The sequence below is a fragment of the Melopsittacus undulatus genome, chromosome 3 (assembly GCF_012275295.1).
Source record: "Melopsittacus undulatus isolate bMelUnd1 chromosome 3, bMelUnd1.mat.Z, whole genome shotgun sequence".
Taxonomy (NCBI): Eukaryota; Metazoa; Chordata; class Aves; order Psittaciformes; family Psittaculidae; genus Melopsittacus; species Melopsittacus undulatus.
In genome coordinates this window covers 86,309,300-86,575,983 of record NC_047529.1, presented here as the reverse complement: position 1 = coordinate 86,575,983, position 266,684 = coordinate 86,309,300, and the positions used below count along the sequence as shown (strand labels likewise).

Genomic DNA, 266,684 nt, shown 5'->3' with positions numbered 1-266,684 from the left:
GGGATGTGATGATGGAGAAATGGGAATTAATGGGAAGGACTTCTTCCCCCACGGATTATTTAACTTCTTGCATCCAAATGACATTTTATAAAGTAAACCCACCTCAGAATAATTCCCACCCCTCCTTTGCTGGCATTTTGCATCCCTGCACCTTGTTTCAGGGGGGCACACTCCAGTCCATGGCCGTTCTGCATTTTCACACTGCTGGTCAGCCAGGTACCAGCTGCGTCTGTCATTTTTTAAGAGGAGATTGTAGCTGTTAGTGTAAGATCCAGATAGCATTGGAAGTCTGTTGTTCTACCACAGAGATGTAATGAACAAAGATCATATTCGTCCGTTCTGGTAGACTGGAGGAGGAGCTGAATATGGGCTATTGACAAGCATAGCTGTGGTATTTTAAAATTCTGCTTTATATTTTTCCTGGAAGTATCAGACTCACATTTTAATCTAAAATCTCATAAATGTATTTATACCAGTCTTTATTTTTCTTTCTCAAATCACTGCTGTTCTCAATATTCAGTTAGAGAATTAGGTATGGCATTTGCTAGAAGCCTTAATTCTCAAGCTACTAAGTGGAAAATACCTCTGAATGCTTTAGCAGCAGTGTAGAAAAAATTAGTTTGCATTAGCCACATAACGTCCTCAGCCTCTTTGCTATGACCAGCTGACAAATAGCCCAAGCTATTTGAGGACTGTGGCAACAGTGACTGATTCCCATGGCCACATTCCCCACCCTTGCAGGAAATGAAGCTTTGAATGTGGCTCGGTCTCTTAACCAGGGGTTTCAGACTGGAAGGACACCTCCCTGCTCTTCTGCTGGGTGCAGCCTTTGGGCTTACCCTCCCCTCATACCATCTCAGACCCAAGTGTGTTCAAAAGAGCTCTGGCTATCGGGGTGGAGACCCCTGAGCAAAAACACATGCTATAGGAAGCCAGGTACTTTTCTCTCCTTGGTGCCTAACTTTGGGGGATGACAGCGAGGAGGCTTTCTGGCCTCTTCTGAGGTATCTGTGCTTGCCCACCACTAGAAATAAGGTCTGTGGTGCAGTTTATTGTCGTTCCTGGTGGTGGTATTGAAATCTTTCTTGTCTGGCTTGTGGGCTGTGCTCCTATATTTAGGGTGTGTGTAAGGAGGGAGCATGGGAAGCTGGACTGGCTTTTGTCTGTAGCATCCCCTGAAGTGGATTCTGAGCTCTGTGTTTGCAGGAACAGCAATGCCTCCTCCTCTCCTCTGGTATGCATAAACAGCTGGGATCAAGGAGGGTTTTCTGCTCTATGGTCTTTCTGTAGCTAAAGCAAAATTTTTACTATGGTCTTTTTAGTTAGACATGAAGAGAGGGCTCCATAATCCCTCTGTTAAAGTGCTAATGGGCTATGAGATACATTTTGGTGAGCTCCCATTCTTGGGATGGCTGAGAAGAACATGCCAGTCATCAGAGTGGGTGCATTAATGCAGGTGAGATACTTGGGCCAAGGGGACACTATGAGTACTGCCAGCTTTGACCACATTTCTTGCAGGTATTGCAGTGCTCAGTGTTTTCTTTTCAAAGCCTCAGCTCCCTGAGTCACGCTTTTGCTCAAGGCTCACAGCTTTTAACGAGAAAAACAAGGAACCCTTCCCAGCACACCTGGCTGAAGGGAAAGTTTGGCAATAGGACTGCTCCAAGGACCCATGCCAGAAGGTCAATAAAGGGAGCCCCCAAATACAGGTGTGTATTTGAACATCTAGATCCAAACTCACACTCAAGAAATGCTTTAAGACTGGGAGTGCAGATGTGAGGCCTTCCTCTGAAGTGGCAGTGCCCCTGCCAGCACTGGCATTCCACTTGCCACATCCTGCAGCAGGGATGAGAAGCAGGGCTTGCTGTGGGAGCAGCTGGGCATGATTTAGCTTAACACGTGCCCTGCAAATAATAGAGAGAGTACAAACCAGTGCTTCCCAATCTGCTTCAACACAAACCACTTTGAGATCCAAAGAAGGATTACTGCTGAAAAATATAGGGTAGTATGCTGAGGGAGAGCTCTACAGCCACAGTGCTGGTTTTATCCTATTTTCAGAATAAACAGAGGAGAGTAAGAGCTCGTGAAGGCTGCCTTTCCCAAGGACATTGCCAGAGCATCAGCTGATCTTTCAGACAGCCCTGAACCTTTAAGGTTAACAAGCTTTAGTGATTTTCCAAAGCTGCTCCCTGTGTCTGCTGCTACCACCACTCCAACCCTGCTTTGTTGATGCTATCCTGCAGGCTCAGAGCTGCCTCTCTAGTGTCAGGCAGGTGTCCACATTGCTTTAAATACAATTCCTTCCCATGTAAAGGATGTATGAATAAAACACAGAGCCCCTTGAGGCACAGGGACAGCTGCTTCAGTGGTGACATCCCATGTGTGGAGGAGCACAAGGTGGTTTCTGATGTCCCTCAGCTCCCACAGCAGTGGGCTGGAAAGAAAGGGTTCCTTTGGCTCAAGTGTTTACCTTGCTGCAGCTGGTAGCAGGTCCAGGTGAAGATGCCTCCACATAAGGGCAATCAAGGCACAGGAAATCAGCTCTCTTCTGAGGAGAGGAACCAGGGAAAAGAGGAGGTCTTTGTAGATCTTCTGGGAGAAGTTATCAGCAGGCTGTGGTGTCATGGTGCTGTGGAGGAGCTGCCCAGGGAAGAAGTAAGGAGAGCTCTGCTGGGGTGGTGGGGTAGGGCTTGCTTCTCACTCTTGCCTTGTTCACTATAGAAGTCCTAAGCAGTTGCTGGAATGCAGTCTGGAAACTGCCCCTTCCTTCCCTCTGTCAGTTGTGTCCTAGTGGTGAGGCTGCTGATGGCATGCATTGGTGTAAGGATATAACCTGCAAGGACTGCAGTCAGTGATGGCATGGGCGATGGCAGCAGTAACTTGGCAGGGCCTTGGTAAGAGACTCTTGTGATTATTGCATCAGTAGGCCAGGGCTTATTGTGTGTCTGACTGTCCTTATTTTATCTCTTGTTTGTGGCTCTCATCTGGAGTTTGAGGCTCTCCTAAAAGAAGGGCTCCGCAGTTCTAGTGTCTTGGGTTGCAGAGGACCTTGGCCTCACATGTGTTTATTATCCAGCAGTGTCCTCTCCCATGTGGCTGCTGAGTCTGACCTCCTGGGAACAGCCTTTTGTGTCTGCAGACCCCAGATACCTGCAGTACGAACAGCTGAGTGAAGGTGTCAGCTTGGGACATGGTGGTGGGACACTGCAGGGACTTGCCTGGTGGCGGTGCTGCTTGGAGAGAATGGGTGGGAGGCACTATCAGCCTTCTCCAGGGGACTCTTAGACCTGCTCTGTTAAAAGCAGGTGCCTAAACTGAGGCTTTGGCCAGGGTCTGGCAAAACCTTGGCCCTGTTTGAGGTTTCTCAGGGACTTCATCTGCCTGCAAAGTGCCGAGGAAATCTGAACTCCCAGGGTTGTTTGTGGGGCCTGAGTTAATGCTGTATGAGTTAGTGTCACAGCCTCTCTGGTATCTTATGCTTGCTAGAACTTCAGCAGGGCTCGCTCAGGACTCTGATGTTTTATTCTCTGCTTCCCTTTCCAATCCTCATGGGAGGTAGGTGGTGTCCTTCTTGGATGCTGGGTACTTTTGTGTTGTTGTGCCTGTGATGAGGTGTCTCCTTGCCTTCAGGCCACCCTGTGATGGCAGCACTGTGTGTGACCCAGAGCTCAGCTGGCTGCAGGCATCTTGTGTGTGCCTTCTGTGCCTGGCCATGTCCCTGGCAGCCCTGGTGGGGCCTGATGGTGGTGTGGAACCCACTCTGGGTCTCACAGTGCATTTGGAGTCACTATATACTGTGTTGTATCTAAGTGTTTGGCTGGGCTCTCCAGAAAGGTGTCCTGGCTGAAGGCAGTTTGGAGCTGCCTTGTGCCGCACCAGGCTTGCTAGCAAACATGCAGAGGTGTCCCCAGTGGCACCTCCCCTTCCTTGGCCTTGGTCTGCTCTGCAGAGGGACCACCTCACTGTCTTGTGGTGGTGCATGGCTCACTTCAGGATGGATGCAGTAGGAGCAAACCCGTGAGTGAGCGTGGGTGCTTTCTAAGTCACACATGGATGAGTGTGTGCATCTGCCCACGCTGAGCCACCTACCTTGAGAAATGTGTATGGGGAAAAGCAGTGCGGACAGGCAGACCCCAAATGCAGATGAGACTCATCAGAGCATGTGTAATGCACATTGTGTTGGGAGCATTGGGGCTGCCTGGCCAAAGCACATAGGGCTGGAAGTGTTAGAGGCCTGTGGCTAAAGTGTGAAGAAGGACTGCTTGTCAATGCATGGGCTGCCCTGCTAAGTGCTCACACTTCTTAATCTAGCCATGTATTTAACCTGGAGCTTGTGTAACTCAAAACCAGCTCAGAGCATGTAGAGGGCAGAGTCTGTGTTTACTCAAAAAGAGGCAGAGTAGGCTCACACTGCAGAAATCCAAACATCTGAAGTGAGGGAGGAAGTATCATCTTCTGCTTCTTGGATCTTCAAAGCTTATGGTGTGGCTTCCAAAATCTTTTATGGTGGTGGGGTGGGTTTTGTTGTTGCTGTTTTCTGCTCTTTTTGTTTAGAAGAGGGAAGGAACTGATTAGTAAAGTCCAGAGAAAAATGAGAGGGAAAATGACTCCTTCTGGTGCTTGTCTTTAAGTGATCTGTTGGGCACTGACTCATCTCAGCCAAGACAGTAATTTCATGTAAGAGAGGCTAAGAGGGGACTGTATTGGAGGAGGTACTTGCAAGCATGGAGCCAGAGGAGCTGGAAGAACAAGGGGGTGATAGCTTAGCTGTGGATCCCCAGGGAAAGGAGCAGAGGTGCAACTTTAGGCCTGCCAGTCTGTGGATAAGATGTGCAAACCTCATGTCCCTGGAGTTTGACATCTATGTTGTTTGTTTTGTTTTTTCCTCACATTGTTTCCATTAAAGCAGATGTTAAATACTTGGTCCTGAGAGCTGAAGCACTGCAATTCCCTTCTGTTGTTGCTGAATTTAGGCCCTGGTGTTTGAAGAGGTAGGACTGACACCTGAATGTGTTTGGTATCTTGACCAGCATTTCAGCAGGTTTTCTGGAGCAGATCTCCAAGTCGTTAGACACATGTCATATACTGAATAAACGAGGTGAATTTGGAGCATCACATCATGTTATTCAAGTATTGGGTTTGGACCCCCCTTCCAAATACTTTGCCTGATCAATCCCAAATCCTTGGGTAAGTAGAGGAGGGATAATCCCTGTTTAAAAAATCTGAGATTTTGGATAAAAACATAGGCAGAGGAGAGTGTTGTTGTGAAGGAAGGGGTAGTTAAGATCATCTCTTGGAAACACTTTCACAGACCAAGAGTCCAGAGGGGAATTCCCACAAAGGTGCATTACCCAGTGGCTTCAGCATGCTCTCTGCCATCAGAGAGGCCATAGGTTATACCCCAAAGCAATAGCACCTATGTGCTTTTGTAGCCACAGGCCTTACTCCCAGGCACCAGCCTATTGGCCTGACTCCCAGGTTGAGGCCTTTTGGGCACTGCAGTGCCCATGTTTGCTCTCCTGACCCCAGGGCATTCTGGGAAATGCTTGCTTCTAAATATCCCCAGGGAATAGTTCAACACCACTTTAGGATGGTTATTGTTTGGACATGTTGCCAACCAAGACCATAGGCACCTTTCCACTTACTGAAGATGAGCTCAAGTAAATGAGACTGAATGCAGCTGACCACTGCTCTGGCCTCTCAGGAGATACTTGCAGGAATTCAGGAGGGCTCAGATTTTTATCTCAGATATTTTTTTCTCTCTCTTATATAAACAAAATAGGGGCAAATGTATTGTGAGATAAAACCTGATCTGATAAAATGGATGTCAGAAAAGTCAGAAGGAATTATAGGCAATGTTTCCCCTCACTTGTGCCCTTCAATTAGATCACCCTGTGCCCTCCTTTGAATGGTATGTGGTTTGTATTTATATCTGGCTGGGCTGTGATTGTTGTCGCTCAAATACCAAGTTGGTTTTGTGAAAGACAGTGGTATGTTTGGTGTTCTGCACTCTTGAGTCCGTCTGTTCCTCCAGGAGCAGATTCTATTGCTTCTCCCTCTGGTTGGAAGGGGCTTGCAAGTCCATCAGCTTGCAACTGCTTGTCCACAGCAGCAGCCAAAAGGTTTGTCCAACAACCACTTCATTCTGCCTGGTCCTCACATTTTGCAAAGGTTTGGAAAAGTGCTTCATAAAGTGGAATCGGCAATTTAATAACAAATTAAACATTTTTGTGAACCTTCCAATGCTGATTATGGTTTTCCTAGCCTGGCTAAACCCAAGAGCAGCCCCTCTTTGTGGTGTGGCTGCTGCCAAGGCATGAGGCCACATGTGGAAATTAAATATATAATTTTCAAACATCAGCATAGGTCAAGGTTTGGTTTAAGAATGGGCCAACGGCACTGCCTGATTTAATTACTGCTTTTTTTAACCCTGTGATGAGATACAGTACTGTTAAGCAATTGTGGATCATATTGCTTCCTTGGGCTCTGGATAAAAGTATACTCCTCGGTGGTGGGGAAGATTAACACTTATCTGCAGGGAGTGCACGGTGCTGTGAACTGCACTGTGCATTTACAGCATGTCACAGGCACTCAGAGTGAGCTGCTCTGCACAAAGGTTTTCCCTGCAGGCACAAAGGAAGACTTAGATCCATGGATATGTCACACCTGCTTTTCTAACATAGCTGTTATTTCAAAGCATGAAAGATCTGAAAACTAAAAGAAATACAGCAGAGAGGTATAGGGCCTTGCACATGCTATTTATTTTCCTTGTACCTCAGGGCATCAGTTCAAAGGGTCTGAAGACCCTTGCCTCTCCTTTACCAGGCCTGAGTGAATCTTCAGGCAGAAGACAACTCAGACACCAGAGTAAAGCCATTTTACCCTTGCAACTTTCTCCTCAGTCCTTTGGTGCATCATATCTGACACTGCGATTGAGTAATCATGTCTCTATAACCCAGGAAATTCCAAGACTGAAAGTTCTTAGACCAAGATGTTAACTTTGCTGCCTTGCATATCTCATACACTTCATTGTGCAGGTCAAACAGTGAGTGATATGCTATGCTGACAAAGAAAACAGGAATAGGGAATGCTGCACATGCACAATTTGGCAGAGATAATGTAGAAACTTTTGATATTTGCTGATACTTGAGGGGTTCATTTTTCAGCTTTAACAGTCAGTATTGCTGCTTTTCCACTACCACACAGATTGTAAATAAATGCCAAGTTTTGAAGAGCAGCTCCAGAGACGAAAGCACAGTTCCTGACAAGTTGCATTTCTGTGTAACACTTAGGAAATGCCAAATCCTTAAAAATATTTGAGGAATTTACTTAGAAATGCTGGAGGAATCAGCTAGCCCTCCCTTGTCAATTAACATCCCCAGGAGCTGTAATTCAGGCTGCTTTAGTAGCATAGCTGTCAGGAGACTGAGGTGAACGTGGAATGCTCCTGCCTTTTGTTTTCAGACTAACATTCCTTGCTCTAACACTTTCTGACCAAGATGGCTTTAACGACCATTCAGCTTCTGAAGGTCTTGCATCCAGATTCTTTTCTACCCATATGTTACTGCTGGAATCAGGTAAAATTAAGTAATTTTTACTCTCACAGCATTATTTGAGAAGTATTATTACAACTCTGGTTGCAATGCTGATGTTCTGAGCAGCAGAGCACTGCATGCAAAATAGCAGCTGTTATATATTCAAGGGTGAAATTCCAATAACAGTACGCTATATAATCTCTGGATAAATATTTATGCTTGTGAAGGTTAAGAGACTTGGAGTACTATAAACTCCAGCCTTTTGGACAGGCCATGGCAATTTAACCTTCTTGCAGTGACTTACCAATGACCTCTCTCTCAGTCTACTGGCAGTGAGTGCTGGAGGTAAAAATTCAGCAGATCCTGAGGTCTCTGCTGAGCAGTAACATAGTGCATGAAGCACATTAGGTGTTACTTGAACCCAGCTACTCATCTTGGAACTGCTTCTCATCTCTAACTCGAAATGAGAATTCAGGCTTGAATTTCCTTCAAACTTCTCCCAGTGCAACTTCATTCACAAATCCTGCATGATGCTGTCTCAACATTGGTGTAAGAGAGTGAAAGCCTCTTGAAGGTGACAAAGATCATATTACAAGCTGGGTTTTCGGTGTTTTGCTCATGTGGTGGATGGGAAGCATGTAGCTATCCTTTCCTAACATGCAGGCACATCTTCAAGGTTCTGCTGTGGTTAACTTGCATCAGAAGTACAAGGGGAAACAACAAGCCAGACTACTACTAAAGTAGTTGTGCAAGTTAGGTCCTATTAAGATCTATAGTTCAGGGCCTTTTATCACTCACCCCAAAATAGGCAAAGCTGAACTCGGCAATGTTGGCATTCACTCCAACCATTTAAACTGTTTTCAAAAAGCTGTATAATCTCTTCTTTGCTTCCTAAGCTATGTTCCAGAGGGATGGATAGAGCCTTACTCCTTTTTTTCTCCTTCTTATTAGTGCCATTACTTCCTACCTAAAACCAGAGAAGAGGACTGCACTCATTACAGATGATGGATTCATTTACACTCCTACCTGTTGATAGTGCATCATAAATGACCCCATCTATGCTAGACAGAAGAGCAAGCTACAGGCATGTGTCTTGTTTTAATCTAAGCTGGAAGGAAGTATTTCACTTGCTGCTTTGAAGCACTGGAATGATATATAGACTTCTATCTTCTACTGAGAAAACAGATTGCACCCTTGGCCTTTCAGAAGCCATCCTAAATCAGGGCTCTGTTGATTTAGTTCTACTTGCCCAAAGAAAACACATTTCCAAAACCACATCTTGAAGTAGCTTTCCTAAAACAGCCTGATTTATTCTGTCGTTCCACCATGGTTGGTAGCTGTTGTCAATACTTGCTATTATCTTTGGAGCAAGAACATTATCAGCAGGTTTATGACTTACTAATGCCATGTTGAGGATTGTTTATTTTCTCTGGCAGTTGATACCTAAAAGAATGGGTTTAGGACAGCGATATACATTTCAGTCTGAGGAACTCATTAATAATACTTTAATCCACAGGAGTCTTAGGTTTTATTTTACTTTACTCAGCACTGGGAAATTCTTTTTCTTGACTTGTCCTCTTTGAACTTGCCGAGCACGAGTTCCAAAGCCCAGAGACTGCATTGATTCTGTTAAGTACTTCTGGTCGGGAGAGATGCACAGCATCACCAACAGCTTAGCATCACCCCCTAAAAGAAGAAAACGGACAAAACACAATTACCTCATTATTTTCAGTAAGTTATACATTGGTAATGTACTGATCTACAGAATAGCAAGCATAGGCTTATAGGCTTCCTGCTGTTGCTTTCATGAAGCAGAAGACTGCCCATGAGGAGGGCTGTTGACAAGACAGCTCCTTCAAGTGACCCAGACATAGTGTTAAGGAATGTGTAAATATGTGACTACACTCTGTAGTAACAAAGATTGAAGCTGAACTTGCAAACTATACCTGACATGAAACATTAGTGAAATGCAATTGTTACCCTTTACATGATCCTGTTAGAGATGTTGTGGTTTTTTACAGTGCATTCCTAAACTGAACCTCAGGAACAGGAAGGCTTAGCCAAATTCAGGAGCAGTTCAGAACTCTCACTGTACTCACACTGCTCCAAAGCCAGTCTTTGAACAGAGGCCCACATACAAGGGATGAGTACAGGATCATCCTCTAGTTTTATATAACAAAGGAAGAGGAATATTGGCAAATTTATATTGTTAAACAAAAGACAGGAAAAATTCATCCCTCACCTACAGAGTCCTGCAGGAGATGTGTGAGTTTGCTGTTTCGATATGGTACATGAGATCGCTGCTCTGCTATTGCTCCAAGAACATCTGCTAGGGCAGACAAGCTGCGGTTAATAAATGAGGTCTCTCTCAGTGCTGCACCCGTCACTCCAGACATACCTACAACAGTGTAAATAAAGGCAAGGGTAAAATAAAGCTGCTTCAACTGTAATATGTGAAAAATTCTGTTGCTGTATCATCTCCTTCTGATGCAACATTTTAAATACAAGTTCTGAACCATGGTTTCCAGTCCACCCATACCAACAGCAAGACAAAGTGGTTTTTCACTCTGGATTGCTAGTACATTGTTCAATGTGACTGCTCTTTTGAAGGAAGGTTAAAGAAGGTTCAGTGCTGGCAGATTGTCTGCATGAAGTGTCTCATGTTAAAGTTGCTCTCTTCAGCTGTACAATTCATCTTGTCTCCACATGTATTTGGAACAGGGAACTGAGAAAGTAGGAACACCATAAGATCAGACAAGACAATGCTGCTTTTGAAAACATGAATCCACAGGGTCCCCCAGAGAGGAGGCTGTTGTGGTCTACCACTTTTTATAGCAGTTAACTAACTGTCCCATTTGTATTCCTTAGGAAAAATAGGAGTGACAGTGAAGGCATAAGTTCCAGAGACAGAACTGTACAGCAGCCATAAGTGTGAGGGGTTTATGTTCACCAGAGTCTGCAAGGTGCTGTTTTGTGGTATGATTTGCTGTAAGGAAACTGATAAAGGAAAATGATGCCCTTCTACCATCCACCCAGCATGATGGTATGTAGCTGTGCTACCCTTGAACAACTGGAAAGGCTTGGTCTACACATCACATTGCACCAATTTAAAGAGATGCTGCAAGCTCAACTCTTCGATTGGTCTCAATGAGTGTGCAGTTCTCAGAGTTCCTCCTGTCTTTACCTCTTCCATTTCAGGAATACAGCACTTTCCAAACTGTGAGAACAAGAGAGGTGTTCAAGAAATAAATGTGAAAAGGTTCAGTAATAGGAAAACCCCCAGCAGCCTGGATGGTGAGGGCTGGAGAAATGTGACTGTGGAAGGGGATGAAGCTGGAGTGGTAAAATCTCTTGGCAGAGAGGCACAGGGCAAAACAGTTTGGAAGACCCTGTCATGGTCTGTATCTCAGACCAGCTTTACTGGGGTCATTGTGTATGTAGCCATCCCCAGACTGCAAGTAAAGATGGACTCCGAGACAGTGGGTATCACTCTAAAGCAGAAAACTACAAATAGGTGATGGGGTACATGTTTAAACTGTTGATTATCTACATTTGGTTAGATAAGCTTCCACAAAACATTTGGCTGAGTTTTCAAACTGGAACCTGGTTTGCTAAAAAAGGACTGCTTATCTTGTAAATGCTGTACATGATCCAGGATGGCTGTAGAGCTAGGAAGGCAAGGTGCTGAAGTGTGTGAGAAGCCTCCTGTACCGTTGCTCGCTTAGACCTGTTCACATTCTAGCACAATTATGAGTTACCAGCTGCCCTTACTTATCAGAATAAGTGGCAGAGGTTAGTCTGCTGCATGTGCTGGACCACGTCTAACACTGATGTGAGCACAGCTCTTCAGGCTTCACTGGAGGACCTGACCCGCTGAGCCCCAGACCAGGCAAATGTTTGTCCCGGTTGAGAGAACAGACACACACCCTATTGCTCAATTACATGTTTACCAAACAGTTTCCAGCACTCAGAGCAAATGAGAAAAAGGATGAATTATATTAGGTTTCTCTAGAACAAAAGTTTAGCAGCAAGTAACAGCAAGAATTCTTGGCAGTAACGTAAAAGATTCTTTCATAATACTGGTTCAGTTTTCAAAACATTATTTCTGGAATGGTATGTTTGGCTGCATGGCTTTTCTTGGTAAAAAAGCTTGTCCTTTAGGAAATAATCAAGTTTTTGAAATTATTGTGTGCATACAGGAGGCAGGAGGAGGAAAATGCTTTGAAGAAACAATGAAAACAATATTATCTTGTCAACATCAACTTCCTCCAAGACTTTTTCTATAATAAGGCAGAAAACCCCACACATGGTGATACCAATTATTACAGATATGTGTAATAGTTAAGTAATTTATGCACTTTAAATATTTCTGTGCAAAGATATGCTAATTCTCAGAGTAGAAAAACAGGCTTAATAAAACCAGTCTGAACAAATAATATACCTATGATATGGGTAACCGCCCCAGACTTATTTTAAGCTTGTGCAGTCAGATTTTCAGTTAAACTGTACCAGCGTAAAGCTAGAACAATCCGCCCCCAAAACTCTGTTTATGCCAGGATGTGTGGGTTTAAACAGCCCCATGTGTGAAAGCAGGGTAGCATGTATGCGTACATAAAGAGGTAAAGGCTACTATTGTAATCTGGCTCTGGGAGGATCCATGCCCATACAGACATGTTTGCTTACCGACACACTCACTACCAGCCAGGTCCACCAGTTGCAATCTAGTTTTGACTTGCTTCATTTTCTCAGTTGCTTCAAGCTGTGCTGGTGAAGAGGCTCTGGAAGAAGAGGTGGATTTACTCTCTCTCAGTTTTTGTGGAAAGGTGCAGGAAACCTCTTTGTGTAGTCTCTGACTCGTTTGTTCATCTTCCCATGAAGTACCTGGTTAGTGGAAAAAACAGTTTCTCACTGACACTGGAAATTGAGATGAGGAAAAATGGGGCATCAACAGAGGAAGTACAATATATGTTGTTTCGAACTATTCTGACAGAAGCTATATACAAGTCACAATCAATGGCATAGGCTGGCTGAATCACTTTTTCTTTTTTATTTAATGCTTTGCTCATCAAACCAATTGTACTACTTGGTAACAAGATACAGGTTGTGTTTTATCCAATTATCCACATTGTTCACACTGTTCATTCAAAGTGAATATTGGGTGTTTGGGAGCAGTAAGCTTTGAAGTCTGGTTTTAGATCTTTGAAATATCATTACCTGCTCGTGCTCTGGGCAAAAAAAAAATATCCTCACCAGGCCTCTGCAGTTTTGCCCTTTGCTGCTTTCCCCTCTAGACTTCCTTCAGCTCTCGTATCCCACTGCTGAATCCCACATGATGAGCTAATATCCTCAGTAACATAGCTCCCACTTGTTTAGGTTGGTTACTGCTGGTAGCTCTGTAGTTGCACTAGACTGCTTCATATCCTTCTTTTTCCTGACCAGCAGCATCTGTCTTTCACTCTCTGCTGGGAAGGAAAAGGAAGACAGATTCTCTGTGAAAGCCACTTTCACATTAGCTTAGCAGGAGTATATGCAAAAGCAGTTTTCCAAAGCAGTTTTTCTTTTTTCTCCCCCTCAAGTGTTTTGGTTTTCATCCATCTCTCTGACAGATGTGAAAGAATAAAGGGCACATACTCTGCTACAGGTAGTAGAAATAATAGACTTGGAGACTTAAAGAGCCCAGTTGCAATAGTACAAAGCTCCCAGCTGCAAAACTTGAGTAAGGAGCAGACTAAATTGTGTTGTAGAGCTCTCAACCTCTCAAGCTAGGCTGTTGCTAAAACCCAAGCTAGCTGCTTGCAGTGTAGACAGAGCAGCTGTGTTAGTATACACAGAATAAATAGCTTTAGGCCATAGAGTGTAAAAATAAGTGTTCTCACTCCTTCAGTTTTAGATGAGGAAATTAAGAAACTGCTCTCCTCAAACTGGTAATGCTGAAACAAAGTTCTAAAAGACTTTAATCAAACCTGAAAAGTGCTGGCTTGTCAGCCCTGGCTTTAGGTGCAGAATTCATCACTGACGTTACAACTCTAACTTAGTCACTTTAAGTCTCCAGTTTTGAGATACTTGACAATTGCAACTAGCTTTTAAATCAGGATTTTCTCCTTTTAAACAAGACAGAATGTGTTGTCACACTGCTATAGTGAGGTCCCATTTGCAGTGCTGCTCTACCCACAATATTGCATATCTTCATCCACATGCTATGAGCTGGAAGCCCTAGTCTGCATTCAGCATAAATCAGACATTTCTGTGAAGCTTTGCTACCAGGAAATATGTCATAGAAGAGTGACTGCAATGAGAAGTGGCAAAGGGAAGTCTGTACTAGACAAGATGACTGGTACTCTATTGGTGCGAACACTGTTTTGAAAAGTACCTCCTGTCTGATTGACACAAATCTGTAACTGGCAAGAGCTAACACCCGGAACACTGGAGCTACAACATGTGAAGGAACTGTGTCTTTTGGCAAGGCCCATGGATAAGAGAGGGCTCTGTTTGTTCTGTTTTGCTAATATTGTTGGTTTAATTTCTGATAGCTATCTAAGGAAAAAAAATGTTAAATATTTTCCATTTTTTAAACCCATACTGTTGTTGTAGAGCATGAAGGAGATGGACCACAGCGCTGAAAGCACGGAGCCTAATTACATGAGCAAAAGAAAACAAAGTTAACACCCCCCCCCCAAAGTTATTCCTAAAGCAATAAACTGGTTAAGTCTTGGTGTGGTAATGAAAAGTAGAAATACAGGTTTTGCTATAGTAAATAAAACAACTGTGCTGTCTGTTCCTACAATGGCCTTTTATTAACAGTTCAAGAAACTCAATTTAATGGATGTTTTTGCAAGGCAGCCAGTAAAACATTTTTTTTTTCAACCTAAAGCATATGATAATCCCTAAAATGCCTGGTTACCTTACAACAAACTTACTATGAACTATACTATAAAACTTTAAGAACTTCTTTACATATGTAAAGATACGTAAAGGAAAATGAAAAGTTTTTATGAAAGTAAAAGTTTCAGTAGCATCAAACTGTTATTTTAGAAGGTAAATAGCAGTTAAAAAATAAAAAAGAACTGAGGGAATTGATTAAACATTGGAAAAAGGAGAGAAAACAATATGAGAATCTCTCAGTCCACAGACTGTTTTTCAAAATCCAACTGGCTCTAGATGTATTTCAGTAACGTCCTACTTACCAAAGCTATCTCCAGAGGCAACTGTGGTTATGGTCAGTGTAACTACCAGATGAGAACGAGAGGAATGAGCATGCACCAGTGTTGGGTGCCTGACTCTCAGCTGCAAGCCTTTGTTGACTAGATGCAAAAATTCAGATGCACTTTCAACAGTCCTAGGAAGTAAAAAAAAGTAGAAGAGTTAACTGACTCGCAGTAAAAATCACACAAGAAAGCTGACAACTTAGACATGAATCTGAGCATTTCCACTTCCCCACTCTGTGCAGCTCAAAACTGAGAATAGTGTAAGGAGCTAGAAAACAACTGTATTACAGACTTTTTCAGATGGGATATAGTCAAGATGAAAATTCAGGACAAAAGCTATGATGTAATACTGAAAGTGAAGAAGTGGCCTTCCAGCCTTGTATAGGTACTGTAGCTCAGCTCTAGAAGTGACTGAAATTCCTGTACCTCTACACTTTGGAAGAGAAGGCATAGATTTAGACACTCCTAGAATCTGGTCTTACAGAAATGGAGATGTCCAGTTAATGCTAAGGTAGCTCCTTTTCTGTGAGAGGTACAGAATTAGGGGGAAAAAGGTATCCTTGGGCCTTTGGAAATCATATTTTTCCTTTAGGTCCAGAATTCTTGGTAAAAAGGTTAGTTACATGGTTCAACAAGCAGGGACTCCAGCACAGCGTCAGAATACAGAGACATAAGTTTCTACAGACCATATTATCTCATACTATCTATCTGCTTTTCCAGAGATATGCAAATATGATCAATTGAAGGGCAAAAACCTAACACAGAAAGTGAAATAAAGTGATCTGGTAAGGAAGAAAACCACAATGATTCCCCACAGGTTTGCAGTGTTTAAAACAAACAAGATTGCCTACCCTTTCCTGTCAGTGCACTGCCTTCTTCAAAGACCACACAAGTTACATCACCTAAACCCTAGTTTCTAGATGGGGGTATAGATTACTATGTCTGCATATCACAGCCTGGTTACTGAATGCCCTGTAACACCAGCACTATTAGTAAGTCTCCTGACAGGCTGCAGGCTTGGTTCCACATCACTGCAGTCAGCAAAAGCAGTCATGTGATATAAGGTGAGGGCTTTGTGACTTAAATTTGGCTGATTTCAATGAAAGTCACATTGGGCACAGACTTATTTTATGCTAAGAGTGGCCATACTTGAAGACAAAAGAGCTGTATCCAAGTAAAACAATTTCTTTTGAAAACAAAGCAAGGGCATCTGAGGAACAGAATACCACTTACCCATACCATCCTTCTAGACAAGTAAGAAGAGGCAGCCACCTAAAAGCAGTTTCTTGTGTAACCAGGGCTGCAGGAGCTAAATGATCACTACAGACTTTGCCTGTCAATCCACATGCTGGCCTCCCCTGTAATATCTCTTACCTCTGTACAGCCACTGGTAATGTCTCCCTGGTTGTTTGACCTGCCACCAGGAGGGAAGCAGTGGCTTTAGTTCCTACTGGCAGAGAAGACAGAGCCTCACACTGGAGTGATCTGACAGTTGCCTCAAGTCCAAGGAGGCAAATCCTACCTTCCTGAGTTTTGTACTGCATTTTCCAGTAGCAGTCAGCCAGGACTGGAAAGTTTGAGGTAAGCAGCCTTTGCTAGGATGTAGCAACAGGCTGTTGGCTTCTGCAGGCTGCTGCTGTGCACTGGCAAGGGGTCAGTGCTACAAGCCATTGTCCTTTAACTAGTGTCTGCAGAAGAATATAGGCCTTGGACTAAGCTGTCAGTGCTGGCCTCCTACAGGGAAACGGCAGTTGACTTTGGAGAGAAACGGCATCCCCAGCCCAGTGCTGCAAGCCTGGCGCAACAACCTCTCAGCAGGACTGACAGTAATGATTTTTAGTATAATCTCTACAACTTTATCATGCTGTACGTACTGCACGTTCCAGGACTAGATCCTACAAAGAGAAGCCCTGTTGTGGTTAGGTTAAAAATTTGATGCTGAATGTTCTCCAAAGTCAACCAAGCCATAAAAGAAGAAAGAGACTGAGGTTTTTGTGATTCAGTAAGATGTACATGTTAGCAGAAGAGACTACTGACATTATTGGATATATGGAGAAGCCAATGAGACCTAGCAAGCCAATATATTCTAGATGAAATATTATCACAAATGAGGATGTGTTTTTATTCAAAGCATCAGCTGTTTACTTTACATTTTGGGCAGCTGGGTGGCCTTATTCAATGATTCCCTTACTTTGTTTGGGTTTGCTTTTTCTTATTAACCTTTCTGTGTAATTATTACTATAACCTGTTTAAAAATTGGACTTTTTTTGCTGCTTGTATTGTAATTGAGATACAAGTCCATATTCTTACTTATATTTGCATTAGAATTCAGTATTTATCAATTGATTAAGTGGGTTTTAAGACATGCTTAGTTCAAGGCTCCAGGTTTCTTTGCCATAAATTAAAAATTACAGAAATAAAGAAAGCAGACATTTTATTAACTAGAAGGACAAATGAAACCTTATTGTAGCTTCTAGTTCTTGTCTCTGTGGCACAAGCTACATCTTGCCCTTCCCCAAAGCCTGGGAAAAGAGATGGGTCACCCACTAACTACACAAAGATCCCCTGGGAGGGCAAGTAGGCACTTTTCAGGAATGAAACCAGCTGAAATACTATACTTAAAAATTACTTGGAGGTTCTGATGAAGCAGGAAAAGTTTAACTTCCATCGTATCCACACTATATGTACCCATCTTAATTTTCTAAGTCATATAGTTCCTTTTTCTCCAGTCAAAAGAAAAAGATTAGCTCCTTCCAGAAAGATTCAGCACAAAAAGGTTAGGCTCTGCTCCCAACCTCTTCTGAAGTTTTTCATTCCCTTGACAGCAGAGCTTTTACCAGACACTAATAGTTGGAGTAGAGTCACAGTTGGCAAAATCCAGGAACAGAGACTGAGAATCCTACAAGTCAGCGTAATACAGACAGGGCAAAAGGATTCATCACTTCAAACTCCAGTCATTTTTAATTCATTCCATGCTCTTATAGAGCATGCAGAGTGCAATCAAGAATGCAGAATTTCTCTGGAAATCATATTTAATCTCAAGACAGAAGAGCAGGCATACCCTGGATACAAATGTTAATCCACCCTAGAATATTGCAGTGATTATTATTTCATAGAAAGAAAGGACAGTTACATAGCCACTGTGGTGAAGAAAGGCACTTTACGATTTCTCTGGGCTCCCACTTTTCTATGAGCAGTTCAAGGGCTAGAAAATAGAAGTCAATGAATGAGTATAACTAGGGAGAATGAAAGTATGCTTGTGCAATCCTCCAGTACTTTCTTGTATTTTTATCAAGGCTTGCTGGCAATAGCATAAACCCATATGAGCAAACAACTAGGAGTCTGCTTAAGTGACTAAGTCCCACAAGACAAAAATACTGCCTTCCATTATTTCCACTGAGGGTGTATTTTATTTTAACTGGGGGGGGGAGGGGAGGGAGGGGAAGAAGGGATGCTTTTCATATCTGGCTTCTAATTCCTTCTGGAAAAGTACAGATTAGACCATGATAAACAATTATTATAGGAAGTGAAGAAAACCATTGTGTTTTCCTCAGAAACATAAAAAACCTATAACATTGTGCTAAACATTTCAATAGGGCAAGATGTTTCTTTTCACAAACATAATTTAGCTTAGGAGCAGAATACAGTATATTTAAGTTTCTAGACTTCTCTGTAGTACACAAGAGCAATGTCCCCTTCTGGAATCTGTTCACATGCTGGGTGCTCACATGGAGATGTCCAGTAGCTGAACTCCACTGGGTAGCATCACTCCTCTGGTGGCACTAGTACTGCTTGTCATAATTTTTATTTGCTAACATTGATTTAATACTAGCATAAATAATACAGCCATTACTAAAATCTGAAGCATATTCACTCTTGTTATTAGTTGAATTGTTATGAACATGATTTTTTACAGTCTGATCAGCCAAGTGTTTTATGTATAACAAGAAAATAGTATACATTTGCTTTGTATTCTACACATATGTAAAACCAGGAATTATTCCCATGTGAACTAGGACAAGCCTTTATAATGATTAATAAGTACAACAAAGCATTAAAGTAAGTATAGCTGTAGTCTTAAATACCTTAGCACTCCCTATACCATCAAGATGTATGAATAAGAATCCAGCTGACCATGAACCAACCATGAACACTAAGCATTTAAGATGGGTATTTATATTAAAAGATCCCTTCAAATCTTATTCTAAGGTATTTTTTTTAACCCCAATGCATGTAGGGAAAGCTAACACTCTACAGCTCCTTTAAAATCTACAACTACATACATTACTGTTATAAGATGTAAATTTTATAATCTAGTAAGACTGACGAGTAAATGCTCTGTAACAGATTACCCCTTCTTTTTCTACAGCTGATGAGAGGACATAGATCTATCAGCAAAAAAACACACAGCTGTCTTCAGGCTTTCTGAGTGGAAGGTGCTTAATACAAGATTATAACCCAAATTAACTGTACTGTTGTTTCTGAAAGCATTTTGACAGTTGCAGCCCACTGCAGTCTAATAGCCTGAGCTAATGGAAACAGTGAGGGCTTGCCATATGTTATTTTGCATATGGCAAGGACTCATTGTTTAGAAGTGATAACTGGTGCCTGTAATGCAGTTTTGTGACAGCTATACATTGCACTGACACCAGATCATGGTCAGATGATAAGGATCAAATCGTGTACTTACTCATGAGTAAGCAATGGAACATCGCTCTTTCCTTCTCTGGTTGTGACAACATCACGTTTGACGCCAGATACTTTTCCACAACTATCTTTGGCCAGAAGATCAAAAATTTCATTATTATACACTTCTACAACAGAAACCTCAACCCAGTAACTTCCTGGTGGCTTTTCTGAAATAAGCCTGGAGAATAAAAACAGGGGGGAAAAAAAGGAAAAGCTAACCAATGTTGAAGTCAAGCCCCAGTCTGTAAATAAAGAACTATTCATTAACTGTAATCTAACTATAGTCTGATAAAATTGTTTATTAAATATCTGCAGCCATGGCTTTGCCTCATCCATACACTAAGATTAAGATGAAGAATCAGAATATACAGTTAAATTACACATGAAGCAGTAAATAAAACTTCATTTTCCAAACAGCTGTTCCAGCTTAAACTGGGTTTCACTACTAGCCTCCCTTCTTCCTTAAGATTTTTTTTGTACCATTTCTTTGCTAGACATTACATTCAGAGCTCAAGGTATGATAAACAGAGTGCAAGCAATGAACAGGTAGAGATGGTAAACTGCAAAGCTAGATCTTTAAGAGATTGTTAGTCCACAGCTTCAGAAAATTCATTAACTAAGGAGAGTATTTACAGTCAGATATAGTTATTCTAATACAAAACTGGATCTTTGATTTAGCTTATACCCTTTTCCAAAAGAAAAAGCTTAGCTGGAAAAGATCTAATGGCTCTTCTGTTAAAACACAGAAGTGTATCAATTCAAATCATGCATTAGCTTAAACTAAAAAATCTAAGAATTCTCAAAGTAAGAACAGATTGTGGTAAAAACCTTTACTATAATTTTTCCTGGGGACCAGGTTCTAATCTGGATCTTTTCAATCTATTCCCATCACCAGTCTTCACAAAACATGCAGGAACTTAATTATCCTTTGGAGTCCTGCAACTATGGTTGAAGTATTTTCAAAAGTTAATCAGGAGCCTGAAGGACAGACAGGCAGATAACACACAGAAAGACTGCGTAATCTTATTTATTTTCTTAGAAAATCAGACTAAGCAGGAGAGAGACTAGAAATCTGTATCAAAAAATCAAATACTGAATGGCAGTCAGAGAAACTATAAACATTAATCACTATGAAGCTGGAATCTGTTATGATAAATATATTACAAACATAATTTCATCCTTTCTGTAAAGTTTCAGACGACTGCCACTGCCACTTGGTTGTTACCTGAACACTTCTTGGGTAGCTCGAGGAATAATTCCAAGTTCTGATTCATCTTCTATGGCAAGCACAAGGTTCTCCTCTGACTGTGGTCCCAACATTGTGTATGTCTTCCCGCTTCCGGTTTGCCCATAAGCCATGATGCACACATTGTACCTGAAAGTTAAAAGAGCTTTCATTTTCTTTACCATCACCAAATATGTTTGTTAGGTGGCAAGTCAGACCCCAAACAATTTGGGAATATTAAAGAAAATTCTTTGCCCTACGTTTTCCACAGCAGAGTCTCAGACATACCTGATTCTTAGAGAAATAATTTAATAATTGAGTGGAAGGAGCAGCTCAAGCTGGGTGCCTCTGGGGAGGGATCCAGAACAAAGAAAATCCTGGGGTTTTATACCCTTACATTGCATGCACCCAACCATCACACACTGTTCACGCATCTCTTGGTGCAATTGGGAATTTTGGTCTGCTAACTAAACTTAATTCACAACAGGGAACGCAAACTGAAACAAAAAATAAATACAGCACCCCTGCAGATTTCTTTCTGGAGATCTTAAAGTCTGATGGAAATTAAAGTACTACTCACAACATTGCCTAAACAGATTTTATTTTTTAAGCAGAATTGAATGGATGCTTTTAAGCAGAGTTTAAGGGACGCTTAGCTTGGAATGACTGATGAGGTTAGACCTCCTGTCTGCCCAACTTCCAGTTCATGCACTACTGAGCTGCTTGTTAATCAGCTCCTGAACCACTGCAGTTTACAGTACAGCATTTTAAAGTAAACCATTGCTGGGTTTGATTTGTCTTACAGTGCTACACTACAAACCACAGCACTAATATCTTAACAGCTGGGAACAGCTTAATAGCTGGGAACCCTTCAGCTTTCATAGTCCTTTTCAGGCAGGCTCATCAGTCACAGCCACTTGGAAGAGATAAGACTGCCCTAATAGTAAGAGGCATACATTTTAAACCAAATGCATTAGTTCAGTATAAGCATGCACAGAAAGAATACTCTGGAATAAAGGTGTTAGGAACTGTTCTGATACAGACTTGTAGGAGGTGAAAATGTGCATTGTCATTGCATAGGTACAGGCACCTATGAAACACAATTCATCATCTTCTGAAGTAGACATGTAAAGTACATCTCATGAACAGGACTCTGAAAATGCCCATTTCTCTGCACTGAAAATAATAAAGTCCATAGCTATGAGTTCTGTTGTGGATGTCTGTGCTGCAGGGATCTGAATTTAGATGCAAGAGTCCTATCCAGAAAGTGTGATTTATCCAGCTGCAGTACTACTTTGTGTTGAGGACCAATACCAAACTGTATGGTGGAAGGTTGGTCCCTACTCAGCTGCATCTGCCTTGCAGCACCTGCCAGCACTTTGGTATTGACCACAGAATTGACCACAGAACTGTACCAGTAAGAACTCCTGGAAGACACACAGTTATGCTGACAGGACTGCTCCTTCCCTGGACTATCTTGTTTGCTCAGAGGGACACCATGAGCGCAATCTCAAGGAGAGCTTTGCAGTATGCTGAAATTTCTGTTCTACTGGAGGTTGCAAGAATGGGCTTGCTCCTGTTCTGCCAGGGAGTAAAGTTTCACTGCTTAAGCTACCTCCTCTGTGGGCAGACCTGAGCAGCTGCTTTTGGTTATCCGATGCTTTTCCTCATATCAAAAATGTTGTTTCAAGCACATGCCAGCGTATTTCAATGAACACCCCTCATATAATTATTTCAAATTTATGGTTTCAAGTCATGAAATACTTAAATGGCCACTGCAGAGAAAAATATTTGCAGTTATTTTTTGCATATTAAACATGCCTATAAGCAGTTCTTTTTGGAGAAGTATTCAGCAAGCTTTCTTTTGCTAGAAAGAAATGTGGGCTGATAAGCAACACAGCAAATACCTGGGTACCCCTTCTGGAGATGCAAAATCAAAGTTGCAGCCAGTGAACCTACAGTAAGGTCCTCTCACAGGATGCAGAGTATAAAATAGAAGTCTAGTCATAGATTTGGTGAAGTAAAGGAGATTAACTGAAAATAAAGAGCACTGCAGCAAAATTAAATGGGCTAGACAGAGCTGTAAACCTGAAATGAGTGATTTCTCTAAGAATTCACTGCTGACATAACTTTGCTTCCATATATGTTAGTGGAAGAGCTACCACTAAGTTTGGTAGTTTTCAACTAAGCTTACAAGGAGCCATTTTCACAATTCCACCCTAACGCACACTGCGTGGCCAGCCCATAACTTTTTGAGATTTCTAGCCCTCCAAAATTAAAGAGAACTTTGGAACCAAAAAGAAAGCCAGAAGTTTGCAAGTAGTAGTTTTCCTTAGGAAAACCAGAAGGAAGCCTTTTTAGAAGTCCTTCAAACTTTCATATAGTCCAGCTATTCAAGTTTTCCTTAATTGCTAGTTGTTAGAAAGTAAGCATTATGGGCAAAATAGCTCTGACAAGATACAGATGATCAGATTAGAAGCTAAGTAGACAGGTGCTTGTAACACTGAAGATAGAGATGCAAATCAAATATCAGTGATAACTTCTTCACCAAAGCCAAAACAGTAAGCCCAAATGACCTAAAACTATCCAAAGTGGTATCATATCTAAGTAGGCACAGGAGAGAATGAATTGTTGAGAGATTCAACAAGATGACAAACAGCAGACTAGTTTATATTTAACTAGTTTACTTCACTGGTGCTCCGATTCCAACAAAAGGGTTAGAAATAGAGCAATCTGAAAATTTCAGGCTATGATTCATCTATGTGCCCTAATATTTCTCCTTCTACACGCTACTTCTTTAGTTATATTCTTGAGCAGAAAAGGTCTTATTGTAAATCTAGAGTACCAATAGAATCATAGAATGCTTTTAGGTCTTAAGGGACCTTAGGATCATCTAATTCCAACCCCCGTGCCCTGGGCAGGGACACCTTCCATTAGACCAGGTTGCTCAAAGCCCATCCAACCTGGCCTTGAAGACTGCTAGGGATGGAGCATTTGCAACTGCCTTTGGCAACCCATCCCAGTTCCTCACCACTCTTACAGTAAAGAACTTCTTTATGTCTAACCTAAATTTCCCCTGTTTAAGTTTGAATCCATTGCCCCTTGTTCCATCACTACAGTCCCTGATGAAGAGTCCCTCTCTGGCATCCTTGTAAGCCCCCTTCAGATACTGGAAGGCTGCTATGATGTAAAATAGTTTCATAGTATTTCTGTCCTAAAAAGAGTATGGGTGTTCACTATAGCAAAGTTATCACCAGAAGAGAACACTATTAAAGGAAATCAAAGGCAGAGAATTGTATTCTTCTTTACAATAAATAAAAAGTTTGACTCCTCAATGCTGTAAAGAAAAGAAATGTTATCTTCCTCCCTTTTTGGCCTTGTATAGCTAACTGTAAACTTTGAAGCTTGCTGTACTTTGTCTGTTTTGCGTATGGAACAGTCTTTCTTCTTGTATATTTATACTGAAAAGTGAAACAATTCATTAGGAAAGAAAAATAAAGAAAAGGAGTGGAACACACCTTTCTACTTAAGCTAAAAGTTGTTACAGACCACTTTGGAGCCCAGACTAAAACAATCAGGAGCAGCAAAGAGGTTCAAGATTCAGACTAAGTATTATCCCATTGTTGTCCCATTTACAATGGCAAAGCTGCTGAGAAACAGGGCTTGTATGCACAGTCTTGCCTTCTCTGAAAATCTGCTTCTGTTTAAATGACACTTCTGGAAGAATGAGACAGGTCTTTTGTTTTCAGTAGCAGAACATTTCCTAACTGAACATAAAACCCTAGCTTTTAGGGCAGGATTCTCCCAACGTGGGAATTAGAAAGCAGGAAGTACAGCAGATCAAGTACAGATCAGGTATGTCTGAAGATACAGAAATGACATATTAAGCTAAAGAAAACTTACAGTTATTGCAAAAAAAAAAAAAAAAGGCAGAGAGAGAAAACAGTGGTTATAAGGATCTCTTCAGGCTCCTCCAACCTAGATGTCCCCAGGTTGCTCAGCTGTGAAAACTGTGCTTACTCATCCTTGGTAAATGAGAATAATGTCATATAGGATCTTTAGACCAGGTAGCCATTGTGGGCCTCACTGTGGCACACGTAAAGGAATGGCTGGGCTTTCACAACATCCTGATTTTCCTCTTCAAAGCTGCTTTTAAGAAAAGAAGACTTGGACACCTCAGTGTGCAGGCTGTCAGAAACAAGGACTGCTACTGTTCAATTATGCCACTGTGGACAGAAATGGACTGTCTTTCGCTCTACAAGGAGGGAAAGGTCCATGACAACTCTACAACCACCATCTATAGCTGAGTGGAACTGGAGCGGGGATGAGAAAGGAGCGGAAGTTAAGTTTTGCATAAATCTCAGTTGGAGACTCAAAGATTCAATAGATTCAATATGCACATGAATTGCACAGTTTAAATATGCACAATTCAAAGATTCAATATGCACATCAGGACTACTTTGCAAGAGTAGCTTAAGTTGGCTCTAGTATAAATGAAAAATCACACTTATGAACTTCACTGGCTAGAAATAATTACATGTATTTGTTAGTGCTTCTTACTAATCAGTTTTGTATTCAAACCAGAATTCTGTTTTAAATCCAGTGCCTGAAGGAGCATTAGACCTATGACAGGATAGTTCAATCAGTTCAACCAGGAACTGATTCCTGGTTCATCCTCATATGGCCTGTGCTGTACACAACAACAGAACAGATGCTTCACTTCACCAGTTAGGAGACCAGAAAAAAAAACAAAACAAACCAAAACACACTTTTGAATTTCTGAATTTGTCTACTCTGTTAAATTTTGTAAACAGTGATTTCACTCTCTGGATGCAGAAACAATATTTACTTGGTGTTCAGTAGAAAGAAGACAGGAAAATAGAACTGCGAAGCTACAAAACTTAACAGGATGGCCACTATTAACTAAATGTTGGTTTGCTTTTTTTTTTTTAAATTGATTGTCATGGTTTGAGCATGTTTTGAGGGTGTTTTTGTTCAAGGTTTTTTCCAGCCAGGTGGAGGAGGGGAGGCTGGGAGGAAGGAGAGACAGGACACCTGACCCAGGCTAGCCAATGAGGTATTCCATACCATAGCACGTGATGCCCAGGATGCATACTGGGAAAGAGAGAGCTGGAGGAGAGAGCTCTGGAGAGGAAAATGGAGGAGGGAGCACGCGGTGCTCAGCCAGGCAGGGTGGAGTGAGTTATGGGTCGGTGGCTGGTGGGGTGTTGTATTCTTTTCACTTGCTGTTTGCTGTATCATTATTATTTGTAGTAGTAAATGGCAGTAGGGGTTTTGTGTTATGCCTTAGCAATTAAACCATTCTTATCTCAGTCCGTGGGGGCTACATTCCTTGGATTCTCCTTCCTAACTCTCCGGGAATTGGGGGACTTGGTTTAAACCACAACATTGATATATTTAAGTAGATTATTCTGCTTTAACTTTCTGACTTCCACCTTTTAACTTACCCATCCAGGAGAGATGTTAGCAAAGGGGCCACATCCGCAAATACTGCGTCTTGAGACTCCGAAGCACTGTAAACTCTGAAGAGCAAAGTGCAACGATTAACTGAAGAAAAAAATATAACTATGTTGTCACAATACAAGAACATAAACTTGGGGGGAAATGTAGGCAAGTGATATAAAACTTGTGACCTGCTGATGTTTTGACACTGGCACAGGTCAGTGCCAGTGCCAGAGAAGCTGTGGCTGCCCCATCCCTGGCAGTGTTCAAGGCCAGGTTGGACAGGGCTTTGAGCAGCCTGGTCTAATGGAAGGTGCCCCTGCCCGTCACAGGGGATTGGAACTGGATGATCTTTAAGGTCCTTTCCAACCCAAACCACTCTGGGATTCTATGATTCTGTGTCAGGGAACTAAAAATTAGAACTCCAAGGTTCTCACCCATTTTTTGGGAGCTGCTGTTGTGTGTGCTGGAGGGAACAACCCACAGGTTGTTCCACTGTGGCTCTCTGAGCTTATCCTAATCCTTCTGCCTGCCTCTCTGGCAGACAGACTCTACCTTTTTCAGGCTGTACTGGATCCCCATTACTTTCTTTCACCTACCAAAATGAAATATCCCTGCCTCCTGTGTCTCTTTTGCATCCCTAAGAAAGGGAGTGGTCAGGTGCTTCCCTTTAGATGAGGATAAGGCTTCTGGGTACAAAGGCTGCAGGCTTGCCATGAGACTTGTCTAACAAGAGTCAGTGGCACAGTGGAAATCAGAATGCTCCTGAGGGTCTTGCTTAAGAATCCACTGTCTCTATGGACAGCATCAGCCTAAGGTACATCCATTCCCATCCCAACTGAACTATCTCCTCTGAAATAAACCCTTCTCACCGGAGACAAGACTTTCTTTTACATTGTGATGTGGATTCAGACTAATTTTTAAACAGAATGAAAGGCAATGAAATTGAATGTTCTTCTACCTTTTAGAAAACAAGGATAGTACAATCCTTGGGCCAGAGCAACATCTAAAACAACTGTATATTTTTGAAATCCAAGAAAAACCCAAACTAACACAGGAACCTTCAAAGAAATATTTCCTCTGATCCTTTCAAGTTTGTACAACATAAAATGAAGACCTGAAAACAGGAAATCATCAAAGGGAGGATAATTCTGATCATAAAACATGGACTTGTAACTCCTTCATTTCTTCTCTAGCACACCAAAAATATATCCTCCTCAAGATTACAGCCTGCAGTAAGCACCGTTTATGCAAGATGAACAGAATATAAAACACGAATGCCATTAGCCACATTTAAGTATTTGAGGTATGAATGTTTATCAAAAAAAGCTTCATTTTCTGATATCTTTCTGTTGTGATTTTTGTTTTGTTTAGCTCTGTTTCACAATGAGTGATATGTGCTCTTTAAGGCTTATAGCAAAATGACAAACTAGAAACAGGAATTTTGGGTGGCAGCAAACATTACAAAGCATAGTCATTTCCCTGTGTATATAGTATACTAGTACACTTCACTTAGCAGCGTATCCCACAGCTTGTGTATTATACTACAAGTGTAACTGAATGAAGACATATTGTGCTCTTTAGTATTTGCTCAAGCTCTATATTTGACCATGGTTTGGCCACTACAAACTATAACTTGCACAAATGTAGATTTTGCATTCATGCTCTCCATAAAAAAGACTTTACAGATGGATCACCGATAAACAGATACAGAATTGGAGCCAACCCACTCAATTCAGCATTTTGTCCCTGACAATAGCCAGAAGGAAGGAGCAAGAAACACTGTGGTGGCTGGAAACACAGTAACTCTGTGCCTCATCCTAATCCTTAAAATCTGTAAATTGGCCTCAAAACTGTAATATGAGTTGAATCTCTGTTTCAAAGAAAATATTATTAGAATTAGCATTCAATTTCTTTTTACATCTTGCTGAATTCTTGGCCTGGAGTAACATCCTGTGGCAATGTGTTCCACAGACTAATTATAAGTTGCATAAAAATGTACTCTCTTTAATCAGGAAAGAAGCACTTGTCTGGCTTGATGGACAAATACTGGTTGTCTTGCCATTCCACTGATGTGCTGTCACACGACACTGAGAAACCAACAAATATGCAGAGATGTGGCAGTTTGTACTAGGAGGACATAGACACTGAATAGCAATCCCCTATTCTTGTTTTGCATGCATAGACACATATGCTTCAGTAAACTTTGCACATCAAATCTGCAAGGTCCATATGAGAGAGTAAAAGCATTTCCAAACACTTTTCTCTGCTTCATTTATCATCTACAATTCATAAAATACTCATTAGCACTGAGCCCTCCATCTTAACCAATTAGGTCTCTAACTCAGTATGTGTTGAAATGATGTTATTTTTCGTAACATATCAAAACATCTCAGAGCTACTACATTAAAAAAACCCTACAACTTAAGTTATTTTAGGGATGAGAGCTTCATACTGTCTTGCTAACAACCATTACCAAAGGGTAGAATCAACCAGTCTCAGTAGTCTGTTTGCACTGTGAAGAACTACAGCAGTAGCTAACTATGTCAGATTGAGGTTCTAGTAGCTGTACAGAGAAAAGACACAGGGCTCCGTGTTACAGTAACTACTCCAAATATTTACTCAACTTCCTAAAGGGGTTTTACTGCCACTACTTAGGTGCTGTGATTCATATGCTACTGGTACCCAAATGAAGTAGCTTAAAGTTGTCTTCAACTAGTTTATGCTACGCTGTAATCACAGTACTAGCTGAGACATAGACACCCACTTAATTAATCTGAGACCATGGAAGATGCAGCAAATCCAGAGAATCTCTTTCTATAAGCCCATGTATTTTTACCAGAAAGATGACAGATTTGTGCCTGTGTAGTGATTAATGTTAATTTTGCCTTGAAATTTTGAGCATCTTTTTTATTTTGCTAACTGATTTGCCAATAAAACTATAAAAGTATAACATGCTGAAAGCTGGAATTTTCTTCGTGAGCTGAAATCAAATATTTTGACATTTATTAGTTCCATAAATGTTGCTAAAAAAATAAACATTTTTGAGTTCATAAGAACCATATGCTCTTCTGTTTATAGAAAAGAGCTGTGCTGGGACACTAGAAAAACATTTCCCAAGAACTGCATTCTTTGGGGGATTTACATTTTTTTAACCCTTTTCCTGATTATCAGGATCTACACCACATGTCCAGAGTCACAGCATCTCTGGAGTCCTGTGTCAATACTATTAGTGGTGTTGCTCTACAGAGTTGAATTCCAGCACTATTCTGCATTTACTTCAACTGGCATGGCTGTATTAGGTATAGCTTGAGAGTGAAAGAAATTTCTTTTGAGTAGCTTAGCATACATGCAACGAGGCCGTGTACCTTGACAAATCTCATATGCCTGGTATCAAAGGAGTCCTGTAACCTATGGGGTCAGTAAAGCTTTCCCAAGATTTGCATTATCTCGGGAATTTTCAGTTTTTGGTGGCCTATACAACAGCAGTCCCCAGTCTTCATAAGTAGAGAAAGGCAGCATCTTAGAAGGATTCTTCAAGGAAAGAGTGAATGACTGGCAGCATTTAACAAACCTACAGCAGTTCAGGCTGAGCAGGCTCAGAACTTAAGTTTAAACCAGGACAGATAATTCATGCTGGATAAATCTGACTTTAAATCAAGCTTTGTCTCCGAGCAAATAAGCATGAAATTGTCCTCATGTGTTCTGTTTCTAGAGGCTTTTGAGGCATGGTTCAGGGTAGAGAGCCTACTGTATGAGGCATTATGATGTATAGATGCAAAGTTTGCACTAGAAAAAGGCGTAGGGCAAATTTCTCTATTTCTTCATTTACAGAAATCTCATTTGTATTAATTTAATCCTTCATTCCTATTTCCAGAAGTTCAGATCAGCTCCATTCTGAAAGTACATAAGGCATTTTTTGCCTGACTCCCTGCAGTTTTCTGTCTTGCAGACTGACTCTCTGGTGTCCCATAAGGCACAAACACCAACTAAAACCCTTACCACAGGCCAGTGCATTCAAAATCCCTCTTGTTTATTTGGATTCTTGAGCATCTAATAAGGTAAGTGGTCACACCACAGCCTTTCCCTTGGAGAGCACTGATTTACATGCCACTACTCTACCCTGCTGTCCATGTTCAGGCTATTTTAACTCTAACTTAAAAGGAGCACGGCTCATCATCAAGTCTTACAAGTCCTTAGTCCAGTTTCTTGCTCAGTCATGCTGTATGTCTAATGCTAAAGTCATGCAATCCGCCTCAATTCATAGAAACAGAATAGTTTGTGTTGAAAGGGACCTTTAAAGTTCATCTAGTCCACAACCCCTACAATGAGCAGGAACATCTTCAACTAGATCAGGTTGCTCAGAGCCCCATCCAGCCAGAACCCCATCCACGTTTCCAGGGATGGGGCATTACCCATTAACCTGTTCCAGTATTTCACCACCCTCATTGTAAAAACTGTCTTCCTTATATCTAGTCCTAATCTACACTATTTTAGCTTAAATCCATTACCCCTTGTCCTGCTTCAAAAGGCCCTGCCAAAAAGTTTGTCCCCATTTTTCTTACAAGCACCCTTTAAGTACTGAAAGGCAAGCATCACTTCCTTACCTTGAAAATGTGGGTAACATTTTACTATCTATCTCACAACATGTAGCAAGAATTGTAAAAGCAATCAGACAGAGAAGAGGGTCAAATAAGTCTACACAGGTTTCAGACTTAGACATATCAGTACTCTTCACTGAGAGGGAAGATTAAGTGTGTCATATATATCTTGAAGTGCATTTTCTCGAGTGAGGTGTGTTGCCTACCAAGGGCTTAGATCAGGGATGTTGCTGAGAGACTTTCTGGTCTAGTAAGTCCTGCTGACTATTACCCACTTCTTGTGGTCCATGTGGGTGCTAGTGTTATTGACAGCAGTATCCTGGGAATCATTAAGAAGGACTACAGAGACCTGGGAGAGATGGTTAGGGGCTCTGGGGCTCAGATAGCTTTTTCATTAATCTTCCAGGTCAAAGGGAGGACTTTGAAAAGGCCAGGTGGATTTGGCAGGTTAATAAACGTTTAGAACAGTGGTGCCATAGCCAGGGGTTTGGTTATTTAGGAAAAGGAACTCAATTTGGGAGGCCAGGTCTACTGGAGGCTGGTGGAGCTGGTCTGACAAAGGGGAAGACCTGCTTTGGTAGGAGGCTTGCCAGGCTGGTCAAGAAAGCTTTAAACTAGATGTGTTGGGAGAGGCATCATTCCATCCCAACACTCCCAGTCAGTTGCCAGCACCTGTAATAAATGCTTGGAGCCTTGCAGAGCTGTTTCAGCCACTCCAGCCAATGAGCCGGCTTCATTTGGAGCTTGGCTCAGATGCCTCTATACAAATGCTCACAGTATGGGGAATAAACAAGAGGAATTAGAGATATGTGCATGTCTATGGGGATGTAATATCATTGGCATCACACAAAACATGGTGGGATTGCTCCTGTGACTGGAGTGTTGGAATGGATGGTTATAGGCTCTTTGGGAAAGACAGGCCAGGCAGACGGGGAGGGTAAGTTGCTATTTATATCAGATTGGCTGGAGAGTATGGAACTCTGTCTGGGAAGAGGTGGTCAGTTAACAGACAGCTTGTGGGTCAGGGTCAAAGGGAGAATAGTGATGGGGGACATTACTGTGGGGGTCTACTACAGATCTCCCAATCAGGAGGGCTCTGTGGATGAAGCACTCTACAGACAGATAGGAGCAGCCTCACGCTCAAAGGCCCTTGTCCTCATGAGGGACTTCAGCCATCATGATATCTGTGGGAGGGTCAGACAGATGATCTTAAGGTTCTTTCCAACCGTAACTATTCTGTAATCTCTGATTATACAGAACTTCCATCAATCCAGTTTGCTGCACACAACTACTCACCTTTCAAACTGAAAAGTCTTGTTTACTGGTGCATGACCAGGACGGCTACACTTTACAAGGACAGTTTCCTAAAACCAGAATAGTCATAGTTAATATCACAGGCTCACACAGAAACAAAAGAAATATTTATCATTTCTAATATTTGAGCTGCCAGCAGTAATAAAGGATCATGAAGTCCAAGGTCCTTCTCCAGCTGTCACCAACATGTGAGTCTTTACAGTCTGTATATTACAGTGAAACAAGCAAAACTACAAGACATGAGCTCAAAACATGTATTATTAAAGACCAACCAACACAAAATATGCGCACTTAAGTTCATGAGGAAAATTCAAATCCTTACCTGAACTTACGTGCCTAGAAAGCCATAGGCAAGTAAATGCAACCTCCCTAATGCTACCACAGGTAGAAAAAAATGGCAAAAAAGAACTCTTTTTTATTATAGAGCTAGTTTTCACAGTGTCTTTTCAGACTGATTTAATCTACATTTTTGCCTAGAACTGAGCAGAAGTTACACAATTTATAGAGTAACACACTCATCTGCACTAGCACAATAGCTGGAATTACATGAGTTTATAGTGGAATCCACTTTCCAGATGGATTACATAGTAGTTTTCTAAATCAGACAGATATGTAAGCAACTCTTTTAAACCATTACCAGAGTACGATCACAGCAGTCTGACATGCCTTACACAGCAACTCCTGTGCCCGTCTGCTCCTTCTGGCAAATGTTGCTTACGTGCAGAGAAAAGCACAGAATATACTTCATCTAATCCAAGGAGGTTTCCTAGTTTACTAACCTGGGGTAACATTACTGCATTTGATGGGAGTGCTGAAATTCCTACTGTGCTTCAGACAAGTAGCTTGGAGTGCTAAACTAATGGCCTTCAAATTAGTATTGCTACAGACTGAAGTTGTAAACAGCTGAGCAAATAACAATTGTGTAACAGTACGTCCAGCATGCAAATGGCTAATAAAAACCAAGTTTCTTGGTTTGAGTTTACAAGTATTTCTTCCTTTTTGGAGAAGGCCAATGTATCATTATCAAACTAATGATGACAGCATTCTACAGAATGAGCTGTTACCCATCCCAATACTGGCAAATTTAGCCGCAGTACAGATGCAAGTACAGCACTTTGCTACAGAATGGCCTAATGCCAAAATTCTAATAGGATCAGTAATCAACAGGCACTGGGGAAAGGAGAAAAAAAGAAAATAAAAAAAAAGGAAAATAATTATATTGTTATGGAACACATTTCTGATTCAGAGATCGATGTACTTGCAGACCAGCTTTCCATAAGGTGAGAAATGGGACACAAAAAGCTATCTGGATGACAGAGAAACAGAAGAATTTTTAATAGGCTGAAGTTTCATATGAGCATTTGTAATGACCTTCCTTTCTCCGGAGATCAGTATGGGCTAACATATATCCACTACTGCTACTGGCCTACAAAATCTCATCAAGTTTCCCTGTCAGTAATGCTTATGACAGGTGCCTCACAAGAACACTGAAAAATCTTTTTTTCACCCCAGTCATGGAATACTCCTAGTCTGAGTTCTTTCAGGGCAATATGAATCCTTGAAATGACAAAAGTATACTTCATAAATATCCACAATCTGTCCTGACATCCAAGCCTGCTCCCTAATCCATGTGGAGCAGTTTGACCTGATGTGTACTATGTACTTACTCTCCACCATTATGGCACAATAAACTATAGAAGAAAGGCTCAGACAGTTGTTACCATCATGCTGAGGAGCGGGGCATACATAAGAAAGTAAAAAGAAAACTTCACAAATTTTAAGGTAGCTCAAAGCCTGAAATGAAATACTCTTCTCTCCATCCCATAAAATCCTAAGCCTTTTTTAGACTTAGGATGAGAATAATGATTCTCTAGACAAGATAAGCAAGATTACAGTAAAGATCACATATGTCTTTTGAGGAATGATACAAATCTCTAAATAAACAAAAGAAAAAACACTCAAAGACTAAATGGAATTCAAGTAGTCTCAGTCTCAAAAATAGATACTCAACCATTCTGTCCAAGTATCAGTTCTGCCCATCTATAGTCAATTTGAAGGAAGGCATAACACAGCTCACGGCAGAAGAGAAGCAAAGCTACTTTATACTGCTATTTCTGTTGTGGTCTTTTATTATGAGACAGATGTTTTCCCTATTCTAGTTATAACATGACAAAGTTATAGCATAGATGAAACACATCAGCAGATTACTGGAGCTACCATCCAATCCAGGAGCAATGTCAAGCTGAAGCTTGTCCAGAAGATCCAACTATAGTTTCCTGTATGTATGCTAGACTGCGTTGTGACTGGTTCTCAAATGCAGCTCTGCTTTCTAACACACTTTAGTTCTGAAGTGATCATGGCATATAACTGTCTGGTTATATTACATGTACACAGTATTTTCAGGGAAAAATCTGGAAAGACAGCCATGATCTAAAAAGCAAAACTAATAAACTCAGCACCTCTATCACAGTTTTCCTTCACCTTGATCTAAAGTTTCCTTTAAATCATAAATACTTGTCTGAGAAATGGTTTATTTGTTTCCAGAAATATGAGCTTTGACTCTGTTGCAACTGAAAGCTCAATAACAAGACAAGCCCCATAATTTTATCTAAATATTGCATATTTATCCTAGCCAAAAGCATAACACCGTGAGGAATTAAAAACAAAATAAGCAGGCAATAAACACTGTTTTCCTTTACTTTTGTTAGTCTAAATTAACTGCTTTTTGTAAAGTCAGTGCACTTTTATCCTCCCACGTGAACTTTGGTACTTCAAACAATTTTTTTCTTAAAAAAACATCAAAAATTGTATTAAGAAATCAACACAAAGACTTAAGGTGTTTGAGCAAAACTAGAAAGCAATTTAGCCAAATAAATGCCAATGCAAACCAACAAAACATTTGAAGTCAATGTGGTATTTTCCAAATACAGGAAGTTAGTACCTTGCAAATTTTGTTTTACAGACAAGTCTATGCATACATGTATTTTTAAGGATTTTTAAACATGAGAACAAGTTAGCATAATAAAGGCCACCACCAGATCACTATTTCATACAAACTGGAATTCATAAACTGGCATAAGCAAGCACACACTGCTTTGCCTGTAACTATATAGATATTGTAATGTATCAGTCATCTATATTAAACAATCCAAAACCTAAATATTATCTAATTTAATCTTTATGAATAAAATTTAACAAGTCAGAAATGGTCATGGCATTTTATAGTACAATAAAAGGGCCACGATATCCAAAATACATCTATCATTACAGATCCCTGATTTTCTATCTCCTGACATACCTACTCTTTCTTAGCTGAGACTTCATGTGCTCTATTAGTTTCCTAATTGGATATATATATAAGTATCTACTTTATGCAAGAGCGATCTGCCCAATCAAGCTATAATTTGGGAGATTTAAACGCATAGAGCATTGTAGGTCACTTGAGTAATATTTTAATCACGATACTATTGAGGAGAATTTGGCTAATCACCATGTAAGTAACAGTGAGCAGTAACTAAGAACATTGTCAGCTAAGAAAATTAAACCCTAAATTAATATTTTGACCTTAGCTCAATTTACTGTGCCTTTTTAAGCTTTATATCTTGGTAATGGCCTCCATTAATGCTGGAATGTCATCTGGATTTGCAACCTCACTGCTCATTCTCTTTCCTTTGATGGATCTAAGCCAGAACACTTCAATATGCTTGACTGCAGGACCACATAGGCTATTGTGACTCATGAAATACCATGTTTCTCTCCTAATGCATGAGGTGTGTTGCAATAATAAAATGAAAAAAGCCTGACATAATTTTAGAAATTGTTACAGCAAATACAAGTGGCTCCAAGGGACTGACTGCAGGAAGTCTGCAGTGGTTTGACTACTGTAAACACACAACCTCCACTTAATGGGTGACCGCACCAGCAGAAGCACCAAGCTATTACTATTACAAAGAGTCAGGATGAAAACAGCACAAATCACCTACTATTGCACCCATGGGTAATGAAAGCTGGGCAACAACAAAGTTGTCCCTCTTGTTTCTCTGTCCTAGTGTCTGTGAATGTGCTTTTAAATTTTACCATCAAATACTCACATCATCAGCTGCATATGCCACTTCTTCTGAAAAGTTTCTTTGCCTGTAAAAGGAAAAAAAGACAGTAAGGAAAAGACCAGCATCGTTCAAGCCAAGCATTACATTTAGGTAAGGAAAGTCAACGCTCAAAATGTCTGTGAGCTACATACTGTCCCAAAGTACATACTAACACCACAGTTCATTGTGGATAAAAAAACAAAGTACAACCAAGCAAAATAAACTGCTTTTAAAAAAGAAACATAGAACAAACCCAATTAAGACTAAATCACATGCAAGCCATGCTTTTGTTTTGAGATTGTAATGTGAGCTTGTAGCAAGTGGCTTTCACTTTAGAATATTAAAGTGAAAACACCCTCTTTTTAGGTATTTATCCCTATTCTTGCATCTATTACTAGCCCCAAAACTGACTGGGATTGCTGAGGTGTATAAATGCATTCATGTGAGCAAGTGTTTCGAGAATCAGTCCTTAGTTTTACAACTAAGTTTTAGTTAAATTACTTGTTGATATATTAAGAAGAGTTAGTCTTCGTGATTGTTTGTTTGTCCTAGCTCATCCTGTTTGACACTGCATTCAGCATCTGACTGCACTAGTCCATAGAGCAATAAAAACAGTGAGTGGATTCCTTCCCAGCTAGCACAGGTCAATGCAAGTTTCCCCTTCAGGCTCCTTGAAATTTCTGTCTATTCTTTTTGAAGTTGTTTTGATTAAAACAATTCTATATTTTTGTTAAGATTTTCCAAAAATTAATAAACTTTAATACACTGAATGTACTCTTTCAGAATTACCATCCAGCAAAAGTAAAATAAAACCCAAAATCGGTTATTTACTGATAGAGCAAATGATAGTGTTACTGGTTTCTAGCCATCACCTAGATTTGCCCTTTTGTCTTTCTCTGTGCTTCAGTCCCTTCCCTCTTTCACGTTGGTCATCTACGAAGAATTCAGCTTGTTATAGCACATACTTGCATCTAATCCCTCTTCTCCTTTTGGTACTTGGAATGTTTTGTTTTGACACTTCAGTAACAGTAAGTATATTATGAATTAGGGATACAGAGCCAAATTACACTGAAATAGAATTACCAGTGTTTGTACAGACAGAAAATCTGTTCTACAGCATAACAAAACAACTGTAATCTTTACCCATGTCTTCTGACAGTTATTCCATTATCATATCCCAGAATTTGTATAGGATTGTGAATATACTCTAAACTGATTGCAGCTGTGCTACTTCTGCGAAGCCAGGGGTAATCCTGGCTTGGCAGAATGGCTATGGCTTTCTATGCAGATGGACATACTTTTAAACAAGTGGATGAGATTGGCTAAAGCCAATTTAGCAGGAGAAAGAAAAGGAAAATGCAGTTAGTTAGTTTTTATGATACCATCATTGTCTCCCTACATGCATAAAACCAGAAAAAGCAATAAGACAGTTTTCTCACATACATATAATTATTATTTTCTCTGTATATTAATTACAAGTCAGCTAAGATCTAACACAGCCAAAACAAATTACCTATCTTGTGATACCAAATGCCCAGCAGCAGTATCAAAAGGTAGCAAAGGTCGGATCCTGCAGTGGACTCTAATATTTCCTCTCAGTTCCTAGGGTTAGAATATTAAGATGTATTTAATACAAACTACTGGTGAGAGTAAATACACTGGAATTCGTGAAGCAGACAGGAATATGTCAAGGAAAGCAGGTGCTTACAACATCACAGCTTTAGTCTCTGTGGAGAGAAAAATAGCATTTTGCCTTGAGAAGTCAGGAAAAAACACTTGAGGAATTATAGGCTCTTCAGAGCTCTGGAATGGTGTAGCCCTCTCCAGTCTGTGTGGCAAAAAAAAAACAAACCCAAACAACAAACAAACAAGAAAAGGGCTTTCAATGTGAGCCATTTCTTCAGTCTCCTTTTTAGTTGAGCTTCTTCTATTAACTCAGCATACAAGATTACACAGTCCATTTCTCTTTCACCAGCCCTGAGGAAGATGCAGAATATAAAATATTTTGTACTTTTTCCTCTCCACTGTGTGTTCTTACATGACTAAAAAGCTAGTAACTAATTTTTCTCTGCAGGCTATTTCAGACTTCAGTTTATCTGACCTGATGTTTTTTCTTCCTTTTTGTCGGTGATCAGCTCTTCTCATTTTATATCAGTGAAAACAGCTTTCCTTTAATGGCTAGTGATCACTGGCATTAACTTCCCGCTGCCTTAGTGAAACAGCCTTTCTGTAAACTGCAACACAAGGCAGAGTCTGGAAGGTAAGTACTTTTTAACAGATTCATTTTCTCAGAAAGCAGAACTTAAAAGAATTTTGTCTGGGAGTGGCTTGTGTTTCTAAAAATCAGGTTCTGAATCAGGCAACCCAAAACTAGACATTTGTGGGATAGGGAGGAAGAGTAATGTTAAAGGGCAAAAGAAAAATATTAATTCCAAATGAACCATCACTAACGGCAGAGCAGGATACAGCTATGGCAGAGCGGGATATAGCTATGGCAGAGCAGGATACAGAGAGGCATACCTGGAAAAATGACACATGATGATTTTGTCATTTCAAGTTGATCATTTTATGAATTCTGAAACAATTTCAGAAGCTGCAAATTTAGAGCAGAGGATGAAGAAACTCAAGTTTTTTCCACTATTCAAAATGGATGATACTCCTTAAGGCAAAATGTTGCATGAGTGCATTTGGAAGATGCTTGTGTAAAAAGAATGGGGGCGGGATTTACTGTAAGACAAATGGGCCTCAGCAAAGAAATGTATCATCTATAAGAGAGCTGGGGCAGGTGATATATTCATTTAAAGTATATTCATTAGTTTTATCAGTGAGGAAATGGTGAGCACAACAAAATAAAAAAATGATCTGTCATTAAATATACTTACAACTAAGCTGTTATGTAAAGCTCTCCTCTTTTGCTTTTCTTTCTCATATCTCTCTGTCAGCTCTTGTAGAGACTGCTCAAGATCAAAAGCTTTTATCTGAAACACTAGAAGAAAGCAGTTTCAAAGAACTGAACTCCCTTACTTCACAAAATGAACTTTCCAGTAGCACCTCATGAAATACAAGCATGAACCTTTTTAACCTCCACCAAACTTTAATTAGGAGGGTTAGCTCCTGATTTACTAGACACCTGAAAAATCCCATCATACTTCTTGCTGTGTGAAATTATAGATAATTACCACAGGTATACATGTGAAATCTTGAAAAACAATCAAAAATACAAAATATTTAAAGGCAATTCAAATGTGTTGATTTAGTTAATGTTATGTGTCAGTGAAGCCTACAACCTAAGCCTGAAGCTAAATGGGGCTGTCCCTTGCAAGGCTCATGACATATTTTCCGATTATTAGATTCATGCCAGCTAACTTTACGAGAAGTTAACCCATCATGTATCCTCATTTACAGTGCTACTAATCCTGTAAAACAGCTATAAGGATCCCCTTTGAGATAGGTGCACTCAATTCATGGGTAGGATTTCATTAAAAAGATTGATATTTTGAACCGCAGGGAGTCTGCTTCACAAAACTGGGGACAGCAATACAGTCATTACAAAATCCTAACTTCACAAATGGTTATATTTCATTACAATTACATGAACACTAAGCAGGCCTAAAATGAACACTTAGCCCAGAAGGCACACAATTCAACTGTAAACTTGCGTAAAAGCAAGATTTTAGGAACCCCAGCAGGATATCAATTCCTCCAGCAATTAATTAGTGAGCAGTTTGAAGATGTAGAGTATCAGTCAAAACCATAGTCTGAGAGCTGAGTTAGCAGGGTGGCCACCGGTCTCACTATGCACCTTTCAAACAAAGGAACAGACTTAAAATCTCAGCATGTCACAGCTATGATTTATGGTCTCCAGTGTAACTAAAAATCTGATAAATTCAAGGGACATTTGTCTACATTTGAGATTTCACAGATCTTATTTTTGTAATATACATGCTGTCAATAGTTGGAGAATCAAAATCTAGGAGTTCCACTGAGGAAATTCACAATAAAAACATTGAGTAATACTAGTATGTCTTTCTTTGGAGAATCACATGTGAATGTGTTACAATAAACTGTCAAAGTGATTTGTACAGTCACTGACCCCTAATCATACAGTATTTTTCAAAATAGGAGGTTGGAATCCATTGATTAAGTAATCTCCATAGTATGCATCTTCATTTATAAATTTGTGTACACACACTTTGAAGTCTCTTGAATAAGCAGTAAAGCAACAGGTACTAAGGGTACTCTACCATTCCTGAGTCTTGAAAGAAAAAAAACAAAACCTACTCTGTTTCAGTACTTGAACAGTCTCTTAATGAGGACTCTGAGAAGCTCACATCCAGTTTTAGTTAACTTATGGGCTAATTACTCAATATTTTTTTCTAACTAGCCCTGCTATGGTGAAGATGATTATGAAAACAGAAATCAGCCTTGGGGCTTCCTAATTTGACACACCAGGGGTTTTAAGCAGAGAGGTAAAGGAGAGCAATCTGCAGAGAATGAGTCAAGTTGCTGCATTTAGCAGATGGCATATTGTTATTTGTAACAGCAACCATAAGTTTTATTGTCTATCTTCTGTAAAGCTTTACATGAAGCACAGAAAAATTTCTTTAACAGAAGCTCCACAAAACAAGTTTTTTAATGCACCATTTCTGAACTTTTAATTTTTCTGAAAGTGGAGTTATATAAAGACTTAACATTTTCCTAGTTTTCTGCTTGGCATCAGCTGCAAGCTGTTCAGAAGTTGTATTTTGGTCCATAACCTAGAGGCAGCCACTGGGTTCATCTGGTTTTAATACTAATAACCTGCTCTTAATTATTCAAGAGAAGTAGCCGCTACATGCCTGCAGCCATCATAGACATCTCTTTCCCCCACACTTTACCCATCTCATTGACCTATATGGAAACTTTCTGGGAGCTGGGAATGATGATTTTTTTGCTTAAGCATCACTGAGCACAGTTAGACTCTTCATCAATAATTAGACTAACAGCTGTAGAAGAGTGATGGCTTGCAAACATGTTCAGAATTGTTATGTTTCTTTAAGTGATGGTCCTGGTTCAGGAGCTTTTCATCCCCCCCCCTATTCAGTGCTGCACCAAACCTCCTGCTGTGCTCACACAACTGCTTCCAGAGCCAGGTGAACCTCTGTCCTGGATTAACTCCCTGATCTGTGTGTGGTCACATGAACAGTTACATCAGCATAATGGAAAATTTAGTGAGCAGATTTTGATTTGCAAGAAAAGTTTCTCTATGATACACTGAAACATTAAGAATCCAGTCTGTTCTAATTTCAGACAGTATTTTCAGAAATCTCTGAAATCACCAGGGTCCTTTTCTGGTACAATCAAAAGCAGACAAATTTCAACTAAAGCAACACATTCTTTCTTCAGCTATTCTAAAATAGTCAAGATAACAAGCCTGAGAATTTCAGATTTAAAATGTTACAGCTGAGCCAGCTCAGCAGCAGTCTAGTAGCAGCTGCAATCAACACAAAAGCTAAATCCAAATTATCAGTCACAACCTCTGCAGATTTATTTGTACTCTGATGCTTCAGAACTCATTGCTGATCTAATGTCAAACAAAAAAACAAGTGCTACAATTTCAGTGACTCATTTCTCAAAAATCAAACTCGACCTTTTAACATTAGTAACATTTAACAATGACATTGTTGGTGTTACATGTTTGAAATATAAGTGTAATGAGCCTTACTTTGCACTGCTTCATTTTGCAGCTGTATCCCTTGGACTGCTGTCAAAACTTGGTAAAGATAAGTCTTGCTTTGACGCTGAAAGTCTTTTGAAAGTTCAAGAGCGAATGAATGGAGGCTCTTCAGGTCACGCTTAAGCCTCTTCTCAGCAAGAACAAAAAATACATTATTAAGACACAACAGCAGCAAAGAAGAATCAACACCACCACAGATAATTATGGTGAGATCTCAGCGTCAGGAACAATCCTCTAGCTGGTGAAGGAAAGTCTTCAGTATATCTTTAAGCATGTTTAGAGAAGGATCCTGCAAGACATTTAGCAATGGAGTTACTGGAGTTAGTTAGTTACTGGAGACCAGTAACGAGTGGTGTCCCTCAAGGATCGGTGTTGAGACCGGTCTTGTTCAACATCTTTGTCACTGACATGGACAGTGGTATTGAGTGCACCCTCAGCAAGTTTGCCGATGACACCAAGCTGTGTGGTTCGGTTGATACGCTGGAGGGAAGGAATGCCATCCAGAGGGACCTTGACACGCTTGTGAGGTGGGCTGATGCCAACCTCATGAAGTTTAACCATGCCAAGTGCAAGGTCCTACACCTGGGTGGGAGCAATCCCAGGCACAGCTACAGGTTGGGCAGAGAAGAGATTCAGTGCAGCCCTGGGGAGAAGGACTTGGGGGTGTTGGCTGATGAGAAAAAGAACATGAGCCGGCTTCAGTGTGTGCTTGCAGCCCAGAAAGCCAACTGTATTCTGGGCTGCATCAAAAGGAGCGTGACCAGCAGGTCGAAGGAGGTGATCCTGCCCCTCTACTCTGCCCTCGTGAGACCTCACTTGGAGTACTGTGTGCAGTTCTGGTGTCCTCAACATAAAAAGGACATGGAACTGTTGGAACAAGTCCAGAGGAGGGCCATGGGGATGATCAGGGGACTGGAGCACCTCCCATATGAAGACAGGCTGAGAAAGTTGGGGCTGTTCAGCCTGGAGAAGAGAAGGCTGCATGGAGACCTCATAGCAGCCTTCCAGTATCTGAAGGGGGCCTACAGGGATGCTGGGGAGGGACTATTCATTAGGGACTGTAGTGATAGGACAAGGGGTAACAGGTTGAAACTTAAACAGCAGAGGTTTAGATTGGATATAAGGAAGAAATTCTTTACTGTTAGGGTGTTGAGGTACTGGAATGGGTTGCCCAGGGAGGTTGTGAATGCTCCATCCCTGGCAGTGCTCAAGACCAGGTTGGATGAAGCCTTGGGTGATACAGTTTAGCGTGAGGTTTCCGTGCCCATGGCAGGGGGGTTGGAACTAGATGATCTTAAGGTCCTTTCCAACCCTAACTATTCTATGATTCTATGATTCTAATGGCATTTCCTAAAAACTTCAGCAAGGCTTTATGAATCCTTACCATGCTGTGGTACGTGCTTCGACCATAACACAGCTCCAGTTATAACAAAGACTTTCTTATTTCATCAAATAAAAATAAATGTGTGTGAGCATGTGTGTGTTCTGTCCACTTACACAACATATGCAGAATTACCAATGAAAAATTGTGATCCATATATCCATTACGGCATTCAATTTCCACACTTTGGGAGGTATTTGCTAAGCTTCACTCTAAGTAATTTCTTAAATAAGCCTGTTTGAGGCCTTTCTATGAAAATAGTCCTATTCTGTGACATTTTATTTTTCCAGTGGGGGTACAGACTTTGTGTTAATAGACAAGTTTCAATAATAAAACATAATCTAAACTAAAAAGAGAAAAATCACAGCATTTCTCACTCTCGAAAGCCACAAAATAGAACTGGGAAAAAGTTTTAGCTTTCTGTTTTGTTTTTTACTACGGGCATGGGATTACCATCAATCTAGACTTTTATTTGGAGAGCTTTGCTTTCTCACCTAACAATTATTGATATTTGATAGCAAATCATTTCAGTCCACTGTTATTGCATCACAAGCAGTTCTGCTGCTCTAGCTAATCTAAAATATGAAACACCACCACAAAATTTACTGAACAGAATCACTGTAATTAGAACAGAACAGTTCTGTTGGAAGGGAACTACAACAATCATCTAGTCCAACTATGCTACAATTACACAACATCCTTCTGCTGTGAAGAATCAGCTTTCTTTTCCTAGGTACTTTCAGTTGTTTTACACAGGCATTCAGTGCTGCCTTGAGAAAAGCTGTCATTTGTCAGTGTCTCTAAAATGAATTCATTATTCTACAGGGTAACTTAAGGACTAAATACTTCAAAATAAAGAAAATAATATGGCACTAGCAGAACGGTTCCAGTCTCTTTCATGCAATATTGAGACAAGTTGAGTGAGCATAGAGCAAACTACTCCCTCTGGTGAGGTCTGCCAGAGCAATACTCCCAGTGAAATCAATGGAGCTCTCCAATGCTTTTACAAAGTATCTGGTTACAGTATATATCACAATAACTGTTTTTTAGGGGATGTCCATCTGATAGTCAAATCAGGGATTGCAAGGTTTTGATTACACAAATATCTAGCTCAGATATTGATAGCACCTATACAAATATCCTGGAGCTCAGAAGCAGCCACTTCTACCAGCTTCTCAGGTAATCTTGCAACCTATTGCAGCAAAACCACTACAAATTTTAAGCTAACTCTGGCATGACCACACCTTACTGCAAGCACTACTCTGAATGCAGTAAAACCATAGATCACGTTAATATCTGACTGTTTCCTGGGTTTTACTATATTTGATAAGTATGTAAATATTCAGGACATAGATCATGTCTACATTATTATTAAATGTCTTTACCTTTATTGCTCTATACATCCGGATTACAACAGAACTCTTCTGCAATTTCTGCTGCTGGCTATGAGCAGAGTAGAGCTGCAAAACTTCATTTGTGCTTCTTCCAGCCAACCCTTGATACTGTTTAAATAAAAAAAACACCCAAATCAGCTAATAACCACTTTAAAGTGCTCATGTTTTCTGTTGCATTCTGTCGCCTTTGTCCCTGTAAACATTTTTAATTCAACTATCTGATCACATATGATCTTAAAGTCCTTTCCAACCCTAACTATTCTATGATTCTATGATGTTATAAATACATAATTTCTCTTCTTTTACATTTTTCTGAGTCATGTGCAGGATCACTTTGAGGCAACTGACTAACATCACAACATTCTACTTCCTTAGGGTGGCAAACCTCAGCAGCAGATTACTAATATGTGTTTGCAGTACCTAAGACCTCTTACTTATGTGTGAGGTGGATCTGAATGGTTAAAATTCTGCCTTCACTTAGGGGAAAGGTTACGCAGCTGATCTAAATGTCTTCTAGTATCTACATTCAGTGCAGGAAGGTCTCTGAAAGGACATGAAATAGAACAAGGACACACATAAACACATTTTAGCTGCTAAAGTCCTGAAGAAGTCCTTCTTCACAGCCCCCAACTTAGTGTTCATTGCTCTAGCTTTCTGCTAACACCAATTCTGTTACATTCTGTAGAGCTGCAGTGGTGTAAAATGGTCCCAATAAAGCACTAAGCTGTGTCTTCGGTAATCAAAGCAACCAAAGCAACTTTCAAAGGATGTGGAGAAAAATGCTTTCTAATAATCTAAAATTACTTCTTATGCAAAAACAATTCTTACGGACAATTCATTTTTTTAAATGTTGAAATAAAAAAAATAGAAATAGTGCAACTTTAAATACTGAAGGTCATGAACACAAAAAAGATCTCTGTAGAGTACTTGTGAAATTCTGTAATATGACAGAATCTGTATTATATGACAAACTGCTGTAATATGACAAAATCTACATTATATGACAAACTGTATTTTCATCATTTACTGACAGTCCATGTGCTTAAAATGAGCTGCAACTCCTTCACCTACTTTCCCCTGCCACCTGTTGACATCTGTCCTTAACCAGTACTAACAGCCTCTTTATTTTTGGAATGCCCTTGTCTCTTGCAAAAACAACAATACAACATTATGGAGCTGTTAAAATAGAGATAGATTATCTTGTCCGAGAAAAGTACTTCACTTATCTAAACCAACCTTTCCATGTGGCTTTTTTTCACATTCACAAAGCATGCATTTTCTATTTCAAAGTGCAACTGGAGGTTCTGCACAACTACACACCTAACCACTAATATAAAGAACTGTCTTGTGGAAATCAAGTAGCAGAAAAAGATTATTAAAAAACAAAAAACAATACAACAAAAAAAAACCCAAGCCAAAAAAAAACCCCAACTCCTCTATTTTTTGTTTTGTTTTGTTTTCTTACAGGCTTTAAGCTCCTAGACATTGAGAGTGATTCTATAGTGTTCACATGTTCTTTTCCTTTGAGGATTTTCAGGAGTCCAATTACTCAGAAACAGTATTTACAAATATACTTGAAAAAAATGCATACAAGTAGCACACCAGAATTAGTAGGTATAATCACATGTGAAAAGTTAAGCATATATATAAGCAATTGCAGTACTCAAGCCTGTTAAATAAGCTTAAGCTAGTTAAAACCTACTTTTAACATCTAATACGTTTTCCACCATCTGCACAGGGTCCCCCTGACCCCACATTTTGCTCAACATGAACACTAAATGTGGAATGGTCTATCCTACTGTCATTGCAGTTAACCTCTCATCACTTCCACTATAAAGTTTATCTTTACTGCAAATGCTGCCTTGGTTTTGAGGTTTTCTCCATTAAAATAGTTTTAACATTCATCAGACTTGTTTCAAGGCCAGAACTTGCAAATCTGTGCTCGTGCATAAGAGGCAAAAAACCCCACCTACAATAAAACTTTTTATAGTCAGCTTTATTATAAACAGAAGTGAAACAGAACTACTTAATAGCATTCTCCAAAGTAAAATATCAGCTCTGCAATTGGATCTTTCTGGCAGACTTGGCTTTACGTATAGAAGGCTGCAGGATCAGGACCAGAAAGATCAGGAAGGCTGCAGGATCAGGACCTCAAGGACTGCTAACAAAACCAGGGGGCATGCAGGTAGACAAACACATTTGCAGATAGGCAAAAGCAAATATACAGAGAAAGAATCTGACTTCTTATGTTCAGTAACAATCCTTAAAGTATGCTGTCAAGATTAAAATATACTGGGCTGCAAAAACCAGTGGCAGTGCTGATATCTGTGATTGTCTTGAGGATACAAGGAAGGGAAGGTCTACAGCAAGGTGACATTTTTATTAGCCTGATACAACCCATAGGCAAACATTTACACTGCAAATCCTAATTTATAGCTATCATCAGAAGTTTGTCTTCACAGCTCCCTAACTCCCTTCAGCCAAAATGAATCCAATTAGCTTTTACAAGTTAAGAATAAGACCTCTGTTAACCCTGGTCACTGTGACTGAACTTGTTAACAGCTCAATTGTTCAGGCAGCTTCACCAGCAGATCTGAAGGGTCAGTGATTGATAGCTGAGGACAAGAGCTTTTTTTGCCAATGTAACTGATGAAATACCAGGAGATATGGTGCAACATTAAATTCATCTATTTAAAATTAGTGTTCTTTTTAATAGAGACTCTTCAATTGAGATAGAACTATTTCACAGATGTCAGTTTAGCTCATGCTTTCACATTGCTGGGGAAAATTAACCAAGAAGTGAAAATCTATTTAATAACCACCTGATGAGAAATATCAGCACAAAGTTAACTGCAGAGCATTTCCATGGATCATTTGACATTGTTCCTGAGTGATGGTGGTAACACTGCCACGCTCCTTATGTGTCTGTAGGTGCTCATATCTTTCAGCACATTTTTCAGTAAACTGAAACAGTGCTGGAAAATGAAACCCTGGAAAACAAGGTTTCATTATCTAATATTCATATAACTTCTTCCTACATCTAATGCACCTTACTGATGAGAAAGATTTATTTCTTGTGCTTGTGCGAATAATAAAAAACCAATATTTTAATAATTAATAATTTAATATTTAAAAATTTAATATTTAAAAATATTTAAGGTCTTTGGTAAATATAAAGCTGAACAAATATAATAGCAATATTTTCTCAGAATAAATGCCAGTATTCTTCTGTATACCTAGCAAAACTCATTTCAGATGTACCATCTGCTTCCACTCAGGCTTTGAAAAATGTTAAATCCACTTTTATCCACAGGTGTTAACAAACCCACATGGAAGGCAAATGGCTTTCCTGAGGTCACCCAACCATCTAATGTTTCAGCCCAGATTAGAAACTCTTGGCCAACAGGCCATATCACAACTAATACAGCTGGCTCTACTCCAGCGGCACAAATCAATACTCAAAATTCTCTAGATCTCGGAAATCCCACCTTTGAAGACCCCAACCATTATCACAGGCTGTTTGTTCCTTGTTTCAGTAATGGTCTATGAACAACATATGTTCCTGTAGAATGAGATAAGGAAATTAGGGGTATTGCTCTGCGCTCTGTGACCGACTTCTGCAACGGTACCTTGCATTTTTTACACAAGTGTAACACCAGTGCTATGAAGACATGCAAAAGGATATCTCTGGTAAGTCTACTGTTAACAAAATGTCTTTTCTGCACTCTAAGAACAGTCCTTTTTAAAGCATGATCTTAATTATGTCTAAAAAGTATTCTTTCAAAATCTACCTTTGACTTTCATACATTTCCCTGCAAGCAGAAAGCAGTATTCTGTATTTAACACTAGCAGAGATATTCCCTCAGCTCACTTTTGAAGATTTAAACCAACAGCAATTATTTAAACGCATGCCAACTTCTAGTTAATGAGTCTATTGTTACTGCTACCATTTATGATTCATATGCAAACAAAGAAATTCTGAGCCTTGATCCCTTCATAGATTTCCCCAACAGGTGAAGAGTTCAAACCTTGAAAACAGGAGGCAGATTTTGGTGTATTTCTTATTTTCATAGGAATTCTTCCTGGATAAACAAACAGTAATTACCTCTGCAAGTTTTAGATGGAGAGCAGCATTTTCAGTTTCCAGGACAACTATTCTTTCTTCTTTGGCCTAAGGAAGAGAACCCACCCAACACCAGAAAGTGAAAATGAAGTAACTATGAGTTTGATGGATGCTATTATGGTAGTTTTTATTATTCTATTGCACCGTTTCTTAGGTTTCTCAGCCTTCTGAAATGACAGAACTACCTACCCCCAATCTCCTCAGCACAGTATATTTGTCTATAAGCACATAAAAGTCAGGATAAACTCTTTAACTCCTCTTTATTTCCTGTACTCTGTCATTTTGCCTGCTTGCACAGAAAAGCATAAGTACAAGGTTTTAACTGCTTTTGCTTTATAAAACCATCTAGCATTTTTCAGATGTATGGCCTTTAGAGAAATTCTAGTCATAGAAAAGGAGGTTGGAACAGCCCTCGAGGATCCTCTGGCACAACCTTTCTAGGAAAAACATGACTTGGACCCGGTGTCCCAACACCCTGTCCAGCTCAGAGCATCCTACTTGGTTTATAAACAACCACACAGATGTCCATTTCCAAGGCTGCCCTGTTGGAGATCTCTAGCAGTGTTGCAGCAAGACTATTCCTCGGTGCAGGTGCTCTCTCACAGAGGCATGCCCGCTCTGCCGAGGAGGTCTCCTCACAGTTCTGAAGCCCCGTTTCCAGCCCAGCCCGAGATGAAGCAGTCTCTCCCCTGCCACATCCCCACAGACTGCTGTACTGAGGATTCTCGCCTCAATGACACAACCGGCCGGAGGGGCCGCACCACCTCCCCCAGGGGCCCGCCCTGGCGCTCCAGAGCCCGCCCATAGCCTCCCCTCCCTCCGCCGCGGCTCGGGGCTCACTCGCAACCGCTGCTCCAGCTGCCGGAGGCGCTGCGCCCACACGGAGCCCGGGTCGAGCCCGCTCCGTGGCCGCATCGTCGGCCCCGCTCCGGCTCCGCGGCACAGCAGGGCCGAGCCGGGCCCCAACGGGATTTAACCCGGCCAATGTGGGACGCAGCTGGCGTGGCCGCCATGGTGACAGGGCCCGCCTCCTTCCCCGCCCAGCAGCGGGCGCCAACTGTGGCCTTTAGGCGCTCCATAGGGGATGGAAGTGTCCCTTCTTCGGCTGGGTCACTTGGGATAAATGGCCTCGGCCTCTGAGCGGGATTAAGGATTAGGGTAGCGAGAGGTCAAAAGGGAAGCCTGGTGCTCTCAAGGTCTGAGGTACTGAAAGATTTCTCCTCAGAACACTGGTTCTCAGGGGTGCAAACCTCGTGTTGAGGGCCAGTGGCCAACAAAGGGGGATGAGGAGGGAGGAGGGAGCTTAGAGCTCCTATACCGGGTACAGGATTTCTTCCCTGAGCAGTTGGTGATGTGTACTGTGGGCTAAGGCTGAAAAGGCCACAAAGAAGATTAAAGGATAGGAACATCTGTTGTTGGGGCTGGGGGAAAGGCGGCTGAGGAGGAATCTGGTCACTGTCTATAAATACCTAATGGAAAGCTGTAAAAACAAGAGAGCCCAATGACAATACAAGAGGCAGCAGGTACAAACTGAGATATGAAACTTCATCTGAACTTTAAATACTTCTTATTGTGAGAGTAGTCAAAAGGCCAGCACAGGTTGCCCAGAGAGGTTGAGTCTCCATGCTTCCATCCTTGGAGAGAATCAAACCCCAATTAAGCAGAGCTCTGACCTTGGGCTACGTGATACACAGAGGTCCCTTAAACTGCAACTGTTTAGTTACTCTGTGCACAAAGCCAGTGCTAGTCTTACCAGATGGGCAAAGCCTGCAGGTCCAGCTGCTGTAGGAGCCCTAACTGGCTGTCCCAGGTGGAAGCTATTCATTCAGGCTATGGCAGGGGGTCTCACACTAAGGTGAATGCTATACATGTTAGTAATACTACTTACTGCTCTACTGTATTGCATTGAAAGATTAACATCTTAAAAGCAGTCACAATGCTATTTGGCTATTAAATGTGAACATATACGAGATACAAACATGTCAGCTTCTTGGAAGTGGGAAATAATGCTATTTTTGCACTAGAGTTTGGGGTGGGTTTTTTTTTTTTAATTTTTGGTTTGTTGTTTTGGGTTTTTTTTTTTTTGAAACCAAAGCCAGCATCATAATTACAGAGGAATCCAGTTCTGCAAACAGCAGTCTCAAGTTACTGTCTACTGAACATGGTGAATGTGCTCTCACAGGCAGTAGAAAATCCAAAGGCATGCAGCAGTGGACTCCTTCATGTCTAGCACAAAAGGGATAGCAGTCCTTTACAGAGGAACTCAGATGAAGCCCACCTATCACACACCAAACCCAACATTCCTGTGCAGCTCTATCAACTGTCTTGGTGATACTGTAACTTCCTCCCACAAACTGTAGCCTCAGGTCTAAAACTAAAAAACCTCAACAAACTGTCTGGAAGCTCCTCAACAGTTCATCCTTGCAACTAGTTCTGTATCGGTGGAAAAATGAGAACTGACAAATGGATACAGGCTTCAAAAAAGAGAGTTGCAAAGTACTGTGATACTGTGGATGTTAGGAGATGTTGGCACTAAGTAAGGCAGACAGGTTTTTATCAACATCAGCTATTTTGTGAAGAATAGGTTTAGTAGCTTGAGGGGTATGATTCACAATTCTTGACACTGAGCTGTAATTTTTAGATGTAATGCTTATCCTCTAGCAGCAGCAATCAAGTCAGAACAGTTCCAACAGAACTCAGCTTCATCTCTGAAGTGTAATGGTTGATCTCTGCCTCACAATGGATTTTACCCACTATGAATGATATTAAGAATCTGGTTTCTGTAGGCTGTAACAGAGAAGACTTAATTAACTATCATTCTGACTGTGAACTAGTAACCTAAAACTGAGCAGCCCCAGACTACTCTTATGTAGTCATTCCTCTGCATAGCTGAAGGTTAAGATAGTACTGAAAACTCAGTCCCCTCTATAAAAAAAGTGAAACAACCAATAAAACACAACACACACACACACAATCACAATATGACCTGTCACTCACCATAATAGCATTTTTCTTCTATTTCCAAAGCAAAGGGGAAGTTGCTTGATATGCAGAGAACAAAAAAAAAGTCTGTCAGTGAGATCTAGGCAAGAAAGGAATACAAAATCCAGCTATCTGCTGGAAATGCTGCAAGGCTGTGTTCCAAGCATGCCTGTCTACACCAATTCTCTACTTCGAAGAATCTTGGGGTTTTTTTCCTCCCTCAGCTTCTACCACCTTGATCCCATCTTCCCCCTGCAAATGCAGAGCCCTGCCTTAGTACAGATCATTCTGAGGAACCAGAGGGCAAGATATAATGAAAATGCCTCAAACCACTTTTAATTTTAGCATCAGTGGTGGATTATAAAGCTTAAGATACCACTGAGGAAGCATTGTCTTGAACACTTCTGATGCATTTTTGGTCAGAGACTTACCAGACTGGTCAAGGCAGCTTTAAACTAGATCTGTTGTGGGGGTGGCACTGATCCATCCCAACTCTACCAGTTGGATGCTAGCACCTGTAATGACTGCTCAGAGTGATGCAGAACTACTCCAGTGGAGCTCTTCTGAGATGCCTCTGTACAAATGTCCTTAGTATGGGGACTAAACAAGAGGAATTAGAGATGTGTGCATGTCTACAAGCACATGATATCATTGGCATCACATAACATGGTGGGGTGGCTCCTGTGACTGGAATGTTGGAATGGAAGGTTATAGGCTCTTTAGGAAAGACAGGCTGGGCAGATGGGGAGGGGGTATAGCTATTTATGTCAATGATAGGCTGGAGAGTTTGGAACTCTGCCTGAGGACAGGTGATGGGCCAACTGAGAGGCTGTAGGTAAGGGTTAAAGGGAGAATGCGATGCTGTACATGACTGTGGGTATCTGTTACAGACCACCAGATCAGGAGGGCTATTGAGAGCAGCAGACCTGGCTGCACATGCAAATATAATTTCATACAGTTATCACAAAGGTCATCATCAATTAAAGTATCAAGAGCTGTGCTACGAAGGATGACAACTCATGTCCCTCACTGTTCAACTCCCACCATATACTGGGTTGCTCCTTTGGCAAACCTGACCTGAACTTTGCAAAGCATAGCTCAAAACTTGCTTTCTCACTGAAAATGCATTACCACTGTTGTACAGTGCACAGTTCCTTCCCCCGGGCCTAACCCCTGGACTACTTTGGCCTGGAAATAAACGTTTCTATGACAGTTCACAGCTGCAACCACCACAGTCTCATCAAATAAATCACTTTTTGCTTTTGTACTGGTTCTTTGCTCTTGCTTATACTGAGGAACTGACATACAGGAGGAGAATGGATTATTTCCTTTCTCTTCTAGACTACACATTCTGTATTCAAAAGTTCTCACAGTCAAAAACTATCCTCAAAACATGGATGAAAGACTCCCCTCAGCCATGCCTTGAGGTCCTGGCAGTCATTTCATTGAAACATACTAAACAGCACTCCTGGCATTCTGTGGTTCCTTTAGCTCCTTCCCCACCTTTGCACATGCATTTCTTATAGTAAAATCTAGAATATCCTCATCATTAAAGTTCCATTGTGTAGATCCCACAACTCAAGAGATCAAGGTACTCACCTGGAAAGACATGTAGGTCTGGGCCCCTCAGTTCAAGGACAGGGAATTGCTTGAAAGAGTCCAGCACAGAGCCACAAAGATGATTAAAGGAGTGGAACACCTCCCTTATGAGGAGAGGCTGAGGGAGCTGGGTCTCTTCAGCTTGGAGGAGACTGAGGGGTGACCTCATCAGTGTTTACAAATATGTAAAGGGTGGGTGTCAGGATGATGGAGCTAGGCTTTTTTCAGTGATATCCAGTGATAGGACAAGGGGCAATGGGTGTAAACTGGAGCATAGGAGGTTCCATGTTAACATCAGGAAGAACTTCTTTACTGTGAGTGACAGAGCACTGGAACAGGTTGCCCAGGGGGGTTGTGGAGTCTCCTACGTTGGAGATATTCAAGGCCTGTCTGGACAAGTTCCTGTGTGATGTACTCTAGGTTACCCTGCTCTTGCAGGGGGGTTGGACTAGGTGGTCCCTTCCAACCCTTGGGATTCAGTGATTCTGTGTCTTATCCCAGCTCTAGAGGATATTCAGCAACAGCAGTAGGCAGCTACTGGCCTAGTTCCCTCCTGCACCCTCCCCATGCAGAGCTTTAACTGGTGTCTCCCAAGAGCCAAATCATCCAGCCTTATCAATCTAACAGTAAAAGAGGAACACCACCATTTAGCTCAACCTTCATTCAAAACTACACGCTGAATTTGAGCCCACCCCTCCAAACCTCCAAGTCACCCAAACGGTTTCCCCCCTCCAGAGATTTGACAAAAGTTATCCTCCCTTTGTGTTCAAAATAAAGAGACTTTTTCACCACAGCAATCACACTGGAGACTCCAGCTGCCATACAATTTACTTTTCTAAAAGAAGCTGCATTCCAGGTTCCTCTTTGCTGTTAGAAAATACAGCTTTGCACTTGAGGAGGATACAAATACAGTGCAACTCACCCTGCCAATATTGACTATTTCCTAAGTTGCTGCCTAAGTTGTAAAAATTACTTATTCTTTCAAGTCTGCTGCAGATATTGAATATAAGGCCAAGAAATTCTGCTCTCCTATCAGAAAGAATTAACCTTCTCTGCAGGCAGCTTCTCCATGGAGAATTAATTTGAGGTTTTCTTCTATTAATTATGAATACACTGACTTTGTTTGCCAATGTATTTTAAAAGGTCAGGTAAGGCAAAACGTGATAATGAGAGTCCCTCTGGTTTACAATAATGCTGTTATGCAGAATCAAGTAACAAAGAGTACAAAAAAACATTTAATGCAAAGTTAAATACAATACAAACTTTATTAAAAATAGGTTGCAAGTGAAATACAGTAGAAATGGGAAACTACAGCAGTTTTGATGTTTTTCATAATAATGCACAGACAAATATGAAAAGCACTTTTACACATATTCACACTTGACCCGAATGCCCAATAGCGGCCAAATCCACTCGACTGAAGGTTATAGGTATTTTTTTTGCTAAGCCTTTTTCAGATTCTAGCAGCAACAGTAATTCAGCCACAGCATAACCTTAAGAAAAATTTGTCACTGTAAGGCTGCTAGTGTTCTCAAGATAAATTGGGAGAGGCTTGCTTTTCCTGCTTAACAGACAGAGCAAGCATGCAGATCCTTCATTAACACTTTGAACCAGTTTAATCTTCTACTTCATATTTAACAGGTGAAACGGTAAAAGCACACTTTCAAATAAGAAACCTGAAATACGTAAAAAATATTTACACTCCAATTTTCATTAACTTGCATTTATTTATCATACAACTCTTATTAAAAGTGATTTCTTTCCCAAGGCAGTGAAAGTCTACCTCTTTGTATTTGGAAGTGTGCACAATTTCCTAAATATATATTTATAAGAGAACAATATGATACAGGAAAAAAATCATCTAAAGCCAGTAAAGGGCTTTGTCAAATAGAAAATTTGTTTGGAATCACAATATATATTGTCTTAACATCACACAATGAGAAAAAACTCTGATGAGGTCCTTATTCCCAACATCATCAGCCACATAAGCACAGCTGAAGAAATGGCGGGAGGAAAAAAAATTAACAATTTAAAATTAAATAAGGCTATTACAGTGTGGAAAAATAGCTTGAACTGCCAACAAGATTTTCAGGACAACAGTAATGGAATGCCAGTAAAGCCAGCTAGACTAAGGAGCAGCTCGCTAGCTCTGCTTCCTCAGCATAAGCAGAGATGGTCAGTTGCCAGCACACCAGCTCTGTTAACGACCCTATGAACATTCCCACTCCCAACCAGCAGTACTGTATTTGATGCTTCACACTCCAGTCTCTGTCTCTAATATGCCAGTTCGTTTCTCCATAGAAAAAAATAAAGATATTGCTGAACTGATAATAGCAGACTTAGCAATACTGTTCCATGCCTAATCACCCCATAACTTGTAATCTACCTTCCTCAGGAGACACACGTATCTGTTCTGCTCACCTTGGAACAGGAATCATTACTCCTTGTCTTTTACACATTCCTACCATTTTGGTCCTAGCTGATGGAGGACCATTAGTGTAGCCTACTAGCCATTGCCTATGTAATGTTTAATAAATCAACCATCCAAAGGTTGTATCTTCACATTTTTAAAAGTCTGAAGCACTTACAGTGGGGATGCATCAGCATACAGACTTCTGTAACAACAGATAGGCAACCTACAGATAGGCAACCCTTTTGGACCCCAAAAGTACATAGGACTAGAAATATTTTTATTCCAAGGTTCTACCTATAGGATGTGTGTTGTTCCAGTATTAAGTAATGGTAAAATGTGTTGATATGCTGATCATTCTATGAACACCATACAGTTAGTCAGACTTGCATATGAAGTCTTATTCAAGGTGGCCCAGATATTGCCTTCTTATCAACCTAAACTACTAATTTCTAGTGCACAGTTTAGTTTAGGCAGTTCAAGCTATTCTCACTCTCTCTGCTCAGCAGCTAAAACAAAAGTGTGTTTGTAGAACACCAGGAAAGAGAACTTTGACAAGTGCTACTTGGTCTGGTGCACAAGAACTTAACCCCCAAAACAGAAAGAAAAAAAAGTTACCTTCACGTGATTCATATCTTTAAAATTTTACAGTGCTTTCATTGTATAAACCACAAGCTCCTGGCAAAGTAATCAGTTTTCTTGCTATTGCAATATCTCTAAATCTTAATTAACAGTCTTAGATATAGAGGAATCAAAGTCACTCCTTTCAGAAAACATTCATTTTCTGTTCATTAGTAGTGTGCCCCCCCATCCCAATCCCTCAGTTCAGAGATCTTCAGTTACATCTGATAAGGTGCTTTATTTTGTGTTCAACTCATTTTCCAGTTCCATTAATTTCCTAGAAGCTTTAACTTTATTGGATACATCCTGACCCTGTGAAAAAAGTCGTTGGCGTTCCCTGAACGTCAAGTTTTCTGGTGCTCCAGGTAAATCTGTATCTTGACTGGAAATGGAAAGAAAAAAAAAAGTCTTTATAATTCTTATCTACAATACTCCTAAATATAATAATTCTTAGTGACATGTATGGACTCATAGCTTTTGGACTACAGCAGAAGATTCTATTTAGTGTTTCACAAGGTTTTGCTCCCCACATGTACCTTTAATTCTGACATTGTGCTATCATGTTGACAAATTAAGGGCTCATGATCACCTCTTGCACATACATTAACCTGAATGAATCCTAGCTGAGCCCAGTCACAGCTTTAGTATGCTACACAGTAAAGCTGCCATTCACATATAAGATACAGCCTGTATTATTTATGCTTATCAGCAATTTGGTAAGAATTCCACTAGAGGGGTGCTGTTCTGATTTACAAATGCACTTCAACTGGTTAAAGTTGCTCATTTGCACTGATCATACATTTACTCAGCTGTAGCACTGAAATTTGCTACTATCATGTAGTACTTCAGATCACCAAAAGACTTGTGGAAAATTCAGCTGCATACTATAGTAACGCAGGGTACTCCAGAGCCAGATGCAGAACTCCTGAATAGCCTACAGAAATAAAACAACAGCCAAGCCAGGTATATAAAAGTTAATTGACTCTTACACGTCACCTTTTAGATCGTTTGTCTCTTGGATCCCGATAAACTTCATGGGCCCCAACAGCTGCTCCTGTAGATCCAGTGTATGAATTTACTCCTTATGCAAAAGAAAAGATAAGTTGAAAGATTGCAGATACAACATGAAAGTTTTTTATATTTCTTCAAAAAGGTGCAGTGCTTCTTTCAAGAACTAATCTTAAACTAGAATCAGAAATAAATTTAGAGGGCCATCAGTATTTAAACCCAGTACTAGTAAATTCTACTTCCCCCCCACCCCAAAACAGCTATAGTTTTGTTACTCCTAATTTTGAGCCAGAACTCATTTTGTATAGCTTATCCAGCACATACTGATTCACAGTATCTTAAAATGGCTTACTGAGAGACATCAGAGGTTGTTCAAGGAGATTGACAGAAAGAGCAATACATTTACATATCCTGTAACAAGCTCCACAGGAACAGGTTAGCTGCCACTGCTCTCTTTACAAGGCTATAAGGATTAGGATATACCATCTTTGCAATTCAACAGTCATGCTTTTTGTCTCTGTTTAGTCTCATTAAGTAAATTATCACTCAGAAAATGCGCCCCCCTCCCTTGAATTTAAATTTCAAGCGGTTATCTTGCAGCACTGCACCTTTAGTTTAACTTGATCTAACACACAGGTTTTACACATTATATTAATTGTTTCTAAAGGCCACAAGACAAAACATTTTCTTTCCAATCAAAAAATTTATCAATTTAATTGACATTTAGGACCATATTATCTTAGTAACTGTCAGGAAAAGAGTAAAAAGTGTCAGCACAATACTCAGATTTGTCTGCAGACAGTTCTAGTCTCAATATTGTATGTGTTATGTCTTGTGAACCTTCTTTTGTACAAGAGGAAATGTTTGCTTCTTCCACTGGTATATGTAACTTATAAATACTCAGTAAGACATACGGAACACACAAGCAAGTTCAGCTGGTGTGTATTAAGCTAATTTTTTTCCACCGAAACTTTGCAGCAGACCAAATCATACAAGGTATGCCAGGCATATGAAGGGTTTTTTCATATCAGAAATGTATCTTACGTGCATGTCCCTGCTTTGAAAGGGCCCACATGCTGTGGTTCATACTTCTACCTGCTTGGCAGTTTTGATATGGGTGTTGATTTTTCTCTGGGTCAGCTGACAGACCAAGTGGTCTGAAGAGACCCAGTGGAAGAAGGTATGAGAGCAAAATTTGCAGAAGCATGGTTTACTGGAGTTAACATTGAGAACAGAAGAGAGCCATAAAGGAAAGGAATGTAAGAGAGTCAGCGAGATGGGAGATGGTAAACTGCACAGTGAATTCTGCATTTTGTGCAAACGGCTTTGTACGTTACGCAGGCAGTCTTCTTAGAAGCTTGAGCAATCAGGTGAAGTTAACCTGTTCTCATGGCTATTTTGAAAATTATGAAATAAGAGTATTCAGAATTAGTTGTATGGTTTATGAATTAGGTTATTAAAGGCGAAGCATCATACTACAATATTCCTTAATTGTTACCAAATCCCTAACCAGAGCTCTGTAGATTGTCCTGCTGATTGTTTCCCAGGAAAAACAAATGCGCACACACAAAAAGTATCACTTAACATTTCACTTCCCTGAGATTCATTTTTCCATTAAAGTTAACAAAAAATAGGCCTGGGAAATGCAATTACATATGAGATGGCATTCTGGGTTATGGACGATGGGAGGCAAGAAGAGTAGAGGTGATGACCAATGACTGATGGTTCCAGAGTTACTTATTACACGTACAGATTTCAACGTGCCAAAACAGGAAGGGAAGCAAGGGCCTTTGGGAGCCTATGTGTTGTGATGGAAGGCACAATTTGTATTCAAGTATAGTCGGTTTCAAGTAAGCATTTCTAGAAAAAGTCCTCTGAATGAACACAGATTCAGTACAGACATGGAGTCCAAAAGTTTAATGTCAGAATATTCCTAAGAGCAAGCTAACAACATAGTCATAGTGTTTAAAGAGAATCTCTTCTGCTTATTTCCTGTCTTTAATCTTATTCTTTAATTCATTAATTCTTTGTGACTTAAGGTGCTCAAAAGCTAGAGCCCTTCTGATACAAAACCGTAATTTGGGTTCACTGGCTGAGGGCTGACATGCATGGGAGGCAGGCATAATGGCAGTATTTCCATTGTAATGACAGTACATCGCAGGTAGCATGCAGTATGCCTATTTACAGTCTAGTGACAACACACTGAAAAGCTAAAACCTTCCCTCACCTTCCTTTAAGATTTAGAACCTATGACAGAGCCAGACAGGAGTGACAGACAAGCTTGCAAGATCCATAGGGACTACAACATCACAAGATCTCATAGGCAACACCACAGTAAATAAGAAGTTGGGTTTTTTTAATCTTTAAATAAGTATCTTGCACAACTTGGGTGCTGTACTGACCCCAAAGAATGAAACTGCTAAGCATCAACTGTTACCAGTTGGACAGTAATTTTAACAGCTGAACTAACTGTTCTTTCAGCAATATTAGAACTAAATAGTACTGTGTAGAGCTACACATTGGCACTGAACGCAGCCCAACCATAGCAGAAGTTAATTTGCCCTGCAAAGGAAAAGATGCCTTGCTCAGAAATTATGACTGGAGCCTCAACTGAAAAGGATGCAGACAGGAAGCTCATGTACCTGCTTGGCCTCATCCATACCCTAAATTCAGATTCATACACTACTGCATCTGGATTAGAAGTGCTTCTGATAGACTGAACCCATTCTGAGGCTCATATGCTCCCTATGATCAGGGTACACACTACACCTCTGATTAACAAAGTGACTTTTCTAACTTGTTAGGTGGCCAAAACAGTGATCGGGGATATATCAAACTGCAGGCTTCCACATTTGTCACTGAGCCTTGAATCCAGTAAACAAGTTAGCCATTTGGCTAGAAGCCTGCATAAACACTCTATTGCTACCTCAGATGACTTTGCTACCCTTTGTGTTTTAGAAGGATGGCTTGATCAGCTGGAGTTCACTGTCAGGCAGTTGTTGACTTCCAGCATAAGTAAAAGGAACTAACCAGGGAAATGTCGTTGCCACCATTCCCCTCAGAAGGATATAGAAGCAGAAAAAAAATGTCAGGGAAGCACTGGCAGATGCTGCTATTTAAAAACAAAATATTGTACTAATAAAGTGCAAATTTGTAAGAATGAGATCTACACAGACACATACTCCAAAAGTAAAGTATTTAAGATTCCTCCTGCACAGCAGTGGTTTAAAAAAAATTTAGCATGGAACTTTGGACTGAGCTAGCTTTGAATTCATGAGTCTAACTAAAGTAGTTCTCTGCCGATAAAACACATTGCTGAAGTTACTAGCAGCTAGAGCTGTACTTGAAATTAAACTCCATTACGGTTGCCCACCTGGAGTTGTAAAGATGAGGAGACAAAGAAATACAGGACGTAGAAGGGAAGGACTAAGACAAAAAGCACTAAGATGAAGTTTAGGGTTTTGTCTCTTTCTGCAAGAGAACTGCACTGTACAAACCAGAAGTACAGGAATGGTGCCTAATACATGAAACTAACTGCATGCTCCTATATGCCTCTTGATGCTTGTATATTTAAGAACTGCATCTACAAAGGTCATTTTTAAAGCCATTTGCACACACCATTGAAAGATAGAACCCTGGTACCAATAATGAAAGCAGAAGACAAGCTCTGTCCAGGAACCCATTAGAAAAGGTTTCCTGTATTCAAGAAAGGTGCACTTCCAGACGCCCTGAGTAAACAGTGGTCAGTCATATAAAACAAATCACTGGAAGATACAGAGTGAAAGCCAAGACCAACAGTACTTTGAATTGGTTGAGTAACAGTTAAAATCACTTCTGATTCATTGTGTGAAAGATGGAATTTTTTGCTTTTGAAGAGTTTGGGTAAAGAACAAGGAAATTTGAGAGATCAAAATAATTAAAAATTGGAGAACTGATATTAAGATCAGGATTTAAGTTAGATCACCACAGTGAAAATAGTGATTAAGTGGGGAGGAAAATAAATCACAAAGTAAGAGATCAATCCACAGCACCAGAGTTGAAAACATGAGGATAGTTCTGCAGAGACGGTTGATGTCTACCTTTAGAGCTGCTGGCATGGATGACACTCGGTTTGTTTGGTGGGGGTGGGGGCTGGCTTTTTTTGGCAGTAGTACTGTTGGCATTGACTGTAGATGACTGGAATGAGTTTGAAAGAAAGAGGCCATCTGAAACTGGGCGAGGCTGGCGGGAGGGCTGCTGTGGCTTAAGGGTGGCAGGAGGAAAGTCACCATAAGATTTTCTTGTGCTGGAGTACTTATCCTGACCTGCTAGATTGGAATCCTCCTCCTCCTCATCATCATCATTGTATGCAACAAACTTGGCAGTATAAATCGTGTCAGGGGAGAGGACCTGTGTTTTGAGGTAAGAGGTGTTTCGCTGAGGTGGGGGAGGAGGAGCGTTAGATGAAGGGGTTGGGGATGGGAGTTCATATTCCCGTGGAAGCGGAGGTCTGTACAGACCAGGCTCATCAGGCTCCAGTAATCTTCGTTCTGCTTCATCGTGTTGCCTGCGCCTTTCAGCCTCTAAGCGACTGTAATACTCTTCTTCCTGTCGCCTCTGCAAGTCCAGGGGAAACAGAAACACAGTGGTCAGAAAGACAGACATTTCAATCTAAGAGCAATTTAAGCACTCCAGCATCAAGCTACAAACACCTTTTTTTGTCTCCTTTTCTGGCAATCAGCCGGGCATCCATATGGACTCATACAAAGAATATTTACTATGAAAACCATGGCAGTTGTCCTGCAACACAGTGTTGCTTTTATTTCCAGATTTACCACTACCTGCAGTAACTAAGGCAACTAACTGCCTCTGTGAACTAAGGGTGATTCCAGCACTTATTGCTCAAAATGTAACCCCAGTTAGTAAGAAGTAGATTTAATAAAGCTGTAAAGAATCTGTGGGAGAGGAAAAGAACTAAAATTAACTACAGCCTTAAAAAAGGAACTTTTCATTTTGCTGCATGCCTATACGAAGTAAATTAATCAATAGAGCCTTGGAATAGATGACTCCTAACAAAAGCTTCTCATTTAAGTACCAGGGAAACTCCTTTCATGTAGAAATCAAATTACAGAGAACTTTTCTACAGATAAATAACTGTTTTTAAATACAAAATTATATAAAAAATTTAAAAAAGCTATGCTAGTGATACTTATATGAGCCTATTCACCATTTAAAAGGCCATAAAATATCTTCCAGGTATTTTTCCAGTTTGATTTTTATCGGTTTTGAACTAAATAGCATTTAATTCTGTTCAGCTCTTTAGTCTAAACCACATCATAAATTAATACAAAGGTCTACTCAGGGGTTAGGTTGATAATGAAAATGTTTGGAAACTGTAATGTTACCAAAAACCTTCTGCTAAGCATGGTGCAACTTCTGCTGGGAGTATGATGGCATTTCAAACAACCATCCTTTCTGCTTTTAATCCATGTGTCTAAAAAAAGAATTCCACCATATCTGCTTATCTGCTCAGCTCTGAGTCAGTTATCCTAGAAAAATCATAAGTAAATCTGATCTTATTCATCTAGAGCAAAGACATGAAACTCATCTCCTTGTACTACTCTCTAAAACCACAGTAGTGGTGAGACGGTACCGAGTTCTGAACTTGTGGATATATGAGTGTGTCAGTCAAGATCAGACAGTGAGAGGCATTCCAAGTGGACGATCCAAATGTTTTCTGGCTGTATCACTGTCCAAAATTAAGAAAGCATTGGCTGGTTTTAATGTTGCCCAGTTTTGAACAATTCAGCTTCTATATAATGTTCTGAAGGAATCTAGCAGCCTGAATCTTTAGGATCTGCTTCACTGCACAGTGACCTAACTGCTGAAATTATTTACTTTCTTCCTAGACACCAACCAATTCCTTTGCTCCCATAGTTCAAACATGAAAGACAATGTGGAGTACCCATCTTCATTCACTACACTGTGTTTCGCATTTCTCTCTGTACCTGTATCAAACAATTACTGCAGAATTTAAGTGCCATCTCTGAGACACAGCAAACCCCAACACCACTAACTAAGCCAATATAATAAAGAGGGTATGCAAGTCATGGTGGGGGTTGAAGGAAACCAGGAGGGAACTGATTTCTGTCCTAACTTTCAGAGAAGGCTCTGAAGGAAAGCCCTCGACACCAATGAACACCTAGAAATGGTGAATCTATAGTACTATTTCTGCATCCTCCAGCCCCCACAAATGGGCTGTTTGTTTAATTACTTGTTGTCTTATACTGGATAAGCTTTGGGTCATGACCCTTATTACTGGGGCTGGTGCATTTAACCCCTGCTGACCCAAGCGTTACTGGCTGGGCTAAAGAGGAGAGGCCTGTCAGAACCCTTGCAGCACTTGGAAGACCACAACCTTTTCTTCAGCCTCTCTCCTGGTCCGCTCCTCCTCTTGCTGTCGACGCTCTTCTTCCTGCCTGGCCCTGTCTTCTGCTTCTCGTTTGCGCATTTCTTCCAATTGCTGCTGCCGTCTGCGCTCTTCATCCTGTAACTAACGGAGACACATCTTCAATTGCTTGGTCACTCATGGATAAAATGGGTCAAAACAAATTTAACCCAGGTATTTCCAGTTAAAAATAACTCTCTATATAGAAAACACTTTACTACAGATAAACCAGTATCATTTCCAGCTGTTAAGAATACGCTTTGCTACACTGGTTTCTCTAAAATCAGTAAGAAGAGGGTGGGAGGGGAAGAGATGCACAGAACTACTACATAAAACCACAAAACACACAGAGAGACATTTCTGACATTTCTAGCAGTCATACACGAACCCCTAGCAGAACACTGAGGAGACTCAAGTTCCAGACAGCTTCAGCAACCATGGTCTCATAGGTACAGTAAAGTGAAATTAAATACTTGGAACCTACAGCCCACAGCTCAAGTAACCAATTGGTTTTTCATTCTGAATTAGTATTTAAGCACCGGAAAATCCTGACTCATTAGTCAAAGGGTCAATCCATTTAAAGTAACAGGCTCATTCAACAAGTCTGCAAATATAGCCTCGGGAGGTAAATAAAATCTCCCATCTGTATCTGCAAACAGATGTATTTTGGAAAAAGGAGAGCAAAAGGCAACAAAATCTTTGACCATCAAGATCGAACAGCTCACATGAACAACTGATGTCCAACAGGCAGTACTGTTTTATAAATGCTTATGATAAACACTGCACAGATAAAACTGAGCAACAATCCCAACGTTGCATGATTCTCTAAAGCTAACAGTACCTAAGCCCTTGATGGACAGGAATTTTCACTAGCACAATAATAGTCACAAGCAGAAATTAAATGGACAACATGCTGTTATTTCTTACTACAGCATATGCTTTAAAGTGACACCCCTCCCCGCCCCCCATCTTTGACATCAACTGGTACAAATCAATAAATCATTGGAGCTTGTTATAAGCTGCATGCAGGCTAGAAACTGCTCTGCCCCTGGATTTGTTTTTACACTCTGGTTTCATTTACAGAGAAAGGCCCTTAAGACACAAAGCAGTAAGGATATAGGAAAAAAAGCTCAGTTTTAACAGACTTTGTGAGGACAACCTCGATGTAGGTATCTCTTCCCCTCAGCTGATCAACAGGAAATGTGGTGGGCTTTTTTAGAAGCATTAGGTTTTCTAATCAATTTTCCAATCATTTCTAAAAAACGAAGCTTGTTTTGTTCTGGGTTTTTATTTTTACTGATCTGGTAACAATTTGCCCTCACTGTTCAAGCAGTATTTGTATTATGGGCATCTTATGACCTTGTACAACAGGTAGTTTTGAAAACATTTGCCTTCTGTATCTTCAAGCAGCTGTACACACTCATTGCGGTGAAAACACCTCTCATTTCAAGTGTTAAAAGCCGCTATTTTGGAGCATGAAAGCTAAAGAACAAAATTAATTAATTTCATTTAGGCATTAATTTGGCAAACGTATACTAGAGGATATTACCTCTGAGTAAATTCCCCTTATTTAGGGCTAAAACTTTTATCATTCCTAACCAAGCCCAACATAAATACAGTGATGAAGGTCAGCATATATGGCAGAGCAGTTAACCAATTCCCTGTGTGGATTATGACCTCTTCTTGTCTGGGTTATTAAAAAGACATTATTTACCAAAGAGATAATACTGCTGTCAAAAGGAAAGACAGGCAGTAACTCAAAAGGGTTCATAGAAGAGAAGTAATTTCCTCTCAAAAAAAAGAAAGCTCAGAAAGGGCGAAGGGGAGGGAGGGAACTGCACAGTGAAAAAAGACAGGAAAATTCCTTAACTCTGGCCCAATTGCATTAAGAGAAAAACTGAGCATGGCAGTTCCTGATCCCAGATTGCAACACGGATGCCTTTTTGCTTAGTAGCAAATACTCTGTTCAAGTGCACTTGAACAAGAAAAATTTTCAAGCTAAATTAAAGGGGGAGTAGGACTGACTTACTTTATTTTCTTGTGACCTTAACTAACAGATAGAAGGGAAAACCGGGCAGGGTGCTCACCCGGGAACTGCTGTCAACATCTGAACCAGAATAATTGCTAAGACAACTGTATCCAGGTCAGAGGCTATGCTAAACATAACATATACGTATAATTTTTGGCCTTTTTACTAAGTAAGGCAGAAGCAGGAACAGAGCAACTATTAAGAGTGACATTTCACTTCTTTACCATTAGTAACTAGTTCCTCCTTTGGAACATTCCCAGAACAAGAGAGGGAGCGGTAGGATGGTGAGGCATGCCGGAGTGCTTTGCAGCTGTGTTTGTAATTTGTATTTATCACACTACCCAATTCAAACTTTACCCCAAAATTTAAAGACACTAAGGAAAACTAGCTTCATGTCCCATTTCTAGTAAGAGGGCTATTAGATTCCAGGTTGAATATTTTGATTTGATACTTCTCTATACCAATTAACTTTTCTCATACTTCCAGCATTTCTTCAAAGCAGCGCATCTGTATTATACCAGGTAGAAATGACTGATTCGTGATGTAGAGGAGCATTCTTCCAGCTGACTGCATGAAGTAGCTAAGCACAAAGCACTTATTCTTTCTCCCTGCTCTGTCCCAGTTCTACTGCAAGCTACCAACAGTTTGCTCAGCTGTACAGCTCTGTCCCCTATCACCAACATATGCTTCCAGCATTACTTCTACATAGGACGGCAAAAAAGGCCTCTTTTTCTTCTGAGCTGTTGCTCCTCGTACAGGAGCTGATGTGCTGATCCATATCAGCAATGTTAAGATATTAACGGCACTGGCAGGCATACAGGAAGGCTCAGATTCCAGACAAAATTCATTTCTCCGAGCACTGCTCTCAACGTTTTAAAAGGTGATCCAGAGGAACCTTAAATGTATACCTATTTATTTATGACAGTTAAAGCTGGGTCAGATCTGTTAGTGGCACAGGGAAATAAAAAAGATATACCCTAGCCAAGCTCACAATTCATACAGTAACTATTCATCATCTTTCACCAGCCTCCTAATTAGCACAGCAGCTATCACTAGTGCTCACTTAGACATATAAAAGAAGCACTGAGCACTGAATTTTTCCTCTAGAAACAAAGCAGTAACTACTTGGGTACGTGAAGTGGCACAGGATAGATGCCACTATGCCCAGAAAGTCATGTGAACAGCATGAATGATGAAATTAGAAAGAGGTATTTTCTTTTTCAGAGTACAGTGTTCAACATCACCTATTTCAGAATGAATTTCTGTCCTTTTTTTAAGGCTAAATTTATATACATAATAAATCCTCAACTGATTCAGGCCATGGACCCATCTAGTGCAGTATTCGGTCTCTGACCACAGCAAGAAGCTGCACACGGGCCTGAACATTTCTGCTAGTATTTCCCCAGCACGGTACTAGAGATGTCAGCTGGTACAGCCTTATTAATCCTCTGAGCAGCAGTTTACAGGTGTGATGTCTATGACTTTGTCTAATCCATTTTTAAAGCTGATGGTACTGTCTGCCTTCACAAACAAAGATCCAGAAGTTTACAGCCAGCTCACTTTATCTGCACAGTCACAGCAGACGGGACCAGGGCTTAAGCAAAAAAATAAGAGTAGTAATAAGAAAAAATATTAACAGATACCAAGTCTGAGAAATCCGTGACTCCTGGCTTGTCCATTAAAGCAGAAAGCTGACATGCTTCACCTGTTTTGCTGCTGTCATCTGCTTAACATTCATGTACAACGCATAAAAACCAAACACTTCAGACAGACTCACCGAATCATACTAAGTATGCATTTTAAAAGGGGATTATTTTTTTTATTTAAATTAAGCAGCGCTGAATGTTCAAAACTGTATTTTGAACAGTCATGTTCACAGTTCTTTCCAGCAGAACAAGTTAATTATACTAACAGGACTTGCAAGCATTACCTTTCTTTCAAATTGGTACAGTAATTATATAGAAATACTCTTTGAAAGGGACTATTTCTTCTCTAGAAAACTACAGAACTCTTTTCTCATGCACCCATTTCCAACAAGAGCAATAAAATACACAATTAGCGAGAGTCATAGCAATTACTGCTTCAATCTGAAAGCTGGTCATATTTTAGACACAAGACAATGGCATTAACCAATTGAAACTGAATTTATATGGTAACTTAATAATTGCATGTTTATGTGACCTACTTGGAGATACTAGGTCAGAAGCAACGTCGGAGTTTACAATCCATTTTTTCCCTTTAATGAGAAAATTGTGACACCTGTAAACAACAGTGTTTCAGCATGTACTGTAACAGTGTGCTCTATTAGGCTCTCAGGACAATTTCACTTCATATTGGAAAGGAATGGTGTTGCTAGAGCTCTTCTAAAGCCTGCCAGGGTGTGGAAGGCAGGAAATCTTGCCTCACAGCATGTTCATTCGAAGTTGTTAGTAAGATTTTTATAAACACCATTGCACAAAACATCAAATACAAAGTTTTAAATTAGATCACTGCTACAACAAACAAATCAAGCCTGCAAGCAGAACACAACATCTAAAAGGAAGGAAACACAGGGAAAGGAGACACATCTGGAAACATTCAAATGCATGCGTACAGTTAACTTACTGCTGATTGTATCACAATGATTTTTGAACACCCAAAAATGCCAAATCATCATCCAAAGCACATAAGGTGGTTATTATTAACATCAGGAATTGAAACGGGAAAGAGATATTGAAGAGAAAGAAACAAACATACCAAATCTAGAACAGAGATTGCTGGCACAGCAGTCTGCTGCAGGTAGTAAGAAAGGGGAAAAAAAGAAAGATGCACAGTGAAAATAAAGATAGGTTAGACTTGTGCCATTTTCAAAGCATTTTCTTTTATTTGTTAAGTCAGCTGCTTTAGAATGAGGAACTGAATTGACATCATCCTGAAATACAGAAATGAGAACAATCAATAATCCAGTTTTTTATCAGCACTGGTTTGACTCATTCAACACCTTGGTAACTCTCCAGAGATGTGAGTTACTGCACCTCTAGTAGTACAGACAGTGAAACGCTACCAAATGCAAACATTGCTTCAGTTCAAGACAACTGTTATTTCTTAGTGCCAAAATGTTCCAAAACGCTGGAAAATCTTTAAGCACAAATAGCATATTAAATCCAGCACTTGGGGAGAAGACTGATAAAATGTTACGCAACACAACTGGTTTTCTATTAATGACACATGGCTCTTTAAGCCTTGCTACAGTGAAATTTTAAAGACACTGTTTGTTAAAATGGCAGTTTTACATGGATTTTTTTAATGCCCATAGGTAACTGCCTATGTGATACAAATTACACGTTAGTGATGCTGGACTTTAACACAACGTGCTTGACAAAGATATATTTAGCTTTTCCTTTGTTCAGTTTCCAAGTTTGAGGTATCCATTGTTTTACACAGTAATAAAGTTAGCCACAAGAAAAAAGGAAAGCAATGCAGACTGCAGCGAATACAAGAACAAGTTTAGGAAATCAAGCTGCCAAAACAATCCAGAACTCAAACACAACCCAAGCCCATCGCTATTTCTGAATGTCAAAAGAAGCATGTCCATACATTTCTCAAGAATTAAAAACTGCATACCACAGAAGCGAGTCAACTCTTCAAGAGAAACCAACAGAAGACACTCAGCATATTAGAGAGTTAGATTTTAAGCCTGTCAAAGCACAGCTACTGGTATGTAACTTTGGTATCCATGCTGTTATTTAGAAAAGAAAAACAGGTTTTCCTGTATTGTTTGTCAGCAACAACAGATTTGAGACAACAGCCACCAGCAGTGATAGAAACTTCATCACACTATTCAGTTGTGTTATCTTATTATGCATATTATAAGCTTTCACAGTACTGAAGGCAAAGTAAGCAAACCTTGTCAGTACTGATTAAACTGAACACCAAGCAAAATCCAGCTATGTATGAGCTGGAGCCCTATATGGGGTGTATTAGTTGTTAAAACACCCAAACCATATGTCTCAACCTGATGCTTCCCTTCCAACGCTGCTGGGGTCACCACTGAGGTGGTGGTAAAGGCAGAAGCTGCCATATCCCCCAGCCTTTACTTGGAGCAGACCAGCAAGTGGAATCTCAGTTCAGTTCACTGGGAACAGCATGCAATCAGTACCTGTGTTCAGGTCTGAGACTGTAAGTAAGAACTCTTAGGAGTAAATACACAGAAGGGAAGAGGAATGGAGGAGGTGGAATGGGAATCACACTACTGATTCTCCTACAGTTCTATAATCTCAGAAGTTTTTGTTTACCTTCCTGTAAACAAATTTCTGCTATACTTAAACCTTCTAATCCTACTCCAGGTACATGGCAAGATCCCTTTATCCAAAGGGAATTTCTTTACCCACAACCAGAAATCTAAATTGAACTGCTAATCTAACAAGTAGCCATGATACTTTCATAATACATCAGTTAACTGGTGAAGCCACTGTAAGTTAGCAATATTAAAATGCAAGGTATTTAAGAAAGCTTCATCCTCCTTTACCCTGTAAGAACATCAAAATACTCGGACAAAGCCAAAGAACCCACCAAGATACAGATTTACAATACTTCTGTCTAGAAAAGATTATCCCTTTTTACCCTTGCTCTTCTTTCTGCCTCCAGTCGCTGCATGATGAGCATAGTATCCACATCATCATCCTCTTCTTCATCATCATCTTCATCTTTTTGCTTTGATTCCTGAAGTCGCTTTTGGAACTGCCACTCAAGCATGAGCTTGCGGAGACGGTCATTTTCTTCTGCTGTACGGTCAGGCTTGTTCTGAAGTTCCTGAATCTCTTTACTCAGCATGTCCACAATGTGCATTTGTTGCTGCTTCTCCAGCTTCTCCTTAGCATCCCGTTTCCAGGGATCAGGAGAGAGGCTGTCACTAGAGGACAGTTCTTCCTTACTGATAGTGATGTACTGCAGATCTCTCCGCTCTATAGTCCGAGGCTGCTGTTGGGGTTGCAGCTCTCGAATGACTGTTTCTTGAGGCCTCTGCAAAGTTGAAGGTTTTTCTGATTTCACTTGCTGAAAGGAAACAGGAGGAACCACTGGCTGAGAAGGAATTAGTGGCTGAGAACGCATTTGGCCCAGTTTTCTCTCCTGCTCACGACGTTTCCTTTCTCGCTCTTCTTCCAAACGTGCCTTTTCCTTTTCATACCACCTCTGATGCTCTTCTCTTTTTTTACGCTCAGCAGCAGCTACCTGGGAGGATGCTTGTGCTCCTATCTGATTTGGAGGAGGAGGGGGAGGCAGAGGCAAATCCATTTGTAGTTCATCAAATTCAGATGCATAATGCACTGGAGGAGGTGGTGGTGGAGGGGGAAGATCTGTTCTGATGGGCTGGGAAATGGCCACTGGAGTCGGCTGGCTACTGGCTGGAGTTTTCCAACGGCCAGGTCCACTTTTAGTTAAACAAGAACCAGGAGAGACTGGTTTGGCTAAATGGTTCAGGTGTTCTTGGCTAGATGTGCTAGAATCCACAGATGAATTCATCCACTGATCGCTGTCTGACTTCCGATCGATGTATTCTACATCCTTCCGTATAACAACTTCCAAACGATTCTTCTCTGGCTGGAAAACTTGATCTCTGAGTTCTTCCTGGGAACGAGCTACACGCTGGAAAAAATTAAACAAGGCATGTATTTCATATTCCATCTATATTAAAACATATTTGAAAATGGCTCACAAACCACATTCTTATTACTGAAGGTAATGACTTTTAGTGAATTTTAGCATTTCCATGCTCGGTGAGAATCCCAAAACCAACAATAAGATGTTCTTCTCACTCTTTTTAACTCCTTCAAGTGATGGAAGAAGTAGCAACCTAAGGAGTGCCTGGAAACCCAGACTGGGAGGAAGACTGAACACAGGATTCCACAGCTCGCACAATTTCTCAGGACTATAACTGACACCCCTTCCCCCACATATGAGTGTGGGAGTGCTGGCAGCTCAGAACAGTAGCTCCGGCTTTACCAGCTCTGCCATTCAGGCTTCAGCTTGCTTGATTGAACATTTTTGCTATTGAGAAGGCAAACAGAAAGGCTGCTGATGGAGAGCCAAGGGAGCTTCTGCCCACTCTCCTCCATCAACAGGCAAGATGACCTTTGGGAAGCTCTTGTCACTTCAGCACCATTCACAAGTATGGCAACTACACAGTTGGGTCCAATTCTACCTACCCTTGGGGCATGGTCTGCACTTCTTGTCACTATTTGAGTGCAACAAACACCAAGTTGTTGTTTTTCTTTATACAAGCTCAGGGTCTCACTGCACTGTACAACCACCTCTAAAGGAATACTTAACCAAAAATCAGGTTTATCAAATCTGTTAATAGTTTTCTTGAAGCACACACTCATACTTTGAATGTTAGGCATTTACTAAGCACTGAACAACAATGTACCAATTATGAACAACTGAGAGAAGACTAACAAAGCAAACTCCTTTTTCCTCCATCAATGACCTTAACCATGACCTCTAAATAATGCCTCCTTTGAGATGAACAAGTGTATTTTTCATGCTCTATTAGTCCAGCAGAGCTGAACACACAGCTATTTGTGTTAGATTTGCTGTAAAGATGCACCTAGCCAAACAGTTTGCTAATGCCTGCAGAACAGAAAACAGGCATTTCATTTCACATCAGTCAGTTGTTTGTGGAAGCTTTTTTTATAGGCCCAGTTCTTGCTCTAATGATGAAAAGGGTATTTTTATAATCTTTTTTTAAAGTCTATTTTTCTCTAATTTTCAACTTAAAGGAACTATTGTATGGCAGGGGAAAATGTGTACATTTTCAATGCTTATAAGGAGCTAAAGCTTCTAGACATTAGCTTTATGAAAATGCTTTCAAATTCTGCATTCAGCCACAAGACAACAGCTCAAATTCAGTATCTGTCAACAGCTTTAACAGATGGGGCTCATCTCAACAGTTTTAACCACTTCATTTAAGCTACACACTAAAGCTTGTCTTAAGCAGGGGAGAGATGCATGTCCACACAGCTGTTCATCCCATTAAGACAAAATGGGTAGCAACCGCTCTCTGCAGGTAATAGCCTCCCCTTGTCCCATCACTGGCAGAAATGCAGCTAAGGTTAGGTGATATCAAATTACAAAATGTGAAGGATTTAAGCATGGAAATTCAAAGTATTTCCATAGCTTTTTGGCATGGTTATTTAACTTGCAACATTCTCCGACAAAATTAACATCTTACCTTGGGTGTAACATCTATTTTCTTAACAGCTGAAATAATGAGGCCTTTATATCGATTGAGTCTATGACCTATCATACCAGAAAAAAAAAACTAACACTAAACTTCCATTCAACTGACTTTTTACTGCATTCCCTTGTTGAAACATGTGTGAGGAATCAATAATCAGTCCTTACTTTGTGTCTATGAAAATCTCAAGACAATTTACATGTCTTTGCTTTTCCAAAAGTAAAACACACTGAGCCTGCTGCAAGGCTCTGCTTTTCTCCCAAATTAGGAAAAAAGGGAAAGAAAAAAAAAAAAGAAAAAAGAAAAAAGATTTCTCTACATTTTTAAGTCTCTGGCGTGTTAGAGAAAAGGATGATTCAGTGACTGGATTTCATATATCTGGATTTAATTTCCCGTGTGGATTTGAGTAAAGTCCTCATCTACAAAGAGCAGAACAACATTATTTTTTGAAATTATAGAGGTTCAGTGGGGATGAATGCATTTCAGGTCAAGAAGCAGCTGCACTTTTATAACAGATGCAACTTGGATGTATTTTTTAATGGAGAGTGAGGAATGTGCTTCAGTGAAGACCCTGGATAGATCTCAAAGTACCCATTTATTTCATTTTTAATACCTCGCTTTGTCACTTAAACCACACACCCCGTAGGCAAAGAGATTTTTCCACATAAACCCTCTTGGAAGAATGAAAGATTTATTTTGCTTTTCAGAAAACCACAAAGCATTTTATAAGACAAACCATACTACAGCCTACACCCCATTACCTCTAACAGGGGATTAAAACATCCCAGATAAGAAGGTCTGCAGAACATGATAACATAAATTCTATGGGGGGGAGAGAGGGGAAACAGTAGGGTTTCTGAACATAAGCCAATCTTCACAAAAGTACGACTGCTATTCCCCCCCACTCCCCCTGTGCGGTACTTACTGAAAGAAGTTACTTCTCACCTGCATTGTAGTATTGATCGAATGATTACTTTCTGCCTGGACCTGTGGTTTTTCTTCATAACTTGGCCACTGGCTCGGAGCTGGACCCATTCGATCCTGGGACTTTGAAGCTGGGAATGTGAAATATTCCCTAGTATATGTCTGTGTTGGGATGGGATAAGCTTCAGGTCGTGGGGGCAGAGTCTGTTCCTGAAAAAGGTAGAAAGAACATAAGGTACAAGTTTCTCATCACACAGATAAGCATGGAATATTGTTCTAAACATGCATTTTCCAAATGTTTTTTGTTTTGGTTCATAAAAACATTACTCGTCTGGAGCAGGAGATAAAGAGGCTGTCTAGTATCAAATACAGTTGTGGCTATGACTCAAGTTTTTATGATCTGAAAACAAGTCCAGAATGTTGTACAAACCTAAGAAATCACAAGAACAACTTCATGAGCAAGATTTAATGAAATCAAAGCTGCCTCAATCTTTCATAAGCTGTAATAAGCAAAACCCCCCCCCAGTCACTAACACCAGCATTATGTTCAAATAGTTAAGTGAGCCGGTGGTTTGACTCAAGCACACTGACGCTATTGATAGCCAAGGAAAGTTTAATAGCCAACATCTTGCTTGCCACTTCTGACCTCTGTACAAAGATTTCCAGTGGAGACTGAGGTTATTTTGGTGGTAGTTCCAGATGCATAAGCATTCTTTCCCCCAGGGCTTGGAGGCTGATCTGTTGGAAAGTTAAAGGAAGCATTTACATGACTAAATGATGATTTACATAACTTAATAAAATAACATTATTCACAAAATAACTATGATTTTTGCTCTGAATAGTTTTAACAAGAGGCTTGCTGCGAATGTTATTATTACATTGGCATCCTGATCCATTCTTAAAAACAGTAACTCCCTTTTTCAATTCAACAGCCTCTAAAACTACTGGAGGAGGCATCTCCCCTTAAAGAAGCATAACCTTACTTACTTGCTACATTGGGACTGGAACGATGATCGGCTCTGTTCTTCATTAATCTATCATCCCCTGGCAGCTTCTTTGGTTCACTGTACTCCGTCCATGGCAGCTGAGGGCTCTCAGGTGACCCATTTTGAGTGGAGTTGTTGTACAGCTCAAAACCTTCACTCTTTGGTCGAGGTTTACCTGAGCCACGGCGGTCAGAAACTGTAATAGTTGGATATGTATTTTCCCCCTTTCACTTACATTAACTGCTGTCTAGAATATTCTTTTCAAACCAGAGCTATCTTGCATTTATAATTAAAGATGAGTATCCAGCAAAGCAAATGCTAGATTTTAAAATCTTTACTTCTTCAGATATACAATCCCACTCTCATACCAACTATATGGGATTCCTTTGGTTTACATGCTTCAAAAGAGCTTTTGAAAAGGTACCACAATATTTGGAAAAGCCAAATGTGCTTTATTGAGCAGTCTCTTGCTGACTCTCAGAGGCATATGGCAGCTGGGATGGTGTAAACCGTGATAATAAGGATTTATTATTTTAACCCATTCTTCTCTACACTGTAATACTACCCCATATGTAGAGAACATCTTCCTTCACAAAATGTCTTTTACATTATTTTATGTAAGACTTGAGTATGTCTTTTGTTAGTTCACTTAAGTAGGATGATAAAATATAACACTGCAGAAACATCTGAGAACTTATAATCAGACACAGAAACCTAAGAAGATATGTTTCAATATTTCTAGTTAAAAAAAGTAAAAAAAAGCCAATGGCAAAACATGTTCCATGGGCTTCTGTTTCTATTTGTTTCTCTCTTAGTAATTACACTGCGCTTTGTGGTTACAAGGAAGTCATATTCTGAGAGGAGGAGAGAAGCTTTTATGAAAGGAATAAAAAAAAAGAAAAAAAGCCATTGAAGCTTAATGCCCTTTGTAGTCATTATATTCCATTTGTTAAAATAAATAAACCAGAACTGTGTTTAAATGCATACTTTTAAAAAGGTAAATATGCAAAGCCTTTATTCATGATTAGACCAGCACCATTTCAAACAATATTGAAAAACATGAACTTTTCATAAAAAAGGAAATGCTTCTCTTTTCTGTGCAGTGATGTTTCTTTTCTCATTTATATTTTGGTAATATTTGGCAAGCTACTGTGACTTATTGTATTGTCTGTGTTCTGAGACTTATAAACCTGCAACTGACATAAATAATATTAGCATTTTTACCTCTTTGCATCATTGGGGACGGCTGATTAAGCAGGGTTGCAAGACCATGGTAAATTGCTCCTTGTTTTGCTACTTCTAATGTTACTACAGAACCTGTCCTAGTCATAAGTTCTGCTGCCCTGCAATAAAAGCCAAAGCAAATAAAACAAAATAAAGTTAGGCTTACTTAGGCTTAGTATTACTTAGTTTTTCTTACTACCAGTTTGTAAGTCATGATTACTCACATTTATTCTAGTAAACTTTTATTCAACAAAACACACTTTTTCTGATTAATATTGAAAGTCACTTTGAAAAAAGTTAGAAGATGATGACTGGAAGATAAGGTTATTAAGCAGGCAACATCTACAAGCAAGTACTATTCCCAAATTTCTGCTTTTAAGGTCAGAAGCCCCAGTATTTAAATTCAGAGCTAAATAAAGTTTGCTCAAAACTAAAGCCCAAACATGTAATACATCTCTTCTAGATAGATAATGGCATCATATACAGAAAATATTCACAGAGTAGTAGTTATAAAACGCCAAGACAAAGCCTAACATTAAAAAATAAAAAACAAAACAAAACCAAGCACAAAAAAAACCCCAAACCAACAGAAAAAAAAATCCCTTTTGAATAAATTATTTCTCTGGCATTTTCTTCATGTAAAGACACCCAAAGAAAGCATTCCATACCTTTCCTGGGACAGGCCTACCAAACTTCGACCATCCACACTGAGCAACTGATCCCCTGCAGCCAGGCGACCATCCTAAATACATATTCAAGGGAGAAGAAAATTCATACATCAATGCCGACATGGTCTATATTAAAACAATTGTTCACACATACTAGGAAAAAAAAAGGATCTGAATGCATTTCCAAAGGATCTTTCTACCTTTGAACTTCTGATTTTGAGAATATTACTAACCACGTCTGCAGCACCTCCCTTCACAACAGACTTGACATATATTCCAAGTTTGTCTTGACCAGCACCCTACAGAGAAAGAGGCATTAATGCATTACATTTGTATTTGATCTCTTAAGCATTCCACAAGTGTTAATCAGAATTTTACATGGCTAGGTAAATCTCTAAGTTTTCATTGCTTTTATATATGCCCAAACTGGAAAAAACCAATCATACAGAAGAGATATCCATTTAAAGTCAAAAGAAAATTTTAATGTTACACCTACTAAGCCTGCAAGCATTTGTTAGAAGAATATTTGGTCTTAACGCAAGCTTGAGTAAGAAAGAAAATCCATTAACTAAAATTCACACTTCAGAAGTTTGTTCCAATCCCCTTCTAATAAGAAATACTTATTTGCACTTTTACACGCATTATTATTTTTATACCTCTATGTATTATGCTTCAAAAGACTGCAGTTTCCCTTGCTAATGACCAAATGAAACAAGGTAAATTGCAGATTGCAATTAGAATAATTAGAAATGCTTTTTACATTGATTTGTAAAAGGACTGTATAGGAGCTAGTGTAAAGGAACAAACAGTGCTACCAGCTTTACAATAAACAAGTAAATATATTTACTAAGTCTTCTAGAATTGATAGATGTTTAAGTCTATGCAAAACCATGCAATTTTGTTCATAAAACATCTGCTGCAAAGTATTATGCTAAACTTTGAAAGGACTGTTAACAGTGAACTCACTGCGAGGCAACCAACACATTCAAGACAAGAGAACATAAGCATCTATTCAAGCCATGCTGTTGCGTCATTCACATGCTCCAGTTTACAAGACACCATACAAATCAGTCTAAATGTTAGTACAACAGACCTTTAAATTGTCACTTATAATGTAACACAATGACTTGTGATTTCATTATCTGCTATAGCAAACAGTACCATTTTACTCTGCAAGTTGCTTGGGAGTGCCATGTTTTCAACAGAGCAGTTGCTTTCTAAAATAAACCCCCAAGTTGCTTTAATATTGAATGTGCAACTTCCTGTTCCTTTCCCCACCCAGCTTTCCCAACTGCTTTCTCTTGGCAGCAATTGCTCCCACTGTTACAATCAAGTAAACTAAAAACCTAATTATTCAAAAGCTAATGCTGCACATGTTTTCCTAAGCAAGTAAAAGACCTATTTTTATTCATTATATCTTGAGTTAATCCCAAAAGTTTGCTCAAAAGCCACAGAAAAGGAATTCCTTCGAGTCCCATGATTCCAGATTAACATTCTACGTGTCCACATTTTTCATAATAATTGCTTAAGCCATACATATAGGAATAAAGAGGGGAAAATATGCAATAAATAACTGAAATAAGGACACTTTCTTTGTATGGAAGGACTATAAAGGCAATTAAAATTTAGGGGTTTTTTGTTTGTTTTTAAAGGACTCTAAACAACAAGGTAACTATAGAATATTTTTAGCTTTATACCAGAAAAAAATGGTTAAAGCTGTGAGAAAACACAAGTCAGAAGACAGGTAGATAAATACAATGAAAAATGAAATCATGCTTCAAAAATCTCTTCTTTTCCCCAAGGAACCATGAAGCATACGGAGCGATGATCTGGTTGCCAGAATACCTACTCTTCCAAGACAGACATGGCAAAGCTGTAAAGCCAAGAATGATTCATGACTTTAGGGTGACATGGGTAAGAAGGAATTTGTCCTTATGTATGAATAACTGGATCACCATTGGATAGGAAGTTGTTAGTTTTCACAAGGAATGGTAGTTTTCAGAGAAGCCCTAAATGAATGTGCTGTTCACCATGCTCATAAGTCTTCCATCCTTCCATCCAAGGAGGGCAAACAATAATGTAAATAAATCTTCCATATAGAAAATTTATCAAGTGAAAACCAAGAATTGAAGAAGGATCACATGATGCTGACCACTGGAGCAATAATTGAGGGGGGAAATGTATTTCACTGTTTCAAATGTGAAGTAATACTCCAACCTTAAAAGGATCAGGCCCCATCAGGGCACTGTCAGCAGAACCTAATACCACCTCTCTTATTGGGAACTGAAAATTAAGATGACTAGCTTTATATGCTCCTTCCTCTGCCTCCAACCACTAAACATACCTAGAGGCAAGCTCTTCAGTTCCAAAGGGCAAGAGGGTCAACAGCAACTCACCCACCCACCCTTGTAGTTATAAACTTATGCATCATGTAGTTATATGTAACTGGAGTGACCAAAGAGCTGCTTTTCTTAGTGGCCAGACAGATCAACACTAACCAGAAGTCTCTGAAGCCACCCAGGATTGACACTGCTTTTAGCCAGTCCTAACTTCAAAAGATGCTAGCTTGATTATGATTGTTAGTACACACTAATGAAAGTGAAATCTGTTTAAGCCCATGATACGTGCACTGGTTTGCAGACAGTTATGAGAGAAACATCTGCAATTGCACAAATACACATATAATAATTTTTAAACTGGCTTTAACTCCTTGAGAAAGATCTTTTCAAAGCTATCTTTGAGTGCCAGCTCAAATATCTGGAAGCCAACAGAACTAATATGAAAGAACAAACAAAACAGAAACCACCATGGTCACAAAACATTTAAAAGGCTCACATTTAGAAAACTGTTTATAATTCTGATTACTCCATTACAAAATGACACCAGCAGAACCATGAGGCTCAGAGGGTAACAAAGGTGATCAGCAACAAGGAATAGATTTCTTGAGAGAATCAACTAGATATGGACTCCTCAGCTTTGCAGCAATCAAAGAAGTGAAGGTCTACGATATTATGAGTGGCATAAATCAATTATTTATCATCGTTCTAATCAGCCAAAAAAGAAACCTTTCTTACTCATGCCATCATAGCTAGCATATTTTAAAGAGTAAAAACCAAAACCAAAAAAAACACAGCAACAACAAGGAAACCCACCCAAAATATTTTTCAGAGGATTTCATAATTAAATTGGGAAACTGCCAGGAACAAGACTGATGCAGATACCGAAGTGTAAGCATAGACAAAAAAAGATCACAGATTCATGGTGGTATAGAGCCCTTCAAAGGCTTTCAGGAAACAAAAAACCCCACACAGATACAATGCACTCTGGAAGAAATTCTGAAACTACAGAAAGCTAGAAACCAGGAGGAACCATCTTGTAGTTTCTGTTATTTTCTTTGGCTAAATACCCCACAGCTGGAGGATACCAGCTCAGATGGAGTTTTGCTGTAACTGTTCCTGTACTCTAAAGCCGTATAGTAATTCTTCATTACAATTTGAAGGAGCTGACATTTTGTTCCTTGCTCCGTCTTCTTTGATGTTTCTTATGAAGCTTATACAGTTTGTCAATCCATTTCCTGTTTTTTAAGAGACGTTATGAGCAGATGTGTTAGCTCCAAGTCATCTCACTTAATACAAAACTAATGAATTCTGAAAGCATAAAAATTATTTAAAAATAAATCTCTGCAAATTATGTAAAAAGTCTTTATCAGCTACTACATCTACTCATATATTATTAGGACAAATGAGTTCCTCCTCTGCCTAATTCACATGCCATTTAACATGTTTGTATCAACATGCCAGTGCTCTCACGCTTGAGAAGACTTCTCACTTAAGCATCCTCAAAGTTAACTCATCATCTTCTTCCAACTTTTACCCTAAGATTATAGTTGTTTGAATCAAAATTCTTAATATCTATTGAAACAGAAGAGACTGCATTAGAAGGAAATGTACAGTAAATAAGGACACAACAAAGATGTTAATATGTAGTCAGACATGTATACTGATCTCCAAAGGAAGCAAAACTCTCATACAAAGCACATGGATTTTTCTCCCATCATGTACCAATGTTACAATAAAATGGGTTTCTTTGTAAACTGCTTATTAACCTTCTGTTTTTTTCAAAGGAACATAAAGATCAACATAACTAAAACTATTCTGTTACAAACAAGACAGAGCAATGACATGTGTGTATCAGTAGCAAAATGTGGTACACATTCTTTTCACTTTGTTTTCTCCAATTCTGAATACCAAAAGTGTACGTATCTGTAAAGCGATTAGTTCAAACAGAAGAATGCAACTGTAGAGAAGTCAGATGACTGTGGAAAGCAAAAATGTAGGCAGCATGCAATGATGGCTTATTCCCTGCCCCAGTTAACATACTGGAACCTACAGCTCATTTTCTCATATTCACACAGCCAAAAACAAAATACCCAAAACTATTTGCCCCTTTTAAGCTTGGTACAATTCTCTGCTTGACTACAAATTTTGTACAGCGTTAAATAAGCCAAAAGAATAAGCTGGTTATTACAATCTAACCTTAGCTTTTGAGACAGCCTAACAAGAAACTAGTCACTTTCCATCACATCCACTTATCTGGGCCATCTATCAAGCAACACATGAGTGCACAGTAGTCCATACTTGGTTTAAAATTAAGAGTTCTTTTGCAAGCCCCTCCTTGCTCTAACGGGACTGAGCTCAAAATACTGCATTCACTTAAAAAAAATACTACAGAAGAGGTAGCATTAAAAAAAAAAAAAAAATTACAGCTACTTCTATGGAATAATCAGACCAACAAAGATCAGAAGCAGATAAACTACAGTGATCTGAAAAAAAGAAGCAATTACTCCTACACCAGGGGTATATAAAATTGAGGATGTGCAAGACTACAGTAGTGATGAATTATCAAAAATGACAGGAGGAAGTATTTAAGGAGAGCATATTTTATTCCTATGTCACAAGATAAGTTCTATAACTCAAGACTTCCTTGTCAGTAACAGAGGAAACTTTGGCTCACACACATTATATCAGCCATAAAATCAGAACATGCCATATAGCACAACTGTAGATAAAGTAGCAGTCTGAGTAACAGGAACATCAGATACAGTCTTCCTAATGGCAGCATCCCATCTGGCCCACAAGCTGGTGACTCAATCACCATGGAAGCATTAAGAGCAGGCAGAAAAAATCCTGCTTTCTCCTCCCTTCCATTTGGTATTTGCCAGCACAAGCAGCTGTAACTGCATGGTGGAAACAACAGGCAAATTCATCCAATGAGCATCAACATAATGCTGGGTTCCCAGGTAAGCCACCAACACCACGCCATGGCAGACCACACCACTCCACTTGAGGACCTGCCATCAAGTGATGGGCTGGAGGTGCTGAGACACCATGCAGCCCTAACCAGTACCCCAATCTAAAGGTATCAGAGCAGGAATGAAAGTCTATCCGTTCATGAGGTTATAACCTCTGAACAATTAAGCTATTCCCATTCTCAAACATCATACCACCCAAACATCATGCTCCACAACCAGCTTAGGTGGATCACAAACTAGATGCACTTTCTGTGAGGTTAGTCATATTCTTGTAAGTTTTAGATCTGTAGGATTACATAGTTATTTCAATACCTGTAATTAGAATCAAAACTATGAAAACTATTACAAAAACATCTTTCCAGTTGTTAGGAACAGCAAGATCATAGTATTAAGTAATTAAGGAAAAACTGTACCTCTGCAAAACATATCTGTAGGTACATCACCTACCCAAACTGGTAATGCTCCTGCCAGTTAACAGGTAAGTCTTGTCATTACTTGTTCTAAACCATCACTTGCCCATACCTGCTTAGCTTCCCATACTTTGTTTATCACTGCAATAAAACTAGAGCAAGGAACAGCTTCCAGTAAAGACTGGTGGAATCACATATAATTAAAGAAAGGAATACACTTCAATAACATTTTTAAAAATACATTACACATAAAGTACTTTTCTTTACATAAAATGCAAAAAAGTTCCCAATGAGCTTTCAGTACCAAAGATTTCTGTCTTAAAATACATGAATATTCAAACACTTTTAAGCTTCACATAAATAGCAACAAGAAAGAGTAGTCTGAAAGTGAAGGTATCTTCACTGTCTAGTTAATAGTTTGAATTCACAATAAAGTGTCATAGTTACCAACCTGTTCAGAGTAACATTTCAATTTAAGTAGCTTCAGAGGCCAAGACTACATGGCAAAACACTCCAAATGGTTCACATATTCTTTTGAAATATTTTCAAGACTTCTTGGATTTTGCCCAATTATGTAACCATTTAAAAATATTTCATTTTAATAATGTAGATATCACATATGCATCTATGTATATGCATACACAATACAACTTGTTGAATTATTAGGATCTGGTATTTCTCATTACATTTCAAGGATTACACTGTTAACTAAGTCTGTCATACAATCATAGAATGGTTTGGGCTGGAAGGGACCTTAAAGCTCACGTAGTTCCAATCCTCTACCATGGGCAGAGACACCTTTCCCCTAGACGAGGTTGCTCCAAGCCCCATCCAACCTGGCTTTGAACACTGTCAAGGATGGGGTAGCTACAAGTTCCTTGTGCAGTCTGTTCCAGTGTCTCAGCACTCTTTTTTGTTACGCTTCTGTTGTACTGTCTAAATATGAAACAGTTCAAAACCAGAAGGAATCCACCCTGCAACTAAAATGCCTGCAAAAACATTAAGACACAAATGTAGCTACTAAGCTTGATACCAGCCATGAGGCCTGAAATCTTTTATCTGCCTACGCCCAGAGTAGAATTCACTGATTTTTATCTAATTCTCTGATTCCAAACTTTTAAGTTGACATAGAAGATCTCTAAGTTTTTATAAACATCCTTAAAGGCAAGTTTATGCAACAGAATCAAGTCTCAGTCTGACCTCCCTGGCAAGTAATTAGTCTAGAAGTATTTAAATAACCCAAGCTTGTAAGCATTTTAAATATCAGTTTACTAAACTATGCAGTCGGTTTACAAATGTACTCTCCAGGAGGCAAACCCAAAAGGTTTCTGGTCACCCCAATACACACATTCCCTGAAGCTGCATCCATTTTTTCTAGGTTGTATCTGGATGAATACATATTTACATATGGCATGTACTGAACACATTACATCTACAACTCATTAAGCTACTTGCTGTCAGCCCTGAGGAATAAAAAAGGGCAACTTTGTAGCTACTGTCCCACCTCCAATGGCGGCAAACTTCTCTGGACTTGCAGGTAAGAAAACCCCCACATTTTGTCAGAGAAAGCAGAAGACTCTGATGTTTTGAGACCAATACAGAGACTGTGGAAATCTGCCATTGTTAGACAAAATACTTCCTAGCATGCCCCATATAATTTCCGTATATAAATGAGGTGAACCACTTACTGTATGTAAAACTGGTCTGTTAGTTGTGGCTACAGCTGCTCTGAGTCATGTTGTACCCTGACTTAAAAGGAATTTAGAAGTGACCCATGCTCCACGTATGTAAACTTCAGCTTTCCCCTCACAAATCCTCCTCCACGGTGGCCGGGGAAAACACAGAACTTGTTTGGAGATGGAGGAAGTACAGTCAGTAGTGGGCAAAATAAGTCCAAGTAAAACAGGTGGAGATTCAAACTTTGCTGACAATAAACATTATTCACTGCTAAAAAAACATTTAACATCTATGACCAATTCAACTGCAGCTTTAAGTTGCACTGGGTGGAAAAACAGATGAAAAACAAGTGCCTTACTACTCAGAGGATAACAAACCTAAACTGCACACAGTACAGAATCACAGGACTGAAGCATCCGACAACTTAGAAACTTTACATCTGATGTATCCAGAAGTTCTATTTACAAACAGTCCCAAATGAAGTAAAGAGAAAGGACTGAAAAGCTTTGTTCTTCTCTTTAAAGGAGCAAGATTCACCTGTTTATTTTTTATAGAAAGATGTTTTCAATCAAAACTGACCTACACACAAAGTAAGCAAGTTAATACATTCTCAATCTTACTAAAGCATGCTTCTCCCAGGAGATAAAAGACCAAAGAACCCAGGATGTTCTGTAATGGGCTCCCTGAAATAGTACTGATTTTTTGTTTCATTTGTTGGGTTATTTTATCAAATCATGATATTCAGAAACCTCAAATAAGGTAATTAGATTAACATGGAAAGCAGACATGCTGACAGAAAATAGCTGTTCCTACGTGCTGAACTGAAGTATATATAGTTGTAACCATGTGATTTCTCTTGCACTCTGGAAATTGTGTGCTTCTAAAAGATGTCTCCTTTTACAAAAAACAAAGCAACTAAACAAACTAGCTAAAGCAACGGGCCTAAAGTCTCATTCTGAGACTGGAATCAAGTATGCAACAGTTCCTACCTAACTGTACTTTACTCCTGCTCTCATGAAATTGGAAAAGTAGTAAGTAAAGGGGAAATGTTTCATATGCAACATTCATAAAAGACTAAGCAAGTTTTATTCATTAGTCTTTCTTAATCTTCCTGAAAAGGAAGCCTCAATATAAATGCTGCAATTTCAGATTCATGCAATATTCTACAAATGCATAAAAGCACTCTTCATTTTTAACAAAAGAAACTAAATACACAAGCCTGTTTTCTCATTTGTTTCTCTTGTTTTAAAGGAAAAACCTGTTTGAGATCAAGGAAAATACACTGCTTGAGCTCTATTTCCCCAAACAAGAGTTAACTTTTTAACATACATTTGCTATAAATACTGTATGGGCAGTGACACACTACGGGCTATTCAGAGTTATATACGAATCTACAAGTAGTACCGCAGGTTCTGTGATGCTCTTCCGTGCTAAGGAAACTCTGAACTAATGCCTCAGTTTAATTAGGTCTGTGCATAGACCTTTGCAGTCAAGACATACCAGGTAACCTATTTTGGAAAATAAACCACCCTGTATCTCAGCACTCCTTTGAAAAAATGTCTCTTGGCTCTAAAGCCAAGCATGACTTACAACCAAACACCCCCTCCCTCCCCAGCACAGTCTTCCTCATAATGCTGCTCTACAGTTTCACATGGATACAACTTAATCCAGTAGCAGTACGTACACTGCCATGTACTATTAAACACCCAAATTTCTACTCCAGCTGACAGTACTATTCAACAGATATAAGTCTACACAGAAATTGTTCACTTCTGAAAGTCTTCTACATCAACAGGAGTAAAAACTTTAAAATTAAAATGCTGTATTAACATATATCTAAGCAGAATTTTGGAAGTTATTTGAATGTCAGAATTGAAATGAAGTCTGGTAGAAGAATTCTAGCTAAAGCATATGCACACTGTAACTTTTTCAGGCTTGCTAGCTAGTGCTGGCATGCAGAAGGTATCAGCACAAGGAGAAACTGGCACTTGAATTTCAAAACCCACTCTATTCTGGCAGGCATTAAGTACAAGAGCCTGGGTCACCCATTTGCAGAATCAATCTAAACATAAGCAAACGAAAAAGACAAAAATACTCTATTTGAGCAGAGCTGCAGTCTCACAGTTAGTGAGAAGAAAAATCATGCTGTGCTGGCATAAGCTTTAGTTTCTACGCAATATATGAAAGCATTAGCGAAGCTTTATAGTACGTCTACAGGGTACCAAAACTTAACCAAAAACCCCACCGGAAGTTATGAATCAATAAGGAACAGGCAAGTTGCTAACAGACAGCTACTCATTTGCTCACAGTGAAGACTAAACTGGCACCATCTTGCTCCTGCGAGACTGAGAAATCTGTGTTCAAAACGACAATTACAGTATTTTTACTGTAAGTTCTGCCTAAGAAGCCTGTTAACATCAGTAGTTCAGACTGCTGATGTGAATTAGTATCAAAGATTAAAACCAAAACTCCTAAATCTCACTCCAACAGTTCAATTAATTCATGCTGGGAGGAAAGGGCAAAAATTTTCCTTAAATACTTGGAAAGCACAGGTACTATAAGACTTCGGACACCAAGGTATCTGAATCTTAAGAAATCTTAAAACCTGGAATACAAGGAAGGTGCTAACAAACAGTTAAAAAATATTCCCATCAACTGTTTATATCTGCAGACACAGAGTAAAGAGAATCATATTTGTATAGTCTGTTACCAGTGTTACCATCAACTTGGGGGATTGGGAGGGAAGAAAAATTTCTAACTGAATGTTTAAGCCTGTTCCTTCTACGCAGAACTCCTATGAGATATTTGTAGAACAAGCTTGCAGAAAAATTTCATATCAAAAGTAATATTCCCAGCAGTCTGAAACCCCCCTTAAATTTAAACACCTTAAACTGACTGTTAAAGTAATGAGCAACAATAAAGTTAACTTTGAATGATTTAATTAAACCCTCGGAAATAAACAAGGTTGCCAAATAATACGAATACATTAAGATACCACACTTGTTTTTATAGAAAAGTCCCATCCCCAGAGTATTTACTGAGGAACTGTCACACTGTTTGAAATGCTTTTATAAAAAAGGAAACACCTCATCACCATCTCACCCTATGTTAGTAAGCACTCTGAAAACATTTAATCTGACCAGCTGTTAAGCCCCCCTAGAAAATACACTGATTTATATGCCAGTAGGGGCATATACATCTGTGTTTTGAAGTGCTTGTATATATTTTAAGATAACTTTTTTCTGTTATACTAATAGAAGATGACTGAGAAAGAAGTTGAAGTTTGTCATACTTTACAGAATTAAATCATAGCATACTAATGAATATAACCAGCATGCAGAGGTTAATCAACAAAGCCTTCTCCATCATTCTCGCAGAACACGGGAATGCTTTATGTAGTGCAGTAGCAATCTAAAACAAATTTATATCTCTGTACTCTGGAAATGTGTTGAACATAAGATATCGTAACTGCAATGTACCTGCATGTTCTGGTCTTTTCAGAAGGGTCTAGAGAGTATTAAAAACCTTATATATATACAGTTTAGGGACTCATTTTCAATTATTCTAAGATTTTATAAGGGAAAACCAGACTTCTAGAGGAACCTGGATTAAAGCCAACTAAATATGACAAGTAAACAGATCACAGGTCATGCTATTCATGCTCTGCCACAGTAAAACAGTAGTTACCACACCTGAAACTTTAAATATTAATAAACACTTCCACAAATGTGAGAAGTGCATATGAAGATCAAGCTAAAAAATTAGTTTTTTCTTTCTAGATTTTAGGAAGTTAGCTACTAACATCTGACTATATTTAACTGCATGCTGTATTACATCGTTGCTACACGAACAAATAACTACTGGCAGGTTTAAACAAGCAAGAGAGCAGGAAAAAGTACAGGGAGAGTATTTAAAACTTCAGAGAAAGTCCCAACAGAAACCTGAACAGACTTACCATGGATTCTGTTCTTCCAACAACAGAAAACCACATTTTGATCTCCGGGACTACAGATCCTTGAAAGAAAAAAAACAATTCTCCACTTCTCTTCCAGCCCTCAACAGCAACCACCGCTCTAGTCTGCTTGATTTTCCAAGATACCCATCAAGATAACTCGGAGCTGGATGCTATGACACAGGGTAGCGTTTATCAACACCAGCTATAACCAATACAATATTCAGGCTCTTACGTAATCAGTTATGCTGTTTCTGAATTCCATTTACTTTAGAGGCTTTATTAAACTTTGAAAACTGCTAGGGAAAAAAAAAAGAAAAAAGAAAAACAAAAAGGGAGCCCTTTTGTACAAAAGACAAAACCTCCTCCAAATTAAACAGGAAGTAATGTGCTGGCCCACAGATGGCTAAGAAGTCACATGCGAAAGCCCCCAAAAAGCGATATATTTTTAAAGTAAACTGCATGCACACACTGCTTCCAAATCATCTGGATTTCATAAAAACTTAACCACAATGTGGTTGGGAGTCTGGCAGCTTTTAACATCAAAATATCTTTCAGGGTTACAGCAACCAAAGTCTGCACACCACCTCAAAAAGCAATACTGTTCCCGACGCCCAACCACTCCTACCAACTACATTTCCATACACCTATTATAAAAGCTACTGCTAATAAAGATACAGGAGTATTACTGTAAGAAAACATGCAACACCTACAAAAGGGTAGCACAAGTTACCTTTTTGGGTCACATCTGAAGCTATACAATTCGACTTTAAATAAAAAACTATGCAAAGTATTCAGTTTAAGAAGTGCTATTAGGTATTTTCCCAATAAAAAAAAAAAAAAAACAACTAACCAACCTCCTAACACACACAACAATGTTTACTTTACAGGGCTCTGGCAACTAACAGTTGTTTCATAACTAAACTTGTTTTCTCTGGTATGTATGCATATAGCGTACATGCTTACTACATGGTTGCTCAAAGGGGCTGTCCTGCCTCAGAAACGCCCTCACAGCAAAATGAAGCGAATGCTGCACATTTCTGCTCTCCAGCATTCCTGGCAGGCCTCTAAAACTTCTATTTCACAGCTATCCATATTTTATTTAATTAGAAGTAATACACCTAAACATTTTACTTGTCATTAGGTGGAAAAAGGTACAAATACAAGATTCCCCAGGAACCTAGCACTTTCATACGCTCCTTGACTCATCTCCTTTGATTTTGTTTTGTTCTCACATTAACGTCAATGCGGTTGCAATCACCTAGTATCACAAACTGAAACCACCTATCGTAAAAAAAAGCAGGTGCACAACATTTCAGTGCAACTTGCGTCACTTCTCTGCTTGTATAACCATTGCTTCAACTCCAATCATCTTTTGCAATTGCAGCAGGGAAGGTGTGACAATCGCTTGGTAATTAAACACATTTGGTGTGTAAGGAGTATGTGAAGTATGATCTACAAACCCCAGCAAACTAACCAAAATTTAATTACTAAATGATGAATCTGTTAGATGTTTCCTCAGAGATGAGCACAGATTACTAGGAAAGCAAAGATTTTTTTTTCCAGTGGGTAGAAGGAAGAAAAGCAAGTCGGTAGGAATTATCTTTCCAAATGATCTCTGAGAATCTGCCCATTTCATCCACCTCTAGAATATCACCAACCTATGTTAATCCAAAGCCAGTGACAAGTATCAGGATTCTATTAAGATTTCACAACAAAGTCTGGTCTGCAATGACATGCGAAGGCACTGCCACAACATGCTACTGAGAGCAACTATTTTGTCACATCACAGGGAAAAAACAACTGTTTTTCTAAGCAAACTGACTAGATTCAGGGTTGTCTTTCACTGCTTGGAGCAAGGCCACCTGTTGACCAGCAGCTGCATTTTCTTTTATTACAACACTTTTGAAGCACTCTGGAAACCAGCAGTTCAGTAACTGTAACTGGGCAAGCAATCAAACTGGGATCTTCTGTGTAGCAGCAGTAACTTTGTATTTCTGAAACTAAGTATAAGCTTTCACCTCTCCAACTAGGAGGTACTTTCATGTGAGCATGTGATAGCCAACATTTTACTATTTAAAAAGTCAGAAAAACCTGAATCTATTCTCACACTTGCACCTCCCTCTCATTTCAGGTATTTTATCCAGTTAACATTTGGAATAATTTAGCAGTCTGCTGAACATCTTCCTCCATTTTCCCCAGTCAAAGGAAAAAATAAGAATTTCCATTTTTATGCTGGTAAAAGATACCTGACTTTAGACATGTTGAAAAAAATCTTAGTAAAAGCCAACAAGATAAAAGAAAGAAAAAATGCTCCTCCTACTGCTAGCTTCTCACTCACAGTTACTTCATTTTCTAATCTGTTCTGCACTGGCCAGATTGAGAAAATGAAAGACTGTTACTCTTTCTTACTCTGTTATTTTTCTGAAGCCTGTTATGAGAACAACATGCTATTAATTACTTATAACAAACAACTTTGAACCCTTTGAAATAACCTCTTGAAAATAATCGTATTTAGCTACTACAGCAACTTGTTTCAACACTTAATGCAAGATGAGTATTTCTATCCAAATTTCTTCAATTAAACAAGTTTCCATTTATGTACACTGAAACTAAAATAAAAATTTGCCTCTTATTTCAGATTGAGATTTATGACAATTATTTTAAAATATCAGAATTACATTACTGTGGCAGGCACACAGCAGCAAGATGAAATGTAATCACTGCCTGAACCAGTGTTTCTGCAACTGAGCTGAGATGAAGACTGCTCATGTCTTGCTGATGTCACTGATCATGTTAAAGAAACCATGAAATACGTTAAACAACTTCTAAAACCCTTTCAAATCAAGCTTATACACTGACCAGTGGCATTGTTACATACTGCTAATGGAGATTAAGTGTCAGTTGTTAAAACAGTGTATAGACACCAGCCAGCTCCAGTGAAAAAAACAAACTTTTCCCTCCTGCTACAGCCTGCTTCTCTCTACATGAGAAATCAGATTTCACAGCTTAAAATGAAAAACAAAAATAAAATTTCCACTGTGCATTTTGCAACATTAAACAGAAATGCAGATGTCAGAAGTCTGATACATATTTAATCTGGCGTATCTGAATATTTAATATTTACTTGTCAAATTATTAACCCACTCTACCAAAATAAGAGTAGAATATTGAGTTACATTTTACAGATCTTGAATAGTTTCCCCAATAACTGCTGTCAGCAACATACACCTGATACCTGATGCCAGATATAAATCTTAAAAACTGATCCCATGCAAGATACAGTTTCAAGTACAAACTGTGAAATGAGCAAAGTTGTAGGAAAAAACAGCACTTTTTAGAAGCAATTAACTGTGTAAGAGAACTTAAAAGCAGTAAAACAATCGTGTTTTCAGCCCATGCACTAAGTGCCAAGGAGGACTACAGGGTTCTGAAGTTTCATGTGCTACACAGTGGAGAGACACTGGACTTGTTCTATCTGTAGTAAACCACATATTCACAAGGGCTTTTGGATATCACCGCTGCATAATTTATAACATGCTTAAAACTCAAAAGATTATGTCTGCTATGTGACTCAGTTAATAGAGCAAAACCAATCAACTAGTGGAGTCCTCCATCTGGTGGCTGGAGTCGTACGTGCATTCTACACATTACTATCAAGTGCTACTAAGAGTAGTATACACCCACAATTTTGGCAAGTCAGAGCAAGAGATATGCCCTCCTTCACCAGGCTACTTAATACACTGTAGCACTCTAAAGAAATGAAACTGAAGTAACACAGGTATCTGTACATTGCACAAAAGATAAGGTGTTGTCTTCATAGCAGAAAGTATACGGACTTTAATGCAAGTATTTGAATTGGTTTATTTACCTATCATATTATAAAAATACACACATTCTTTATATTCACTGGTTTTCTTTCCTAGATAATTCTGTTTTTTTTTCAGCAGAAGTGTTAAACACACCTGTCTATTAACTCCATTTAATAACACTGACAATTTTTGGCTTGGAAAATGAATAAACCTGTAGTAGAGGTTTAAACATAAATATCTTTACTACAACTATATTATGTTTTCTTGTACTGTTCACATCTGTGTAATTTACAGATACATTCTCCAGCCAGAACAGAAGTATGATCAACGTGATGTGCACAACAAACTTCAGGGAAATAGATTTTTTCATTAACATTTTCCATAGGCGGCTGATTTTAAAAAAGTGAAGTTTTTCCAATAACATTTAAATAAACTAACTTCCATACCTTGGCAGCAACAATGCTGAGGCCCATTCCATTCTGTTTTTTTAGCGTTACGGTGATAATTTCAGGTTCTTTCCTCAAAGGCTGAGCCTATCAAACAGGGAAAGGGAAATAAGAAAAGAGTTCATATTCACTGCTAAGCTAGGAAAATTACTGTGCAAAGTATTTAATCTACAATCAAAACTAAGTTGTTATTACAGCAGAAGATCTCTCATTCTAAATAATATGTCTGGTACTCCATTTTCAAGGTAGTATCTCTAACCTTTGATTAATATGGATTCATATTATTAAGTACTACACCTGTGTTATGAACACTGCTAAGCTTTTAAGTCTATCCATTGTTCTTCCTTCACTAATTCATCAGAGATTATTAATGATTCATAATTCGAATCTTAACAGGTCTATAAAACTGCAGGAACTTTGAATGAAAACTGAAGTTCAGACTCAGTAGGCTCCTATTAGAAAGGTGAAGGTGATGGACAGAGCTCAGGATTTTGTGCTGCATCTAGGAAATAATAATTCTGCAAAGATATCAAGAACCTAATTCATTTCAAACAAAGTGTTAAAACCTTGGAAGTTCAAAAAAATTTCACTTCTGAAAACTTAACTCAAATGCAGCCTGAGCCCCTGAACATGCTCATCATTTTTTTAATCTTTCAACATTGTCAGTCCCCTCTACGCAAAAAGTTGCCATCCCAGCCTTCATTTGCTGAAGCATGTAAGTTAAAGCACCCAAGTTTGTATTCATATTCAAACCTAACTGCAAGTTCCACAAGACCCATGACAAAATAAAAACACAAGCAAAGGAAGTTAACTCAAAAAAATGTAAGTTCATGCATTAGGAAAGAAAGCAGTTTTTTAGCACTCCTGTGCCAAGCACAGCAGCAGAAGAAAATCTGTTCCTATTTTATAAAGGAGTTTTTCCATTAATTTAAAATATAAACATTATTAAACTAAATCAACAAAAATCCCATACAGACTGGAAAAGGTAAGCCACTGTGAAGATAACTTTGCTGTTAGTTAGTCTATACTGAATTTCTCTCTCGGTCTAAGAATAAAAGAAATTCTTCAATGAAGATCTGAGGAGGACTGCCTAGTTTGGCCAATTCCACAGACTACCAACAGAAGCACAACTGAGAGAATAAAGTTTAGTCTTGGGGTGGGGGAAAAATAAAACCAACCCAAAGCAGAAAAACCCTGAACACATCATCAAACCAAACAAAAAAAACCCAACCAAAATAACCCAACCTCACAGCTATAAAATGGAACATTTATATAGTATTTAGATTATGTAGGCACGTTGCACCAAGAGGTGATTTACAGCACTGCTCAGGCACCAAGACTAACGACTTTCAGAACTCTGAAGCCTACCACATTCAGTTAAGACACATACAAAATACAGTATTATTAGATCAGGTTATTTGAACAGTCTTACATGGTATTCATTTCCATGGATGAATCAAACAGTAGCATCCACTCATCCTGCATTTCTTTATTAAGCCTTTATAAGGAAGACTGGCCAGTACTCTTTTTCTTAGTATGAAGAACAGAAAGTACCTAGTATAACTTCAGATGATTTCTGTTTCCTCTAGCTCTAAAAAACACATTTCTTCAGACCAATACAGTGATGCATTATGTCTCAAGAATGTCTCTGCAATACTTTCCTCAGTCAAATGCCCATTTATCAAGATAGCAAGTTTGCATAACCTGACTTAGCAGTTCAGGGCTGGGCTCTGCTACAACAGTCACACAGATTTAGGAGATGCTATCTGCTGTAAAGTAAACATGTTCTTTGTGCTCCTGCAGCAAGATTGCATAAAGTCATCTCACAAATGCCAGGTTCCGAACAGAGTAAATGAAGATTTCAAGTCCCTCTGAACAGTGAGGGGCAAGTATTTTTCACAGAAAGCCTTAGGAATGTATTTCTAGTTTCAGGTTGAACTTCCTGGTTCCATTGAAATTTTAATTATAAACATGAAGCTATTTCTGTTTAGTAATTTTATACAGCAAGTCACCATCTTCCAAAACTGAGCTATTCTGTAACTTTGAGATTCTTGGCTATTGGATATAAAAAAAAAAAAAAAAACACAAAAGCAAACCCCCAAAATTAAAAAACAAAACAAACCCCCCCCAACCCAGAAAAAAAAGCACCATCTCACACTGAAGTGAAACCCTTCTTTAACAACTATAATGAAAAAGAAAAATCAAAACTTCTTCCTGAAAATCTAGCAGAAAAAAAGTACCAGATCACAACTTAATACTAAACATTCCGTTGGTAACTGCCAGTTTGTAAATAAAAGCAATAGCTCCATCCACATTACAAGTTATTTATAGATGCATGTCCATATATATTTTTGCCTGTGTTTAAATGCAATTACTCCACTGTTTAGCCCCAGGGTGGGGGAACACAACAGTCAAAGTTTGCTTATATGAGAACTGTTACCATGTAGGCAACAGCCTAGAAAAACACTGACTTAAAAAAATCTGCAGTTTCTTAAATTTACCAAATCACCGATGTTTAGTAAGTTTACTGATGAATCCTGTTCTTGCTAATCAGAATTAAAACTCATCACATGAAACACAATGGCAAATTATTCACTGAATCAGTACTTACTAGCTCAGCATTCTCATGTGATAGGTGACTTTCATAGTCTGCACCTTCAAAGTATATTGTCCATGTGCCTGGTGATCGTGGGTGAGGCGTTAGTCTACAAAAACCTAAAAGAGACAGTAACATCAACACAGTCATGGCATTCTCTCAACAAATTAAAATCAAATGGACTGCCACAAGGAAACTCCAAATAGCAGTATTTATCTTTTTATATTCATTAGTATGCTGAATCTGGCATCTTAAATGCCATTATGTGCTTCACTGCAGTTTCATGTTACTCACAAAGCCCTACTGTTCTGTAGCTATTGCTCCTGAGAAACATGTATTTAGAAACACTATAAACTCACAGAAAACTCTTAGGCTGCAAAATATTGCTTGTGCCAACCAGACTCAGAAAAGTCATTGAACACCAAGTCATCTTTATAATACAAATCACTGGAACTATGAGACAGCACCAAGTAAGTCTTCTGCTCTGCTAAGTAACTGCTTCTAGCCGTCTTGTCTCAGCATAGATTTGGCAGAGATGAAGCTTCACCTGGGCTCATTGCTTTTTTTTAATGCAACTCTGCAATTAAAATTGGGGGATTGTTTGATATTTTTTCCCTCTTAATTGAGCAACTCCTAGAATTTTGAAAAAATGAGCCACAGTAGCTGAGAGGTATCCAACACTGACTCCTAAATCAGGGTCAGTGACTAGCCACATCACATTAAAATCACAAAGCACTCCATCCAAGTAACCAAGATGCTCCTCGTCACAAAGACCATCTTTCAACAATTTAGTTTACACTGCTTTGCTGCAAACTAGGCCCTCAGTATAATCCAAGAGATACATAAAAAGTAAAATGTTGAAAGTATGCATTAGAAAGGCCTTACTTGTAATAACTAAACAGATATTTGTATGGCAAATGAACTATACTTAGCTAAAGAATTAATTCTACTAGTCTCCTTTAGTCTCAAAACTACATCCTCTGCAACTCACTGACCATACATTCTTATTCTGAGGAACATAAAAAGAACTATTTTAAGACTGTGGGGTTTTAACACTATACTGAAGCAGCTAATGAGTAAAAAAAGTGGCTTATTTAATTCACATTCATTTTAAAAGTACATTTACTGTGAAACTATTTCAGTATTACAAAATTTACATTTATGTGAATTTTTGCTGCTCCAGCACCAAAATCCGAAAAGGCTCTGGAGGAAAGGCAAAACAAAGTTTCAGTAGGCACTAGTTAACTCAGCACTGCTTACTTAGAACCTTGAAATTCAATTAAAGGGACTGGGAAAAAGGGTAAGAAATTAAAAATCCTGCATACTTTCTATGGGTTGCAAAAATAAGCAATTGAAGAGCACAGTATAAAAAGATTGAAACATACATACATACATAAAGTGGTTTACATTTAACTAGAATGTATTCTGCAATCTGTGTTCACTACACTAAAAAAAGGAGATCATTATAAAACAACACAAGAACTAACCTCTCTGACAAAGCGGATCTAAAAATTCTTGTAAACCACTTGGAACATTTCTGACAACATCACAGGAATAGCCATCTTCTGGTAAAAGAAAAGGTAGCTGTAAGTCAGGATCCTCTTCCAGTTGGACTTCTCGGCCATCACTGCGAGCAAGTTCATCAGCTGTATTTTCTGCAACAGTTACTACATTCTCTATCAATTCCTGGATAGAAGACAGAAAGACATCATTACCATTAAGGGATAATTTTCAAATCCTAATCTTAAGAAAATAGTAAGACTGCAAGAAAAAGGAATTCTGGCAATAAATTATCAGATATAGAACTTCTTTAGCTCTACTATGTATAGTCAGAATGCCATATTGCTCTATTTGATTAAATCACAAATTTTGTAGTTAGAGAATATAACAGAAGCATTACTTCATTTTCAAAATCTGTGGTGCATTTTTTACTGAATTATGAAAGCTATATTTAAAAATATGTAACACGCATGTGCAGAGGTGGAATCACAGCAGCTTTAAAGTTCTGATGTTCTGTTGAATGCATATAGACTTCTGTTAAGTCTAAATAAAAGAAAAGAAACAGACAACTTGTGTAAACCAGGACTTTCAGTTCCACCATGACACACATATCCACAGAAGGCCAATGGCTCAGGTATGTTAAAACATTACAGTAAGTGATAGAAGAGACTTACTGTTGGGATGAGTGGTTCATCTGGAGCACAGTGGTAATTCTGCAACAAAGCTTGTAGCTGCAGAGAATTCAGCTTAAAGCAAGTGCTGTTAATATTCGGAACATCCGCGTGTGAATATTTGTCCATAGTAAGCAATGTGGTTGCCTGGGGAGAAGGAAAAGCAGTCACAGGAGACAAATCCAAACCAGAATGAAATCCTAAGTCTTGTTTTCGAATATTCTTTAGGTTAGAGATAAGACAAATTAAGAAGCCAGATTTGTAACAGAAGCTACATAAATATCCCCAAAACAATCACTAAATATACCTGCTGTACATGAAAGATGAATTAATAGGAAACCTATCCTAAATGAGGCATATCAGTTTTTCATCTGTTCTTCTTGTCCCTGTCGGCAGAATTATCCCTCAGTCATACAAACAAATTGAACAGCATGTTGGCTAAAATCATTATTAATTTCACTTGTAACTTAAAATATTTATTATGCTGAAAGCACATTTTATGTCTTTGCATGCTATCGTAATGTTACAAATGTTACACATAAACTACACTTGTCCTCATGCTATTCTCTAGAGACACAAAATATACAAATGTTCTCTCTGAATATACAATCATGTGGGAGGTGTTAAATCAGCAATACACATACTCACCTGCACTATTCTGCTCAGGTGGCAATCGGCAGCCAATTCTAAACCCTGTTTTTCTGCCCAGGCTTCAATGTGGCCCAACTGCTGACGAACAATAGCTCCCCAGTAATGTGAACATAACCCTGAATCTGGTGCCGTAACTAATCTGTTAAAAAGCCACATGTTGATGAAGTGAAACAACTGGGAGAAGAGCTGTATGGTCAGAGCAGCATTCACTCTACATCGTCGCAACAGTGACATAGCTCCAGTTAATGTATGCAGCACATCATCTATGGAGATAGAATGAAAAGTAAACCACATTCACAGACTGCAATGTACAACTGGTGCAGGCTCTAAAAAACATAATACAAAGACACCCACATCAGGTTGATGAATGCTAGGTGGAACCTACATGTATTTAAGTCATACAGACTTTCAAAAATAAATTTATTGCTCAATGGCTTTCAAGATTCAGCAACATTAAACTGACAGCTGAAATACATTTTTTAAATCCTGATATTAAAGAAAATTCTTCTGGAGAACTATTTAGTAGGCAAGTGCTTCATTGGTTGTATCTGACACTTATGTCCTCACTTGAGTAAACTCATCTTTCTGCTATTTTTAATAACAAATGAAAAACTTTATATTCTACTGTTTCAAATTTATACCTCAATTATTCCATAGCTCCGGCTGGTGCTGGGGAGCCTAAACTGGATGCCTAAACTGCAGTCTCATAAATGCTGAATCCAGTTGAGAATCAAACCATACTCAAAAATTTCAGCAGAAACTTGCATTGCATGATACCTTCTGTTTACATGTTAAGGTTTTTAAAAACATTATTTCCTTTTGTCCATTAGTTCACTGCAATACTATATCACAAGCAAGAGTGACTTCTTATTAACTTCACCAAGAGCAAACATCTTTATATGCTTCCTGGAGGAAGTGGAGTATTTAAGTCAATACTTCTATCTGAAATCTCTTCAAGAGAACACCAAAGTAATTTCCTTCAAAATGAAACACAGGATTCTACTTGAAAAGCAGTACCTGTATGTTCCAAGACAGAAATATATAAAGCAGTTCATAAATGTCTGAAATGATGATCATCTGCCTCTATTCCAATATCAGTTTGTTACTTTTTCAGGGTCTGTGTCCCAGAAAGTACTCTCTTTCAAAGTACAGGGCATTAAAAAACTTAAGAGTACATCTTTATATTCTTCCTTCAGTGTTCAGTACAGGGAAAACCAAGTGCAGAAAGCTTAACATTCAAAAGACCAAGACGTACATATGAATTTTGTATAAATACTCTTCACAGTTGACTGTACTTAATAGCTCTGCAGATCATCTTTACTTCAATTATTCAGAATGTCACTATTTTATTCACTTTTTCTAATGTTTTATCCCCAGTTAATCCCTCCAAACTTGAGTATTTTTTACATTTTCCATTTTCTTCTTTAGTCATCAGGCTACAAAATGTAGGAGGCTTTCACACTTTCCCCATTAAAAGAACACTATGGGGTCCTGTCTCGGGGGCCTGCACGTGAATGCGTTCAGTGTGGAAAACAGAAAGGGGCATTAGAAGTCTGAGCACCTGCTACTGAGTTGGGATTACAGATATAGTGGGATAGCACACATGACCACAGTGCTGTCATGGACAGGAACAGCCCAGGTAGGCTGACACTGCTGTGAAGCACCATCATAATTAAAGTATCATGGCAAGGATCCTTGGCAGGAACCTACGAGGCCAGTCATCTTAACCTTAGTACTTAGGAGGTACTTTGTCAGATTCTCCCATAGCATCTTTACAGTGAAACTGCTGAAACCAACACAAAAATTGCAACATCGGGAATTCCATTTATAGATAGCTACAGTATTTTCTATGTGAGGGTTAGTCAAACGTTGGAACAGGTTACTAAGAGATGTTGTGGCAGCTTCATCCATCAGTGGAGATTCAAAAGTAAACCAGGTAATACTCCGAACAACCTGATCCAGTTGCACCTGCCTTGAGCAAGATGCTGCATTACACGACCTGCAGATGTTACCCTTCATACTATGTTATTCCATGATTTTAAAACTCGATAGACATCACTTGAATGCTACTTCTGTCCTTTCTTATCATCCACAAAAAACTGATCTGAACAGTTCTCAGGGGGTAGGGAAACTTTTAAAAGTCATATCACTGTTAAGAAAAAAATCAAATTCTTTTTCTTTTTGAATTAGAAGATAAACAAGGAAAGATCAAGCAGTCTAACCTATTTTAGGCCTCTGAGGATTATTCTCTTCTGGATCATCAAGGAATGCTGGCATGTAGTTATTAAGCTCTGACTGCAGACAATGAACCAGGTACCTGGAAGGAAAAGTTAACAAAAGAAAAGGACATTTTAAAATCCTTTATGTACTTGTTATGAATGTTTCTGAAGAAAAGAGATCTATTAAGTTACAAGAAGGCTGAAATTGCAGTGTTTGGTATGTGACTACAGGGAACCAAACAATACTTTTTAAAAAGCCAGGGAGACCATACCCTTCTTAAAAATGCTGGAAAAAGGTAGTCAGGGAGCAAACAAAGTAAATGCAGTATGGCTACCACACTTGTAAGTGAAGGTCATACACTGCATATGAGAGATGTGATCAGGCCATAATTTGGTTCTGCAAGATTGGGATTTTTTTTTAACAGAAATACACATTTCTCTGTTGTAAAATCTACCAAGACTAATACTCACAAAATTGAAAAAAATCCTATTCTGAACCAATGTACAGAACCTGAAACAGCCCTAGTGTTTTCTGTAAACAATTTTGTTTCTTGCATTTCTCTTACCTTAAGAGTGAAACGAAATGCCTGGTTTAGTATTCTAGTAAACATTTTTAACAGCATTTTTGATAATTCATTTATACATTTACTGGTGAGAACTGAAACTAAAAGGAAATCAAACTGTACTAACATTAACATGAAATTTTTCATGGCTTTCTACAACTCCCTTTTCATTGGTAAGAGTTTTAATGAAATATCTTCCATTAGAAAACAAAAGCCATTACATTTTCAACCAATTCTTGTATGCCAGCAGTTACCATTAAACAACATTTTCACAGCAGAATCCTTTCATGTTTCTGTTTTGCTTTTTTATTTGCCTTCTAAATATGTATTCCATAGTTCTCCAAAAGTTTAATACATCCATTTGGACTCTGTCATGTTTAGTGCACTTAGGGGAGAATTCATGCCGCTAACATTCAGAAATACGCTTCCGCATCCAGCCTGCTCATAACGTACAGGGAAAAAACAGTACATTTCTTCTACCCTCAGCAATGCTCTGTCATCAGTGACTATCTAAAAAAAACTGAAGTAGCCAAGAGTTTTTTCAACACGCAAATCTAAAACACTGATCTATGGCAAAAAGGCATGGTTTCATTTACACTAATTTAGAGGTGCTATAGAAGTGGAAAGACCTGTCAAAATAGCTACTTGCTATACCCTATCTGCCCATAATCCACCAAGAGAGGGGGGAAGTCTGTGGGAGTACATACAAACTGGTCTGGTGCATCTTTGAAACCTTTCGGAATTTCAGAAAGCAATTATAAGGTTTCACATACTGCATATTGCTCTTTAGAGCAATACAGTCCCCCTTAAAAAACTAAGCAATTAAACCATGTTTAGGTCTCCCAAGCCTTTCATGGTATAAGATTATATGCTGTTATTACAAACATATGAAAAGACTGTATTTAAAAAAAAGGCATCGTGCAGAGTGAAGAAAGGGTGGGTATAAGTAATCCAAGATATACTGTGACTTCTCTGTACGTTAGTTTCACACAAATTTCCTGAGAAATACTTGTTCAATTGTCACTTGGGAAAATAAATAATCTAAATATGAACGAAAAATAAGCCCTTTTTTGTTGCTTAGTGCTGTGCTCTCTACATGTCATTATCTTTGTTTGAGGACCCTTTTGCTCATTGGACTTCCTTTCCATTGGATGCTTCATTCAATTTTTCTTTTAATAAGTATTGTAACTGCCTGAATTGATGATTTTACAAGCTAAAACCTGTCCTTACATTTTTAAGGAAAAAACTGCAAAAAAATCACTGTGCAAATTGCTATTTATGCAAATTATGAAACTGGATGTATAATTAGTAGCCCTTGAAGTAAGCAAGGTTCATTAGAAGCCCATAATATTTAACCCTATGTATATATATATGAACAGGAAAGATAACCTTTCCTCACATCTCCATAAAAAAACTTATATTAAAAGAAAGCAATCAACATAAACTACACTTAAATGACATTTCCCTAAATTTTCACTGGCAGCCTCAACTAGCACAAGAACAGCTAACAGGTAAAACTCCTTGCGTAGCCCAGTGATCCATATTCATAAAGCAAAGTATGTCTGAAGAAGGAAGTCTGGCCTCTTTCAGAAGTCCTCCTCTCAGCTATTTAATAATATACAAATGACATTATTGCTATACCCAAAATTCAGCAAAGATGTAAAAATATTCTAAAACCCAAAGAAACACAGAATATGTTACGTGAAACAAATGTTTGATAGCCTTACTTGAATGCCATTTGAACCAAGTGTGCTAAAACATCTTGTGCATCGACAGTAATTCGGCTAAGATCTCTGTCTTGCTTTATGAAATTCAATAATTCAGATGCATTTGCCATCCAAAAGGCAAGTGCCCCAGCAATATTCTTCTGTTTCTGTAAGTAGAAAGAAACAAGAAATAATACAGGGAAATGGTTTTCTGATAAAGCACGGCAGCTTATAAAGGCTCCAAAAGATAGACCAGTACCTTTGCCCATTTCACCAAACATATCCCAGATACCAGATATTTGCAAAATGTTTATATGCAATATAGCAATTGTTGTAACTGATTAAGTCCAATTTTAACACATCCATGGATCATACGAAATTCTGTTAAATTGTCAATAGCCACATCAATAAAGTCACTGCATAAGCACCTGGTTACAAAGTGCTAAGAGCTTAGCGGAATGCAGTATCTGGTAATCTGTGCACTGTTAAGCGCATATTCACTACTGCCCACTGCCACTCTGATACTGCGCTCACTGGCTTTGATACCAGGTGATTCAGTATCAAGTACTGATCTATCTCACCATCTCCCGACCACAAATGCCAGGCCAGGCAACCTCAGATGAAATCCAAAGAATAGGAACCACAAACAACAAAAAGAAAATAAAGGGAAGAAAAAGAACTTTGGTCATTTCATATCCACATTGAGTGCGTTAAGCAGAAATTATGGAATGCCGTAAAAGTTGCAAAGTCAAAAAAGGATTTTAGTACTGCATGTTCCAGTTGCTGAATGAGTGTTATGAACTGTTCAAGTCCAGCTGTTTGAGTATTGTATTTTGATATGGAAGCAGCATGAGAAACTGAGCTAAGCCAACATAGCTAGGATCAGTTCCCAGCAATATATCCTACCTGATCAACCTGGTCTACCTCCTGGAGTAAAACGGACGAAGGAAATCAAACAGAATAGAAGAAAGAAACTTGTGAACAATCATGATAGCTTTAGAAATCAAACACTAAATATGAAGGTACAACACTTATGTTCACAGTTACACACAGATGCATTAATCAGTAGCTACGATGCAACTGAGCCCCTTTTAAAAAATTAATTACTTAAACAGGACTAGTAGCACAACAGCTAAGAACTGAAGTGCCCACGTTACATTTAATTCCAGGAATGCCATGTACCAGCTGACATCCCAGAATAGGTGGCTATTAGCTCAGTGTGCCACAGAAACCCCACAAAACTGTTTGTGGACAGCAGAGTAACTAGCCATCCAAGTAGCAGATCCAGATGAAGACAGTGTACAAACACACACAGGTGAACAGAAAATCCCCACCAGAAAAAAAACAAACAAACCCACAAAAAAACCAAAACAAACAAACAAAAACATAACACACCTAGGACAGATTTAATACATGACTTTTGAATTAAAAAAGCAACAAAAGAGTCAAATGAATTACCACACTAAGCTTCTTAAATGCTGGTACAGACCTTATACTGAGCAATCAAAAACATAAAACCACAAACAAAACCAACACCTAATCACCATATATGTCTGGCTGATTACTTGAAACTGAGCTCCTAATTCATTTTGGCTTTCTACTCAGACCACTCCCCCCCACCAGCAACACAGAAGCTCACTGCTGAACCCAGGACACAGGTAACAATTTGAGGTGCTCTGGGCCCCTCAGTTCGAGAAGGACAGGGACTTGCTTGAGAGTCCAGCTTAGAGCCACAAAGATGATTAAAGGAGTGGAACACCTCCCTTATGAGGAGAGGCTGAGGGAGCTGGGTCTCTTTAGCTTGGAGAAGAGGAGACTGAGGGGTGACCTCATCAGTTTACAGATATGTAAAGGGTGGGTGTCAGGATGATGGAGCTAGGCTTTTTTCAGTGATATCCAGTGATAGGACAAGGGGCAATGGGTGTAAACTGGAGCATAGGAGGTTCCACGTTAACATCAGGAAGAACTTCTTTACTGTAAGAGTGACAGAGCACTGGAACAGTTGGCCAGGGGGGTTGTGGAGTCTCCTACGTTGGAGATACTCAAGGCCCGCCTGGAAAAGTCCCTGTGTGATGTACTCTAGGTTACCCTGCTCTTGCAGGGGGTTGGACTAGATGATCTTTCAAGGTCTCTTCCAACCCTTGGGATTCTGGCATTCTGTGCATTTGAGGATTTTAGTTAGAGATCGAAAACCAAACCAAATTGCCACTGCTTTTGTTTCTTTCCCCTTTCCAACTAAAGTGTTTTGAACTGACTGAAGATGTGCCATCAGAGAACAAAAGGAGATGCTCCTTCGAGCAACACATTAAAATTTTCAGAGGATCAGAAATTATTTGCAGGTGGAGAGGGTTGGGGGAAAAATAAAAATCAGGATTAAAAAAAAAAAGGCTTTTTTATATGATGATGTTTACATTCCCAGATTTTCACTGAAAGCACTGAACTTTCTCACAGATCTCTCCAATTTTATCCCTATCTCATATGAAGTCTTTTATGTTATTTGCATACACTAATGCAAAGACTACTGAAAATCACAGATTTAATTTGTCAGCAAGTACATCTTGAGTAACTTCAGAAAGTCTCCTTATAATTTAAGCAGGCAAAATTAGGATCTAAATTTATTTAACTCCCACAGTACAGCACAAATAGTGCACCTTCCCCCTACTTCTGTCTCAGCTTGCCTCCCTGTCTTTGTCTTTCACACCTTTAAGACTCTTTTCAGTGCAGGCATGCTTTACAGTCAAGACACTGTTACACAGTGAGGGTTAAGGTGGCAATTTAACTGTGACAGCCATCAAGATAACCACTCATTCTACAACTCAGATGAAGTAATTTGACTTAATTTACCTAGTACTGTTTATACACTTACTAAGACAAGTCCAAGCTAATTATTTTTTTTCCTGGTCAAGCTTTAGAACCAAAGCATTTCTTCGTCTCCAGCCCATTAACATTCAAATTCACTGAAGTTCCACTCTTTTATCAAGTTTGTTTGTTTCCCCCTCTCCTCCTATTGCTTCAGCATGACATCTGAAAGAACCTCCTGCCAATTTTCTTCAATCTCCAACTCTCCTTAGTTCATTTCTTTCAACTAGGTAACATCTTTCACAAACCACAAATACAGCTACCACTTCCGTAAGTTATAGGTTGGAGACAAGATTCAAACTACAGAGTTGCAATACTGTAAAAATGGCCTTTCACAAAAGACAGTCCAGAAAAACACTTGGTTTTGACAGCCTGGGAATGCTATTAAGAGGATTATATAAAATACACTTGCTTGCAACAACCACAAAGCTGGACTTGATTTGGGAAGCCCTTCTCGGTGCCGTAAATGAATGTTTTCACAAGATAATCTATTTTCTGTCTTTGATTTGTTTCATGCTTATCCATTTTAGTTCAACATAAAGAATGCATTACTTTATCTTTGCTTTCTCATTGTTCCCATCTTTGTCATCCCAAGTCTTTTTGAGGTTATTGTTACTGGTTACATTAGTTATATAAATTGAGTGACTGGTTCATCCTTGTCAATTTCGGATTCTATTTGACGCCTCCCCTTTCATTGTTTAATTTCCATCCACCCAATTACATTGTTTATGTTCAGGCTCTTTGCATTTCATCTTCTCCACTACCGCCACAGTCTAATCTCTGACTTATCAAACTCTCTCTTCCACAGCCAGATTTTTTACTTTTTTTTAATAGCAGAATCTGAATAATTAACTTTTGATACCATTTTGATATTGTCAAGCATCCATCCACCATGGCATCAGGACTCAAAGCAATGTACTAGTCCTTTACTTCAGACTGAAACCACCTTTCAACCTCTCATCAGCTTCAGAATGCACATGAAAGACTAATATCTGTTTCCTTAATGTATCTTCAACACTAACATTTTCTCCCACTCTTTCTTGGGAAAAGTGGGAGCCTGTTATAACTGTTTACAAAGCTAATTGTAATATTCTCCCTGCTGAAAACTCTTTCCAAATCCTAAATAAAAGCTAAACAGTTGTGGTCTGCTGTGACTTTGATGCCACTGTCATTTGTTTACTTTCCTCTTCTTCCTTAATCAACCTGGTGTGTAATACTTGCATCATATATTCTCTAGAGCAGGACTGATGTGTCTGTTATGCTTGCTCAGTGCCTAGCACAACAGGGTCCTTGCTCTGTATGGGCTACTATGGCAGGATTTTTGCAACATACGCATGTGTCTTAAGTAAATATAGAAATATATTTAAATTTTTCCTCTCAGAAAAATCTGTAGAGAAAGAAGTTACAATAATTAATTAACTAGTGAGGATACCTGCACTAGCACCCTTTTTTCAGGAAGTCACCATTACGTTTTATCAAGTTACACACTTGCAAGGTTATTGTCTTAATTTTGCAGACAACCCAGTGGATCTTATCCTTCATTCCTACAGAAAACTGAACTCCCCCTGTGCTTCCGTAGAAGTCTTGCATATATGACAGCAATAGCATCAGACTACATATAAGACACTGGAACATCTGAGAACTTACGTTTCTCTTTACAAGGCAATTGTGTTAGCTTGGTGCAGAAAGTAGTTTTATTACGAGTGTTTATTACCATTTTTGTGGTTAAAGAAGTTGTAAAAGTAATGGGATCAAAACTAAAAAGTCATGTTTCTTTTTAATAAGTTCACTTCAAGCATCAATCAGTAAAAACAACTGCTATCTGTACAATATTCTTTAATAAGCCACCCAACATGTTTTACAAGAGCTCTCTTACCTTTTACAGAACAGAAGAGTAACTTCCTGTCAGAGAATGTATCTTCAGAGCAACAGCTTGTCCCTAACCTCCCACACTACTCAGGAGAGGGTTTCTTACCACTGACATCATTCATTGACACAAAAGCAAACCTTCACATGGGCATTCAATACAGGTATTGGTCTGACTCTCACCAAAAGTTGGTTAAACACTAAAAAAAAGACTAACATGTATTTAATTCCCTTCACATGTTTTTGCAGAGAAACTCACCTGTATAACTCCTTCCATCATGTTCACCATCTTGTTGACTATTGCAATGACTTTATGAGTACGCTCAGCAGGAGTGATGTCAGGTCTGTACTGGCTTGACAATACATACCGACATGTCATATATAAAACATATGTAGGTGACAGCTTAAAATGAACTGTCGAGCTATTTGTGTAATTTATAATGGCAGATAAAAAGGCATCTTCAGCTGCAGAGAAAGAGAAAAAGAAAACCCTGCATGTCATAAAGGCAAAGACAGAAACCAGAAACCATTCTATAACTTGGGGAATAGAGGAATTCTTTGGGGGAGGGGCAACTTACAGGAATTTGAACTCTATAAATTTCCAACTGTATACTACAGTTCCTTAGGCACACTAACAAAACATTTCTATATAAAGTTAGAAAACCTGATCATCAGGAAACATTTCTGTACTATTTCCTATTTCTTTGCTGAAAGTCTGCATCTTCAAGTGGAACAGGAAAATGGAAGATTTCTCTTGTCAATTCTCTTCCTATAAAGCTCCCATATTAAAGGGAATTTTATACTAATAAAACATTATCTTTGCTTGCTCACAAATCTATTTTCAAATATTTGAATATTTCAAATATTTGAATTCTGGACAATCTCTGGCATGGTATTTTCCTACTAGATCTGAGACCTTAAAAACCTGGAGACCAAGATAACTTAAAACAAACAAACAAACACAACAAAACTAAATGAAAATTTAAACCAAATCAGATTTTATATAAAGGGGATTTTTGGCCAAGATGCAATCTATTATCCAAGCCATGGAGAACTATATAGAAGAGAATGAATTCCATGTAGTGTTCAGAAGGTAGGACTAACAATTTTTTCCACAGTTAAATTTGTATCTGAAGATAAGAGTTGAAATGAAATTAGAATTAGATATGCATGAACTTGCCTCAATACCTGAAATGTCTGTTCACTTTCCCCAACAAAATAAATTACATTGCTGGATTAGCTATCATCTATTCAATCATTACTCTTTTCAATATTTGTTATGCTTAATTTTTCAAACTGAATGAAATACTACACTATAGAAAAACGCGTTAATAGGTTAGCTTTGTAACTTCACAGTTTACTCACAGCTTTCCCTGAATTCAATACTGGCAGGTAGTATCAGTTCTGGTCCGTGGGTATCCTGAGATCTAGAGAAAGATGACAAAAACTGAAACAAACAATCCACATGGGTAGTATTAATTCCACTGTAAAATGACAGATTTCTCCAAATACACTGGTTCCAAACACTGACACAACATCCTTCCCCAAAATTATCTTTTTGTTACCTTTCCTCTAGAATCATTCAAGCTAGATTTGCCTGCAACACAACAGATCAAAATACAGACTTCAACTGTGGAGTCTGGTATTAATGAACATCCTCCTCTGCACTGTATGGCAACCTGATAAGATCAGTTTGCCATCTGCCATTGATAGGATTCAAGTAACAAATTAATTGAATTACAAATTACAGCAAATACTTTTTCCCATCTTTAATAGCAAGGCCCTAAAACTAATGAGAACTTGGTCAATTTATTTTACCTTTCTTCTGGCGAGCAGGTAAAATCTAGCCTCTGCCCTCACTTGTTTGTTGCTATGCTGTTAAGAAACAGCAGTCATTCCATGAGCCCCAGAACTGTGCCCTGACTTAAACTGACCATAGTGCTCTTTCTTATCACTACCTATCAGAGAATTCACAAAGGAGAAAAATGAACAGAAAATTGGTTTCTATGGAGTCTACAAAAGGTTAAGCACATATTTCATTACTCCCTTAAGAAAAATCATTAACTTAACTGTTCTCTGTAGTCAGGCACCTATTTTTAGGAAACATGTAAAAGCTCAGTATCTTCTGCAAGCAAGTCATTTTTAACCACATGTAACACAATAGGTAGAGCTTTCTACTTCCCCCAGCAACTTTGATAAAAAAGGGCATGTAATACAGTTATATAAACCTCATTCTCCTGAGAACTGTAAGTTATTCCAGGAAGCAGAGATAGGACACCAAAAGCCTTTACTCTACTACTTCCTATAGTAAAAATCCACAAGATAACTTTGAAGGCTGATGTCAGAAAATCTAAAATTAAACTTTAACATATTTAATCAAAAAACTAAAAGTACCCTTGGGGTTTGATGTTGTGGGTTGTTTTTGGTCTTTTTTATTGGTTTTGTTTGTTTTAGTTATTTTGGTTGGGTTTTGTTCATTGGGGTTTTTTTAACTTGCAAAAAATTAAACCAACAGAGACCTCAGTTAAGCCATCCAGGTAATGCCTTATTATAAACAGTGCTCAGCAAAATGAAGTTCTGGGAGCTGAAAGTGAAGGAGCAGCACAGCATTGCAATACATACGTTAAATTTCTGCCAGTTTGGTTATATTTCAAACATGACAGCACTCTCTATGAAGAGCACTCAGCTGGTGTGTAAACTGTAGCATTTCTTCAGGTTTTATTGCTATACATTTAAGATTAACTAATTTCTCACTACCTGCACACTGTCAAACTTGCATCATCTTCACCAAGAACTTAATTACTTTCAGTAAAGAATAACTAATATTCACACAGCATTATCCAAACAGGACTATAGTGACAACTCCAGAGATTTTTCATCTCTCCCTACAGGAACTGTAACAGACAAAGAAGTAACTGGTTGGTGAACCAGTGCAAAATTCAGCTGATGATTTATTGCCTTCTCTTTTGAACAAAAAGATAGTGATTCCTTTCAGCACACAGGAAGGAACAGAATTCTGTCTTCCCTCCAATGGAAGAGAATGCAGCATGAAGAGATGAAAAGTGGTATGGATTAGTGTAATTGCTTAGAGAATTTTGGAAATTGGCTTTAAGAGAAAAATTAATATGAAGTAGAAAGAGGTACGACTTCTTTTAAAAAAGTTAGTTTTACCAGTAAATTAATTATCTAAGAACAGATGCAGTAAGTCAATTATTTCAGCTACTTTGGTGTTTCCTTCAATTAATATGCCATTTTCTGCCTTTCCTAATCACACACAAAAGAAATACTCTCAGATCAGCTTTGCAAATTGGAAATTTAGATAAAATAATTCTCTCTGTGCTTCTGCTATGACAGCACCCGCTCAACCTGCTTTGTTACTGGGTGCATTTTAAATATTTGCTGTCTTTTGATATTGCTTTTATAGAAAAATCCTCTCTGTAGTGATAAGATTTTCTGAGCTAAACCAGTCTGAAAGTCTAATTAGGATGTGTCTATCAAGGCCATAAAATATTGATTAGGGGTTGCCTCCTGTCTATAGTGTCAGATATATTACACTTCCAAATTGCATTAAAAACAGTAACATTCTCCAGGTATTTCTGGATTCTCTTAGATTGTCTATGATAAAATGCATTAAAAAACAAAATATATTCTCTCCCTGTGTGATTGCATTGATGGGAGCAGGCTGAAATTGAACATGGTATTACAAATACACAGAGACTGAATAGCAAGAAAATGGCATATGACTGGAAGTCAGTGTTTTTAACTATAACTTTGGAAGCCAAGTGAATATGCAAGTCTTGAAGTGTTGTTCTGTACTTCAAAAAAGGGCTTACGCAAAATGGGATACCATTTATCTACTAATCACAGGCACATCATAAGTGCACAAATCAAGAAGGAAGTATTAGATGTACTTATAAATTACATAACTTTACAAGACAAGCATCCAGAGGTAGCTAAAATTCTTGCTCATAAGACTTGCCAACAAGACTACTGTAGAAATAGGAATGACCAATTATTTCCCTCTCCAGATTAAATCACATCATTTAGCCGTCAACAACATTATTAAAGTCATTTCATATGACATTCCTAACCACAAATCATTGTGACAAGACTATCAGCTTGGCTTTACAAAAAGAGAACAACAAATAATAAAATACTGAAGAAAATAATTATTTTTTTTAATATTCTGAAGTTTTTTGCTTTAGTTGTTAATCATGGGTTTTATTTGGAGGGACAGGACATGTTTACAAGGGTATGTAGTGATAGGCAAGGGTAACTGCTTTAAACTGCAAGCGAGAAATTTAGATTAGATATAAGAAATTATTCACTATTAAAGTGGTGAGGCACTGGCACAGGTTGCCAAGAGAAGCTGTGGCTGCCTCATTGCTGGCAGTGCTCAAGACCAGGTTGGACAGGGCCTTGAGCAACCTTCCCTAGTGGAAGCTGTCCCTGATTGTGACAGGGGGGTTGGAACTAGACGATCATTAAGGTCCCTTCCAACCCAAATCATGCTATGATTCTATGACCTGAAAAGAAATCTCATCTTCCATTGGGAAAAATCAGTTTAAACTATTTTCACAGACTGTTTCATCTGTCAGGAAAATGTACCTATTTTTTTCCGTTATGAGAAGTAATGGATTGCACATTTCCTACCTGCTTTCCTGTCTGCGGTAATCTTGCTGCTGTTCTATTCTAACCATCGGCTTCACCATTCCTCGTTCGGCTGTGCTGGATGCTGATGATGTCCTGTCACCATCAAGCCTGCTGGTGCTCTAATTCAAAACAGCAGGACAGGTGCTTAGCATGCAAACATTGGATTAGCCAGTATTTGTGCTTGGCAGTATTAAAATTAAGTGTCAATTTGAGGCTTTAAAGGAGATGAGAAAACAAAAGAGAAGAGTACAGCACAGAATCCAGCAGCTCAGCAGGTGTTTCTACCACAATGAAGAATTGAAGAGTACACTTGAAATTCAAAAGATGACAGTGGCTAGTGAGGAGCAGCTATTTGTTAATGCACTGCAAGAACATATAATGAAAATATAAAACTTATTTAAAAGTTGTGTGGTTATCTATAAAAAGTAAGAATGAATTATTAATGAAAACTTTAGCTAAGTTGTGAAATATATTAACACATTTAAAACTGGCTATGCTCCCCTACTCTGCTTCTGCAATAGTTTCCAAGCACTTACATTTCTGATCCATGCCACCATTTATCCTGCTCTTAAGGAAAGACTGAGCTGCTAGACAGTACATAATTTTCCAGGGCAAGAAGTGGCAATTCAAACAATGTAATTTTTAATGTACAACTCCATGATTTGTTTTCTTTCAGTATCACAAGCTCCTTAGTAAGAAGCTTTAAATTTATGACTTCCAATTACATCACACCATATCAGGAAGGGAAAAAACATGCTGCTTTAAGCAGCAAAATATAGAGCAATTATTTTTCAGTGTAACAGTTGAAAACAAAGCATTAGTAAAATAAAAAGTGTTACCACATTTCCCAAGACATATTTAGGACTAAGTAATTTGCTTTGACACAAGAAAACCTACCAAAAAACGCATTTCAAAGCAGGAGTTTGAACAAATCTATTGTTACTCCTTTACCATATAGAAGCAGAAAACTCTTAAGAGCAACCATCAGAAAACAAGTGATTCAACCAGCAATTTAACAAAATGTAATGTACATTCTCAAATAAAAAACAAATTAAAAGAGCTTCTCAAGCTTTCCTAAATCCACTGGAAGTATTTTTCTCATGAGTTTGAAAAGACTATGAGCTCAGCTATACAACATCACAAACTCCACTTTTCAGCAATTTTGAAGCATTTTAAGTTTGCAGTGTTCCTTGGGGTTTTTTTTCCTGCCATAATGTCACTAAACAAATACCTATCTGAGCTAAAGAGTGCAATGAAGATAAAAGAAAGCACTGTCACAAACAAAGCTACAAGGAAGCAGGAAAAACTGAAGTCTGTGGCAAGAAAAAAAAATAAGACTAACAAATTCAAAAGCTATCAAAGTATTATTAATAGCTACACTGCCATTCCAGTATCACTAAATTTCTTTACAAGTACTTCAGTTTGATAATAGTAGTAATAAAACATAAGAAGAAATAACTTTCCGGGAGGACTACTATATTTCATACTGTTGAAATAAGCCATTCTCTCATTTCATCTGAAACGTGACAACAGCACCAAGAAAGGCATTAACCAGGGTGTCATTTTACTCTGCTTTTAGAATATGCAACTCTGGCACAGAATTTATTAAGAGAAAGACAACGCAGGAGGAAAGCAAGAAAAGATTATCACCTCATAAAGAGTTTAAAATTCTGGCTGCAGAGACTGTTTGTTTAGTCAGCGTGTACACAGGAGCTGCACTGAAGTCAAAAGTCACATTCATTAAATTTTAAAAGCCTAGTTAAACTAAAATTGAACACCCTTTAAAATTTTATATTAAACACTTATTTACCCTACTGCAAATGACAGTCACAGGCTACATACAGGAAATAATTATGTATGACTTCTATCATTTCTAACATGAATGTCTACCTGCATGAAATCTGCCTTCAAAAGGTCAGCTTGGGGAGAAACTATTCCAGGCTGGAGAAATTTCCCTTTCAAAAAAAAAATTTAGTATTATTGGCATGAAACACATGCCAAATGCACAAACAGAACAGTTTTGTGGGGAGGGAAGACGACGCACATGATACCAAAGCCCACCCACAGCAGGAAACAGCTGGGGAGAAGGATGAACCAGCTGCACTTCACAAATACTACTAATGTTTTAATTTTGACCTTACACATGAACTTTCATTATTTATTCTAATTTAGTCATAATACAATACCTTGCTTGCTGGTAATGCTGTTCCACTGTGAACATCTCCCTCCAGATCAAATGTGGTTTCCTGAACAGCTCTACAAGCAAGATAACATTTCAAGTACGCCTTAGAAACTACATCATTAAACATTTAACAAATAAGGAACAGAGTAGCTAAAAATCAGTAAATTAAAATTCAAGAGGTATACCATGAGTCCAGTTAATATTCACTTTTTAAAACACTGTATAGATTCTGTATATAAAAACACCTACAGATATCTATACAGATAATTTCCTTTGGAAAAAACAGATTCTTGATGACTTTTTTCCCAGTTAAATGAGAAAACAGAAATACACATAAACATAAATAATATAAAAATAAACCCACATAAAAATATGTTCAAGGTATTATGTTCCCTTGTACTAAACTTGCTACAAATTTTTGCCCAGTTCTTCAGTACCAAACATACCTTCTTGATAATGTAAATAATTCATAAATCATAGCAATAAATTTTATGATCTGCTTATCCTAAAGAGTTTGAAAAATAATTTGATTTTTCATACTGCAGTAACCCTTTGCCAGTGATTTTGCTGTCCAGGTGTAAAGTTCTGCATTAGTACCATGCTTTGCAATTGACTACATAAACCTGCGAGATCATTTGTTTACTGATCCCCAAGCTTGATGTACAGTGAACTCAAGATTTAAGGAGAAGTATTACAAGACAGCTAAATTGCCAGAGGCCATCCAGCAGACTGGTCCTACAACAAGCATGCAGCATATTTCTACATTAAAATAAAGTTGAGAAAAAATAATGGTTAAAACACACATCTACACTAACTCTTACTGACTACAATTGTTTCTCCTGTGAATTTCTACAGCCACTGAGTAGAATACCCCAGCCTCTGCAAGTCACTAAACCTACAACCAGTGTTTTTATTACGCACCTATCAAAACCATGAATATACAGAAAAACAACTGGATGGACTTTGGGACTGTTAATCTTTGAAAAACAGTAATAACACTGCAAAAAGTAGTTGCTATATTGAGACATCTAATTCCCTACCCTGATTGTCTCAGTTTGTGACTACGCTACTTGATTTCCAAATCCTTCTGGGGGAATTTTAAAAGTTACTATCTGAAAAAAACCCACAAACCAGACTCTCTGAAAACATTCAGTGACTCCTTTACTTTTCCTGGAGGTTGGATGAACTTTGAAATATATTAAAATAAGGTGTCCCACTGTTTTTAACACAGAAGTGAGCATCAGGAAAACTTGTCTGAATACTTCACAATGAGAAAGACACTTGCTAATCCTAAAAAAAATCACAAGGTGGAGCTCAAGTATTAAAATAGTTATATATTTAACACCTCAAGCAGCTACTCAGAACTCATTTGAAGTCATAGTCTGGACACAGGACATTTATAATACTCTCATTATTTTTTCAAGAGCTCACAGTTTACTCACCCAGTTTTGTGTCTGGGACCTTTGACCATAAGACTTGCATCAATAGGTCTTTTAGAAATAATATGGTCTTGAGTGGGATCCACAAACTTAAATACATGAGATGAGCCAAACTGAACCTTCATTCCACTTTGCAGCATAGTGGTTTCTGAAATACGCTGACCTTCAACATAGGTTTCAGCATCAATACTTCTTGGGGTTACAGTGACAACCCCATCCATATTCGTGAGGTCACAGTGATGAGGCTGAATTCCTGGACCAAATAACTGGGAATAGAATTAACATAAATAAGCTAAATTATACAGCAGCAGAAATTAAAACAAAATGAGCAGCTTATCATTCTTACAGACTAGTAACTTAACTTCACTTGCTTATGAATTTAACACAGGTAAGGGGTACTAAAATCAGCTGAGTTTCACTTCAATTTTCCTTGCAACAGAGATACAACTAAAGTCCTTGCAACTAAAACATACAGCAGAAATCCCTTAATGAAAAGGTTTTCCCTTTTTTGGTCATATGCTGTTCAGAACTGTTTTCTTCCACTTGCTGTTTTGATGTGGAATCTCACAATGCAAATATTTGCAAGTCAGCTACCTGGATCGAGGATGCTGTAAGAGACTCTCTGTCATGAATTTCATGCAGCTATGCTCGTTTAATACATTTACAAAATCCAGCCTCACTCAAAGGAGTTGGAAGCCATTAAGTAGTCACAATAACACTGATAAGTACCAGTGAACCCAGTGTCCAGGCAAAGAAAAGAAAACCCCATTTTAAATAATGAAACCTTTACTTTCCTCTAAGATCAAAAGAGAGGAAATAATGTCAGAGCTATGACCATTAACATGAAACTGCAACAATATTTAACCCTTCTAGCTTTGTAGGGTATCTACAGAATATTTTACTTACCCAGTTTCTACATTTACACATAACTGACCAAAGACTGGATAAGTTCTGTCATCTCAGCCTGCTTTTTTCCATACCTGAATGGAATTTTCATCAAATTTTTCAGTTCCAACTTCAGTGACACTTAACTGTAGACGATAGAGCTTTGGCTTATCTCTGGAGTCAGAACCATCTGTACAGCAAGTGAAAAATATTAATTTGCAAGTTAAAATTCAAACGCACAAAATTTCTATGTCATTGCAATTTAGTTCAGAATAGCAGTGCTCACCAAAATTAACTGAGTGACATTCTTTCGAGATTTGTTAGGAACTTTGTACATCATCCATCACAAAAAAAAGCATTCAACACAAGAGCACTCAGTCCTAGGAACATTTTGCAGATATAGGGATAGCCTTTTATTAAATCTCAATATTTGACTCTATAGAGACATACAACTAGTATCACTGCACAGTAAAAAAGCAATGCTAATAGGAGTATCTTCAGCAACTTAGACTGTGTGCAGTTTTTCATACTTAACAATGTTAATCAGAAATTATGCGGCCGCATCTTCAAGGTCACCAAATGCAGACATACATTTGGCTGCTTACTCCCGCATTCTCTCATTATTACATCTCCCCACAATTTACACATGAAAACCTAGAGTAGCTCATTCGTTTATTTACTTATGAATCCCAAAGTCAGACATTTCCTTCTACACACATCACAGTTTGTTAAAACTGGCACCCCAAAAATAACAATATTTAGTTCAGGGGCAGGGACTCTTATTCAACAGACAAAAAAACTGGAATTTCAGAAGTCAGTGACATAAAAGTCAGGGCTAGTTAGCTAGGGCTTTTGTTTTTAACTTCTTACAGAAGCTTCTCCTAATCCCTTTAGACACAGACTAGAGAGCAGTCTTTACAGTCCAGTGATTTCCCTCCACATTAAATGTACTTCCCCCCTCCCCATTTTAAAATGGAAACAAAAAAAAACAGTCCTACATATTTCTCAAGTATTCTGTAGAATACATGGTAAAATACTATGTTTTCCAAATGCTCATTTACGAGAACTTACAGATTTCATTCCTGAGTTCAACATTTACGTCACACCACCACCATATATCCTTAGTATAAATGCATGTCATGCTTTCACACAAGAAACGTATTTTAGTAACACGATGCTTCTGCGGAGGCAAATCAAGACTGCCCTGTTTCTCTGGAGTGTCCAATGTAACAAGTAAACACTTTAAACCACAGCACTAAATACAAACACTTTTTTTTTCTAGGAAAATTAGAAAAATTGAAGCTGAAAGTTATGTGGAGCACACACGTAATCATCCATCAGTAAGCCCATTTCTACAGTAAAAGGTATCTTGAAGAGAATTACTACAGATTCTAAAAAAGATGAAAACCCTTTTTGTTCTAGGGGAGGGAGGGATGCAGGAGGGAAGGAAGGTAGGTTGCATTATGCTGTAGTACAAAGTCTTGTATTTCCTGTTTTTCAACAGCTGTAAGCTCACCTAAATGCTGTTTGGAATGCATTCCTCATAACTCACTACAGAGGGACACAAGTTTTGCCAGACCTATGACAAATTCATAGCTCCCCACACCATGACAGTCCAAGAAGGCTGCTTTAAACTAAGGACACAACACAAATGGAAGCTGTGTCTGGGTTTATGTAGTTATAAGTCAACATTCATGCTTCAAACAGCAGTGTTATTTAAAAACAAACAAACAAACAAAAAAACACCCAACCAACAAAACCACCAACTATGGAGTGAATAGAACTGAACGGTCACTCTAAGCACATCAACCCAGTGACTCCTAATACAAATGTAGATTTTTGATTAATACAAAAAAAGACAGGCCTCTCTTCATGGATATGTATTTTAAATTCACCACTAAAAGGTGAGCACTGCACCACTTTGGTAATTTCAACTGATTTTGTTAGTCTGGTGCTTGAAACAATGCTGGGAAATAGTAAAGACTTAAAATCAGACTAAACCAAATGAAGATCAGACCACAGAAACCAAGTAAGCCTCAAAGTTGAACAAAAACATCCATATAAGGGACTGCACCTACTAACTTAAAAATTAGTTAAATCCACACTTGAGGAGCAGCAGATTTCCTGCACATATTCATGAGTACTAATAGTTTAAACAGTAGGAAGTTTAAGAGACTGGTTGAGCAGATTTGAAATATCATAACAAATTCAGAAGATAATTCTGCTATTAAATTTCAGACATGATGCACACTTCCAGCAGAAAAAGCCAACAGTAAACATGTGACAGATTACAAAGATCCTTCACATGAAAACACGGAAGTGTTACCACATACCACACTGCAGTTCTGCTCTCAGAAAGCTGGCCAGGGAAACAGCCCTGCTCAAGACTTTTAAGCTTCTTCAACCTCCTGCAATTCTTTGCAAGCTATTGTACCTGCATGTTTTCAGCATCTCCCATTGCTGTCAATTCTACAGTTCAGTATTGCCTTTTTTTTGTGTAGAGGAAGGGAGGAAAAAGCCTTAAGGTTTTGCCTCCTTTTTTGAATTTATTTATCTTTATGTAATGCTTTGTAATTTTTACTTCAGGCTTGCACACAAATCTCAGAGCTCACATCCTAAAAAATGTCTTTTTGTCATTTTTCTCGGCCTGAAGTTAGTAGCACCTCTGAACTCATCAGCAGTCATATTCACAGATAACATCACCAGTGCCAGCTGTTCAAGTGCTGTCATATACACTTCAGTCTATCCAGGCTGTTTCTGCTATTATCAGATTCATCTCTGTTTATTGGTTCATTTACAGGACTTGGAAGACAGACAACTGCTGACTACCATATTTGCAGCCACAAGCCACTGAAGTGCATCCACTGTACAGAATTTGATCTTCAGTCCATAAAGCTCATACAACCAGAATGTCAGTCGTGGAAAAGCAGAAGAACAGGACAAACTTCCAGTAGCAAACTTACTGAATTTGTGCAATTGCTCAGGGCATGAAACTGAAATCTGCCAGGTTCTTCGGTGAGAACATAAACAGTCAATGTTTTGACAGAACGACACTTCTACAGAAATTATTTCTAAATACAAATATGCCAAAATGCATTGTTCCAAAGAGACAGACCGGACTATAGTTCTAAGACCTCTTTTACACATTCTGAGACAAAGATTTGAGAAAGTGTAACTTTTTCTTTCCCCCAGTGAGATGCAACCAAATTTCAAGCTTTCTACTCAATGGTCAGGTGTTCTTGCAGAGTTCCTCCATGCTTATCAGTTCAGCACATTCTACAGAACGTTTCTGCTCTCTGGAATAATGATGTTAATAAAATGGAAGTCTGAATTCACCAAAGAGTTAAGCACTGGAGGCGTAAGTTTGAACGAAGTTCTTTAAACCCCAGTACCGTACTCTATAGCCATGAAAGGGTGCAACACCAACAGATGTACTGTTATAGTAGTCTGGGAAAAAAATTAGAAAATAGATGCCAAAAAAACCCAACCCCCCCCCAAAAAAAAAACCAAAAAACAATCCCAAACAAACAAACAAAAACAATAGAAAAGGGAAAAGTATTTTGATAGACATTTCATGATAAAGCGGCTTTGTATTCTTGTCTATTTGGCCACACCAGGACATATCTGCTTATTGATCAAACTCCAAGGAGAATCAAAATCCATAACATTTTGTAGATTAGATTATCAATTTCAAATACTACAAATAAAACTTCATAAAACTCTACCGCCTAGCGTGGCTAAACTCTTTGATATACACCATAAATGTTACACAACACCACAAATCAGGCAGTAAAAATAGCAGAGGATGCTATGAAACACAAAACAGCACAAAGTGAGGTCACTTCACCAGTGGTCCAAACACTATTTCACATAAAAATCATAATTGATTTCATCCTCTGAATCAACATGGTAAATCACTGCAAAGCACAGTTAAGTTCCATACTATTTACCCAATTCACTTTAGAACAATGAATTCAGCAAGTAGATGGATCAAAGAACGTTTTTCTTTCTACCACAACACTGCTTGTAAACTGCCCTATGAAATTTAGCTGTTAACCTTTAGCTGGAAGGTTGAACTTTTTGGATGGTAGCACATTCATCATCTGTTTGATGTTTGTTCACAGACTGAATAATTAAATGGCAGCTGACAAGAGAGATAACTACTTCACAGAAGCAATCCCTTGAAAAATAGTAAGATAAGCAAGACAGTCTTTCATTTGTCAAAAAGAATCAGAAGAGTTACAGTCAGTGATGTTTTTAGTGACCAATGAGAGAACAGTATTAAATATAGCGTTACCTTCATAAGCGTGATAGTTGTAGTAGGCAAAGTGATTCCTTCTCCCTGGGGTTAGAAACACATGCAGAGGACCCAGGTGAAGGCAGCACCAGCAGGACAGATACCATGCAGAACATGCGGAAGAGGGCAGGAAAAGAAAAGACAGGAAAGGGTGAAACTGTAGCCAGACAACACTTATTCAATTTATAAGGATGAAGTGTATTAAACTCTTTCAACTTTAGAAACTGCACAGAATATAAAGACATCAATACTACAAAGCTACTGAATGAAACAATCCCTATTGTTTAGAAAAGCGACAACAAGCTGTTAGAAGAAAAAACATGAACAATAGGTCAGTCCCATGGGCACCATGGCAGAGGCTTAGTACACAGTGTTGCCACCTGTGGCATTTCAGATTGGTTTTCCTCTCCCAGTTAATGGATGTCTTGCTCCACTGCTCAAGCACATTTTAATACTAAAGTGACCAGGCTCCATGAAGAGTTTAGAGCACAAGAAATCAAAAGTACTATTAGAAGAATCCAAAGTACCAGGTATGCAAATCAAATCTCAGTATATGGAAAACAATACAAAATACATTTAATAATACATTGTATGTACTAGTAATTTCATCTGGCAAAAAAAAAAAAAGAAAAAAAAAACAACCCAACCCAAACTAAACACACCACACGACTGTGATTTTTAACCTTTTCCCGTTTTTTTGCAGTTCTGAAGGAAGTTTTCAGCTCTAACTTCCAGCCTGGTTTCCCAAATGGTGAACAACCAGACTTCAAATTGTAAATCACTTCTTTGAGTACCTGAGTGTACCCAAGTTACACTTAATAGGAAAAAGATCTGCAAATAACTGAATTACCACAACCAAAAGTCCATATCCCAAACTTTAATTTCTATTGTCTCATGTTTCAGAGCAGAAGTTGCATGTGTTTTATCATACCTTGTTGGTCTTCCAATGAAAGTTTTATCTTTGAAAATCTAAACGCCTACCTAATAATGTATTTTAGATTATTAGATAACTAGAATTCTTACCTGGGCTTAATTCTACCAGGTATGGGAGTTTCTCAGGAGGAAGGCAAGAGCCGTAGCTAGACCCGTCAACTCTTTCCTTCCCCTTTAATGGCTTTCCGTCAGCTATTTTCTTGGATTTCTTTGGGATATAATCAGGAGGCCGCCTTTTCAACTGAAAGACTAGTATTCCTGAAACACAGTATTATACATCCTTTGAATCTCACTCTCTGAACAAGCACACATCAAACATCTACTAATTTGCAAATGTTCCACGGGATTACTTTCGGCTTACTAAATTCCTGACATTTCTTTATGTAGTTATTTTTAACTTATTAATAGCATCGTCGTCCTCAGTAGATAATTTAAAAACTTTAGGATAAAATGTAAAACACTTCTACTGATTTAAGATGTAGTACCATAAACTGTGTTGAATTAAACAGTAAATAACTCTAAAAAAAACTAGTATTACAAGTGCCTGAAAACAAACCACTTTAAACTCTTACATTCCAATTTCTTATTTTACAGGGGTTCCACACCAAGGCTTACAACACCTAAGGCATAAAAAAAAACTCTTAAAGCTTTTTATACTTACCTTTATCACTAGGCCACTCCCTGAATATCTGCAAGGGACACTCATCATCATCAAGAATAGTTTCTTTAGCACCTTTATCATCACAGTGCTGAGCACCAGGAGGAAGAGTGACCTAGAAGAGAACCATTACCAGTTTTTAGAGCTGTTAGCAGACAATTAAAACAGAGAACTGAAAGATATAACTTCTGATTTTTTCTTGTTTGCTTGCTTGTAACAAAAGAAAAGTAAAAGGATTCAGTTACTTGAAATGCATTTTGCCTTCAAAGAGTTTTTCCAACTCTCTCTCTTGCCACAATTAAATCACACATCCGTTAAAAAGCGAAGGAAAGCAAGTTACATCTAACACAAACAAGCTGTCTAAAGAACCAAAACCAAGTATACTTTCGGAACAGAAATACAGACTGTTCATACCTTTTACAGCTATACCCTGACAAGACAGAGGAAGGGAGATACCTTGATTCATGAGTTCTGGCTCTAAAGGAACCATAACCTGTGATTTCATGCATATTTGCATTACTGCTCCCTACAGTGATCAAACATGAAAAATTATGATAGACAGCATTACACTGTATGAGTATCTTCCAAGTTAAAGATAGATCTTTCAAAGGTGACTAAAATAATAAAATACATCTTAGGTCTTTTATACCGCATTTGCGAACCCAATGATGCTACTTAAATTCATAGACAGCTCTATTTTAAACAAGCTACTCAAAATTATTCCCATCTCTGAACTATGACCCAGGTAACACGTTCTGGAGTGATGCACTGTTGGCTACTGCACCCTTCTATGCTGCAGCACTCAAGAGACTTTCCACTCTTATTTATCACCTCTTTCCACACCCATTTTAGTGTTAACCAAGTTCTCACAGATCCACCTCAAACATCCTTTCATGTTCTTCCAAGCAGGAAACAAGTACATGTAAGATCTGAAGTACGTAATAGAGTCATTTGCCTTTCCCTAAAACATTTTCTATGCAAAACCTGGCTAAACATAGGACTAATTAAATTATCTTTAATTAGATTTTCAAGTAGACAAGATATTACAAAATAAGGAAAACATTAAAATGTATAAGCCAAAGGGAAACAGAAACACATCTACACTCAAATCTTATCTTGCCAAACCACTCTTTTCTATTTTGCGTCTCCAATTTTAAAATCAATTACACCTATGGGATAATTTTTATTAGCTAATTAAGGTAACACTGTTTCAAGCCTTATTCAAAAAGCAATGATTTTTAAATTCCAAAACCCTAGTGACAGAAGGCAACCAGTTGCTACACAAGAACTACACGCTACAGTACGTGTACCAGGGCTGACCAATACTGGACTGGGGAGCAAACCAAAGAAAAGCCAAATGCAGTGAAGTTAAAGGGCAGGTGAAATACATACAGGTGCTACTACTTGACCCTGTTAAACTTCTGCCTTGGAACTTGGATGAGCATCTGTACTTGGGTGCTGGTCTCAACGGCAGCCTCTTGTCCTCTCAGACAATTGCATTCCTCCCTGACTCTCAGGAAGCATAAGCTGATAACTCAGCCATACCTCACTTTAAAAAGTGTGTGACCAAACCTCTGGAAAAACACAAACCACCACATGTGAGTTCCTGCAGGCAGAGAGAGTTCTAGCTGTGAAGAAGCTGTTTTCAAAAACACCTGTTTCAGGTAAATGCTGTCTCAGTTTCACCCACAAAGCTGAATTTCCTACATTTTAGAATAATATTAAAACATGGGAACAAGTTTATATTATGATTGAGTTTTGGCTCATAGGTAGAAAATTGCTTTAATGTTGAGAAATAGAAGACGCAGCTAAATACCCTTTCATGAATTTAAATCCATGCAGACTGCTGAGGCCATGAACACACACTTTTACTGATTTCTGCAACTGGTAAAACCATCTTAAGATCACAAGTCTTGGAAGAGATTTGAAGTCTCTTCAATCTACCAACTGAAACAAATGTGTAACAGATGATTCAGAAGAATATACTCTGCTTCCTCATAATTGCACTAATTAGCATATAAAGTCATTCCAATCTTTATTCAGCTAAAAATGCAGTGAAACATACACGAAATACAACCTAAGAAATTTAAATGAAGTCCATAGGAACTCAAGACTTAACTTTCACAGCATTTGCTGGGATAAACAAAAGATAATACTCAGATACTTAACCTTCCTGTGGTCAGTATTAACTACAGATCAAGTTATCAGATTGACCCTTAGCAAAAGTTACACACACACAGAAAGAACCCATGCTATAAAGGGTCTTCAATAAGGTCTTCCATCATGTTAGTGTTTAGTGGGTTTTTTTAAATGAAAAAAATGTATTTTATGTTTGAATATATTGACTTATTCCAATGAACAAGTCCTCAATATTCCTTACGAATTGGAAATACAGGCTCTGCACATGGAAAAAAACTAAAAGAAAAAAAAATAAATAACAAAACCCCAAACAGCCAAACAACTGAACTTGCTACAAAAACATTTAAAGTCTCATGTCTGTAATCTTTATTTCTTTAGCAAACACACCAAAAACTAATTGCCATGAACTGTATAGTTTTGCTTGACATTACAAAAAGTTCTTTACACCTTATTCTCAAGTGAAGAGTAAGAGTATGTTTAACCAAAAGTCTAATCAAAATTCTACTTTTAAGAGTTAACTAGTTTGCTGTGTGATCAAGTCTTATGCCCTAAGGGAATATGCACAGGTTGCTTGAAAGACTGTCTAATTAATTTGACAACCTGAGATATGTGCAGTGAACCCTTTATTCTTCAGGACAACTCAAGCCAAGCAAACTGAAACAAACAAAACGTATATTGGAACAAACCTGTATTTACTTGATTACATAGAAAAGAACTTTATGAGTGGGCATAAAGGTACAGCCTGGTACATTGCAAACCAGGGTATGAAGACAAGCAACTAACAGGAAACTGACATTTACAATAATGGTTGTCAACAGTGTTAAAAACTCTTACAGTGTTCCTCTTTCAGCTGAAACTTCAGAAGTGACTGAACTTTGTCAAAGGAACTTATGCAGCCTTATAAAGGTCTTGTCATATAACTATCTATTTTAACAGTTAAGTAAATGCCAACTGTTTAAGTCTTATTTGAAGTCACTTCACCTGCCACTCAAAGAGAACACAATATTTAAAAATCCCAAACAGTAGGAAACTGAAGTTATACACTCCAGTATACACTGTTTTAAACACAACAAATATGAAAATAATAGGAACATGTGCAAAACAAACCTCTCTTCCTTGGAACACTGTGAAGTCTCAGAAGAACACAGGTAAAGCCCCACCGGGGTAAAGAACAGCTATGAGACTTCAACATAAAGGAGTAACAATGGCCATGACACCTATTTAGCACTGTATTTGTGAGTTTACAAAAAGGACAAACAGTGTTGAAAGATATAAAGCTAAAGCTAGGATACCATAATGTTTTAAGCAAAGAAAGCAACTCCATAAAATATTTTATTAAAAGTGCATTTTAAAAGTTAGGTTAAAAATATTAAACTTGATTAATAAAGGAAGTATTATCATACTGAAAACCCAAGCTCTCTATCTAGCAGAGGCATGAGAAAGGCCAAGTAGGTTTCAGCCAACTGCAATGACTTACAGTAAGCAAAACAGTAAGGTCTTCTGCACTTAAAGGTATAAAACAGATCTGCTATTAGCCTGTGAAGATCATCCATGTATTTCAAATGTAAACATAAGCATACAACTCATGTCAGTATAGAAGCTTACTACACCAAGATGTGCCACTCAGAAAAGACAAAAGTATTTTCTAGAAGTGCTTTCCAGAAAACTAATTTAAATCAATTTGCTTCACAGAAAAGATTTTGTTAATCTTTCCCAAGATCAAAGCAACATTCCTCAGATTATTTTCTACATTAAACATCCTCACACAAAATTAGAGAACATGGGAGAGAAGATAGAATCACCAGAACCACAGTGACTTGCAATAGCTTCCCTGTTAAGTGTGCAGTTCGCCAAATTCCATAAAATCTAAATATTTCACAATACATCATAACACTCTCTAACTAAGCAAACTGATACAAAACTATCTTCCAAACTCAGTCACAATGTCTTTGCTGTAACCCAGAATTCTCTCAAACCAGCAGAAAATAAACCCATGCCAATTCAGCAGCCTGTTTGATAAGATGAATGCCTGAGAATCATTAATTTCATTTACAGAACCCACAATATGAAGATAACTGTCATAAGTAAAACTACACATAAAAAATACTTTCCAGCCAAGATTAAGAAACAATTTTAATATGCTGTGTCACAAAAAAAAAACCCAACCCTATTAGAAAATTATTCCCCTCTATAATAAAAACCTATGTAACATTTTTCTGAAGTAAAATTAACTTTCACAGTTGGGGCCCCAACTGTGGGTTAATGAAGACAAGGATAAAAAGTCCAGCACTTCATTAAAAGTACATCTACAACTAAGACAAAACTGTTGACACAATAAGAACAGTCCACTGCTATGAAACTACAAAAGCACTACCACTGTACAGTTTCCTTAGTACTAATCAGAGCATCAGAGCAACATCAATTCCCAGCTGATTCTACCACTAGAGGCTGTAAGCACAGAGAAACTAGATACTGAGGTTACTCAAACATACCATAAAACACAAATTTGAAAGCAGCTTTATGACCAAAGATATATCTACATCCTTAGAGCAGCTAGAACGTGTGGGAATGCCACATAATATAACCTTTCTTACTGTTTTACAACAGTGTAATATCAAGCCCTGGAGAAGGGACAGATGAAGAGAGCACAGTATCATGAGAGACAAACATTTTTGCCTTTTCTTTCATCATTCTGAGGAGTAATAAACTCAATTTCATTAAACAAGAAATAACTGGTAATGTAATCAAAGACTGGACTCAAACAAGGATCAAATGTTTCCAAATCTCACTATTATTCTTCAGAAGATGATACGGACAGAAGTTTATAACCTTTAATCAGTACCACCCATGGGACTGTTTGAATAAAGCCATACCTCTAATAAAACAGCAATTTTGTAGAATTCCTTTAGAACTTCTAAAAGAAATTCTGAAAATAGATGCAAGTTTCACTTCAATGTTTAATCTTTTCTGATGTGTAATGAGGGTAAGCTACCACTGAAAGGCATAAGGCAACAGCATGTAACATACCTTTCATAATGGAGTTTGCCTCAGCACTTTAGCCTGTTTGCTTTTAGTTCAGGGGAATAGTTCTGGGCACAAACAGCACTACTTTAGGTATCTGCACGATTAACTATTAGTTTATACATCTGTGAACCATAAGCACACTTGGTGGTATAAAACCACATTGCCAAGTTCAGGAATACGTTGCTTTCATTCCTAATGTTTATCCACGTAGCAAGTAATAATTTCACAATACTGGAAGATTTAGGTTTTAAAAGCAAAACCTCTGACAAATCACTTCAGGATTGCTGAGGCTGTTAGATTTTTTTAATGAAAAAAAAACAATTAAAAAATAACCAAAAAATTATGTATGAAGCATGAGAAGATTGTGACTTATTAACTTCACTTACACGAGCAATGCAATAATCCTTTGGATTTTCCTTCTCCAGACCGTATTTTTCCAGTGCTTCAATAACTGCAAAGTCTGCAGTATCTGTAGTGGACAGCAGGATTGTCTTGTATGGTATATTTGGTTTTAAACTGTCTGCATAAATTCTCAGTGTCCCACCTTGGAAACAAAATTTAATTAATAATGCTACCAAAGAATAAAAAGACAGAAATATAATAAATGGCAGAACATAAGAACAACCCCCTTCAGAAATCATTCAGTCAATCCACTAATACAAGAAAAGTTACATAACATCCCTAAAATAATGTCTCTGCCATTGGCAAAAATCTCCAGCAATGCCTTCCTAATTTCTCTAAGCAAGTCTTTTCCCTAGTCCTTTACCATTCTTTATGCTACCTGAAGTTAAAATGAAACTGTCACGATGACTGGATGAAGAACTGATCTTTCCCCAACATGACAGCAAGTTTGTGCTGACTTTCAAGAACCCCTCCCCTCTTTAAAAAATCCATTTAAGATTTCCCTCAGGTGATGTTTTCTACTCCTGCAACTCCCCCTTCATTACTCTTCCACAGAGAGAATGCACACTGGAAGTTTTACCAGTACTAACATTGTTTCATTTATTTAACACTGATGTTTACACAAGCACTGGTTTTGTATCCTCACCTCCAAAAATGTGAAATACTTGATCATCTATATTCACAAGACCTACCAGAACCCTCTGTGCAGACCTGAACAACCATTCCTTGCCATCCTGCATTTGTGCTACCGGTGCATTTTCACATTCAGGTCATTCAGCTTATTCTTAGTAAAATGAATGACAGTTATTTCACAAAAATTCCTCAGTTTGTCAGTTTAATAAGCCTAATTCTGTCCTTCATTCTTTCCCAGTTTAGCGTGGTTAGCAAGATTTCTAGCATATTCTCTTAAATCAATTTGCTCATCACTGAAAGCTTCGACTTGCATTCAGCACAGAACACACTCCTGTGGAATGCTATGTCTACAAATCCTTCATTCAGTTACATCACAAATTAAATCAGTCATGAAGTATAAAAAACACTGGAGAAAGCAGAAGTCAAATTTACAGATGCTGTTTGCCTTAAAAAAAAAACTCTTCCAGTAAACAGTTTAACTGTTCAGAACTTAATCAGAAGAAACCTGAGTACCTGAGTCTGGTCTGCCATCAGAACTGCGAAATTCCTGCATTCTCTTCTCCAGTTTTTGCTGTCGCCGCCGTTTCATAACCACCTCAGGATTTGATATTGTGCGAGTGAAGCTGGTCTCAGGCATATCTTTGTAAACCTCAGCTGCAAGGCGAGAATTCTCACTGCCAAGTTAGTTTAAACAAACAGAAAAAAAAATCATTATTAACATCTTAAAATACATATATCCTCATCATTTCATAAAAGATAAAAGGCAAGCAGAATTCATACACATAGGAAATCAATTATTGTAAGCTGGTTTCTACATGAACTTCACTTTTGCTAGGATTACCGCTGTTCATGTACCCCATTCACTTGAAATAGAAAACCACCCATTAAGTATTGGTGGTTGCTAGTTTCTCACTCCTAAAGAATGTGGGGAAAGGCCTTAAAGAAAGTTTATACTGCACCCCTAACTTCGTTCTGATTTACAATACTGCAAATCCTGTGGAAGCAGTCAGCATGTGCTTGCAGCTCATGCTTTTTCTTTTCCTAATGCACTTAAATACAATTCTATTTTAATTTAAAAAAAATCAAGATCAAGCTAAGTAACAGCACAGAGTACTGAAAAGGTCATGCTGACATCTGAGACTACACATATCCATGCAGAGCAGTACTACAGGTAAGAAAAACATGTCAACCAGTTAACTAATTTCTTTCATCTCTGAGAATCTGTTCTCAGTTATGATCATCACTGACTCTTTGAGTAATTAAAAATCCAGCATTAATGATTCCCCCTTTCCCCCTGTATATAGCATATGAAACCTACAAAAACTGGTACAGAGATTAAGCTTAATGTAGATCTTTCTCAAGCTTTCTAGTTTTTAATACAGTTATTCAGGCCTGACTCTTGTACTCCAGTTGTCTGTACAAGGATTAATGTATGTCCTGCCCTGTCTCAATAAGACAAAGCAGATTTGGGAGCAAGAGCTGAAGAATTCAGACAACTGGCTACCAAAATACAACTCAGAGAAAAGCAATCCAATAGTCAAGGGATAAGCGAAATGCAAACACCTACACATACTAATTTTTCTTGCAAAAGACATAACAATCAAACATAGCAAGAGAAATAAACCCACTCTAGAGTAAATGCTCAAAATAAACATAGTGCAGAAAGTCCATGTCATCAAGCACATCAATTTGTGTCCAAGGACAAATAGGTGGTAAAAAGCTTATTTCATGCTTTAAAAACAAACCTTGTGGCAAAATGTACATACAAACCACAGAAATCGCCATTACTTATTTTGGTTTATCATGTTACTGCACCCACATCAACTACTTTTGAAAGAAACAACTTACTTGGTAGCCAGGATAAACCCTTTAAAGTAAGATGTAGGTTACATGAACTGATCAAAGTTTAACACACTTACATATCATCCCCATGAAGAAGTCTATCATCTTTATCTGATGCTTGTCGTAATGCCTCTTTTTCACGCCTCTTCTTTTCTTTTTTTTCTTTTTTTGAGAGCGTTCGTTTGAAATTCTGAATTACTCCCTCTTTTTCTTGTTTTTCAGGGCCATTGCTCTGAGCCTTCTGAAATAAAGGAGTTTAAAACAACTTCCATCATTCTTAGTCCAATTAAATGTCAGTATTAGTTTTAACTGTCCAGGTAAGTCTGATTAAGACACAGTATCACTAACACAAAAACAATACTTCAGGCAACAATACTCCATTACACAGGGATAGGACTAATACTCTCCAGAATAAAACAGAAGGCAAAAATATTTTCATGTTCCAAAGCAGGTATGAATTGATTAAGCATCTTGTATGCAAGAAAGCAACGAAAAAACAGAAATGTACTTGAATAATGCTTACTATTTCACCTTAAGGATTAAGTGAGGCTGCAAACAAATTTCTGCCTCCTAGTAAAAATACTTGACAAAACAGCACTGCACTTCATCTGTTTTCAAGACAACCATGCTGGAGCATCAGATAATAAACTACAGATGGAAAAACATTAGAGAGGACATTTCCCCCACGGTTTATTTTTCTGAGTTGTCCTTCCAGTGTTCTCTTCTCCAACTCCTTCTCCTTGTACACACCTGCATCAAAAGAACTATAATCCTAGGCTCATTTGCCTTCTGAAGATAAAATAATAGATGAGAGAAAGATGATGCATATTTTTTTCTTCTATCAGGAAGTAAAGAACACAGAAGAAAGATTGAAGACTGCTTAATTCAATGAATAGGAATAGCAAGTCTGGTAGATGTAGTGGAAGACATCATTAATTTTCTCTCCCCACCTCTAACATGGATGCATCCTGTAGTCAAAAATATAGCGTAAGCATAGTCAGCTCATGTCCCGATACCCAACACGCCTTTACAATTAACAAGCTCTAATTCCAAGAGCAAAAATAATTTAGTGCTCAGCCCAAGAGGAAAAACTTATCTGAAGATAGCCCACACTGAACAGCACATTTTCCAAAGATACGAACTTCTTAGTTAGATATATATAATTATATGACTCCAAAAGCCAAAGTTTCATCTAATTTTGTATTTCAATTATTAACATATAAACCCCAAACCGTAACACTTTCGTACGGCTCATGTTATGCCTCTCATTTTGCACTTAGAAAGAAAAAAAAACCCAAACCAAAACAAAACACACCCCGCCCCCCCAAAAGGAAAGAGACTCCCAGCAGTTTTGTTAAGAAACACCATGTTACCTAGGGAGGTAACAATTTTTAGTTATTTAACTCCCTCTGGCATCCCCTTTTAGAGGCTCTGCAAGAGGTAGGATTGCCCACTAGGTGTTTGGCACCATATACTATTTCAGAAAAGTTTTAAATCATGTTAGCACAAAGCAAGCTCTACATTCTCTGAGCTATACATGCTCCAGTACCAGACAGCTGCATGGATCAAAGCATCACAAGCCATTTGAAAGATGTGTTGCTGACGTGTTCCATCTGAATGCTGTGCTGTGAAGATGCATTTTAAGCATTTCAAATGACTAGCTCCAGATATCAAAGGTCAGCAGTAGCAGTTATGCTCAGGAATTAGGAAAGTAGTAATAATGGTTTGCTATATAAGCAAGTCCTACACACTTCAAAACCACCGTTACCACTAGCATACTCCATATGAATACTCACCTTTGGAGGAAGTGTATCATTTTCGTTCTTGAGAACAAATCTTCCCTCTCGATCATCTTTGTTCCAGTTCAATTGTACAACAAGAGGCTTCTCATCCACATCTAATCTTCTTTCTTCTTCAAAAAAATGAAAAGCAGTAAGTTACTAAGCAAAGATATTGAGAAACAAGTTAAAGGTCTTAAAAAGCAGGCGGCTTGCTAACACTGCACATCAGCTAATATTTCCCTCAAGTACAGGGACAGAAAGTCTGAGGGGGTAGAAACGCATGATCCCTTTCCAGCAATCAGCCTATATTCCCTCTAGCTACATAAGCTGAAGGTCCACATAAAGTAGTCTTGCAAACCTCCTTTGTCAGAACTAAATATGGGAACATCAGATGATCACTCAGAAGGAGAAGATACATCTACAGTTATGTTTCAGGCTCCATAACTTCATGAGACTTCCAAATTCTTATTTTCCTTATCTTAAAGTTAACCAGCCTGATTGTGGCCCAAGAATTGCTATTCAGGAAAGACTACACAAAAATAAACCAGACCGCATAATGGATTTTTTTTATTTCATACATGTACTAGACAACATTTTATTTAGTGCATTATACATATTGTAAGTATATGAAAAAATATGAGAATGGTTTTAAAAAATTAAACAAATGCTGCCATTTATCTCCCTTCTAGAAGTAGGTGACATTACATATACATAGCAAGACATTGTCGTCTTTGCAGTTACATTTTATTCAATGAGAAATATTTCTATTGAACAAGGCACCTCTCTTAGAAGCCACATTTTAAACATCAGGAACTTGATCTGCAAAGGAAACCATTTCATTTTGACTACTGGTATGGTGCCACCAGATTTTTAAGGAAACCTAAAGCAGAATAACCACATACTATTAATTGCTTAAATTAGTGATGACAAATTCACTTTTTCCCAATACCAGGAAATCTGTTTGCATCAATTCATCATTTGCAGATTCTGGAAAGTGACGCATATGCCAATAAATTTCCATTCATTATCTCAAATTAAATAATTTTCAGTCTTTTAAAAGCAAAATTCAATGGAGTTAAACCACTTGTCTAAGCTTCCAAAGTACAAAAAAGAAAGTGCAACGCCATGCTTGTTTCTCCTATTCCTGTCTCCACCACTACCACCTTCCAACTAGAAACTTTCTGCTACTGGGGGAAGACAAATGCTAGAAGCATCAAAAGTTTATTTAGATATCTATGTTCTTCCCAGTTAACATGAAAGGATTTGTTTAAGAAACACAGTGTCTTCAAATAATACTGTGTTGAACTTTCCCCAGTTTAGCAGTACAGGAAAACCAAAGAACTGAGGATGTACTCCAATTGACACTCCTATTATCCCATTATAAATTTAGCCTTTATCTACTAGTCCTAAAAATAGCAATTCTAGCAACAAATTAACAGGATGTCAAGTACAGCATTTAATAGAACATAATCAAAACTTACATAAACTGCAGGCCTGATATGAGTACTTACATTTCTAAACACCTCTCCCCACATAACACTCAGGAGCAATATCTTTAGGAACAAATACAAAAAAAAAAAGACCCAACTTATATGGTTCAGAAACCGATGGTAAACATATTTTGGCCAGGGTGGACAGTGGTGTGGATGCAGGCAAGGCTCCATGACTAAAAACTAACCTCCGCTGACGTGCACCTCATAAAGCGAGTATTTAGGGGATGACAACATTCGCATGTCCGGTCGAAACTTCTCTGCCAGAGTTTCTATCACATCTTGAGTTGTGGCAGTACTAGACACACGGATACATTTTGTTGCAAAATTTCCAGCCGCTTTGTCTTGAAAGTAGAATCTCATTACTCCATGAAACTCTAGATCCTGTAAAGAAATAAAAATACAAATCTGAGTGCTGACTAACAGTAATAATGTTCAGAGTCCTCTGGTAATTTACTAGTTACAAATATTTAATGAAAATATAAGACATTCAAATACCACACTGATTTTCAGGTACTTTATATTAGTGGAACCATTTAAAACTTGGATCTCTAAATATCCAAATTTAGAACTATTGTCAGGTTTACCTGAGGGAAAACACAACTTGTTTTTGTTTTTTTTTTTTTTAACCCAGAAACATGTCTTGACACTAGTCTCCATGTATATTGTTACCCAGAACAGACCCCTATATCCCACATCTGTAAGAGCGCAGGCTATATATGCTCGAGGAACAGCAACATGTCTCAAAGAAAACAGCTTTCTGTCACAGCAGAAAAGCATAATCTTTTCTCTTCTTTCCCCAATGCATAAGCAACTGCCTCATATGCTGGCATGCTGGTCCTAGAAACAGCTTGCCCAGGAACATACAGAACAGCCGGTTAGGTCCTCAGTACAGCTCCGTCAACACTCTGGGAAGGGAAAAAAAGCTCCAGTTCCAATGCAGGGTGAAAGGGAGAGAAGAAAGGGTCTGCAACTATTAACCAGATGGCTACACCACAGCTGCAACATCAGTCCACTCCAACTATTGTGAATTCACATCCTCGGATAGAAGCATAGAATCATAGAATAGTTAGGATTGGAAAAGACCTCAAAATCATCTAGTTCCTACCCCCATGCCATAGGCAGGGACACCTCACACTAAACCATATCACCCAAGGCTTCATCCAACCTGGTCTTGAACACTGCCAGGGATGGAGCATTCACTACCTCCCTGGGCAACCCATTCCAGTGCCTCACCACCATCACAGTAAAGAATTTCTTCCTTATATCCATCTAAACCTCTGCTGTCTAAGTTTCAACCTGTCCTATCACTACAGTCCCTAATGAATAGTCCCTCACCAGCATCCCTGTAGGCCCCCTTCAGATACTGGAAGGCTGCTACAAGGTCTCCATGCAGCCTTCTCTTCTCCAGGCTGAACAGCCCCAACTTTCTCAGCCTGTCTTCATATGGGAGGTGCTCCAGTCCCCTGATCATCCTCGTGGCCCTCCTCTGGACTTGTTCTAACAGTTCTGTGTCCTTTTTATGTTGAGGACACCAGAACTGCACACAGTACTCCAAGTGAGGTCTCACAAGAGCAGAGTAGAGGGGCAGGATCACCTCCTTCGACCTGCTGGTCACGCTCCTTTTGATGCAGCCCAGGATACGGCTGGCTTTCTGGGCTGTGAGTGCACACTGCTGGCTCATGTTCATTTTCTCATCGACCAACACCCCCAAGTCCTCCACAGGACTACCATGAATTCCCTTTTTGCCCAACCCGTAGCTGTGCCTGGGATTGCTCCCACCCAGATGTAGGACCTTGCACTTGTCATGGTTAAACTTCATGAGGTTGGCATCAGCCCATCTCACAAGCGTGTCAAGGTCCCTCTGGATGGCATTCCTTCCCTCTAGCATATCAACAGAACCACACAGCTTGGTGTCATCGGCAAACTTGCTGAGGGCACACTCAATTCCACTGTCCATGTCAGCAACAAAGATATTAAACAAGACCGGTCCCAACACCGATCCCTGAGGGACACCACTCGTTACTCGTCTCCAGCCGGACATTGAACCGTTGACCACAACTCTTTGAGTGCAACCATCCAGCCAGTTCTTTATCCACCGAGTGGTCCACCTATCAAATTGATGACACTCCAATTTAGAGACAAGGATGTCATGTGGGACAGTGTCGAATGCTTTGCACAAGTCCAGGTAGATTATGCCAACTGCTCCACCCCTGTCCATCACTTTTGTAGCCCCATCACAGAAGGCCACCAAATTGGTCAGGCAGGATTTTCCCCTAGTGAAGCCATGCTGGCTGTCACCAAGCACCTTGTTGTTTTTCATGTGCCCTAGCATGCCTTCCAAGAGAATCTGCTCCCAGATTTTGCCAGGCACAGAGGTGAGACTGACTGGTCTATAATTCCCCGGGTCACCCATTTTCCCCTTCTTGAAAATGGAGGTTATATTTCCCTTTTTCCAGTCATCAGGAACTTCACCTGACTGCCATGATTTTTCAATAATTACGTTAGGGATGAGAGTCCTGTCCTCCAGTCCAGCCTACCAAACTGCAGTGAGGATTCTGGCTGCTCATGCAACTCCATCACCAGTCTGAACAGCAATTCCAAATTCAAATTCCAGTTCCCCAGCAGTCTCCACCTTGTCAAATCCTTGGCCCTTGCGTAATTCCCAGCACTGCACTCAGGGGGAATGAAGAAGATTCAAGTGCCCTAGTTGATAATGGCAAGTTCACAGTTTAATAAACACTGTTCCTGTTTTCACTTTCCAGAACCTTTGAAAGAGACATATCCTCAGATGTCAAGTGTGGTGGTGGATCTGATGCTAAGCACAGCCTTTTCCAGTACTGTATCTGATCCCATTAAATATATGGCAACATTTCTCTTAACAGCAAAGAAACAGAGATATTCGTTAAAGCTACTCTATCATTCAGAAGACCTTCACTAAAACAAAACAAACTAAAAAAAGGTGGTTTAGCCCACACTATGATAAACATCTCAGTCACCTACATATACACAGAAGCACACACTGTTCTTCCCAGGGTGCTCCCTAGCCTACACCAATACAACATTCACAGGCAAATTCATCATGGACCTCCATGCACTGGCCAGTTTTGTTTTATTCTCTATTGTTATCCTAAGAATTTATAGAATTAATCTTTCTGAGCCCAAACTGGTGTTCCCACAGAACTATCTAATGTCGCCCTTCCTGCAAGGAGTTACAGGTTCCACATGTCTCACTTGACATTTAACTGCCCCCTTTTCCTCCACTCCGAAGGCAGTTATTCAAAGCTGGGTCTCAATTCTTCAATGCCGAGTATTTCTTCAATGCTTTTTCCTTTTAGAAAAGAAGTAACTGATGAAGAATCATCACTTCAGTATCGTTTCATTGCTTTGACAATCTGGATGCAAAAACAACTGGATACTTTGACCGCTGCCTGTTACCCCCCATCCTTGTTTAAGGCAGGTTCTCAACAGCTACTACTCACCTCTGAAAAGCACCCTATTTTCCTCATGTCTGGTCTTTAATTATCTACCTGAAAATATTAATGAATTATCCATCCGAGGACTTAATCCCTCTTATGCAGAAGGCTACCAAATGACTTCTGGAAATGATGTCCACTATGGTGGGCAAATTAGAACTTCCTTACTATGTGTTATTGCTAACTCCTTCAGTGTAAGGCACAACTTCTTTTCACAAAGCTCTGTTGATCTTTCTACAATCTATTCTAATTACTATGTGCCCATGAATTCTGTACACTGCTGTAGTTTCTAATCTGAACAGACAACATCCTGAGTAAAGGTTCTTTTAATACCTGCCTCACACTGCATTTATATCAAATTACTTGAAGGTGTCTAGCTAAATAAGGCATTACATATCACTTAAGAATATTACTTCATCCCTCACTTTCTATGGAGTAATTGGACAAACACTGTTTGGTTCTACCAACGTGCTTTCATGTTGTTCAACTGCTCTCTAAACTCCTACCAGATGCTGATTTGACAGCATTCCCCTAATAAGTCACCCATAGAATGCTCTTGGCACAGCAACCTTTCCAAGATTTTCAACAATGAACACATTACCTTCTGAAATTTTCTTTTATAAATCATCCTGTAGCCCTATGGCTTGTGGTAAGTTTACTACTAATAATGTGTTGAAAGGCAGTTATTATTAAAGACTTTCAAAATTTAAAACTCAAATTCTTTCGTGCCATCTTGCACTTTTATATTCTGTTTCTCAGATTTTAGATCTTTACAGTAAGCTTACCTCATTTGGATACTATCTATAATATAATAACTATCTCTGCCTGATGTTCAGCCATGCCAGCTTCCTTTTGCACTTCCCTTGATATTCAGCATGCTTTTGCTCTGTACCTCCAGCATGGCATCTTAATTCTCAGCAGATGGTAAGTACTTTGCTACTAGTAGTTGCCTCTTTTAGTTCTAACAAGCTTCCCTAGTGTAGCTACGCTGTATTTTAAGTCAGGTTGGAAAAATCTCGTAGTTCTTGTAAGAAAAATGAATCTAAGTATGTTATGATTTCTAGTACAGAGAGCATTCTCACAGGTAACATTTTGAGCCACATCCCACACACTCTTTTGGACCAATTAAAATGGTTGCCTCTTTTGTAAATACTCCTTAACCACAAATGCTTCCAATATAGCCACAGCTATTTCATAATCAACTTAAGGTTTTGATCCACTTGTTTGATGGTTGCAAAAAAATTACACACAAGCTTTCTGCAGAAATCATATCCCATATGCACAATCATATCCCATTTATGACATTTATTTCCCCTTATACAATGTTTTTACCACCACCATCTCAAGGTACTGCTGAAGCAAGAATTAAGAGAGAACAATGAGCACTCTACAAATCTCTTTAAGGTGTTACACACTGTGTGAATTTCCATACACAGATACAGTTCTAGTTGATTTTTTTTCTTTTAAGGAGAGGAGATTATTTTACTGAGGATACATTCCACTCTCCATTAGCAATGCTTTTATGCCTATAGGTTTTAATTCTTCACAGCAAAACTGCAGAGATTCAAGAGCAAGGAAGTGCAACACAGATCCATTCAGAGAAGATCCAGAAGTATTAAATTATTTAAATACAAGTGTTTGATGATATGGAAGTAACTGCTTCACATTTCAAGAAATTAGGAAAGTAGGAGACTAGAAAAAGACAACACCCTCCCCCCTCCCCCAACACCTCTGGTCTTCATTATTATTATCATCATCATTATATATGACTTTGATGCATGTGTACATAGCTCCAGTTCAAGACACATTCAACTTCCTGGCCATGGCTTAGCAGACCAGTAGTGCACACACACACAGAGACTGATGCCACCACTCACACTAAGACAACATGGTAGGCACCACTCAACTTCCAAGTTATCTCCACTCTAACCCTGCATTAAAGCGTTTATTTTTCAGAGGCACTTCATTCCCAAACTCACTCCACTCGCTCTTATATATATGTATCAAGACTGCCACGTAGGTTCACTGCATCTTATATTATGGACTTGTTTCAGGAGAATAGACTGAAGAATAAAAACCAAGTGTCCTAAACATGTTGGCTACTGCCCAACATGTACTTGTGAGTGGAGAAATCTCTCCAGAACATCTACAAATCTCTTAAAACCATCTTTCTCTAAAGATAAGAGCTGCCATTTATAAATTACCAAAGAGAAGTTAAAATGTTTTTTGGATTCCGAAAGTGACTAATTACATAAGTGTATGTATTTAGTTCTTCCAGTTCCCCATGGGAGTTGATATGTATCACAGGCAATTTTAGCTTTCTCATCTAATCACATTTTTGATATTTTATGTATCTGCTGTGCAAGTCTCTTGACTCCTTATGTAGGAATGTGAGGATACAGAACTGTCTTCGGCTACACAAGCACAATGTTAACAATTTTTCAATTCTGATCACCTAGACTGCAAAATGTATTTTAAAGAATACCTAGAGGAAGTCATCTCTTTTTAGGTCTTTCAAATCATAGGGCCATCTTCCTCAAATACAAAGCCTAAATGGTTTTTTATCCCTATAAGAAACTGGTTTTCAGAAGTATTCCCTACTTAAAAGAAGGTTCCAACTTACATAATAAAAAAACCGCCAGTTAACCACTCTTTCTTGGCTTTGCAAACAAAATTAAGTTGTGTCCCCTCTTCATTAGGCACAAAGCCCAGATGATTCAAGTACTTAATTACGACTTTCTACATAAAGTTCAAAACTAACAGGTTAAATGTTCCTAAAGTGTGTCTGGGGAGGGGAGGAAGGGGAAATAAACACACATGAAAGCATCAAAATGGCACACTAGAAACAACACTTTGACAACACAAAAAGAATTCAAAATTCTACAGAATCTTGTGAAAAGCTTTGATGAAACACTCTTACAAAACATCTGTGGTTTCAAGCGCTATCACCCTCCTCTGACACTCTTCCTGATGACCTCAGACCATCATCAGCTGAAAGAGTACTACAAAAGCAGGAAGCAAACTTTAACATGTAACAGGGTCACGCAGATCACTTAAGCCACATTTAAAACTGAAAACGTGACATACAAGTTTTCAAATGAATCACCAAAGTTTTCCACGGAGCTTCAGCAGTGATTTGTGTTTCTCAAAATAGCTTGCTTGTTTGATCTTTAAAACTAGCTCCCAATTACTTACTATCAAGTAGGTATTCTTGCTTTAAAGCAGTAACCAGTAATAATCAAGATAAGCACTTCACGGAAGTTATGTTATACAGAACTGAAAATACATAAAAGGAGAAGAGAAGAGCATCTCCAGGTTCCATCTCCAATTATGGAGACTGGTTAACAGGTGTAGCTAATACTTTGGTTATCTAAAAATCCCCACAGAAAAATCAGCTCTCTTCCAATTGTCCCATGCTTTTTACACAAGAAAATCACAGTCAAGAAGGACTACGAAAAACAAGTGGAAAGCAATAAGAAAGACTGTGCTGTAAGCAAGGTCTGGAAAAAGCCTGCAACATGACACAATGGGATTTGTAGCAGGCAAACCTGGACTTCCTGAAGAATCAGAGAGGCTTCTGCAAACAAAACAGTTATATCCAGGAGCAGTAATCCATAGCTATGCTTACATATGAGAAAGGAAACCCCTCCTTTCAAGTGTCAGAGGAAGTAATGAGAGTATTATTCCAATATGTAGGGCGCAGCAATGAACGCTGAGATCAAGATCACTATTCCTACAAGGCAAGCAAAGAATACCCCAAGACTTTTAAACTACTATCCCACACACATCAATCATAAAGCAATACGTACTTCAATACTTAAGCATATTACACACTATTCATTTTGTGAACTATTCAGTCTCTTGAGCAGTAGAGAGCATACAAGTTTCCCTTCAAAAATCCTCATCTGTAACCCCTCCAAGAGCCTATCTTTGATCTCTTTTAGCTGCATTGATAACACTGTTTGCCTTGCAAGCAGCATTCTGCATGACTGCATCTAGAAAATACCGAAGCCCAGCGCTAGGAATGCTACATCTTTCTTCCTGTCCCATTCAAATTCTACAGGCAAAATCTACAGAAGACTAAGTCCTAAACTAAGCTGCAATTATTATTCAGGTACACATACTTGTTGCTCAGGAGTTTTGCTAATAAAACATAAATCACAATAAAACAAATTCACAGGGCAACACTTAGAACTATAGCAAATACATGTTGCTTCCAAATGAATTGAGGTCACAATATTGACATAGCAGGTCAGCATAACAGTATTACCACTGCAGGATATTCTGAAACATTCATGTAACACCTTTGTACCTGATCCTTTGTCAACCTACAGAGTAAAACGAAATTGCTTCCTTTGCCTCTTCAAAAGCCATAAATATGTGGCAAATTGTGCAATTCTAATGAATGAAAAACAAAAGAAAAAAGAACCACAACATCTAAGATTGTAAAAGCCCAAGCATATTAAATCATTAAGGAGTAAATAACGCAATTGCATCAGACTCAGGTTTCTAGCATACATTCTCAGCAATGAATTCTCAACTTGAAAGTAAAGGATAGACAATATTTTTGTACACAGACTCTACAGCCAATTATTCAAAATTAATTCTGAATAATCTTTAAAGAAAAAAAAATCGTGTTAACTGTTATATCCTGTTTTACACGTAAAGCAGAAAAGCAATGCTTTTGCTAAAGTACAGTTTTTCAGACACCTTCAGAAAGCGCAGCTTAAAGATTAACGACAGAATGCCCTAAATGGCTCCAAGAGAAGAGAGGAAGAGCAATACAGATTAAAAAAAAAAAAAAAAAAAAAAAAAAAAAAAACAGCTCATATAAAAATATTTTTCATCAGCTTTATTTCCTCTTCCAAACCTTTGACACCTGGATCAACAAAGTCTTTCCACTACAAAATGACTCATTCCGCCACAACGATTTACACACCCAGTAATGTTCACAGAAGCAGGACCAACAGATGAGCTGTCAAGAGAGAATTATCAATAATCCACAGCAAAATGAGCGTAACTAAATGAAATCCCTGCTATATTCCTGAAGAGGACTGCACTGTAGGAACCAGGCCCACTAAGGTACCAAACAAAGCCTCAAGATCAAAACCCAAGAGGTACTACAAACATTTTCATTATATAAATGTAAGGCAAAATCAATACAAAGCCTACTACAGTACATGACAAATGCTACACAAATCTTAAACTACAGCCAGAATTCATGTCTATAACCGTAACTACCACGTATTCTAAAAAAGGATTCTTCCATAAGTACAACTTGAATGCCCCTGTGAATCTTGAATTATCACTGATGTACATATTTCAATACATACTTTATACGTATTTTCCCTACATCCCTTTACCTATCTGCCTACATAGCAAGACTGATTAATACAATAACACAGGATGAAATAAACATTACTATAATGTTGAATCTATTCCTGGTGAGTTACACCTCAATTCAAAAATTTTAGCTTCAGAACAGACCCATTTACACGAGGTAGATGAAGCAGAATATTCCCTGCCTACGTCAAAACAAACAGACAAAAAATAAAGTCATTTTCAGAATCCTATTTTGCCAAAGCCACCAGACTCGGTCTGCAGCCATCAACCATGCTGCATTCTGAAAACACTTAAGTTTTCATCACCTTCTACAAAAGATGTTGTTATACAAGCAACATGAAGTGTCTTCAAGCAAGATTTATGACTCCAAAAGCAGCTACCACTACAAACAAATCTGCTACGGGTGATCCCCAAAAGCATTACAGGCTTAACCTTCTAACTCTTAAGTTTCAAACCTACAGCAAGTGGTCAGCAACGCACAGCTACCGTCTGCCACCTGCAGGCTATTTTTTGTTAGGCTGCGGTAGACAGCATCACTTAACCTTTCACAATTAACCAGAGAAAATGCAATTACTGTTCTTACAAAATTATGTCTACTACAGTTAATTAAAAATATATAAAACAAAAATATTTTCACCAATTAGGACTACCAACAGTTCTGCAACTATTTAATGATTTATAAACTAGACTGCTTTAATTCAAAATGCAATAAACACACCCATAGGTTAAATCATACCACCCTTTCTAAACTTTATTGATGCTGGTGTCACTCGGTGACTCTCACAATACCATAATACTAAGGATCTGGTAACCATTGTCAATACATACTTTGAAAACATACCCTCAAAAAAGCTTTAGAAATCGTTATTATTAGGAACATGACAGAAAAAAAATGTTCCTTGACACACATTCAGTGTATCAAAATACCCTGATAGAGTCTCCAACAACAAAACAGAGGTACATGCAGTGTTCAAATGTATCTGAAACCAAGGAAAAAGCCAGTCAAAACCTAAACAAATCCTCCTTTGAATTAGTCATGACACCTTTAAAGGCAAGAGGAAAAATAATAAATAGTAACGATCCTCAAGAATATATAATTTCTAGTATTTACCAACAACCTGTCACTGTTGTGGAACTAAGAGCCAAATATTTATGAGCAACTCCAGAAACTTAACAGGGGAAGAATAAGTACAGATAATCCACTATAGCATCGTCCAAGTATGTCTTAGAAAAAAAGTTGACATATTATTTACTGTATTAAAGACTGTTCCTTTTAAACAGTCTGATTTGGAGGAAGAGGAACAGTTTATTATATCCACATCAAACCAAAACACAGGAAAACTGTAAGGAGGAGAATGAAAACACTGGAAGTCTGATTTTTCACTGGCACTGCTACTTGTCAACAACCTGCAGAGCTGCAATCCTTGTATTTAAGCATCTTGAGGCATCAATCAGGCCATAAAAAAGTCTGCCCTTACTTTAACATTAGAAGTGTAGGCACTTCAAAGCAACAGAAACTCTAGCTGCTGCAGAAAGCCTTTCCTCATGCCGACACTCCCACCTCTTCCCTTATGCCAGACACCAGCATCCTGCAGTTGTACAGCAACATGAATCAGGTTAAATAACTGAGAAGGTGGGGTTTTCTTCCCCTCCTCCACTCAATGTGGAGGAAACTAGCAATGCTAACAGTTGGGGAAAATCGTCCTTCTGCTGGCACCTTGTATTAACTTGAAGGAACCATGAACGAGCAGTCTATACCAAGCTAGACACTATCAGTATGCTTGCACTGATCAGCACATACCAGACCCTGCACAGAGATTTAACAGCATTATAAGCCAGCAGGTACTTCTTTTTATTGTTTCAGGCTATGCTGGCCTAGCACGCTGTGAAGTCTTTGCGCAGGTCAGACAAGCACAGACCAAAGAAGGGAGCAGAAATGTAGCAGCCTGGCAGAAACTAATAGTTCCGATGAGCTAAGTGGAAACTGTGGCCTGCTACAGGAAGGGCAAATCTCTCAACCATTTTTAAGACTCATTCCACAAACACTTCTAGAAGAATAATCATATTTTTGAAGTCACAAACTGAAGCTTAGAATATGGTAGTCTTAAGGGCATTCCCTTAATAGGCATCCTACAAGTGCTGCTGGATACTGATGCTACAGTGCAACTGCTCTACAATTTAAAAAAAAAATTGTTTCCTCTGAGATATAACTACGGCAGAGGAACTTGTTAGGAATAACCCTAAATCCACTAAAACCAGCAGAATGGTATAAAGAACAAGCATTGTTTCTTATAGCTGTCCTTCCCAAAATTGATCATAGTCTTATCACAAGTGACACAAATCAAATTATCACTAACATTTACCTCCTACGTGGATTTTATAGTATCCAGAAGTACACACATCACATAGTGCAAACTAAATCTCATCTCTTGTCTCTATATGACCACCTACTGCAGCAACTTCACATTTCTGCCATGGGCTGAAGCTTCAAACTGACGACCAATAGGTCAATCAAAACCCAAATTTAACAAGCTGGTACCCATCCATAGGCTTACACCAACCAACACACAGCAGCTTAGAAACCACTCTCACTTCATTTTTATTTGCTCTCAGTACCTGTGCACTAGAAATACAGGACATAAACTCCCACTGCATGACAAAAAAAAATGTGACAACATTCCTTTAAATAAACAGCTGCCTGGGCTAATTTCTCATAACTAGTGCTGCATTTTTACCATTTCACTATCAGGTTTTAGTATGATGCAACAGGCTTTCAAAAGAAGCCATGAAAACAGGATCATTTTACATAATGCACCCAGAGGTCATGTCATGTATTTATTTTTCTGCTCACACAACCAGTAAAGACTGCTCCAAAGTCTACTCTGCAGTGATTAACTTGTGTTACATCAGGTTCTTCCTCCAGCGGGATGAGCTGGAATCTGCACCACAGAGGGTTAAGACACCCAGCTACACTGACTGAACTAGAAAAACAAGGGTGCTATCTGATACTCTGCATGCAAGTGCTCTGGCAACCAGGCTAATTAGCCAAGAGTTTAAAGAAGGAATGCTAACAAGGCAAGTAGGAAACAAGCACCTGATTCTCCTAGAGTAGACAAACTGCAAGGGGAAAACTACTTGGGAAAAAAACCCGAAAAAAACCCACCCCACAGCTAACAAAAAATTTGAGACTTTAAACACCCAAAAACCCTGCAAAAAACCCGATCAACTTCAAAGCCAAACAACAAAAGAAGAAAAATCAAAATCCCATACAACAGCAAAATGTTCTCAGACCCTTACCTTCACACAGAATCTATTCTTGACTAGACCCAGCTCCCAGATGTCCCACTCCATCCTCTGAGAAAGTGCAGGCCGACTTTAGAAACATTTTAAAAAGAGCAAAGTATTTGTTTTTGAGAAGACCTTATTGTAGCTATGAAGAGCAATATAGCCAAACAAAATGTAAAGAGGATGGTATCTAGCAAAATACAAAACAGGCAGGCTGACAAAGGATTATTGTGCAGGTAAATCTGGGAGGAAAGGGGTCCCAAACAAAAGAAACCCCTCTCAATCTGAGTTCTGTTGTTTACACCACTGTCAAGAGCTCACTGCCAAACTGACATTGCTAAAGGTTTTTTGCAGGTCAAGAGCTTGCCAAAAAGCAATGTGATAACATAGGAATTGCACCAGACTGTTGCCAGCTTCATTAACCTTATTATCCGATTTACTACCTCAGGAGACACTGATGTGCAACCTTTAAATTAGCTCCAGTTGCACAATTACTGCTGCACTGTCTTGGAATTTGGTCTACAATCATTAAATTCATACATGCCAGGTTGTACTGATTCAAACCCATCATTGCTGGATTTCAAAATGTTATTTTTCAAGTAGGTTAGATTAGTAAAGCAGGTTTAAAGGAATAATACAATTTCAAAATGTAGCCTAAATTACAATCTTGGTGTAACTAATGAACTATTACTATTTCCCCTTCACACCTGAAATACTTACCTTCCCTTTTCAAGGAAAAAAATAACTTCAGGGAAAAACAACTTAAGGCTATGAAGTCGCTGATATCTACAGCATTAGAGCTCCAAAAAAAAAAAAAATACCCCAAACCACAAAATCTACACTGTTGAATGAAATTCAGTGAGATCAGCTGTGCCATGACTAAAGATGCACAACCACAATGTCGCCTTAAGCACACACTCAGAAAAAGATATCCTTCTAGTTACTTCTACCATACATTCAGAAAAAGGATATGTGTTCAGAAAAAGGGTGTGTTCACTACAGATATAAAGGTAGCCATATTTACACAGGAAAACACCACAGTTTTAGACAAAGCTAGAAGCATCAAATGTAACCTTGCTGAACATTTAAAAGAAATACTAGGTCTGCATTGAAACTTCCAAACAGGAGACTGAATTTTTAAAAATTCTGTCACTCATTTTGAATGACTTATTTTTTTTTATTTAAAGGACTCAGGTCATTTCTTCTTATTTTATTTAAAAGAATTGGGTCATTTATTTTTATTAATGCTGTTAGTGATCTTAATGCTGGTTGACAGGACTACCAAGGGCACAGATAGCTTGGGAAAAAAAATCTTTACATTAGTTGCAATACTTCGGTAAAATTTATCTGTTGATAGCCTTCTCTCTGCAAATCCTACTTAATCTGGTTTATAATCTTTGGCAACAATTTCATCAAGCACTGTGCTTGGTGAATGACATTCAGGTTCAGTTAGTTGCATTTAAAAACAACTGCTGACAAGTTAAAAAAGGTCTTTCTCTGCAGTAACACCATCTAAGCATCTTCAGACCAATAGGGATTTTGCACCCACTGTTTTGTGAAGCTTTCTTTTGACTATTCTCAGACTACAAATTCCTCCATTCTAACACAAAAGCTAGTTCAAAGTAGTCGTAAACATATAAACAGATTTCTTACTAAGGTACTTGCACAACCAAAACTCTGCTTTAGTTCTAATTTCACCCCCTCAGCATTCTACTTGCTTTTAAATTTTAAGCAGAAGATACTGTGTAGCTGTCAACATAACAATACACTTTAATTAGTGCATTTAATTAACAATACACTCCTGCTACGTTATACTTGAGCTAGCCCCCTTCTCATGAAGAAGCATTCTTCCTTCCAATTCTCTACTGGCTTCCTTTTTTCCTAAGGGGGTCCACACTTGCTCTCATCTACAGCAGCGTCTATTTTGCCAGAGTGAAAACAAGTTCATTGGCTGAAAGGTCTTGCACTGTAAACAGAGGTTCATTTAACAAGATCTCTATACCTAAATGCTTTCTTCTTTTATGTATTCTCCATGTAACTATTATTAGAACAACACAGAATATAACAGTCACACAGACCTAGAAATAAATTCCCCAGAAGTCCCTAACTGCCAATTGCTGCAAGGTTACATCAGTAGGAAAGTTACTCCCTGTGTCCTGTTTGACCATGGCAGTGAGAGAAGAGTATGACATTAAACTAATCCAACAGCAACTAGATTAAACTAATCCAACAGCAACTAGCAGTTACATTTGAAGGGGCTTTCTCTTTCCCTACCTATCCTCCCCTTCGCCCGCCCCCCCGCCCCCACTACGTGTCATTTCAATTGCTTCAGCACAAGTTTTTAGGTGAACGCTTAATGAGCTAGTTCAGAGAAAAGCCCAAGGAGAATTAATCATAGTCCCCTAGCTTTCCTAACAACTTCACCATGGAGTCATGCAAAGCCCCAATGGCAACATAAAGGAGGGATTAAAAGAAATGCTTAACTGAAGAAAGGGTGAGGGGAGACTCTAGCTGCTAGAAAGCTATTTTACTAGCTTAAGTTATGAATATGAAATCTCACCCTCATATTTTTCCCTTGTGTAGCTATTGGCACTCAAAATAAAAAACCAAGACCAACAGTTTACAGAAGAAGGAATGGCCCTGAAGACCCAGAACCCCAACTGCAGATTATGTTAGAGGCTAGCTTTAACAGCAGCCAGCACCAGTAATCTGGTTATCCATGGGAACCTAAGTATTCTGTCATTCCTGTCTAAACATCTATTTCACTTGTCTAAGGCTGAAAAAACAAGACATTATGAAAGTAATAAGAGTATTTGAAACTCAGTATAAAAGGCCTAAGAAAGGCTACTAAAACTAGGCTTTATTTCAATTAATAAATCATTTAACAGAGGAAAACAGAAGTCACATTTTATTTATAATACTACAGGACATGGCATCTAAGAGTAGCCTAAAAATAAATAGTGCTTCCTATTCTTTCTACCAAAAGAAACCAAATAACAACTAAAGTTACCAAATACCAAGGTGATGTTATTTTCTACTGGAAATAACATTTTCCCAAAAATGTCAGGAGTCACTGAATACAGAGTACATTAGAGCTACAACCACCATCTGCTAATACTAGCCTCTGAAACATTTTTCCATGTCCTGGTCATAAAAAGACAATGCTGACAAAGATTTGGTTAAAGTAGGAATAACACAAATGGTGGAGGAATTATTCAGTGGTCCCAAGAGACCTTCTGCAAAACACTACATCAAATGTCCTCTCAGATGTTGTCCACACACAAATACCAACAGTTTTACAATCCTGAGAGTCTCCAACGTCTTGCAGAAACCACAATAGCATCATTTCAACAAAACAAGCCAGAAGAGGAAAGCAAGCAAATTAAAAGAAAACAAGATTTGAAGCAGTCATAATTAAGAAAGTCAGTGCAGAGATGAGGTGGGTTGTAACACTGAATTGTGGCACCAAACAGTCATTAAAACAAAGAAGCACTCGAAAACACCTCCTAACTATAGAAGCAGAAAGCTACTCTCTATAATTGCAGGATTTCAGCCATAGCCGCTGTATTTTCTCTTTCCCTCATACTTCTTCTGAGTCTCTTATTCCATGCTCAATACAACAATGCAAATGCAACGACTGTGAGTAATCACCAACCCTATTCCCGATAGAGGAAACAGCAGTTGACCACTTGATTACATAGGAAGCTCCTCATTTCCTTTGCAGTTCTCTTCATAATAGCATAAATCATGTAGAAGAGGTATCATATGGTACAAGCATAAAGGCCAATTTGTGTCTTTTTATCAAGAGGAATTTGATTAGAAAACATCATTAATTTTTCAAACAATAGAGCCAAGATATAGGTTCTAGGTTTGGGGATTTTTTAAAGCTTGAGTTCCTATTTTATAATTGTCAATCTTGCTCTCTCAAATATTTTGGGCTCTAGTCTCTAATCAGATTAAGTGTTCTATGAAAGTCTGTTCATGTTTTATGGAAAACTTCTACTTCGAAAAAGCACCAAGGCAGGTTTTTCCCCACTCATAAACACTGATATTTCATCACATCTTTGAAATTACAAAAAGCATCTTGAATTACCATTTTGTTGTGATACCAGGTAACATAAGAATGTGGCTACACTCTCAATCATGATGAGGTGTTGAAAGGCAAGTATGAGACTGATTCAGTTAAGTGCTCAAAATTCTAAGTAACCAGAGTTACTTGCTTACTTGTTATTGAAAAATCAGAACAAATCTACTCCAACTAAACCAATACTGCCCCATCATTTCACAGTGGCTTGTTCCTTGCTTCAACAATGGGCTGCCACCGGCTGCTCACAGAAGACTGAGGAAGTTTCAGAGGGCAGGTCGATCACATCACCAGTTATGAGACTGGGTGTGTGGAGTTGGGAGGAGATAGGAACAACATAAAAGCAACTGAAAAGCTGAGTGCTTAATCATAACATAAGCATCCTTCACATTACTGCTTTCTTTTGCACCCTCCCTATCCACCCTAGCCTGGAATAATGCACTTAAAAATAAACAATACATTTCTGTATTTGTACATTGCTTAGACTAGGTGGCAGATTCACTCCTAGAATTGGGAGAGCAGATGGTTACAGATCTTCCAGAATACAACTCAATAGCTCCTTTGAGAGTTTATTCATTCAACATTAAGGCTTCATATTGTCATAACACAGGCAGCCTCCCTCCACCGCACACTGCTGCAGCTGTCTTCAACTGAACAGCTTATATTTATGAAAGGAGTCTTCTGTAAAGGTATTTTTGAGGAACTCCAGACTGTCATCTCTAACTTCTGGGACAAACCAATCCTAATCTACTGACTTCTCAGAATGTGCACTAAACCTTTATAACCATGGGTTTTAAGTGGAAATCCAAGAACAATCATCTGGATCCTGGGGATATCAGATGAATCATAGAATCACAGAATAGTTAGGGTTGGAAAGGACCTTAAGATCACCTAGTTCTAACCCCCATGCCATGCGCAGGGACACCTCACACTAAACCATATCACCCAAGGCTTCATCCAACCTGGTCTTGAACACTGCCAGGGATGGAGCATTCACAACTTCCTTGGGCAACCCATTCCAGTACCTCACCACCCTTACAGTAAAGAACTTCTTCCTTATATCCAATCTAAACTTCCCTTGTTTAAGTTTTAACCCATCACCCCTTGTCCTATCACTATAGTCCCTAACGAATAGTCCTTCCCCAGCACCCCTATAGCCCCTCTTCAGATATTGGAAGATTGCTATGGTCAGATACTGCACTGATACTTCAGATACTACAAGGTCTCCACACAGCCTTCTCTTCTCCAGGCTGAACAGCCCCAACTTTCTCAGCCAGTCTTCATATGGGAGGTGCTCCAGTCCCCTGATTATCCTTGAGGCCCTCCTCTGGACTTGTTCCAACAGTACCATGCCCTTTTTATGTTGAGGACACCAGAACTGCACACAATCATAGAATAGTTAGGGTTGGAAAGGACCTTAAGATCATCTAGTTCCAACCCCCATGCCATGGGCAGGGACACCTCACACTAAGCCATGCCACCCAAGGCTGTCTAACCTGGTCTTGAACACTGCCAGGGATGGAGCATTCACAACCTCCATGGGCAACCCATTCCAGTGCCTCACTACCCCTAAAGAATTCCTTATATCCAGTCTAAACTTCCCCTGTATAAGTATTAATCCATCATGTCTCATGTAGCTTGGCAAATATCACTTTATCTTTACATTTTGTGCCCCAGGAGACACAATCTTGCTATTAAATCATTTTTCCCCTCTTTCTGGGCTATATACCCATACAACACTTCTGGAACTAATGACTAATGTTTTTGTGTGGAAAACACTTTCCAACTGTCTCATATCTGATATACCTTAATCAGATTTAAGGTATACACAATACTCCAAGCGAGGTCTCACGAGAGCAGAATAGTGGGGCAGGATCTCCTCCTTCGACCTGCTGGTCACACTCCTTTTGATGCAACCCAGGACATGGTTGGCTTTCTGGGCTGTGAGCACACACTGAAGCTGGCTCATGTTAATTTTCTCATTGACTAAGACCCCCAAGTCCTTCTCCGCAGGGCTGCTCTGAATCTCTTCTCTGCCCAACCTGTAGCTGTGCCTGGGATTGCTCTGACCCAGGTGTAGGACCTTGCACTTGGCATGGTTAAAGAGGTAACTTAGCTACTTACGAATGGGTAGCAAGGTTTTATCAAAACAGATTTCAATTCAGCATGCAGGAAAAGTGATTTAAAGCTTTGTTTAAAATTAATATCAACATATAAAATTTTAAGGTTTTTTGGGGTTTTTTGTGGGTTTTTTTTTTGAAGGTTTCGCTTGCTTGGCTCATTTTGGCTTTAAATTCCTGCTATGTTAACACTGGCCTTAGAATACAGAATTAACAGATTAATACTACCCAAGTTTCAAGGCAATAATTTAGAATTTAATGGTAAGAATGACCCACTAAAGGAACAAATAGTAATATTAAACATATGCGGCCAGAGGAGATTATAAGTCTACTTCTGAACTAGTAGTTAAGCATTTCTTTCACCAAAAATGTTTCACTATCAGCATGGCTATATTTCCATGCAACTGACATAATCTCCATATCTAACTATACCAGACATTATGAAGTCCTGATACCATGAAAAAAGACCCTTCTGAGGTTAAAATTAACGTTTCCTAGATAAAACATTTTGTTTCTAAACATCACAAATGCAAGATACATTCAGCAGCTACCACTTTACCAAACAATACATTCTGGTTTTTAAGACATTTTTTAGACATCATAGAGACCCATATCACAACGGCAGAGTTCAAAACACAAAGAATGTGAGGTTCAGTATGAAGAATTTAACTAGTCAACCCACTGGACTGCAGAAAAACACAGTATTATAAAGCTAGTAATAATCTGGAGTGAAAGCAAATATTATTCACAAAAAGACATACCAACAAAAATTATACAGCATAATTAATTCACTAGAAGTATATATTTGTGTAACTGAGGTGTCTGATCCAGAATACAAGGAAACAAAGGAGCAGAACACGAGAATAAAACAGAGTAGAAGTTAGACACCTATCAAGTCATTTCTCCAACTAATGCAATGCAATCCATCACAGACGGAAATAAACTGGAACATGTACATACACCACTGATCCATGTAGGATCATAGGATAATTCAAGGAGGGAGGAACCTCGGGAGTTTCCAATCCAACCTCCTGCTGAAAGAAAGGTCATCTCTGAGGTCAGATCAGGTTGTTTGGAGTTTTACTCCATCTGCTCTTAAAAACCTCCATGGACAGCAACTTCACAACTTCCCTGTGCAACCTGTCCCACTACTTGACTATTCGCTGGCACCTGAAAGGTTTTATTTTGCAGAACACATTTGTAGTTAGTCAAGTGTTTAATGATTTCACTTTTAGTATGGATAAAGGGAATTGCAAGCCTGAAAATAGGGGGGTTTTAATAGTATCAGATAAACCCCTGTATAGTGCCTCTAAATAGGCTTACTCTTATTCACCAGTGTGAAACACTAACGCTAGCAGCTCATTTCTCCTTTAAGAATACAAAGTGGTATTTTATAACATAAATAAGTCATCAGGAATTTTCAGAATGATTTTTTTTAACATCTAAGTCTAGTTCATTCTTCAAGAAAGTTTATACAACCAAAAAGCAATGAAAGATTAGAAAAAGCAAAACACACACAGAAATTTAGGCAAGGACTTAGAAGAAGCAGCTTTTAAAAAATAAATTCAATATTCCCCACGTTCCCTATACCTTCAAACTAGTGAAATTTCCTTAGGTTATATACCATAGAATGGTTTGGGTTGGAAGGGACCTGAAACATTATATAGTTTGAACCCCTGCCATGGATAGGGACACCTTCCACTTGACCAAGGTGCGTTACACTTCTGCACACAGTTCAGTTTCTGAAGTTCCAGACAAGCATCTGAGTACAACAGGAAAAGTGATTCACCAGCATCAATACCAATTTGTTGCTATTCTCTAGTTGCTACAGGGTACGTGGGGCACAAGAGGCCAAGAGTGGGTGGAAATACTATTATTAATAATAATCACATTCTAACCACAGAAGCATGAACTGATTTTGAGGAGAACACCACAAAGCAACAGAACATCAGCAGAAAACAAACTCCAAAAGCAGGAACAGAAGGAAAGTAGGATAGACCAAGACAAAAAGAGAGATCAAGAGAAGAATGAAGGAACACTGATCTCATTACATGAACAGCCTAGTTTCAAGATTCTCAGTTGCTCACTTCATACAAGTACATGGAAGTGCAGAAGGAGGGAAAGAGGCCCAAACAGCACCAGACAGTCATACACTAAAAGAAACCTCTGTCTCATGAACCAAAAATCCAAAATTAAATGAAAAGCTTCTCCTTCACACTTGAAAATAAAATTATGTCAAACAGATAAATACAATAATTAGGAAATAACAGTCTTATTCTAAGAAGAAATCTGCCCTTGTTGGTTTTGCTAGTCTTTTTGATCTGCACCTTTGAAATGCGTATCCAAGAGATGGCACTAATTCAGCTCCCTAAAGTTAGTCCAGCCAATTATGTTTTTTTTTAATTAAAATTATATACAGCAGAAATCAGGAATACTGAAATTGTCTACTTCATTTGATTAATTGTAGAAGACAGGAATCACATTTGCAGTTCTCCATCGTGAAATGCAACTGCCATACAGTGAAAAACACATCTGTGCCTTTATAAACTGAGATACATGACTAACTATACATAAGTCTTGAGCAACTATAAACACTCTTCCCTCTCAGGATGTTAAGACATTTCTAATGGTATCACCTCCACAAGGTATTCAGCCTAAATTTTAAAGCTATATAATATCTGCAATGGCTAAAGGTACACAAATAAACAATCAGAAAGAGAATATGTTTTCCCCAAAACCCAAGTTTTTCAAGAGTTTCTGCTGAACAACAAAAAAGAAGCAAGTATCATCTTCTCTGAAAGGATACAGTTTCCATTTTGCAAGCTGTTCTTTTTGGACAGACACATGCTAATAAAGTGAAATGGACTAATATGCAACATCAGAGTCAGAAATGGTAATTCCAGCATCCATTCATTTTTAAGCTGTGATGAAGAACTACTGAGTTTAGAGACGCAACTCCTCCCTGTGCCAGAGGCTACCCACTCTACATCATCAGTAAGGTTTACATGACTAAGCAATACACATTTTCATGCTTGCTTCAAGAAGAAAGTGATCTCAAGGAGCAGATTTTGACAATAACTGAGCCCAGATCAGATATACAGAATTATTTTTAATTTTATTTTAATTTGTTTACTACTTTAAAAAATCCAATCCTCTGGAATACACTTCAGCTTTAGGAAAATAATGTTTTTCTGTCTGGAAATACAATCTAAGCTGTCTGTCTACTGAAGCAAATCTTATTTTGCAATTCACAGCATCTAAGTTTTCCATAATCTGTCTCAGGTATTTAGAAAATATATACATGATTTTTATTTTCATGTAAAATAACAAAGTGAAAAGCACTTCCCCGGTCAGGAAATAACACTGCACTGGGAAATCCACCCATGAATGTGCTCATTTCACCGTTCAAACGGCACATTTGTTTACCAAAGGAGCTACATTTTAAAAAGCACTACCAGCTCTATTTTAAGGATTTCTTCTAGGACATAATGAATTAATATTTTCATCATGTAGCACTGGTTAACAAAACTGGTTTCCACAGCTCTGTTAATCAGAAGAAAGTGTTCACCTGTATACTTGTGCATGAAATCTTATTCTTAGCAAGTCTTGCACTTCTGCCAGTAGGTAGTTTTGCAGACAGTGACATGGCTTGTACATTTAGTTAACTCCCTCTAATATTCCATTTGGCAACACTACATTACAAAAAAACAACCAGAACATGAATTAGTTGGTTAATTTCAAATATTTTCTTGCTCTAAAATACAACCACATCAAATAACCTTAAATTTATTCTTATCAAGGGGCTGTCATTTCAGTGGCACATGGACCAAGGACAACTTACAATACAAACATTAATGCAGATGATTAACTGTGAACAGGAGTGTTTCAAGTTTAAACAGGCTCAGATTACAAAAGCATTTAGTAACTTGGTTTGGCTTACTCAGATATTAAAACACAGTTAATTAAGGCATAAGTGATACTACCATGCAAGATTTCAAGTATATTCTGACTCACTATGAAACAATCTAGGCTTTAACTGGTGATATCACCCCAAGAATCTTTGCAGCAAATCGGGATTAAGGCAGCTGAAAAGTTACACCAAAAGACAGGTCTACCCTTCTCACTAGTGAGGAAGTGTGTCACAAGAATACAAAAAATGAACCATAACGGCGGGGGGGAATCAATCTGTCAAGAACAGTGGAAAGAGATTTAAAAATATAAGGAGTCTCTAGCCTCTTTTCCTCATTTAATTAACAACCAGTAATCTCTCTCACTGTGATGCACGTGCTAGTTAGTTTTCTCTACTAAAAGACAAACTTTCCATGCTTATTTGCACAAAAAGTTTCATTTGTACAGAAACAAAAACAAACATAAAACAAAACCCCAGGTCAAACAAAAAGATCCTGCACATTTCATGTATTAGTTAACACCATTTTATCTGTGCTGTGTATTTTTACTCTTTTCCACAACAAGAAGCATGCTTCCTTTAAGGATTAGGTACTTCTGACTGATTTATTCAAGAACGGGGCTTTGGGCAACCTGGTCTAGTGGAAGATGTCCCTGCTCATGGCAAGGGAGTTGCAACTAGATGATCTTTAAGGTCCCTTTCAACTCAAACCAGCCTGTGATTCTATGAAGATGATGATTATTATTATTATTATGACAGAGAATTTGGGGTTTGAAATTTCTTCAGTATTCACTTTAAGAATATTAATACATTTATACTTGTCTTCATTAACAGCGAATTGTCTTAATTGTCTCAATCAACAGTTTACAAGCTTCCTAGCACTCTGAATACCATAAAGTTATACATGTAGAAAAGAGAAATTATTCATCCAGTTCAAAACTTAAATCACATATTTACTGAAATGAGGCAGTCTCACATAGATTTGATATTTAAGTATTTCTGAGACAAAAAAAAGTACCCCCAAATACTAAACTTTTCTTTGAAGAACGCATAACCTACTTCTCACGGTGTGCAGATACCAAATGAAAGAGGCATTCTCTGCTATACCATACAAGTCAGTTCAAGATTTAAACTGGAGATGGGGTGGTGGTATACAATATCCTAAGTATAACCCCCCACCCAGCCCTGCATGAGCCAACAAATAGCGAGCTGCACACACACACAGAAATCTGGCTTCTCTTCCTAGCTCTGGAGTAACCAAATTTACAGCACAGTTTTGAACACATTACTTCATGTATCCGCATCACTGTTTTGCTATCCCAACATCCTGGAAATCATATAACAAAGTGAGAATGCTAGATGTGCCGTTAATACAAACACAAGGCAGTTTTTAGAGGAGGCTACAACTACACACAAGTAGAAGTTAAGTATGATCTAAATAATCTCATCTTGTTTAACATCATCTTGCAGAAGCACTCTAAGTAAAATAAATAAATAAAAATCAAGTAGCATCACTGGTCTCCAAACATTTATTTTTATTTCGTTTTTATTGAGCACTGCCTACTTTCAAGAATTAGGCTCAACACTGCTCATTACACAAAACAAATCACATCATATATGTTCTAGATATGAAACTGTTTTAGGTCAATAGCCAACGTAAGGAAAAAGATTAACATTAACATTTGTGCTGGTATGTATAAACAGGAAAGCTCAGTAACACAAAAAAAAATGTCCACTTGTGCATAGCAAACAACTTTTCCCAACCAATGCATGAAGTTTTAGCAAAATTTAAACTTGTCAATATCTTTTTATATTTGACATAAATTTCATACATGTAAATATGGAAAGAATTTTTGAAATAAACTAAACCAATTAAAATGTTGACAGCCTTTAACAACAGTAAAGTCAGATGGACACTGGGGATGGAGGATAAAGCAAAGAAAAAGGCTGGCCAAAGTTTTTGAAAGTCACAGTAAATATCGCCATACAAATTTAACTGTTACTATCCAGTACTTCTGGAAGCTGCAAAAGTGCTAAGGATCAGCTCAAAGCACCTGCTAAACATTAGAAGCTGCAAACCCCATTCCTGCCTTTCAGCACCATCACCACCATAGAGCTGGAAGAGAATCACAAGATAGCCAGTTCCCTGCTGAAGAAGCCCCATGACGGCAATCAGCAGTGGTGAGAGAAAGGTCAATGCTACCAGCCGTCTTTCTGTGCTTCAGAAGTGCTGAGGTGTGGTTGAAGAAGTGACTGCAAAACAGAGGTATGTACATACACACACGGAACTATTCATCCTCTTTTACAGCTGCTGAGGTGGAAAAAGCCTCAGATTACTTAAGCAACTATCAGTCATGCCAAAGAACAGTACTCTTCAGTATTTTACCTCAGAAACTCAGGGTATAATGGTATCAGAAATATGCTGGTATTTCACTCTGCTAGCAGACTTCTGCTACCACTGATACTACCATGGTACTATGTCCCTGCCCAAGCCCATGGCAGGGGGTTGGAACTAGATGATCTTAAGGTCCTTTCCAACCCTAACTATTCTATGATTCTATTCTATGGTACTATCCTGGGAAGAAGGTAGTTGGAACTAGGAAAAAGGCATATGTATCAATAAATGGAGCAACTGACTTGCCCATTTTGCTCCATGAACAACACCCTGTTTATCCTCAGGATTTGGCTAGATTTAGTTCTACCTGCTGTGAGTACCATCATAATTACCTTTGAGGTGTTTAGGAAGCAATTTTTCCCCTTGGTGCAAGAACCCCTTCTTAGCAGCTAAGGAATTAATCAAGAAAACTCATTGTCTTTACCTAGCAGGTATCCAAAATAGGTAAGTTTTCAGCTTGAGTGTTATCTGTGGTTATAGTATCACAGCCAGCAAGAAATAAACATCTTTTCCCCTCACCCCCTTAGAAAAAAAACCCACTGCCTCAGCCACCATCTGCACAAGGACTAGCTGGTTATAAAGAAGCTCAACTGCAACAGTCTACCCGTTCCAAACTCCAAAGTCCACAAGGCACATGCTAGAAGACTGGCTGATCAGTAACCTTATGGGAAGCTATTGATAAAGCTGGATAATCACAAAGCCATGTTCCTGGGGTCTCCCTATGTAGCAAGATAAACAGGTATAAATATTGTTGTAACTGGCATTTTTCATCCTAAGTATAAGATTGCAGTGTCCAGTTCAGGGTTGTGGATTTGAGATTTTTGGGGCAGAGTGTCTGTATGAGGAACATGGGAGAAGATTTCTACATAAGCAGGTTTACTGAGAGAGCTAAATGGGTGCATTTATAATGATCCATATGGGTATTTATGAGCATACATGCACACAGGGTTACTCAAACACCTAATGACAATTGTGGACCACTGCAGGTAAGGCAGACACTGACAAGGTAAGTGTTGAGTTTCAACAGGCTTTTACAAACTTCAGCATGATCAGTGTTGCACAATACTCTGCTTTAGTACATGATTGCCTCGCATTGGTACAGCTGCCCAAATTCTGCACTGCACTTGACAGTTATCACACAAGATAATGAAGGTTATTACTATGCGAAGGCAAAGTTTTCACATTCCTCTAATCTCTCATAAATTTGATGCCCTGATTTTTTGAGTTCATGCTCAATCTTAATGCAGGTGGGAAAGTGAAGCGTGACATAAGTATTCTGGAGCTTGTAGAATCCTGCAAAGAATTTATTTCCAACAGGAATTAATAACTCCTAGTTACTTCAGAACTACTACTACTTAAGATAATGACTCAGTATCAGTTAAGATCATTGTTATCATTAAGGTATTTTTTGATAGCTATTTCCGAAAATTCTACTATGATTTTGAACACTGAAATTCAGACACTGCAAGGTCATCACAGATCCTACCTTACATGCCAACTTCAGTCAAAAGCTACAGACAGACAGTAATCAGAAGGTAACAGAAAACCAGATTTTTCACTATGAATCCTAACAAAGGTTCTATGACAGAGACAATACTTCTTCCATATTTTTTTCCTTGTTAAACATCTACAACACCTGAGACAGACTGCAAGCCCAGCTCATGTCTTGAGCACTTCCTGGGACTGTAATAATTTCATAACTTTGAATGGTTAGGTCTTTAGATGCTTGTAGATGGCTTCAGTGACTATGTCAATAGTCACTGCATAAAATTACTTCATTAGTCTCTTCATTTTGTAATCTATATGTCAATTCTTATTTGCCTGAAAAAAAACTTGCTATAGGTATTTACAGTTGAATTTATTGAAATAGCTCTTGCTGTGCTATGGCAACAACTTGTAGTACTAGATATAATTTCAATATTTCTGGAGACTTTATCAAAGCATTCCAATATATCTCTGTATATACAAAATAAAGAAGGGCTTTGTTGGAACATTTCACCAACCTTTGAAGTAGGGAACAGTTGTTTCCCCCCTCCATTTATTGCTAAAGCTTGGACAAAGCTAAAGAATTAGACTGCAGAATGCAGTAATCTTAAGTAATTGCACTTTTTAGTTTCCTCACTATAGAGCAAACACTAGACATAACAGGCAATACATCAAAACCAATTAGCAGGATTGAGCAACGTTTTCATTAGTAAACATTGTCTTTCCAACACAATTTTCAAATTATTTTCCTTTTCCAGATATGAAAACAATCTATCCCAGTCTTACAATAGCCAGAATAAATACAGTAGATGTTAAAGAACTCTTTAAACTTGCATTCTGTCATTGCATTCTACACTGAAAATGAATAGCATTCATGTTCAGTACAGTTATCACTTTAAATGGAAATAACATGTTTCCTAATAAAACACCCAGCATTCTACAAGAAGCATGCAATGCTTGGATATGATCCAAACACAGTAAATATTATCAAGCTATACATGGAAGGCGAATACAAGCCAGATTTCTCAACATTAAAGAAATTACATTACAAAAATTATTTTATCCATGAAAAACTTTCTAAAACACAACCTGGTAACAATTTGGTTTGTTTCCACATACATATCTTCCTGTCCAGGAGGATACTGCAACACAGACAGCACTGTCCTGATATTTTTAGAATTGAGAACCTGGAATAATTGTTTTTTATTAAAATTGAGAACAAAACTAAAATAGTTAAAGGGTGTTCATTATTTCAAGCTGATGTACTGCTCAAAGTAGAGCACCTTCTGGGAGGGCAGATAGAAGAAGACCTTTTGTTGATGTATTCATTGGGTGAGAGTATCTTTGTTGTTTGAACTCTTTTGCTCAACTGAAGGTTATACAACAGTCACTAAATTTCATTAAGGGGAATCCTGATCTTCCACTGGGTTTTGCAAGTCTGACACTGCAATTAAGCTGTGCATCTGCCTATACTCAAGTGTGGACTGAGAAGACAACTCATCTGACAAAGAGAATGCTCTACTAAAGAGCTCATGGGGTGCTTCAAAAATCCAGGCACTGAAACTTGAGTTCATAGATACTGCTATGGAAAACACACTTTGTTTGCCAAACATCTATTATTGCCAGACAACTCATTCTTTCAGTTTTTCGTCACTATAAAGGTGCTTTCACTACAGAGAAAACCAAAAATTCAGCCATGCCCTAGGACACAATTTACCAAGAACAAGCCTTAGAACTATTCATCAGGAAACCATAACGTAGGACTAGGTAGTAAATTGTGAGAGTTTTCATACACCTTAGTTCTAGTTACAACAGAGTAAAACATATCAAAGTAGCAATAACAACAATGGACAGATAAAAGACCCACTCTGAAGCCATTAAGCTACACCACTTTTTGTTTCAGTGTGACACCACTCTATAAGCAACTAGTGCTGTATCGCACAAAATCTGTTCTAGAGTATTTACCCAAGAGTTGACCTGGCATTAGGAGTCATGTATTCAAACAAGATACTCAATTTCCAATTACATCACAGCAGTTTTCTCATGTCCTTGAAAATAATCACTATGGTAAGCCTTAAGTACTTTTTTCAGGTCTAATGTATCTTATACTCTTGGAATACATGAATAAAAATATAAATTTATTGATAATTATTATTGTGAAAGCTTAAAACTTGCAAAGTTGATGATGTGTAATTCCTGCTCTTGACTGGCCAAACTTACAGAAGAGTATATACAATTTCATCAGTACAATCATAAACTCCATTAACAGACTCTTCTATTTACAGAATGAAATTCAAAGATTAGAATGTACATGTACTGGAATATTATTTATATTTCCTAGTGTCCCATTAGAACTTACAACTACTGCTGCATATTGGTCTTCTGGATGACAATCCTAGCCCTACGACTACTCTCCACGTTCTTTCAGGATTCAAACTCTGAAGACATTTCCATAAGTAATTAGTAATCTACACCACAACTATTCAAGATAGAGCAGCGTAATAAAGAGCCCCGTCCTGCCCAGCATGGAGAGAAATGTGGAAAGTAGTACCTAGTCAGCTTCTTCATAAGGAGATGAGGAAAGGTGGTATCAGATGAATGGCTCCCTTGTAAAACTATCTGGAATAAAAGATGATCTGAAGAAAGGCTGAGCAAGTGGTCTAACTTATAGGCGGGCACACAAGGAAAGAAAGCAGCTGTAGAAAATGCAATGAAATCTAACGTGATAATACTATGATAATCTTGAGGGTACAGCTTTTAACAGAAGTAGATGACCATAATCCTGAAGTATTACACAAAAATGGTTTTACCACGTTATAAACGCCTAACAGAGAAAAAGTAAAAGTCATCAAGAATAAGAAAGTACCAGCAAACCAGGAATATTAAACAATTAAAAAGCAGCAATACACATGGGACTTCAGGTCAAAGGAGGTTTTTTTAATCTTGCTAGAGAACCAAACTGGACAGCAATGAAAGGCAGACTTGCAGTTTGATGACTGAGGGCAACCAATCACATGGAAAATTTACCTTCCCGCTGCTAAAAGTGGTTATGACCTTATACATTTGTTTATCATGAAGAAGTTCACAAAGCAAGATAAGGCCCAGGAAGACAGCTCAGAAGTTACTGCTAGACCTACTATTAATGCAGAATTTTATCTCTGTTGTCTCCTGATTTAATCTTAGAATAGCAAAGTTCTGGAGAGGGACAGTTACAGAAAAGCAGTAAGTAATTTTTACCCTCATTTAAAGGGGGAGGGGAAGGAGAGAAGGGAGTATCTCTTCAGAGTGTTTAACCAGAATTATGAGCTAAGTCATGTGTGCATCCAGAAGAACTACCTAATACCCAGTTTAATCTTGATAACATTCACTGAAAGAGAAAAAAAAATAAAAATAAATAAAGTTAGCTAAAGAGTATTTCTAAGCCCCTTAGTCATAAAGATAAACCAAGACAGAAAAAAAAGTCAGGTTCCAGTATTTGGCTACAGAAAACACTGAGCAACAACTTAAGATACGAACATTTCCTTTACAGAGGCCACTGAACTCAATGAATATGTTAAAATTAGTGCTGTTACTGTAAATTTTAGCTTAAATTTCCACATTCTTGACTGCTTAGCAAGTAATAAAAACAAAAGGTGCACCTTAATGCAAATCAGTTAAGTTTACATTCCCTTCCTTGAAAACAAGAAAAGAGCATGGAAGGAGGTTAGGAAATGAACAGAGAGAAAAAGAGTAAAGGAAACCCAACGAATTAGAAAACGCAATGGTCCTTGAGGATTTTCACTTTCAGTAATCTTGATTCCATACAAAAAGAGAAACATATTGTGATGCATTAGCTGCTTCCAGCCCAAACCATTCTACAATTCCATATTTTTACAAAAATCTCAAAAACGTTCCAGGGAAATGTGCGTTCAACTTTACCATTTCAGATCTTGATGTACAAAACTAGGCAACAGACAGCTGTCTATACGGCAGTTCTTAACTCTGCTATGAGCTAGACATAAGGCAACATGTTGTCCACTTGCCTTCATCTCAGCTACTTCAAAAACATAATTATGTGAATACATTGCTTAACAATTACTGAAATAATTCATATGTTGGGATTTTATATCCAGTTTTAAAAAAGCGCATCCTCCTAAAATGTTTTGCGTTTAACTGCAGCTGTTTGGTTTTGGGGGTTTTTGGGTTTTTTTTTCAGTAAAAAATACACTGTGAGGAGAAAAGATCTCCAACATAACCACCTTAACAGAAAGGATTAACAGGCTTTGGCCTTTCCACAAGCAAAAAGCAAAATCATAGAATCATAGTATCATAGAATAGTTAGGATTGGAAAGGACATCAAGATCATCTAGTTCCACCCCCCCCCGAAATGAGCATGAGTGAATATGTATCTTATACTTAATCATTTTTCTTAATTAAAAATCTCTAAAAATCAATAATTACCTATACAGTGATTGATTCAAATACACTTCAGTACAGGCTTCCATTAATTGTGAAGTTAATTTCCAAAGACAGAACAAATACTCCATTACTTATCTGGAATAACTCTTAAATTTGATTTTACTGAAGTTTATCCTAACATTCAGTTTACCACTTCACACCCTGCTTTCCATTTCCACCTTCATCAGAACCACTGATCAAAAGAAGTTGTTCTCTATGCATCACACATGGAATTGTGCATTGCCACAATCTGCTTTCTTTCATTTGTAACAAAGCAACTTTTCAAACAACTACTGACAGAAAGATGAATTCAGAGTGGTTTCTTACTTCTAAATCCTTACCACAAACACCAGTTCACTTCACCTTTTAACACCTTCCAGCTTAGTTCTTGTTTTTCTTGCCCCATTTAGACAAAAGCATTTACAGACAAAAGCAAGATTTTACAAATTGTAAAGCAAGATTTTCTTCCAAAAATCATAAAAGTGTGGGGGATTTGTTTTGGTTTGTTTTTTTTTGTTTTAACCTTTCTGAAAGGGAATTATTTTTGTCAGGAAAAAAAACAACCCACACTTGTGCAAACAGTAAACCCCTAACACATCCAGAGTACTAGCGGTTTTTTTCAACTGAAAAATAATGCTTGTCAATCGCATTTTAGACAGGGAACAGATTCACACATCAGGAGGGAATTCTTAAAGCCAGTATATCTGAGTGGTATGGATCTAATTAGCCACTAACTCAAGAAATAACTTACATGAGGCATACTAAGAGCACAGTATAAAGCTTCTTCCTAGAAATATTTTTATGACATTATGGTATCTGTAGATTGTGGTCAAGATCTTAATTCATATTTCTTATTGCCCTCTAGATAGCAGTGGTTATAGTTCGTTTGTAAAGAGACAAGCTATTCACTTTCACTCAGCTAAAAGAAAACTGGCCTCCAAATAGCCCTTTTGATGCAAATGAGCAGACCTGAGTCCCTGACTTTTCTCCAGCTATTTCAATGCAGAACTAGAACTCAGACTCAGTAAGCTGCAACTAGAAATGGCTAACCTCAAACTAACACTTCAGTGTTTTTACCTCCTCTTGAACTGTGTCTGTTTAGTGGTAGCAGTTATTGAAAAATATTCTGCTCACTAAAACACACAGGCACCAGCTGTTAAAGTTCTAAGACACCCCTCCCAGCTGCCTAAATATTAGCTTAAACATTTGCTGCAAAGAGAATGTATTTTCCATATCATAGGTTTGACAAACTCAGAAATATAGTATTTTCAGATACATTAATCAGCTTCTTGAGATCTATAAAAGTTTGCAGGGTCACACTAGTTGAAACTACTGGAATCTGACACATTCAGAAGGCACAAGCATTTCCACCATTCAGGTGATGTTTCCCTATGTCTAGACTTACACTTCCACTAGTAGTATCACCCATAATGTAATGTTGCTTCTCTTAAGCTTTCTGATTAGACCTTTCTACTTTTGTTAATACATAGGTATATTAGATCAGTTTAGAAGAGCTTTCTCCATCAGAAAACAAAACTGCGACAGATCAATGTTTCTGATAACCATCCCCAAGCCCCTGGGCAATTAGAAAAAAAAACACCACTTCCGAAAAGTGGACCGACAGTCCTAAAAAATTAGATGCAATTCACTTACTTAACCCACAACCCATGTGCAGAAAAAACACAGCGCTTCTCTTCCTCTCATACAAAGTTATCAAAGCATACATGAAAGATGGAAACTTATTCAAGATCAACAATAATTATAACCCCTTACTTATGCATCTTAAACCAACAAGTCTTAAATGCTTTCCAGAGGACTTGTATTTATTCTGTCCCATAGTGATAAACACACTACTCTAAAATGCCTTCGCATTCCTTGCTCTCCCACAAAACATCCTTATGCAGTTGTTTTATATAATCAATATATAATCAATTACTTAATTCTGAAAAATTATGCACTTGTTAATCATTAATCCAAACTTACTCCTTTTTGAAAACTGACTACTATAATCACCCAAGACTTAAGTCAAGATCAGAACATCAATTTATCTGCTACTGCAAAAGACCCAAGTCTTTCTACTGCATTTCTATCCTTGGCAACAAGAAAAATAAAGGCATACCAAATGCTAAGAGCATCCAGAAACAGCATCCAGAAACTTGGTAATACTTGGAACAAAGGCAAGGTGAAAGTGGAATGAAAACTGAAACAGATTTAAAGAAGAGTTACCATACTGTTTCACTTTTAATCTGTTGATTTATCTACAAACAAAAACATGATTCATCCCATATTTCCTCAAAACCTGCCTGATTTCTCTTAGACTTGAAAAAGTGAATAGCTACCTCATCATTAACAGTACAGACAGGAAAGCTTAATCAAATTTAAATTAGTACCAGTATTACAGACATATTTAGCAAGGGTCTGTACCTAGCATCACAGAATCATAGCACTTTAAAAACAGAATTTGAGGTTTGCTCATTTCTAAGCTTCTCAAGCCAGAGCTTTTCTCAGCTATTTTCTAAATAAAACACCAAAAATCTTCAGAACAAAAATTATGCATCTTACTAGATTTCTCAGAACAGCAGTGTTAGAATAGGTAAATATCTAATAAAGCTGAAATTTCCACTTTGCTTTCAAGCCTGAATCCACAAGTGACTTCAGCAAAAACATAACTGAAAATATGAAACCCTCACTCCCAGAAAGTCTTCAGTCTTTCTCACATGGGAGACACAGAAGTATACTCAACTTTGAGTATGGAACAGAAAGTTCCCTTCACGACTGCTTTGCTGGGGAAAGTAACACTGAATGACTTAGTTGACTGTTCACAGCATGCAACAATCTAGGAAAAAGTAACAAAATATATCCTACACCTAAGGCTTTTGCTTTTCAGTATCTTACTGTCAATATACTTTAAGAAATAATTTGTGTTTAACTCTCAGAAGAGGCAAGAGGACACGAGAATCTCTAATTCCTTAGGACTGGTCTACATAAAATATTAACAGGAATTCCAACCGATTAATTTCATGAAACACTTAAAAAAACACACATTTAGAGTGCCTTCAAAATACTATCCTATGCATTCAAAGCCAAAACATTTTATATTCTCAATGTAAGTGAGGACCCAATGGCATTAGAGCAATTGTGTCTCACCAAAGAATTAGACTTTTCAAACTAACACCGAAGTACATAAGTAGGTCACATGCAAGCACCTTTCACTGTCTTGGTCTAAGCTATGCTGCCACAGCTCTGATCAATTTACATTAGATTTAACTTTTTCTTTTCTTTGCTGACTACCTCCCTGAAACCCTAGTATTAAGGAAGTGGAAATTTCTCTATATGTATGTAAGAAACTTAGAAGACAAGTTACTTAATCTGAAGAAATATCTGAAGAATCACTGTAATGCATCAAGACTGGGCATCTGAACCACGGTAAACACAACCAGAAGCTCCTGGGTGACAGCTTGTAGTATGGCACGTGCTACCTGAAAAGCTAACCCTGCAGGCCAGCAACCATGTCTGTACAGTTTAAAATGACCCAGCTCAACCCGGCTCAGGCACATCCAACCAAAAGTCATATCCAGGTTACTGCATCTTCATAGGTGCCATGCTCAGTGCAGCCCCTACAATAGGCAAGATGTGCCTTGTGGCCAAACTGAGCCTGGAAAAGTGGGGAAAACAAGGGAGGACTGTCAGCTCTCAAGCAGTCAAGTAAAGGGCTTTCATTTAAGCTGATAAATGGTTCACATGTGAATCACACCATCATCTACATTGATATTATTGCTGAATTTGGGTCAGCTCAAGGTAACAGTGAAAAAAAATATGTGAATATTTATAATTATCTGAAAATATATTTATAAAACTGTTACCTACTGACTGCTGTAAATGCACCTGCAGTCTTACCATTCTTAGAACTAGTCGTCTAAAAAGCTCATCCATTCAAAAAGATATGCATGCACTTAATTTTTACTACGCCCCACGCTGGGTGCCAAAAAGAGCTGTTGAGGTTTAAACCAAGTCCACACAGCTCATGCACTCACTTCCCCCCTTGCTCCCCCAACTCCCAGAGAGTTAGGAAGGAGAATCCAAAGAATGTAGCTCCCACAGGTTGAGATAAGAAAAGTTTAATAACTAAGGTATAACACAAATCACTACTGCTACTGCCAATAATAATGATAAAGGAAATAACAAGTGAAGAGAATACAACATCTCACCAGCCACCGACCCATAACTCACCCCACCCTGCCCGACCAAGCACCCACCGATACCTCCTCCAATCCCCAGAGCCCTAGCCCTTTCGGGTAACTCTCTTGTTACATCCTGGGTATGACGTGCTATGGTATGGAATACCTCTTTGGCTAGCCTGGGTCAGGTGTCCTGTCTCTCCTTCCTCCTGGCTTCCCCTCCTCCCTGGCAGAGCATGAGCTCAGAAAGTCCTTGGACAAACCAAACATTTGAGCAGTAACTCAAAACACACGTGCTATCAGTACCGTTCCCAGCCTGAAAGCCAAAACACAGCACTGCACCAGCTACCAAGGAGAAAAAAATTACTGCTACTGCTGAACCCAGGACACCATAGTTCAACTGAAATGTCACCATTGCCAGTGGTGTGCTCCTAGACAGGTTCAGAGGCTTAACTGCCAAAGTGTAGCTAATGCAAGTAAAATTATTTCTTTCTACTGTAACTATAATAAAACTGGTAGCTTTTGTGCAAAGTCTAGTTAATTACGATCAACATATAAAGCTGACCTAAAAAACTGTAATATTTGTTAAACTACTTGCCAATAAAACTACAGAAGCACAGTCTGCCGTAAACACAAAGAAAACAGGTTGAAGTTAGAACGTATCGGGAACGGACAAAATATGAGCTACAGTCAGCAGTCAGTCTGCAATTCCAGACAGACTGTACCTATTCTCAAATACAACCAGGAGCACTCCTTCACGCTAGCATCAGCCCACTTTTTTGAACAACCGACTGTCAGCCAACAGCGATATTGTTAAAACCTAACCAACGCAAGCAGGAAGCTCCAATTATGATAAATATTGCAAGATGTACAAAATAATCACAGAAAGCCCTTGTCTTGGCGTTCAAGAAACATTGTGTAGTGAGCAGAACTGAATATACCCAAAGCAATTCTCTTCAAGCCATCACAGCCTTGGTAATCTTAGAATTGCTTTCAAGACTTCTTTCATAGCTACACTAGCAGCCAGCACCTGGGTGCAGAAACAGCAGCAAGCTCGAAGACCAAGCCAACGTGAATTCTCAGAGGCTTCTGTTAATAAACAACCGGGACCAGGGCCAGGCCAAGAGCAAGTGTGAGTTTCCTCCTTTTCCCCAGGAACACGCACATGACCAGCCTCCACCCTCCGAGCACGGTTTCAGCGGGCTGTCACACACACACACACTGGGCTGTAACCTGCCTCTCCAGCCCTCTCCCTTCCCCCCGCCGCTTTCAAACCAGACGCACAGCACTAACCAGCCACAGGGAACACGACAAGGGGTAGCGGTAGGGTGTGGTTTGGCTATTAGGGCTTTTTTTGAAGAGTAAAACCCAGCCTCTCTCAGCCATCAGAAACACCCATTTCATTAGGAAGAAATTACCCGCTGTGTTTTTCCAGTACAACATGTGAACTCAGGACTACGAACCTGTTCCTGATATTTACTTTGCACTGAGCCAAAGCACTCCGTCCGTCACGCCCCGGGGAAAGCTGCCCCGAGGACTGCACCAGTGGCTCGGGCAGCAGCTGAACTACAGCGGGTCGCCTTAGAAAAGGCACCTTCTGCACAAAGCCGAGTGTTTCAAGAAACAAGCAAGCAGCAACACAATGAAAGCCTAGAACCAGCCTTCTCAGTCCTTCTCTTCCACCAGCCGCCTTTCGGCTCTGTGTAACTCACAGGCAAACAAAATAAGAAAAACCCACGAAGATAACCTGTTTCGGGGTCAGGACTGGGGGTAGCTTCTGTATTACCGCCCTTGCCCGCCTTCTTTCACCACCTCTAGCTCCCAGAGGGTTTCCTGCCCCGGAGCCGTCTGTCCCGCAGGGTCGGGCCGGCATGTGCCTGCGGGAGGGAGGAGGGGACGGCGCCGGCCCTGCTCTCCCTTTCTTTCCCCGGCTGCTGCAACCTGCATTCCCCCGAGCTGCTCCGGGCACGGCAAGGGGCCCGACACTCGCTCCCCGGCCCTCCCTGCCAAGGAACGGCGCCTCCTCCCCGGCCAGAGCTGGCCGAGCGTTACCGGGGAGCGGGGGGAGGCCTATGCCCGAAACCCCCGACCAAGCGGGGGGCAAGGCTGGCCGCGGGCCGCAGGCGGGCGCGGCCTGGCCCGGGCGCGGTGCCTCACCTCCCGGGCGGCCCGCGGGGGGCGGAGGGGCGGGCGGAGGAGCGCGGAGGGGTCGCTCACCTCGGTGGGGTCGCTGATCTCGAACAGGTCCAGCCGGTTCGCGTTCCAGTGGTTGATGATATCGGCGAGTTTGCGCCGCTCCTCCTCCCGGCTGCCGCCGCCGCCCGACATCCTCGCCGAGCCCGCCGCCGGGGAGCCGAGCCGAGGCCGGGCCCTCTCCGCCGAGCCCCGGCGAGGGGCGGAGACGGGGACGGAGCAGGGGGTCCCTCAGCCGCGGCTGGGGAGGGGAGGGGCCGGCTCTCCCCGCTGCCGCTGCCGGCACGGGCGCCGCGGAAACGCCCCGGGATCGCGCCGCCGATAGCGATCGGCCCCGAAGGACGGCGAGGAAGGAGAGAAAAAAGAAAGGGGGAGGGGCTGGCAGGAGGAGGAAGGATGCCCCGAGCCGGCGCGGCTGCCGCTGTGTCTCCCGGCTCCGCAGCGTCTGTCGCCGCTCTGCCTGCCCTGAGCCGAGCGGAGTCGCCGCTGCCGCCTATTCTCCGCCCCGGTATCGCCCTCCCCTCGCTCGCTCTCTCACACACCGTCCCATGCGCGCCCCCGCCCGGCCGCCGGACAGCCCGCCCTCCTCCTCCTCCTCCCGGGGCCCGCGCGCGCGCGCTCCCGCGGCCGTCACCTCCCGGCGACGGCCGCGCGCCTCAGGAGGGCGCCCCCTCCCCTCCCCTGCCTGTCGCCTCTTCACCAGGACTGGAACGGGACCGGGGCGCGGCGGCGCCAGGTGTGACGGGTGCCTCCGCGAGGTGAACGGGCGCGGACAGGCGGAACGGAGCGTGGGGGCATTGCTGGCAGCAGGCCCCGCGCCGGGCGCTCACACCAACAAAGGACTTGGGCGGCTGCGGGAGCAAGAACCCCGCGGGTGGAGGCCCTGCCGCCCACACCCCCCCGTCCCAGTGCCCTCCGTGCGCACGGGTAGGGCACACGGCCTGGGTGATGGAGGGGACACCGGGGCAAGGCCGGAGCGGTGCTGCCTGTTCACAGTGCGGCCGCCGGCTCGTCCCCTGGCCTGGCTGTGCCTCGGCGGCACCCTGCGCTTTCCCCGAGTGCTGCTGCTGCTGTGGTTAATGATGTTTAAGGAGTGTCTTTGGAGCGCTGCGTGAAAGGAATTGTCTAAAAAAGGCTGTATTGACAGAAATCGCTACAGCTTGAGGTGAACTTGGGGTGAAGTTAACGCATCAGATCCGTTTTGATGATTTTTAGATATATAATTTATGTGTGGTTTCTAACGAAACGTGTCAGTTGGCTGTAAAAGGCATTGCCCATTGTATAGACTCTGGAATCCAAGGAGGGGATTTGCTTTGGTTTTTAACCCACTGAAGTAATGCATCCTCGGTTGCATTTGTTTTGCGTTGGGCATCCTCTGGAGCTTTATCCTAGAACAGTCATATTTGAGCTGGGTTGCCCAAGTGCCTATTTTTTTGTGGTTTCTTCAGGTGGTTAAAAAGGGGAAAATACTGTTCCTTTTTAGTGTGCCTGGCAGAGTATTGCAGGTTCCTCTTTGCTGAGGGAGTTCAGACTAGTGGGCTTTACTGAAGTTTTGATTGGCTGGGTTATTTGCAGAAGGAGATTCCTCAGAGGCCTTGTCTACATTAAGCAATTAAATTATTGTTTTTATCCAGCAGTATAGCTCCTGTGTAAGTACCAGCAGTTCTGGTTTCACAGGTGAAGGTCAGTTATGCTTTTGCCCTACATCTGTAACTGTGCCATACCAGAGCTTTGCAGTTCCAAGGACGGAAGAGATCCTATTTCTCAGGTCCTAAACCCTGTAAGGTGTTGAAAGCCTTTCTGAGAGCCCTTGGAGAACTTGGGGGGGGGGGGGGGGGGGGAATGAGTTTGTTGTAATATCATCCTAAAACTGTATTGTACTCCTTTTAGAAGTAATTTGGATAGAAGAAAAAAGCGAACAAACTCTTACATAAAAAGAATAAAAAAAATGCTGTTTTTTTTTAACCACACATCTAGAAAGAGTATGCCACAAGGTAACATTGGATGTTCTGTCAGTGCCTGCAAAGACCAAGAAACCATGCAAAATCTGTGATATGGTAGTCTGCAACTCAGATGGATAGTTGCTTCCTCTTTCACAGGTGACATCTGCAGAGTACTGTGCTGATTTGGATGCTTGGCTCTGTCTGGATATTGGTGAAATGGGTTTGTTCAAGACACAGGATGAGGATCAGTGGCTGTATTACTTCATGATTACGAGGGGGACTTCAGGGTCTGCATAGATCACCATTTCACTATTACAAGCTACATAGATAAAATTGCTTTTCCTGGGCAAAAAGAGGTGGTTGCTCTGGGAAAACTGGCTGCTGCAAGTAGTTGATTTAGCATTGCAGGCGTGCCTGGGTTTTCAAATGCCAAGGAGCGCCAGGAATAAAATTATCACTGTGCTGGGCTGATGTGGTGTATCTAATCAGCTGTGAATGTATTTATTTCTATTTTAACCGTGGCTAGTCAGCATTTCTAAACTGTAGCTAGCCTCCAGCCTGGATACAAACAAATCCCTCAAACTGAGCAGAATTGGAGCAGGCTAACAGTGCTTAGATGTCATTTCTCAGCATCCCAAGTCACTGCAATGTACTTCTGTATTGGCAGGAGCAATGGAAATGCTACTGATGGTCAGATAACAACAGCAACTGTGCTGATTAGCTCTGCACTGAACTGGGCAGCCCTGAATCAGTACTAAAAGAAACCAGGCCCGCTTGTACCTGCAGAACAAGTTGTTGCCATAAACAGTCAAATGGCAGCAGCTTTAGTACAGCATCAGTATTTAAGGAAAATCCTAATGTAGACAAGAATGTAGTTGTCTGAGTGAACCAGCAGGACAGTATGCGTATGGAGATTGTACTGCAGGAGATAAAGCATAAGCCCTAGTCTCCTTGGAAAAGCTAGTGTACGGAGAACCAAAGCATGAAATTATAGTATACCAGCCAGTTTATAGTGGAAAATATGTGCTGCTTCACTTTCAATCCTTTTTTTTTCCCACAGGGCTGCTGCAATGAGAAGTAAAACAGCTGCTGTAAAGCCTAGGAAGTGACATGATTCCTGTGAACAGTTGTAAAAAAAATTCAGAGATATTTATGAATGGAAAGCATTATACACATAAAATACATTATAAACAGTATTGTGTGTTTGAGCTATCATCAAGGCGTCTTCCATTTAAGGTATTGTGTAAAGTTATCTGAAAGCATTAAATTAAATTTTCCTCTGTCTTCTTTCTGAGATTTTTATCATTTACATAATGAGAAGACAGAATTCTATTTGAGGAGTTTCAAGTTCAGCCCAGCGTTCCCATAGCCCACTGAAGCCAGTGGCAAAGTTAGATTTAACATACTTGATAAGAAATCATAGGGTGAGAGAAACAAAAAAAAACAGGGAACAAAAAGTGTTTTACTTGCAGTAAGAAATGTTTGGGTTTGTTGGGGTGTTTTTTTATTTTTTTTCTTCCTGAACAATGTTCTTTTCTTTTTTAAGGCGCTTAAGATAACTAAGCTACTGTAAGCCATTATTGTGATTGTTTGTTCAGCACTCAAAGTGTAATGTACATTTTACAGAACAAATAAGATAAATGCCCTTCCCCGTAGAGATTGCAAGCTAAATGTATTCGTATGTGAGAGCAACAACTGGAAGAGACATCCATGGAGAAGAAACAGATACATGAGGAGACCTTTGCAATCTTCTCCATTCCTTGAGACATCAAGAAGTGAGGTGCCCATGTGGTTACATGCTGCAAGGCGGTTGTGTCTCTGCAGCCTCTCTTATTAATCACGTTGGTATACATCTGCCCCTGGGGGGTCTGATGGTGTAAGCAGCAACAACATCCCTTTATTTCTGCTCCTTGGCTAGTGCAGTTCATGCAAACAGTTCTCTTGTGTTGGGAAGGTTTGCGTGAAGGCAGGGTTGTGCTCTGCTGGTCTCTTGGCTGCTCTCCAGCTGCCCATATGGTTGCCAGAATGCAGCATTAATTTTCTGAGGCAGCATATATCTGATGTATAGTGCCATGCTGTATAAATCAGTGCACTATTGGAAGCTATAAATTCATAGATAAGACTGAAATTGTTCAAGTAACCCTCCTCATGGCTTCCCAAGTGTGTATGCATTTCTAGAGCAGGAGTGATGGAGCTGTAATTTTGTATAACACAATGCAAAAGCTGATGTCAGAGCAGCATTAACATTGCAAGCCTGGGTCATCAAACTGCAGTCCTTACATAGACGACACACCCACTGAGGTAAATAAATCAGCCGGAGTAAGGGCTGCAGCTTTGGACGCTATAAACACAACATGAGTCAGGGAGGGGAAAAGAAGTTTTTCATTGCACCATTATCTCCCCTGTGTGACCTGCATGCACTGTGTACATCAAAGTATCAATTTCATATCCTAATTGGTAAACAAACAGTGCATACAGACTATGTGGGCAAATTCATGCTGCATGAAAGATCTTTATGTTTAGATACCTCTTTCTTGCTGTGTGAATGTAGGAGTTTAATAACCTTGACCTCTTTAAAATGCAGGTAAATGGAGGGAAGGGAGGGAAGTAGGGGGGAAAACAGGGCAGGTGTGGCAATTTACGTAATTGGGTTTTGGACATGTTAGGTTTTCAGTTCAATTATCCTTGCTCTATTTTTAGGGAGAGGAAAGCATAAAACTGTATAAATGACAGCTGTCTTAATAAATGTATCTTAATTTTGGTTTATATATGGTTAAATTACAAAAACAGTAAAGAAAATTTCCTTGAAGAAGATCTTTATTTTTTTCATTATGTATGGATATTTCAGAATAATTTACTTGTAAAAACTTCTTGGATCAAGACCCTTGGAGGTAAACAGTGTAAGGGGCTTTCTCTAGCCCTACAACCATCTGACCTAGCCTGGGCACCTCCAGGATTTAAAATTGTTTTAGCTCTAAAACAGGGTGGCCACAGGCAGATTGCCTGCTGGAGTGGATACTGACACGTGCTGACTCCTAGTCTGTAAGCAGTCTGTGAGCTATCAGGTCCATATCCAGACCATGTTAACAATTTAACTTGCATATGCTCAGGCACAAAGGAGTGGATCTGGATGCTGAAATGGTCCAGCGGGTTACTTAGTAGAGAAAGAGCCTCAGAGCTCTTCTTCTGCAGCTGTCTTCAAGGCAGGGTGCTTGGGTATACCTGTGTTTGCAGGTTCAGAGCACACACAGCCTCTGTCCTGTAGTGAAGCATGCTCTTTGATCCATATTCAACATGGATGAGAATTTAATGATGGTTGCAGTATATGAGTGTTTGTGCTGGCTTCAGCAACATGTATGTTTGTCTTCAGGTGAACAGCTCCTGGAAACCAGAAGCATATGGGACAAAGGCCAGGTCCCAGTTAGAGGTTAGCAGTCAATGTCAGCCTAATACTGGAATCTTGCTGGATTCATCCTAAGATGAATACTGAATGCTTTCCTGGAAAATGCTTTTTATCCAGGGAGTGCTGTTCTCAATGTAGAGGTATTGAGGAGAAATTTAACGGCTGGTATACACATTATCGGATGATCTCTCTTGGCCTTGTCCCACATCATTTAAAATGCAGTCAGTTAAAACAAAGTTCAGAGCTGCTGCAGGTGCCACAAAAGCTTTCTGATAGTTTTTATTTTTAATCACAGATCTCTCAAGTATTTTCTTCTGGACTGCTGTGTTGTGAAAGAGGTTAAGAAATTGGCCAACCACAAGAAGGTAGAGGGATGAAGGTAGTCTATATCTAAAATTGTCATATGGACAATGTAAATAATCTGATATCCCCTGTGTCCAGAAATTTAGCTAATTTCTCTGTGGTATACAGCATTATTAGTAAAAATGGTGAAGATGCTTAGGTACAAGTTTTACATTTCTTTTAAGGTCAGGGTAGCTCTCCAATCAGCAGTCCTAACTAGGCTATTAGTTACAACAATGTGTAATCATTTCAAGGCTCTTTGAGCAAGATGTAGTGGGTGTTTGATCTTGTAATTAACCTGCTGCCATTGGCCAGTCATTCTCTCCACCCTGTAATTACTTGACTAAAAAATAACACCATTCAAACCATACATTGTACAGAAAATTAAAAGAGCATTAATTTTAATCTGTTTTCGCACTCACATGATGGCTATAACTCGTATGTACATTTCACTTGTGAGCAGAAGTCATTTGGCAACATCTGAGCAGTTTTTGCTAGAAAAGTTTAATATGGACGCAAACAGGGTAGTAATGCAATTAGCTTTTTTGTTTAATTTCACTTATTTAGAACCAATCTGAAAGTACTGAAAGGTTTTTCACTTTAAAAATATTTTACTGCTGAGCTAAGAATGTATTCAATTATTTGCTCCAAAAGTCACTGTTAAGTTATAACACGCATGAGTCCAGTATGTGGAGATATAAATACTTCAGGAAGCTTGCAAGTTAAAACATTGGTGTAAACCTGTGAAATGAAAATGCCTGCTCAGCAAAATAAGGCAAATTCTTCCCTTATCAAGTTTTCCTTAGAAATCCTTCTGCGTTCTTGAGATCTTTTTCCAGAACAAGTATGGAGTAGAAGTGGGGTTTGTATGTACACATGAAAAGCACCAGAAAGCACCAGGGAAGTCCTCTGTAGAAACCTGCAGTGGGATTTATCTAACCTGAAATTGTCTAAAAGTTAGACCAAGAAGGGTGAGTGTAGGCTCTCTCTATAGGTAGTGGAGGGAAGCAGCCTTTTCCAGCAGGTGATTGACACCTATCTTGTGACAGGATTAAACCCTAACTTTTAGATGGCCATGGAGAAGTCAGATGAATCCTTCCTCAAGAGTCATGCTGCCATCCTTCAGCTTCTTCAAAGCCTCAGTCTTTTGAGTATGGCATAGGCTTCCATTCCAAGCCCACCTTAGCTTTAGCGAATGACACTGGTTTTATATCAACCACGACACAACTGTATGGATCATTTCATTTATACAAAGACAATGAATCCCTCCACCTGCGTTAAACCAACTGCATCAGACTCAGTGAAGAACTTGGTTTTCACCTCATAGATACCGCAGCTCAGTCCTGCACAACTGGATAAAGAAGGGAATAGTTTCAGGGGAGCATGTTAGGAAGTATATTTACATTGCAGAACATGACATAGAGATAGAGCATCCTTTTCAACTAGCTTAACTTGTCCATGTGAAAGTCTTTCCTGCCTCACCCCCTAAACATCTAGCTGGGATGTCTTTGCTCAGCATTGCACCTGTGCCAGCATAGGAATATTCAATAATTGCACTTTGAAATAACTGAGCCCTGACTCTTCTGTGTCAGACTAACCTTAAATACTAGGTTGCATGCTTTTTTTTGTCAAACACCCTCACCTTTCATCCCATGCCACTCCTTGATCGTGGGAAGAGACCCAACCAAAATCACAGGTACTTCCTTCAGATCTTTCTAAATTAACTAGTCACGAAGTTTGTAAACTACTAGCCTATGGATAAGGTTCTTGGTGTGCTGTGACCTCTGCTTGTGATGCTAAACACAAGCCTCACATTTTTACCGTGTTTTCCACATCTTTTCCCTTTCTGTCTGGTCATTATGTTCCTTTCCTCCTTCCTGTGTTTTAATAGTAAGGGATTTGATAAGTTAGGATTTGCATGTTATTTTGAGTCAGGGACTGTCTTCGTGTGCACATGTGCAGTGGTTAGCACAGCTCAGAAGGGTAGGACAGGATGCATCACTGCATAATATGTATTAAAGCTTGTTGGAAAGCAAGTGTGACTGCCAGACCCTGATGCAATAATCATCAGCATTTTGAATCCTTGGCTCTTTCTCCCTTGAGTGCAATTTTGTACAACAGGGAATGGAAAAAACAGACCATCTCCTGATAGTCCAGGCAGGCTGACACACTGGCAGCTAGAGCTTGTTGTTAATGACCCTGTCATGCCTAACATACAGCCTCACAGGTAATTTCAGAAATGTGTAGAAGCATCCTTAATATTACCCAGCAAGGCACTGCAAGATCTATTTAAGCAAATCTTAAAGACAGAATACTCTACCTTGTAAGCACCGTCAGTGTCAGCACCTCCCAGACAAACTTTCCTGTATGCAGTTTTTCTAAGTGCAGTTTTCCTTACATTGTTTTCACATTGTAAGTGTATTTAGATGTTACCAAACAAACAAAAAACCACAAACAAACATAAACAGTTTGACAGTAGATCTGACATAAACAAAGTACTGTTTCCAAGGCATGTATTCCAAGGAAGGTTATCCAGATCTCTCACTGCAGGCCAATCAAATGAGAAACCAAGAACTGAAAGATTGTTGTAGACAAAGATTATGGAGTACAGCCCACTAGATGAAGGATCTCCTGGATCATACTACTTACACATTTCAAAACAGAAAGATCACCGCTTTCACTCTTTCTGACTAAAGTTAGAAATACATGCACAGAAATAGGCACCTAGATTAATGACCTGTTTCTTTTAAATGCTATGAATTCCCAGCCATCAAAGGCACCTTTGACTATGCATTTACAAATTTAGACCACAAGGCATGAAAAATGTGTCTTTTGCCTCCCAGTAGCACCTATCAAATATGCACATTCCACAGGGAGGCTCCACAAAAAACTTCACCCAACATGGTTATGGCGTGTAAACTGCTTAAAGTAACAAATCACCGGAGTCTGGAGGCGTGTAGCTGTGGCAGGTTTTCCCTGCCAGGGACTCTGATAAATCAGCTCTGTCCCTGGAGCACAGTGGAGATGTTGCACTCTCTGTGATGTATTTACAAGGGGCTGCACTAGCAGCCGCGGGTATTGGTAGCAAGGATGTCATGGCAGTAGGGAGCTCAGCCAACCTACCCCAGTGTGCTGCTGAGTCAAGGAGTGAGTCTGGTGGGACTCCCTGCTGTCAGGGTTATCCTGCTAGGAAGGTCATAAATCTGGGGCAGGGCAGACATCCTAAGACACCAGCTTTTCAGCTTGAGGAGGGTGTTTTGAAGTCCCCAGCCTATGCTGTATTTTTCCCGCAGTTATTGACCTTAATCTGACCATCAGAATTACTATCATGTGAAAAGGAAGCATGGTGAGATTTTGGCATCTTCTTACTGTAGCTTTTGATTGACAGTGGGCTAAGAAAACATCATCTACTAAGGTGACATGATATTAAATGCCTTGCTTCAGGCATGAGCTGTGACACAAGTGCCCCAGTGCAGAGGAAGCAGTGGAAAGACTCATCTATATTCCAGTAGATTATAAAGCAGAATGAGCAGTAGATATGTTCTGGCTTGTTTAACACAAACTGTAAAATTCAGTTCATCTGGTCTTTGGATTAATTCAGTGACTTACATTTGGTGAAGTCCTATCTTTCATGAAGACTTAGACTGAAGATAGCAAGAGACAGAGGATAAAGCACTTCACAAGGTTTGTTCTAGCTGTTAATCACCCTCACTGCTAAAAGGTATGTCATACTCAGTGTGTCCAAATTCAACTTTCAGGTACTATCTCTAGTCATACTTCTGTGTTTTGTTCAATAGCCCTTTGGTACTTCCTATTTTCTTCCGCTTCAGGCACTCTTATCTTACCTGCTGATTTATAAAGATACCACTTCATCTTCTTTCTGTTTTTTTTTATTTAACTGGCTGAACAGATGACCCTCTTTCTCACTCTAACACACTTTTTCTATCTTGAAAGTAAGCACTAAGGCTGTTCACTGCACTTGCAAGTGTATCTTGACTTTTCTGAAGGGGGATACTAGCATCCAGCCAAACATCAATTCGTCTTTCTGGCTGTAGGAGTTGGAGCACTCACCGAGTCCTTCAGGGCCTCCTGGCATAAAGGTTAGCTCTGTATAAATCAGGCCATACTTCTTGTATCAAGTTCTTCCTGAAATTCCTGTATTGTATTGTTTCAATTGACAGTACGAAGCATTACCAGATTAATAAAAAAAAGTACATAGAAAGACAACATTCCTTCATGTGCACAGGAGCATTCTTTCCAGCCATACATCTTTTAACAAACAGAATATTTTAAGGAGGATCTATTTAAATTCTATCTGAAGTGATACAAGTAATTTTTTTTCCTTAGAACCAGGCTTTTTGATGTCTGGAAGTGCAAAGGAGCTTCACAAATCTGCCTAAATAGAAGTAAATACATAGAGTCAATACTTCTCTCTTTTTCCCCATGTTATGCTTCTAGGCCAAGAAGTGGTGTGTTAGATCAGGATGCTCTAAAGCTCACTCCTAATGGTCTGATGGGTTGCTTATAGAGAAAATGCTAAGACATCTTTAATGAAAGTAGTTCTGGTTGTTTTCAGTGAATTACAGATAGCTTGCAATGGCTCTGAAGACTGTGTATGTATATGCTAACTCTTCTTTTCTTAAGGATTATAGAGTGCTCTTACTTATTGAAACACTGTAGGAGCATTACTGCAGGTCAGAGGGGGTTATCATTAGGGTTAGGTAAAAACTGCTATCAGTAGCTTTGTTCAATGGCCAGTTTTGGGGGTTCTGTCTCAGAACAAGCTGCAGCACATACTTTTCAAGAGGAGAAAAGATGTGCAGGGATATGAAATGTGCTTTCAGAAATATTTACAAGATCTTCCAAAGTCCTAGTTACTTGCATTTGTCTCTGGAAAGCAGATAGACCAGTGTCACAGCCCTCAGCCTTTCAGCAAGGGTAAGGAATTGAAACGTTTAAAGAAATACCATAATTTAATACTGTCATATACAAATAAAGTCTTGAGCTCAAAGGGCTCCATTAGGCTGAGCAGAGAGAAAGAAAAAACTACTCAGTAGTTATTAGTCCTTTTAAATATAATTATTTTCCTGAAGAAATAATTTAAAGAGACTGCAATGGCACAGCCTTGCTGTGATATCTGTGCAGCAGCCTGTTGGATTAAGTGTGCTGGAGAATTAAAAGGGTTATTCCATGTTTCACACCAGTGCTGGAAAAATAAAATTACACCAACCCAAACTAAATTAAGCAGTTAAGAACTCAGCCTAACACATTAGAATTACCTTCTTGCTACAGATTTAATGTTTTTCAAGCAAAGCAAATCCATTTGGTAATGATGTAATGGATGTAAATGGATTTGCTATTGGCTGTAGCAAAACCAAAACTGAGACTCATTTGTGGTTCGAGACTTTGCAAAGGGATTTGGTACACTTCACGCACAGTGATAAAACAAAAGCAACTCTGAACGTGTAATACATACAGAGAGAAGGGATAGAGAATAAAAGAAAATAAAAGGTTGTCCATTTTAGAAGAAAGTCGCCTTTCTCACTCTACCTTTTCCCTCTTTCACGATCTGTTTTCCCCTTCCTTTATTCGTACTTACATTTCTCTTCCTTGCCTTTCTTTGCCTTGCCTTGCCCACTCTAGAAGGCAGTTACATATTTGCTCAGTTCTCTTTTTGAAGAGCATAGCTCATGATGACTTATGCATCTGCTTACCTATCTTTCCTGACTGCAGACATTTAGGTGAAGTCAAACCTTATTAAGATCTTCAAGGATTTCTCCATCTAATAACAAGATGCTCACAGAAGCTGCTTTTATCACGGGAAAGCCACACTCACTGAGTCTTCTCTGCCATTAAAAAGGCTCTTGTGGAGCATGCTTCAGGGCAGGATCCTCACCTCACTATTCTGAATCAAACCCTGGAAATGCTTCTCTCCCTTAATTATACAGCAACAATAGGAAATCCTTTCCATACAACGTGCCTCCTGTCTTATCATGTGCCAGACCCTCTGCCCTGTGTGTGGAAACTCACATACCAGCCTCAGAGCAAGGGCCTTCAGTGACTGTTTCTGCTGTTCACACCATGCCTGTCTCTGGCTTCCATGGGGTTGGAAGGCAGGAGCTGGCAGAGGAGCCCAATGCAGGGCAGGGATGGCAGGTGACATGCCTTGGGCTCACTGCTACCACAGTCTGAGGAGCTGGGGAACACCGACTATGCAGAACTGATACCAGGCACAGCAAATAACCCTTTGGTGGCTCTTCCTGAGGAGAGAGTGCTGGGTAAAAGCTGACATTGACAAATCCGTGGCATTTGTCATGCTGTTTTCTTTTAGGATACACACAGCAAACATATACATGAGTAATTAGAAAGGGGAGAGGACACAGCTGGGTGTGCTGTGGCAGATTTCCATTCCTTGGTGTTTTCATCTACCCTGCTTTGGCACCCATCTTGTTCCCGCAATGAAGTACCTAATGACACTGCATTCCTGAGCAAATGCCTATGCTGTTCCTTAGACAGGGCAGAAGGAAATTCACCTACCACAGAGGGAGATCCTGTCTGGCAAAATTTGAATATCCAAGTCAAGCAGACAAGTTCCCTTGTGGGAATATTCCTCTCTTCTGACATGCCCAACTGGTGAGTTTGCCTGTGTTTTTGAAACTGCCATACCTCAAAGAGCGGAGTGTAGCCCTGCCACATGAGAAGGTTCGGTATCCACTGAGTTTTTCTAGAGCTGGGGAAGGAGTCAGATCTTGATCTCAGTCTGACTTTCTCTTTGACAGAGCTTTTCAAAATCATGAGCAAGCCTAATAGCTGCCTATGAAAATTAGGGTATGAAAATAAATCATAATGTGTGTCACCTCTTTTCATCCAGCTATCAAAACTGGGAGTGAATCCATGAAGCAGAAAGAGGAGACACCCTTCTTACACCTCCTCCCTGCTTCCTCACCCACTACACCTCCCATTGGTACCTGTCTTGCAGCTCTTGGCGGTCATTTGTGAGAGGTGTTAGCAAACACAACTATTCTTAGCTGTCCCTGGGTGGAGCCAGTGGATGCCACCCGAGGCTGAATACCTGTCAAGTACCCTAGATACATCCAGGGACCTAGGCAAGTGCTGGTTCAAATGGCTCCTGTGCCTCAGGGACTGCGCAGGGGCTGGAGTGGAGGTGCAAGTGCCTTCCCATACGTTGTGGCAGCAGCAGCAGCCTCAGCATGCCACCTGCCTCTCTGTCATCAGATTCTCCCAAAAAGGACTGTGCACGAGGATCTCCCCACTCACAATCTGTTCTTAAGGAGTACTACTTGCAGGTGAAGAGTTCTGTTACAGAGGGAGGCCAATGGGAATGTGTTTGAATCTCAGAAGCAGAGGCTCTGCTTGTACCCTTCTCAGATCAACCATTCGAAGGCAAGACTCCACCACTCTGTTGTAACTTGCTCAGTAAAAGTTGTGTTACAATTAAATTAAAAGGACACCAAGCAGAGATGAGATCCTAGAAGTTCCAGCTATGCCTGAGGGATGAGTACCTGACGATGTCTGGAAGAGGAATAGGAGCAAAGTCCAAAACACCAGTGTGCTCGTAAAAATACATTGCAGGACTCGGAGTTTTCAGTGTTACTCAGATTATATACTCACATATGTCAGCAGTGCTGGCAATTTGCTTTCTACATAGCGGCAGTGGGTATCAGCTTAAATTAATTTTATTGATCCTAATAAAAAGAATGTATTTTCTTAAAGAGCTTCAAAGGAAAACAACACAAACTTGCTACAATTGACCTGTCCTTCAGACAGGAAGAAAGCAGCCAGTTATTTTGTTACTAAGTTCAACAAAAATAATAATTTACCAATACATAATAGTACCCCTGCTCTAGCTACCAGAGAAGCAAAACCTTAGTTATATAGATGAGAACTGGAAGAAGTCATTAGCAGAAGAGAGGCAATTTTAACAGTTCTGTTTGATTCCCATGGAGAATTTTGTATTTCAGTCACATCTCCTAACAGAAAAAATTTTGGCAGTCCTATGAAAAGTAGTATATATAGATAGACTCATTGGCTTGCTTTCACCCAAGCTTGTTTTGATACAAGGAGATAAAACACATTAGTTGGTTTATGATGTTTTGTAATTCATATTTTTAGCTGGCACAAGTCAGCGCACCTTCAGTGATTCAGGCCTGAATTACATTCGCACCAAAGTCAAGGCAACACATTGCAGTGGAGCTAAAACTGATTTACACTTGCTGAAAATCTGGTGAATTTTTTTTAAGCCTCTTTTGTAATGATATAAATACAGTGCAAAGTCAGTGTAAAATCATAGATATTTAAGAATTTTAATATTTGGCTGCAATGAATATGTATGTAGCTGTGTAACTAAAAACATATGAATACACATTATATTCTCCAGTGTCTGTCACAGGATTAGTGTAAGGGAATACAACTGAGTGACCCAAGTCTACTCATTCCCTGAGTGCCACTCTGGTGCCACTGCATCTGTACATAAAGGGGATCCTTACACAATACTTGTGTTCCCTTTGTATTGTTGTGGAATTGTAGCCAGATGTAGATATGACCCCCGTCTCCATCAGCCCAGACTTCCCTCTGTTGTGACCATAATAGCAGCCTTTGTCAGAGCCTCCTGGGGTACCAGACCCTTGGAATATCAAATACTCCATTCCAAAACCTTCTTCCGTGTGGAAGTGAATGGAGCTGCAAAAGGCAGTTTGTGAGCATAGTTTTCTGTTTGCTCTTCTCTTGTGGTTATGTGATGAAATCTGCCTTGTAGAGCATCAGTCACGGGAACAGTTTCCCTATAAGAGGACCTGTGGTACAGTAGTTCTGCCAGCAGCATGAATTAGCTGTTTTTCAAGACATACAAAGAATTAGTTGTCACAGGTGTGATGTTTTATGTCATGTTAATCATCTTCACCAGCACAATGTTTACTTTCTTCTGTTTGCTCTGACTTCAGACAAAAGGTGGCTTGCTATGGCATGCAGAGGCAGTATCCTAGGAGAGAATGATGTAAATGTCTACGTGGATTCATGTAAATAATACTTTCCACTGCCAATTTTATTGGGAGATGGTAACATTCCCATGGATGCAGCCCCAAATGGAAATAAAACAATGAAAGAAACTTCTATAGCATTTGCTATACGTTTCAAACATTCTCTGCTATCAACAAGAGGGAGCTGTGAAGCTCAGGAAGAGCACTTTAAAGAATGCAAATCTGATATGTACAGTTTAGTGCTTTACATGTTTTTCACTCCTGAATTACTTTAAAATAGCTTTTCCCTTGCGAGATGAAATTTCCAGTTGACAAACAGCTTGACTTGGAGCCCATTTGTGTGCTAAGAAATACTGTATATCCACTGTTTCTGAGAAAATAGCTCACCATAGTGAAACTTATCTTTTAGAATAACCATGCAAAATATCCCTGATGGGCAAATGCTTGGTGATTCGTTTTTATCATGATTCCTTTGTGCCTTCTAATTTTAGGCTGAACTTGCTCCAAATTGGTGACACAATGTTATCTCAAGACCTCTCAGCCAGATAAGACCACGCCAGTTTCCTCAAAAATGGTCTTCTGTCTATGGATTTTGTAGATACTTGGGGCAGGGAGGCACTGTGGGAAGCAAAACACTGATTGTATTTAAATTACTTTTTGAAATAGAATTCTTCAAAGTTGATGTTAAGGAGTTGACCTGAAAGTTTTTAAGTAACTTGCAAAACTTTGAGAGAGGCCTCATACCAGATTTTTTCAAAGACTTTGAACAGATGCTCTGGAAAGAAAAAGAACCAGCCCCAGAAAAAGGATAAGGAAAATTAATGTTCCAAAATCTCTATGACCATCCACCTTGGCCAGAGAAAAGTCACAGCACTAAAAGACAGCCTCTACCAACATGTGACAAGTCATATTGAATGGAGCAAAAGTATGTTCTAAGAGATGTGATGTCCAACAGATCACCATCTGGCCTATTGGCTACAATCCTAAATTTTAATTTATACAAATCCAGAAGCCTGAAAGAGCTGATGTGTTTTCAGACTCCAGCTATCTTCAGAGATTTATTATTCTTTTTTACCCCCCTCTATTCTTCTATGCTGTGAAATGCTGAGGTCTTTTTATGTTCCTTAATCTTTTGTGTGAAAGCAGGCATATCGAATGCATGCATATGAGCACATGTATTGTCAATGTAGAGGAGGCTTTACTGTTTGGATATTATTTTATAAAATTGGGGTTTGGAGTGTGTTGTATATTTGAAAGTATGAAAAGTATCAGTTATCTGCAACTCTAGGTAAATAAAGTTTTCAGACTTCTTATCAAATCAATAAACATCTCTGAGGTTGGAGGCAGGGAAAGGTAACCACTACATTTTCAGGGTTGCCAATATGATTTTCAAAAGCCTCAGAGCAGTACTCAACCATTCAGCAATATAGTTCCAAGAAGAAAGCCTTAATAATCATCCCTGAGACAATCAGATTGTCAGAGGGTAGTTTTATTTCAGCCCTAAGAAGGATAATGCTTTCAATCACAACTTGACAGGTTTGGATAAAATTCTTCGGCTGTACTTTCTAAACAGAGGACATTTCTGTTCTTAGGTTCTTTTTAAAATGCATAAGGACTGATTATTTTTGAAGTAATTCAATTAAATTCTTGTATAATATTAAGGATCATCTGGCATTGGTATGACAGTCATAATTAATTCTAAATTAATTATATTAGTGAGAGTACAACAATATTTAATTTTATAATTTAGGTGTTTGACTTAATGAATAGTGTAGATACTGAGTTTCATTTCTTGCAACACTCAGGATCTGTGAGCCTGTCACCTGATCAACTTAAACTCCAGACCACCTTTCCTGATCCCTATATGATTTCCTAGGACTTTCCCATTTGCCAAGTTGTGCTGGTTGAATGCAGCTGTCATTTTAAAGCTGCTTAAGAGCATCAAAAAGCTCTGATTAAAAATATTTAAATTTAAAATCTTCTGCATGAGTCTGATGTTTGTCCAAAGCACTCAGGAGCAGACTGAAACTGAACCTAAACTGAGGACAGATGAGATGTGCCAAACCTACCAGAGGTTGAAGGTAGCATCCCAGCTGCCCATTTATGTGTCCATTGACACGGCAGTGAAATCACTGGGGACCAGCATGGACGGATGGGGTTGGCTTAGCTGCTTACCTTGGCATGGCTCGCCAAGTTTCTTCCTCACTGTCTCTGCTGTCCCATTGGCCACAAAGATACCTGAGCTGCTCATGCAGTGGTCCCTCCAGTGCTCCCATTCATAATAGGATGTCTTGACTAAACCAAAATCAGTGAGAGTTTGCTTTCCACTGCTCAACTGGAATCACAGTTCTGATTCATGAGTAGCATGGGGCCAGCTATGGTGCATGGGGAAGACATCTAGAGCATCACTGTTTCAGGCATCATTCCCCAGGACAGTTCACCCATAAACCAGAGGCTGGGGCTCATTGTCCTAACTCTGCTATGGGAATGGTGATGGCTGCAGAGAGGTGGCAAGAAACAGAGGGTAAGAAAATCTCCCAATGAATTGTGAAGTGACCATGAACCAAAGACCTCAATGAATCTTAACCTGAAGAAAGAGTCTGCAAGTAAGTCTGCAGCTGCTGGATTAAATGAGAAAAAACCTGTATGGAGGGGGAGCCTTGCTGCAGATCTCCTGCCCCCTGAAGTGAATGAGCATGGACAGCTTCCCTTCAAAGCTGTGTGTGAGCACAGGCATATGTGTGTTCAGTGGCCTCAGTTCCTACAGTGTGATGTAGTACAGGACTAGACACAAAAAACTAGATCCAGCAGAATTCAGGTGGCTAAAATCAGGGTGTTGCATGTTTCCTTGCATGTAAACTGAAGTTTAGGGGTTTGGTTTTCTGGAGAAACCTGAGTCATTGACTCAGAATAGCACACAAACAGACCACATGCTGAATGAGGTGGTGCCTAACATGGATGTGCTGCTACCAAGTGTCCCAACAGAGAAACACTGGATGCAGCTGCCTTTGCACATTCTTTCAAAAACATCGCTGTGCTTGCTTCTTGTATCTAAACATGGATGGAGACTATGCATCTCCTATGTATCCTAACTTCTGGGATGAAGACTAGGGGAGTGCTTCTGGCCTTCTGTATGAATTCTGAATACCATCTGTATTCCAAAATATCTAAACAGGGACTGTTCATTAGATGCATGAAGAAAGTGTTAGCATTTTACAGAAACTGTTGCATGCATTTCACTGAAGTGGCAGGAAGAGCACACTCCTATGTTTCAGTCCCCATATGTCAGCTGCTTTGAGCAGCAGGAGGGGACTAGGAGGTTCCCAGAGGTTCCTTTCAGCCTTGGCCGTTCGATGATTCTGTGACTTGGTGATTTTATGCATAAAACACTGGCTGAGAGGAATGTGGTTTTCCAGCTATGTTTCATTTTAGCCTTAATCCTTTTGAACAACTGGATTTGCTTCAGAACTGGCAGCAAAATGAAGATGCTGATATAATAAGAAACACAGACAGGATACTTTCACAAATTCTGAAGAGGGTGGAAATGAAAGAAATCACAGTTGCGTCACTTTCACCAAAAGGAGAAGTAAAAACCACAAGGGAAACCATTAAAACCAACTGTGTCGTATCTTCCTGTATGTCATTGTTAGCTCTCTTACAGTGAGTAGCTGGCACAACTACACATCTGTTTATTTCATCTGATTACCTGTTGGAAGACAGCTGTCAAATACAAGCATCCACAAATCATCTTTTGTTTATGGTGGATGTGTTTTCTCTTCTACTCAAAGCCTAAATTCTACCAGTTTGATTTAAAAAAGAAAAAAAGCAATGATCTTTCCAGTTAAAGGAAGATAAAGCTGAAGATAAAGGAAGGACTATTTAAAGCACCTTTGTATCACACTTGAAGTCAACCATGTGTTTCCTCTCTGGAGAGTTTTGCATCTCTCCCCTAGTGTTAGCTAGTAAGAATGATGAATCATGTTTTGATGAAGTTTAATTTGTCAGAACTGAGAGTCTAAAACCGAAATTTATGTCACCGTATCTTGCAAAGTGAGTTTAAGAAATGCATTTTCAGTTCTCTTACTACCCTTTGCACACTGCTCACAGAGACATGGCTGACAAAAGTCATCAGCGCCCGCTGGATCCACTCAGCTGTGCCAGTGACCTGCAGCAGTCCCCAGCCAGCAGCGGCCCACATCGGCCCCTTCACCCAAACCAGTGGAACCTGCCTGAGTAGCCCTTGGGCCACCACGCTGTCCCTTCCTGTGCCAGGAGCCCCCACACAGTGGGGAGACAGAAGGGTTAGTGCAGGGAGGCTTTGTTCTTTCCCTGCTGCTCACAGATTGCTTCAGCATCTGCCCTGGAGTCTGTCAGTTTTCCCTTCTGCACACTCTTAATTTCAATAGTGTCCCTCCTGCCACCATTTCTTCATTAGGTGTAATTTGTCCAGCAAATGAACCATAGAGTCATAGAATGATTTGGATTAGAAGGGACCTCAAAGCTCATCCAGTTCCAACCCCCTTGCACAGGCAGGGACACCTTCCACTAGACCAGGTTGCTCAACCAGGTCCAGCCTGGCCTTGAACACTGGCAGGGATGGGGCAACCACAACTTCTCTGGGCAACCTGAGCCAGTGCCTCATCACCCTCACAGGGAAGAATTTCTAAATGAACTGAAACCAGCACTATTCATTTGTGCTTTTTCTGGTGTGTGCTGGGCAGGTGGAACAGTTTCGGTATTTTAACCTAAAAACAAGACTGAAGCATTGTCTCGCAGCTACGTGTTAGCACGTGTAGTGCCCAAGCCAGAGAAAAGCTCTTGGCTGTATCTTTGGTCACCTGAAAGTATTTGTTTACAGCCTGTGAATTTGTTGCCTTGTCTAGAACTAATATCTTTAAGCATCTGCAAGAGAAGTGCATCTTGACCTTTCATCATGGATCAAAAGGAGGAGTAAAATGTATGTGAGTTTGAGCTAGGGGCACTCCACATATCATCTGCACCATCACCACACTGCACAGGTCAGGGACTGAAGACCTGACCTTGCTGGCTTCAGCTGAGATTGTAAGAACAGGGAAGGTGGCCAGATCTGCATACCTCTGGCCAAAGTGTGGTCTTCTGGAAAGACACCATTGCAGTCACAGGGATGGTATGGATAAAGAAGTACTGCTCTGAGAGATGAATGCATCCAGGAGGAAGAACAGCTTAGATAGAAATCTGCCAGTCCTTTTAATGTGGCAACTATATAGCACTTCTTATCGACACGTCTCAATGTGCTTTCCAGCCTTTGAATCCAGATCCTTGTCTGCTCTTTTTTTTCACACCTTGCTGTCAACCCTCCAGAAAAGGATGATCTTCACTGTGATGATTTCAAAACACAGACTATTTTTAAAGGTTCAGATTGAAGAGCAATAGAGCTCCTTCTAAGATATATGGGATCGAAAGGCATGAAGTTATCTAAAATCAGCCTTTTGTTGAGCATTCTGAGTGTCCCTGGTAGCCTTCCTTTTGAGGTTTGCAATGTCATTTGCCCTGGGCAGGAGTCAAAGGGGAGGACTGAATGCTAGTTGCCTTCACCCTTTCCTCCTGCCTGTGAAATAATGCTCACACAGCACGTTGTTGTGGTGCGGCCACTACCTGGGAAGAGGGGACACACTCTGGCTGCCAAGCATGCCCGGGCAGGGGAAAGCAATCAATCAGACGTATGTCAAGTGCAGCGGGTCATACTGCAGGCTTACCTCTCTCAGTGGGTGCTATGGGTGTTCACCAGCATGCTGCTGCCCATGGTCTCACTGGCTGTCACCCACTGAGGTTACACACGTGCTCTATCACCACAGAGAAGACTGTTGACACACACCAGCAAGAAGGTCACCCCAGCAGACAAGGCATCTGCTCATTTTTATTGTTGTTTTTTTCCTTAGGGCTTGTGTCCCTACACAAGCAGCCACAGTGCAGATCAACAAAGGGGTTGTTGAAAACACTCCCACTTCAAAGCACAGACACTGGCTGGCTTATTCTTTGTACTATAAGAAAGCCTGCTTTTAACTCTTGCCTTTTCTCACTCTCATCTCCTTCATCTGGTGTGCCGTGACTTGTACATCTCCTGAGCAGCCCCTGAGGAGGGGCTAAGCACTGCATATCGCTCAGGTGTGTGCTCAGCTCCATGCAGTCCCGTAGGCTGTGCTTGATGCCAGTCTGTGTGTTCCTCCTTCTGGGAGCTGCTAAGGGCAGGATGGGCAGGATGGGCAGGAGGCGAGGACAGTTACCCCCCCAGAACAGAGGATAGAGAGGGAAAAGGTAGGTGGCAGCAAAAAGGGAGACTATGGCAGGCAAAAGTTTCACCTAGGCCATGGTGAAAAATAGGTTCATGATGTGCGAGAGAAGGGAGGTAAAAGGAAGAAAAGAGAACCACTCTCAGATGGAGAGATGGGAGAGCAGGGGGCAAAGGGGAGGCAAAAAGGACAGGAGCGGGAAAGAGAAAAGCTAATGAGAAGGAAGATGGCAATAAATAGTACTGTGAAATAAGTAACTGGTAATTAATAACAATCTGCTCAGGGTACTGTGCAAAGAATTATGAACTTACAATCAATTAGAGGCAGTGAACAAGCTATGTATTAGATCAACCAGCCAGCACAAAATCAATCAACAGCAATGCAGAAATGGAAGATGGGGACTAATACTAATAGCAGATGGGTAACACATACACCACCCTCAGTGGCACGCTCCTAGAAGAACTGTAAATCTGCATGTGTCTGGAAGTCATGGACGCATGAGGAGAGGAAGTGTGCTGACGGAGTACTTCTGCACATCAAAGACGTGTAAAACCGGAATGGCTGTCAGGATCCTCACAGAGATTCTCTATCAGATGTGCTTTGAATTCATGCCACGCATTGATAAGGAAGGCAGAGAACTGCCCATACAGTTTTCTTCTTCCAGAAGGTATTGGCAGGTAAGAGGCTGAAATGCTTTTTGACAAAGGGGTAGCTCTGATAAATGTCTGGATTGTGGGCTGGAATTTCAAGGCTCTCCTCCACTCCCCCAATACATCTTCAGAGAATTGCAACTACTGTTCTTACTACTCTGGTCCACAAAAAAAGTGTTCATGTCTTCCATACAAAATCAATCTAACTGACACCAGACAAGAAAACACAACCTAGATCTCCCTGTTACCACATCACTTCACTACCTATTCCCTGAAAGTGCTGGCCTGCTTCTCCAGGACTCCTTCTGGGTTTGGATCTAGGAGTCCTTCATGGAACACAGGGAGAACATCACTAGTCTGAGATGAAGTATCTGCTGATCAAGACAAAACACAGGTCATCATTAATACAAGAAAAATTACAAGATCATCTTCAGGAATTTTTTTAGTTACAAATTTTACCCACAGGGCCTGCCCTAAGTGCCTGATACACATCTTTGGAATGATTGATGACATCCTATCCCATTTTAGCTTTAATCTGTAACTCTGCTGGATTGCTGCCATGCTCCCAGAAGTGTGCTAAGTGGCATATGCGTATCTGTTGCGCTATCTCCCAAAATGTGTCAGAAAGACACACATTTTATAGAACATGCCAATAGCAACCCTGCATCCTATGCCATCATGTCCTCCTCCCAGACAGTGCTTTCACACTGTGGGGTTTGCCTGCAGCCTTCATGAGCATGCCAACCCAGAGGCAGGCACCTGAGCACAGCACACCCATCTTCTTACCACCCCTCTGTGCACTGAGCCTTGCCAGATGTGCCATGCTCCGTAAAGAATGAAGAAGGGATGGGACATATTATCCAAGAAGGGGAAGAAAAGTCAATCCAATGAGCCATTTGTCACATGAACCACAACACTTCGCTGTGTCCTGGGGAAGAGCAAACCTCTGTAGAAGGGAGCAGCAGTGGTCTTCTCACAGCATGGTTTCTTTGCAACAACCTGTTCGAGCTCATCCAAATGCTGGGGTGAGTGAAAGCTAGCTTGAACCTTTCTTGTGTGCCATTCACATTGCATGGCTCCTTTGCATCTTGTGCATGCTCACAGGAGTGCTTGTTTTTAGTTTGCTGACTTCTGAAGTGCTGAGAAATGCTGCCCGAATGCTGTCTGTGGCAATGAAGCTGTCAGCCTCTAAGATGCTGTAATGCTCTTTATTGTGATGAGCCCTTGAAGCTGCACAAAACATCTACTGCTGAACAGCTTCTCAGGACCCCAGCTCACAGGAGTCACAGCATTTCTGCCTCATGACCTGGTCTGGATGACTCTGAGTCAGCAGTGTGCTTTGACATTTTACACTGAGCAACTTGATAGACACAGAAAGTCTGCAGCTATGCTGTACGAGTCAGCAGGGTAGCTGCTGCTAACCCTAAGTGTCCCCTGGGATGATACAAGGTGTACCTGGCAGGAAAAATGCAGCTACCTTTTTTTTTGCCACTACACTGCAGGGTGTAGTTCACCTGAAGGGACAGTGGTCCCATGTCACATGGCAGACCTGGAAGATCTCAACACAGGTGAAGTTCAGCACCCTAAGAGAGTAACCCTAGAAGCTGTGTTAGCAAGGGAGAAAATCTGGTCTTCACCTCTGGGTGCTCCCAGGCTGCTGGAAACATGATTCTCCTAAACTCTGAATGGCATGGGATAGCTATAGGGTGCTCTCTGGTCATGTGGATCTCACACGGTTTGTGAGTAATTAAAACCAAAAGAAGCAAATCCTTTTTTTCTTCTCCATACAGCTGATAACCAAATTTTTTCTTGCTTTTGGGGGAAGGTGAAAAACTTAATTTCTCCTTGAATCCATAGTTTTTTTCTGTTGGTGGCTAGCCTTTCAGATGTGTGCCCAAGGGAAAAAGAAGTTTTGTGTCCTGTTCCACTGTAAAGCTGTATGATGTCATATTGCTCATGAGTTATGTCTAAGGTGCGAGAAAATACTTATATCAGTAAAGCAGATTGTGATTCTGGTTACTGCTCAGTGGATGACAGACTTAAGGAGCACAGAAGGAAAGAAGGCTGTAACCCAGCAATTAGAGGCTCCTTTACAGTGGTAAAGAGAGAATACATAAAGGGGCATCCAGTGGCCCAGCAAACTGAGTTGAAAGGCCAGAGCATAGGCTGTAGTGGAAAACATCGTCCTGCAAAGAGTTGCCATTTTTGGGGCTATATTCTCTTCCAGATTCCCTCAGAACAAGGAGGAGAAAGAAGAAAAAATAAATACTCTGTTTTCCCTATTAGAGCCTTGATACATCTCTGCAGACAGCATCATCCTCCTTCTTGGCAGTCAGATCCTTTTTCTCTCCCAATAAAAGAGCCTCTGGAGATCAACTTCGATGAACAACTTCACTAGAGTAGCTTAGGACAGCACATGCCGCCCTACATGGCCAGATTGAAATCTGAACTTCTGCCCCCTTCCATGTGCATGAGTTCATATTTTGGCAAGTCTGAAGAGTTTCTAAACAATTGTATGTTTAGTTTACTGGTACCAAAGGGGAAGCCACTCCAGACAAGTAAATAAGATACAGAGATAAGTTTCTTGAGAAATTAAGGTCTCAATGAATACACAAATATACAAAGGATGTATAAATAAATGACATTTATAAATAGCACAGTTAGTGTGTGTATGTTATTCATATTAGCTTTCCTCTCCAGTTCACGTTTAAAAAAAGTCATTCTGTAAGGATATTTTCCGTAAGTATATTCAAGATGCCCAGCACAATGTCTTTAAGTAGTTAAAATGCACAATAAAATGATGCTGCTCCAGTGCAGTAAAAGTAAACATTCTCGTATAATGTCTCTCATTTTAATTTAACTCATTCAGATGAGTTATTAGTTTTATTCATGATAAACCATTAATTTTTTCTAGTTTCCTCTTACAAATGGCAGGGAGCAACCTCATTTCCTGATTTAGTTCTACTTCTCTCACTGTCCTCGACAACAGAACTCATAGTTAGCTATGACAGCAAACAGGAAAGGAGCAACCAAAAGAAGCTCCAACACCTCTGCGCTTTTCTGCCACTCCATTAGGAAACCCTGCTCAAAGACATTTCTGTTATTTTGTCCAGTTACTGAAATACAATCTGGAAAAAAAAATCTGTGTATTATAATGCCCTGTAGTCCTGCTGCATATGGCTCACTGGTCTATTTTATGTGTGGATGGTGCCATATGCACAGTCATTGTGCTCACAGTGCTCCTTTGCACTAGGAGCCTCGGTTGTGCAGACAGTAATGCTGAGACACAGAAAGCTTCATGGATGCTTTTAGGGTGGACTGTAATGCCCAAGGGATGAGGCCAGCAGCGAGCACCTCTGAGAAGCCCAACACAGCTGACTTGCTCAAGGCCACACATGAAATCAGTACCAGAACTGACACTGAAAGTTAGAGGATCAAACTCACATCTGTCTTCCTAATTCGTTTTCTTCCAACAAATGATAGAGCAATACATCGTTAACTGGAAGAGGATGGCTATGGATTTTCAGAGTACTCTGTTCATTCCTACAGTTTCATGTTTTGTATTCCAGTTTGAGGCAGAAGGTCCAGTTTTCAGAAAATAATAATAATAGCAATAGTAATAAAAATAATAATAATAAAAACACACCCACTTCCTGACAATCAGACTTTTTAGAGCCTATTCAAGTGGATGCTCCAAGGCAACCAAAATCACTAGCCAGTTCTGCAAATGTTTCCACTTGAAAGATTTCAGCTATCATTTGCCTTAAAGAAAGAAAAAAGAGAAACAGAATTTCATTCATTTTAAGAAGCTTATGATGTCACATGTGAAATGTCAACAGATAGCAACTTAGACTAATCCCTAAAAGATGACCTACTTGAAGGTGTTTGACAGGCCAGACAGTCTATCCATACGGCATCCATGAATGACAATTTCATGAAGCCAGATTTTATTGCATCAGATTTTGAGCTAACCAGCTGACTTACTGTTGGATCAAGGTTTGATTTCCTAGTCTAACATTTAAGACAGAGTGTTAAAGACACAACATATTCATCCTCCATAAACTGCCTACAGTCCTGAAGCTTTCACATTCTTTTAATTAATTTTTGTCTGATCTGTTCTCTTATTGCCATAGTTATGAAGTTAGAATTTTCTTTCCACAGAGGTCTAACTCCCTCCACATCTAGGGCTTGTTTTCCATACAATCAAAGGAGTGTTAGCCACAGACTCTGGTGGGAGAAGAAGTATAAAATTAACAGACATAGATCAAAATTACAATACAACATATATCATCTGGATAATTTTAGGGAAAAAGAAAATTCCATCCATCCTTTTCAAACAAACAGGGAGTTTTTTCCTCCCAGCAGAGGTATTTTTCCACATGGCACTGAACCCAGAGGTTGGAGATTACTTCAAGATAATAAAGATGTTGGCTGAGCAAAATTCACCCAGAAGGCCAGCCCAAGGTCTGAAGTGATCTATAGGCTTCGTGCTGACCCCTGGCACAGCAGCACTTTTCACCATCTATGCAAATAGAACACACGGGCTCGCCTCTGCTGAGGCTGAAAGGGCAGGGTCCAAGAGTGATAGTAATGACAGGCCATTCATTTCATGTTCTTGTCTCCTTAATTTCCTTATTTCATCAGTGTTTTTTTGGCTTAAAGATAATGTTTCCTGGATGCACCTCTAAGAAGTCTGCCAAATAAGAGCTATTTGGCCAGGAATGGTTGCAGAGAGCCCCTGGAAGTGTGGTGAGAGGGGTGCTGAGCTGTGGGAGTGCAACTTGAGCACAGTCACATGAAATACACTGGAAATCGGACATCCTGTGCCACAGGGGTGGATAGGGATGTGAAAGAGGTTCATATTTAGCTGCAGGTTACTGTGTATGGAAACCGCTGCCTCCATGTGCTGCTGGGTGAGGAGAAACTGGAGAGAGGCTTGTTCCAGACCAGATAGAGCCACTGATGGCTTAGTTGAAGTGGAAAAGTTTGGTGAAAAAAATAATGCAAAGGTAATGGGGCCAGCACTGCAGGACTAGGAGCTTCCAAAAGGCAAGATAATTTTGACAATGTTTATGTATGTGGCATGCTACATGCTACATGACTAGCATATTTTGTAGCAGTAAAAAACCCTGAATCATAGAATCATAGAATAGCTAGAGTTGGAAAGGAAGATCCAGTAAATAAAACATAATTAATTAATGCAAAACAGATTTATTTACAGTGACTGCTCAGGAGACAAACTTTGTATTCAGGGGCAGCTCCCATACCTTAGTGAAAAGCAGAGGACGTACAAAAACCTTGCAATACAGTCAGATTTATGCAGATTTACTTTCTTGTCTGTATCTCTTGGCTTCAATCAAAACTGAAAAGCAAGTGAGAATAGATGTGATCTCTTCTTAAAATGCAAGAGGAGTACAGAAAAAAAGAGGCCTTCTGGAACGCTACTAACTGTTCTCCACCTCCTCTTTTTTCCACAAATGGAGAATGCTTTTTGTTACATATCACTACTACGTTTTTCTATAAAGTAAAGCCTAGCACTTTTGTGAATGGTACGTATATTTTATTGATCATACCCACACAAGGAGGATCTGATAGAAATAACTTTTTACCTCAAAGAATATGGAATGAAGAAAAGAAAAAATGAAACACCAGATTGTCAGGAAAATTGGGACTAACGTGCTTATCCCATTAAATTAAATTATACTGAGTCTTTATAATGATACGCAATTACTGGGGTGGTCTCACCTGTGCCTATTTCACACATTTTCTACATTCAATGTATTAATATTTTACAGGCAGCTTGCTGCATCCAAAAGAATAAAGCAAATGGGGGCCAGTGGGATAGCAAATCTTGTAAGCTTCTAATAGCGGAAAGCTCAGCAAAGCTTGCAGTGGACACAAAGTCTGGATGAGAAAACAAAGCAGCCTATTTATTACAGCACTACAATTATCCAGGCTGCAGGATCAATTTTAGATGGGCTAGCTGGTTATTTTCCTTAGTTCTTCACATAATCCTTGGTTTGACTTCCTGTGGTATGAACCCTGACTGAACCAGGAAAAACCTGATTACTGCCTACAATGGTCTGTGTTCTGGGAGACCATCACCCATGGTGCCTGCTTACTACTGTAGGCACTGCCAAGAGGAGGGCATGGATTATTTTTCCTCTTTTAAAATCACAGGGTAATTTGTGGAGGGAGAAATCATTATGACCTTGTGTGAACTGGAATTTTACTGACACCTCACTTACTTTGGGAACAACAGGGAAGCATGCACTGGCAGTTTTCCTTGACTGCAGAATTGTGTTCACCTTCGAGTCTTCTTCAGAAGATACGCCTTTTGGTTTGTTTTGTTTTGCCAATATTACCTTATGGCTGACAAATATATAAAGATTCATGTGTGGGCAGTGAAATACTATTTTTCAATCCTTTTTACTAACAAAAGTCTCTTATAGGACATAGGAAGCAAGTATGATTTTTAATTGCACTGCTTGATATGAATTACTATGCAAACTTGGCTTTGTTATGGTTTATATTTCCAGTATAAGAACTAGAGTTTTACATACTTATCTTAGGGGTTTTTGTATGTACATACACACATGTACATATATACACACACATAGTACACATGCATGTGCATGTGTATATACCCAGTGCAAATGCACCATGATAGGAATATTTACTAACTTTGTAAATTGTTAAATGAAGATGGGAAATATAGGCTCTAAAAAGGATGTGAAATGACTCAGACTTAGTGTTGTACCCAAGTTTGGTCTAGCCAGCATAGAAGAGGATGGTGTTTCCTGGTGAAGAGGGTGTTTTCCAAAATCATTACATGAGTTAGGAACTAGTTAAATGAAACCTTCCCCACAGCTCTGCCAGCATCTGAAGCCTAGGTCAGGATGGAGTGAAAACTGAAAGTCATTATCCTTTGGGGTGAAGCCAAGATGGGAACTGTTACTCACATCTCTGCTTGAAGCAAACTGCATGAATTATGGCTGGGAGTGAGCCCCTGAGGACATTCTGCATTTTTTAATTCTCTTGGCCCCTGTCCTCTGGACAAGCACCAGCTTTGCAGAACAAGAGGACAGCCCCATGCTACAAAATTTGTCAGTGATGAAGTCTTGTAGGCAGAAGAAAGGGTGCTAAAATATAAACTAATTTTTTAATATATACTTATACATACACACACACGTAGAACATAAATAATGTTCATATATGTATTATATATACATTTAAAAAGCTACTTCAAACCCAAGCTTTGCATGGGAACATGAAAGACATTCTGTAAGACATTATAGTGCAGTTGAGATGGCCACAAGGCATCTTCTGAAATAAGTATTTCTTAGGTAGTTATAGGAAGCTTTTCTAAAAATAAATAAATAAAAATACAGGAATTTCAGAATTAACTTTTGGACAGATAAATAAGGAAGAAAAGGGGGGAGAGAAGGAGGAAATTGCAGAAGAAAGTGGTTATAGCTTGTTTCAATGACCTGCTTTGCTGTTTACTTCCAGCAGTTGCTTTATTGATTGCTCTAAGATAAATGGCCTAAATATTATAGAGTAGCAGGAGCAGCTCTGTAGTTAAGGTTAGTTTTTAGGCCAATTTTCCATCTTTCAACTTCTTTGAAAATAAAATTGTTCCCAGTAAAAATCCAACTGGCACATCCCAGCTCAAGGATTGATCCTGAAAGACACCATGTAGCAAACTGTCTATGGCATTTTAAAGAGAGTGAGTTTTGAAATGTCTCTTTTCATTGTTTTAAACTCTAATGCTCTTGGTATATTATGTCTTTCCCATGGTTCGATCTACAGCATGCCATTTTTTGTTGACCTGGCTGAGATACATCTCTTACAGTTGTCAGAAAAAATGGAAATTATTGCAAAGATCTGGGATGTGAACACCTGTCTAGTTTAAATGTACTAAGGCAAGCGGGGCAAGATCTGAGTGCTGGTCAGAGCATTGATAGCGGACTTACAAGGTAGCTTGAGAAGAGCTACCTTGCAGATAGCTATGAGAAGTGTATGTGTGAATATATGTATATATACACACACATATATGTCTCCAACAAAATTTGATGTATGCAGAGTAAGACGACTGACTCCCACCTCTCAAGATGGCAAATACCAGCCTTTTACCAGTAGATGCTCTGCTGAATGTTTTCAGATAGCTGGTAAGACAAGCTGGCCTAACTGGATGTTGGCAAGCTGTCCTTGTTCTTCCTTTCTTTCTGCTTTTCAGTTTTGAATTCTTTCCTACCTCTGTTTTATTAGCTTGAAAGTAAACTGGTTTCCTCAGTTCAATGTCCTTTTTTCCTGAATGGAATAATCACTTAGATTTATGAACTCCTGTTTTTCTGGAGGATGGCTTGGGTTTATTATTCCAGTGGTTTGGGTATGTTTGTTTTGGGATTTGGTTTTGTTTGGTTGGTTTTTAAAGGCACACTTCTCATACGTCTGTTTTAGTTAGTACTGCAGGAATTCCTGGTAAGTCCATGACAGGTGTGCCAGCTGGTTTTCTACTCCCAAAACTCTGTGTAGCTGAAGCCTGACTCCATCTTTTGTGTGCAATGAATGGAGTCAAAGGGAAGGGTGATGGTCAATAAAAAGTTCATAGCAAAGTAAAGATAACCTAATTTTTTTTTTATAAACAAGCCATCAAATAATACACAGAAATGTCAATGTGAAATCCTGCAAAGAATGGCTGGTTCTGGACCAAGTCAGAAAATCTTTCATGTTGCTAGCTGGTCCAAATGTTATGATTTCTACTAGGCTTTTGGTTACATGCAAGGCTGAAAGTTGTTTCAGAGACAACAAATGAGACCCAGACTCCTAAGAGGACAACGGTAATGAAAAATGCCGCAAACTGAAATTAATTTAATTTTCTTGCTTCAAGAAGAGAAGAGCAGCCACGCTGAGACCAAGGGTCACCACAGCCCAGTGCACTGCCTTGGACAGGAGTCAGAGTCAGGTTTCTAGGGACAGTGCAAGAGCAGGGCTTGCATACAATAATATTTTCTTAGAATACTTTCCCAGCTTCCAGGGATTTCTGTCTCTGGGTTTATATGAGAAAGAGGAGGTGTATTTGTATGTAACAGTCCTCAGTGGAAAGGCCATGGAAGAAAAATTACTTCTAAAGCCCCCTTTCCTCCACCCAAGGCATGCCATTACCCAAAGAGCTAGATATGAGCATTTGTTGCATGCTTTTGTCCTCTCCGTGGCTGGAACATTTGCAGTTCTTGGCAAGAGCCACTCATTTTGATTCATCCTTCAGTAATCAGCACAATGGAGAAACTGTACTGCAGCAGCTCAGGGACGAGCTTGCAAATCCTACCAGCATATCCCTTCTTTGTCCATTTTCTGCCTTTTTATGAGGTGGGAGGAATGATGTGAAGCCTCCTTCTGACATTTAAATATATGATCTGATGAGTTATTTCTGAAAGCCACCCAAAAGAAAAAGAATGGTGAGAAGACACTTGGTTCTTCCTACTGATCAGCTGTAGCAACAATCTTCTTGCCTTTTCTAGGTTTCTGTAATAATATTAAATACCTTACTCTTAGCATTTAGATTAATTATCTGTTTCACAGTTAACATTTACATTACTGCATTTTGGATTTCGGGGTGCATGGGATGTCTGATCTCTGCTTGTAAAACAAAAAGTTTACTTATTTGCAAAAGGTCCAAATCAGTTATTTTGGATTGCCCCTGGGCCATGGTTCCATGGGTCCAGAAATGAAATTTTGGGCACCTGGCACTGCGTCAAAAACATGACAGCCACACGATATTATTCCATTTCAATCTAAAGAGTCTCTGCCAACCCAGATGTGCTAATGTTTGACAACATTTTCCTAGCAGATCCTCAAGACTTATTGTCTGAAGGCCTTTGACTGGACCTCCCATAGATTTTTTGTGCCATCTGCATGCCAAGTCGTGGTCTCTGGCTGTTGCTGTGCTGCTCTATAAGCAGGTTTGGACCAAGGGACTTCCTCTTCTATTTGCATGCTCATCAAGCATGAACTGTGCCCACACTTCTCCCTGCCTGCTTCCAGCATGCCTCCATTCTAAATCATGTTAGTGCCTGGACTCACTTGTGCACAGCATGAGCAGCATGGCTCCACTGCTCAATGCCTGCACAGCCAGAATACATCTTCCACATGTCCTGACTGCATCCTAGCTGGACCCAAGTACAGGTATCGGAAGAAAACAGAGACATGTCAAGATACGCATCCATGCACTTAGCTGTCAATGGAAACCTACAAACAGTACAGTCTGTCACACCATCCCACATGATTATTTCAGCACCCTGCACAGGCCCTTTTGGATTATCTTGTTCAGATGACCCTACAAAAAGCCAACAACAATAATCTATGGTACTAAGTGTGTTGCTCCTCTTGGGACAAATGATTTGCACTGCATTACAAGTTGAGACATAAGCACAGCCCTTGAATATGACGATGATGCTATGTGGAAGCATCTCTTAACCCATTTCTTTAGTTGATCTCTTTGGAAAAGGAAGGGTAGGCAAGAGCATGATGGAGCACTGACAGTACACTTTCCACCTACCTCACTGATCTCTGTAACAGGAGCACACCTGATGGTTTTGTATGCTTTAACCAGGCCAGCAGAGCAAACTAACAATTGCCATCCATGGCCATCAACAAGGTCTTGACACAGATTGGAGGACAGAGAGGCACAGGATAGAAACCGGCTTCCTCTCAGGAGTCCCAGCCTTGGAGACACCCATATAGGCAAGCCCTGCCACACCATCCATCTGTGCTTATCTGCTTCAGACAGTGTGAACAGGAACTCTTCTGGGTATCATAAATCAGCTCCAAAGTTATCTTGCTTGTCCAGTTTCTACACCAAAGCAGAGTGGCAGTGTGTTTTCCTTACTGCTTAGGCTGGCCCTATTCTTCATCAGGCAAGGGACCAGGAAACTTAATTTAAACAACAGAATCTAAGTGAGTCAGCTCTGCCAAATGTAAGGATGCAGCTAGGTGTGGGTTAATCCTGCTACTTAATGCGATTTGGAAATATTTTGCTGGCCACGATGCTGAGCTTCCCCCAAATACGTTTTGAAGGACCACATTGGAAACACATGAGCTGTCCTTAAAATTGGAATCCGAGTTCCCTTGGAGTGTCACCTCCAAACATCCCCTCAATGCAAGTGTGACATTCCTCACTTACATAAAGGCAACTGAAAAAGAAGGAAAATGCAACACCAGGGCTGCCAGTTCATGGTCATGGCGCAAGCTGACACAGACTCCCTAAAGTACACAATTACTAACCTGATAGAAATGCAGTTAAGAGCTTGTTTCTGATCTGTATTAAACTTGTACTGCCAGACAATCTGGTGGATACAGAGCTGGTATTAATGAATACTGAATCACAGACTTGGTGAGCAACACCTGGGTCAAACTCTGCACTTCAGACACATATATTACTGGTGAAGGTACCATCTTGGATGCTACTCAGTGAGCTGATGTGAAGAGTTAGAAAACATTTTTATTATTTATACTGTCTCAAGCAAGAAAGGTGATGCAGGCAAAAATATAAGAACAGAGTGGCGACTAGAGCTAATATTAGTCTGACTGATCTGCCTTGACATTGAGTGCCTTGGAGGATTCACTCCGTCATTGAAAAGTGTGCTTCTCTGCATAAGTCTGATTGAAAAGGGGCAGGTTTCGTGCATGTGTCATTAGAAATATGTACAATTATCTCAGCAGGTCCAGGCTGATCCTGATAGCAGCAGAACAGCAGTGTAGGTAGAATGCGACCACTGCCTTCAGGGAGCAGCAAAGGAGGAAAACATACTCTGCATTTGAAGAAGGTGACCTGCAATTTAAATTAACAGGAAAAGGTTACTAATGTTAGTTTAGATTAACTTCTATCTTAGGCAACAGAACAAATAGTTCAGGGCAACTAAGGGTGAGGCAGGGCATATGCTGGTCATCCAAGCTAGTGGAAGGATGGGAAGAAACAGTGAAGGCCAGAGCCACCCCACCCCATTCCAGCACTTCATAGGACATGCACTCCTCTCTGCCATATAACAAAAATAAGAGCTCATCCCAAGTTCATCAAGCCTCTTCTCTATTGCAAAGCCATAACAGTGACTCCATCATGTGCTTGTGCATATCTGCATGTCAGCATGTGGACCTGGCAAGCTTCTGTGCTTCTGGGGAGCAATTGGCCTTACTACCAACCTGACTAATGCTCTCAAGTAAAGAGTGCAGTTCTTCTCAGGGTATACTGTGGGTCAAGCATGTGGTGTAAGTAAACCAGTGATGTGAGTGAAGAACAGTGCAGGAATTTAAACAGCTCTCAGACTCTGCTCTCCTCTTTTGCAGCCCAGCAAGCCAAGTACTTGGCAACTGGTGGCGTTCTTATGTCAGCTTGTTTATCATAACATTTAAATTCAGCTGGTTCAGCACGGTGCATATGTTTGCTGTTAAGCTCAAGTGGTACAAAATGCTCAGTATAACTGATGTGCTGGGTGTTAGGACACAGGAAGCAACAAACTGGTCCAGACTCAGAGGGTGTTTAGATGTGTATAAAAAGAAGCAGGGCAAACCATTTAAAATGAAAATTACCTATAGGATTGATTTCAAAGCACTTTTTCTCTGGTAGTTAATTTTTTTCACCAACTCAGAGTAAAAAAAAAAAAAAGGGGGGGGGGGTTAAAAATACATATTATAAAGATAAGATACATAAGATAAAGATACATAAAAATAAAGAGTTAAAGCTCGTGCCAAAAAGGTATGTGCTGCCACAGCATGTACATACCCCTGGAGAGAATATAACGCAGATAGAATGGGTCTGACTTAAACACAGCAAACCTCCCAGGTGGGACATATATTCCTTGTCTACACTAGCAACCCTGATACAGATGTCTTGGCAAGCCCTCCTGCTTCTTACAACTCTTCAGTATTTTTACAGATGAAAAAGAGCTTGCCAGCAGGGAATGTCACAGCATGTAGAGAACCAATTATAAGTGATAATAATCCAACAGACCTATACTGAGATTAAACTATGCTTTTGTCCTTGAAAGGTGGATGCTGGCTCTTTTGCACAGTCTAACCTAGGGACCATGTGTAAAAAAAGTTCCCTTGGAAGCCCCAGAATGAAATTAACCTTATCAACAAAATCACTTTCCCCTTAGCAAAGTGCCACAGGGCATCAGCTAACAGAGCTGCAGCAGTTGATTTGCAAACTTTCCATGCTGCTGGTGAAACGCAAAGATGGACCAGGTCTCAGAGGTTTCTGAAAGTTTTCCATAAGGCTGTGGCTTTCCAGTCTTTTGGCTAGCTGTGCTTTGAGGATGTTTTTGGCAGTGTGTGGTCTAATCAAAGATTATGATCTAAGTGGCCTATATATTTTATCTAAGCTCATAGTAATCCCTTCATCACCTTGACAGCAATCTGGGAGACAACAGATAGTGGCAGAGCCTGCTGCCAAAATGCTCCTTATGCCCAGGGTGCAGTTGCCATGGCAAGGTGGGTACCACGCAGCAACACAGCCTTTTCTGCACTGCCTAACATGGCCCCCACCCTGCACGAGACTTGGAGCATGGGGGGGCTGCAGCCTCATGATCACTCCTGGAAAGTCCTGCCCTGAATGCTGGGAGACCAAGGGGAAACAGGGGGCTGCTGGCCCTGTGTGTCTTGTCCCAAGCCAGGGCAAGTGGCCAGGGGATCCTTGCATTGATCCCCTAGCTGCTGCTGCTGCTGTGACCTCCCTTTGTCTGCCTCTTGTTTCCTCTGAAGTAGGATATGGTTTGTCCTTCCAAAAGCCACAGAAGGGAGTTCAGGACAGTAGCCAGAAACTGGCTTTGAAATGATGTTTTCCAGCTCCTGTTATCCTCAGCGCCATGGGGATGATGACAGGGATGCACCTCTGCTGCAGAGGAGGAGCAGACCCTCTGGACCACAAGACATACTCGGAAGCTGCCCACTGACCTGAGCAGGTGGGATTTTATTTGCATTCCAAATCAGAAGGGACCTGACACTGCTTCCCCCAGCCAACACAAGTCTACTGAGCATCACTGCTCCTTGGTCTCTCAGGTCCTCTTTCAGCAAGATATTTTGTTTTATGGCTAAAACAAGCAGCTGCTGATTGCTATGCTGGGATTATGCACGTGTTTATGTTTCTTGCTGAATGGGAGTCTTAACGCATTATGGAGAAAATATTAAGGAAATTGGCTTGAAGGTTTGGAAAACTCATTACTATATCTGACCAGACAGAAAATACAAAGAAAGTGTTTATCTCTCACTTTTTATTCAAGCAATTAACAGATCCTACAACATGATAACTTACACCTGAGCTATCAAATCTAACAACGACCATTTTTTTTTCCATTAATTAAACACTGTAACAGCAAGTGGAGTTTAGGATGGATTTGTTTATTATATTTAGGGTGAAACAGTAATTTTAGAGGAAGTATCTGGTAAACTGGTTTGGAGGTGGTGATGAAACAGTGCTTAATAGTCCTGTTATCTAACCTACTCATCCCACAACAATCCAGCAGCAATTATCTAGTATCTTATGGGAAGCCTATGAGCTGCCAAACTTGCCAAGCAAGCCTCTCAGCACCCAGATGGATGACAACAGGCTGAGAGTCACAGGGTGTGCTGGGACCTTGTCTGTCCTGTCCAGGCCAGGAGAACAGCAGCTTCCCAGAGAGCATCCAGGATGGGCTCTCCACGTGGGGGATCCTGCCTATGCTAATGAAAAACCATTTATCTTTCAGAGGCCAGAGACAGACTAAAATCCCCAGTCACAGCCTCAAAAGTGAGGGTGGCCTTTTCTGAGCCTGTTCTCCTTTATCTTCTCTATTAACTTCTGCTCTTCAGTTCCACTTTTAGCCCTTCCCCACATATTCATCCTACATTTACCTTTTTCTCACTGTCTTCAGGCATTGCAGGGGCACTGAACAGCAGGGAGTCCATTCTCTCTGGCTGAGCCTCATGCTTTCAGGCTGACATATTGCATGTGCAACCAGAGAAAAATCCTAAAATCTAGATAGCTGCTTAGTTGCAAGACAACACTCCCACTTACAAAAGGCAGTAGACACACCTAGAAGAGCTAGTTTGGAAATAACAATAATGAAACATGTGCCCTATACACCCTGTGTGAAAGGCAAAGGCAGATTGAATGCTTGGGGGAAAAGTGGTTCTGAAACACATCAATTACTGTTTTGTCAAAACAGAGTCAACAGCAAAAGGTGAAAAAGACCATGGGGGTTCCCCAGGACCTTGAGAATGGTGACCCATTAAGACTTCAGACTAGCAGAAATGTTGATGTTAACCCTTATATTGGGTCTTCTCAGTGTCCAGCATTGTTCAGATGCACATTCTCCAGTGAGTGATGAAAATAGCCTCTTTCAAAGATGAGATCAGGGGATGGCTCAGATTTTGAATACAACTTCACTAACAGGGTTGCTCTGTCCCCCTGTAGTATGAGGTTTTCTATGTCAAGTGCTAGAATTTAGCATCTCCTGTCTGTACCAACTTCTGGTATAAATCTGCTGTAAATCTAATAAATAGCCTTCCCCACATTAGCCCTTACATTTAAAACAGCAGCATGCACTTCCTTATGAGCATCTTGGTCTTGCTCACCCATTACTCTCTGGGGTATAATATGTGTCCTCCTCCTTAAAGCTGAGTGTGGAAATTTGCAGCCAAGAGGGCAGGTGTGGGGGATAACTTTACAGGAACTTCACTCAGCTGCTTTCTGAATTGCTAGAAGAAGGAACATGCAAAGCACATTTTTCTTTTATCAAGGGAACCGAGTTTTCCTGTAAGGTTAGCTACTGAGTTGATGGATTTGAAAGCCCCACTAATGGCAATGGTTCTGCAGGGCAAGATGTGTGCTGTGGTCCTTATGGAGACTTAGAGGTCCAGCTGTGCTGAGGCAGTTACCAACCCAAGGACTAATTCAAGCCAGTCATTACTGAGCAGTAGGCACAATGCATGCCAGGTTTTTTGCTTGTGAATGCAGGAACTGTCCAAGGGAGGACTTCTGTGGGAAAAGCCTCCCTGAAGAGCATGCTGGTGGTGTCAGAAACAGGCCTCCCTTGGAAAGAAAAATGAATTTGTGAGACATTGTTTAAACTCTTGGAGGTATGCATGATTACCAAGTGAATTTCTCATTGGTGAAATGAGACCTGTAACTGAATTCTCAGAGTCACAAAATAGTTTGGTTTGGAATGGACCTTCAAAGGTCATCTAGTCCAACCCTCTGCAATAAGCAGGGACATCTTCAACTAGACCAGCTTGCCCAGGACCACATCCAACTTGGCCTTAAATGTCTCTAGGGATGGCGCATCTACCACCTCTTTGGGCAACTTGTGCCAGCGTTTCACCACCCATGATCATTGTAAAGAGTTTTTTCCTCATATCCAACCTGAATCTCCCCTCTTTTTGTTTAAAACCATCACCCCTTGCCCTGTCACAACAGCTGTTCCTAAAAAGTCTCTTCCCATCTTTCTTATAGACCCTTTTTAAGTACTGAGAGGCAGCAAAAGGTCTCCCCAGTCTTCTCTTCTCCAACCTGGGCAGCTTTCTGCTGCCTCACGCTGTTGTGCAAACATGCAATCTCTTGCCACCACCAGGGCTGTGCAGTTGCATACCTCTGAAATTGCCAAAGAGCTCAATTAACCAACCCCATCATAATTCACTTAGCACTGTTTGCTTTGCTTGTGCCTTTGCTTTTTAACTTAAAGGGTGGAAGAAATTAAGTAAGCAGTCATTCATGAGCAGTTACCATCTCCAGTTTCCAGACATCAGGAAATGAAGATGCTTGGCAGTAACTGGTAACACAAGCTGTGGAGCTGCCCAGAGTCCCTGGCACTGCCCCTGCACACAGAGGCTGTGCCACGTGGAAGGGGATGTGGGATTGCATGGCCGCCTGCGCTCACCCCCAGCTAAACTGGAGCTGCATTGAGCAAGTTGTGTAGTGTGTCAGCCTTGTATGTAATTTAGACAGGCTATTCACTAATGGCCCCTATCATAGAATCATAGCATGATTTGGGTTGAAAAGGACCTCAAAGCTCATCTAGTTCCAACCTCTTGTCATGAGCAGGGACACCTTCCACTAGACCAGGTTGCTTAAAGCCGTGTCCACCCTGGCCTTGAACACTGCCAGGGATGGGGCAGCCACAGCTTCTCTGGGCAGCCTGTGCCAGTCTCTCATCAATCTCACAGTGAATAATTTCTTCCCTATACAGTGATCCCACTCCAGGCTCTGGGCATCTCTTGCTGGCACTGGCATCAAACTTGTAGGAGAGGAATAGGCTGAGTTTCCCTTTCCTTCAGTTTAAGTCCCTCTTCAGCAGCTTGGGAAGCCTATGACAGAAGATGTTCTTCCTCTTCTTTGACAGGTGGACCACATCAGTCCCCAGCAGACTGGGTTTCTCAGACCAAGTCCCCCAGTCTAAGTAGCTGAACCCCTGGCTGTGGCACCAGCCCTGTAACCACTCACTGATTCCCCAGATCCAACTGGCCCTTTCCAACCCTTCCCTTTGACCAGAAGGACTGATGAAAAACCTATCTGTGCTCCAGAGTCCTTCACTGCTGCTCCTAGGGCTCTGTAGTACTCCTTGACACTCCTCAGACTGCTCCTGGCTCCATGGTGTCCATGTGAAACAACTGCAGCATCCCTATACCTCCAAGTAGGCAATCCTGATTGGAAAAGAGGATAAAGTATACGTGTGCAGAATCTGCTAGGTATCTCAGACCTCTAGCGCTTACCCCACACCAATATATAGTAACTCTGCAGAGTATGGGACAAACTAAGCTTGTGGCATATGTGCTGTATTAATTGTGTTAAATCAGAAGTGTCTGTCACGTTTCGTACTTGCTGAGGAAGTGGAGGTCTGTTGGCCAGCATGGCCACAGGAGGTCTGCCTTGTGTGTAATTGGTGAAAGAATGTGTGTATGTGTATACAATGACTTTGGAGTCAGTGTGAAGCTGTCTGATGAGACAAAATTTATTTGACACCTGCAATATCTGGAAAAAGTCCAAATTTCTTCTTTTTTTTTTTCTCATTTGAAGAAAATTTGTATGCTTTTTGAAAAAGAGGGCATGCTCACATAAGCCCAGACTCATTGGGTCCTAAATTCAAAGCATTTAACTCTTCCAGAAGTGCTTGTATGACAGGGGCAGACATTTTAGCACTTGACCCATCTGTTCCCATGGAAAATGGAGAATTGTGTTTGCTGAATTTGGTAAAAAACATTGTGCAGGCTACAGGTGCTTCTCTCACACACCTGTTCAGCTCTCTTCAAATTAAGTTGCTGGTGATGGATGTGTAATTGTGCTCACAGATGTATATCTGACAGGATCTTGGGAGCGTTTTCTCAGGAACAAAAGGAGCAGCAGCCAGCCCACCTCTTTGGCTGGCGTGGCTTTGCAGGGCGAACTGGAGAACAACAGCGCTTCAGAGGTGTCTCAGCCTGACAGTGATGGAGATAGCTGTATTACCTGCTTTGCATTCAGTGACCTTACAGGGCTGTGACAGTCTGGGAGATTTATGAGGCAACTTTTGACTTGTCAAGCAAGCAGGGCTGGTGAGGGAATGTGGGGCAGACAGTGAGCACACAGCCCTGGCGTACCCCAGGGGCAGAGATGGCCATAGCTCACCTTCCCTCCTGCCCAAACCCAGCTTGGGATCCTGCTGATGCCTTCCCACACTCAGCTCAACCACTCACCCTGCTCCTCCTCCTCTTCCCATCCCCAGAGGCTGCTCTGTGCCCTCCGCTCCCTGCATTTCTCTTGGCAAACTCTCACATGCAGGTCGGTGACTGCAGGCAGCCTGGGCAAGACTTCTTGGAGGCAGGGAGGGCGAGGTATAGCCCAGGGCCACAGAAAAATAACCTGCTGTGTGTACAAAGTGAATGCTGATGTATCAAGGCCAATATTAATCTATGCCCCTGTTCTTCTCACTGTTTGTCAAGCTAGGCTACGCAATCACACAACACATGGAGTGCCTCCACCACACCAGGTCCTACCTGTAGGCCCCCTTTTCTGCTCCTTCATTTTCCCTGTGAAATAGATCAGAAATATTCTCAGTTTGTGAGCTGTAATTAGGCAGTAATCCCATCAATATATTTTTCAAGGACATAAACATATAACAGATTCTGAGCATGTCTGCATGCCTGGTTGGTTTTAGTCAAGAAAACACCATTTTCAACTTCTGTGTTCCCTCTAGATTAGATACTTGTTCTCATCATATTTTATGTGATTGCTGTGTACTGATTTATAGCAGGGGAAAACCTAGTCTGTGAAATGCCCACTATCACTAATGAATTCTGCATGAGATACATGATTAAGTGTTATTTAATATTTTAACGATGTCCATAAGTGTATATGAGTGTTCTCCAGGGAATATAAATTTCCATGCAGCAACACTGAGCAGCAAGCTACTCAGAGACATGATGTGCTAAACAATTCAGATAGGTTGGATGATCAAATGTGACTGTTCTGGCTTTAACATTCATGGTTCCTGAAGAACAGAAACAATCTCGCTGTGACTGGAAAAAGAAATCTTTCCTTATTTGATTTTGTACTACAAGCATCACCTGGCAACTTGCTTGCAGCCTTGCCTCTCATCTGAGTATATCCATGCTGATCCCTCCTTTTGCAAAAGCATTATGCCTTTTACCTTGATATTGATCTGCTTGCCAAGGATTAGCATAAAATTGTACAACCTTCCTAAAGCTTTATCATATCTTCATTGCAAAACCCGTATAAACCCTTTTCTATTATGACAGAAGAGTCTATCTCGCATCTCTTAATCTGTCAGCCTTCTGCAGGAATGAAAGATGTAGATAGGATTGCAGAGACTGAAAGCCCTGTTCTAGGCCAGTCCAGCCGCTTGGAAAAGGAATTTAAAGAAGATATATCTATGCATCCAACTGGCCCCAATTCCTCTTCCAGAGTTTCCCAAAGCAAAATGCCTGCATATGGCATTTTAAACATCCACTCTGCAAGTGTATCATTAAGCATATTCTGTATCATTAAGAATATAGTGATAAAAATGTCTTCTTAAGATTCATTTTATGCTGTTTTACCTAATGTGTACTGACAAAAACAAATCTTCTTCTATGAAGAATGAAATTCATAATCCATAATAGTAACTGTTGGTACCACATTGACATAAACTAATGATCAGTGAAACAACTTTCATGTACTGCTATAAAACTTTAGGTAGATAATGATGCCAAAATCTCTTCTGTGGCATGCCACTTTCTCTGCCAAGCCTGGTATTTGTCAGGGATGCCAGGAGAAGCAATTCTTTTCCTTTTCACTGTGCTCTTCTGACCTGCCTTATGCACTAGTAATATATTTGTTCCAGCTAACTGGATCAGAATAAAACATCAAACTAAAAATAGTTTGTACTAAGTACAGCAAATTAAGTGCATGTGCTGTTATAATAACCACAGTACAGGTTAATTTCTTGCCACACAGAGCCAGGGCCTGTGCTGCTTCCTTTCCCTGCTGTCTTTCCCTCTTAGTCAGGTGTCTCTTTCAGTTTGCTCTATCCAACCGTGATTCCACTGATATGGAGAAGTCAGAGGCGGTGAGATGGAATGTTAGTGGTATCATTTAATTGTCACAGTGCATCAACAGTGTTCAGAATGGACTTCTGTCAGGTCCCACTGCCCTCTTCCCAGCGGGAAATGACCATCCTGAAGTTTGCAAGGCTGGGACCTTACATCTGAAACTTCCTAAATAAAGGTGATGGTTTAGTTACATGAATGTCTAGTGAAGTACAGACAGGAATGTTGCCCCCCGTAGGCATACTGCTGTGCACATACATCATAACACATGAAACCACTAATCTATTCAGATGGGCTTTGATGGATTTTCTTCCTGTTAGCTGGAAACTGAGTCTTAACAAGGGCAGAAACTACTGAAGTTAATATCACATAAATAATTATATCCCAGAATGCATTATACAGATGGTATCACCTTCCATTTATTCAATCTGTGAACAGTTTACTCTTGCTGTTCATCAACATCTTTCCTTTTTTAAGTGAAAAGAAATTAAAACAAACCTAATAGTAGCTTTGTCTCTGATGATTTACACTGCAAAACCACAAAACAGGCACGGCCCAGTTGCATCACCTTTTTTCTCATCAGGATGTCCTAAAAGCTTGGGACTGACATGCTGAGGTGGCCTGGTGTCACAGTGACACTGGTGCTCATCCAGCAACACTTTTATGAGAGGTGAGAAAGCTGCCTGCAGAGCTAGAAACTCTGGCTATAAATAGCAAAGTCCTCTGCACCCCTTGCTTCCAATGGGTGACAGTAGTAACTGACACATCAGCCTTGCTCTGGGTGGGCTCTGCAGAAGCTGGCGGGGAGGAAGATAAAAGATAATCCTCAGAAAGACCCAGAGAGCAATGGAGTGTGTGAGCAGGCAGGGGAAAGGCAAAGCCCAGGGAGAGGTCAAACTTGCAGCAATTTTTCATCTAGACCAGGCCTTTTCAGGCATTGCCTTTACCTGTACCACTGCTTTAACAGAGAAATCTGCCCGTGGAGAACTTCCTCCATAGAGCTTGACCTCTTTTCCTGACCCAGCATTTTACAGGCAGACAAGTGTTAGGGGCTCAGACTCCTACAAGGAAGAAGGGGGAGTCTTTCCTTGTAATTGGCTCTATGTAGTTTTGTGTATGTGCTGTCACTGCTCTTCTGCACCTCCAGCCTCTTCCTCTGGAGCCGCTGCTCACCGGTCTGCATCAGGCACATTGCCTCTCCACTGACTCCATCCTCCTGGTGAGCTCATGGGGCCTCATCTACCTGGGTATTCCCTTCACTGGTCTAGAGTCTCCTGCTTTAGTCTCTCCATCTTAAACTAACAGAACCTTTTGTGGAGGTCTTGCAATGCTCCTTTTCAACTGGTGCTTTTGCACTGGATGGGCCAAACAACTGCAGAAATACCATCAAACAAAATGCCAGGACTGTATCAAAACTGTAAGGAATAGCTTACCTCATACATTCTATGATCCCCTTTGTGGTACTCCCTGGTACCCTTTTAGAAAAAGGTCAGATTTAGCCAGCTTGGTTATTTCCCAAATTGTAAGTCCTAAGCCAAAACCTCTGACACAAACAGTACCAGTATGTGACAGCATGATACTCAAGCATTTGGTCAGTTCCTATTCCAACTCATGCTAGCTGAGCAATGATAAATGATACAAAATGCTGGCTATCCAAAATATTTGGCTACTCTATCCCTTTATTTCTGGATCTAATCAGTATTCTGAGCTAATATGCGTGCAGTCTTGCATTTATACATTTTTGTTACCGATCCAGATCTCTTGCTCTGCATATCTGGAAGCCACTTTGCTCATCGCCCCTCGGCAGGGATAGTGACAGCAGTCCTGGGGCTGATGGCTCACCCTGTCAGTGAGAGCTCCAGGCGCTGGGAGCAGGGAGAGCAGCACTGTGTGGGTGTGAGAGCTGAGTTTTGCCTCAGGGTAAAAATCTGGGGGGGATATAAAGGCGGAATCAGAACACAAGCTACATCAAAATGAGACTGGCACATCAGCTCCCAGTGGCTGGGGGAAGGACAGTGCTGCAGAAGGGTGGGCAGATGCTCGGCACTGCCAGCTTCACTTGCCAGCACTCCAGCTTTGAATTTCTCTTTTCTTTTGAGATCCCACAAGGGCTGAGATACTCAAGTGTGAAGAACTGGACTGCAAATCATCCACCTGTTTGGCTGTAATGCTTGAGGGCATGATACTGCAAGTGCTTCCCCATCTGTGTCCCCCTCTGGCAGGCCATGCCATCCTGTCATGTGGGGTGCTGAGTTGAGCCATGATCTAACAAGCACAGGAAGGCCACAGCCCACCTTGCATCCAGCCCATGGGCTTAGGAACCCATTCCCAAACCCCACTCATTTGGTGCTTCAAACTGAAACCCTGCAGGAAAAGGAAAGGAAAATCGAAAATTGTGGTGAAAATCCCACTGGCATCACTGCAATATCTGCTGGGAAATACTTCATGTACTATCCAAGATCATTGGGCAAAGTGGGGGATTTGTTTCCAAAGGGAAAGTAAGTGAGGCCAGCCTGCTCCTTCTGCCCAGTGGTGGTGGGGAACAGCCTGAGCATACCCCTGAGGGCTGGACAGGATCCACCTTCGCATTCGGGAGTTGTGTCTGACTCAGAGGCAAAACAGAACAAACATGTGAACATTTCTCCAAGGTCTGCTGTGGAAGTTTTCCAGTTAGCTAGATGTGGGAGACCTGGGCATTTGCAGGAATGCATGAGATCACATGTGTTCGTTGCCCCATCAAGGCTGCTGCTGTGGTGGGGTGCAGGAGACTTCTTAACGTGGCTGCTGGACTGGGGCTTTTGCACTTTAAATAATGTCTTTCTCATGCCATTTTGTCAGCAGCCGGTAAGCTTCATTAAGAGAGGGCACCAGGACTCTGCACCTTTCCAGAGAAGTCACTCTTTCTGCGGGTTTGGGATCATCCTGGGGCTTGGCTTTTTGCTCCTGGTGGGTCATGGTACCCAATCGTGGCCAATGTGGTCTGGGGGTGTGGCAGGAGGGGCTGGGGTGCCCACGTCTATGGGAGATGATCCCGTCTCCTTGGTCACAAGTTGATCATTGGAAACCAGCTATCAGCATGCTGGAGTACCTGGCAGGCAGCAGCAGCAGGCACCAGCACATCAGCAGGGACTCAGTCCAAACCAAATTATTAGAGCAGCTGAGAGGAGGACAGGGTAAGTGTCTCCATCTCTGCTTTGTTTAAGGTTGCATTTAGTTGCTTGGCAAGGAAACCCACAGAGGGTATTTTTTAGAGCTCCAGCTACCATGAAAGGTTTGAAGCTGACATGCCTACCACTTCTTTCTGTCTTGAAACACAAGAGAGAGAAGGGATGGTATCTGTGAGGCAGATCTAAGTGATGTGACTCATGCTTATCACCATCACGCTAATGGGTCTACTTGGACAATTATGTTAAACTTGGTGTTAATGTTGCCCACATTTCTTTGAAAGCAAAACAAAGTCTATGCTGGCTAGGGGTGTGTAATCCTTGGTCTTCCACGAATAACATCAGTAAGGGCCATTATGCACCTTAATTTTTTATTCCTTGCAAGGTAGGTTTAGATCTCAGAGTGATTGTACTGGTGCAAAATACATAAATAATAATGAGTAAGAGCCTCCTAATGTGTGGCTCTCCCTTTCTTGATAATGTGTTCTCATTCCAGTCACAAGCACAAAACCCTCCAAGTGTTCCTTTAGGTCATCTTAAAACCGTCACTCCACACTGTTTCTGTTTGTCCTTTTTCTCCATGTTGTAGCTGCATGTTCAAAACTACAAACTCCATCAGGCAGAGACCTTGACCCCTCTATATTTGAAAATATTTTGCCAAAGAATAGAAGCACTGCTAACAGAACAAACACTACTAACTAAGTATTCATTGAATTTTAGGACCCAGTGGTAAGAGTAGGTGCAGTAGTTGGTCCCCAGACACAAAGATAAGCACCAGTTTGCTGCAGCACACACCATGCCCTGCTGGGAGTTTAGAAACAGAGGGCGAACAAGTGGTTGCCAGAGAGACACCATGGGGAAGTCAAGCTGGGAAAGACCAGCACAAACCCTGCTCCTTTTGTGTGCAACTGACCCAGGGACAAAATCATCCCTAGGGCTATGCCAGAGCTTACCTCTAGTGTTTTTTGATATTACCATCCCTTCCACTACAGATACTATTACAATTATTATTGTTAGTAATATTAATTAATTAATTAATTCATTCATTCATTCATTCATCCATTACCACCCATCCACTGCAGACATGGTGCAGAGTAGCCTAATTCTGGCATCAGAGAGGTATATCTGCTCCTCCTGCAGCCTCCTTGTTCACAGCTGGGCCTGTGCTGAATTACCAGGGAGCAGCAGGAGTCAGCGGCACAGTTCCTCTACTGATGCCACTGCTCAAGATCTGACAATGTACAGTGAAGAGCACTGTACACAGCCATTGGCTGCAAGCCTCAAACTCTTCTATGTGTGTCCCTCAGAAGCCATGGATGCCCTTTTGGTCATGTCATGTTGCACTCTAGTTGTATTCTGTGTCATTTAAGGATTTGGTCCCAGAAGCTGCAAAGTCTTTCTTTTCACCCTCTTGAATAACCCTTTTCAATATCATGTGTAGTATTATTAAATTGTCTCTTCTGAGGATGTTTCCCTTCTGAACCAACATGGAAGGAGCAAGATGGCAGCAGCTAGGGTAAGAAGGGGCAAAGATGCTTTTGTGGGCCAACAAGTGCCTTGAGAGCTAGTCACAACACCCTTTCATCATTTTTGCTCAACACACAGCAAATGCAGAACCATTTATTTTCCATTGAAGTCTGCAGCACTCTGCTTTTGCTGAGCTGTACATGGAACTGAGCCAAAAGGAGAAGAAATAATTAACAGTCTGCCCTGTCCATATGTTTAAAATACACTACTAAATGAAAACAGTCCTGTGGAGAGTTCTCTGCATTAAAGCTTTTCTGTCATGTGGAACTGGAATATTTTCTCTCTCTGTTCCTTAGGGGAGGACAGTACTTGAGAAACCAGAGTTAATATTAACTTTAAGAATCTTTCTTTCTAATTTTTTCAGTTCATTATTCATACATTGTGTGCCTGCATAAAAAAAAAGAATTAGGGTATGGTATGCATTGAAACTATTTCAGATGTTCAAAATCCGTAAGAATACTAAGGAAGAACTAAAATTAGTCTAAATCCCAATAATACAGTCTGGACAACAGAATGACTCCTGTTTAAAGACAAATTTTTACTGAAACATTATGGTCTAGACCCACTTATTTAAAAATGGACCTAACATCACTAGCCCCAAAGGCGTTTAAAACAACTTCCTGCATTTGAGTTACTTGGGAAAGAAATAACATATGAAAGCCGGTTAATAATAGGGGGTCCTTGTATGACAAGGGAGGAATTTGCATCGAGTGCAATGAATCGTACCCATGTGAATGATGCACATTCCTCTTTAAGTGACTAATTTCAGAAAATGTCCTTTGGAGTCATAATAATAGATCCTCTGCTCCTATCAGCGCCCATTGGCCTCGTTATCAAACTCATTGCAATTTCTTTGTGGTGAATCACCAGAGCAAAGCAGACAAGATCCCAGCAGAACCAGCCAGCAAACCTCACTGAGCAGTCATGACTGAGGATGCATCCAGTTCCCCAGCATTGTCACCAAAGGCGACAATGGTCAAGCCCAGAGCCTTCCACCTTACCCTTAGGGGGCAATCATCCTTGGCCTGTCCTCTGTCCATGTGCCCTTTGCCAAAGCTTAGAAAATCTTCACTGTCATAAAACCAAGACTAATGAGGCTGTTTGGCTGGTTTTGTTTTCACTGGAAGGACCTTCACAGAAAGCCAGACTCTGTTCTTGCTGTTGCTGGTGTCCTCCCCTAGGCTTTTCTGGCACCCTGCACCAAGAGTCTATGAGAGTTATATCGTTATAACCAGTCCCAAGTCAGCCGTCCAACCTGCACTGGGTGTTATCTTGTTGGTAATCTCTACAGGAAAGCCAAGTACTGAACATCCTAGAGGCCAACCAGCAGCTTGGCCCTTAGATACACAACTCTGGACTCGCTTGACCATTTGGACTCATCTTCAGCTCACGGCAGAGCCAGGTGGAGATTTCACTGGTACAACCCAGGCTGCACTTGTAGATTTTAATCTCTCTAATCATTAATCTGGCAGCTTGCAGTGCAAATACTCCAAGCAGACACGCAGCCATCAGGCTTGGCTGCACAAGGATCAAATATTCATTGTGGAATCACAAACATCCACTGGCACAGACATTGCTGGACAGGCACATTGGCTGTCCTCAAGTGGAAGCCAATTGCTAGCTCCCCAAACAGCTGGGGATAGTTGTTGTATAACATCAGCATAACCTGTCCTTGTTCTCCATGTCTCAGGGGCCCGTTTTTTTTCCATGGTCCCTTGCCCCACAGCTCTGACTGGTAGGGCAGGTTTGCACAAGGCTCTGCTTATGGGGAATGTGTTCACACCTAGAACTGCCTGTGGTGGCAGTGGGGTGAGAGGGAGAGCAAAAACTTCAGCATCAATCCTCTGCTTTCTGGGGAAAAAAAGCAAACAGAAGGCACCTGGGGCTAAGAGATGTATTTCACTGGGTGGCAGCAGGTGAGTCAAAACCTTCTCCTCTAAGAAGCTAAAATACTCTGTCTTCTGCATGGGGATCAATGGCCTTGTCCTGCCACACTCTCCCAGCTCAGCCTATGTGCCCCAGCTCACTGCTGCCAAGGCCTTGTCCCTGGCTTTGTATGCCAGAAGACAGTGGGAGAACACAGATTTCACCTTTCTTTCATTTCTCCATTAACCGAAGGGTCAAAATCAATTGAACTAAAGAACTATGGTGGAAATTCATTAATTAGAAGCTTGTGAGCAGGTGTAAAAGCTAATCACAATAATAAATGGTTATCCACTAACTTAATTACATTATGGTAAGAGCCATATATGCTGCACAATATAATAGGAGCTTAAGGAGATAAAACCACTCAGAAGCCATAAGTCATAGCTCAGATAAGAAGAAAAAACCTTTATTGCTGTCATGGTTCAGGCTCAGGAGCAGCCTGGGAAGCTGAGCTCTGGGCACAGATGACATCCTGACATTCCCCTTTAAATTGCATGGTGTGCATGCCCTTAGGTACTGTCTCCTATCTGTGTATGTATGCACAGACTGTTTCCTGAGCCAGCCAGCTGAGAGGCAAGCAGCAAGTGAAGCAGTGGGCATAAGTAGGCTGGAAGTCCTTCCTGTTATAACCAGCCTGTACGCTGATATGTTGACAAGACAGGCTGTGAGGTATTTGCCCCAAGAATGAGACTGCCAGGTAATGTCAGCCAGGCTGAATGCCACTCTTCACACAAAAGAGGGAAGGAGAAGTAAGAAAACTCATTATTAAATCAGCAGTGTAATCTAAATCATTCTATCCTGTTCTTTTCCAGAGAGAAAAAGCCAACAGACATCTCCTGACATTTGAGTAGGAATGTCCTGTAGAACAGGTTGTACCTCTCCTCCTTCCCCATGCAGAGCAGGGTTCAACAGCAAACAGTGCTTTGGGGATCCTCAGTATTTCAACAGCACCCTTACTCTTGTTGAGGGCAATACACAATCATTCCTTCAAGTTTTAGGCCACCAAAAACCAGGGCTGGGTGGGGGTACCATAGGTCACAGCAAGGCAGAAGCAACTGGGCTGACAACAACCCTTTGCAGGCACAAAGCTGTCCTGTGAGGTCAGTATTGCTTAGACAAGAACAGTGAGTAGTTTACTCTCTGTAGAGCTATCAGGTAAAGTTTTAAAGGTCCAGAAGTGTCTCACAGCCTAGGTTTTAAACCAATCTCCAAGTCTCTGATAAGTGGGTAACTCTGCATCTTGCAAGTAGCTGTTGAACATTAGCCACAGCAAGATCTTCAGTGATGGCGAAATCAGCCTAAAGGTAAACAAGGGAAAAATATACATGCAAGATATTTAAATAACACCAACATTGATATCTAAATAAGGAAACAGGTCTTTCTGAAGCATCTAAAAGAACAGTTAGTCTTAACTAAACTGTGGGCCTGGGAGCTAGGTGAGGCCACCTCCATTATGCCCTCTTGTATGTTCTTCAGGGAGAACCAGTTGTTAATAGCTGTTTGCAATACAACTGACAAAGAGGAAGAAGAAACCTTGGCTATTACTAAAATTATTCTTTTTCCTGCTAAATCAGTTTGATCCTGCTGGGGTCGTCACATTGGAATAGCTCTTTCCATTAAATAGTTAGCTTTCTGTAGTCCTCAGATGCTGATTTTTCTGCTGGGGCAGGGCAGTCTGGAGGACAAAGGGAAGAGGGTTCCCTTGTCCAGGCTTTTTTGATTTGAATTTATTGCAGTCAGTACTGTCCTTTCCTTTACCACGGCATAGCTAGGGGGAGGGAAAGAGAGCTGAGCCTTCAGCTGGGGGATTTCAGTAACCTTGGTGGTTGAACACACAGCCAATACACAGCAAGAATCTGCTTTGCCTGTTATATGCTTTCCCCCATAATACTAAAATAACTCATTTTCTTAAAAGTGAAGTCTTCCTAACCCAGGGATCTTTTTTAGATACAGACTCAGCATTATGATATATACCATACCATATCTAATGCTAAAGTGTTATAGAAATATAAGCTATCAAAAGCTGAATCCTTTCTGTGTGCTTAACCAGCTGTATTTCCTGAGCCCAGATAGTAGCTGTGTTATTAATAACTAGGGAGATACAGTTCTTCTATTTCCAAACCTGCATCAGTTCACGTATCTTAGTAAACTTTGGAATGAAATAACCCAGTTTCAGTACCTACTTTTTGCAGTAAATCAGTAGTAAATAGGGAGGAATACATCTTCAAGTAACATGAAGGGGGGAAAAATGTTTACAGGAGAAAGTTAAGCATTTTATGTTTGTAACAGCAAACTCCACCCTCAAAATTGTACAATTCGCCCTATAACCTTCACATTATCAGTCTGTAGACTGACTCAACATGTGAAAACTGTGGTAGTATCTACAGGCCTCACTGAAGTTTCTGCCTTTTGACTGGGAAAGGTCAGGAAGATTACCATGCTGGTACAGTATTATTTCCCACCAGTCTGAAAATCTTCTGAGTTTACAGATCCCCAGGTCTTGATCACTAACAAGACTCTTATTGGAGCCATTAAATCACAGCATGGCCCCCCAATTCAGCAAGATGCTTAAGCACCAAATCTGAGCTTTAATGCCAAATAAACAAGCTTATCACACTGTTATGCCATTTAGGCTGCTATACAAACTGAGATAAAATGCATCTAGCTTAATGTGTGCATTAAACATTCTGTGTAAGCACACGAAATTACAATCTTAGCGTTCTATAATGAAATCATAACCGCTGCCTGCAACAAGGTCAGCATAAATCTTCCTGTTTTCCCCATGAGCCAGTGTCAGACTCCTCTGAAATCTGTTCCACAAATGCAATAAAATCATGACATGGGAGAAAAAACAAACAAGAAAGGGCAGACAGGACTGAGTCCTTGGCAGACAGACATTTTTGTGGTCCTAGAAATCAGGTTTTTGCCATCTTGGGATTCATACCCATACTATCTCTTCCTTCCAGCATGCTCTTTTAACTGTTGATTGGAAGATCTTGCAATACTCAGCATCATTACAAGTTATGACTTCATTACCATCTATTGATGTGTGTAGGTTTATGGCTTTTTGCCAGCCTCTTGAAGTTGTGATCCAAGCCTTCAGTTTCTCATGCATGAAAGCCAGAAAAGTCTAGATAGTGTTCAGAATGCCAAAACCATCTGATCTTCATAAATCAGGTGATGCATTGTCAGCAGTGTTTACAAATGCTGGACATCAAGAAGCCCACAGCAGGCTTGTACTGGTCCTTTTACAACATATACTGAAAAGTCTTGATGACTTCTGTTTCTTACAAAAAAATGTAAGAAAACTCTCTTTTCAGCTCATCATCATGTCCACAGTTTTCATTAATTATTATTAAACCTAACTACCCAATCTTTCTGCCCATCCCTGCCACATGGGTCATCAATGGTCTGTATTCACCCCCTGGGCATTGCTGCTCCTTGGCAGAGGTCAGACCTGCTCTTGAAACAAGGCGCACACCACCATAGCAATTCAGACCAGTTATGAAATCTGGCTGAGGATGGATGGGTGCTCAGGGTCTAGATGACTGCCAGTTGAGCCCTGTCACTGCTGGTTCTCTCTTGGAAGACCCTGAGGAGATTCCAGCCAGAAGGTGATGGGAAGAGCCTTAGCCAGAACTGTGGCTGTGCTTACCTGAGCATTTAGACATGCTCAGGGAAGTACGGGTTAGGGCTCTCAGTTCTGTTTGCTTTCCCCTTCAGCTTCATCAGTCACCTTAGTTTAACATGAAAGAGCTCAGAGGGTGCATGTTTCATAAAGCTTGCTTGCACCCCTTGTTTAGGTGGCACTGAGCAAGCTTCTCTCTCAAGTCATTCTCCCCATCTGCCACTGTATGTAGTTGAGCCCTGTCAGCCAGCAAGGCCTTCACACAACGTTTGCAGCTGACCCCAGGTGCAGAGGGACCCCTGCTTGTGTTGGTGGACTCTTGGTCTTTGAAGCTTCCCATCAAGGCTGACCGTGGGGCCACCGAGCTTGCTCTGAGTCCCTGCTGGGTGCGCAGCCGATCCCTGGAATTAATGAGCCCTTCTGTCTCCTCAGCTATTGCTGGTTTAAAAACACAGCCAGGGAAGCAGCGTTTTGGTTGGGAGGGACAATATGCTAAGGAAGCATGCCTTAAGGAATAGGCTGTTACTGCTTTTGTATTAAGATTGAGAAGCCCCAGGGAAAAGGCAAAGAGTAAGGCTGGGAAAGCAGACCTAGGGCTATTTGAAGTGGACAGACCAGATTTATTGTGCTAGACACTGATAGCAGGGATGCTGCTCTTTCATTTGCAGGCTCTGTGCCTGATTAGCAGAGTCATATGTAAACACTTGGTAGGGAAGCTTGACATTAAGCTAAGAGCAGTTGAGGTTGCTGGCAGATTGCAGGAAACTCAGTGCCCTGTTATTTTGAATTTGTCTGGAGTTTAGCTTTTGGGCCCAAGCTTAGTGCTTTCGGAAAACCCATTCCTCATTCCAAGCTGGAAACATGCTACCCGTATTACAGAGCATATTTGGATTGTATTATTCAGCCCACACCTCCTCCTTGCAATTTCTCAATTTTTTGAAGTCCTGCATGCAATCCTTCCCCATCTAAGGAATACAATGCTTCACTAGCCCTAAGGAAAAAAACTTAATTTAAAAACAAAAACACAGAGACAGTTACACAGAGATCCTTAACTGTGTCTTTATGCCAATGGCTAGCTGAAGGCAAGTGAAACATGCTGTTGTATTCCTTAGCTGTATTGAGATAACACTACACCAGAGAAATATTTCATCCAGTTAAAAAGAAGAAAATGAGAGCAAGTTTGGAGCACTTGGAAACATTTGTCAGCTCAGGCTGAACATGGCCCAACTAATCTAGATGGAAAGGAGAAAAACCGAACCATCATTTCAGCATTCAAATGTTCCTAATTTATTTTAAAATTAGTTGTAGCTAACTTGAAATTTTTAAAGCAGAGAAAGAAAAAACTAAACAACAACAACAAGAAGACATTAAAAATGGCATAAAATAGCCTGGATCAGCTTCAGAATTTTCCTCTATTTTTTTTCCATTTGGTCACAGACCCAAGGGGGTGACATTCATCTACCCAGAGAACCAGAAGAAAACCATTGTTACTTGTGCACTAAAGACACCGTGACCCAGCTGAAGGACATCCATTAATTGTTGCAGGCTTTGGCTGAGCCTGGCTTAGCTCTGTGGGCATTTCACTCCAGATATTCAGTAGCACTCAGGCAAGTGAAGACTGTTGAAACCCAACTTAAGAGATCCAGAGGGGCCCAATGCTTGGGAAAAGTGCCCTCCCCAGGATCTTCAAGCAGTCCTTGGTACCCATGGGACGCCAGAGTCAACAACAGCCCAAGCTACTTCCCTCTGTAGCACTGGTTGGAGGGACTGGGCACAAACTACTCTCTATGTGCATTCAGGATCCCCTCCTTCCCTTCCTTGTTTGGATCCGGAGCGTGTGCTCCAATGTGGGTCAGCACCGCCATGCTCTTTTCATCTGCTGTGACTCGGCAGGAGACTGAGGCGTTGCCTGCATAGGAAGAGTGCCAAGAGCAGCAACAAGCTCTTCCCATCAGTGCTGGGGAAAACACAGCCCTGTTTCAAACCATACTGCTTTATCTGTCCTAAATCTCTCTGACGCCCACAACCAGAACAGACCATCTTATAAACTGCCCCCACCCTCACTACAACACCAGTAAGTGGGAAAGGAGTGGGAAAAGGACCTGAATACAGGTTTGATAATGCAAGGTGGCTGAATTTGCTGTGCCTAGGCAGAGGTTCCAGCTTGTTTTCACAAGGATGTGTCATTGATTTCATTGCCTCCCCTCCTCTCTGTCTGTCATCCATCCCACCCCCCAGCAATATTTTAGTCTGCTGAATGATCTGAAGTACCACTGAAGGCAGTAATAATCTCAAAGGCTTTCCTGAAAGATTCATCAGAGTCAGCAGCTGGGTGCAAACAGGGCAAAACCAGGCTTCATTAGCACTGCTGCTCACAGAGTGGCTTGTAATACTGTAAATACGTTGTATACTGCCTCTGCCCTAGAGATTTGCATTTAAAAGAGGAAGGGGAGTTTGCAGATTCAGTTAGGTCCCCTTAATTCTATTATGCCAAAATGTGAAAGTAGGTAAGAACAGTGTGCTATAGGCACTGGGGCAACCAAACTTTAGCCTTGCGTAACTGAAAGCCACAGAATGTGGTTGTTTTCTTATATGTATCATTAGAAAACCCAGGGTTTATTCCAAAAGAGAAGCAGGGAGCTGTGTCCCAGGAAGCTTTTAAGTGGCTCGCTGGCACATGGGATTAACATAGCAAATTATCACACAATGTGCTGCAGCTATAGGCACAGAGATTAATTGCTGAAGGCCAGATGGGAGTGCTAGGAGTAAATACAGCCTTTTGTTGAAGGAAGAGGGTGAGGGCTGAGCGTGCAAAGCTACAGTGACCAGGAGGAGAGTGTGAGCCCCCCTGGGAATTTTGCCTTGACAGGGCAGATACAGATAAAGCAGTGCTGGGGAAGACCTGCCCCCGAACTGAACCACTCACACCTTCATCAATGAAAGCTGGATGAGACAACAAATGTAATTCGCTTCATTTCATGTCACCATTTAAATAGGAAGACTTCTTTTACAAGAAAAAAAGGTCTATTTTAATATATATCTGGAAAACATTGCCTACCTTTTAGGCACATTCGCTAAATATGCCTAAAACCCCCAGCTTTCAAGGGTCTTGCTTTCCAAATATCATTGTCTAGTGCAACATTTTGATTCTGATCTTTAAAACTGAACTGGTAAATTGCCTGCCAATGGGGCTAATTTATGGGAATATGCTTCAATATCACACAAAGAATTTAGAGATTGTTTCCACTGTAACTTCAGCATGGATGCAATTCGATCGATTTACCATCAGAGAAAGCATCTGGGCCCTAGTCCAAGAAATGCTGTATCATATTTCTATCATGGTAATACCTTGCTGGTGGATTTAGAGAGGAAAAAAAAAAGTAATTAACACAAATACTATTCAGTTTACTGGCATTTCAAGAACAACACATTAAGGCACAGTGCTCTGGAGAACTGTAATGTTGGGCAGCACTTGGTATAGATCCTGAGAATGAATAGGGAACAGTTGGCTTCTTGGTTTTGCCAATGCTACTGACATTTGCACTTCACCTAATCAAGGGCACTAATGGTTTCTAAGTCCTCCCAACCATCCACTGAAACAACCATGTTATCCCTCTCATACATATCCTGAGCCTCAGTTTCTCAGGTAATGACAAACAGGAGAATCTATATCCCAGCAAGGAACTTCTTTGCATTTTCAGCTTCATGTTTCGATGATAAATGTTTTTATCTTTTTACCATTGAACACTGGCATTCATTTAGCTGGGGAACAATTTATCCTCCTTTAATGGGCAAAGTTTCAAATCTCTAGTTCCACAGGATATGCCTAGACTAGAAAGCGCCCACATTTAATGAAACAGAGATCTTTAATTCAAAACAAACCTATTTTGTTGTAAGGTATACCATAGTTGCTAATTCACCAAGGATGACTTTTTTCTGTACTAAACCACACTAATTTCCATAGAGGATTGATGCTGCTAACACCATGCTCATCTGCATCAAAGTCTCTAACTAGCAACAGACTTCAGAGAGACTTGAGTAAGGCATGAACTTTTACCCCTGTCCATGATATTTTAACATTTATGCCACAGACTGCAGACTAAGCTTTCCAATGTGAGCCAGCAGGAACAGTGCAGCCTGAACTGCCTGGTGCTACATACAGCAAGATGCAAATATTCAGAGAGAAATTAAGTCTTTCTGGCCTTAGTCAATTTGGTTGACTTTTTAAGGGGAAAAAAAACACCCCAAACATCCAACATGCAGAATTCAGTCAGGGAGAAGCACTTCACATTGGGAAAATTTAAACTCCAGAACTTATTTTGTCTGGGAAATTCTGGAGCTTACCACTCAGGTTCCAGATGTAGCAATGCTGGAGTTTTCTGTGAACGGAATTTTGACAAGGTCTAATTTATCACTCTTCCTCTGAGAAAAGCCAAGCTCCCAAGGCACAGCAGATAATACTATTGCAATTATCTGCATGACCTTCTGCCACTGATATCTCATGTTGCTCTGTGGTGTGTGTGTGGGCGACGAGAGTTGTTTTGTGGACAAACTCTGATTTTCACCCTTCTTCCCTTTCCAACCTCCTGCATAATCTTAGTAAGATAAATTTCACAGAAATCCAAGCCCACACTTCTTTGGAAACTTACTGAAGAACAGGTGAAGAATAAAACTACTGAATTTAAGCAGCAGTAGATTCCATTTCACTTTGGTTTTAACTGTTGAATTTCTGCAGAAGTGACTGTCACGTTCCTTCCAGTATACACCTCTGATTCCTACTCTATACCTAAATGTACTCCCATAAGCATAAGGGAAAGAAAGAAATCTCACTGTAATATATTAACATATGCTTCTCTTTTCTATAGCTGATTCTTTATTGCTGTATATGAATTTATATGGAAGACATGTATTAGAGTTTAATTTGGGAAGGAAGAGACAGAAAGATGATTAAGTATTTTTTTCTCTTGACAGAAAATTCATATGCTCATTTTTACATAATATTATCACCTTCCAGGATGTATAGCCATCCTTCCCTAACCTAAACTAAAAATCAATTCACAAGAAGATATCTTGTTATCTTTTGCAAAAAGGTCTCAGAAACAGGTAGACCAGGGGGAAAAAAATAGCCAAAATAAATTTAAGCCAGATTAAAGCTGACCAAGCTTGCAGTTGAATGAGTTTTTGACATGTGGTATTAATGTCCATATGCAATTTACTTTTCAGAGACAGGATCCTGTAGGAGGACTGGCTAGCTATTCATTAGGCCACCAAACATTCTTTAGATGTATTTTGAAGTCTAAATTTAGATGACGGGAGGGCTGTTGAGGCAATTCAGCTAAAGCTAGTGCAGACACTAACTGATAAGGGTAACTGTTTCTAGAAAAGCCATTTACCTACTGCATACACTTAAAATTCAGTCACAGCTAGAACAGGGATTTGATAAAGTCCTTTTTCAGGGAAAGGAAAAAAGGAAAAGGAAAAAGGGAAAAGGAAAAAGAGAAAGGGAAAGGGAAAAAGGGAAAAACAGGAAAAAGGGAAAAAGGGGACAATGGGAAAGGAAAAAAGAGAATGGAAGCTCTGCTCCCTGATAAGTTAAACATCAGAAGGTTTGGCTCTTCTTACTGCTTTATATACTGCAGCTTTTGAGAAGGATGTTACTTCTTGCTGCTTGTTACTCAAGAGAGCTGAAGAGCAAAGATGACAAAAGATGTGGTAGATGACAGACAATGGGCTGGCGTGAGCCACTGATACCTGTTGTTTATGGGCCAGAGAGCCGACATGGTGTGCTAAGCTGTAGCCAGGAACTGAACACCATGCAGCAGCTAGCACAAAAGTCTATTGCAAGGATTAGTGATGCAAAACTCAAATGCCCAAACTTTACCTGAATAAGTTATGCTTTGGGTGGTGCCATACCATGTTGAAAACAAAGACAGGTGCACAGGGTAGGCTGCCTGGCTGTTGCCAGCGGAGATGAGGGCTTCTCAGTGTGGCTCTATGGTCAAGAGCAAAGTGCTGTGAAGAGTCTAGCAGATTCTGATGCCCTGCATAACCACATATGTGCTGGTGATGAAAGTATCCATCTGGGCAAATGTATTTGGTGCAAAGCATGATCCAGAAAATTAGTAAGGTTTGTTTAGTAGGAGTCATCAAAATGAAAGATTTCCAATGGGGTCATATTCAGCAAGGATGCAAGAAGGTCAAAACAAAATTCAGCTACTGCAGAGGAGGTTTGGTGTTTAGGGCACTCACCTTAGATGTGGGAAAGCCCAGCTTCAGCCTGTGACTGAACTACATACACAGATGATTTGTACATGTGTCTTCTGCGTTTCTTGCTAATGCCCCAGCCAGAAGTCTCCTGCCTCATTCCAGGAAGGGAAGATACCTTGAGAACTTTTCATTTCATCCCCAGCAGAAGCAGGGAACATGTCTGAAACTCTTGTGCTTTTGCCAGAAGGATGTGTAAAGGAAGAAAGAAACTTTCATTCCATTCTTGTTAACCATTGTAAGGGGAACATAATTTACAAGTCATCATATTGAATCTAACCGAGTAGCTTTTCCTTCCTGACCATTTACCATCTGCTCAAGCATGTAGCTTTAAAGTTTACAGGCTCTGTCCATAGTTCATCAGATAATCAAAGCCCTCTCCAGCAGAGGATATAAAAAAATGCCAGCAGACTTGGAAGCTGCACAGTGCAAGAGGCCATAAGCACAGTGGTGCAGCCTGCAAGCCTCTCTCCAGGAGCACCTGGTGCCTTCGTTTCATGGGAACATTGCTCAAAAAGTGTGAAATGGAAACTTGGGATGTTAGCATTGCTACCTCCACTAGAGAAAGGTGACAGTGAACCTGTGAGTTTCCAGGCAACTGGGAAATAGGTCTCCAGAGTCTGTGACAGGGCCAGAAATAGAGCTGATTCCCATTTTCCTTTCACATAACCATGATACAGCAGAAAGCCTGGATGATGGCTTTGCGCCAGAGGGATGAGGAAGCACTCATTCCCCTGCCCATACTGCCCTCTGTTTCCTTTCATTTTACAAGTCAGGAACAAGGCAGTGTTTAGCCCTGAGTGTGGACAGTGGGAGAAAAGCAGCAATTACTTCACAAGAAATACTGGGCAAACAACTGAACAACTCCCAGTGCCTCATATGCCTGCTCTACACGAAGGTGAGTGGCTTTCGGTCAGCTGCATGCTTACTGAAACAGTCACATGAGGCTGGTCTGACCTAAAAAAACACGGACTAAAATGTCACAAACTTACATGGTTGCAGGACTTGAGTTAACTAGGACAAAAGTGCATGACCTTCCTACATTAACTGGTAAGGGTGGAACAGGAAAGCTGGTTCTCTGTCAGGAATAGCTCACATAAACATTTATTTCAAAATAAACAGGTAACTCTGCAGCCTCTGAAGCCAGTATGTTTCTTCCCTTCCTGCCAAGGATGACGGAGTAAGGGATTATTCTTAGACTTTGAACTGATAGTGAAAATAATCACAACCCTTTTGCAAACCTTAAGGAAAAGTGTATCTAGTGTTTTATTTGAACAGGACTTTGCAAAATTAATCAAAACTATTCTAAGGATACAAACTCCAGAAACACTTCCTAGGTTTACCTGCTGCTTGAGGAGAAGCACTGAAACCAGGAGGGAAGGAAGGTTTTGGGCACAAAGCTAGCTCCTGACCTCAGCCATCCTATCACTTCCATCTAGTTCAAGTTGTCCTCAAATACGGAAGCATCTCTGAATTGCTCTGGGGAGCTAAGTCAGGACCAAAAGGTACCTCAGTGAGACTGAGCAAGGCACAGGTGGTCTAAACATAAATCCTGGCTCACTGTCTAAATCAAGCGAAGCTGAAGTGCACAAGCACATTGACCAGGAGAAAGGAGACACCTCAGAACACCCATTTGCTGTGGGATGTGCTTGTGACTGGGTGTTTCTAGCTGCCTGTTGTCCCATGACACAGGGTACCAGACCAGGAACTCTCTCAACAAAGAGACACTGTTTAGGTGTCTGCCTGCTCCTCCACACATGCTCACACAAACTGCCCACAGGGAAAACTCCATAACCATCTCAGTTAGAGGTTAGTTTACATTTTTGTTAGGCTGGCACTACATGAGAAAAAGTCTCTTCTCCTGGAGATTGCTTGGTAGATTACTTGAGCAAGTAGGTTCAGCTGAAGTTCAGATTAGCATCTAGACTAAATTAACAAGCCTCTACGGTTGGCCCGTTATTAATTCTTAAGTTGGGAGACCACATGTATTTCTACACCTGTGACTGAATAAGTAAGCTGTAAACATGCACATGCAGGGGTTTGTCAGGTAGAGTCTATCGGGACTCTGTGTTGCCCCTGGTTTACTGGAAAAACCACTTGGGTTTTGATTTTCCTTTAGGCCAGAGTCTCTGTACGTCATTCCAGAGAATGTCACTCACGGACAGTTTTTATCATGTTTATTCTGATCCTAGAGATATTCAGTTGGAAAGAAGTACAAGGAATTCAGGGGGCATAATTACTAGAATTCCTTATACCTGCCAACCTGTCTGCATTTTGAAAACTGCAGTAGGTGTATTGGAGAAAACCTCAGGAAAGACACCAAGAATTTAAGCATTACCTAACTTATTAATCAGTCTAAAAGCACTGCTCCAAAGAGGAGGTCAAGTATAATTTCAATTGTTTTACAGCCACTGTGGTTAAATACCGTCAATTAAATCTCTATGACTACACAGCATCATAATAATACCTTATGCCTCCAGGGCCTTTAGTCAAAAGACCTTAGCATTTTTATAAAGCTTCTTTTAAAGATTAAGAAGCTGGTCTTGAAGCAGCCCCATAAGATGGGGCTAGACTTGAGAATACCTAGTCTGGAGAGCACAAGCAAAGCGTTCAACCCCTATTCCTTCAGTGGTGATGTCAGCAAAAGTCCAAGTAAAAGCCCTGAAGGAACCTCGTGATCTTCTCACACAGCTCCATTGTAGCAGCCTCCAGAGCCTGGTGCTTTACGTCCTGGTTCCCCTATGGGCTGCAGAAAAATTAATCACTGGGAATTTTGATGCATACACAACGGGTTTAGGCACTGTCAGGAACAGTGCTATAGCACAGAAGCTACACAAAAAAAAATATGGTACCTTCTGATAAATATATTATGGCTGTATGACAGCAAACATGTCCTACAAACCACAGAATATGCCAACTGCTTTAGTGAGACACATTATTGTTATAAATAGTCTCCAAATGCAACATGAGACATGCCCCATACCTGATTACCACAAACCCTAGGGTGCTGTACAAGGCTTGTGTGAGACACCTCATTTACAGATAATGTAACTAACAGATGAAGGAATTGTTTCTGAGATGAGTCAGGCTCCAGCTGTGACCTCTCCTCCAGGCTCTTGGGGACATGCTCCCACTCAGTTTGGATAACTGGTCTTCCCTTTGAGGCAGAGGCAGGTTTCAGAGCTGGTTTTGATCTTTGCTGTTTTCATCGCCCCCTTGCCTTCATCTCCTCACTTCACCTGAGGATGTATTAGGACTACTTATTTAGGCCTCACAAACAACCAGAAGGAGCACTGAGAAGCCTGTCGTCTCAGAGAAACCACAAAATAATTCTGCTGTGACAGCTGATGCTGCAGCTCCCATACATCTACTGTGGTAATGTGGCGTGTCAGCCTGCTGCTTTTGTGCAAGCGCTGATGGGATTACCTAGAGATTACAAACACGGTGCAAACAAAACAACTTCTTGCTCTGTGCTTTCATTTTAAACTCTTTTAGTCTGGAGGATTTCTGCTGATTTTCCCATCCACCCCTCGAAGGCAGCAGAGAGCACAACAGATGGGGTTATATATGCTCAGGGTAACACAGGCCCTCCGTTCAGAAATTAATAGATTACAACTTTGAAAAAAACCATCAATAATAAAAAAGGTCCAGTTAAATTTCTAAACACACTTTTCTGGGTTTGACCTTTCCTCTCGTGTCTCAAACTTCCATTAAACTAAGGTGAATTTGAAGCTTAGTGTGACGCTTAGAACATGAATGTCCCAGTCTCTCTACATATGCTTCTTTGGTACTTATGAGAGGATGATCCAAGACTGTTTCAGCCATGTGTTGGTGGCTTTCCCAAGGCCCTGGGTACAAGCCTGACAGCCCTACTATGTGCTCATCAGGGTCACAGGAGTCCACCAAACACAGGCTGCCAGACCACTTGCACAGCGTATCCGAGTTGGACTATAGCTCAACCCTCGCCTGGATGCTTGGGGAAAGGGGAGTGGCTGCAGCATCACCCCACCCCAAATGCCAGATATGTTATTTTACCCAATACTTCAGTATCTACCACTCCCTGTCTCCAACACCCTCTGAATGAGCAGGATGGCACGTTGTGAGCAGACCTGTTTGCTAAGCACACAGGAATTTCCAGGATTTGCTCTCAGACAGGCCAGAAGGTTTCCTCCAGGAAAGTCAGACATGCTGTTCTGGTGAGACTCTGCAGAGTTTTCAGCATTTCATGGTTCACTGTAAGTGGCATTTAAGGTTGCTAATCCTTTTAAACTCCTGCACTGGTTCTTTTCTTTGGGTTACTATACCCAGCAGTTACATACGAAGGGCAAAGCAAAGCTTACGCCTTTCTCCCCCCTCTGGCTCAGATCCTCAATACTTTGGGAAAATAGAAACAACCCACTTTAGTTAGGCTGTCACCTTCTTTTTGTGGATTTTGACATTCAATGGCAGCTGTATTTACCTAAAGACTAATATAAGAATAGCCAAATATCCATCCAGTCAGTATCTTAAACAGCAATAGCAAATATCTAGCTAGGAACAAGATGGGCAGATGTACTTTCTGTGCATAGTCTCCCAAATTCAGCTTGGGGCTCTGGGATTTCAGGAACCCAAAGTAATTTCTTTGTATTTGGGTTCTTCCCAGCATCCCTTACCTCTATGTTTCTCCAATAGTTTTTTAGACTTAAGTACTAGATGCTAAATGTTTACAACATGTGGCAGTGCTATGTGCTTCACCAAGGCACTACATGAAGCAGACTCTCCTCTTGCTTCTTCTGAACCTTCTAAAACATCTTATTGGTGGAGACTACCTAGGGACTTTTTTGTCAGCCATGCTTTCGCCCCTCTCCAACCACCACTATATTGTGGGCTACTGCCAGCTTTCACTAGTTAATGACCTGCCAGGGAGTCATTGTCATAGGGTATTCATCCAGAATAATTTCAGACATGGGCATAGTTAAAACTTAGAGAGGAGTGAGGGAGAGAAAGGATGGATTTAGCCAGCAGCCTGGAGCTCCTTGTGTATTTTGAAAGAGCTGTTATCACTGGAGATAAGAGGATGAACAGGTGAACACTCCACCATCTTTTGCTTTTATTATGATGAGTTGAGGCTTCTGAGAACATCAGACCTGTCAGCCTTCCCAATACTAGCTTTTGCAGAGCACCTCTGCAGCACAAGTGCAAAGTGCTGGATGCAGAGAGCAGCCTTATTGCTGGGAGCGATGCAGTCACATAAGGGCTTCTTGCTCTGCAGATCTCAGCAGCATGGCTGAAGCATCACCATGGATGGCTCTGCTGCTTTCAGCTCTGGAGCAGCAGCGCATGGTGCAGACAGACCTTCCCTCTCTTCCCAGGCTGCTGTACGCTCCCCCCACACCAGAAATGAGTTTCCATTCCAGTGCATTCCCAGGAGCTGCAGCAGCACCACTACACTCTATTTCCTATGGGTTTCCTCAAAACAACTTCCAGCTTTCTTGTTGCTATCACCCAGCATTGCCCTTGCAATCACACATCTGACATACACTTCAGTGCCAGCTGCCTGTCAAACACCAGGAGATTAACACGGCAGAGGCTTTATTCTTGCATGGCTACAGTGGAAAATGACTACAACATGTAGAGACAGGGTTTCTGCATATGAATTGCAAGAGTGAGTGTGGTTATCAGAGCTACCAGTCCTTGCAGGAGCTGGAGTCTGCTTGAAGCCTATTTAGTTAGCATTTTTACCAAATTGGCAGTGAAGAAAACAGTGCAAAAGAAATACTGCCATGACAAGCAGGAATCTTGCATACTTTATCCTATGTACTAGGTCCAGCTGGGTTTTCTGCTCAAGTATCTTTTGGGCTGAGTCACCCTATCAACAATTTGGTACCCCTGGATGCCTGAGGCTGAGAATGTGTTTCCCTGACTGAAAGCAGCAACATATATCCGTGTATGTCTGGGAGCTGAGGCCAGAGCTTTGCTTGCATGAGAAAGGTGCATGCTCTTCCAGCTCTGCTGCCCTAAGGCATGATGTCTACAGAAGGCAGTAGCAAGCAGAATGCTTTTATAGAGGCTCATCAAATGATGTATGTGAGAGCCACCAGCAGAGCATACAAGGGCCTTGTATTCCCTTCTTGAATTGCTGGCCAAAGGTCATTCATTTCCAATTTATTCAACTGTAGGTATGACAAGACCTCAGTGAAGACCCAGTTATTACCTATTTTTCTTTCCCCAGGTTTCACCCTCTCCACATTTTGAAGCAGCAGTTTGTGAATCTCCAATGCCTGTGTTGGAGTATTTGAAGGATTTCCTGTCAGACAGCAAAAAGCACTCAAGTCCAGAATTGACAGACACCAAAGGAGATGAACAAAACACACTCAGGATGGTGGAACAAGGGAATGCTTGATTGCCAGGAAAGTATCGTCCATTTGCCCTTGATAGTCACCCATGGGAGAAGCTAAAAATAACCCCAAACCAAACGCAGTACTGCATAAGGTAACTCCAACAGAAAGTACTGTGCCCTTCCCATAGGTACCACTTAGCTCCTTTCCTTCATCTTAGTAGGGCCTAAATATGACTTTAAAATGGTCTGATAGGGTAGAGAGCACTAAGAATGGAGGGGGTAGAGGAGGAAGTAATAGCAGATCAGAAGAGCCAGTTTGCCGAGAGAAGCAGCTAAGAATGTTCCTACAGATCTTGTGCCCCATTTATAACATGTACTAATAAGAAAGGAAGGCACACTCAGATGTGAAGCTGCTACTACGACTTTAGCTCTCCTAGTCTTAGTCAACACCAAAACTTAATAAAGAAAGCATACTAGTGAGTACTTCCCACTGCCTGGGGTCACCAGGGGACTACATAGACAAAAAGGCATACAACTGTAATGTGGTGTTACTGTTTACAGGCCACATATTGCTAATGCTTCTCCCGGATGAGTCAATGAACATTGGGTACCTGTTAGGTTGATGAACAGGCAAAGGTACAAGCCCTACTAAAAAAATCAGCTGCCCAAAGCAGTCGGGAACTTCTTTCCTCCCAGCCTTTCTGCAGCTGCAGGGGACCTGAGCACTGTAGAATAACCACCATCAGCAGATTTCCCACTTTAATACATTGTCTTTAACTGTTGGGAAGCTTCAGAACAGGAACCAGCACAATCACTCCCTTTCTTCACTTCATTGCAAGCCTGTTGGATTGGACAAGAGAGCAGAGCTACCATTTACTTGCCCTATTTGAGATCATCACCTCCACCCTTCCCACCACCTACACAAATGCTTTTCCTCTGGAAGCAATTACATTGTCATTCACTTTAACAAAAGTTATTCATCTTCTGAATTGGCCCTCAACAAGGTCAGCATCAGACAGGCACATTCATTACGGGCTCACCTATGAATACCGACCCCTCCCTTTTGCAGAGGGCTTAACCCACATTAAAGCCCAGTCTTTCAGAAGTTGTTTGCAGCATTCCCTCCACAAGAGTCCCCCAAACAATGTGATCACAGTACAACTCACATTGATCAAACAGGTTAGCCATTAAACAATCTCTTCAAACTTCACACACAAAGTCCTTCCCTCTCTTAAGATGTAAAAGACCTTCCTTTAAGGTATGAAGCCTAAATAAACTCAGCTGCACATTATTAGCCACATGATAGGAACTGCTGCCTGAGTCAGGGCTGTGCTGGGTCAAGGAATGAATCAACCAAAAAGCTGGTATGGGTCAGGGAATGGCCAAGATGTCCCAAAATGAAAATTGAAGATTTTGGTCCTTCATGACTTGAATTTTTTCACATCCTGAAGTTTTTTAACCTATATTTCTTCAGCAGAAAAGGCTTAGGCTGTGCCTTGGTTTGTGTGTGTGTGTTCCTGCAGACTTTTGAACTGATTGGCCAGTTTTGACAACATTTAACAAATTAAAATATTAAATTTTCATAGGTTTTGTTGAAAAGTACTTCTGAGAAAAAGAAAAGAGTCCTGAGTCAAAGCTGCAGCTTGAGCTCACTCCCTATTAGCCGTCGGTGACTACACTTTAGAAAGGGCCCTTATAGTGCTGAAAAATGTCTTTCAGATGTTATGAAAATGCAGTTATTCAGTGGCTTGTGTGTTAGCTACCCACGGGTATCTCCAGCTTTGAGCTGTGCATCTGTAAGAGATCAGTCCTTCCTCATTCTGGAAGTCAGAGTATTCTTATTTGAGTTCTTACAGACCTTGACTCCCATCCTGCTTCCCAGCTCTGGATTTAGCTCTTCCAGTTCTTCTCACTGAGTTTTTTTGCAGGCTCCTTTCTTCCCTGTTCCAGCGCCCTTTGTTTTGTCAGCTCTGTGATAACTAGGTGTCCAGATCTGAATGTGGCGTGAAAATAAACTCCCCGTTGAATAAAACATCTCTCTAACCCTTACCTTCCCTCCCTTGCCAGGGCAAGGTTGTCACATTTGTTTTCATGTTTCCTTTCAGCGAGCTGAAGAAAACTGCTGGCACCTATACCTTGTGCAGACTCTTGGAGAGCCAGATTTGCAAATTCATGCTCCTTGTGCCTGCATTGTCATTATGAATTGGTAGTTCTACATCTTAACACTTCTGTGATCAGCAGGAGCAGTCATCTCTCCTTCTGCACAACACTAGTAAGCAGAAGAATGGTCATTTAATATTTGCCCTGACTTTCAAGCAATAGAGTGTGGCTGGATTAGTCCAAAGAAGAATACTTTTGCTCATCAGCCCAATGAATGAAAGTGCTTCAGGTATGTTATGAGTGAGATGGGGAGGCAAACTTTGCTGAGAAGGATCCAAACTCTGACGACTTTTGTAAGTCCTTAGCTCTTGCAGAGGTGCAGTTCCTAGTCAGATCATTTCTACCTGAACAGAGACTGAATGAAATGAGTAAGTTTCAGATCCAACGCCAGGAGGTTCAAGCCCGTATTTCAAAATTCATCTTGTTATAATACATACAATAAAAGTTGTGAGTGGCTCTTTTGGCCACTCTTCCCTATATTTTTCCTTTTCTATAAATAGGGAGCTCTGAGATGAAAAGTGACCTCCTCTTAACCCAAGGAAAGGGATAGTCCAAAGGGCTGCCATACAAGTTTTTTTAGTCTCCACCCTGCCAGGATGATGCACTGCCTGCTGTGGAGCCACCTCTGGGCTAAAAGAGCCGTGCAGACCCCATGCTGATTTGGGAGTTTGGACTTTCTGCTATGGCAGCCAAAAGTGACATGAGTTAGTGCTGGGTTTACTTTCTATTAACAGCTGTGCTGTGATCATGGGGTTTCTTAAGCTCTCAGTGCCTGACCAAAAACTTTCAGTCAGCAGTGCTGTTTTCTGATGGAATCACACTCGTGACCTGGAGGTGAAAGATGATTTCATCTGTGTTTCCACTAAAATAACTACATGGCTCAGGGTTCATTCTGTCCATAAGTACTGTGAGAGCATCCCTAGAAATGAGTGTGAATGTGTGTGGTTGCATCTGTATGCAGCAGTATGCCTTTGAATATCTGCACTTGAATGCAAAGATCTGAACTACTCAGAATGAGAGATTTAGACATTTGTAATTATGGCACAGCTTGGGTTTATTAAGGCTACTGAAGCTCATTAATGAACTTGGAAGTATACTTAAAATGTATAGGAGCAGAGTTAAGATGAGGAAGATTCAATTTTAAATTAATAGCTGGAATCCATTAGGGCAATAACAGAAATACTGGGGAGTCATAAAATTTGCCAAGTTACCCAAGTTCTGGTGGAAAGCAAAGAAGCTGTAAGAGTGCACATGACAACCATACAAGGAGCTCTGACTGAACCTCTCTGCCCACTGAACACAGGTCTGGGCTATGCCCAGGATGTGTTTGAACTGAACTCAGAGCCCAGTTACTCATACTGAAGGGAACAGGTAGCAAGTCTCTCTAGTAGACCACAAATAAAGATAGACCTGGTATTTTTTGCTAAAATTATTGAAAAGGTCTTGACACTACTTTTTTCAGTACATTACAGTAAATTTCACAGGTACTCTAAAAACACTACTCAGGCAGATTCTGATGCTGCCTTCTTGCTCTCAACACTAAAACTGGAGATGGGCCCAACTTCAGGTTTAGATTAGGACCTGGTTTCCAGACTAGCTTTAGCTTAAATCTACAGATGTGTCCTCCTAAATTTTTTTAATCCAGGTCAGGCAGGTACTTCTGAGGCAAATCTCCTGATCGTGACCACTGCTTGCTCTTTGGTTTACATTGCAGAGAGGTCTCAGGGTACATGAGACCTCTTTCAGATGAAACTAAATAGTAAGATGCACTCCCAATGCCAATGTCTATGGACATCTATGTATACATCAGGGCAACCTATGTAAACACATGAGGGTGCCTTCAAACACTGGATCCTCAGCCTCAGTGGTCCAGGCCAGCAGATCTATCCATTTCCTTTCACCACTGTCTAACAGAGGCATGGTGTAGATGCCCTAGTGAAGGAATATTTGAAGACACTAAGTCGGTAGCATGTTGTATGGGGTTTATCTTCCCTTGTAAAATGTTCATGCTCATATTGAAAGAGAAGGAAACAGGAATCGCTGCCATGACTAGAGACTCCAGCTACTGCTCAGCATAATCTTGGTTCAGACTGCAAGGACAAATCTCAGAAATGCTGTTTTCATGCATTGGTAAAACAGAGACCAGGGCTCAGCACAAATGCTTCCTGGGCTTGATTATTACTGCATGCTTGTGTGAAAAATGCACATTCAGAGGTAGGTTTGGAAACAACAATGCACTGAGTGTGGCAACAGAGCTCAGAACTGCCAGTACAGTGGTAAAAATGTTGGCTTGGGCATTGCAGGAAGCCCTGGGGAGCCTGAGGGGCCCTGGGCATAAGTTCGTGCCTACTAGAGCAAGGCACCTTCAGGCATGTCCCCCAAGGCAACCAGCCAGCTACCTGCAAAGCCTCCTGTTGTTTAAGAGGCAGCTGGCAGTGGGGCAAGGCTGCTTGAAATAAGCCTTTTCAGAGTGCAGAGCACAGCCAGTACCTCTGGGTTAAGTATCTGAAGTGGCCCTGCTGCCAGGCATCCAGCTCTGACTCTTCTACTCATGGCTTTGACTCTATCAAGGAAACGTTTTCTATTGCTGCTTACAAAAGTGGTTTGACCTTTGCAGGAGGCTATAGTACATTAAATACACAAGGCAAATTAAGCCTGGTAAGATAGTTGTTTTCTAAAGATATTTAAAGATGGCTTCAGAAGTTGTATGTAAACTGTGGTTTAGCAAAACCAGAATAAATATATAGACAGTATTTTCCCACCTTAGCTTTACTTATAATATAGGAAATAAGGTGACCAAAAAAACATTGGGAAGAAGATTAAGAAGTAAGCCCTGGCTTTTCTGTAGGCAGTGTTTATCAGGATTGCCTTATGACTGAGCAGCAGATGAATTTGTCACTTCATACAGGATAATATAATTTTGTATAGTTTGAAGTTACTTAATATGAACAGTAACACTGTTTATAGCTGTAGATCATTTGAAATGAAAAGCAGCAGAACTTCCCAGACGGATTAAAATAATTATGTATCAGTAATGAAGAAAAATAATAACAGGAAGAAAAAAGATTATAGGCAGGACTCTGGCTCACATTGGGGTTGTAGGAATGGATATCCAACCATGCTGAAACTTGCACCTGCTGATGCCCTGAGATAGCCCCTGAAACAGTTTCTTGAGTTTTGTCAGGTAGGTTTCCTAATAGGCTGTCCACCTCTGCACATCCCTTATCACAGATCTTCAGCTTTGAAAATAGATGTTTTGTCTCTCTTGCTTGTTATCCTCACAGTCATACAACTAGTGACTTCTGTGTCATCATTGCCCATGGTTTCTGCATGCATTAGCTCTGTTTCATTGCTCTGTGCTCGTTCCATTACATGTTTACCCATGTAAGTAAAATTCTCTGTTGCTGCAAGTTCCCAGTTTCCTTGCAGCATATTTCTCCAAGTGTCAGAGTTGCCAGCTCATGGTGAGGGGTCAGGAGGCATCAGAGCTTAACTTTCATCATATGGTAATTAAAGTGCCTTCTTTGGTCGAGTGCCTACCTGCTACAGCTGGGCCTTTGCTGAAACTGATGCAGTACATTCCTGATTTAAATAAAGCCTAGGGTACTTCTGCAGTGCACACCAGTAAGGTTCTGCTTGTGCCCAGGAAGGAAAGGCATGGCCTTTGAGCCCTTTACACTCCAGTGGTCAGTGTAATAAACAAGATGACTCTCTTTACTGGCTATACACAACAGAGCAGATGACAAAGTGGGCTCATTAGTTATTTCATAATTAAAACCGCTAACAAATATTTGATATGAAATCTTCTTTCCCGTAATGCATATGAGCTTGCAGGAAAAAGAAACCAAAAACCAACACAGGATCTTTCTGTTTCCAGAGGATACAAATTAGGCCTATCTTTCCTGGCCATCCTAATACAGGCCCGCTCTGTGATGCCCCACTCCACACCAGCGTGGATGCACTGTATGCCAAGCGATGGATTTTTCCTGGTAAAATTATGGCACCTTCCTGGGCAGTGGAAATGAGGATAGCAACAATTCTTTTTCAACTTGGAGGTGAACAACAAAAAAAAAAACACAAAAGTGACGGCAGTGACAGTCTTTTGTCCTAATGAAAATTGCTGCAAATATATGAATGGCAGGAAAAATGAAAGGCCAATGGGTGGTTTCCTGTGTAACAAAAGGGACATAATCCTGCAGGAGAGCCACCTTCAGAGTTGTACTTGGCTGACACACTCCAATGAGCCTTGGAGGCACAGCAGGCTTGGCAGATCACTTGTGTGGCATTGCAGTCCCTGGCATTCCTCTCACTATGCCTTTGAGAACCCCATGAGTGCCAGACAGGATTTGATGTATTCCAAATGTGGGTGGCAGCTGAGATGTATCCTGAGGGAAGCAGAATTTGGCCTCTGCTCAGAGGGATGACACTTTAAGAGATGCAAGTTACCCTCTGCACTGAGCACAGTTGCACAGGTTCAGGCTCTGCAGAGCAGATAAGGCTGTGCACAGACCAGACTGCCTTGGCTTAGCTGGAGCTACTCCTGTACCACTCTGCAGGGCTCATTTTCCCTGTGATTATATGTTCCTGAAAACACCTTATGACAACCGGTATAATCTGAATGCCGACCTTCCCCAAAAGGTATTTGTGAGACTTGTGTAATTAGACATTCATAACTTCAGCTGAAATACAGAGATAAAAGATGCAAGATATAATTTTGAAGTATTATGATGGTGATTATGTGGCTAAAATTGAAATGATCCAAGAGGGACAGTTCTCTAGCCTTCTATCTTTCTGTCAAGATCTTTCTGTCAAGATCTTTCCTTCCTTAGGTGATAGGAATGGGAGGGGGGAGAGGAAGGGGGGAGGGGGGGGGCAGAGAGGTGCTAAGTTAGCTGTATGCTCATTTATTTCATATGTGTCTAACAGCACTGCTGTGCATAGCAGGCAGAACACTCTCCTGTGTGCCAGGACACGGGGCTTTCAGTGACAAGGCATTTACTCACCAAGAACCAGCCATTAAGAGGGCAGAAAATCTCTGGAGAACCTGCCTGCTCACTGTGTGTGCCACAGTTTTCACTAGCTTCATAAATAACAGCTGAAATATAAGATGAAGACCAGAGAGGAGAGCCTTATCAGATAAAATGTCATCATCCATGGTTATGAGACATGTACTTGTCTCTTTTGGGCTTCTCTGTCCTCTCTGCCATCTGAAAATGCTGGGAATAAAAGGCTTGAGAGCAAGAGCAGGACTTTCTGGAAGGACCGTTAGCAGTGTGTGTGGGAGCAGGTGGATTAGGAACACCTTTCCCTTGTCCTTGGGCAGGAATGCTGCCCAGAGCAGTGTGCCCAAGGCACCTTTTGAACATCTGGAGGTGGAGCCAAGAAAAGCCATGCCTGTGCCTTGCCATATCTTCACCCTGGAGGAACTTTAGGTTATGGCTGCAAAAGCAAAATGAAGTGAAGCTGAGTTTCATCTCACACCATGGGAGAGGGCACTTCCTCTGTCCCCACCTCGTTTGCACACCCATCACTGGGGAAGCATCACTGCAGCTGCGCGAGTACTGAGGCTGGTGGAGAACCAAGTCACATCTGGCACTGCTGGCTGCACATTGATCCACTCTGTTTTGGGGACTGAGAAAACTTCACAGTGCAAGCAACAAACTGACACCTCACTTAGCCTCAGAGTCCAAAAATGGTCTCTGGGGAGTGTTATTTATTGTACAGAGGGCTGCTGAAGACCTGAGCATAGAGACTATGACTGGAGCAGGCCTGGAGCACAGTCTGGTCTCTTCTTTATTCAAAATGAGGTTTTTACCCCATTTTGCTTCTGCTTCTGTGTATAAACCCAAGATGGGATGCTTGAGGGCTACCACTGTGGCAATGGGTGTCAAACATCCTTCAGCCCCACAGCATTGCTCCTAACAGGTCTGCATGAACACGGGGCTCCTGCAAGTGATTGACCCCTTTCTTCACAATATCTGTAATGGGTGGGAGAACAGAGACACGGCTGAAAGCGCAGCAGAGAAGCAGCAGGTGGCATGGCCACCGCAGCCCATTCTATCCTATCCCAGTGCCCTGCCAGGCTGATCTGTTTTCCTGGGGTATGGGTTTTCTGCCAAGACAAGCTGAAGAGTTAATCATTGTCAGGTAGGCCAAGCCCAAGTTGTTGCACGATACCTCTGAGTTCAGATTGAGTAAGTGTAATTAGATGATGAGAACCTCATGGCAGGGCGTGCCTTAGTTTCAGTCAAAGGTGGAACATTATTAAGTACCATTTACATCCAGAGAAACACCCACTTTTGAAATCGCTGATGCCAGTAACACATGCTTTGTGTTTAACTCGCTTGGAGAAATGGGAAGTCAGCAGCAGAACACAGAGTTTCTAATTTGCTTGCTGCCAGCATAGTGATTAATGGAGTTTCAAAACACCCCATCAGCCAATTATGATGGATACTAACCCTTTAATAGCAATCTCTGGCTGGATCTTCATTATTTGGATTTAGTGCTCAAACCAGTTAGACTATAAATTATTTCTCTCTGGGAAAAAAGAGCAAACTTCTCCAAGATAAGCAACTTGTGCTTTTTTTTCAGAGAGATGAGCTGCAGGAACAGGGATGCAGTACATTTTGTGCTCCTTGCCTATCAACACGCAATTAGGAACAATCACTCTGCACCACAGGCCAACCTTTTTTGGGAGTGCTCTCCTTTTGGGTGGGTGGAGGAAAGGCTGGGAGCAAAAATCTAAACCTCAATTTAGGAAGCATTCTACAGCAGGGAGTCCAAGCTCTGGACTTTCACATAAAGTAAGCACTGTACTGTATTATCAGTTAAAAATAAAAATCAGATCCATCCTCAATATAACAAGTGTTTATGGTGATTTTAACTGAGGCACAGTTTTGTATTTTCCTTGTGAAACCATTGGGGAAGAGTAAGGTGAGGAAAGTGCAGCTCCCTTGTTAGTTTACTTATGTTTAATTTATCCCAGAGCTTAAATATGAAATGAGCAGAGGGAATTCTGTACCCCAGAGTGAACAAGAACAGGTGGAAGAAACATTTTCAGGTTTCTTCTATTTGTGTGCTCTCTGTTTTAAGTTTGAACATAAACTAACTCATGTGCACCTTGAAAAAGAAAAGAATGTTTCTTTCCTCTATTACCTCCATATACACAGCAGTTGCTGGTGCAGGTGCCTCTCCAGTATCCAGAAGAAGAAGAGTGCAAGAAGACAGTCCCAGCTGCTGCAGCAGGAGAGGTGCAAGGATTGTTGTGGCTGGCACACACCAAATAATTCTTCTAACAGAAGAATAATGTGCAAAAATATTGATTAAATTACTTTTTATTACAGTGGAGAGGAGCACTGTGGCTGGGGCACAATGAGATTTCCATAGAAGATCAAATCATCCATTTACCAATCCCAGATGCCTGCCTCTGACCGTAAAGGGGATAGCTTTAAGCCAAGAGTACTGCTGCTCACTTAGGGCCCTGTATCTTATTATACTTATTTACAGCTCCCCAGAGGAGTGTGGTGTCTGCCTTGGCAATGAGAGAGGAAGGAAGGAATGAACTGCTGCTGAATTTCCACCCCTGGGCAGGAGCAAGCCCACTTCCTGCAGCAAAGCTCTGTTCTCTGTCCCTCCAAACAGTCCCAGCTCCAGGTCTATGCCAGCTGACCTGTGGCTTCTCAGCAGCAATGCCAGGGAAGCAACAGGAACAAATGCTTCTGCCACAGTTTCAGATTACTCTGTGTCAGGGACTGTCTTCATTCTGATTCTGTATTGCAAATAGCAGAACACAAGGCCAGGCCATGACTGGGGCTGCTAATCCCTATAGTAATAAAAAGAACACCAACAACCATGATAATCTGCATTGTGAGAAGAGCATGTGAGTGTGGATCACTTCCAGCACCTGCAACAGTATATCTCAGTTATTTAATATGAAATCATTAGCTGCAGCAATGACCTGTGTTATTTTCTGCTCTCCTATCATCTCAGAGCACTCTCAAAGTATGCTCTCCTCCCTTGGATAGGGAGTACAGACATGATGGGGATCCCTGATGCATGTGGCTGAGAAACCACTCATCCCAGGCAGTGGTACTGCTGCTTGTTATCCATACCTCTCTCATGCTGAGAGGAGAAGAACAGTAGATGGGATTCTCTTCTGCTTGTCATGTTTTCTATTTGTTGAGCCTGGGGTCAGGGTGCTGCCTCTCATTAAACAAGTGCTGAGAGATGCGAACAATGCTGTGGGCCACGAGGATGATCAGGGGACTGGAGCACCTCCTGTATGAAGACAGGCTGAGAAAGTTGGGGCTGTTCAGCCTGGAGAAGAGAAGGCTGCATGGAGACCTCATTGCAGCCTTCCAGTATCTGAAGGGGGCCTACAGGGATGCTGGGGAGGGACTATTCATTAGGGACTGTAGCGATAGGACAAGGAGTAATGGGTTGAAACTGAAACAGCAGAGGTTTAGACTGGATATAAGGAAGAAATTCTTTACTGTGAGGGTGGTGAGGTGCTGGAATGGGTTGCCCAGGGAGGTTGTGAATGCTCCATCCCTGGCGGTGTTCAAGACCAGGTTGGATGAAGCCTTGGGTGATATGGTTTAGTGTGAGGTGTCCCTGCCCGTGGCAGGGGGGTTGGAACTAGATGATCATCAGGTCCTTTCCAACCCTAACTATTCAATTATTCTATGTGGGGATAAGAGTATGGGAACAAAAGGTGCAGTGTCACCATGTAGGTGATCCCCTATCTCCTCCCTCCACCTCTCTCTGATGCAGAGCTTTGGGACTGCAAGTTGTTGCCAGGAGAAGGGAACAAGAGAAGGTGACAGCAGAATCATAGAATCATAGAATAGAATAGTTAGGGTTGGAAAGGATCTTAAGATCATCTAGTTCCAACCCCCCTGCCACGGGCAGGGACACCTCACACTAAACCATATCACCCAAGGCTTCATCCAACCTGGTCTTGAACACCGCCAGGGATGGAGCATTCACAACCTCCCTGGGCAACCCATTCCAGTACCTCACCACCCTAACAGTAAAGAATTTCTTCCTTATATCCAGTCTAAACCTCTGCTGTTTCAGTTTCAACCCATTACCCCTTGTCCTATCACTACAGTCCCTAATGAATAGTCCCTCCCCAGCATCCCTGTAGGCCCCCTTCAGATACTGGAAGGCTGCAATGAGGTCTCCACGCAGCCTTCTCTTCTCCAGGCTGAACAGCCCCAACTTTCTCAGCCTGTCTTCATACAGGAGGTGCTCCAGTCCCCTGATCATCCTCATGGCCTCCTCTGGACTTGTTCCAACAGTTCCATGTCCTTTTTATGTTGAGGACACCAGAACTGCACACAATACTCCAAGTGAGGTCTCACGAGAGCAGAGTAGAGGAGCAGGATCACCTCCTTCGACCTGCTGGTCACGCTCCTTTTGATGCAGCCCAGGATACGGTTGGCTTTCTGGGCTGTCTTCAAGGCCTGCCTAAACTAAGGGCTGGGAAACTTCTGTATTAGGGAATCACTCTGGCCTCTAATCTGGAGCTTCTAACAAACGCCACCTATCTCCACATCAGTTTGCGGAGCATGCCAGTAATTCATACTGACTCCATCTACCAAAGAGCTGTCTCACAAATCTGGGCTTTCACACAGCGGCTGGGATTGATGTTGCACATGGGTAGTTGGCAGCAAACACCTGTGGAGGAGCAGTTAATCTGCAGGATCTTTGTCAGAGTTACTTCAGAGCCGTTGCAATATGAGTTATCATTGCAGCAGCTAACACAGACCTGTCTGTGGCCTGTGCTAAGCTCACATGCCAGTGCAGAAGATGCAGCCTTTCTCCTCTTGGCTCATCGGATAAAATTTGCTGCAGTGACCAACAGTGACAACACACTGTTATGCTCCAGTGGATGTTTTGTCTCTGGTACAAAATGGATATGCCTGTGGTGGAAGAGCACATATGCAGTTCTTGCTGCTGCAGAGACAGCTGGAGGTAGGTACAACAACTTGCAGCAGTGCTCAACCAACACCTCCCTTCTCAGGTATGGGTCCTTCTGGTCATATGTACCATTGCAAGTCTCCTTGCAAGTTCCCAAGTATGGGTGGAACTTCATGAAAATTAAAAGGTGGAAACTTTCCAAACAGGAGTCCAAACTGCTGCTAATGGACAAGGTATATGTAAGGACCAAAAAAGACTGTGCCTTAATAATGATGTTGTCCAAGCCAATGTACTTCTCTAAAGCATATATACCAATGGGAAACATAATGTGCTCTCCCTAGCAACTGTTTGGCTTTGCTCAGCCCTGTCCCAGTTTGGATGTCATCATCTACTGTGTATTGCACATGCTAAGAAAGGAGGAGAGAGGCTTCAATTTCCTTATTCCCTGCAGCCATGAGGATCCAGGCACTAGTCCCCTGGGGTTGTTTGTTATGGTGCAGACTTCCCAGGTCCAGCACACTTTAGAGACAAGTGTTGTCTGTGTTGCATTATTGCAGCAGCTGGTTTCGTTTCTCTCTTTCCAAACTATCCCAGCCCATCATGGTCCCAGCACTGCCTCCTGGAAATTTTTCCTTTAATAAGGGGGGGACACTCCGAGTGGCACCTCAATGCTCTTCTCCTTAATAGGGCAGCCAATGCTCACTCCTCTTTTTCTCATGCCTTTTCACAGGACTTCCACTGTCTACCAGTTGAAGTTGAATGTCAAAGCCACACAGGTTTGGGTCTGTGCAATGAATTTGTGTCATACCACATGAGAACAGGCTTTGTCATGCCTGGCCTCATCCTGAAGCTGTCCTCTGATGCTCCAGCAACCTGAGCCACTGGGGCAGCTCACCCAAAACCCTGCACCTGCAGAGCCTTCAAACATATGCTGGGTTATGTCTGGAAAAAACAACCTACATACTTAAAGCTCAAAATTAATACAGTTGTCACAAAACAGATTAAAAGTAGGACATTTCTTTCCTATAAGGGTCTTCTGCCCATTGCCTGTTCACAACTAGGCTGCTTTTCACTCCTCTTGCCCTCAAGCACTGTGGCATGATTAAACTATGAATGGGCAGGGAATATTAAAAGAAATGAAAATGAAATATGGAGCTGATTTTCCTGTCAGTATTGAATTCTCAGCTGTGGCAGAAAGCAAGGGCCAGTAATCATTTCAGCAACTGAAAATCAAGCAGGCAGTTCAGAGCCTCATGAGAATAAATGATACAGCAAGAATCCAGCAGCATCTATTATAACAGGCAAACAGGAGGAGGATGCATTGGGCCCTACCTGCATAAAAAGCTATCAAGTAAAGGTAACAAAGTTCACATCTTCTTGTGATCTGCTGGAAAGGATGTCAGAGCTGGTGTAATCACTGGGGCACCTTTTAGTCTCCTCTTCATGCAATCAACACTTTCCTTGGGTTGAGAATTCCAGGTTACTAATGGATCAATCAGTTCAGCTTGGTCATATACCATGTCAGCTTTGTTTAGGACCATTGTCAGAAGTCATAAATCACAGTCCAAATTTAGTTAATTCTCCCAGTTAACAGCATTTTCCCATCCTCCAGTGGACACAGTAACAGCTGAGCCACCTGCACAAAATGGGTGAAAATACTTTTCCTCCTCTATACAAAAAGGTCAGTGTTGTCTTTTTAACAAGAGACAATAAATACTCAAATAATTTGCTAGTCAAAGTAAACTTCAAGAATGTCTCTATAAGTATCCCCAAACCAATGACAGATATTGCTCTTTCCAGTGTGCTTTCCAGTGCTCTTTCCCTTACAGCCAGAAACCTTATGTAAAAACCCTATTTCTTGATTCTTATCCAAGAGCAATAAGGCACATTTCCCTTCCAACAGGGGAAGGAAAACCTTCTTTTGGCTCAGTGATTTGATCTGAGCTAGCATTTTACAATTCTGCATATCAGTCTGTATAGATTTCTCCATTTGTTACATTTGTAAAGGAATTATATGCAGTAGATAATCACAAGAATGGACTTGGAAATTTGCCGTTTGTGACTATAACAACTGCTTTCTCAGTGGTTACTTGCACCCACCTTTAAAGCCTAGCCTGGCTATGCACATTCAGCTGAAAACTGTGCTCTTCCTCTCACTCCCATTTGTTCTGTTTGTCCTATTAGGGATATATACCCTGCCGATCTTGTTACATCTAACCCCTTGATAAAGACAAAACTGCTGCAGGATACTTTGAAAGTACTGAGGCTGTCAACCAGAGTCTGGATGTTCCTGATAGATAGAAACCTAATAGAGGAAGATATGTTGCAACAAAAATAGTAACTTTAGCAAGACAGTGTTTTCCCCAAAGTTTCACCTTCTGTGCCAGGGAACTTGCCGTAGACCAGGCACTGGCTGGTTTTGCACTGCTGGTTGCATAGTCCTCAAAGTCCTCACCCACAAATGCAATATCAAAATGAAATAATAAGCCTGGATTTAAATAACAGATGCATTTTGTGCAGGGACATGAACACACGTGGACCAGTCAGATCTAGGCTAAAGTGATTATATAGTGCAGTGGTGCTCTGTGGGGTGCTGGGCACAGATGGGCTGGGGGTAGGATGCAGTCACTGGAGACATATTGCAAAAGGGACAGGCTGAAAATAAGAGCTGGAATCCCTCATCACCAGGAAGCAGACTGGAAGAGAAACCTTAACCTAATTATTTCCTCACAGAATATTCTTCAAGAATCCTTCCCAATGTGATTTTGCCTGAGAGAATCTCCCACATGTGTTACAACTCAGGTTTATCTTGAATATTGCAGCAGTAAAACACTTTGATAAATCTTTTCTATCCTTTCATCAAATAACTCCAGATGGTTTTTTCTTGTCAAAACGCTTGTGAAAATTTGGTTGTAAGTTATATTTGAATACAATCACTGTCCCCAGACACTCCTTTTAAGCTTGAGGTGATAAGTAACATCAATGGGCAAAAATGTCTTACTTAATAAAAGCATAATGCATCTTTAGTATGCCCACTAAAATGCAACAAAGAAACTTAAGACACAAAAGAGTGATAGCTCAATGCTACTGCTGTGTTCAGGGTGCAATAATCCCAGGATAGGTTAGGGGTCCTAAACATGGCATTTGTATTCACCTTAAACCCCCATCGACTGCTGCCTACAGTCATATTGTTGTTTTGTATCTGGCATGCATCAAAGCAAGTGACACCCACATGAACTCGAAAAGCCATTAAAATCCCACATAGTTTCCCTTCAAAGAGCATTTATGGAAATAGCAAGATCTATAAGCCATTAGAGAAAGACAAGAATAGATTCTGGTAGAATTGGTTTCAGCATTTTCCCTTGTCAACCTCAGAGATGTCCAGGATGCTTAAAAAGCTAGAGAAACAGTGTTCAATGAATCATTTGAAAAAACAGGTAGAAATGTTTTTTACTTTGAACCTTTGAGAGAGTTTTATTTGCTTCTTCTGAGCATGAGTATTACTTTTATATGTAGATAAATTTGTTAAGATGCAGGTCAGAAAAACTGTAAAATAAAGCTGAACACACTTTGCACCAGGTGCCTAGCTTAGCTCATCTGGATGCAGTGGGCTGAAACTGAAGATCCTCGATGAGATGTCTGAGAGTGGGGACTTTTTTACATTGTGTGGCTTCAGTGGGAACTGCTCTCCATACATGAGCTGATTCCTGGTCACCTGTCTCCAGCCCTTCTGCCCCAAGGAGAGATGTGGTCCATAACACCCTGTCCTTATCCCCCACCAAAGTGCAGCTGCTAGAGCTAAATTTGTTCCAAAAGCCTCTTCAACTTGAAAGAAGGGCAGCTTTGTATTTCCTTCTGCATTTTGGCCTCATGGGAGGTGCCTTGCTAAATTATTCTGCTAACAAGGTAGTTAGCTGTTTAAATAACAATAAAGAAATGCCACCAACACTCTATAAACTTGACAGAGAAATCTCATGTGGTTGTTTACTGCTGACCTTGACACAGTCAGCTCCTCATAGCCAGATTTTTGGCCTGAAATAAGGTCTAGTCCATTGTAAGCAAAACAAAAATAGCAAAAGCCTGAAGTCATCCTTCACTCCTTAGATAGTATCAGCCTCTGTAGGAATGAATCCGAGTCCCCAAGGTGGCCATGAGGAAACCCTAAGAGAACTTGCTCTTCTTTCCTTACACCATGAGCCTTTCAGATCTGCTCATTCATTTCAACACAAATCTCAGGAAAGCATCTTAAGCAATTAGCAGCCCTCCAGCACATCTGCACATACACATCACTGATAGCCCAGGTTAACCACAGGGCCACCAGTCATAGGACTTCACTGTTATTGGCGATATGATGAATGCTTGCACCTTATATTAACTCCAAATAGAATTGGCTTAAACAGTTTGGTAGAAATATTTATTCACCTAAAAACCAGTTTCAGATGAAAGGAAGCTATTTACAAATTCAGTCAAATTTCACACACCCCTCCCACCTTCCTCTCCCATTAAAAGGTTTGGGAAAGTAAGGGAAGTTACTTTGTCATCTTTGGAAACAAGATTTCCTAAATAAGACTGACCCACATTTGTTCTGCAAGAATACAAATTCCCCCACGTGAAACAAAACATTTTGTTTTGGACTGAACAAAGTGTTTCATTGAGTCTTAAACATATTTGACACAAGGCTCTTTTCTGTGTGAAATCCAAAGCATTTCCGTACTGACTTGACACAAAATTACTAACTTTTTGCATGGCTGCAAAGGCCTGGGTTCTATCTAGAAAACAGGAAACACTGAAATAATTACTGTTATTGAGATGGCTTGGAGCTACTTCTCATACTTCAAGAAATCCCCTTGTAATAAAACCTTCTGCCAGGCAAAATTCATCAGGCAGCACTAGGAGAACTTGGGATGAATTCTGAGTGTGTTCGGGTCAGATTTCAAGTTCAATCTGACAAGCCCGTGGCTGTAAACTAGCAGGAACTGTCAGCTTTGAATATATTTCCATTTGGGTTGTGCAGTGTGTTGGGGATTGTTATTCAGACATGGATTTGATGAGCTGAGGTCACAAGGACTGGAACTTGATTTAGAAACTGAAGTTGGTTGGCACATTTCCCCAAACTGAACTCCCTATCATCAGATCTTAAAGAAGTAAATACCTTAAATGCTTCTCCCCAGAGAGAGAAAACTCTTTTTGAACAAGACCTCTCAGCATGTCACTTTAATAATTTAATTCCTCTTTTATACATAGGTCATATTAAAATACACGTCTGCGTCATTTTAAAAACATCTCAGCTTCAATCTGGGTAGTGTCACTGAATCAAGTGGCACATCTAGGTATAAACCACAAAAACCTCTTTGTGAGATGGTGGCTCCACAGGCACATTGTGAAAGAAGGTCTGAAAATGGTCCAGAATGCTGTCAAAATTTCTGTTTTCAAAAGCTTCCTTCAAATGATGGTCTTGCTGCACAGTCTCTTTAATTTCCTAGTCCAGGCTAACATCCCATAGAAACAATGGATGCTAAATTTTCCGTTGTTGTTTAAATAAATTTCTTCAAATCACTGTGGCTAATTTTAAGTGTCCTCAATGGGCAGTTTGATATTTTTGATTTATTTTCTTTACCATAAATGTTTCGGATTCCCTAAGGGTCCAGCAAAACAGTCTATGATCTACCACAAATTCTGGGTCAGATGGAACATGGCAAGATAACAAATACCTTTTATTTGCCCTTACACAGGGGCAAAGCTTGTCTCCTAGCCAAGGAGTCTGGCTGCTGAGCAGGACCTCATGATGACGATGGCAGGTTGATCCTGAGGGATGCAGAGTAGCAGAAGCTAGCATGGCCACCCAGAAGTGCTCAGAGGAGAGGTACAACACAGCATCTGCGCAGTGCTTTCCCCACCTTTGCCAGCCCTCCTGCACGGAGCAGAGCAGGTGGATGGGGCGGTGGTGGGGATGGCAGAGGAGCTTGGCACCACCTGATGCTGTACCTGTGGTAGAACAAATGCCACCTCAAGCTCAAACTCTCTTGTCACAGCCCTGCAATGAGGTCCTCTCACCCTACCAAGGCTTCCCTGGTGCAGGGTTTTCTCGCTAGGTCTGTCCTGGAGAGTTAGCCTTGTGTTTAGCCATGCAATGGGGTGGGATGATGGGAAGTGTTATCAGCTGGGCTTGAGGAAGGGATTGGTGCCCCATGGCCAGATGCTGGGACCACTGCCCTACAAGAAGGGGAGTTTCACCAGCCAGTTGACTTCAGCTCATAGCCCCCTGCCAGCCCAAGGGCAGAATTCCATGCATGGGGATGGACTTCAGAGGGGGCCACCATTGTGGCTAATGTTGTGTTAACTCTGCAGTGTAGGAGACCTGGTTCCTCCCCTCAGGCCTCGGACCACTGCTCTGCTCTGCAGCCTTGACCTGCTAATGCTGGAGACTACAGGGCCACATGCAGAGTTGCCATATTTTGTCCAGGGCACTGGCCTCTTTGTATAGACACAGGAGCACATGGGTCTGATCTGTGTGATTCAGTGCTCAGCTCCAGAGGAAAAAAACAATGTGTCTGAACTCATGAGTTTCACAACATATGGTGTTCACAGCTGTGGGGTTGTGACTGTCTGCTCACTGTGTCCATTTCCAGATATTAGCAGAGGTTGCACATATAGAGAAAGTAAAAAACAAACAAACAAACAAGGAAAAAAAAAGGCCAAAATCTGCTTAGATGACACTTTCTTGCAAAATCAGATGAGAGATGAGCTTTCTTGGATGAAATATTGCTGATTACACACTACAGCAACTGATGTTACATCATGTATGAGATTTTATAAATTCAGCACATGGTCTAAAGCCATTGAAGAAACACCAGAAAGGTTCATGGGGTGAAAAAAGGGGCTTTCCAAGTTTGTTGCTTAGCACAATGCCATAATTCATGTGCAGTTAAGATGTGCAGCACACGTTTCTAACTCAAATGTCAATCAGGAGTAATTGCTGCAGTCAATGGAGCTATGCCAGTGTAACAAATACAGAAGAGACTAGCAATCCAAATCTCTCAGTTTACCCTAGTTGGAGAAAGCAGCTTTGTATTACTGACAGTATCTGAGGTTCTATGCAATTTAGAAATGCAGGTTTTGTTGCATAATTGCAATTGTTGAAATAATTTGCATTTTTCAATTCCGTTTTATGAAATAAAATCTTGCATTCTAAACCTGAAACTGCCCTTCACTTCCTTCCACTGACCGTGCGTCCACTCCAGAGGAAGCAGCTCTCTGAGTGTATTAACAATGTTGCCTAGCCTGACTTCAAATTTGCTGGTTTAGTTTGAAAGGGGCCGAAAGAAACAAAATCTTTTCACTCTTGGATGCGATTATTGGTCCTCAGGGAAAAGGCCCCTCCTGCCTGAGCAAACATGTCTATTTCTATGCAGTTCATAGCCTCCATGTTCTCTGGCTCCATATGGGCTTAACATGATGAAGAATATGCAGATACACACTCTTTTTAGGGGTCCGGTGTGACTTGTTTAAACATGAACCATTATAATGTATATCAGGATGCACACACAGTAGTAGTCAGGCTGACAAAACAGAGGGAAGTTACTGCAGGCATTACAGCTCAGTGAAAGAAAATTATTCATCAGCACACCCTGATGAGCCATTTTAAATGGGGCTCAGTATGATAAGGTGGATGTTAGATTGACCTGAGGTGACAAATTCCGTGTCTAGAAGGAGCAGTCAAGGCTGTAAATTTGAGGAAAACTGCAGGGGCAGCACAGACTACTCTCAATCTAGGAAACAATATTGGAAAAACCCAGTTTTTCCTCCCACACTCATAAAATGTTCCCACTCTTTAACTTTCCTTTTTTCTCTTGGAGGCCAGTACAGATTAACATTCCTTGCACAGGCTTTGGGTGTTTTAGGCAGCAGATCTACCAGCACTTCAAAAACATTTACATTAAGTACTGGACAGTAGCCTGTTCTCACAGAACATATTTCATTTGGCCACACTACAGTTATATATTGTCAAGAGCCCTGTTATCAGCCAATAACTGCACCTCATTGTACTTCCTCCCTGCGTCTTATCACCAGCCAAGTGCTGACATACTTGCATAACTCCTACTGATGAGAGTAACATTGGAACCTCTGCAGATGAAGGCATCCATGGGCTCAAATTCAGGCTGGGCTCAGGATGATTCCAGATCACGACACTCCTGAGAAAAATCTCTCCAGAGAAAGTGTGGCTATTTTCCAGGATACTGCACATCTTCCTAAATATAGGACCATAGATTGCATCATACTGCCACTGTACTGCACCCATCAGCAGGAACCATGATCTAGCAATTAGAACAAAAGACTGCAAGTCACCATCAGATTATTAGTTTCTGTACATGTGGTCTCGCTTTTCCTAGGAGTCAGTAACCCATCTATAAAGCAGGGGATTTAATAATTTGCTAATAATAATTGGGCCATATAGGTCTGCAAAACACTTTTCAGTTGAAGTCAGTATAGGAAAATATTGTGATCTGTGTTGACATTTTGCATTTTGAAGCTACACAGTGATCCACTGCTGTGCTGTAACCTGTGCAACACTTTCAATGTCAGGGCACTAAGCTGTTTCTGGTTTAGAAATCAGAGCTAGAGGCTGTACAAATAATACCCTGAGTAGAAGCCTGTCTTTGTAAACATGCAAAAGTGATGACCGGTTTTCATCTTCCTTACCTAAGCAATACAGAGTGTAGGAGAGAAAAGGTTACAACTCTATCCTGCACATTTTCTAACGGCATACTTGCACATCTTTGTGTCCAAGATCCCCAATCAGACTGGATCCACTCAAACACGAGCAGTGTTTATCATGCTCCTGGGTCATTTGTGAGATAGCCTTGCTAGGCTATATTCCTGTTTTAGAAGTGGTGGGTACTTTGTTTTTTATATATTTGTATAAATCTTCTTTCATGTGAAAATACACTTTGATAGAAAACAACAAAATACCATTACAAAAAAAAAAAAATCTCATGCTCTCATTGGCTAACAGGCAGCCTATTTTTTTCACACTACTTAATACTTGATATGCTTCACCCTCTGCTTTCCTTATCAGGTTTCCTCTTTCATTCAGCTGAGGAGTTCTTATTTTGCATTCTCTGTTTGTTCTCTTGCCTTATCTGCTTCCAACTTAATTGACTAGAAAAGCTCCCAGTAGCATCAATGTCATTTAGATCAGGCTCTTTCTCCTCTTCTTCCCTTATAATGGTGTGTTTGTTTCCTAATTTTGCTGTTTCTGTTGTAAGATCATGTCCTATGGGTTGAGCAGGTGGCGCAGGTTGCTGGCAGTACTGCCCAGAGCAAAGCTGCTGCTGTCCCCACCCAACTCAATGAGCAGGATATCTGTAGTTGTAGCCTGCTCATATGCCTGCGGTATAAAAACCCACATTTCATAATGGAATGTAGTAAGCACACAATGCACCTATTCAGTACCTGTATTTGTTGGAGTTGACAAGAAATACATAAAGACTGGAGTGCATCTTGCCCAGTTTCCTCATCAAGAAGCAGGAAATGTTTTTAGTGCCTAGTTAGCTTAACAATGGGAGTAGGCTTTGTGCTTTTTGTGCTGAACCAGACTGTGTATCAACCAAGCCCAGATACTTAAGACCTAAATGTTTTTAGTGCCTAGTTAGTTGAACAGTAGAAGTAGGCTTTGTGCTTTTTGTGCTGAACCAAACTGTGTGTCAACCAAGCCCAGATACTTAGGACCTGCTAGGACCAGTAGGAACACTCAGAAAGGGATTGGTATCATCAAGCCTTTGACAACCCTGCTTCTGGGCACAGTGAGACCTTTAGCTCACCCCACACACCCGAGCACTGTGACCCACTCTCCATCTGCTGCTGGAGAAAGCTATTTTCTCCATGATACTTTGTTGTATCTGGCAGGCTCCTAGCAGGCTCCCTTTGCCCATCAGCCCTAAAGCAATCTTCATTTGTGCTAGATCTCCAGCGAGTGTTGCCCAGGCACTAAATTAGCAAACATAGCTGTGACCATGCCTTGTCTTCCAGAGTGGCTCTAATTTTCTCTAGTTCTCTCAGTGGTTAATTACCCTCACTGTTAAAAATACATACTTTGGACTCAGCTTCCAGACACTGGTGCATGTTTTACTGTTCTCTGGCAGAAAAAAAAATATGCCTGCAAAAGGAGGAAATATTTTGTAATCGAATAGCCCTGGTAGCTAAGCCCTCAGGTAGTTTCTGTGGCTCCTTTTGTCATATTCTCCAAAGTTTTATACTATATCTGCCAAAAAATGTTGATGCAACACCTGACAACTCTCTTATATGACTCAGATACATGTAATGTGTATTCACGCTCTGTTTTTTTCCCTGCAGACTTTCTGCCTTTTCCACGTTATTACTAACAATTTTACCATCCCTGTTTAGGAATGTCCTAAATCTAGTCTGCACTCGTGTTTGTTTCTAATATATTTCTAGTTATTCCTATTGTGCCTTGTGCTTTAAATAGCTACTTGTTTGTTCCCATAGCTATCTATATGTGATATATTGCTTTGCTTTTTCTAATTGCTTTCTCTTTGCAGATGAACCAAGTTCTGCTAGCCAGAGCTCTCTTATCTCTTGAGTGTGAAACTGTGGCTTTCTGGACAGCTAATTAGTTCTATTAAAGGACTCCCATTTCTCTCATTATATGGTCCCTCCAATTAATTTTACTAGTAATTTTCTTTAACTTTAGGAAACTATCTCTTTTGAAGAACCAAACCATAAGTATCTTTTGTCTGCCCACAGTGAACGCAGTCAGGTCATGATCGCTGATCCCTCAGCAGCCAGCGCTTCCAGACAAGCGATTAATTCATCTTCTCCCATCCTAATGAGGTCCAGAAGAGGATTACCTCATGGTGAGTGCAATACCTTTTCTGAGAGCTGTGGAAATTATCGCCTGTAACTTTGACAAGTCTTAATAACGTCTTGCTCCTGGCTGTGTGGAAGGTGTCGCCAGCTGCGTCATACCAGAGCACGTGCCGTTCATTAATTAATACCTCCCAGAAGGAGTGCATGGGAAAGTCCTAAAGGAGATGTTGCTTTTCATTGCAAGCATAAGACACTATGTCTTCAGCTGAAAGCAACAACCGCGCTGCTGACTGGTGACCAAACTTGTATCTGTGGCTGTTAAGATGCTCAGTGGACAAACCAGCTCCTGCTCTGTGGCAGTGGATGGGTGGGTAGGTGTGTGCCGCAGTGTGAGCTGGTGCAGGGCATGGTTCACTGGCTGCCTAAGTCACTTTGAAGACTGGGCACTTCTCCAGATGTCACAAACTTCACTTCCAGTAATTAGATCACTGTGACAGTTCGGTACAAGAGGTTGAGCCTGTGCAGTTTGTCTCTGCTCCAGGAATTCAGCTTCCCGAGTCCATCCGTGACACCCTTCCCACTCCACAGTGCAGCCAGTGCCACCCTCAACTTGTTCCTGTGCAGCTGTGGTGCAAGCAGGAGTGTTATATACTGAGAAAATCAGTTTTCCTAGAAGAATGGAGTCCTTGGAAGGTTTTTTGCCTTTCATCAGGAAAAGGTGATGCATATTTATCCAGTTATTGATGAACTAATTACAGCATATGAAGGTGTGGGGATTTCTATCCACACTTTTTTCCCCTGTGCATCATCATCTGATTGCTATTTTTCTTTAAGATGTGCAGTACTCACAGCTAACTTTTCTCCTCCACCTTTTACCACTACCCTTTTAATGCACATCCCAGCTTTGAATTACTTGTGCTCAGCAGAAAGGTGGCTCAGACCTTCTGAAAAACAGCGTTCTTTTCAACCTGTTCAGCAGGAAGCCTATCTCCACTCCTTAGCCTGTTCCAGATGGGAGAAGGGTAGTGAATAATTCATTAAAATATTCCTTTTCCTTCCACCAACACACTGATTCACAAGAGATAAAAATCTCCTTCTACTTGACTGTGTGAGTTTTTCTTCATTTGGGAGAGTCAAATTAGTGCTGATCACAAAAGACTCACCTCTTCCCACTGCAGAAGTATTTTGGGTGTCCTACTGAGGACTGGGAGGTGAGGCTTTAATGCCTACAGCTGTTAGTGCTCAGGTATAAATTTTCCACCCCTGCTGGGAAGGGTGCCCAAAGCACACTGGTAGGGAGAGTGCTCCTCACACCAGGGTACCAGCTCAGGCCCACCAACATATGGAAGGATCCACTATGCAAGTATCACCTGCACTGTAGTGTGGACCTGTCTGAGATGCTGATAGGCTCATCACATGCTGACATGTATTCACAGTTGGCAATAAAATAAATGGCTGATCTATTCTAAACAGAGGGGTGGAAGGTAAGTGGATGGTCCGTGGTGGCTGGGAAGTCAACAGTGGCATGCAGCACAGAGTTCTGACTATCAGGATTTCTGGAAGTCCCTGTTCTGCTAGAGGCTCTTTGTGTAAGTTTGGGCAAGTACTTGACTCTCTTTGTCACACAGTTTATCTCCATGTCTTAAAACCCTGCCCCTCAGGACACAGTGGGGGATTTGGTTTTGGTAAGCTTTTGCAGGATCCTTCATGAGATGCATATAAATATTTGACTATTGCAAGGAATACAAGAGGGAAGAACTAAAATAATGTGAAAAGTTTGTAATTTGAAGAATTTTACAAAGTATCTACCTTAAAAAACAGTGCACAAGGCCAACAGTTCGAAACAAGGTGAACATGTCTGAAGAATAATCTCTTCCATTATGCAGGAAGAGATGTAAGCAGCTGTCTGGGCTGCTACGTTCTTTCCCCTTTGAAGTCTTTTTAAGAAAGGCAAAAGAGAACTGGAGACTGTAAATTGGGCTCAGCTCTGTGTCTGTTGCTGTTAGCATCACAATGCCCTAGCAAGGGATGCTCAGGGAAGGAACAGGACATATGTAGAGCGTTAGGGACTTCCTCCTCACCTTCAAGTCCCTTCACCTTCAAGACTTCAGGAGTGACAAGTGTTTTCCTTGTGTTTGGTAACTCACTTTCCATAAGTTTGTCTAATTGAGTTTTTTTGACCTGACATGAAAGTTTTGTTGTCAAGGACATCCTGAAGTGCCAAGCTCCACAGATGACCCATTTGAGTGACCTGATGATTTTACAGAATTCTGTAATGTTCCCTCTTCAGCCACCTCTTTTCTAGGCTAGGAGTCTTCTTATGTTTAACATGTCTTCAGACATCCCTTCCATATATTGGATCATCTCAGCTTTCATGGCTGACAAGGCCATCAGAGCTGCACACAGTTTTAAAAAAGCGGGTGCACCCTTGATTTATTCAGGTGAATAATAATTGATCACTATTTCTTATATCTTTCTTTTCATCCTAGATCCTTATGCTCTATTTGTTTCCTTGACATCTCCAAATACTGATCTGCCATTTCAGGAGCACTCTGTCTTCTGTCCTCAACATCTTACTCCTCAAATGTAAAAATACTCTGAAGTCGATTGTAAGGTACACATTGGAAGAATTTTGATTGTGTGCTCTCCCTCATGCACTAATTTATGATTATCAGCACTGAGTATGGTATCTGTATATATTTCATCACATCAGAGGAAGAAGGAAAGCAGTGGTGAAGTGCCTGTATGCAGAAACACAGCTGGAGGATGGCATTATCAGCCAAACCAAGCAGAAGTCTGGTGAAAGTCCATGAATATCCAGCCTGTCCTAAGCATAGCTACACATCTGGGCATACCCCTGTGCATCGTACCCGCTCCTGTAACCCCACAAAGAGAGCTTGGTCTTGCTTTACTTGGGCTCCTACCCTTCATGGAGTCCTTAGCCCTCGGAATTAGGTCCCTGCACAGAACCAGCAGGGACAGAGGCATTCCCCATCAGCCTGCACATGACCAGGAGGTGTCCAGGCTAGCCAATGGGACACACTGAGGAAAAGGCAATTTCTTAAATCATACCCCTCTTAGGAGCTCAGTCATCTGTTTCCAGGCTGAAGGGAAGTCAATCTGTCGGACTAGGATTCACAGCCTGTAATTCTCATTTGTGTTAGCTAGTTCAGCATCCCTTCCAACAGGACAGCTGGAGGAGGGAGGAGGAGTGCCAGTCTTTCCTGCAAAAATATGGCTGGGGTAGAGTGCCCACACCTCACTTCATGCAGGAGAAGAGCCATACACCACCCATGCAGTCAACAAGAGCCATGGATTCAATCCATCTCCACCCTGAGAGGGTAAACCCAGTTCCACTGATCCCCAAGCTTGGAGGCAGGCCAAGAAAGGATCATTCCTTCCTCTTCCAGTTGGGGATGGAAATTGCCATCTGTCTTTCACATTGACTGGCATCTTCTCTTCCCCAGGCTTCTTGATCAGGATATTTATGGTTATAATTCCTCTTTCCTTGCCTTGTAATCAGTCTGCACATTTTCAGGTCATAAGCTTCTGTCTTGCATAGTGCTCAACACAAATGATGAGCAGTCTGTTGATGGTTACTGCTAAAATTATATCATCAGAACTTGCATTATATCTTTGCAAAGTCTCTTCCCCTTTTCACGTACAAAGAGATGTGATTAACTTCTGTGTTTCCACACTTGGATTGAAAGGCTTTGTGGGCTTTTTCAGTAGTTAACATAATTCACGGAAAACTGGAATACAACCTTGAGGCTAAATGTGGCCCATTGAATTCCACAATGGGGCAATGGTTTGATCAGGGTACAGCAAAGCAAGCCAGAAGCAAAAGCCTTTGTGGGCCATAGCTCCATAGGAAAGATTAAATCAGCCACAATCTGCTCCATTTTATGTAAAATAGGTGCAGCCCTAAAGCTCCTGGCAAGTCGCCACTGGAGCCTTTGGATGGACAAAGTTTGGGCATCTGTGTAAGTGTTAATTGCCAGCTGTTGGTGACTGGAGGGCTGCCAGGGATAGAGTGACTGCAGCAGTGTTTCTGGCTGAAATATGGTTTTTATAAAGTAATCATCTCAAATCTATTTAGTGCCTTGCAACAGACACATCTGTACTTGGAAGTTCCTCTGTCTAGAGCATCTGCACATGGACATGACCTTAAAACAGCATTACAAATACAGTGTATGTGACATTCAGGCTGCCTGTTTCAACCTCACAGTGGGAGGCAATGATAAATAGCAGCTATCTCCACAATAGCACTACATGATGGCTTAACCCACTCATGTTCATAGTCCTTCACATTTAATTTGCAGCAAGTCTGAGATACAGAGCTTTGAGGCTTCTGAATCAAACTGTAAGAGCCCATGAAGTCCTAAGTGATTCAGCTCTTTAAATAGTATTATAACATCTCAGCTCTTCAACATTTGGGATATTTGCCATACTGCAAACTGCAGATTTTCAAATATTGAGGATGTTTGCAGATATTTAGCCCCACAATTTTATGACAGATTAAATAGCATTTTACTCTTAGAGAAAACATGAGGCCCAAAGGCAAACATTTTCAAATGTGGGTATCTACAAATAAGTACAAAGATGGTGATTGAGTTCTTCAGACTTGTATATGAGTAATGAGAAATATCTATATGAGAAAATGTGCCTTCAGAAATACTCAGTGGAAAGTCAAGCAGCACTACCAGACTGCAAGGAGGAGGACCTGGATGCTTGGAAAGCAGCACTCATTCCATAAACAAGTGTAGCCTAAGAAGGATGACCCTGATGGTTGGAGCAGAAGACTAAACGAAGACCATATTGAGAAATTACCATTTGGCTTTGAGGCTGATGATTGATTTATAAAACTTCCTCATTGTCCTTACGAGTGAAAGAAAACGTAAGTCACAAAATTCATCATGCCCCAAAGATGCTGCTCATTCTGATGTATTCTCTCTCACCATAGATCTTATATCTCTCATCTTGCATTTCTGTGTCATTTGGTGACCTTACACCCCTAGCTTTCATATATAGAGTGTGCCTCCAGCAGTGCTCCTCCCAGATCCTGGTTGGATCAGTCCAAGTCTGTAAGCTCGATGCCTCAATTTTCTTCATTTCCATAAGTGTCTGGGTCTGCTCTTATCGGGTACAATTCCACAACACAGTGTCCAAAGGGAGTCCCAGCACCCAGGGCAACTCCTACATTAAGACTTTGCTCTCTGAAAGATGCTTTCCTGTTTCATTTGAATTCATATTTTGATCTTAGGCCACTTGCTTGCCAGTGCAGGATGAGCACTGCATCCTTTAGCCTGGACCTCTCTTAAAGCCATTAAGGCACATTATTTCATGTTCCTGCAAACTGTGCAGGCTGTGTAAAACTCAGATTGTTTTGTGGAGTGTGCTTCCAGTTGCTGAAAACTGTGTTGGCTTAGAGTTATGATGATCAGCAATGGTAGTAAACGTTTACATTGTCACATAGCACAAAAACCACAGAAGGAAGACTCATTGTGTTGAACACTGCTTAAATAAAAAGGAAAAAAACCCCTCTTCTGTCCAGTCAGATTTTCCTCTTTATTCTGAGAGCTCTTTTCCCAAGAAACTCTGTCAGTCTGAGAATGATCTGTTTCATTGATTGTCATTTAGCATCCAGCATTGTCTGTGCAGTGTAACTCCTGGTTCTGCCCAAGAAAGCCTAACTGAGCAGTTTCTCTTCTTTGTACTGAGGTGTCTCCTCTCCCCTCCTCTGCTGTTTGTTTAGTTTAGCTAGCATCATGGCAGAGTTTCTCTCCAATTGTGTGTGTGTGCACGTAGCATACAGCCTGGTTGCAGCTGGAGTTTCTGTGTGGAGCTCCAGCATGGAAACAGAATAAAGATGAAATGCTAATAGAGTACAGGTGTGCAGGCACACACTTCTGCAACACTTACAAGTGTTCAAGCTGTCATTAGAGCTGCGTGTCAAGCTGCACAGGTTTTCCATTGTGATCTGCTTTTTCGACACTGCCTTTCAACTAACTTGTGAAATATCCAGTTCCATTGCATGCCTTTCTGTGAATATTATTTTATATTTCTATATTTTTATATTATCCATTTAAAAAAAAATCAGGATTTTTTTCCCCCAGCATTATCTCTGAATTGCTGATTCCTACTACACATCATAAAGCTGGAAGTCCTTATAGCTCACAGGTCTACTTTAACAAATGTGTGATGGCTATTAGGCAACCAAATAGCTATTCTCGGGGTAGTTGTTCATTAAATCCATTATCCATAGCTCCTTTTAACCAGGCATGTTTCCATGAGTGGTGTGAGGATTTTGATGCTGGTGATTTAAACACACAGTGGAGCAAACTCCTACTGCAGTAAGGGTTTTTAGCAACTCCCTTAGCACCTTCATTGGCTCTGCTATGCAGCTAAATGCAATTTAATCCAAATGGCCCAGCAATTCAGATATGAACCTTTCATAAACAAAGACTGTTCTGTGACTTACACTGCTCCTAATGTGAACATATGCTGCAATACTTCAGAATGATTCAAAAGCCACTTAAAAGAACAACTTGTATTTTTTTGCCTTTAGTATCCAAGAATGACAGTGGTGCAACATTCTATATTAGTCTTCACTTTAATTTTCATTTTGAGCCAGTGCAAGCTTTAAGCAGAGAAAAGTTTTAGGCAAAGTCTTTTCAGAGAGCTTTCCTTCACAGAAAGGATGAATATTTAATACTTGTCACTATTCTATGGTGTACACATGCAGAACATACAGTATAGATGAATAAAGTTTCAATGGCAGGTCAACAACATAGTTGCCATCAAAAGAGACCATTTCAGAATCCTTTGTAAAAGAAACATTATCTTTGCTCCTCCTTTATTTTTTTTTTAATTACCATCAGAAATTCTTTCCAAAAACTTAATTGCTGCATGAAAATCCGTGGAGGTTTCTGGATCCAAATTGGAACAATCTGAACTTTAGAACAAAGCTTACCCATGAGTTCATTAGAATTAGATACATAACATTGTCTCCCATGAGCAAGCATGTATCTCCCAGATGTTTGGCCACGTAAATTCCACCATTTCTGTAGGGTGGCCTCTTCAGAGAGAGGGTAACAATGAAGACAAGGGCAGAGGTTTTAAGGAATCTTAGCCACTGTCCTTGCCCAGCAGTAGACAGAACGCAAAAAAAAGCATTCAATAGTTGTATCTGCTCTGTACTTGGAAAAAAAGCAAACACTAAACTGGTTTTCCAAACTGTGTAGAACACCTTCTATTCCAAAACTAGACAAGGATAATGCTAAACAGTAGCTACTCTCCCTGTGCTTCTAAAATCTGGAAAACTTGTAATCAGCAGCTTCAGAAGAGCTGATGAATGGCTCTCTGCATCAGTAATGCTGATTTTCAATGCATCTTTAAACACCAGGGAAGTTCCGGGACACTGGCAGGAAGCCAGCAAGATGGCAATATTAAAAAAGGTAAATGAGATGATCCCATGGTACCAGGCCTGTGAAACTGAATTGATCCTTTGCAGAAGAATCAAACAGATGATACAGATTTCATTGCCTAAAGAAAAATAGGAAAGGTACAATTAGTGCAAACTTCTTTTGAAAAAAATAAAAAAAAGGAATTCTATTAAAAAAATGCGATTTTATTCTTTAAATATCAATTAAGTTCCAGGCTTGACTGATACAGAATAGGATTTCAATAACAGTCTTCTGAAAGGTGTTTAGGTTGGTATATCTTGACATTCTGAGCAAGACACAAAATCCTCATAATAGATGAGAGGTGAGAAACTAGTTAACTTGGAGATCTGAAAATCCAATTGTAAATGGAAAATCATTTACAGAGAGGCATGGTTTTGCAAATGTTCCATGAAGCTTAGGTTTTGTACATCTGCTATTCAAAACCATTGCCATTGATCAGGAAGAAAATGCAGAATAATCCCTCACAAAATTTATGAGACAGTAAGAAAATTGGAAACGTGATAACTACAGACTGATTTGGATCATTTGTAAGCTGGATGCAATGGACAAATACCTGCTGAAATATTACCAGCTGTAAAGTCCTGCATCTGAGGGAAGAGAGCACAGGTTGTATTTCCAGAATAATAGTTTATTTTAAAATGAGTTAAGAATGGTTATGTATTGAATGAGTGTCAAAAATAGAATTTAAAACCTTTTAATCTGTAATTTAGGAAACAGTGTGGGAACAAGAAGAGAAGCAGGATATCTCACTGATACGTGTCTTAAGTCTTCAGGGTGATTTCCATCTTGCAAGGGCAGAGATAAAAGGTTTTCTTTCTCTGTGATTGCTGGATCATTCTTAGATATTGTAGGATATATTCCCTGAGGAGTGGGAACATCCTTGCTGCAGAAGAGTAAACACTGTCTTTCAATGCACAGAATATCAGTTAGGATTAGACATTTATATTACTGGACCCTTCCATGGTGCACTCAATGCCAGAATAATATAAATT

At 40.3% G+C, this 266,684-nt stretch overlaps 2 protein-coding genes and 1 long non-coding RNA gene across 19 annotated transcripts; 1 reads left to right on the top strand and 2 right to left on the bottom strand.

The window, feature by feature from the left end:
• Window positions 1-8,545: 8,545 nt before the first annotated feature.
• KIF25 (kinesin family member 25) lies at window positions 8,546-49,677 on the bottom strand. Of its 3 annotated transcripts, none has more exons than XM_034060796.1 (15): window positions 49,575-49,677; window positions 48,717-48,782; window positions 44,603-44,719; window positions 41,825-41,963; window positions 39,003-39,106; window positions 37,634-37,722; window positions 36,124-36,166; window positions 32,015-32,082; window positions 26,123-26,197; window positions 20,655-20,804; window positions 19,431-19,607; window positions 14,720-14,871; window positions 12,219-12,416; window positions 9,778-9,933; window positions 8,546-9,221 (listed from the first exon to the last, which is right to left on the bottom strand). In XM_034060796.1, the coding sequence occupies exons 1-15, from the start codon at window positions 49,647-49,649 to the stop codon at window positions 9,064-9,066; spliced, it is 1,767 nt and encodes a 588-aa protein (XP_033916687.1). In that variant the 5' UTR covers window positions 49,650-49,677; the 3' UTR covers window positions 8,546-9,063. The 3 variants fall into 3 exon arrangements, with proteins under 3 accessions (XP_033916687.1, XP_033916688.1, XP_033916689.1); XM_034060797.1 differs by having other exon boundaries at window positions 9,778-9,861; XM_034060798.1 differs by having other exon boundaries at window positions 9,054-9,221; window positions 9,782-9,933.
• A 4,877-nt stretch (window positions 49,678-54,554) lies between these two features.
• Window positions 54,555-170,814, bottom strand: AFDN (afadin, adherens junction formation factor). 15 transcript variants are annotated; one of them, XM_034061087.1, is made up of 33 exons: window positions 170,353-170,814; window positions 133,614-133,809; window positions 131,951-132,066; window positions 130,232-130,395; window positions 128,826-128,986; window positions 127,664-127,821; window positions 122,118-122,229; window positions 121,547-121,714; window positions 116,322-116,416; window positions 115,345-115,607; window positions 113,907-113,976; window positions 111,721-111,839; window positions 108,433-108,494; window positions 107,327-107,532; window positions 103,249-103,269; window positions 102,364-102,509; window positions 100,077-100,171; window positions 97,852-98,117; window positions 97,207-97,350; window positions 96,520-96,718; window positions 95,048-95,151; window positions 92,437-92,523; window positions 77,062-77,127; window positions 76,829-76,902; window positions 76,161-76,279; window positions 74,938-75,132; window positions 74,597-74,688; window positions 73,972-74,160; window positions 70,413-71,435; window positions 63,752-63,886; window positions 61,434-61,950; window positions 57,343-57,427; window positions 54,555-56,728 (listed from the first exon to the last, which is right to left on the bottom strand). In XM_034061087.1, the coding sequence occupies exons 1-33, from the start codon at window positions 170,461-170,463 to the stop codon at window positions 56,584-56,586; spliced, it is 5,703 nt and encodes a 1,900-aa protein (XP_033916978.1). In that variant the 5' UTR covers window positions 170,464-170,814; the 3' UTR covers window positions 54,555-56,583. The 15 variants fall into 15 exon arrangements, 14 of the variants coding, with proteins under 14 accessions (XP_033916978.1, XP_033916984.1, XP_033916987.1 ...); XM_034061093.1 differs by having other exon boundaries at window positions 61,659-61,950; XM_034061096.1 differs by having other exon boundaries at window positions 61,854-61,950.
• A 207-nt stretch (window positions 170,815-171,021) lies between these two features.
• LOC115946433 (uncharacterized) lies at window positions 171,022-173,551 on the top strand. Its single transcript, XR_004080512.2, has 2 exons — window positions 171,022-171,493; window positions 173,332-173,551. It is a non-coding gene; the product is annotated as an uncharacterized lncRNA (long non-coding RNA).
• The last annotated feature ends 93,133 nt before the right edge of the window (window positions 173,552-266,684 follow it).

Bases quoted from the DNA above. Each gene is read 5' to 3' on its own strand.
- KIF25 (XM_034060796.1), bottom strand. From the start codon at position 49,649: ATGCGGCCACGGAGCGGGCTCGACCCGGGCTCCGTGTGGGCGCAGCGC. The intron at 37,723-39,002 runs GTAAGTATATTT...TTCTAACCCTAG, and splicing joins CTTTACATAACAGCTTAGTT to GAACTGAGAGGAAATATTAG. The intron at 9,222-9,777 runs GTGAGGGATGAA...TTCTTCTTTTAG, and splicing joins TCTCCTGCAGGACTCTGTAG to GGGGTGATGCTAAGCTGTTG.
- AFDN (XM_034061087.1), bottom strand. From the start codon at position 170,463: ATGTCGGGCGGCGGCGGCAGCCGGGAGGAGGAGCGGCGCAAACTCGCC. The intron at 115,608-116,321 runs GTATGGAAAAAA...TTCTATTCCCAG, and splicing joins TTGATGAAAATTCCATTCAG to TTATTTGGTCCAGGAATTCA. The intron at 57,428-61,433 runs GTAGACATCAAC...CTTTTGCATAAG, and splicing joins CCATGCCAGCAGCTCTAAAG to GAGTAAATTCATACACTGGA.